Below are 288358 nucleotides of genomic sequence, written 5' to 3'. Positions count from 1 at the left end.
CAAAGGAATTACCAAAAATTTTTACAAGAAGGTTACAGTTATACTTCATGCTTTGAAGGGAAATGAGACAATTTGATTCTGTTATACCTTGTTTCATGAGTTACCTGGTGCTATATACATTTTGCTGTTATCTGCAGACTTGTATTATCAGTAAACAACCACTGGTTCTGGTTGTTTGTAGGCATAAAGTCATCAAGAGATATTAATACCTGAAACCATAAAGTATTTCTGATTTCTTTTATGATTTTACTTGTGTTTCTTAAAAAGAATTATGTGGAATGGGGAAGTAGAATGAATAAAACAGAATTTTTACATTGTTTTCACTCTTGTTCTTTGGTAGTGCAGTTCTTTTTCTGGTGTCTCATTCTTGTGATGCTCTTTTCTTCCTTCAAAGTACTTCTGATAATTTATTTAAATAATAGACGTGAATAGTCAGGTGCAAAAAACCAGGTAAGTGACTTTTCTTTCAAAATCATTTTATCGCTACAGCTCGATTCAGATTGATCATACATCTGCTGAGAAGATAAAACTGGGGAAAAACAAGCAGTTGCAAAGATATTAGCCTTTTAAGTTGTGCTGTAAGGGGAAAAACAAGATCAGTCAATTTTCCAGGGTAAAGAAGCAGACAACTCAGTGATGACTCATCTGGCCATGAGAAGACAGAGCAAATGGAATTCTTATGCAATCTACCACCCCTCCCCCTTCCCCTTCCCACAGGAAACTGGAGGCAAGGAACTCAAAGAGAAGGTAGTAACCTGCATAGATTTTGCAAAAAAAAAAAAAAAAAAAAACGTGTCCCTGCCACATACAGCAGTCAGTTACATTTACTTTAAGCAGCAGTTTTTGATGTATTCGTTCAACATCCATGTTCTTGCATCAGGCAAATGAATGTATGGTGGAAAAGGGCAGAAATGAAGTGACATCATTGCTTTGCACTTCACCGCTCAGGCCTCAGATGAGGACATTGAAGCGGTCATAATACAGGAGTGTCACAGGAAGAATTGTCAGTATTCATGAATACGACAGCAACAATCATTCAAAGCAAAAGAGTGTAGTAAACATGGGCTCTAAAATACCTACCTTATGAGTTATGAGCACTACTTAATCTTCAATACAGTGAAGCGCAAGTCTCTTCTGCTGAAAACTCTTTCCTTTCCACATTTTGGGAGGAGATAGTGAAGTAATGTACACACACACTTGAAAGCCATGTGCATTAGCAGTGTGTTGTCAGCCACAACAGTGTGCCACAAAAGAGCAATAGAGCCCGCCATGGGTCAGCGCCAATTTAAACCCTGCTGTGCTATGCTCATGCTCAGTTATCATGTCATTACTGCTTGCATACATTTGCCTTATTGTGTTCAGTGTATGTTATGGCCATTGGTGTACATGCCACAGTCTAAAAGTTGTACTAACATTCTTGGTTGTGTTGTGTGTCCAAGCTACAACGCAAGTGACGATGAGTGTGAGATTGTTCTGCATGCAGTTTTTAGTCTGTGGTTGGTCCTCGGTTGCATCTACGATGTCTGATGGTGCTACTGATGAGTTTTTATGCCAGATGGTTGATCAACAAGAGGTTCTTACTGTAGCGTTGCAACATCTCACTTAACAGCAAGAGGAATTCACCACAGTGCAACGCAATCAAACCCAGGTATTACAAATGCTTCCCTCTCTTTTGGCCAGTCCGGGTCCCCTGTCAGTACCCCACTCTTTTAGCCTCCATCATTCTGGCTTCAGATGAGCCTGTCGAAGAATGGAAAGCTTATGAAAAATGGTTGCAGCAGCATTTTCATGCTTTTGGATTGACTGATCCTGTGTTATGCCATGTTTCCGTTTTATCTTGGTTGTCACCACGCATGTATCGGCTCCTTCCCCAACTGGTCACCCTGGAGGATCAGTCTTCACTCTCTTTTAATAACAAGTGGGACCTACTTTCAAATTACTACTGTAATCAGATGCACTTCATTGCCTCTTGAGTTGAGTTCTGTTGGTCTTGCAAGAAACCAGAACATTTCTGTTGGACTTGGGCTACCGAGCTTCAAGGTTTAAGCTGTCATTATCTCTTTGTCACTGATGTATGTAAGGAGTCATATGCCGGCGAAATGGTTTGGATGCAATTATTCGGTTGGCCCCTGATAGTGAGGTCCGTGAGCGGGCCCTTCAGTATGAAAACTCTCCCTCTCCGATGTTCTGACTACTGCACAATTGTTTGAAGTTTCAAGGACTGCAGAATCAAATCAAATCGTGGTGTGAGGTTGCAGAAGTTCAGCCCGCTTCCCCCCACCATTTGTCAGACAATTCACAGGGGATGATATTGTGGCAGTAGTCCGCGAGTGAGAAAATGATCACGGCGGCTGGCCCAACTTACTGCGGCAGCCACGGCCACAGCAGCAGCACAGCAAGCCCAGTAATGAACAACTCAAGTGCTCCATGCTTCCCTCTTGTTCATTGTGTTTTTTCACTAATTGTAGGCCAGACTGTACTAAGCGGTGGGCACTTGGTTGCCAGTGCAACAAAATGGGCCACATTGGTCCTGTTTGTAACGCAAAATTCTGACAGCCTGTTGCAGACGCTGACATGGATGTCAATTCTGTATCGTCAATCTTCATTGCACCCAGTAAGCTTTTCATTGATGTGAAGGTCTGTCAAAAGATTTTGCATGTACAAGTCAACACTGTGCTGTCATGCCGTTACTCAACTTGCAAACGTATATGGACTCGAGTTCTCCCCCTTTAGTGCCAGTGTCATATACATTAGTCACCTGCAATAAACAAAGCATTCGGATATTAGGTAGTTTCTTGATCCCAGTTACATATAAATCAATGGTTCATTAACAGAATTGTCTGGTGGTGAACAATGCACACACAAAAAATTTGTTTAGGTTGGAACCCTTTAACCTTTTGGGGTTTACTATTTCCAGTGAAGTTAATCTCGTCTCTGATCAAGTGCCATGTACACAACTTGACTCTTTATACTCAGAATTTTCTGCCTTGTTTTCTGCAGGTTTCGGTTGTACCAATAATTTCAAAGCCCACATCACCATGAAATCTTCAGCCAGACCCATTTATTTCGGTCTCGCCCAGTGCCACTGGTGCTCTGTGATTGGGTCAAGGCAGAGCTCAACTGCCTCATGGCCTCCAGGGTTGTCCAACCAATTGTATCCAGCTAACGGGCTATCATCTTAGTCATTGTCAAGAAGCCATTAGGACAGTTATGCCTTTGCAGTGATTTGAAAGTTTCTGTCAATGCTCTGTATCATTGACACGTATCCCTTGCCATGCCCTGATGAACTTTTTGCTAAGCTCCCTGTTGGTTAGTATTGTCTCCATGGCCACAACCTTCGCAGGCCTGGGACCGTCTCCACGTCGATTTCACTGGCCCATTCCGTAATGCATCCTTGCTAACAATAATTGATTCATTCTCTCTGTTCCCATATGTTGCTCCTTACCTGACAACTTCAGTCTCTGCCACCGTGGCAACCATGTCGAAAATTTTTTCCATTGAAGGACTTCCGACAACGTTGGTCTCTGATAATGGTGGCCCTCAGATTGTGTCACAGGAGTCTGTTGCCTCCTGCGACACCCAAAGGATTTGCCAAATTTTAGCCCTGCCCTTCCACTTGCAGTCCAACAGTGAGGCAGAAAGGTTAGTTACAACATTCAAAACACAAAAGAAAAAGTATGTGACTCAGTCTCTGTGCTACATTGCCTTGGATCAATTTCTGTCTTCCTGTTGGTTCAGCCGCACCAAACTGCACCATAGTTATCAACCCCGGACACTCCTGTGGCCCAACTAGGGGTGCCAACCTATGCAGTCGTCATCCCATTTCCAGCCCAGGATGCCTGTCTGGGCAGGCAGGTTTGGTCGTCACCCAAAATGGATTTCTGCCATCATCTCCCAATGGTGTGGCCACCATCTCTGTGATGTCTTTGTAGGGGAGGGCCTCTGCACATCATTGCAACCAGTTGTGCTTGCACGTGGATGACTGGGCAACCCCAGCCAGGACACCGACGTCGCCACGACAATCTGCGTCGCTCGACAAATCACCCGATGCGACTGGGTCCCTGCCAAAACATATGAGTCCAGAACCGATCGCAGGAGTGATTTGTATGCAATCACCTTTGTAAACTGACTGCACTTCCACAGTAGTCTACCAAAAAACCGAAGTCTACCACTTGCTTTACCCACAACTGAGCCTATGTGATCATTCCGTTTCATATCCCTACAATGTGTTACATGGAGGTATTTATATGAGTTGGCCAATTCCAACACTGACTCACTGATATTATAGTCATAAGATACTACATTTTTTGATTTTGTGAAGTGCAAAATTTTACATTTCTGAACATTTAAAGCAAGTCATCAGTCTTTACACCATTTTGAAATCTTATGAAGATCTGACTGAATATTTATGTAGCTTATTTCAGACAGTACTTCATCATATATAACTGCATCATCTGGAAAAAGTCTGAGCTTACTATTATTATTGTCTTCCAGGTCATTGATATACATCATGAACAGCAAGGGTCCCAACACACTTCCCCGGGAGCACACCTGAAGTTACTTCTACTTCTGATGTTGACTCTCCATCGAAGATAACATGTTGCATCCTCCCTACCAAGAAGTCCTAAATCCAGTCACAAATTTCACTTGATACTGAAGTGTTTTTCGTGTTGTGTGTTGATTTTAAGTGGTCGATATATTACGATATGCCAAGTCTCAACTCGTTTCCTGTAATAACAGTTACCTTCTTTTCTGAATTTCCCAGTCACTGTCTTGTTTTCTCTTGATGCTGTGGTCTTGCTATGCAGTGCCGTGTATCTTACCGCTGATTTGTTTTTCAATTGCAGATGGGTGAGGGCTATAAAAGAGCATCTACATTTAAACAATACGGTTCAAAATCACAAAAAACAGTTTCCATAATTCTTCCATAATCAAATAAGTTTTCAGCTTGCAACAACTAATAATTATGTTGTGTACATAGTTCCATGTAGTCAGCGCATACACAACTTTCCCACTAGAGCGCGCCCCGCTAAGCACAACAGCGCAGGCGCAGCGCTCGTCCGTCTCCGCTCTACGAGATGGCGCTGTCGTAGAGACGGACCAAATTCTGCTTCCGCCGATCCGTGTATTAATATGTAATGCAGCCAATGAGATTTCTGCTAACGTAGAACCTTTTCTCCTCGCGGATCACACTCGCGCAGGATACCTGAACACGCGAGGTATTATAACGAGTGTACAGACCTCCGATTAGTCAGTCTGCATCAGTCTGCATTTGTCTGCACCAGTCTATAGTCAAGTTTTAGTCTGCGCCTAATAAGATTACCATATTCCTGTATGTAGACATGAAGACAAAGGAACTTCAGATTGTCAATTGTAAATAACATCCAGAACCAAGTTAAGTTATTTTTATGCTTGTTACTATTTTAATAAATGTGTTTGAAAATTAATCAAGTTCTGTTTAAAGTTGGTCACCGTCAGTCTGCTACTCTAAGCGTGCAAGTGGCATTTCTATCGTCTGACCTAACGGCAGAAGATAAACACGCCACAATAAGACCACGAGACATATTGCTGACACTCGCCTGCTTCATTAGAGCGACAAGTCAAATAATCTGATGGTGTGTGTACCGAAGGTCTTACAGTACACACACCACAAATTAACAAAGCTTTTCAGATAACATGTTCATACATAATGCTTCACTGCTTGACCAAAACCGTAAGTTTTTACTTAAGTCAAGATAGCATAGCATTGAAATTATCACAACATTCATTTTTCTTTAGCAGTTGACCATTCTCATCGTGCCCCTTTCTTCTTTGGAGTCCAAAGCATCCACAAAGCATGATTCCAAAGTGCAAGTGATCCCTTACTGCTCAGTACAAATTACACATCCGTCAATGCTTTCAGTGCCGTGCCCGCATTTTTCTTTCTCATATCTGCACATAAATTCCAACAAACCCGGGTAAAGAAGATGCTCTTTACATTTCTACTAGTTAAAGCCACATTTTTCACATGCACATCTTTCATTGGTCTAGTAAAAGGAAAGTAAGACATGTTGCTATGCTTTACAGCAACATGTGCCACTACAAAACCCCACGTGATTGTACTTTTGACAGTAAGCATAAGACAAATGCTTTTCAGAAATCAAGAAATGCTTTATCTGCCTGACTGCTTTTATCCAATTTTTTCAGTATCTCATGTGAGAAAAGTGGGATCTGGGTTTCACATGATCAACGTTTTCAAAATCCATGCCGGTTGGCATTGAGGTCATTCTATTCAAAATACCTCATTAAGTTTGAGCTCAGGATGTATTCTAAGACTTTACAACAAATCGATATCAAGGATATTGGATGGTAGTTTTGTGGATCAACTCTACTACCCTTCTTGTAGACGGGTGTGACCTTTGCATGTTTCCAACAACAAGATATGGTTTGTTGTTTGAGGGATCTGTGACAGATTATAGTTAGTTGTGCTAACTGAGCCACAGATTCAGAATAAAATGTGATAGGGATTCCATTTGGGCCGGCCGCTGTGGCCGAGCGGTTCTAGGCGTTACAGTCTGGAACCGCGCGACCGCTATGGTCGCAGGTTCGAATCCTGCCTCGGGCATGGATGTCTGTGATGTCCTTAGGTTAACTAGGTTTAAGTAGTTCTAAGTTCTAGGGGACTGATGACATCAGCAGTTAAGTCCCATAGTGCTCAGAGCCATTTGGATTCCATTGGGCCCCGAAGCTTTGCTCAGTTTTAACAATTTCAACTGCTTCTCAACACCACTTATGCTAATACTTATTTCATTAATCTTTTCAGTGGTATGAGGATTAAATTGGGGCAATTCTCCTGGGGCATTTCAGCTTTTGCTTTACTATCTTCGATTTCAGTTCCTGTCTCATTCATAAGGGACTGGACACTAAATTTGGTGCCAATAACAGCCTTTACATATGACCAGAATTTCTTTGGATTTTGTGAAATATCATTTGACAACATTCTGCTACAGTAGTCATTGAAGGCATCACACATTGCTCTCTTGGCAGCCGAACGTATTTCATTCAGCATCTCTCTATCTACAGCCCTACACTTCGTTTTACACCAGTCATGCAGTTTCCTTACAGTGACTGTATACCATGGAGGTTCCCTCCCATTAGGAACTGTTCTACTGGGTACAAATCTATCCAGTGCATGGTCAACTATTCTTTTAATCCTAAGCCATAGTTCCTCTACATGCTCCTGCTCTGTTCTGAAAGTTTCAAGTTCCTCATTGAGGTATGACACTACTGGTCCTTTATCCAACTAACTGAACATAAATACCTTTCTGCTTGTTTTAGTTGTCCTTTGTACTTTGGTAATCTGTTTTATTGCAACCATGTAACGTTCACTGATACCAGTTTCAATGTGGACATTCTCAAAGAGGTCAGATCTATTTGCTGCCATTAGGTGCAACATATTTTCATCATGAGTGGGGTTCTTATCTGTTCTAGGTAGTTTTCAGAGAAGGCATTTACTAATGTTTCATAAGATGTCTTATCATGCCCACCACTAACAAAACTGTAATTTTCCCAATTAATTTTTGGATAATTTAAGTCTCCACCACTGATTACTGTACGATTGTGGAACTTATGTACAAGTGAACTGAGGTTTTCTCTAAAGTTTTTGATTACATCAGGAGATGAGTCTGGTGGGCGATAGAAGGATCCAGTTTCCATTTTATGCCCATCCCTTATACTGAGACTTGTCCAAAAAATTTCATTGTGTCATCATTTTTCCACAATTATTTTCTGGGAACCAGATCAAGTCAAAGTCTGTAGCAATCATCTTAGTCGTAGTCTTTTTCAGTTAGTGTAGCTTTGAAGCACATGCCAGTAAACATGGGTCTTTCCTGGAGTTTTGCAGGGTCAGCAGATTTATACTGGATAGGCGCACATTGATTGGTCCACATGATCCATTCCTATGTTTGCAAGGCTTGCTGCAAAAACAACCCATATTGGGGCTGTGAATACTCATACTGAATATACAAGTCCATCTCTGAGACTATCTTGTGGATACACTCCATCTCTACATCTGTCTCTGTAGTGTCAGATATGACACAATCCATGGTTTTCTGTCCTCATGTCACTATTAGTAAAATGATGTGCGTCAGGCCAGTAATTTTACCTTTAACACCCTGAGGACTGATGGAAAACACATTGGTACACCAGTTTAGGTTGATAACATACAAATGTGGTCTGTGTTTGTAGAAACTATAGCCATTATGGAAATTAAATTATTTGCTGCTTCGTAACATGAGGGATAGGCAAAGACAAGGTGCTCTTACTTCCAATGTGCTAATGAGCTGTGTACCTGATCATCAGTGGAAAGTAATATCACAGCATAAGAACTACAATTTTTTATGGAGTATTAGTATACTTGTATAGTAATATGCAAGTATACTAGTACTATGCTATAGTGTATTAATTTTAAAAATAATGGTGTACCTGTTGGGTTTTCTATGTGATCACAATTTTCTACCTTGATATGATCGTTCAATTTTTCATGATATCATAACTTAAGCCTGTTTGGTCATGGAACCAGAATGCACAACATTTTGCCAACTGTCCTATTTGATTGGAGTTCAGACAAGAAAAAACAGCCAAGATTACTGCATGTATACCATATGAGCAAGAATATTCACATATCAATTGGAAATCCTAAAAATATCTTTCACTGTTGTTGTTTCATAATTTAAATTTAATTTTTTAAAATTAAGTTTTAATAAAACCTTCTTTTTCAGTGTGCACCACCTCTTGTTGTTGCATCCAACATTGATGAAAAGACATTGAAACGCGAGGGAGTATGTGCTGCAAGTTTACCAACTACAATGGGTATTGTAGCAGGCTTCCTTGTGCAAAACACTCTCAAGTAAGTCTAATTTCTTGAAATTTAATGTACAGAAATTTAGGCAGCAGCATGTAATGTGAAAACTTTTTGAGAAGCCTGACACTTATAAACTTTGTGTCCGCTTTTGCTATATGACCTGAGCACTACTTGGAAATAACTTAAATGTAACGGATACAGCTAGGTCAATATGAACTAATATTAGTTTATTCTAGGACCAGTAAATGTAAAGACAAGAGTGGCCATACATGGTATCTGAGGAGGAAAGCTGACAGAAACAAACAATGGAAAAGCCAGGATGGCATAATGACAATATTATTAAAAGGATAGATAGGGAATGTTGAGTCGCAGACAGGCACAACAAAAAGACTGCTTGACAAGTAAGCTTTCAGCCAAAAAGCCTTCTTCTGAATTAGACAGCACACACACACACACACACACACACACACACACACACACACACACACACACACACTAGCAGTCTTTTGTTGTGCCTGTGTATGACTCAGCATTTCCACTATATGGTGAGGTGCTGATGTAGACATTTTGAATGGTTCTCCAGTTAACGCTTGTCACTATTTATCTTCATTATGAACTGGTTTTATTTTATCACAGCTTTTTTAGTATGTAATTGTACAGATTGTGACAAGTTGTCTTGGTAACCACGGGTTCAACTAATATACATGGTACCAGAGGTCATGTTCAGTTCACAGGGCAGTGCATATTGGGAGCTATATGGAGGTAGTGTTGCTGCAGGGTTTTCCCATCAGAAACAGCTCTTGATCTGTAAGGGCCCCTTTCCACTGAAAATGCCCTCTATCAATTCATCATCCGTGTAATGAAATATTTAAATGATAAAATTTCAACAACTGAATTTTTCTGCGGTGTGTCAGAGTATGTGGCTGCTTAAATCACAACATTCTGTGTGGAAAGCCTAAATTCTGTGGCAGTGATGATACAAGTCGTAAATAGTTTGCTTAATATTTACAAGAATATAGGAAAAGATAGATTGCTACTTATAGTAAAGATGTCAATTTATGTTGCAGACCGCTACAATTAAAAGACACATACACATAAGCTTTCGGCCACAGCCTTTGTCAGAAAAAGGGAAACACAACCCGTTCATTTACACAAGGAACCACATCTCATGCACACAACTGCCAACTCCGGCAGCTCATGCCAGGATGCAACTATCACATGGATTGGAAATAGCAATCTGGAGGGGGCGGGGAAGGGAAACAGATAGCAGTGTACAGGTGGGGGGAGAGAGAGGAGCGCTGTCAGGTGAAGTGTGCAGGAACTAGAATGCCAGCGGGCGCAGTGTCAGGAGGTTATGGGGCAGGGAGGCGAGGAAAATGGAGCAAAAAAGGAGAGGAGCAGGGAGAGATGGGTGGGTGCATTGGCAGACGGCAGCAAACAAAGAGGGTGGGAGATGAGAATGTGGAAAGATGATAGGCTAGAGACTGGGGGGCGGGGGGTGGAAACTGTTGGGTGGAGGGTGTGTAGACAGTATGTTACCATTATTTGAGGTTGGGATGATTAATGTAAGGGTAACTACCATCTGCACAGTTCAGAGAAGCTGGTGATGGAGGGGAGGATCCAGATGGCTCAGGTAGTGAAGAAGCCATTGAAATCAAGCATGTTATGTTCAGCAGCATGTTATGCCACAGAGTTGTCTAGTTTTCTCTTGGCTATGGTTTGACAGTGGCCATTTGTCCTAATGGACAGCTTAATATTTAACTGATAGGAATCTGAGTGTCATATTAGCCATCCATTAGTTTTGATAAGAATCATCTTACAACTGCCTATAAGCCTCTACTACTAAGCCTTGCTATTTGATGTTGAGTCCACTAGTAGGGGCCACATTACATTAGCAGATGGTGTGAGCTCCAGGGGGTGGGGGTGCCAAATGATCTCCATTGTGTATTCAAAAGGAGCCTCAAGTACCAGAAGCAGAATGGTAATACATCTAAAAGATGAAGAATGTGGAAGTGAACTTGATGTACTATGTTTCTGATCATAATACTACAAACAGAATTCACATTTTACAGACTGAAAACTTTAGTTTAGCTGCTTATTATTGAAGATATAATATAGGGAATTGGTGAAGTTGCAATTTTTGCTAGAAATAATATAGTATGAAGATCTGTAGATTAAAGGAAAAACTGTGCTGACCACTACTGTGAGGTGTGTGGCATCGAGATAACAGCAGATACTGCGACAGTTGTGTTCTCGATTTGCAGGGTACCAGCTGGAAATTGTAATGATTTTCTAACATGCAGTGTATCATTCTTATCACACTTGTCTAGAAAAACTATTTCATTTATTGCAACGGGTAACTTAATATGAACTTCTTAACAGATATTACAAACCTCATACACCATGAACACCTGTGCTCTTAAAACTTCAATGATAGACTCTCTAAGTAAAGTAATAGCCAGTTCCAGTATGGTACTTTAGTAGCTAACACGGTTATAGATAAGGATAGATATAATAATATAACTGTCGAAAGTACTCTAAATCGCCCCTCTGATCATGATGGACGTTTCCTCACCATAAACCAAGTAAATGAGAAGAGAAAAGTAAATTTCATTTGGGAAAATTTGGGTATTATAAACACCCACACTATGTAAAACTTGAATCATCATCTCCAGCTTGTGGAGTAGTCTCCTGTCTATCGTTCTGTTGATGTTAACTCCAAATTTAATATATTAATTAATTATCTTACACATCTGTGTTAAAAAATATTTTCTAAAAAGGTAATTAGAGAAAATGTGTTTAAGTCAGGGTAAATGCCTTGGATGATTAAAGTCATCAAAATTTCTTGTGGAACAAAAGGGAGATTTATGCAGTAGCCAAGAAATCAAATTCTTCCAATATGATTAGATATTAGAAACTGGACAATAGAATCCCTAATAGGACCATACAGGCATTGGAAAACATGTTCACGATGGCAGAAGTTGATAACACAAACAGTAAAGTAAAAACTATCTGGGATTTCGTACAGAAGGAAACTGGTAAGTGCAGCTTGTAGAGAAAATATCCAAATAAAAAGTGAGGGTTCATCTTGTTAGGGACAAAAAAAAAGGAAAAAAAAAAGTTGCTGATATACTCGGCAAACTTTTTTGATAATATCGGAACAAACAGGATCATGAGGCTCCATAAATTAAGCCATGAAAGCCAGTTTACATAGTACAGTACATCATATTCATATAACAATAGTCATTATATGGGGAAGTGAAAGAATCATTAAATCTCTAGAAACTACAAACTTTGCTAGAGTTGACTACATATCTAATAAGCTGTTAAAAGTGTGCCGTATTTGTGATGCATCACTTAAACATGAAATAGTTCATGAAAGGCTTGAGCATGCAGTTGTGAAACCAATATATAGGCAGGAGATGTACAAAGAATTAAGATCCAATACCCAAAGAATATGCAAGAAAAAGACAAGGAATGACTGAAATCAAAGAAGAATTAAAGGAACAGAATGAAACTAAGAAATTCTATCATGCCATGTGAAAGATGAGAAAAAAATTTCAACCCAAACAAAATGCATGCAAAAACAGAAATGGCAAGATAACAAGAGATGAACAAGAAATAATGCAGAGGTGGGCAGAATACTTTGAATATATGCTCAACAAAAACTCAGGTCAGGCCCCAAGAGGCACACAGAAACAGGAAGAGAACACAGAGGCAAGAGAAATTGAAGGGGATGAGGCACAAAACCTGTCAATGCTGGAAGTGGAAATGGTGGTAAATAAACTAAAAAAAATAACCATGCACCCAGTGAAGATGGAATCATGTCAGAACTAATAAAATCAGGTATGCAACCTCTAAGACATGAAATATTTTAACTAATAAAGAACATATGGGTAAATGAAAGCATGCCGGAGGAGTGGAAGACTGGAATAATATGTCCAATATATAAGAAAGGAGAAAATCTCAATTGTGAAAACTATAGAAGCATAACCCTACTGAATATGGTATATAAGATTTTCTCTGGAGTGCTGAACAAAAGAATAAAGAAATGCACCGAAAAAATGCTCGGAGAATCCAGTGTGGATTTCGACCAAACGGAGGTACATTAGACCAGTTTGTTGTTAGACAAATAACTGAAAAATTTCATGAATGTGATATAGATCTTCACTTCCTATTCGTTGACTTTAAATAAGTTTTTGCTAGTATTAATAGATCAGCGTTGTATAATGGGCTGAAAGAATTTGGCATCTGTGATGAACTGAGAAGGTTAATTGTGCTAACAATGAATGACACAAAAGCAAAACTGAAAGTGAATAACAGAGTGACCCGGCAGTTTGACTTTTAGGATGGAGTGAAACAGGGTGATGGCCTCTCTGCAATGCTGTTTAACTTAGTACTGCATAATATCATACAAAAAGTAGATAAAAGAGGAACCATAATGATGAAGTCCAGTCAGATATGTGCATATGCAGATGATATTGCCGTCATGACAAGGGATCTAACATTGCTTAAAGAAGTATATGGACAAATGGAAGCAGAAGGAACAAAAATTGGACTTATTGTAAATGAAAGCAAGACAAAATATATGGTTCTGTCCAATTCTGTAGCTAGAAGACACCACAAGACCTGAAGATTGCTGATAAATGCTTCAAAGCTGTTAGATGCTTCTATTATTTAGGTGTCCTCCTAAGCAATGATAATAGTATGAGACGATGTATAAGAGAAAGGATACAAGCAGGAAACAAAACCTATTATGCAAACCTAAAGATACTCAATAACTCTCTAATTACAAGAACAACTAAACTGAGTGTATACTATTCCCTTGTGCAACCTGTTGCCACATACGGATCAGAAACGTGGGCAATGACAGAAGCAGACAGTAACAGCCTGAGGGCATTTGAAAGGAAAGTCTTAAGAAAAATCTATGGGTCTGGAGAGAGGCAGAAGGCTGGAGAGTGGGATACAACTATGCAATACAAGAACTTATACAAGGGAGGGATATAGTGAAATTTATCAAGTCTCAAAGAATACATTGGTTAGGACATATGGAGAGGATGATGGAAGACAGGATGCCAAAATGAATAATGAATGCCAGATTGTATTCCAACAGAAGGAATGGTAGACCAAGAGCTAGCTGGATGGACAATGTGCTGGCTGACTTTGCTAAGATAGGGATTTGTGGATGGAAGAAAAAAGCTGAGAACAGAGAGATATGGAGGAAGATTGTTGAGAAGGCCAAGGCCCACCAAGGGCTGTAGTGCGGAAGAAGAAGAAGAAGAAGAAGAAGAAGAAGGCAGATACTGCTGACTGTTGGCCAATCTCACTGCTCATGAATTTTACAACGTTTTAGAGAAACTAATGCATGCCAGGAGTATTAAACACCTTGGGGGTCATAGTATAATCACCAAACATAAGTTTGTATTTCAGAAACAGAAAATGAAACATTTGCATTTGCTGGCAACCTGTCTGGTGTCTACAATAAAAAATTGAAGATGGCTGAAATATTTTGTACCCTAACAAAAGCTTTTGACTGTATCCATCATCAATGTTATTAAACAAAACTAAGTATCTAGGTACCAGTGGTGCAGCATGATAGTTGCTTGATTCATACTTTTCTAAAAGAAAGCAGAAAGATCTATTGGATAGTGGAGAAGGTGTTCCAGCTTCATCATAACGGGGTACCACCACAGGTGAAGTGCCTCAGGGCTCAGTTATAGGTCACCTGCTTTTTGTTATTTTTATTAAAAACCTACCTCTTTATACAGAATATTGTAAATTTATCATCTTTGTTGGTGACACTAAGATGTTACTGATGATTCATTAAATAAACTTGACGTTTCAGATGATAAATTTCTTATGAGTATTGTGAACTTGTTTAACACAAATGGTCAGTCTATTAATTACAGTGAAATAATCTTTATTCAGTTTCACACAACCTTTAAGGATAAAGAAATAGGAGAAAAACATGACAACCAGCAAACAAACAAGGGTGGATACTTAAAATACCTGGAATTACATATTGATAGCTAACTAAACTGACCATTCACATGCTGGATGTGTGCAAAGGATTGTTTCCTTTAACATGTGCTTTACACATTGTTTGCTCATATAGAAATATAGAAATTAATAAAGCAGCCAATTGTGGTTATTTTCATGCCATTATGGCCCCTGGAATAGTCTTTTGCAGAAATCTGGCATTGGCTAAAAATGTACTGTGTAAACAGAAACAATTATGGGGGGGGGGGGGGATCCACCCTTCAACCTCATGCAGAAATCTTTTCAAGGGCCTCAAAGTAACATCTGTTACACAACATATATTGCCACTTATCTGTTTTGTAAGAGAGAAGTTTTTTTTAAATACCCAGTAGTGCGTATGACAGTCATGATCTAGAAGAAAAGAAGATATCCACAGTGAGCATGCAAAACTGAGTGTGGTCAATTTCAGTGATCCAATTTTAATGGCTGTAAGATTTTTAATGCCTTCCCTTCATAAATTATCTAGTGGATGATGAACTCTTGTTTAAAAAGTGCTTAAGGCTGTTCTATTGCAAGGGCCATTCTAAACTGTATAGGATTTCATGAACCATGATGAATAAAAACCATGTACCTGTAATAGTTGGGTATATTCTTAGATTCTTATTTGTCTGCTTGTTTATTTATTATTGCAAGCATATTTAAATACTTTTTTTCTGTAATTGAACCTATGTTGCAGGTACCTTAATCTGAATTTGATTAGTACTATTTACCTAATACCACAGACTGTTCTCCTAAGGGCAAACATGTATTTAGGAGGGCCACTAATTAGTAAGAACAAACAATAAATAATGAGACATTCTGAAAGAGAGACGTGAGCTGGTTTGTGAGGTTCTAAAATTTAGTGGGTTACAATCTCTTAATCAAGGGGGTCCTAGCTCATGGAGGAGTCTTTGAACAGGGCGGCGAGCTACTATACAGTTTACAGTATTTTGTTTGATGTTGTCTTGAGGTGCGAGAAGGTAAGCACTGAGAAGGGGGATGTTAATGCAGGGTTTCGTTGGAGTGACGCTCGTACATAAGTCCTATGTATTCATGGAAAAAAAGGGGAAGTTTGAGAGTAATACGGACTCAACTGGCACTCAAGGAAGCCAGTACAGTCAGGGAGAAAACTAATTTCAGTGGTGCGCTTGGCGGTAAAGGGGTGCCAAAATGGCTGGGGATGAAATGGTAATAAACCTGACTGGTACTTCTGGCACCCACTGAAGTAAACTACACTGCACTCAGTAATCCAGGTGCTGATAACAGGGGGGGATGAACTGGGCATCTGGCATCAGACTTTGTACAGCCGCAGTCAAAGGAAGTCCCTTGAAGAAATGCAGCTCGGGAAGGCAATGTGAAAGACACGGTAGCACTTGTTAACTGGACTACAGGAAACCATGAAACGTGAATGCAGCTAATGATATGAACCACATGGCATTGTCCAGGGCAGGTTGCTGAGAGCACAGCCAGATGTTACCTAATAGAAGTGGAAGCAGAGGCTGGTTGCATGACAGTTTGGTGTGTATGGCCCATGGAGAATATGGCACTCGGAGGTCTACCTGCCGTGAAAGTGAGCAGCTAGGGTGCTTGGGAGGTGTGGTGGTACCTTTGCTAGCAGAAGCTTTGCTGGTTGCTGGTTTTTGGTCAGCGCAGTACATCATCGCTGCTACAAGTCGTGGTGAGTGGAAGGAGTCGCCACACATTTCCCCCCTCTGAGAGGAAAACACTTGTGCCAACAGTGCAGAGGGGTGTTTGGAACTAATTAAGGATAACCTGGCATGATGCCGCAGGAGGAAATGGGGTTGCTTCCAAAAAATCACCGGGAATGATGGGTACGTCCGTACACAATCTCAGCAGCAGTAGTTTGTAGGTCAGTTTTATGTGCAAACCACAGGCTTAGAAGTACCAGGGGTAGGGCAGCAGAGTAGGGCAGCAGACCATGCAGAAGAATAACATGTAAGGGTGGCTTTAAGTGTATGGAGGAATCGCTCCACCATGCCATTATCTGCAGGGTGGGAGCTGGTGGTTTGCTGGAAATTAGAGCCACAGGTGGCTGTCAGAGATTGGAAGCAGGCGGAGATGAACTGGCACCCAAGATCCGTATTGATGTCATGGGGCCATCCAAAGTGGGAGACCCAGGTCTGAATGAAGGCTAAAGCCACAATTTTGGCTGAAATGTCAGATAGGGAGATGGTCTCTGGCCAGTACATAAATCGGTCAGTAATTGTTCACAGATATTGACAACCAAGGGGGAGGGTAGTGGGCTGACAATGTTGAAGTGTACGTGAATGAACTGATGATGTATGAGGGGAAAGGCAACCGTGGGGTACTGAATTTGCCATCCAGCCTTGGCATGCTGGCATGGTATACAGAACTGGGACCAATTGCTGCCATCACATTGAATGCCCAGCAGACAAAACTTTGTTTCATAATGATGGCAGAAGTGCAGATACCTGGTAGTGTGAAGCTACAGACATGCTCAAATGCTATTTTTGGTAGGTGAGTGGGAGAAAAGGCCAGGTGTGATCACTAGAAGTGCCAGGTTGTGAAAAATCCATGAGAATGTCACAAAATTTTATGGTAGGAGGTGGGTATATATCTTAGCTGAAGATTGAGGCTAGAGTCAGCATTCTGAAGGGTGAGTGTTAGGTCCAGGTCTCCCTCTCGAGCAGCGACCAGGGCATTGTAACCTAAGTGTTGGGTGATGGTGCAGGAGTGGCTAAGGTAATCTGCTACAATGTTATTAATGCTGGCAACATGGTAGATGTCAGTAATGAAATGTACTCCTGTAGCCTAAACTGTGAGGGTGAGATCTGGCGTATGTTTTTCCTGTAGAAACCGAAGGCAAGGGGGTGGTGATATGTAAAGATTGTAAAAATGCGCCCCTGATTTCAAGGTCGGGAACACTGGATGGCTTCATGGACTGCAAGCAGCATTTGGTTTTATGTGCTCCAGTGACATTGTGCACTGGAGATCTTAAACAAAAAGAACATGAGCGGTTGCCAAACATCCATGCATTGCTGTAGGATGGCCCCAATAGCTGTCTGGCCCACATCTGCCAATATTGCGCAGGTGTCACTTGGGTGGGGTGGGCCAACAGACCCCCAATAGTGAGGTCCCTTTTTATTTTTTCAAAGCTGTTGATCATGGTGTGGGTCCAAGGGACCAGTTTGTTCCCTTTGTTTTTATCACCACAGAGTGCTGTAGTAAGGGGCTCTTGGGTGGTAGCAGTATCCTTAGGATCTTGACGGAAAAAATTGACCATGCCAATGTAACGCCGGAACCTTTGAAGGCAGTAGGGTGTGGAACGTTCACTACTTCCTGTACTGTTCCAGGTAGTGGGCAGGAGCCGGTGGCAGGGACTAAGTATCTGAGAAATTTGACCTCGCTCGCCCTGAAAATGAATTTTACGATGTCGAGAATCACTCCAGCTTTCTGCAGGTGAGAAGAAAGTTTGTGTAGCGGTTGGTGGTGGTCAGTATGGTCCCAGGAGTTGATGAGTATATCATCAAAGTAGGCAGAGCAGGTTGGTGTGCCCTGCAGAATGTTGTCCAAAAATCGCTGCCAAGTTTGTGCAGCACTGCAGAGGCCGAATGTCATGAGTGCACTCTCAAACAGGCTGAAAGGTGTAATTATGGCTGTTTTCTCAGTGTCCGCCTGGGGGACTGGAGTTCATGTGTAGGCTTTAGTGCAATCTATTTTATTAAAGATAGTAGTTCCCAAGATGGCGTCATTGTAGGTACAGATGAGTGAGACAGGATAATGGTCAGGAATGGTGTGGGCATTGAGTCTGTGGTAATCACTGCAAGGGTGCCAGGAACTGTTGGGAGCGAGGTGAGATGCTTAGGTCCAAGGGCTTTTGGAAGGGTGAAGTATGCTGGTGGTGAGTAGCTCTTCGAACTCCCTTTGTGTAATTTTGTGCTTGTGAATGGGGAGAGAGTGGGTGTGGCAGAAAACCAGGGCCCATGGGTGGTGATGGTTTAATCCACAGTGTCATGCTGAACATTCCAGGAGGCATCAGATGGCTGGGTGAGGAGGGGAATTCAGCAAGGAGCTGAGCATATGGCCCTGAAATTGCCAGCTATTTCATGGCAAAACATGTGGTGGAATGGGAGCTGCAGCAGAGGAACATTGATTTGATTTTGACAGGGAAGCTAAAACAGCTTTGGTCCAACCCACACCAAAACCGAGTTTATTGTGCAGTATCACTCCCTGTATATCTAGTATAGCCAACCAATGCCCTTAAATAGTGCAAGGAGTCCCTTTACCAGTTTTTTGTTAGACAAAATTTCTTCAGGTCTAGTTGTCTCAAAAATTCTGTATATCTTGCTGTACAATGCCATGCATTCGAAGATTAGGTGTGATGCAGTTTTTTCACTCTCATCACAGATCCTACATTTAGGGTCTTCTTCTGTTATACCCATTGTATGTAGGTGTTTTTGAAATTCCCATGGCCAGTCATCAGTCCGGTCATGAGTTTCATCTCTTTCCTGTTCAATCCCAGGATTACAGAGCTTCTTTTAAAACACGGCCTAGGCATCATTACCTTACCATGTTTTTGTTTATAGTATTCTACTTGATGTTTCCTAAGCCAGTTTCGTAATTCTAGTTTCATCGTAGCCTTGGTGATTGTCAGGTCAGGTTCTGGTTCAATGACTGGAGTTGTTGCCCCAACATGGTCAATCTGTCAGCTTGTTCATTGCCACAGATCCCTGAGTGGCCAGGGACCCACACTAGGTTTATCCTATTGCATCCCCCTAGCTCCACCAGAGCCCTGTGGCATTCTGCAACAATCTTAGATCTCGTTGCAGGAGCTGCCAATGATTTCAGGGCTGCCTGGCTGGCTGAATAGATGTAGATGCTACAGTCATTGTAGCACTGATGCATATTCTCCTCCACACATGCCCTGATTGCAGTAATTTCAGCTTGGAATACTGAGGCCAGTTTTCTTAGAGAGATGATGCCCTCCAGTCTTGGCTGAACCCTGAACACCCCTGTCCCAGCACCTTGGTCTGATTTCGACCCATCGGTGAAACAAACAGTGTCCCCCATACAGTGTCGAACTGTTTTTTCCCATTGCTCCCTGCTTCCAATTATTTATTATATTGTAAGGCTTGTTGAAACAGTTTGGAGTTGTTATATAGTCAGCCAGCATTACCCCAGCCATTCCTATATTTACCTCACTCACTGTCTTAGTGTGTGATTCTGGATACGCCAATGAGATCCAGTTTTTATCAGTTTTAAGTCTGTATGCATCAGCTGCTGCCTCCATCTTGACCCAAAGGTGTAGTGGGGGTATGTCCAGCATGGCTTCCATCCCAGCAGTTGGTGTGCTGCTAATTCTGCCTGTTATGGCTAAGCAGGCCAGTCTCTGCACCTTAGCAAGCTCCTTAGCTGCAACCTGCTGTTCTACCTTCTTCTACCACACTATGGGCTTGTAGGAAATCCTAGGTCTAACCACTGTGGTGTATATCCAGTGCATACCCCTGGGGGTTAGGCCCCAGTTTTTGCCACAAGCCCTTCTGGTACTCACTAGAGTACCTTTCGCCTTGGAGCAGATGTTCTTAATATAAGGGGTCCATGTTAGTTTCTCATCTAAGGCTACCCCTAGATATTTCACGATCCCTTCACAGGTAGAGTTTCGTCGAAGAGCTTCAGATTCCAGCTTGAGTGTTGGATATGCCTCTTCGACAATGGCACAACAGAAGTCTTCTTAGGATTAACCCTTAGATCCTGTTTAATGCACCAGTCTTGCACAATGTCTATGCATCCTGTGTCATATTTCTAACTGTGTCAGTAAATTTGCCAAGTATTACTGTGACAAGGTCATCTGCGTATCCTTGGCAAAAGCGTTGTGTGGAATTTAGTTCCTCAGTGAGTTCGTTCACCACTAGATTTCACAATGAAGGGGACAGAACTCCTCCTTGTGGACAACCTCTAGTGGTGTTAATTACTATCTTTTCATTCATCATGGTACCCTCTCCCTTCCCTCCACTAAACATGGCCCTAGACCACTTACATATAATGGTCCCTAGGTCATGCACCTCTGCTGCCCTTACCATGTAATTGAAGGTTGTGTTACTGAAGGCTCCCTCGATGTCCAGGAAGATGCAGAGGGCTATTTCTTGAAAGTGAGGTGCTTTCTCCACCCTCCCAATGAGTTGATGGAGAGCTGTCTTACATGATTTACCTGGTTGATATGTGTGTTGGTTTAAATGTAGAGTGTCCATAATTAGCCTCCTCTCCCCAACATGTACATTAACCAGTTTTTCCAGCATTTTAAGAATGGAGGAGGACAGACTGATTGGTAGGAAAGTGAGTTTTGAGGAGCAGTTCCAGCATCTCATGTGCTGTCTTTGTATATTCCCCATCCTCTTTCCTCAACGTACCTCTTGGATTAGTTGGTACTCTAGTGAGGATTCTGTGAAGTCTGGCTTGAGCAGCCATGCTCTCCACGTCCTCATAGAATGCCTTCCAGGATTGCTTGTCTAATTGCAAGGTTGTAGTTGACAAGGGCCTCACGATATTTTCCGCATTGTCCTCCATGTCTCGCAAGGTTAAACAGTCTTTGTATCTGTTTCCTTGTGTTTCCAAGTTATTGTTCCACCAAGACACACTCCTATAAGTGCACTTCTTAGTGATTGTACAGTTGTCCTGGTATGAGGTCACTGTGGCAGAGGTAACGACCTCTGCTACTTCCTCAAACTCTACTGGATTCCTTATTGAGGTTTTATTTTATGATAAGCTTAAGTCAAGGTCCCTCCTATATGTCTCCCAGTCTGTTTTCCTGGGACTCCTATAGGCCGTGGTCTGCCTGATTCCCATTTCAACTTTGAATTTAATGTACATGTGGTCTTGTGTGAGGATGGCTCTGATGCCACACGCCATTGTTTGACATAGCTGCCCATCATAATAGAGCCAAAAGTTATGTCGGTTACTTCTTCCCTTCTGCTATTCCTGAATGTAGGTTCATTGCCCCTATACAGGACCTCCAAGCTGTTAGACAAGAGGAATTCAAGAAGGTACTCACCTCTACTATTGGTGTTCTTGCTGCCCGACACGAAGTTGTGGGCATTGGCATCACATCCAACCAACAGTTGGTTACCTTGCCGATGGCAAGCTTCTGTCAGTCTCTTCACCTCCAGAGGAGGAGGAGAGCTGTTTTCATAAGGAAGGGATGCCAAAACAATTTCCCTCGTGATACCTTCCTCACGTTGCTGCATACTGATGGTCACTAGGTCCCTGGAGCAGAAATCCATCATTGGCATGAAAGAAATTTCATTTCTTACATAGGTGCTTGTTCTGGAGTTTCTTAGATTTCTAGCATAAATTAGCTTACCTCCAGTGCCACTGAGGCCTGATACACCCCCTTTATATAAGTAGGGTTCTTGTATCAGGGCCACATCTACTTCCTATATCCCTAGGCAGTGGTTCATGGCAGCAGTGGCCCCTTTGCTGTGCTGCAGATTAATCTGCAGCACCTCCAGTCTCCGTTTTGCTGCCATCATTGCCTTTGAGGTCTTTGATTACCCTGACGGTGACTTGCAAGAACCCTAAAAGCAATTTCAGGTCTTGTTCTCACATCGCCTTCAGGGACTTCTCTCCAACCTACACCACTACGGTTTGTCCTTCCGGTACAGCCTTCCGGTTGATTACTCTCCAGTCCTATGTTGAGACTTTTGGGTTCTGGATCCTTATTCTCTCAAACAGTCTTTGGAGAGACATCCTTAAGGATCTTCGGTACCCATATTGATACCCATGCGGTCTTAAGAAGCTCCACTGCCGTCTTGACCAGCAGCTTCACATCCTCCCATGGAGATATCATGGGCACCTTGTCCTTAAGCCACAGACAAAAATGAGGACCCCACAATCTAGATAGACCCTTCTGAAGTTGGGTCCTGGACGAGTGCCCCCCCCCCCCCCCCTCCCCCAATCTTTCCAAAGAGGGCCATCTGTACGAGTTCCTCCTGCTGTGAGGTGATGCCTACCAGTGGATAGCCTCCCTGGATAACTGCCATCTTAAAAACTGAGACTGCAGTACTGTAGGTCTGTTTCCCTATCTCTTGCCTCGACTTTTTCTGGGCTCACTTACCCAGGGAGGAGGGAATCTTAGATTTCTCCCTTATCCTCTTGTTACCTGTCTTTGACGTTGTGGGGTTCTGCGTATCCCCTTCAACCTGAGACAGTTTTTCTTGGGGGTCTTGGGCTCAAGCCCCTTTTAATTCCTTCCACTTGTGTTTGGGAAGCCATTCTTTCCCTTCCTTTTGTCTTTGTTCCCTGAGGAGTTTCCTCTTCTGGGCCCCAGACAAGGCTCTAATCTTAATCTGGTTCAACTTTTCAGTTACAGTTCCCACTTCCGGCTCAGGTCTAGACCTTGATTCAATAGTGGGAGTGCATTCCATTGATCCTGACCCCAATGTTTGGGTGTCTGAGGTCTCAGTTTGCCCCTCAGTTTGTTTTAATTTATTTTCTTTTGTCATGTCCATCTTGGTCCCATGAGATTCGGGGATCTACACGGTCCACATCATGAAAACCCCACGCAGTGTAAGGCTACTTACTTAGGGAGGTCGCCCGGTATCCCTGAGGCTCCATTTGCAACACATCTTCCCATGTGCCAAGTACCCCTCAGCACAGATCGCATAACACCTTGGTTTGGGAAAGGGAATTGGGTAAGGACTATGAGTGGATAAAGAAGACAGGACGTTGTGGGACACTCTTAGTCTGATCCAGCAGCTAAGGCCTTTCCAGCAGTAGGTCCTCAACCTTCAGCATAGCCCTCAGCTTCACACGGATATGCAAGCCTCTCCATCCGCACAGACAGTGCTTTGTCAAGGTGGTGTCTCCTGGAGAGGGCAGAGGAACATACTGGAGGTGCTATTGACTGAGCAACATTTCACTATGTCAGCCAATGGACAGTAATGACAGGAAGTCAGAGCCTAGAATGAGGTCGGTAATGCCCATGACTGTGAAGGTCCACGGAAATTCGTGTTGAAGGCCTAAATTGAGCAAGGGGGTATGCATCCTGTATGTAGGGATGGCTAAACTGTTGGCAGCATTTATGGGGAGGGAAGAGGGGCCATGATTTAGGAATGGGAAAATACGAATAAGCCGGACCCAGTGTCGATGAGGTAGTAGACAGGAGAACTAGCATCATTCAAATCATGTATGAATGGGCACTGTGAAGTGGTACAGCAACTCGGTGCACCTACTTCAGGTGGCTGCCAGGGTTTGGGGTCTGCAGTTGTCAGCGTTTTCACCAAATCTCTGGTTGTACGGTGGTCGTCAGAGGAGCAGTTAGAACTATTCCAGCAGGGCCGGCATCACATGGGTGGTGGGCGGTCAGTGCCTGGCAGTAAGTGTGTCGGGTATAGGCAGGCAACGCTTGCGTTACGTACTGCCACCTCAGATATCAGAATCGGGTAGAGGTTGCGATCCTTTCTGCTGGTCAAACGGTCATTAGCAGCAGGTGGTGTGATTGAAGTCACATGTGTGGGGACCTGGGTGGGGGCAGGAGTCGTGGGTGAACAGCAGTTGTGCTGGCGGCTGCCATCCATCCAGAGTAGGGTGATAGCTGTCATTCCGTGATGTAGTTTACAGTTTCAAACAGCTTATTGGGCAATACTGTTGCATCGCCTAATGTAGGGTGTATACGCCCTGGGACAACCAGGAAAACTGGGAAAAACCCAAAAATTTTTTAGAATTGCAGGAATTTTTCATTGTTTTAGTTTTCTTTTAAATTTTTGTGATTTTGACTGGTAAGAACTGATAGTCTGACGAAGAATGTTACTGTATCTCGCCACTGCAGAACAATACTGCGGCCCTAAAACATAAACGAGACAAAAAGATCAAAATAGAACTTAAGTTGCAAAGGGACTGTGCTATTTACAACAATGAAATACAGTGCACACACAAGTGTCTTCCAACAGCGAAATGTTCAAAGGCTTTTGGACGAAGACTATGCAATTCTTCATAAGAACATACTGCTTCCGCTGACCGTGATGTCACAACTGTTCACATCAGGTTCGTTTGAAGAGTTACTAACGGGCTCTTGCCTATGCGCTGTTGAGTCACATGTGAGCAGTACCTTCTACTGCTTCTGCCTACTTGAAGTGTGACTGTTAGGAGTGTTAGATGTATCAGCAGTAGCAAAAAGCAGCCAGATGCTACCTGGCAAAATTTTTCTGGCATGCCCAAGCTGTCAGATTCACACATGCACAGAGCAGTCTGAGTTGTAGTGGAGACGGGTAATAGTCTCCACTTTTAGTAATTTTGCTGTTTACTCTTTATTTACAGCTCTCGTTTCAAATGAAAACAAAATATAATTCTGTGGCCAGGAGCTAGGAAGTGAAAAACAAAAATTCACATAATTATGGAATGCTAAAATATATGTTATTAGTTTCAGTTTTCTGATATTATTTTATTTCCACATTTTTTGTAATCAAGCGTTAGTTGCCTTACAGAACAATGAAGTTATTTTTGTTGGTCTGCTAAAGAAATTTGCCTTTTATTAGTCTTTTTCGCAGAGCAGTAAATTTATTTGAAATGAAGTGTTTCATTCCACACCATTGGCTAGTTTCAACTGTTTGCTAAATTTCAAATACAGGTTTTCATCTTTCTGCACGTATGGCATTACGCCATAGTAAAGAAGCAAACATAAGATGATACAGTACCGGTACCCCAAGAAAATTTGCATCCCAAAAAGCTGAATATCAGGTTGGGACCTACATCTTTGTGAATCTGGACACACGAATATGCACTTTAAGTTGGATTATGCATTTTAGTGTTATTTATGAAATTCAGATGTTCTCAGTGTATCATCTGATGTCCTGTTTCGTCTATGAGGTAATGTAAGATCTCTCAATGCTATGCAAGATCTGTTAATGCTGTATATGAGGCTTGGAACTTTAATAGTGGCAACCATTTATTTATAGCTTGTACAAAATAGATATGTGTTTCAAAGTTTTACTGACCTTCAAAGTAGTCACCAGCATTGTGTATAACCCGTTGCCAGTGATGTGGAAGTCGTAGGATACTCTTAGCAGTGCCAGATGTGTTGACAGTTCGAGCAGTGCGGTCTATTGCCCGACGAATTTGTAGCAGTTCTGAAGCAAACACCATGAATTGTTTTCTTCAGTTTAGTTTCACTTCTGTCTCTAAACTGGTCATAGGTTGTGTTCCAAAAATGAACAGCGTAGAGACAGAAGTGATGACACTTTCTGCAGAATCTGACCATCATTTTGCAGGAGAACCCTCAAGCATGTACGTTGCAACCTGTTACTGATTGTTTTGCTGACGGGGCTGCTAAGTGGTACACCACCTACTGCACTCCCCTGACTTAAGCCCTTGTAACTTCAGCTTGATTTCTAAACTGAAGGAAGCACTTCACGGCATTCACTTCAGAACTGTTAAAAATTCGTCAGGCAATAGACCACGCCGCTCGAACTGTGACCACGACTGGCACTGCTAAGAGTCTCCTACGACTTCCACATTGCTGGCAACTGGTTATACACAATGCTGGTGACTACTTTGAAGGTCAGTAAAACTTTGAAACATGTATCTATTTTGTACGAGCTGTAAATAAATAGTTGCCACTACTAAAGTTCCAATCCTCGTACATACGAACATATGGGCTTCCTACGTGGTTGTATTTGCGCATGGGTAGTAACACCTGCTTTCTGGTGTTGTTTGGTAATTGGTGAAATGAATTCTAACAGGTCGTGGGAAAATATTGCGAATGGAGGTTTGAAAAGCGTTACGTTCGAAGTAAATTTAATTTTATGCAAGGTGAATTTGTTAAGTACAAGAATTTTCTTTGAATTTTTTAAATGACAGAGATTTTGAGTCTCAATTAAAGCTTAACACTTTGAAGACCAGACATTTATGCCATTATTTAAAATTTTGCTGGCACATTTGCATGATGTATCTTAAAGTGTAACACACACAAAAAAGACAAATACTATACGTGAAAGCTTAGCTTTTCTTGTAGCTACACGACATACATTAATTTAAACCATTAATTTTTCCTATTTTTGTGTTCACGCTTTTTAACAGTGATGTTACTATTGGCTGACTACATCACGTGCTCTGAAGATCTGCTGTCATCGGCTGTCGAGATCACGTGACATGAGCTATGACTGGCTTATAAAAGCATCACAATCTCAATTTCACTAACGTGCTGTGATTGGTGGAACTTGAATATATACTTCCGTAATACGAAAGTTGGCAGCATACATGTTGCTGCACATCATAGCTCGTTCCATAACACGCTTTTTTTTTTTTTTTTCCTGTGGTGTGTTAGCTTTCTTAAGTGCCTGGAAGTTCTACGTCAGTCTATTAAACCTAAACCATTCAAAAGATTGATAAGTTTTACAGTTCTGAGGGAAAGTTTACTGTCACTTAAACAGGAGAAAGTGTACTTTTAACCGGGAGATCTAGGATTTTTTTTCCTTGTCCCCGTATACACCCTGTAATGATAAGGGACCATGTTAGGCCAGAGCAGCCTGTATGGGGGCAGGAAGGTGCATGAGCCAACAATTTAGGAGCAGGTCTTTGTAGAGGATGTGTGGTTTGGCGAGTGCTTGGATGTGATGTAGCAACAGGGATGGGTGCATGTCGCCACAAATGGCACATTTCGCATGGTCAGTTTCCTTTAGGTCAGCTGGATGCATCCTGCTCACATCCCCACTCACCACTTGCCTCTCCCACACCATCCTCCACTCACGGTGCCCACCCTTGCTATGCACCACCACTTCCCTCCCACACCCTTGGATGATAACAAATCATGTGCCATTTGCAACTCCGACGGTGCAAAACTGGATACGATGCACTCTTTCAGTTTAGTGTCACTGCTGGAAGGAGGTGGCTGTAATGGACTTGGGCGGTGGTAGTCGGGTTGAGGTGACTGAAAACCATTCTAAATTTCATTGCATCACTCATTATAGAGCACCCTGCAAAAACTGCTGCAATAGAAGTACCCGACAGGCATGGGTTTCACAAGTTGAAGGGGAGCAAGTGGGCAGCCACATGACTGAGGGAAGTGTCTGCAGAGATGGCTTGTGTTGGGCACATTGCACTGTTGTTCAGCTGAGTCAAGCAGTTCTGTAGTGCTGACAGTTGTGTGCGATGTTCTGACACCTCCGAAGCGCTTGTAGGTGCGGGGGTGGGAAGGGTATGGGAGGTTGCTGGTTGGAGAGCACATTGGGCATGACCACTACAGGAGTGGGCAGCAATATTGTGAGTTAGCAGTGTGAGTAGTGTGTTGCATCATGTGGGTTGGTACTGGCAAACAATATTGTGGAGAAGAAGGTAAGCAGTACACGAACACTGTGGATGAAGAAATACAATCTTTGCTGTTTGTTGCTGAGGGAAGGAGGGTTCAGTGCACTGCACAGTAAAACGTGACTTGTAAAAGTGTGCGGTACCAGAGCATTTGATAGTGCGTGGCACCCACTTAGTGGGCAGCGAGGATAGGTGGGGAGTGGCACAGGGTGCAGGAGGCGCATGGTGGTGTGCACATTGGGAGGGCTTGCATGGAAGAGTGTGGGGAGGGAGTGGCGGTGCGTAACGAGGGTGGGGGCTGTGAGTACAGGATGGTGTGGGAGGAGGCAGGCGGTGAGTGGGGGGTGTGAGCAGGATAAGTCTAGCCAACCTAACGGAAACTGAATTTGCATCCATGTGAGGTGTGTCAATCGGAATAATAAAAAGGAAGAACCAGTGCTTTCTGATTATGAGACTTGGCACTTTGGTTTAGAGGGGGTCACCAGTGAATAAACGATTTAAAAGTTTCCTTCTGTACTCCTAAAAGCAAACATGTTTATAGAGGCATACTAATTAATAAGGACAAACAAAAAATAATGAAGCATACTGAAAGAGACACATGAGCTTGTTTTTAGGCATTTATTGCTAAAAATTAAGTACTACAGCAAAATTTAATGGTTAAACTTGTAAGCAAGTGGGGTTCTCGCTCGTGGCAGAGTCTTTGAGGAGGGTGAACTATTATATAGTTTACAGTATTTTGTATGATCTCATCTGATGGTGCAAGAAGACAAGCGCTGAGATGGGTTACATTAACACAGGGCTTTTGCTGGAGTGATGCCTGTAGATAGGTCTTTCGCTAAGTGGAATGCAGGCAAACACAGAACAGGACGTGGATGTGAAATCTTGCTGCTAGTGCAAGCTCTGGCAAGATGTGGCAGCTAATCGTGTGAGCCACATGGCATTGCACGGAACGAGTTGCGAGAGCATGGCCGGGAAATGTTACCTACTTGAAATGAGAGCAGAGACTGATTGAGTGATGCTTCAGCATTCGTGACTCCCAGAAAGCATGGCAGTCGAAGATCTACCTGCGGCAGAAATGACCAACGAGGATACTGAGGAGATGCGGTGGTACGTTGATCAGCAGGAGCTTTGCTGATTGCTGGTTTTCAGTCAGCGGAGCATGGCATCTGCTGCTACAAGTGGAGATGAATGGAAGGAGTGGCCACAAATTTACGTAACAACAACTAAATTTTTAAAACTGACTCATTCCATATTGTATGATGCATTCACCACATGGGTCACCAGAACACAAAAGAAATAGGTAATTTAGCACTAAGCTAATTACTAATTTATTGTACAAACCTACTGTATTATTTATTGTATTTCATATATAAACAATGTGAAAAGATCACATCGCTTGCATCCAAAATGCTCAGTCTCAGACGACTCATTATCTTGCTCACAAATTCCAAAATGAAATTGCTTAGTTCTTGGGGTAAAGAATGAAAGAACTATTACTTTTAACTTAAAATAATCAAAATACTTTTCTATTATTTTAAACTGCACTTCTGGCTTGGCACACACAGAACAGGTTTCAGTAATTGTTACATTCGTGTTTCTTTATCCCTATACAGAAAAAAATTAAAGTAAAGGAACATTTTTGAGCTTTTTTCGTATCACAGATACCAGTGGTTAGGAGCTAATTACTTTGTACTACATTTTTATATCATCGTGCAACACTGATTTGCAAGATATGTGTGATAAAATCCCAATGATACTGGTGCGGATATGAGAGGCAAAAATATAGACCTTAGAAAAGAATACTCTTGTACCTTTGACATCCCATGTGCAGCACACAGTCTCAGTTGACAAGTGAATGAAGGTGCAAGAAGTCCTAGAAACAATATATATGATGGTAGTATCTGTTCCCGAAAGAACAGTTACTGTGGATGACCATGCAGCTTTGCTAGAAATGAAATGATAATTAAATAGACACCCTAGCTGCAAGCAGGCGTTGATACACTTCATTGGGGACATGTTGAAAATGTGTGCCCCGACCGGGACTCGAACCCGGGATCTCCTGCTTACATGGCAGACGCTCTATCCATCTGAGCCACCGCGGGCACAGAGGATAGTGCGTCTGCAGGGACTTATCCCTTGCACACTCCCCGCGAGATCTACATTCCCAACATGTCCACAACACTACATTCGTAGTGCGCCTAATAGATGTTTGCCCATCATGCTCGTTACTCGTGGCAGATTAATCTACCAAGTCCCGTACGAGGTCGGGCGTAGCTTGTGCGTTCGCACAAGAAGGTCAAAGGCCAGGAACCCATATGTTTTAACTATATATATGACGGTAGTATCTGTTCCCGAAAGAACAGTTACCGTGGATGACCATGCAGCTTTGCTAGAAATGAAATGATAATTACATAGACACCCTAGCTGCAAGCAGGCGTTGATACACTTCATTGGGGACATTTCTAGCTAAGCTGCATGGTCATCCACGGTAACTGTTCTTTCGGGAACAGATACTACCGTCATATATATAGTTAAAAAATATGGGTTTCCGGCCTTTGACCTTCTTGTGCGAACGCACACGCTATGCCCGAACTCGTACGGGACTTGGTAGATTAATCTGCCATGAGTAATGAGTATGATGGGCAAACATCTATTAGGCGCACTACGAATGTAGTGTTGTGGACATGTTGGGAATGTGGATCTCGCGGGGAGCGTGCAAGGGATAAGTCCCTGCAGACGCACTATCCTCTGTGCCCGCGGTGGCTCAGATGGATAGAGCGTCTACCATGTAAGCAGGAGATCCCGGGTTCGAGTCCCGGTCGGGGCACACATTTTCAACATGTCCCCTATGAAGTGTATCAACGCCTGCTTGCAGCTGGGGTGTCTATTTAATTATCATTTCATTCCTAGAAACAACCCACATTGCCAAATACTTATTAATACTATCTGGATTGTCTGTTAAAGTCATTGTCGTACTACCCAATGGGAGAGCAGGTTTGAAGCATTACAAGGACTTCATTTCAACTTAGGAAAGCTTTGTGATGTGTTATAACAAATTTATTCATATTGAGAACACTCTGAAACAGGAAATGTGGTCAATTCTTAAGCAGCAAAGTTAGAATTTCAAATTAATCAGCTACATCATTGTTATGTACAACATACTGCTCAAAACTAATACCGTAGATCTTTCAGACATGCTCAGAAAGATATCTCAAGTAAAAGCTGAATTAGTCTGAATTTGGTGTTAGGGTTCATAGAAATGATCAGTACTGCAAAAGAAGACAGCGAAGAAGTTGAAGCTGAGGCAGAATTTTGTGTACCAAGAGGACAGACATTATTCACTTGACCATGCAGGACCATACAGCCATGTCACACACCATGCTACTTCATCTCTATGCCATAATTCATCCTAGCGGCTAGCAAGTGGTGGCATTGTAATCTCTTGGCAACCCATGACCATCTGCTTTCAACTGGCGAGAGATTTAGAAAAGAAGCTGATCAGGGCAAGAGTCAGATATCCTCTGTGTTGATGTAATTCAAAGCAGCACAGTCAATGTGCCGTTTTGTGTTATCTCGTTGAAAGCTGATTTCATGGACACATCAAAGATAGGGCACAGTCACTAACCTTAACACATCAGAAATGTAATGTCTGCTGTCCAGATTACCAGCTGTGCAAACCAGAGGTAACTGTGTTATGTACCCAATGGTGCCATCACACGAAATGTTGGGCCTGTGTGACAGCTAATGCAGTCTGACATTTCTCCTTGGAGCCTCTGCACACTGACACCTCCCTCATGATACTGCACACAGAACTGGGACTCATCTCAAGATATAACACAGTGCCTCTCCTTTGCCTACTACTGTTGTTGGATACACCACTGTTGACACACCTCCCTCCTCTCGCCACCACTTGCTCGCCACTACAATCAACTCTAGCACAGAGATGAAGTAGCATGGAATGACATACATGTATCTCTTACCCAGACTCAGTTAAACTTGACGGCCATTCGAGTTTGAGGTATTGTTGCCACCAGCAGTTGGCAGTTGACAGCAATGGCATAGTGTTATGAGTTTTTTAAAAATACAGTGTGGTGCTCTCCATGATTTCCAACTTCTGTCTGTTTAATACTGTTGTTAGAAATACCATGCTTTTTTTCATTTCATTTCTTCCATTAACTAAAATCTATGTTAAATGAAAATTGATGCTGTGTTTACAAGAAAGTGTTAACTTCTGCTTGCTGGATAATTGTCACATTTTTTCATGGATCCATTACAGTGTTTTAAATAATTTCCTGATAGCATCCATTTGACAGTGTTAGAAAATATTGTGCTTCTATAGTTTTCATTCATTTCATGTCTGGCACTACTTATGTTCAATGAACTTTGAACATGTTATTCTATTTCTGCCCGACACCTAGAAGTAGCTCCAAAGCTCACCAAAATATAAGTTTTTACTGGTTATTACTTTACTACAGTTTAAGTTTATAGTGCTATTTGGTTTACTGTAAGAGTAGCATCATGCATGACAAATGTGAATGCTGCCTTAGGTTAATTGTTATGGTAGAAACGTGTGGGCTCTGGGTTGGGGTTTCACTAGCAAAATGTCAGATGAGGCCCTTGCATGGAGTTGTACATTATATAGTTGAGACAAGAAAATCGTGGAACAAGGAAGAAAGATATGTGCCCTCTAGGCACAATTAGAAATAGCATATTTTGAATTAGATAGAGTGAAGGGGGAAAGAGACTGTGGGAGCTGGGAGAAGGTGACAAGTAATAGACGAAAGGAGAAAACATCAGAAATTATGTTTCAAATTCCAGCTAACAATCAGTTTGACTCCTTACCTGAAATGGGGGAAGAACCACAACAGTTTTTAAGCTTAATAGGGTGCAGCAGACTTGCAAGAATGACTTTAAGGCTAGGTCAGTAAAAAAGTCACGTAGAAAGAAGAGAATCTTGCTACTTGGGAGTAGTCACAGGAGAGATGTAGACTAACTGCTACAGGAAATGCTAGTTGTAGAATACCAGGTCGCAAGCATTGTGAAACCTAGCTCCAAGCTAAGCCAGGAGACAGAGAACATAGGGGCTTTGTACAGAGATTTTGATGTTGAGGGTACAGCATGACTAGAAACTTAGAATATAGCATTAAAGGTGAGCTGGAGCAGAAACAGCACACACTCGTGGGGTTTGTGGAGGTTTTGCATCAACGTGACCAGTCCTGAGTTAACACAGCTGTCAGCTGTGTGAAGAAAGAGATGAGCGAATTACTTTTGACTGAAACAAAGTGTCTTATCTGTTCTGTGCCTGTTGCTGTGGCTAGGAGATGGGGATGTTCTAAAACATGGGCTGCACCCAAATAGGAGGGGGAAGGAAAGATTACCTGAGCACCTTGCAGAAAGTATAAGGGAGTCACAAGCAAACAAGACCAAATACGTATGATTACTACAGTGAAAGGGGCATATTTTTTATGATAGTGTCGGGTTACAGATAGAGAGTATTGAATCAAATTAGAGCAGTACAGGACCTTAATATGCGTAACAGTTTCCAGAAAAATAAAATTAATATGTTTCATCAGAACATTAGAGAGTGAAAAACAAAATAGATAAGCTTACTGTATGCCTGGAAAATGTGGAAAATTCTGAAGTTATTGATGTTCTGTGCCTCTCTGAACATGATGCAACCATGTGGATGGAGAACTTTAAAAGATACGGACAGGAAAAATGAACTAGAATTATTATTTGGGTGTTTCAGCTGAAGTAGGTAGGTAGTTTTCAAACTCATGTGCGGTAGAATATTAGTACGAACAATGAAATAATGACAATATTATGAAAAGTATAGACTGCTATTCATCATGTAGTGGAGATTTTACGTCACAGGTAGGCACAACAAAAAAATCTGTCAAACAAGTAAGCTTCTGACAAAAAGGCCTTCATGCAAATTAGACAAAACATACACATACACGAACTCAGTCTCTGGCAGCCAGAGACTGTGGTCATGTATATGTGAGTTGCTTTTGCTTGTGTGTGTCTGAAAGCTTATTTCTGCGACAGTATTTTTGTTGTGCTATCTGTGGCCCAACATCTCCACTATATGATGAGTAGCAAGCCATCCTTTTCATAATATTGTCAAAATAGTAGTACACTGATTGATAACATTTCTAAATAATGCAGATAAAAAAATAATAATTGCACACTGACTGGTTGTCCTGTTACCCGTTTGACAATCTCAGTATGACAGTACTGTCACTGATAACTCAAAAGTTGCAAGTACTTTTAACAATCACTTTCTAAACATAGCAGTGAATATAAGATTAAATGATTATGTTGAAGAAACAAGAGAATGTATTAAAAATGACATTCCACAAAACTTTAAGTAACTAGAAGTAGCGCCAAATCCTTCGCTGAAATTAATACAATTACAGAAACTCTAAAAAACAAAAGCTCATGTGATGTTAATGGAATTTCAAACAGAATTCAGAAAAGTTGTTCCAGCTTAATAAGTAATGTGCAGAACTAGCAAGTTTTGCAGGAGAGCTCCTGTAAAGTTTGGAAGGTAGGAGACGAGGTACTGGCGGAAGTAAAGCTGTGAGGACAGGGCGTGAGTCGTGGTTGGGTAGCTCAGTTGGAAGAGCACTTGCTCGCGAAAGGCAAAGGTTCCAAGTTCGAGTCTCAGTCCGGCACACAGTTTTAATCTGCCTGGAAGTGTCATATCAGCGCACACTCTGCTGCAGAGTGAAAATCTCATTCTGGAAACATCCCCCAGGCTGTGGTTAAGCCATGTCTCCGCAATAGCCTTTCTTTCAGGAGTGCTTGTTCTGCAAGTTTCGCAGGAGAGCTTCTGTAAAGTTTGGAATTTAGGAGACGAGGTACTGGCGGAAGTAAAGCTGTGAGGACGGGACTTGAGTCGTGCTTGGGTAGCTCAGTTGGTAGAGCACTTGCCCGCGAAAGGCAAAAGTCCCAATTTCGAGTCTCGGTCCGTTACACAGTTTTAATCTGCCAGGAAGTTTCAATGTTGCTAGTGGTATGTGCAATGCATCACTGGCACAGGGAATTTTTCCAGACGGCTTAAGACGTGCAATTATTAAACCTCTTCATAAGAAGGGTGAAGAGACAGACTTAAACAATTATCATTTAATTTCCTTCCTGATATCTTTTTCCAAAATATTCGAAAAAGTAATATACTCAAGAGTAGTCACACAATTAAGTGGAAACAATTTACGTAGGATATCACAATTTGGATTCCAGAAGGATTGCTTGACTTAGAATACCATTTGTATATTCCCTCGTCACACAGTACAAGCCTTAAATACTAACATATTGCTAGTTGATATATTTTATGATCTTTCCAAGGCTTTTGATTGTGTAGATCATAATACTCTCTTAGAAAAAGAACTCAAGTCTTATGGAATTGATGGCTTTTCACACAGTTGGTCTGAATCATACTCAACAAACAGAATGCAAAAGGTTGTGCTGAATAATTCAGATGATGTTGGGAAGGTAGAATATTTTAGTGACTGGGGGGAAAAAAATAACAAAGGAAGTCCTACAGGATTCGTCCAATTAACATTCAACATGCAAACTTGGTACTTTTTGCAGATTATGCTAGTTTTATAATGAATTCTATTTAGAGACAAAGCAACAGAAGAGCTGGTAAACAATATTTTCCAAAGAATTATAAAGCGGCCATCTAAAAATGGACTCTCCTTAAATTTTGAAAAAAAAAAACACTACATTCGTTGCTGTACAATAAATAGACTCATAACAACAATTGATGGAAAACACGAGCAGGAGTCAGTAAATAGTGTAGAATGCTCCAAATTTTTGGGTGTACATATTGATGAAAACTTGAACCGGAAGAAGCATATTGCTGAGCTTTTCAAACAATTAAGTTTAGCCACTTTTGCTCTTCATATAATTGCTAGTCTTGGAAACAAACGTAACCTCCTGGCATATTTCCTCGCAATAGTGACATACGAAATGATTTTGTGAGCTAACTCATCTCCAAGAGAGAAAGTATTGATTGCGCAAAAGTGAGCAGTAATAATATGTGGTGTTCACTCATGGATGTCATATAGATATGTCTTCAATGAGCTAGGCATTTCAACTGCACTGTCACAACACACATATTTGCTGATGAAATTCATCGTAAGTAATCCATCACAATTTGAGAAAACAGTGATGTAAATACCTACAACACTAGAGGGGAAAAAATGACCTGTCAATGGCTCAGAAAGGAGTTCAATATGCAGCAACAGAAGTATTTGATCAGTTGCCCAATAACATAAAACGTCTGACAGGTAGTGAAGCATGTTTTAAATCTAATTTAAAATCATTTCTACTGGTCAACTTCTTTTTTTCCCTTGAAGAATTTCTGCTTAAAAACTGATAGCCAGGAAAAAAAAAAAAAAAAAAAAAAAAACAACCCACTAAATTGTTCAGATGTTCTATGGAACATGCAACCAACCAACCAGAGTGGCAGCTCTTTGTAGTACACATCACACTCTGTGTGCAACCAATCATCTACAAATTTAATGATGTATTCTTCCTACTGTATTGTATACACATAATAAACAAAAAATTTCTTTATTTACTATCCTTCATAATGTTGCAATTTCAATAACCAACAGGGTTTCTTAATATACTTCATCTCAGCTGTTATTTTTCTGTGACCATATACTGATCAGTTTCCATAATGATGGTGGGATGACAAGTAAGTACATTCTGTGCTCTCCTACTTTGTCTTTGTACACTCAGTTTAATACACCCCCAAATGTAGGTGTTTAAATTGTCAACAGTATTAATTGTGAAATTATACATAGGACATCAAAAGTTACTTGCTTTTGATTATTACACATTTGTTTTGGTAAATATTGGCGCAGAATTCATATCAAAGTAATTGCTGTAGCATCGATAGATGCCGAATGGAAAACATGTTCCATATGTTCACCATTTTTTGGCACAGATTATTGTAGTCATATTTGTACCTTGTCGCCAAATCTTTCGAAATTGTGCAGTATAAGTTTACTAAGATTGCTCCAAGTTAAAATGCATTTTTGTGGTTTCCTGTGGTACAGACTTTGGGGCTTCTATATTTAGCCTCCTCCATGATGTTCTGAAACACTGTTTAAAATTATACGAAGGCCAATTCTTTCTTAAAGGAAATCAAACTCAACATTGACAGGTTGTGGCCATGTTGCTCCCTGCACAAACCAATATGCTCATTGTGGTAGACACGTTCTCATGAACTGTGGGAAAATTGGTTTTGCAGTACTGTGCTTATAGTGGCTGTAGAGAAAAACCAACATGCCTGCACGCGCATACACATACACAAAATCACACTCACTTTTCCCAGATACATTTAATTCATGTGCACTACTAAAATTTTTGTTTGTTAATGTGAAAGAATATTTCATTAAAAAACTTCTAGTGAAACACTGACTTTTTCTCTGTCACCCAATTTTCAGTACTTATTTTTGCATCATATCTCTTACCCTGAGCTGATATCCCCATATACTCTTTAGCCACTTACTCTCCAAAGCAGGCCCACTACTTTGCTATTGACAATATAACATATTGTTCTGAGCATACTAGGTGCTTAAGTGGACATGAGAATATAGGTGTCACAGGAACACTCGATTTCTGGGAACAATACACAATCTCTGCCTTTTGTACAATAGTCTAACCTCTTCTGCTTACAGGCATTACAAAATGGTGAGTATTACTTGTAATGCCACCTGACAATTTCCATCAAAAATTAAATCTGATGCCTTGGATTTATAGCTTCAAGGGTAAAAGGAACGCTGGTGATGTTCGTACCATAATTGGAGTTGCGTAGTGTGTAGAAAATGTTGAAATTTTTGGAAAATTACAGTAATATGCAGCTTTTCATATATTTTTGTTCATTTCATGTGCAGCATCTAAAGAGTGAATAATCTGATTTTTTCCTGGCATACAGTCTCATGTTGGGTGCCTGACTGTTGCCATTATGATCTTTTGGTGGACAACCAATGGCCCAAAGGCTGCATCTGACCTGCATTTCGTTTCAGTCTGGTCCATGGAAGAAATTTATGGGGGAGAGACATTTAGCTGTCTTGTAGTTTTGTGTTTAATTTTGGCAGTTTCTGTCTATGATAATATTCATCTTCTCTTGAATAGGCATATTATAGGTATAATTTATTGTGATGGCATGTTGGAAAGTTTAGTGCTGATTTACATTATCCATAAACAACACAGGTAATATACTTTTGAACTTATGTGTTAGAAGTCCTATGATCACACCACAAGAGTGCTGCTTTCTTATTATGTGTACAGACTAAAAGTTTTAGTGAGCTCTGGTTTCATGCATTTGAGCAGTTTTGTCCATTTTGTGCAGTGTTAAGAACGTATGATTCGTGCCTATCATCTGCTGTAGTGGAAATGTAACTTTTAGGGAGCTCACTCATCAATATAACAATAATCTTAGGGTGAGTATTGTGTTGTCAATACTAGAAATATTGACAAACTGTGTTGATACCAAACAAAATACTTTCGGTTACCAATATGTATTGAGCATTAGTAAATAGTTCTTGCCTGCTGTGATGTTTTAGAGCACTGCAGCTGCTGAAATTGAAGGAAATTTATAATAAATTAGCTGCAACCAGTTGTTTTTATAAGTGTTTATGTTTCTGTGATGACATTTGAAGATGCCTGCTAGGCCATCTTCAGATGTTTATGTTCATTTGTCTGCTCTGAATATTGTTTCTTTACTAATGACATTTTTGAATTTTGCAATGGAAGTTTTTAAGATAGCTATTGTAAAATCTCAAAGTAAGGAAAAAGTATTTTCGACATGTAAATAATTGTAAACATCTAAAGATGGGATGAACATAAAACGAATGTACTCTCAAAAACACGTTTTTACACATGTTTGTTGGAGTGGTATGTGGAAAAGGGGTACCCCTTATATCAGCGCATTACCTGATAAACGTTGCCGTCATGGACACTATAGTTTTGACTTTATCCACTTGAAGCACTGCTGTTGCGTCATGTGATGAGGCCCAAGAACTTAAGTATGTGAATCAGGCCCGCTAGTGACTAGAAGTTAACCCATCCCTTGCTGAAACCTTTAAAGACCTCCTGTTCTTGAAATGTCATTCTCAGAAATTGACTGCTGCAGCAGTTCACTGTCTTAACCTGGAAAGTCAAAGGAATAGCTTTCAAATAAGTCACTTTTTCTACATGTGAAATAAATAAAATAATATACTTGAGTATTCATGCTTACTTACATTACTAGATTTGTTAATCTGTCGATTATGAGCTTTTCAGAAGAATATTACATCATAAATCTTAAAACCTTTCCCTTGTTTTCAGGTATCTTTTAGGTTTTGGTCAAGTAACATACTACCTAGGATACAGTGCTCTACAGGATTTCTTTCCAGTAATGAAACTGCGCCCTAACCCATCATGTGAAGATAATTTTTGTAGGAAAAGACAGCAAGAAGAAGCTGCAAAACCTCAAACAGCAAATGCTGAGGAATGTGTAGAAAAGCATTCACAGGAAAATGTTGTACATGAAGATAATGAATGGGGTAAGCTCTATTCAGTATGTTTTTACACACAAACTTAATTGAGAAAATTACCAGATCATTAGCATGAAACAGTTGAAATATGGATGTTAATCATAAATTCTTGGGAAATGGGAAACAAAGAATTAAAAGCTATAGAGAAGTCACTAAAGAGAAGAGGGAAAAATGCAAGTGTACCTTCATACCACCATAAAGAAGCAAGCTGTATCAGACACCTATTCAGCATGTGTGTGTCGTGTCGTGTCGTGTCGTGTCGTGTCGTGTGTGTGTGTGTGTGTGTGTGTGTGTGTGTGTGTGTGTAAAAGAGGTATTTTATCTTCTGTTTGATGTTTTGTTGCACTTTTATACCAAAGTTTAATTTATTGTGAATAATCACATTTTTATGCGATTTGTAATTAAAAGCAAAAAAGTTGTTTTATTAAAAATTATGATTAAGTATTTTTTAATTAACATTTTCATTTGAAAATAAATATGCAGGGTGTTACTAAATTCCCTTCACAGACATTGAGGACACGTGGTGGGTACCTAGGAGGTTAAGTTTTACATAAGAACTTCTGTCTGGAAACGTACCATTTTCCCACTACACTTAAAATACCACAGCACATATTCAAATCACCTGCATTTTCGGTATCACTGACTAGGGTAATAATTACATCATTCACCAATCACCAGATGTCGCACGCCCACTACAGGTTTGTTTACATGCCATTCTGTTGAGTTTGTGATCTGCCCAGAGAGGTCTGTGCCTACTGTTGTGCTTGTGGTTTTTGTTCATACTATACTACTGGACAGTAGCAATCATTCACTACAGTACAGAATGCAAGCTGTACATAAATTTCATTTTTATTGTGATGCTATTGACCATGATGAACTACACATTGGTGGAATTCATTGCCATGATGTTATTGTATGGCAAAACTTGTTAGTTGTATGCAGAGCATTTTCCACAACCCCTGCCATCTTGCATTCCCTCTATGCTACGACCTAGCGAGGTGGTGCAGTGGTTAGCATACTGGACTCACATTTGGGAGGATGACGGTTCAAATCTGTCTCCGGCCATCATGATTTGGGTTTTCCTTGATTTCCCTAAATCGTTTCAGGCAACTGCCAGGATGGTTCCTTTCAAAGGGCATGGCCATTTTCCTTCCCCATCCTTCCCTAAACCGAGCTTGTGCCCCATCTCTAATGACCTCATTGTCGATGGGACACTAAACACTAATCTCCTCCTCCTCCTCCTCCTCCTCCTCCTCCTCTGTGCTATGGTGTACCAGCAGGCCACAGACATGGTTACATTAACTGCCACTAGGGCTGACTGTGGTGTTCCATAGTTGTGATGTACACCTGAGTTTGAAGAGGCTGTACTCCATGCAATGACAGAGGATGCGATGATGAGTACTAGAAATATAGGAAGTTGACAGAATGTGGATTACGGAACTGTTTGGAGTGTTCTGCTTGAAGGTAAAGGCAGTTGAGTTGTTTTATTAAAAATTATGATTAAGTATTTTTTAATTAACATTTTCATTTGAAAATAAATATACAGGGTGTTACTAAATTGTTTTATCTAGCAGACAGTGACAAAAGAGACGTAATCAGATCGAGAAACCACACCAGTCTTGGGTATTATTTGTGTTAACAGCTTTTTCAGTATTAGATAATGACATTTTGATTTTTCGTGTAGCAAAACGTTTGACGCTCTTTGATGAGGTAATAATTCTTTCGCAGAAAGGAAAGCATGCTATGCAAAGCTGTAGCAAGATTAGAGAGAAAAAAATGCTAGGAGCTAAGGATTGAAGAAATGTGTACTTTTCTTGCTTATAACTTGTCTTTATTGGTTTTATGTATCCTATATTTAATTTTATGTCACACAAAACAGCAAGTTATTAGCTAATAGGCAATAAGGAGTGCAAATTTTCTAAAGAGTTCTTGTTCTCCGGGTTACAAATAATCCCATCCACTATTAATTGCAAGATTTTGTTGAAAGAGAGGCAGGCTGTCAAACTGGCCGACTGGGAGCAGGAAATTTCAATTTCCACTGTCCTGAATATAGTTTGATGGCATCCATTACAAAATATACACGTTTCAGTTCCACAGAGCGAAATACAGTGACGTGCGGTAGAAGAATGCTTTATGAAGAGGTGTGGCACTTTTGCACACTTATGTCTTACATTCCCTTGAACACGTATGTTTTATGTTTCAGACTTTTGAGAAAGATGTGCGCTACAAGATGAACATGTTTTTGAAAAGTCGTTTTTTTTTTTAATAGTATTGACCCGGTTCGCAAATGTCATGGAAGGCTAAAATATGTCATTAGTTTCAGATTTTATTTTATTTCCACCATTCTGACAGTCAAGCATTAATCGCCTTGTTGAACAATGAAGTTATTTTTGTCTGGTTGCAAAAGAAATTTGACTTTTATTGACCTTTTCCGCAGAGGCAGTCAATGTATTTGAAACGAAATGTTTAATTCCACAGTACTGGCTAGTTTCAACTGTTGGCTGCATTTCAATTCTTCATCTTCTAGCGTGTATGGCATTATGCCATAATAAAGAACCAAACATGATATAATACAGTACTGCTGCTCCAAGAAAATTGACATCCCGAAAACCACATTGAAAAGCTTAATATCAGGTCAAGGTCTACTTCATTGGGAATCTACACATACGAATGTACTCTTTAAGTATGCACATTAAATGTGCACGTTTTAGTATGGTTCACGAAATTCCGATGCTCCTGGAGTAACCTCTGATGTCTTGTTCCTTTTATGACATAGTGTATGATCTTTCAATGTTTTACACGTATGTATGTACATACGGACTTCCTACTTCATGATAGCTGCACAAGCGCTGTGTCGCCTGTTATCTGCGCTTTCCGGTAACTGCTGAAACGAAACTATTTTTAACAGTTCGCGAGAAAATATTGCGAATGGTGGTTTGAAAAGCGTTACTTTCAAAGTAAATATCCTTTTACGTAAGTTGAACTATGTGCGAGAATGTACCATGAATTTATTAAATCACAGAGTGTTTTACTCTCATTTAAAAATAAACTCTTTGATGACGAGCCATTTAGAAGAATTGCGAACCCTGAAGATCAGACATTTATGTCGTTATTAAAAATTTTACTGGCACATTTGTGAGATATATCTTTAAGTGTAACACGCACAAAAACGATCAACATTACATGTGAAAGCTTAGCTTCTCTTGCAGCTTATTAACCTTAGAGACCAATATTATATGTGAAAGCTTTGCTTTTCTTGTAGCAACACTATGTATATTAATTTAAACAATTAACCTTCCCTGTTTGTGTGTTCGTGCTACTTAACAGTGATGTTGCTTTTGGCTGACTACATCACGTGTCCTATGCTCTGAATATCTGCTGTCATCGGCTGGCAGGATCACGTGACATGAGCTACGACTGGCTTACAAAAGCACATCGCAATCTCGATTTCAATGATTCGGAAAGTAACATGCAATGTTTGATGGAATTCCAATGTACACTTTCGTAATATGAAAATATGCAGTGTGCATGTTGCTGCACTCAAAGATATTTCCAAAACATGTCTTTTTTCCTGAGTTTCATTTTCTAAAGTACCGGGAAATTCTATGCCCATGTATAAAACCATAACCATTCAAAGGATTGACAAGGAAAAATACACTGTCACTTAACACAGAAAAAGTGTTTTTTCACCCGGGAGAAAGTGTATTTTTAACCGGGAAATCTGGGAAAAATCCAGGAATTTTTTTTCCTTGTCCGCGTATACATCACGCTGGGTTTCCTGACCGATATTGTCTGAACATTTGGGCCGGATTCCTGAATGGACGTGTGATTGATCCATACCTTCTTCCATCGCATTTTGTGGGTGCTGCATACTTGTGATTTCTTGACAGTCTACTGCATAGGCTCTTGGAATGTGTGTCACTGCATGTGTAGCAAAACATGCTCTTCCAGCACTATAGCACACCACCTCATTTTCCACATTTAGTCTGAGATCATGTAGATCAACAATTTGGGTTACAGTAGATAGAGTGCGGTGGCCTTATTGCTTGGCCTGCACATTCTCCCAACTTGAACTCTCCAGGTGATACCTGTGGGACCTTATGAAATCTGTGATTTACAGGGCCCCTGTAGGATCAGAGGAAGACCTACTGGTACAGGTTGAGTCTGTGGCAGATGCCAGAGGAACAGAGATTGGTAGGGAATTAAGGAGATGTCACCTGGATAAATCAAAAGAACTGAGATTGTTGAGAGATTCAGATGGAGCATTAGGCAATGTCTGATTAAAATGGGGGGAAAGGAATAGAGTAGAAGGTGAGTGGTCGGCTTGTTGATGGGAAATAGTGTAGGCAACAGAGGATAAACTAGGTAAAAAGATAAGGCCTAGTAGAAATCCTTGGATCTCATTAGAGATTTGACTTATGGAAGGAAGAAATATAAAAGTGCAGAAAATGAGTCAGGTGAAACACAATACAAACTTCTAAAAATGAGATTGCCAGAACGTCCATAACAGCTAAGCAGGATTGATTAGAGGACAAGCATAAGTCTGTAACTAGGGGAAATACTGACAAATTATGAAAAGGATAGATTTCCACTCACCTTATAGAGGAGAGACTGAGTCGCTACACATTTCAGCTTTCAACCAAAAGACATTCTTCTGAAGTAGATCTCTCTCTCTCTCTCTCTCTCTCTCTCTCTCTCTCTCTCTCACACACACACACACACACACACACACACACAGCTAGTTACAATATATGACATAGCTCCATTCAGCAATACTAAACAGTCCTCCAAAGTAGTACGTTCAGTCAACGATTTAACAGTTGCAAATTTCAGGGAAAGCCTACAGCAGTTAGACTGGGATGAGGTGTACCGTGAACCTGATGCCAATTTAAAATATAATTTATTTCATGACATTTTTGTAAATGCATTTGAAAACTGCTTCCCCAAGAAAATAGTTAAATATACTCGTAAGAAACCTTGTAACAAACCATGGCTTACTAAGGGTATAAAAATATCTTGTAACCGGAAAAGGGAAATGTATCTGACAGCAAGAAAGAGTAGTGACCCAGAAACTATCAAACATTATAAAAACTACTGTGTTATATTAAGAAAAGTTATTAAAAAATCCAGAAGTATGTGTATCATGTCTGAAACAGCAACTCTGATAAGAAAATTAAAACAATTTGGAATATTATTAAAAGAGAAACAGGTCAACCAAGAGCACAGGAAGACAGTATTACCATCAAATTGAATGAAAACTTTATGAACAAAAAGTCAGAAGTTGAAAATATTTATAATGTTGTGGATATAGTAGGATCCAGGTGTTCCTTAGAAGATGCTAGGCTGTTAATGGAAGAGGCCATACCTATGCAATTTGATTGAAACTCCCTCTGAAATTAGGAAAATAATAAACTTGCTTAAAAGCAAAAATTGATGGCATTTCCAGCAAAATACTAAAAGCTTGTTCTCAACAGATAAGTAAGATTCTCAGCCATCTGTGTAATAGCTCTCTGGAACAGGGCATTTTCCCTGATAGACTGAAATATGCTATTGTTATACCTTTGCATAAAAAGGGGGATAGATCTGATGTCAACAATTACCATCCAGTCTCCTTTCTAACAGCTTTATCCAAAATTTTTGAGAAAGTAATGTATTCAAGAGTAGCTTCACATATCTGTAAAAATGAAGTACTAACAAAATGTCAGTTTGGCTTCCAGAAAGGTTTTTCAACAGAAAATGCCATATATGCCTTCACCAATCAAATTTTGAATGATCTAAATAACCGAACACCACCCATTAGGATTTTTTGTGATCTCTCAAAGGCTTTTGATTGTGTAAATCATGAAATTCTGCTAGACAAGCTCATATATTGTGGCATGAGTGGGACAGTGCACAAATGGTTCAATTTGTACCTAACTGGACAAGTGCAGAAAGTTGAAATAAGCAGTTCTCATAATATGCAAAGATCAGCACATTCCTCAAACTGGGGAACTATCAAGAATGGGGTTCCACAAGTGTCAGTCTTGGGTCCTTTGTTGTTCTTAATATATATTAATGACATGCCATTTTATATTCATGAAGAGGCAAACTTAGTTCTCTTTGCTGATGATACAAGTATAGTAATCACACCTGACAAACAAGAATTAACTGATGAAATTGTCAATACTGTCTTTCAGAAAATTACTAAGTGGTTCCTTGTAAACGGACTCTCACTGAATTTTGATAAGACACAGTACATACAGTTCCGTACAGTGAATGGTATGACGCCATTAATAAATATAGACCTTAATCAGAAGAATATAGCTAAGGTAGAATATTTCAAATTTTTAGGTGTGTCCATTGATGAGAGATTAAATTGGAAGAAACACATTAATGATCTGCTGAAACGTTTGAGTTCAGCTACTTATGCAATAAGGGTCATTGCAAATTTTGGTGATATACATCATAGTAAATTAGCTTACTACACCTATTTTCACTCACTGCTTTCATATGGTATCATATTTTGGGGTAATTCATCACTGAGGAATAAAGTATTTATTGCACAAAAGCGTGTAATCAGAATAATAGCTGGAGTCCACCCAAGATCATCCTGCAGACATTTATTTAAGGATCTTGGGATATTCACAGTAGCTTCTCAGTATATAAACTCTCTTATGAAATTTGTTATTAACAACCAAACCCAATTCAAAAGTAATAGCAATGTGCATAACTACAATACTAGGAGAAAGGATGATCTTCACTATTCAAGATTAAATCTAACTTTGGCACAGAAAGGGGTGAATTATACTGCCACTAAAGTCTTTGGTCACTTACCAAATAGTATCAAAAGTCTGGCAGATAACCAACAAGTATTTAAGAAGAGATTAAAACAATTTCTGAATGACAACTCCTTCTACTCCATAGAGGAATTTTTAGATATAAATTAAGAAAAAAAAAATTAAAAAAGCCACAAAAAATAAAAAAAGTTGTTATATTAACTTAAGTATGTTGTTAAATTAACTTAATTATGTCATGTATTGGAAAATTTGACTCGTTCCACATCATTACGAAATATCACATTCATGATCCATGGAACTAGTATTAATCCAATCTAATCTAATCTAATCTAAACCTAATCTACACTCACAAGCACAACTCACACACGCATGACCATTGTCTGTGGCCACAGAGACTGGACTGTGTACAACATCTGCACCTGATGGGAAAAACTCTCTGTGGGTGATGTGGATAAGGATGAGGCTGGAGTGGAGACTGAGATGGAGAGTGAGGTAGGGGTAGGAGAAGGTATAGTGCTGCCTGTGGGAGATTGCAGGGATGTGGTTGGGACAGAGTAGGGCTGCTAGGTGCAGTCAATACGTTTAAGGGTGGGGAGGGAAGGCGAATGGAAAATGAGAGGAAAAAAAGACTGTTGAGTGGGTTGGTGGAATATAGTCCAGCCAACAAAGACCAAAAAAGATTGATTAGGGAAACAACATTTCAGTCACAAATTTTTGCACAGTGCTCAGAGGGACTGACCTGAACAACAGACTAAAATTCCTGATTGCTGGAATGAGAGCATTGGAAAGGGGTGGGGAATGCAGCATCTAGAGGTAACTTTGTTTCTTTGTATAACTTAAAAACTGGACCTTGTAGGAAAAATGTTTCCCAGTACAAAAATAAACTGCATTAAATTGCCTACAAAAAAGGTTCTGTTCTTTTTTTCTCTAGGAATAATAGTTTGTGCATTTCAGGGAATGTAAAATTAGCAGATTAGTAAAAATATTGTTTTAACCATATAAAATTAATGTTTGTCCTTAAATGAAGGGGTTAACAACAAATAAGAAACTTATGTGCAGTAGGCATGGTAAGGGATAAATTGTACTCTGCGATGTAACACAGTGAGGTTTGTAGGGGAGATGTGTGGGGTAGAAGCGCGAGGGAAGATAAGTCCACAGATTATGGTCATGCATTTGCCCCCTTCATCAGTTTGCAAATTGAAGACCAAGCAGGCGTTTCTCCACTCTTATCTATCCCACTATGTCACAAAAAGCAATTATATGGTGTCACACAAAGTTATGCCGACTCTCCACAGCACACCTTGTGAATCATTGGCAGCACAGTTCACGGACACGCCCAGGGGATTATTTTCCAAAATGCATTAAAATTACATGGAACACAGATATGAGTTATTAATAACACTAATGCAAGAAACACACATGGACAGAATGTACATAAATCTCTGCACATTGTTCTTGACTGCTAGAAGGGAAATTGATTCATAGTCATACTGTAGTGTTTTTCCAGGAAAGGCAACTAACCCCACTATGAGTGCTGCTTTATTTTTAGTTTACAGGCAGACTAGACCTCCCGAGAACTTCCTGTCTAGTTCTGTTATTTAAATAGACAAAATAACTTCACTGAGCTCATATTTGTATACTGTGGTTATTTTCAGTTTAATAAGTGTTGCATATTTGCAATTGTTAAATGAGCTGTTATGTCAAAAATCTCAACAGCTGGAGTTGTAACTGTATACTACACTGAAGAGCCTGTTCCAGGTGTAACATGCTGTCACTATGTATTCGACAATGTCAGTTACAGTGTCTCCATTATCACTGTTGGAATACTTTTCACAGCATGAGGGGTAAGCAGTGGTTTACCCAAGTGTCAATCTTCCCAACATCTGAAGAGACCCAGAGGCTTAAGTGGCATCCCTCTACAATGGAAGTAGGTCACCTAGGTGTTACAGGACTTGAAATATTTCAATGTAAGTCAAGCAATGCATTACAACAGAATACTGTTCTAGTCTTGACTATAATCAGTCTCATTCCATCAGACATATTCACATCTATCTTGAAAGATATAATGTGGATGTGTGGTAAGTCATTCCTGTAAGTTCAGCCATCTCAACAAGAGCCAGCAATTTGTGAATGGAAAAGATTTATGCAATTTACCGGTAGCACAGGTAATGGTGAGAGAAGTGCAGTAACTTTCTGATCATTCATGAATTCACCACCTAGTGACAACAACACAGTTACATGGCTTTACAGTATACTGTCAGTGATAAACAACAAGGTGTCACATTTACCAATCCATTCTTTTTCCCACTATCACTACAAAGGTTTCCGACAATATCACACATATAAAACTAAACACTTCTCAGCACTGTTTACTGGAATGTGATTTATGCAAAAGCTCACTTAACAACTGCAAAACGTACTCATCGAATACACTGAAAGTATCTTCTCTATCACGTGCTAAGTGAAATTATGCCGCCTACTCATATAAGAGAACTGGACAGTAAATGCTGTGGAGGTATAGTCTTTCTGTAAACTGAGAATCCCTGGAGGAGGAAGTTGTCTTTCCTGAAAGAAGATTACAGCTGCCATACGGGATGCCTAAGAATTGATTTCCTCTCTAGCAGATCTGAATACTATGCATCAATAGCTCAATAAGTGGAGAGTAACACCAAATACAGTGAAGACTAAAATTACCTGCTTTCATCTTAACAACAGAATAACCAGTGCAAAGCTACATGTCACCTTTCATGTTCACAATATGTCTGTTGCACTGTACATCAGACCACCAAACACATTGTAACAAACTGTAACAGCCAAGCTTACCCAGTAAATCTAAATGATATCTTTGAGGTGACAGAAGTAGTCCTTGAATGGATTGAAAATTTAGATATTAATTTGTAGATTTAATTGTTTAGTTCTGTTTGTTCTGTAAAATTATGCAATTCATGTATGTAAGTTGCAGTTCAGTTTGTATGACCATATGCTAAATTAATAAATCCTCTCGAGCATTGTAGAACAGAGTGCAGAGATTTGCACAGATTCTCTCCATATGCATTTTTGTCTTAATGTTATTAGTAACGCATATCTAAACATCATGTGATGTTAATGCAAATTGTGAAAAATAAACGTTCCCTGGGCATGTCCGTGCAGTGTGCCCCCAGTGATTCATAAGTGCACTGTGGGAAATCTTCTGACGTAATAGGGCAGATAGAGTGGGGAATCACCTGCTCAATCTTCAGTTTGCAGACCTATGAAGGAGGGAAGGGCATGAACACAGTCTGATGACCTACATTCCTTTGCACTTCTACCCCACACATCTCCATTTCACTCTGTTACACCCCTGGAACACCATTTACCTGATACATAGATTTAATATTTGTTGTTAATCCACTTCCTTTAAAGTTAAAGAGTAATTCTATACCATTACAACAATGTTTTGAATAGTCTTTGGTTTTTCCATCCCATATAATGTGAAAATTATTAGTTCTAGAGAAAAACAAATGAATAGGATCTTTTTTGTAGGAAAGTTAATGTAGTTTAATTTTCCATTGGGAAAAATTTTCCCTAGGAGCTGTGGTCTTCAAGTTATTAGCAAGATGGACCTTAAAATTTCACATCACCACAACACTCGCACCCCACAGATCAGGATTTCTAATATGTTGTTCACAACGCTCCCTCCTAGCACTGAATAAGCAATGCAGGTGAAGCATGTTTAATTAAAATAATAATAATAATGATTATCTGCAATGTCTCACTATAGAGTTTATCACTCTTTGCATATCAGGATTGGTCTTCAAAATGGAGCATTACTGTTTACAGCAACGTGCAAACATCTACTTAATATGTGGTGTAGCAGATTGTACAGCTGGGAAAGCTGAATGAATGTACCAAGAAAAGTCCGTTATTTTGCTGCCCTTGTAGCAAAACTCACTCACTACTTTTAATGTCTGATTTCCTGATATAATTCAGTCATTATCACCTGATTCAGTTTGACTGCATTTTACTACCCATGTTTTACTTTTATTCGTATTCATCTTATAGCTTTTTTTTCAAGACATTATCTATTCCATTCAACTGGCTTTATTTCCTCATTGATGGCCCTCTGTGTCGATGTACTGTGTTGCTATACTGGCTGGAAAATGGGGGTGAAAGTCAAACACTGACTACTTTAAATAATGTAGCTTTACTTTCACTGTTCACAACCACCCAATAATACACATTTATATGGCCAGTTAATTATTGTTTAACTTTCGATAAGCCTCATTAATAGGTTGCAGGCAAACATCCACATACTGCTACAGTAGTTTACTGTTGAACATCTATGAGCAGTAAAAGCCTAACCACACATTTCACAGTCTTTCAAATAAATTGAACAGACATTGTCCTTGCATTAACACATGACCTATTGGTGTAACATTTATTTCACAGTTAAGTTGATGCGTTGTTGTTGTTCTAACCAACACAAGTTTCTTGTCTGAAACTCGGTCGTGGACTGACTGCCTCTAGACCAAAAACTGGGCCCTTATATATCCTCACAATAATAGACACTGAAACTACACATTGTTCGATGTTTAATTTACAGAAATTACTGTTAAAACATAACTCCTTCAATTAACTGCCTACATTGAAAAATTGTGTCTTTTTATCAGTTTCTTCTACTACAAAGGTTAAGCTGAATTATTTGTTTAAATCATGAAATTAACAGATATCATTATGCAAACAATACTTTTGGCAAAACTGTTAGTTACTTTGGAATTAATTAAGGTCTGGCATTGCTAACATGTTTTTGAATAGAGCCAATTAGATGCTTTAAGAATACTATTAGTTGTTCCTCCAAATGTTTATAATTAGTACAGAATTAATATTTGTTTATACATCAGCAACAGAATTTAAGTTATGAAACAATTACTGATTTAACCCTATAACAAAGGATATTAACTAGGAATAGTCCAAATAAATTAGGAAATTGTTAACATACACAAACTAATCATAAAATTAGATCTGGTGCTATATTCTTTAAAACTGAGGGCCAGCCTTTCTCTTTTATGAAAAATGCAGATTATAATCGCGTATATTAATGGTAATTAGTCATACATGAAAAAATGAAATTTTAAGGAAGCAGATGCCAAAACAAGAGGGGAAGTAAAAATTATCCCAGCTTGCTTCATCACATCATCCCCTCATTGAATTGACAGATAGATATTGCAAATAGCTAACTGGGAATTCAATGACCAGAAAGTGGGTTTAGCATTCTACACACAAAAGAATATTACTTACAAAATCTTATCAGAACTACAGTATATATGTTTTGCAAAATTCCTATTTATATGAACTGACCATATGAAAATCCCCATACAAAATATTTACATACAATTTACGTACAATATCACAAAATATCTACATGTTATATTTTTAATAGAATTTAGGCATTTTCATCGTAAGTGATGTCCTTTTTGGGTAAACAAAGATTACATTTTAAGATACATATCACTTTGTACAAGTCCTGCCTCATGGGTTGTAAAAAGTTAAATTACACTGCACATTGCAGTTCACTTTTTAGACAGAAAATTTCACTTGCTGAATGTTTAGTATTTTTCACAAGCACTTTCACACTTTTACTGAGCTTTTACACATTTTCTCATTAAGTTGTCCATGCCTTCAACAGATACAAGTGGCAGTTAGTAAAGAAATGCACTGCTATCAGTTTCCTTGGAGGTGGTTCTCCTCTGCCACAGTACATGAAAAAATTAGACAAAATACCTTGCTTTAGTACTCATTCTTTTACAGATAACTTATGTCTAAGAAAAAATGTTTAACACTAAAATGATAGTCATTACTACATAAATAGATACATTACCCAGTTCTCATAGCGTCACAGTAATTAGCACTAAAATTGACTATAGTACGAAAGGTGGTGAGTAGTAAAATTTTAAAATCAAGTACACATTACACTACAAAACATTACTCTAAGTTATAACTATCTGAAACTGGTTAACTTGAAAGATTTTGGTTTCTTTTCCATTTGCAAAATAGCAAAAACTCAAGATGTACAATATCATAGCATCATTAGGTTATGAAAAAAGAATAGTCACCATCATGTAACTTAATTACTATTCAAAACAACATTACTGCGTATTGCCTCTGCTGCTACACCAATGAGCTGATTACTTCAGTTGGTAATGTTTACAGATAAGCTGCAACTCTCTTCGATATTTGCTGACACCTTTTATTTTCTGTTTACCTTACCTCTTTGTCTGACAGAAATTCTTTAATGGGTAAGCATTATCACCACATAATGAATCCAACTCAGAATGTTGAACCCCCTACTTGCATTGTAGGTCTTACTTCTGGTTGAATGTACACTCCTTTCTCCTAACAAAAGCAATACTACCCAAGCTCAAAAGTGCTTTGAACTGGCACAGATCAATATTCAAACATCTAATTGGTGATACATAGGGTTTCAGATCAATAATATTCTTTAATCCAAAAATTCTGTTAGTCTTCATGTAAGCCAATTCATAAGAGTTGTCATGGGCAATGTGTACCACTCTGAAAGGACCATCACTCACATGCAAAACTTCTTAATCTCTTCATTTACTTTGCTAGATTTTTCTTTGGTTTTGACAAGAACAAGGTCACCTACTGTGAAACTAGTCAGAATCACTCCTTTGTCGTGCCTTCTCTTCCTTCCTGCTACTTTCTTTTTCATCATCTCTTTAGCCAGTGTGATCTTTTTGTCCTGCGCTACTTCATTTACCTGAGGGAAATCCACTTCTTCTCTGATGATGTTTGCTGGGTCTCTCATTGAATGTAAGCTTACATGGAGCATATCCTGTCAATTTTTTCCACAAGTTGTTGCTAATGTTTTCAAGATGTCGAATATGACCCAACCAAGCTGTGTGTTTCTTACTACAATAAGTCCTGCACAGCCTATTAATCTCCTTCATAACTCTTTCACTCGTGTTTTCTTGTGGAAAATGGTTAGAAATCTTTGTGTGTTTTATGTTGTGTGTTGCCATACAGTGTTCAAACCTCTCTCAAACAAATTGTGGACCATTGTCAGACAAAAGTGATTTTGGTACCACTGCATTTCAAATGTGATCAGCTGTCAGCTTCTTAATTATTATACTAGTATTTGCCTTCTTAATTGGATTCAGTTTTACATATTTTGAGAATATGTTCAAAACAACGAAAATATATTCACAACCTCCTGTAGATGCAGGCAACGCTTGTAGATGGTCAACTGCTATAAGCGCTTTAGGTTCACTAGGAAGGATAGAATGCATTAAGCCTTTTGATGACACACCATTTGTCTTTACTCTCTGACACTTATCACACCTTTCTAGTCTCTGCCTAACCCTTCTCCACAAGTTGTTAAATATTACTATCTCCTGTATCTTAGCTACTATTTTCATGGTCCCATAATGTCCGTAACTCTCGTGCAAGTAACCAATAAATTTATCAACATGTTGGTCAGGAAAGCATAACTTCCAGTACTGATAATTCAATTTTTTCCTGCTAAACAACAACCTTTTATATATATATATATAGTGTAGTACTGTTTCACCTTTGGCATGTTGTCTGAATTGTAATACCGCTTAAATGACCTTAAATTCAGATCCTCATTCTGCTCCCTTCTCATTTGCTTGCAAATTTTTCTAATAAGCTTCTCATCCTTCACTCCCTGCACATAAAACAACCTTACTTGTTCTTCATGGTTTTCACTACTGGTATCCTTCTTCCCTGCTGGCATCGTAGATAATGCATCAGCCACAATATTGTCTTTTCCTTTTACATACCTTACCTCTAAATCAGTTTGTTGCAAATACAAAGCTTACCTAGATAACCTGGTGTGTTTCAGCCTGCACTTCTGAAGGTAATTCAAAGTCTTAAGATCTGTATACACTATGGTCTTATGTCCAAGCAAATAGTACTCAAACTTCTTAAATCCAAAAATAATTGCCAAAGCCTCTAATTCCAAAATGTAATAGTTCTTTTCATGTGGCTGTAATGTTCTACTAGCAAAAGCAAGAGTTTTGTGTTCAACTCCCTGCTCAGTAGGTACTAATTAGAAAATTTCTACCCCAAAACCACAAAAACTTGCATCAGTACTCATGCAGAAAGGCAGTGAAAAATTTGGATGTCGTAACATCTTACTCTTTACTAATTCTTTTTTCAAACTCTGAAATGCCTCTTCACACTTCTCTGTCCAATTCCACACAACATTCTTTTTTAACAATTACCAAGGCACGGACGGTTAAATGATCGGTCCAATACGAACTCCCCCCCTGTGGGGCCAGGGATTAGAATAGGCCCGAGGTGCCCCTGCCTGTCGTAAGAGGTGACTAAAAGGAATCTCACACTTTTCAGCCCTATAAGTTCAGGTCTCATTTTATGGTTTGACCTGCCACTTTCCAAATTCTACAGAAGTGTGGGCCAGATGGGGAAGGATGCCTTACATGGTGCATGAGTTATCCATAGTGCCCTAAGATTTAATCAACTGAACCTCTTGTCATGGCTTTTCATCTCCGCCTGTGATTCAACTATTTGGGCGAGGACACTTTCCAGGGTATGTCATCTTCTTCTGTTGTCTCCTGTCCTCTTTTGCCCCCATGACAATACTGGATTTCTCTGCACCCAGTATCCAGCTTGGTAGCCAGTCCATTGTGGTGGGACCTTCATGTACCCATTTGATGATAGCCCCCTGACAACACAGGGATCACACTGCTGATGGCCAAGCTTTAAACTCCTCCTATATGCCAAGGAGTAGATGCCTGTCTTCCCGGGCATCAGGACTCCCAGCAACAACTGTCATGCCTGGGGGCCTTTGCTGTGGCTGGGTGGCAGCCATGTTGGACAGCTCCTGATTGGAGTGGGTGGCATTAGGGCAGATGACCTGACCCTAAATCATTTCTCACCCTTACTACACCATCAGAGGAAAGTAAGACTACAGAAAGAAGAGACCCATATTCGCCTCGATATTTAGTATGTAGCAGAATGGACAGGTACTCCTTTCTACCTACGAAGCCTTAATTGTTTGTTGAACATGTTGAGGATAAGTTTGGGGAAGTGACAGCGCTGTCCAAGATGAAAAGCGGTGCAGTCTTGATTCAGACAGCATCCCCAGCCCAATCCCGGCGTTACTCGCTTGTGACCGGCTGGGAGATATTCCTGTTTCCGTCACTCCTCATAAAAGCTTGAACATGGCCCAGGGGATTATCTTCCATAGCGACCTCCTCTTGCAGTCATATGATAAGCTCCACACCAATCTAGAATGGCGGGGTGTTCATTTCATCCAGCACGTTTACAGGGGACCCAAAGACAACAGGGTTGGTACCGGTGTCTTCATCTTGGCGTTTGAGGGTGATTCATTGGTTGAAAAAGTCAAGGTAATGGTTTACCACTGTGACATTAAACCATAGGTCCCTCCCCCAATGTGGTGCTTTAAGTGCTGGAAATTCGGGCACGTGTCTTCCCACTGCACTTCCAGCACCACATGTAGAGACTGCGGACGTCCACTGCATCCAGGTACTTTATGTACGCCTCCTCCCACATGTATCAACTGTGGAGAGCAGCACTCCCCCTGCTTGCCAGACTGCACAGTGCTCCTAAAGGAGTGGAAAATCCTGGAGTACAAGACTGTGGACCAGTTGACTTACCAAAAGACTAAACATAAATGCAGATGATTACACTCCGTTCGGTTGACGTTCCCGTGTGCTGCAGCTACATTACCATTGCTGTCACAAGTACCTACTTTGGGAGCAAGGCCCCGCAAAGGCAGGGGACATTGATCCCCTCCCCCAGCCGGAGAAGCAACAGCCTTCTCTGACTCCTCTTGTGCAGAAGGGGTCCTATGGGACTCTCGCTCCCAAGATCTCCACTAATGCCACGGCGGACACTCGCCAGTGGTTAAAGGAGCCAAAAGCTGCTGGACGAAGAGCTTCATGGTCTTCCTTTGTGCCTGAAGCTACTTCGGAGAAGTCCTACCAGCAACCCCCTAAAGAGAAGCGAGAGGACAAACAAACAAGGAAGTCTGCTAAGAAAAAGGTCCCTCTGGTGGCCCCAACATCACTACTCCCCACCAATTCTGCACCTGAGGATGAAGTGGAGATCATAATGTCCCCTGAGGATCTGGCTCTCACTGATGCCTCATCCGCAATAGGAATGGATACAAATACTCAGTCGGTGGCAGCAGGTGACCCTAGGGCGTAACTTGCCTCCTTGCGTGGTTCATGCCTTCCCAGCTTCATGATAACATCATCTTCCAGTGGAATTGCTGTGGTTTTCTACACTACGTGACTGAGCTACAGCAATTGTTAAGCTTTACACCTGATTTCTGTATTGCCCTCAGCGAAACATGGTTCCCAGCAATGTGGACCCCTGCCCTCCACTTCTGTAGGGGATATTACAAGAACTGTAGTGACTATAATAGAGTGTCAGGTAGAGTTTGTGTCTATGTCCTGAACTCAGTATGCAGTGAACCTGTGCCCCTTCAAACTCCTCTTGAAGCTGTGGCTGTCAGGATAAGGACAATGCAGGCAATAACTGTCTGCAATGTATATTTTCCTCCAGATGGTGCAGTACTCCTGAATGCATTGGCTGCACTGATTCATCAACTCCCTAAACCTTTCCTACTTTTGGGAGATTTGAACGCCCATAATCTGTTGTGGGGTGGCACCGTGCTAACTGGCCAAAGTAGAGATGTCGAAACTTCCCTGCCTCAACTCGACCTCTGTCTCTTAAATACTGGGGCCCCCACACATTTCAGTGTGGCTGATGGCACTTGCTACTCGGCCATTGATTTATCCCTTTGCAGCCCAGGACTTCTCCCTGTGTCCACTGGAGAGCCCAAGATGACTTGTGGGATAGTGACCACTTTCCCATCTTCCTATCACTCCCCCAGTGCCATTCCCCCAGACATCTACCAAGATGGTCTTTAAATAAGGTGGACTTGGAAGCCTTCACCTCTGCTGTCACTGTTGAATCTCCCTCAAGTGGTACCACCGATGTGGTAGTTGAGCATGTCACTAGAACAATCAGTACTGCGGCGGAAAACACGATCCCTTGTTCTTTAGGGTGCCCCCAGGGAAAGTCAGTACTTGGTGGTCCCCGGAAATCGCTGAGGCCATTAAAGAGTGTCGGCAAGGTCTACAGTGACATAAGGGGCACCCTTCCCTAGAGCACCTAATAGCTTTTAAACGGGTCCATGCCTGTGTTTGCCAGCTTATAGAAAGATGGAAACAGAAATGTTGGGAGAGGTATGTTTCGACCTTTGGGTGCCATACATTACCTTTCCAAGTCTAGACGAAGATCAAACGTGTTGTGGGTACCAAACCCTGAGACATGTCACTGGCATTAACATCAGTGGTGTGCTATCTTCTGACGCAAATGCAATTCCCGGGCACTTTGTTGATCACTATGCTTGAGCCTCTGCGTCGGACAATTATCCCCCAGCATTTCGCACCCTCAAAAGGCTGCTGGAAAGGAAAGCCCTCTAGTTCACTGAACATCAAAATGAACCCTATAATGCTCCATTTACAGAGTGGGAGCTCCTCAGCGTCATTCCACATTGCCCCGGCACAGCTCCTGGGCCAGATCGGATCCACAGTCAGATGATAAAACATCTCTCGTCCGGCTACAAGCGACATCTCTCATCATCTTCAACTGGATCTGGTGTGATGGTGTCTTTACATTGCAGTGACAAGAGAGCACCATCATTCCAGTGCTCAAACCCACAAATACCTTCTTGATGTGGATAGCTATTGGCTCATCAGCCTTACCAACATTCTTTGTAAGCTGCTAGAACATATGGTAAGTTGGCGATTGTGTTGGGTCCTGGAGTCACGTGGCCTACTGGCTTCATGCCAGGGCGGTTTCCGCCAGGGTCACTCTACCACTGACAATCTAGTTTCCCTCAAGTCTGCCATCTGAACAGCCTTTTCCAGACGCCAATGCCAGGTTGCTGTCTTTTTTTATTTATGAAAAGCTTATGACACGACCTGGCGACATCTTATCCTTGCTACATTATATGAGTGGGGTGTCTGGGGCCTGCTCCTGATTTTTATCCAAAATTTCCTATCACTCTGTACTTTCCATGTCCAAGTTGGTTTGTCCCATAAATCCCCCCATATTCAGGAGAATGGGGTCCCGCAGGGCTCTGTATTGAATGTATCTCTATTTTTAGTGGACATTAATAGTCTAGCAGCAGCTGTAGGGCCGTTGGTTTCACCTTCTCTGTATGCAGACGACTTCTGCATTTTGTACTGCTCCTCCAATACTGGTGTGGCTGAGTGGTGACTACAGGGAGCCATCCACAAGGTGCAGTCATGGGCTTTAGCCCACGGCTTCCAGTTTTCAGCCACGAAGTGGTGTGTCATGCACATGTTGGTGTTGTACCGTTAATCTGGAACCGGAACTTTAACTTAATGACGAACCACTCACTGTAGTGGAGAGATATCGATTTTTAGGGCTGGTTTTCGACGCCCAATTGATATGGCTTCCTCATCTTCGTCACCTGTAATGGAAGTGCTGGCAGTACCTCAATGCCCTCCGCTGCCTTAGCAACACTAACTGGTGTGCAGACCGCTCTACCCTGCTGCAACCGGAGTCCCTCGTTGAAGGTTAGGCGTGCACAACTGCTCACCAGTTACATTGCACACATACGTAGTTCTCCTGAGCATCCGATTTACCGTCTCCTTTTCCCACCCACAGCGGTTAATCTCCCGCACTGGAGGCCCAGATCAGGGCTTGCGATTGCTGTTCGCATCTGATCTCTTTTGTCTGAAATGGAATCCTTGCCTTTACCACCTATACTCGAGGTCCATTCATGTACACCTCCATGGTGTACACCTAGGCCGAAGCCTTGCCTGGACCTTCCACATGGTCCTAATCACTTAGTTAACCCCACACAGCTCTCCACTGTCACATCATCTTGATTTTTGACATGTACCGGGACCATGAAGTGGTTTACATCGACAGCTCAATGGCTGATGGTCATGTTGGCTTCACGTATGTTCATGGAGGACATATTGAACAGCACTCCTTACCAGATGGCTGCAGTGTTTTCACTGCAGAGCTGGCGGCCATTTCTTGTGCTCTTGAGTGCACCTGCTCATGCCCTGGTGAGTTGTTTCTTCTCTATACTGACTCATTGAGCATCCTACGAGCTATTGACCAGTGCTACCCCAGCCATCCTTTGGTAGCGACCGTCCAGGGGTCCATCTATGACCTGGAATGGTCCAGTCATTCTGTGGTGTTTGTGTTGACCCCAGGCCATGTTGGAATCCCAGGAAATGAACTCACTGACAGGATGGCCAAACAGGCTACACGAAACTGCTTCTGGAGATCGGCATCCCTGTAAGTGACCTGTGATCATTATTACGCTGCAAGTTTTTTCAGCTTTGAGAGATGGAATGGCATAATCTCAGTATGCACAGCAAACTGCGTGCCATTAAGAAGACTATGAATTGTGGAAGTCCTCCATGTGGGCCTCTCGCAGGGACTCTGTGGTTCTCTGCCGGCTCCGCATTGACCATACGTGACGAACACATGGTTACCTCATCCATCGCGGGGACCCACCTCGGTGTGACTATGGCTCACATATGACTGTTGTCCACATCTTATTGGACTGCCCACTTTTAGCCCCTCTGCGGCAGACTTTTAACCTTCCCAGCACCCTACCTTGTGTTGGGCGACAATACCTCAACAGCAGATTTAGTTTTACATTTTATTCATGAGGAGTGTTTCTGTCATACCTTCTAAGGGTGGGCATTTAGCCTTCTCTCTGAGGCCGCCACCCTCCCTCCATTCTAACTCTGTCACACTTTCTTTACATTTGTCTGTCTTGGTGGTCATCTTTTCCCTACGTGTGTTCATCTTGCCTTGGCTTTTTGGGTTGGACATTTTAATGTGTTGCAGAGTGGCTGGCTCATCCTTTATTATTGTGATCAGCCTGCCCAGACCATCTGCTCTATGGTTTTATTATCTTCTACTTTTCCTTGTGGTGTATGTTTCCCCATTTTTTTGTTCGTTCCATTCGTTTTCTTTTTAGGTGTGGTTCCCCATTCCTTTTCACCCCTTTGCTTTCTCAAACGTACTTTGGATGTTTTGTACCTTGAGCTTTGCTTATGCCACGAAAAGGGACTGATGGCCCTGTAGTTTGGTCCCTTTAAACTCCAAACCAACCAACCAACCAATCAACCAGTACGAACTTTTGGTAGAAGCCAAACATAGCTTTAAGACCCTTCTTGTTCTTTGGGGGTGGGAAATCCGCAGTAGCAACAAGCTTTTCTGGATCAGGCTGTATACCTTTCTCATTAATCTTGTGACCCAAAAATGAAATTTCCTTCTTTACAAATTCAGATTTATTTAATTTTAGTTTCATACCTCCTCTATACACAGAATCTTACAGTGCTTGAACCATTCTGCACTTGTTACTAGGATATAATTTACAGAGACCGTTATTTCATTGGTTAATATCTCACCAAGCACCTTGTCAATAGCTCTGATAATCACACACACAGACAAGTTGAGACCAAATGGCACCACACAGTATTGATGACACTTACCTTCATGTAAAAATGCTGTACATGGCCTAGATTCTGTGGCCAAACTGATATTCCAATAGCTACAAGTTACATCAAAAGAAGTTAGAAATTTGCATCCATGGCACTTTTGCAAAATTTCATCTATGTTAGCTGGTCTGTCACTCTCCCCCATTACAATTTCATTCAACCTCCTGGCATCCAGAACCAACCTGACACCACCATTCTTCTTCTTCTTTACAACCACAAATGGGTTGTTATATCTGCTGGTTGATCTATCAATAATCCCCCATGGGACTATCTTTTGAATTTCTTTTCTCACTGCTTCCTTTTTTGAAAATGGTATAATATAAAGTTTCTTGAAAAATGGTTCATGATCCTTAAACTTTAATTTGCACTCAAACTCTTTTGCCAAACCTGGCCTGGAAAATGCCTTATAGTTGCTCAGGAGAATACCTTTTAATTCCTCCCTTTGATTATTTGTAATACCTTCAATATCCTCAACTATCGTTATTATTTCCAACCTTACTCTCTCCTCCTCTTCTTCCTCAGTAACCTGCTCAGTGGTTAAAACTCTTAATGGCAAATCTAATTCAGTTTGCACACACTCATCCATACCTCCCAAAAATGATACTTTGTACCTACTTCTGTTGCACTTAAAACTAAACTTACTACTAGCAAAATTAATATTTACACACCATTTGCACAAGAAATTAGTCCCAAATATTATATCAATGCTGAGAGTTTGAATTACCAAGAACTTACACTCCAACAACTGTCCTGCCAATTCCACAGTTAATAGTACCTCTTGTTTCACACTCTTTGATAGCTTACCAGTAGCACCAATGATTTTTATTCCAGACACATGCATCACCTCTATACGCTCTGTGTTCTTAATAGATTCTAAAAATGCCTGTGAAATACCATTCAAATCACTACCATTGTCCAGTAAACACTTAACATGTATGCCTTGTACTCTTGCTGTTATTACAAGTGTCACACTTCCTTACTTACCATGTGATCTTCATCACACAACAAATCCTCATTAATCCTTTCCCTGGAAAAACTATCATCTTGCTTACCAAAATGATTACCAGACTTCCTCATTACCACTATCAAACTCTAACTTTTCATTAGGCCAAATATTATCCTCCATTACTCTTTCATTACTTAACACATTGCCATCATTATCAATGATAAATTCAAACTTGTCCTTATCACTACTGGATTTGTCACTGCTATCATCAGAATCAGACCCACTTTCACTTTCATTGTCCTCATATACTTGGCTAATTAGTTGATTCTTGTTTCCAGTATTAGACCACAAAGCAAAACACCTGACTACCTCATGTTCTCTTAAAAATTTAACATCCGTTTTGACACTTTAAACATCCTGAGCAATGGCAACACACTCTGTTCCATCGTGGATTTTATTGTAGTATGTTCCTCCTCTACTTTTATGGGATAAACATTGCTACCTCCACCATCACTCAACATCTCACTAGAATTAGAAATTAAACTCGTCTTACTACTATCATTTACATTACCCTTACCGGTGATTATAGCACATTTATATACAAGTGGCTCTTCATCACTACCTGCTCGAGTGCAAGCCAAAACTGGAGCATCATCTAGTTTAAATGGTTTGATCCAGAATTAAAGTCATCTCCTCCATTCCTTCTACTTGAATTTCTCCTATCATTTCTGCGACCATTCTGGCTATCCTCCACCCAACCATTCCTTGAATTTCTACTGTAATTAGTCCTGTACATCCAATTTACCTGAAATTCTCTCCCTGATTGATTATTGTCGTCAAAATTCTTCCTACAATCTTCCGCTGAGGGCTTCATCCTCTCCACTTTATCAACATAGTTCAAGAAATCATTAATATCACCCCTAGGGGGAGGTACAAGCAATTCTCTAACTTTCTGAGGCAACTTAGTTTCTAAACCCATAATTATTGATTCACTGCCTAGCTCTTTGTGCAAATATTTCAGTTCGTTTATTCAAAGGTGACAGGAACCTTTCACAGTATCCTTCCTAGAGTAAAATCTTCCCCCCCCCCCCCCCCCCAAAAAAAAAAAAAAAAAAAAAAAACCACTCAAAATTCTCTGCTGATTTTCTTTGGACCAATGTTCATCTAAAAATGCTTTCTCAAAGATATGCCACGAAGTACAACGATGAGCTACCTGAGTTGTCCATCCATAAGCATCCCTTTTCAAAAAACCTCTCACAAATGACATTTTCTCTTTGTAATTACATGTTTCAGGCAAATCATTTAATTTCCTAATGAAATTCAGTGGATGCACTTCCCTATCTCGTTCCAAATTATTAAATTTCTTACAACTAACAAATGAGGGACTGATTGGGACACTACATTCTCTATGATTTAGATTTTGTACCTCTTCCATCTTTTTCTCTATTTCAGCCGATTTTAATCTACATTTTTATTTACATTTACCAGTTTTGCCTCTACCACTACTGCACACTTGGTTCCTATCTCCGTTTCAAAATCATTTTTAATCTGATCGATTTGATTCTCAAGTTTAACCCTGTTTTCAGCACAAACTTTTGTGGCTGCTTTGACGTCATCTTTACACTGTTTTTCAGAAGCCTCCACTCTCATACTATAGTCGTCACAAAGTTTCTTTCTCTCTTCTACACATTTACTACTCATTAATGTTAATTTCCTATAAGTGTTATGTACTACTATTTTTATCTTTTCATCACAATCTTTAGAAACTGCTTCAATCTTGTTATTTAATTCTGAAAGTTTAGAGCTGACTACCTGAATCTCCTTTTTAATTTCTTTCTTCAGTTCATCATTTAAGCTAACCATGTCAGTTCTAATGCTATCAGTTTTCTTCTCCACCCTATTAATGTCTTCTTTCATACTATTTTCCACCCTACTAACATATTTTTCATACTACTAAAGTCTTCTTTCATACTACTTCCCACCCTACTAATGCCTATTAAAACTACTCATAATTTGCTGTAACATCACTTCCACTTTTCTGTCTGCCATAAACTTTTGCTCTTGCTGACTTTCACTACTAGATTCCTCCTCCTTAACCTTAATGCTCTCATACACTTCAGTACTGTTTTCGTCTGTTCCGCTCCCATCACCACACAACGAAGATGACGCTTCAATCATTTCATCTACAATAGGAGTTTCGTCCCCATCATTCAAAGTTACATCCATATATGATTTATAATCACCATCGCCTACAGAACCAGTCTCCTGTTGTCCCTTATCTCCCATCACACTGTCTTGTTCGTTAAGGTCACTCATTATGTACCATTTAACATAAAATGACTTTTGCAATGAATTACATTGTTTCTAATCACTTGTCTGCTCCTGCAGTTGTCATCTCTATTCGTTGTCTGCATAGCTGCTCCAAGTTGTAAATTCCTTGGCAAGGCATCTTGTTTATCCCGGTCAGCTGTGTCCACCTGCATGCTGATTGGATAGTCCTGTACTCAACAGCCGCTTCCATAGGATGCGCTCGCTGATTGGCTGCTGTCCTACTGTGGCCAGGAAACCCAAGTGTTGATTGGCTGTTGCACTCCCTTCGTTTAAATCACTGTAAACTGCTCGAGTTCACTGTCAGAGTTCACGAGTCCTAGCTTATTGTGCCCACATAAAATAGTCCTCACCCAGGGCACCATATGTGACATTTGCCTGCTTTATTTCCTCATAGATGGTCCTCAGTGTCGATGTACTGTGTTGCTATACTGACTGAAAAATGGGGGCGGAAGTCAAACACTGACTACTTTAAATGATGTAGCTGACAGATGCACATTTGCGTTTCATAGTTCTTTACTTTCACTGTTCACAACCCCCCCAATAGTACATATTTATATGGCCAGTTAATTATTTTTTTAACTTTCAATAAGCCTCATTAATAGGTTGCAGGCAAACATCCACATACTGCTACAATAGTTTACTGTTGAACATCTATGAGCAGTAAAAGCCTAACCACACATTTCACAGTCTTTCAAATAAATTGAACCGACACTGTCATTGCCTTAACACATGGCCTATTGGTGTAACATTTATTTCACAGTTAAGTTGATGCATTGTTGTTGTTCTAACCAACACAGGTTTCTTGATTGAAACTCAGCCGTGGGCTGACTGCCTCTAGACCAAAAACTGGGCCCTCATATATCCTCACGATAATAGGTACTGAAACTACACATTGTTCGATGTTTAATTTACAGAAATTACTATTGAAACAAAACTCCTTCAATTAACTGCATACATCGAAAAATTGCTTATTTTAAACAGTTTCTTTGACTACAAACATTAAGCTGAATTATTTGTTTAAATGATGAAATTAACAGATATCCTTACGCAAACAATACTTTTGAGAAAACTGTTAATTACTTTGGAATTAAGGTCTGGCATTGCTAACATGTTTTTGAATAGAGCCAATTAGATGCTTTAAGAATACTGTTAGTTGTTCCTCCAAATGTTTATAATTAGTACAGAATTAATATTTGTTTATACATCAACAATAATTTAAGTTATGAAACAGTTACTGATTTAACCATATAACAAAAGATATTAACTAGGAATAGTCAAAATAAATTAGGAAATTGCTGACATACACAAAACTAATCATAAAATTAGATCTGGTGCTATATTCTTTAATGCTTACGGTAAACAGTCAGACATGAAAAAATGAAATTTTAAGGAGGTGGATGGCAAAACAAGAGGGGAAGTAAAAAATATATGAGATTGCTTCATCACAACATCCGACTATCCTGATTTAAGTTTTCTGTGTTTTCCTTCAATTGCTTCAGACAAATGTCGGAATGATTCTTTTGAAAGAGCATGGACGGCTTCCTTTCCACTAATCCGATGGGATTGATTACCTTGCCGCTTGGTTCCCTCCCCCAAATCAACCAACCAATCCAAATTTCTCCTTGGTTTCCTTTTCCTTACTTTACAGATTTAATAACATCAGGAATATGTTACAACCCTGACTGACTTCCTCGTCAACTGCTGCTTTCCTTTCATATCCTTTGACTCTAAATCTGTTTTCTGTACAAGTTGTAGATAAAGTTTCATTCTCTGCTACCTCCAGAATTTCAAAGTGGGTGTTCTAGGTAATTTTGTCAATATTTTTCTAAATCTAGAAATGCTATAAATGTAGTTTTTCCTTTCTTCAGTCTATTAAGATATACCATAGGGTCACAATTGCCTCACATATTCCTACATTTCTTCAGAACCCAAAGCTATGTTTCTTGAAATCTGCTTCATTCCATTCTTCTGTAAATAATTCATGTCAGTAGTCAGTATTTTGCAACCATGACTTATTAAAATAAGGCTAATGTAATTTTGACATCTGTCATATCCTACCATCTTTCTAAATGGAATTATTACATTCTTCTTGAAGTCTGAGGGTATTTTGCCTGTTTCATATATCTTGCATTATCAGGTGGATTTGTTTTGTCATAATATGTTTACCCAAGGATCTTAGTCCTACTCCAGGAGTATTATATCCACTTAGATTTTTCAGTGCTACGTCAAATTCTTCCTGCAATATCATATTACCCATCTTGTCTTTATCAGCTTTTTCTTCCCTTTCCACAATATTGTCCTCAAGTACATTTCCTTTGTAAATGGGAAAAAAAAACCCGGATAAGATGCCTGGAACATGTCATCAAAGACATGATAAAAGAACTGAATAATATGTGTTACAGAGTAACCTTCATCACCTATAGCCCAGATGTTAATAGGATGTTAAAACCTAACTATCTTATTCACTGTGGCAGGTATCCAAAAGTGATTTAGTGTTAACAGAATTAGGAAAAGGATAGATTACTACTCACCATAAATATGGCACATTGAGTTTCCAGACACACACAATGAAAAGACTGTTACACTTTATAACTTTTGGCCAAAGCCGTCTTCAGCAAAGAAAATACATACACATTCACACAAGCAAGCACACCATGTGCACACATCAGCGCTACACCACCAGCTCTGACCGCCAGTGGATATTAATCCTTTCTGGATTGGCTGTTGGCTGGATTGACTGTTGTGGTTGAGTCTGTGTCAAGAATTGTGTAGTTATCACTGTTTGTTTTGTATCCCGCCTGGAAGGTGGTGCACGGGTAGGAGCAGGAAAAGGTGAAAATGTCTTGTTACTGCAGTGTGAATTAAAATCACCTTTACTTTAGAACTAGAGTAATACATAACTTTGCCCTGAGGTGCGAAGCTGAAGTGAAGTGTCCCGGCCATCTGCTCGTAATCAGATGGGCTGAATGTACAGTGGTGCTCGCACAGCTGAACAGAACCTGCTAGAAGGCACTGTCATCGTTGTCTGTCATAGTGCCAACTTAACTGGCAGGTAGCTGTGGCATCCTAGCTATCAATACCACATCCCTCCCCCCTGAAATGAAGCACCGTCATTAAGTATGGCTTCCAACGGCGGGTAGAGGGACCCAGGGGCGGTGCAGCTGAGGGGGCGGACAGCGGAACTGCCAGGCAGACAGCGGAACTGCTGGGGCGTGCTGTCCACCCGTGGCCTCGAATTGCTCGCGTGAGGGCGAGGAAAATGCCCCATGGAAAACCTGCCCAGGCCGTGCACTGCTACTGGGCATGTTCAGATGAGGAGGTGGAGCAACAACCTCCATGGGTGGTGGCGTGACATCAGCCTCAGCATCCATCAGTTCTGGCACCGCAGAGGAATGCGGCAACGATGGCAGCGACAACGGCCGAAGGTGGGGCCGTGGTGGTGGTGAGAGTTGCCCGTCCAGTGCAGGTGACCGGACCGGCACCGGCGACGACGGCAAGTGCGCCCACGGAGGTGCGAGCGGCGGAGGTGCCATCGGTGGAGTCATGGGCTGAGGCGGCGGAAGCCGTGAAGCCTCCAATTCTGCCGGAAAACAACCAGCGTCAGAAAACCGAGGATGGTACACACGAATCTGGTTCCGGTGTCAAGTGACAATGCCGGAGGGACCAGAAATGAGAAATAAGGTGCGGCCAAGCTGTCAAAGAATACGCCCCTGCTCCCAGTGCTGCCTGCCAGATAAAATGCGATAGAACACCAAATCATGCGGCGCCAAGCCAGAACGAGGTGAAGCAGCGGGAGTGTGCAGTGGCAAGTGCAATAGCTGCAGGAATGACCGATGGGCGCGGCAGTGTAGCAGTTCCACTGGGGAACGGGCGCCGCGCGGCTGAGAGCGATAGGAAGTAAAGAAAGTCCAGAGCATGCACTCGCGAGAGTGCGTTGCATGCAACTTGCTCATCTGTGACTTTAATGTATGCACAAAGCGTTCAGCCTCGCCGTTCGACTGGGGGTGGAACGGGGCTGAGGTCAGATGGCGAATGCCTTTAGCAGCACAGAACGCTTCAAACTCTGAGGACACAAATTGGGGCCCATTGTCGGAGACAATAACTTCAGGAAGGCCCTCAATGCAAAAAATAGATGTCAAAGCCTGAACAGTACTCACAGATATAGTAGAAGACATAGGGACAACAAAAAGAAAGTTGCTGTACGCATTAATAACTATCAACCAGCGGGTGTCCCAGAAAGGACCGGCAAAATCAATATGAATGCGCTGCCAAGGCGCAGTAGGAGTCGGCCATGCAAAGAAGTGCTGGCAGGGAGCAGATTGATGCTCCGTGCAAGAGTGACAGTTGGCAAGCAAATTCTCAATTTGTTTATCAATGCCAAACCAAGTGCAGTGACGATGCGCTAATTGCTTCATCTTCACTATACCTCAATGACCAGCGGGCAGCAATCTGAGGATTTCTGTTGCAACGCATGAGGTACAACCACACGAGACTGATCATTGTCAGTTTGTAACAAGATAACACCATGTTGTACAGACAAGTTGTGAAGTTGTGCAAAGTAACGCCTCACAAGAGGATCTTGAATCTGCGTAGCAGATGAAGGCCATTGAGTACGAATATACTACAAAAGAATCTGCAAAGAAGCATCGGCGGCTGTCACGGAAGCAATGCGACGAAAATCCACCGGAAAACCATCAGCTAATTCCTTATCTTGCGAATCAATAAACATGCAGGACAGTTCAGAAGAATCAAACATTTTGTCAGGACCGATAGGCAGACGAGACAAAGCATCAGCATTGCCATGCTGTAGGCCGAAACAAGATTTCGTAATTGTAGTTAGACAAAAACAAAGACCAACGTCACAGCTTTTGTGCAGTACGGGCCGGAACTGGCTGTGACGGGTGGAACAATGACGTCAAAAGCTTATGGTCAGTTAACAAATAGAACTTGCAACTGTACAAAAAAATCATAGAACTTGGTTACGCCAGATAAAAGAGCTAAAGCTTCTTTCTCGATTTGAGAATAGTTTTGCGGGGCAGAATTGAGCAACTTAGACGCAAAAGCGATCGGCCGATCAACAGAATTAATACGGTGCGAGAGAACCGATCCAATGTCGTGAGAAGATGCATCGAAAGCCAAAACAACTGGTTTCAAGGGATCAAAAGGAATCAAACAATGATCACTCAACAAAGCAGATTTGAGCTTGTGGAAAACAGTGTCACATTCCGAAGACCAAACAAAAGGAACGTTCTTACGCTGAAGGCTATGCAAATGCGCTGCAATCTGCGCTGCATTTGGTATAAACCGAATATAATATGTAATCTTGCCCAACACTGCCTGAAGTTCTTTCAAGTTCCTGGGTGCTGGCAAGTCTCTTATCGCGCTGAGATGTGACGGCGAGGAGTGGATACCCTGTCCGTTAATCGTATGTCCTAAATACTGAATCTCAGTTTGAAAAAATTTGCACTTGTCTCTGTTACACTTTAGTTCTGCCTGCAAAAGAACAGTAAATAAGGCAAGCAAATTCTGCAAATGTTCGTCATGGGTGTGACCTGATACAACTATATTGTCCAGATAATTGGAACAACCAGGGACAGTGGCACACAACTGCTGCAAATAAGACTGAAAAATAGCAGGAGCCAAAGCACAACCAAACGGAAGGTGGCGAAACTTGAACAACCCAAGGTGGGTGTTGATCACAAAATACCGCTGCGACTGTTTGTCGAGCAGAATCTGAAAGTATGCATCCTGCAAGTCAATCTTGGAAAAGAATTTTCCCGCACCAAGCTTATCAAAAATGTCTTCAGGACACGGTAAGGGAAGCGTAGCTACCTCTGTCTGGGGATTTACTGTAGACTTAAAGTCAGCACAACTACGGAGCCGACCATTTGGTTTCTTCACACACACTATAGGCGAAGCCCATGGTTAAGCAGAAACAGGCTCAATGACACCACTGTCTTGCAAATGCTTAAGTTCAGCAGCTAGGGTGTCACGCAGTGTGTGCAGTACTGTGCGTGCACGCTGGAAAATAGGCATGGCATTGTCTTTAACTACAAAATGCGCTGCAAAGTCTGTGGCGCAATCAAGGCCATCAGAAAAGAGTTCAGCAAAATCATCGCATATTGCAGCAACACTTGTCTCCATGGTCACTAACGTTGATGCAAAGTACATTGTCCTGAATTGCGAGGCCGAAAAGTTCAAATGTGTCCATGCCAAAAATGTTTGTAGCATCACTAGAGTGGAGCACATGGAAAGCCACTGTACAGGTCGTTGCACCATACATGGCTAGCAAACTGCACACACCGAGCACTGAGATTTCCTGTCCAGTAAATGCAGTCAGAGTGGAATGTGAACGACAGAGTGGGGGCGAACCAAGAAAGTCATACGTTGATGCAGCAGTGTCCAGCTGCATGCGAACAGAACAGCCACAAAGGTTCAAAGTCACAAAAAGTTTCCTCGCATCAAGCTGAATGAGAGAGGAAGTGTCTGGCAAAACTTGATTCACACGATGAGCTTTCGAAGCATTTGAAGCAGATGGCTGTGAATAAATGGCATTAACATCCATAGGCTGATATGAATCATGATCACGGTGGTTTCCGTTGCGGTGACGCCCACGTGAGTCGCGCAGACGGGAGACATGTTGTGAATTAGAGTTTCTCTTACTGCACACAGCTTGAACATGTCCTTTCATACTACAAAAATAACACAGTGCTTGATGGGGTGGGCAACTGTCCCGTGGGTGGGCACGAAAACAGTTCGGACATGATTTCAGTTTCTGAGAGGGTGCCTGGTTTGAACCATGTTTACGTGTGCGGGAGCAGCACGGTGTGGCTGGCGCCAGGCAGGAGGGCGCATGTTGTGCCGCACTAACCGTACACACAACCAGGGTCACATCGAACGTGGAAGTAGCCATGTCTAATTTATCTTGTCTGTCTAGCAAGTCCACTACTTCCTGCAAAGGTGTGGCTGGCGCCAGGCAGGAGGGCGCATGTTGTGCCGCACTAACCGTACACACAACCAGGGTCACATCGAACGTGGAAGTAGCCATGTCTAATTTATCTTGTCTGTCTAGCAAGTCCACTACTTCCTGCAAAGACGGGTTTTTAAATCTGAGGATTTGTTCGCGGATGCGGTGATCCTCCACATTCTGCGCAATAGCATCTCTAATCATTATATCCGCATATGAGCGTCCACATGAGCAATTAAAGTCAGAATCAAAAGTTAGTCCCTGAAGATCTGCTAACCAAGATTTATTCGACTGAGCAGGGCCACGCCGGAGGCGAAAGAATTTGTACCGTGCAGCTACCACATTTACACTGTCACAGAAGTGGGAGTTCAAAGCATCAATCACTTTGTCGTAAGTTTTAGTTTCTGGGCGGGTGGTGGGAAACAATTTCATGAGCACACGGTACAACACAACACCCATGTTGGCAATGAAAAAGGCAAGCCGCTCTGTACGTGGTATGTTGTATGCTGCGAAGTGTGCCTCGAGCTGTGTGATGTATTCTGGCCAGCATTCAACGTCAGGATTGAAGGCACGAAATGGCGGCACCGTCGGCGAAGGCATAGGTACAGGCATTGGCGTTGGAGGCACCAAAATAGCTGCAGATTGTAGTGTGTCCAGTCCACTTATGGCAGCAAGCAGCTGCGTCATTTGCTGAGCCTGAAAACGTACAAGATCAGACAGCGAAATGGCGGCACCGTCGGCAAAGCCATAGTTTACACAAATGAAAGTCTTATACTGAAGCTAGCACGAAAAGAAAGCAGTACCGAGCAAGAAAGGAAATGATAGGGGAAACCTCCTCACCAACTTTTGTATCCCACCTGGAAGGCAGCACGTGAGTATGAGCAGGAAAAGGTGAAAATCTCTCGGTACTGCTGTGTGAATTAAATCACTTTTACTTTAGCAACAAGAGTAATACATAACTTTGCCCTGAGGTGCAAAGCTGAAGCGAAGTGCCCCGGCTGTCTGCTCTTGATCAAATGGGCTGAATGTACAGTGCTACTCGTAGAGCTGAACAGCGCCTGCTAGAGGGTGCTGTCGTCGTTGCCTGTCGTAGTGCCAATTTAACTGGCAGCTACGCCGTGGCATCCTAGCTATCAATACCACAGTTTGTCTGGTTTGTGAAGCCAGTATGAGCAGCAAATTGCTTAGTTACAATGCCCCTATGGCGATTTGATTGTGGTAGTGGTTTAGTTGTTTCTTTCGTGACATTGTTCATAAGAATAGACCTGTATGCTACAAATACATGGATAGTGATTATAGCTATCATACCTACTTGTTGCTGGAGTTGATGCAGCTGAATATAAGAAGATTATCCCTAATGAAAAAAAGTCTTGATTCCAATTGTAAAAGGAGGAAATTTCATTTCCATGTTTTACACTGAGCTTGAATAATATCTATAATAAGTTGTAGATAAGGTTAGCGGAACTAAGATTATGTACTCAGATTTATGAAGTGACGTGCATGGGTGCAGAACTAGGACACACTTGGACAAATATTATTCGTATTATATGTTTATAACTTGCATTAGAATTTCAAAATTTTCTTTTTTTCATATTTTGTGATTTTTTTCAGGAAATATTATCTTATAAAGCATTCAGTTAATTTGAAAAAGGTGTTCATGTCATTTTAAATTTAATATGTTGCGCTAAACGAAGAAAAAGTAGAGTTATTCAGTCATGAAATTATGCCACAGTTGTGAAAAAAAAATCTACATTGCTGGCCATTAAATTTGCAAAACACAGAAAATAACATGCAGCAAATGTGAAATTGACATGAAGTGTGCTCCCAGCACAACCACACCAAGTATGTAGGGGTAATGCTGTCTTCATTCTCAATATAAGGAAAGATAACAAAACAGTTAATATAATGGTAAGACAGAGATTTAGGAACCAGGTTTTAAATTGTAAGACATTTCCAGGGGCAGATGTGGACTCTGACCACAACATATTGGTTATGAACTGCAGATTAAAACTGAAGAAACTGCAAAAAGGTGGGAATCTAAGGAGATGGGACCTGGATAAACTGACTAAACCAGAGGTTGTACAGAGTTTCATGGAGAGCATAAGGGAACAATTGACAAGAATGGGGGAAAGAAATACAGTAGAAGAAGAATGGGTAGCTTTGAGGGATGAAGTAGTGAAGGCAGCAGAGGATCAAGTAGGGAAAAAGACGAGGGCTAGTAGAAATCCTTGGGTGACAGAAGAAATATTGAAGTTAATTGATGAAAGGAGAAAATCTAAAAATGCAGTAAATGAAGCAGGCAAAAAGGAATACAAACGTCTCAAAAATGAGATCGACAGGAAGTGCAAAATGGCTAAGCAGGGATGGCTAGAAGACAAATGTAAGGATGTAGAGGCTTATCTCACTAGGGGTAAGATTGATACTGCCTACAGGAAAATTAAAGAGACCTTGGGAGAAAAGAGAACCACTTGTATGAATATCAGGAGCTCAGATGGAAACCTAGGTCTAAGCAAAGAATGGAAAGCAGAAAGGTGGAAGGAGTATATAGAGGGTCTACACAAGGGCGATGTACTTGAGGGCAGTGTTATAGAAATGGAAGAGGATGTAGATGAAGATGAAATGGGAGATATGATACTGCGTGAAGAGTTTGATAGAGCACTGAAAGACCTAAGTCGAAACAAGGCCCCGGGAGTAGACAACATTCCTTTAGAACTGCTGACAGCCTTGGGAGAGCCAGTACTAACAAAACTCTACCATCTGGTGAGCAAGGTGTATGAGAAAGGCGAAATACCCTCAGACTTCAAGAAGAATATAATAATTCCAATCCCAAAGAAAGCAGGTGTTGACAGATGTGAAAATTACCGAACTATAATAAGTCACGGCTGCAAAATACTAACGCGAATTCTGTACAGGCGAATGGAAAAACTGGTAGAAGGCGGCCTCGGGGAAGATCAGTTTGGATTCCGTAGAAATATGGGAACACGTGAGGCAATACTGACCCTACGACTTATTTTAGAAGCTAGATTAAGAAAAGACAAACCTACGTTTCTAGCATTAGTAGACTTAGAGAAAGCTTTTGACAATGTTGACTGGAATACTCTCTTTCAACTTCTGAAGGTGGCAGGTGTAAAATACAGGGAGCAAAAAGCTATTTACAATTTGTACAGAAACCAGATGGCAGTTATAAGAGTCGAGGGACATGAAAGGGAAGCAGTGGTTGGGAAGAGAGTCAGACAGGGTTGTAGCCTCTCCCCGATGTTGTTCAATCTGTATATTGAGCAAGCAGTGAAGGAAACAAAAGAAAAATTCAGAGTAGGTATTAAAGTCCATGGAGAAGAAATAAAAACTTTGAGGTTCGTCGATGTCATTGTAATTCTGTCAGAGACAGCAAAGGACTTGGAAGAGCAGTTGAACGGAATGGACAGTGTGTTGAAAGGGGGATATAAGATGAACATCAGCAAAAGCAAAATGAGGATAATGGAATGTAGTCGAATTAAGTCTGGTGATACTGAGGAAATTATATTAGGAAATGAGACACTTAAAGTAGTAAAGGAGTTTTGCTATTTGGGGAGCAAAATAACTGATAATGGTCGAAGTAGAGAGGATATAAAATGTAGACGGGCAATGGCAAGGAAACCATTTCTGAAGAAGAGGAATTTGTTAACATCGAGTATAGATTTAAGTGTCAGGAAGTCATTTCTGAAAGTATTTGTATGGAGTGTAGCCATGTATGGAAGTGAAATGTGGACAATAAATAGTTTAGACAAGAAGAGAATAGAAGCTTTCGAAATGTGGTCCTACAGAAGAATGCTGAAGATTAGATGGGTAGATCACATAACTAATGAGGAGGTATTGAATAGGATTGGGGAGGAGTTTGTGGCACAACTTGACTAGAAGAAGGGATCGGTTGGTAGGGCATATTCTGAGGCATCAAGGGATCACCAATTTAGTATTGGAGGGCGGGACAGAGGGTAAAACTCATAGAGGGAGACCAAGAGATGAATACACTAAACAGATTCAGAACGATGTAGGCTGCAGTAGGTGCTGGGAGATGAAGAAGCTTGCACAGGATAGAGTAGCATGGAGAGCTGCATCAAACCAGTCTCAGGACTGAAGACCACAACAACAACAAAACAGGTTACTTATTCAGAAATCATAATTGAATATTGGTTGTTCGTGAGATCATTTAATGCTTTTTAGAAGAAGAAGAAGAAGAAGAAGAAGAAGAGGAAGAAGTAGTGTCTAGCAGCTTGTGATTGAATTCGATACCAATAGTATGTTGTGTACCAAGACTGTGGTTTATTGTTATGCAGTATTTTTGCCGACATAGGTAACTTAGAAGTAGATATCCTCAAAGTAGTGACGGAGCATAAATTACTTAATAAAAGCAAGTCTTCTGGTTCAGATTGTATACCAATTAGGTTCCTTTCATAGTATACCAGTGCTATGGCTCCATACTTAACTATCATATACAACTGCTCGTTGATGAAAGATTCGAATACCCAATGGCTGCAAAGTTGCACATGTCTCACCAATATTTAAAAAAGGCAGTAGGACCTATCCACTAAATTACAGGCCCATATCATTAACTTTGATATGGAGCAGAATTTTGGAACAAATATTGTGTTCAAACATGATGGATTACCTTGAAGAGAATGGTCTATTAACACACAGTCAACAAGGATTTAGAAAACATAAATCAGCAGAAGATCAAAACCATTTGCAAAATTATTTGGAAAAGATATCTATATGGTGCAAAAATTGGCAATTGATCCTAAATAATGAAAAGTGTGAAGTCATCCAGATAAGTGGTAAAGGTAACCTGTAAAATTTGGTTACACAATACATCAATCAGATTTAAAGGCCATAAATTGAACTAAATACATAGGAATTACGAGTATGAATTACTTAAATTAAAAAGAACACACAGAAAATGTTGTGGGGAAGACGGATAAAAGGCTGTGTTTTATTGGCAGAACACTTAGAAGATGCAACAGGTCTACTAAAGAGACTGCCTACATTACGCTTGTCTGTCCCCTTTTGGAGTATTGCTCCTTTGGAGTACTGCTGCACAGTGTGGGATCCTTACCAGATAGGATTAACAGAGAACATCGATAAAGTTCAAAGAAGGGCAGCATGTTTTGTATTATCGAGAAATAGGGCCGAGAATGTCCTGCACGTGATACAGGATTTGGGGTAGTCGTAATTAAAACAAGGCTTTTCTCATTCCGGCGGGATCCTCTAATGAAATTTGAGTCACCAGCTTTCTCCTCCAAATGAAAAAATATTTTGTTGGCACTGACCTACATAGAGAGAAACAAAGATCATAATAAAATAAGGGACGCAGTGTTTGCATGGAAAGGTATAGGTTTTTGTTTTTTCTGCATGCTCTACGAGAGTGGAATAATAGAGAATTATTTTGAAGATAGTTTGATGAACCCTCTGTGAGGTGCTTAAGTGTGACTTGTAGAGTAGCCACGTAGATTTAGATGTAGCTGTAGACATTGACACTGCTTGCATTGTTCGGGATCCCTCGGCTGTCAAGCAAATGTGGTCATATCTGGAACCACCCATTTAGCATGTCAACCTTTGTAGCTGTTTCCCTCACTGTAGCAACAGAGAGAGTTGTACCAACAGTATTGCCGCCAATGACAGCACTGGACACACGAGTGGCATCACATCAACTTTTCCAAGAAGTCCTGTTTCTACGTGTGGTATAATGATAGACATATTTTTTGTGATGGCTAAATTTAGAACGAACACTGCCAAACTATGCCCGTCATCAGTTTACAAGCCTATCACCAGTAGTGATACAAAGTGCTCTTAGTACAAACACAATCATCTCTGGTTCACACAGCTTTTAATTTGGACAGCAGAAATGTAATTTCTGCTGTTTTCAGGTCAGTAGTCGTGCCCCATTTTGAGGTCTTGCTTATGTTATCTTTGGACAGGGTAATGGAAAACTGTGTGTTGCCTGTGCTATCCGTACCTACCTCATAACAGATGCTGTTCCATTGTTGTTCTGGCCAGAAAATTCCTCATATTTCTGACCCATTGGAAACCTTAAGTCACAGCATGCCGAGAGGTTCTCACACGACCACATGCCAGCTGTTGTTATTTATGAATTCTGGCTTAGTGTGGAAACAGCAAGGGATGGGGTATCTGTACCTGTCATCCAAACTTAGCTGTCTTGACACGCGACTAGGTTAGAAGCACTGTTGTTACTGGAGCTGGCACATCTGTGTACTAAATTTTTGCACCTTGTATGCCTTGAATTAACCTACAAATTCAATCATTTCGACTCTATATGAACAATGAATACGATGTTGTTGCTTTGTATACTTCATGGTGTTGAAATTTTAGTCACCAGAAGTGTAGTTTTCTCCAAACAACAGTCTCTTTATGTAAAAATATTTGCTTTCCATTGCATAAAGCAATGAAGTACACAGTTGCTACATATTGGTATAACACATAACTAACTCATGTCTAGATGTTAACCACTTACATTGAAACAACATATTCCCAGAAATGTAAATCTAATATGATTGGATAGCTAAAAAAAATCTATTGACCAAGTGGCTGCAGAAGAAAACAAACACAAAAAAATTATGGAAGTGTGCAAGCTTTCAGAGCCAGTGGCTCCTTCTTCTGGCAGAAGAGTTGAAAGGGAGGGAAGAGGGATGAAAGAAAAGGACTGGTGAAGTTTAGGAAATGGGGAGAGTTACAGAAAAGACACCCAGAACCTTGTGTCAGGGAAGACTTACCGACAGAGATGGGAAGGATTGACTGAACCAGCACATTTCAATCACAAGCTTGCACATTTCTGTAATTTGCACGTTTTTTCTCCTGTCATCACTTGCAAAGTACATTTTTTATCTATCTAGTTATATTTTTGGAAATCATTGTCGTTGATACAAAAATGAAAAATGTAAATCTTCAGATTACAAAAAACATGGGTATTATATATTTCAGAATATCATTAAGTCTATTAAGTTTCAAATTACTCTAATTTTCTATCCCACATTAAGTTTTACATGGTATTTACTCTTTATTAAATAGATGGAATTAATGTTCATTGTGCAGCAGATGTTCATCTTTTACTGGTATCCAAAAATCATGAATGCCATTCTGTCTGTTATTATCTTTAATATGCTATCACAGTACAACATTTTCTTCCTCTAAATCAATTCAGGCATACCTTCAGCTCCGAATGGGTTTCGAATCCATATGATTTTGTCAATTTTACTTGGTTTAAAGTAGTTTTTGATCATTTGATAAGCTGTGGTATATTATCGTAGGAAACAGATTTTGTATTGCAAGACAAATAAACTTCACTGGAGATTGGAAACTGGTGCTGCAAAAGAATAACCATGGATAACTTCATAACTGATATTTCTATTGCATAGTGCATTTTTTTCTGATAGCCGAAATCTTCTATTTTTAGTTTTTAAATATGCACGTTATGTCCTCATTTGGAGGGATCCAACACCTTTAGTTTTGAAAGATATCACATTATGGTGATAGTTCAACAAAAAAATTTGTTTACAAAGTTTATGGCACCTAGTATTTTTCATCCTAAAAACAAGCATACATTTCTTGCCATAATTTGAATGTACAAAACAATACATGGGCACATATTGTCATAAGTTGAAACAGTACAGCAGTGACGTGCATTTGGCTCCAACATACTTATGCAAGTTTTTCTTTTTCTTTTTTTTTTTTTTCCTTGCGTAGTTTATTCAGAAATGTTCTAAGGATTCTTCCACTGGAGTAATCAACTACTTTAATGGGAGTGCTTCTCTGTGAATGACGGAGTATGCCCATGTTAAATATGAAGCTTTGTTTCAAATAAATATATGCAATCCTCCATAACAGCCAGATATCAGATGGCCACAATGAATAGACATACCATTGCACTTTCTCCCCTTGAAATTGCTCGTAAACAGGTGTTCAGTATCTCGAATACATCTGGAGCTTTGGTACTAGCAAGGCACATACTTTGTGAACCAAAGTCAGTACTTTGATTCATAGTCTCTTTATCGATCACTGTTGCAGAAAATGTCTAATATCAAAATATTTTCACACTGCTTCCATGGGATACCATGGTGCTGTGGTTCACAGTTTGGGAACCACTGACTTAAACCATTGAATGCTCTGACAAAAACACTACAATCATACTTTCCTGGAAGTGACTGCAATCTTCAATGGGCCATTTAGGTTTTGGGTCAAATACTGTATATTAGTGTGTTTCATGGGAAGATGCATTACAGTAGCTAAAGTTCTGAGAGAGATAACATTAAACCTGTAGCATAGACTGAACTTTTCATTAAGGCAAGCAGTTACAAAAGAGTAATATGCCATTTATTAAAAATAAAATTACCTTTTTGCCAATTTGTGCATCACTGGGTTGTAAAATTCGGACATCAGCTGGCACAGGAGATTCTTTTCAATTGATAACAGAGCTAAGATTATAAAGCTGTTCAAGTTTGTGGACTGCGTACATAGTTCTTTATTCATTTTATGGCTGAGAAGGTTCTTTAAGTTGAGGCGCTGGATGCAAGTCTACTTCAGATAAGTTCAAAGGGTTTTACAATTTTGCAGTATGCAGTCTGGTGTCAATTTAACGATAACCTCAACAAATCACCAAATCTGGGAATATATGCAACTACTAGCTGTGATCTTAAACAGGCAGGAAAAACAAAAAAGAAAAAAAAATTTATAACAGTTGTTTGTGATTGTAATGTAAGTTCAAGGTAACACAGTTTACACTGATCACAATTATGTACATTTAAAAGTTTCAAAAATAAGAGGGTCCAGGCACAAGACAATAACTTACAACTTTATGTTGATATTAAAAAAATTTCACCTTGTACCCCTCTTACGAAGTACAAAGGAAAATATTTTACTGTACATACTTTATCTTTTCTCAGGAATATGCCTTATAGATGAAACCAACACAGAAGAGCAAGACAAAAGTGAAGTGAAGGTGGACTTAGGCTTTGTTTCTGGAGTGAAACCAGCATACACACTTCCTGCAGATGATGACAGTAATACACCAGCTGTTGGTGACACAGATGCAAGCTTAGAGGAACTAATGGCACAAATGAAAGCTGTATGAATAAGTACCAACAATTTGATGTTTTAATTGATGTAATTACAAATAGATGCATTTTTCCAGTAAAATGTTTTTATTTTATAAAATTTGTTTTTCCCTTGTTGTTGTTGTTACCCTCAGTCAAACTCAATTCAGACAAGAGAATACATTTGTCATCAACATACAATGTGTGTCCCAAAATTCATGAAATGTATTATTTTGCTGGCCCACGTCAAGTTGTGTCTTGTTTGGATGGTTCCAGGTAAGTGGGGTTGGTGTAGGGGCTCTCAGCCTTGTAGCACACCCTAGCTCAGTCTGCTCCAAGCATCAGTGGTGCCAGTATCACTGATTTGCTAACTTGGCCATCAGTCCTTTTCTCTGGGCAGTCATAATTTTTGTAGCACTGTCCCAATTTTTTTCAAAGGTAGTTTCAGACACCTATTTAGCTTGGATTTAGCAGTTATGAAATTATTTATCCTCAATTTGATATTTATTTAATCTGTATCGGTATATTTTATTATTAGTTTTAGTGAAGTTGGTGAAACTGTTTTAGCAAACAGGGATTCTACTCTTACCAAAGAGTCCCCACTTGCAGTGTTGCACACAAGGCACTGAGCTTGTTTCTTCCACCATAGTCATCTATACATCAGCAATTATATCAGACTGCATTTTGTGCTTCTTAGTGTTATGCTATATGGCAGTAGTTAAGTTTAATTCTTTTTCTTTGTCAATGGCCTTTCTTAGCAGCTTGAATGAGTTCCAAGAAGTGCAAGTGCTCCTTCAATAAAAAATTACAAAAAGAATTTCCATTCTTCAGTGACATTATTTCTTCTGACTCAAAAGGAGAAGTGAGATGCAACACATGTGCTTCTGCTGTTGGACTGTGAGCTGATACTACTAACTGTACTTGTGGAGGTGTTGGAAGAAAAGGTCAGTTCAATGTTTTTACCAAACAACAAGTGCTACTCGGCCATGGACTGAGAGCGGTTGTGTGAGCTGCCAATGTATTGCATAATACCGTTTTCCCATATGGATAACGTATGGAGCAGAGGAATAAAGCACAACTTGCTGTAGAAACTATGAAAGCATTGTTCCTCACTAGATTGATTTATGATGAAATTTGCATTGATTTATTCATATGCTGTTGAAGAATACAGACATTCTAAAGAAAATTCACAGCTCTGATAAATACAGTTGGACTGCTCACACTACTTCATCATTGTATTTACTGCATTTAATTAAGATCTTTTCAATTGCCTTTTTGTGCTGTATCAAAAGTTGTAATATACCCCACATATGGGGCTAGAAAGTAAGGCCACGTTAGATTTAGTGCACCACTGTTTTGAGACCATGTCATGGCATATACTTTCAAACAACATTGTGCAATCAAATTCCACACAAAATTTGACAAAAAACTGTATAAACTCATTAACTGCATAAAGAAGCCTACCAGGAGTACGCTCTTTCATATGTATAAGTTACGAAATGAATGAAGTAGTTTTAGGGTAATCAGAAAAGGGCAGATGATGATCCGTGCTCAGATGGCGACCAACAAGCCAATATGACTTGTGTGCATGGGTTGTTGAGTAGTGACCATTGAATGGCTGTTTCTGCTGTTGGCAGACATTCTAAACATACGGAAAATCATTGTGTATCGCATTGTTGTGGAAGAATTGAAATTGTGAAAGCTCTTTGTTGAGCTGGTTCCCAAACTGTTGATGCATGAACAAAAGGCCGATTGAGTGTCAGTCATGGGTGAACTGAAGGAACGTCTGAAAATTTAGTCAAGTTTTCTGAACAGTGCTATTTATGGTGATGAAATTTTGACATTTCAATACAACCCAGAGATGAAGTACCAGAGTGCTCAATGACACACCCCAGAATCCCTGATACAGAAGAAGGTGAGGATGCGAAATCCAAATTGAAGAAAATGTTCTTTGTCTGTTTCAACACCGAGTATGTGGTTCACAAAGGTACTCGTCTCTAAAAGTGATAGTGGGCAGTCGTATTACGAGTTCCACCAAGTTAATAATGTTAAAAAATCTGTTTGTCTCTACAAGTGGTAGCGGGCAGATGTATGAAGAGTTCCGCCATATGAATATTGTTCAAAAATGTGTATTCTAATCGGACAGTAAAGAAGTGTTATAAACGTCATTTGGCAGATGAAGTTTACTAAAAAAACCACCTGTTCATCATTCTGTGCCACACGGAGAATTCTGCATCAAGAGGATCGAAGCAAACAAGAGGAATGAGGAATTTGTGTGAGCAACGGAGGGGCGATCATCATAACCAGCTCTATGCACAATGGCAATAATGAGAAGTACGTAAATTTAAATGGTGGATGTTGATTTTAATTTATTTCAATTATTCTTTCAAAATTTCCCTTGTAATTGTTTAAGCAGCAAATTTTTAATCAGTTTCCAATATATATTACATTTTATCCCCCCCCCCCCCCCTTCCAATATTCAGCGGCGACCATTCAAAGGACGGCACCAATGGAATATGAACAAACCTTTCAGTTGTTCTGATACTTTTTTTTAGGTAAGTGATCCTTTTTATCGTTTCAAAAAACTACTGAGGCCTTTGTTGTATTTGTTACATGTCTGTGAGATTGGGACTGTTAACAACCTGAAGGAGCAAATCTAAATTAATTCTGCCTACAAACGAGACACGCCAGGAATGCAGATTGCAGAAGTAAAGGAAGGAAGCTGCTACACTGTATGCTGATATGGCCACACTTGGCGCCATCTCTCTCTTTTCCTTCCAATTAATATCCTTTACAGAAAGTGTATTTCTATAGGAAAGACAAAAATTTGCGTAAAGTCAACATCACAGTTCAAAATAAGTCATTCAAATTTTGTAACACTGTATCACAGAATAATCAGGTTCATTAATGAATATGCATATAAAACTGCTTTATTTGAAAAGTACCGATAAAAACAAAACTTTTTTTAAAATGATTTTTTTTTTCAAAATTTTATTAAACACTGTTCACAATGGAATCGAAGGAAATGTCCATTGTTGAAAACTTATTACAAAATGTAATATGCCATAATGTCGGAAATCCGAGCTTGGTAACAGTTGAAAGTAACTCGCCAACTCGCGAACTCGCTGATGGCTACTAAAACAAACAGGCTGGCATCCCACTGTTAAAAAATGATGACACTGGTAATATAACTCGTCATGAAGTCACTTTAATGATGCTCGATGAGACAATTTCTCAGGTCTCACAGGAAACATTTTTTCAAATAGTGAAACCAAAGTGAGCAACAGTGAAAATTCCTTTGATTATTTGCTCACTACTTTGCAAACGCAAGCACAGTAAAAAGTTCACAAAAGCAATGCAAATACTAGTGAGACACACACTTTGACACAGCTCATACAAATAATAACCCAACAGTTTGCACAGCAAAATCAGGCATTTAACGATTTCAAGAATAGAATTAGTCAACAGTCAGTGAGGGGAGCAAAACTATATGCACTGAATTATCTGATGATTTATCCAGTAAGTTCACAGAGCTCAGTAAACAACTAAATCAAGAAATAATTACTGACATGTCCCGCAGTATAAATACGTTAACAAAAAAGGTAACTTCCATAGATTATAAACAGGAACAACTTGCAGGTGAGTACAAAATCTTAGTTAAGCATATTCTCAAATTCAGGAGGCGCAATCCCAAGTGGATGTGTTGGCAAAAAATGTGACAAATGCAGTCAGCGAGCTGCAAGACGTATGCAAAAACCTACCTACAGAAAAACACAAGTTGAATCTAAGAGTAGACCAGCTAAGTTTAGAGTCAGAATTTGCCAAAAAACAGAGAGATAATTTATGTGCAGATGTAAAGGAAATAACTCAAAAAGCTGAAGCCGGGATGCTGGATAAGGGCAGCACCCTTGCTGAAGAGGAAGTGTCAGAATGCAAAATTTATGTAGTTACTGTAGAAGAAGCTCTAAAAGAGAAAGAAAGTCAACTCCTAGATAAATAGACTTGCGTTTAAAGGAAGCAGAGGAAAGGTTACGAGGCAGTGTTACCAAAACTACTAACATTCCAAAACAACATATGACAGAAAGCAAACCTAGAGAAGTTAGATACATTTGCATAAAAGAAGGCAGGATCCTGAGAGTGTGCTTCCAGGCATACACTCTGGAAATATTTTAAAATGTCTGCAAGTACGTGTACATCTGTGTCCATATAAAAATTTGCATATTCCTCTAAATTACAGATGTTGAATCTGCCAAACACTCACCAAGTGGCCATACTCTACATCCGATACGGCAGTTTGCTGGAGTATGTGGTTATATCAGGCAATGTGATTTCACTGAGTTTTGCCCTCAAATCCAGATATTCGTATGGAAAAATTCCTTTACCATTATGGGTTGAAACTTAGTGTCTTCAGGAAATGCAGTGAGATACAAGTCCCATTGATGCATGGTTTCAACATGTTTCTGAAGAGGTGCCTGCATGGATGTTTGTGAGTCCAGACAGTGCAGTGTAATTTCCTTAGAGACTCTCTTTGGAAAAGAGCTCTGCTGTCAGGCATGAGACTAACCTGATCTTTACTCAGACTGGAGTCATACGACGACTTAACTGGGGTTGTTTGTAGGACTGATAAAAAATATTGACTTTTTTGCTGCCAGATAGTTCTGTAGCATGTTAGAAATATCGTCTCCAGTTTTCAGAGTTTAATTCCTACTAAAAATGATGTAGAAGCCACATTGTTTCAACCAATACGTAGTGATATGCGTTGTTTTGTATATGACATGTCCTTGATTGCGATATTTTATGATTTCCTGCTATCAGAGAAGACATCTGTAGAGGATAGAATGCTCTGAACCCATTTACAACACAATTAATTGTGATATATTACAGAAATGCACACATGGTGGAACACAAAATCTGAAGGACAGTTTTAACAACCTTATTTAGAAGAGAAACCCTAAGATGAAAATTTGTTTATCTATTGCTATTAAAATTTCCTCATAAGACGCTCCTCTGATGTTCAATGATTGTAATACTGGGAAAATCAGGACTCTAATGAGAGCAGGGTTTGATGCAGGTTACTTCACTGACAACTTATTGAAGAAGATTGTCGATGTGTGTATTGCTAGTTCTAAATTGTCAGTCAAGGATATTGCCAAAAGGGAATGACAGAAGTATAAGACTAGAAGAAGCCCGAATATCAAAGAGACCAAAATACTGTTGTGGCCAACGTTAAGGAACTTGTTTCTGGCATAAATGCTAATGAAAGCTTTTTTCTGCATTCCCCACAACTTGCAAATAAAAGGATAAAATCTGCTACAGACTTTTTACAAACTATAACACACCTTCCTGTGGTACAAAATTTTTCAAAATGAATTACTGTCCACTTTATTTAAATTTTTGTGAAATAAAAATGTGTATTATACATATAAATTTCAAAAATTGTTATGGGAGCTCTAAGAGTGCTATTAACAAATTGGTACACAGATTTGTTTATCTAATTACTATGAATAACGTATCACATTTTGGAAGTGACAAATAAAGTAAACTTTGAGAAAACGTTCCACGTGTGACGATAGTATGTCTTCTTAAAGTATCCAGCAATGTGATGATCAAATTATGTGGCAAAAAATTGAAAAATACCCAGCTTGAAGCCAATAAAGTGATAACAACATGTGCAAAATTTGGTTTAGTTATCTCTCAGACAGTAAAAGTTACATTAGCCTATGTGTAACCATGTATTTTCTCATATGTCCTCCCCCCTTTAACAAGGAAGTGAGCATCGTACCAGCTTAAATAGTGGATGGTAACAGGTTTGTGTAAGAGTAGTTGGCAATTCAAGTTGCATGAATTGTGAATAGCACCATGGAATTTGCTGGTTAGAAGGCAACGCAGTGTTTGACCTGCCAGGGTAGCTAAGAGTGCTAATGTGCTGCTTCCTGGAGTCAGGTAGGTGCGCCGGCCCTGGACCAAATCCGCCCAGCGGATTAACGATGGGGCCAGTATGCCAGCCAGCCTGGATGTGGTTTTTAGGTGGTTTTCCACATCCTGCTATGTGAATACCAGGCTGTTCCCCACATTTCGCCTCAGTTACATGACTCCCAGACATTTGTACATGTTCGCACCATTTCATGGCTTACACTAGACACAGACAGCTGGGGTACACTAACTCCGACCCAAGTTCATTCAGGGTGGCGACAGGAATGGCATCCAGCCACCCTCTGCAACTACCACCGCCAAATCCATAGTAACAAGCCCGACCCTACATTGAAACAGGACAAAGGCCTAAAGAAAATGATGATGTTATGAAGGCAATGCAGTGTTTCACCTTTTTTATCCAATGGCTGCCCACGAACATAGCAATCAACTGCTTTCTTGTGCACTAATTTATTTTCCCAGAATTTGATCATAGAAACATTGGTGCTATAAACCACACCAACTTTCCTTGCAAGTTCTTCAAGCTCAGAGAGCAACCAACTCGGATCATCCATAATGTATAAATCAAATTGATTAAGACTAGAGTAGATACACACACATACGACTTGATATAGTGCTGCAAAACGTACCTGTCATTCTGTGAGAGTAGTATTTGAGACTGTGAGGTGACGCTCACAGCCAACCACAGGAGCGAGAAGCCATTCAAAGTCAGCATATACAGCGAATGGTACTCATTCTTTGTAGAGAAAATTCTTAAATTTAAAAAGTTATTTTCCTTGGTGGACATTTCTACATGTACTGAATCATGTGCACTGCACTCCACATGATATAACATATCTAGTACACGTTCGCACCATTTCATGGCTTACACTAGACACAGACAGCTGGGGTACACTAACTCCAACCCAGGAGTTAGTCTACCATCTTTACTGATTTGGCAAGAAAGTAGCTAGGATATGTTTTTGAGCCAATAGTAGTATTGTTTCTCACCTGGGGAGATTAATTTTGCATGTGTCACGGATCCATTTGGAACGGTAAAGGTGTCCAATCACTTTGTGTGTAACAGAACCATCATCTGTCTTATATTCCTTCAGGCTGTATATGTAAATAGATATATGGGGATTTTGCCTCTCAAATTTACCAAGCTCCTGAAGGTGCCTGGGGAATTCAATACAACCATGCGTATAGTACTTGCAAATATCTTCCACTTGGTATGGATTTGTATGCTGTGCATTTGTCTTGTAATTTCTCTCACAAGCCAGAAAGGATCACACAAAACAGTATTGTTGTTATTTTCGACATTAATAATGCTCTTTTTTCTAATTATGTCATCTAAAAGAGGAATCTAGGAGCCTTCCACATACTGGACCGAACACAAGCTCTTGAACGTCCAAATACAGGACTCTACTAAGAGCTTTCTTGGAAAATCATAGTTGGGACTCTGACAGATAGGCCTATAATGGCCTTAGGTTGTTGTTGTTGTTGTTGTTGTTGTTGTCTGGTTTGATGCAGCTCTCCATGCTACTCTATCCTGTGCAAGCTTCTTCATCTCCCAGTACCTACAGCAACCTACATCCTTCTGAATCTGCTTAGTGTATTCATCTCTTGGTCTCCCTCTATGATTTTTACCCTCCATGCTGCCCTCCAATACTACATTGGTGATCCCTTGATGCCTCAGAACATGTCCTACCAACCGATCCCTTCTTCTAGTCAAGTTGTGCCACAAACTCCTCCCCAATCCTATTCAATACCTCCTCATTAGTTATGTGATCTACCCATCTAATCTTCAGCATTCTTCTGTAGCACCACGTTTCCAAAGCTTCTATTCTCTTCTTGTCTAAACTATTTATGGTCCACATTTCACTTCCATACATGGCTACACTCCATACAAATACTTTCAGAAACGACTCCCTGACACTTAAATCTATACTCGATGTTAACAAATTCCTCTTCTTCAGAAATGGTTTCCTTGCCATTGCCTGTCTACATTTTATATCCTCTCTACTTTGACCATCATCAGTTATTTTGCTCCCCAAATAGCAAAACTCCTTTACTACTTTAAGTGTCTCATTTCCGAATCTAATTTCCTCAGTATCACCAGACTTAATTCGACTACATTCCATTATCCTCGTTTTGCTTTTGCTGATGTTCGTCTTATATCCCCCTTTCAACACACTGTCCATTCCGTTCAACTGCTCTTCCAAGTCCTTTGCTGTCTCTGACAGAATTACAATGTCATCAGCGAACCTCAGAGTTTTTATTTCTTCTCCATGGATTTTAATACCTACTCTGAATTTTTCTTATGTTTCCTTCATTGCTTCCTCAATATACAGATTGAATAACATCGGGAAGAGGCTACAAACCTGTCTCACTCCCTTCCCAACCACTGCTTCCCTTTCATGCCCCTCGACTCTTATAACTGCCATCTGGTTTCTGTACAAATTGTAAATAGCTTTTTGCTCCTTGTATTTTACCTCTGCCACCTTTAGAATTTGAAAGAGAGTATTCCAATCAACATTGTCAAAAGCTTTCTCTAAGTCTACAAATGCTAGGAACATAGGTTTGCCTTTCCTTAATCTTTCTTCTAAGGTGAGCCGTAAGGTCAGTATTGCCTCACGTGTTCCAATATTTCTACAGAATCCAAACTGATCTTCCCCGAGGTCAGCTTCTACCAGTTTTCCCTTCGTCTGTAAAGAATTCGCGTTAGTATTTTGCAGCTGTGACTTACTAAACTGATAGTTCGGTAATTTTCACATCTGTCAACACCTGCTTTCTTTGGGATTGGAATTATTATATTCTGCTTGAAGTCTGACGGTATTTCGCTGGTCTCATACATCTTGCTCACCAGGTGGTAGAGTTTTGTCAGGACTGACTCTCCCAAGGCTATCAGTAGTTCTAATGGAATGTTATCTACTCCCAGGGCCTTGTTTCGACTCAGGTCTTTCAGTGCTCTGTCAAACTCTTCATGCAGTGGCATATCTCCCATTTCATCTTCATCTGCATCCTCTTCCATTTCCATAATACTGTCCTCAAGTACATCGCCCTTGTATAGACCCTCTATATACTCCTTCCACCTTTCTGCTTTCCCTTCTTTGCTTAAAACTGGGTTTCCAGCTGAGCTCCTGATATTCATACAAGTGGTTCTCTTTTCTCCCAAGGTCTCTTTAGTTTTCCTGTTGGCAGTATCTATCTTACCCCTAGTGAGATAAGCCTCTATATACTTATATTTGTCCTCTAGCCATCCCTGCTTAGCCATTTTGCACTTCCGGGGTGTTGATCTCATTTTTGAGACGTTTGTATTCCTTTTTGCCTGCTTCATTTAGTGCATTTTTGTATTTTCTCCTTTCATCAATTAACTTCAATATTTCTTCTGTTACCCAAGCATTTCTATTAGCCCTCATCTTTTTACCTACTTGATCCTCTGCTGCCTTCACTACTTCATCCCTCAGAGCTACCCATTCTTCTTCTACTGTATTTCTTTCCCCCATTTGTGACAATTGTTCCCTTATGCTCTCCCTGAAACTCTCTACAACCTCTGGTTCTTTCAGTTTATCCAAGTCCCATCTCCTTAAATTCCCGCCTTTTTGCAGTTTCTTCAGTTTTAATCTACAGTTCATAACCAATAGATTGTGGTCAGAGTCCACATCTGCCCCTTGAAATGTCTTACAATTTAAAACCTGGTTCCTAAATCTCTGTCTTACCATTAAATAATGTATCTGAAACCTGTCAGTATCTCCAGGCTTCTTCCATGTATACAACCTTCTTTTATGATTCTTGAACCAAGTGCTAGCCTTAGGTTAAAGTACAAAAATCATCCAGCACTTGAGACGCCTCATGATATCTCTCCATTATTACCCCATTTATGTATCACTGAGTTTTAGGAGACACTATTCTTAGGCAGCTAAGGGAAATTGTAGCATAGTGTAGCCAGGATATCATGGATCGTTTAAGATCTTGGAAAGTTCCCTTTCAAAATGGGTAGACACGTTACAAGTAGCACTGGTGGTATAGGTATGTGGGAATTGCCTGTGATTAATTTCTCCACACAGAAACACCCGTGTAAGACACACTTCTAAAATATTTGCGCAATGGACTTTCTGAAAACACTCATAAGACACACTAGTAAAATCTGTGTGCAATGGACTTTCTGAAAATGTATTAATGTTCTGTGGCCCTAGTAGTGAACCTCAAGTGGCTAACTTGTGGCAAAAGAATAAATAACATGAGGTATATCACAAACAGTACCAGAAGTATTAAATTTACACTGTATCTTATCTATTGGAATGAGGAAGGTTATTCATTGAAACAACTGATTTATTGCAATGGAAATGTGCATGGAGGATAATGATCTAACATAATGATTCAAAGAAACACAGATCCAATAAAACACCCACGAATCACAATTATGTCAACATTAATGGTTGGTTGGAAGTGTTGACATGAAGAATTGACATTCTCTACACTATCCTCAGTGAGTACGAACATTAATGCTACCTGACTGTTTTTATGTGACAGTGATTGTGGACCACTAAACTGTAAGCCTGAGCTACATTAAGAGAACAATTGCTGCCGCAAGTGAAAGAACACGCCACTAATCGTGTAAAGCAACATGGAAACCTCTCTACTGAAACATTTATATTATTACGGATAGAGAGAAAGAAATGACTTTTCTTACAACGAAAACTAATATTATAAGGAAATAACTTTTTCTTCAATTGTCTCTAAAAGTTGAATTTAACATCCCTTGCTGTATTTTCATACATCACGCAGCCAGAATTATGGCATCCAGTGAAGGTTACCTTTTCGAAGTTTTCCTTTTCCATGGAGATGGTAGATTTTGCCATTCCGCTGATAATGATTTTATGCCATTTGCAATTCTAATGGAAGGTGATCATTCCTTTTTGCTGAGCTTTCTTCTCTTCCATCGCTGATTGATATTTGTATATTTGTTTTAAAATAACTTGGAGAGACAATGTTTCAAACTTTCTTGAAGCATATTTCAACAAAATATACAAACTTTGTCATGAATTATTGAGACAAGCACTACATAACATGCAGCTCATATGAGAACACAATATAGATACAGGAGATCAAAGAAGATCGAAATTGTTTATTTTAATTTAGATTCCTTTGACTTCTTGAGTGATATTATACCTTAAGTCTCCTACACATCCTTATACAATTTAATTACAGACTGTCAATAAAAATTATTTTCATCATCAGCCCTTGCACCATTTGTCATTAAAAATTACTGCCTCATTTTTCCTGTACATACATTACATGACATATTCCACCACTGTCTGTTGGAAGCGAAAAACTCAGTGCTTGTCAGTGAGAGCAGGCAGTAATTGGATATTTCACTGAACATATGAAATTACAAATTTTTGCAAGTACAATCACAAGCCATAAAACAATGACAAAGGTACAATTTTGTCTTTCTTACATTCTTAAATAATTCTGGAGTAGTATCATGGTCTCGGTATATAATTCCTTTATTGTTGGACCAAGGACAGGCGTGGGGGTGTCAGGAGTTGTTTTATACCTATTCTTTATTATTGTAACGTGCCTGCCTATTGCGAAAACTAAAATTTAAATTCTACAGGAACACAAAATTTAAAATTACCGTTTCTTTATCTCTCTCTGTTCTCTAACTTCATCTGCCCCACTTAATGCCTTTCCACTTATTGGCCATTTATGCCAAAAGTGTACTTCAGTCTTGGTGCACGTTACTTCTATCATGTTTTCCTCATGTTCATACTCTCCGTTTAGTGTCAGTCAGCATACAGCTCTTAACATGACCTTTCCATCGAAACCACGTTCACAGGTTGAATAAAACAATCTTTTGTTGGAACTGTTTGGCTACTTTGGATTCATATACTACTTATAAAATGCTTAAGATTATGCAGATTTGTTATTTTTGGACAGTTTTCTGCTATATGCTTCATGGGAGAGCATTTCCTATATAAAAAAATGTCTTGTAGTATTTCTTCATGAGTGACTTCATAAATTTTCATTAGCTGTGTGGATCGCCTCCTCATAGGCCTCAAAATGTCTTCCACGAATGGAGGGAGTGGGAATGGCGTCATTCCATCGACTGTCATTTTGTTTCGGGCTCAAAATACCGAACCCAGGTATCATCACATGTCGCAATCGGGACGAGAAGGTCTCCCCCTTGGCTTCAAAGCATTACAACAAATCAAGACAAATGTTTTTCTGTGCAATTTGTGATCCACCGTTAGGCACTGGGGGACACAACTTGCACGCACTTTTGAACATCCAAAAGCGTGGATAATTGCATTCGCACTTCCTTTGTTGATTGCCAGATGTAGCGCCAACTGCCGGGTCATAATGCTTCTGTCCTCGCGAATGACAACATCAGCTCACTGCAACACTTCAAATGTGACAGCCGTGGATGATCTTCCCGACCGCTGCAAAATGTGGAGCTCCGCCAAACCGCCTTCTGATGACCTCACCTCCGTGCCCAACGACTAACTTTACTTCTGTTGACAGCAGATGCTCCATAGACTTTGCACAAGCGTTTGTGAATATTCTCCACAGTTTCTTTCTCTGCAATGAGAAATTCAATGACGGCACGTTGCTTGAAACGTACATCACGTACAGACGCCATTTTGAAACTGTCCTGCAGCTAAGCTATCTGTTGGAAATGGCGGAAACTTGGCGCGCTCACTCAGGAGACTTGAAATAATATATACGTAACGTTTCGAATTCGTAGCATTGTTTTCGGCTCAGGAAAAAATGCAGTGCATTACTTTCTGGGCAACCCTCGTAATTTGCTTTGATGTAGTCCACATTATGGCACTGAGTGCTGTTCCATCGACACATTCATACCTGAATATCTGCTTCAAAGTCCCCACTCAAGTGCACAGGTCACTTTATCACTTTAATTAAAGACAATTTACAGGTATTCATCATAGAATTGTATCATTTTTCCTTTCTACAAACTTCACTTTACCCAAGTCTCATTTATCTCTCCCTCAATGTTGTGACAACAGTCATATCCTTTTACACCGGTTTTTACACATAAAGGTACATCAGGGTTCAGTTTCTTAAATTTGTGTTACCGTGAAAATTTTCCTGTGTAAAAATTATATCATACAGTTCTTTTTTGTCATCTATTTTCGGCTATACACGTGCCCATTTAACACACAGTAAACCATATCGAGTAATTTTCTCAAGGGATGTTAAGGTAACTCATGTTTTCTCATTTTATAGGCAAACGAACACATTGCATGTTATCAAATCCAAATCTGTTATAGGAAAATCTTACCCAAAATTCTATAATTCACACACACACTTGCAACTAGATTCAAAAGCGTCTGAAGAAGAATTTACTGCTATCTACTTAGAAGGCATCTTTAAGTTGCAGAAATCAAGGTAAGACTCAACATAATATACATATTGTACAAACAGAAAAGACATGACCAAACTACAATGGAAAGGTGCGACTGAAACAGACATTAAACTGGATAGTGTACTGTAACCTAACATTTACTTACTTAGTACTGGTACTTGTAATACGTACATACACTCCTGGAAATGGAAAAAAGAACACATTGACACCGGTGTGTCAGACCCACCATACTTGCTCCGGACACTGCGAGAGGGCTGTACAAGCAATGATCACACGCACGGCACAGCAGACACACAAGGAACCGCGGTGTTGGCCGTCGAATGGCGCTAGCTGCGCAGCATTTGTGCACCGCCGCCGTCAGTGTCAGCCAGTTTGCCGTGGCATACGGAGCTCCATCGCAGTCTTTAACACTGGTAGCATGCCGCGACAGCGTGGACGTGAACCGTATGTGCAGTTGACGGACTTTCAGTGAGGGCGTATAGTGGGCATGCGGGAGGCCGGGTGGACGTACCGCCGAATTGCTCAACACGTGGGGCGTGAGGTCTCCACAGTACATCGATGTTGTCGCCAGTGGTCGGCGGAAGGTGCACGTGCCCGTCGACCTGGGACCGGACCACAGCGACGCACGGATGCACGCGAAGACCGTAGGATCCTACGCCGTGCCGTAGGGGACCACACCGCCACTTCCCAGCAAATTAGGGACACTGTTGCTCCTGGGGTATCGGCGTGGACCATTCGCAACCGTCTCCATGAAGCTGGGCTACGGTCCCGCACACCGTTAGGCCATCTTCCGCTCACGCCCCAACATCGTGCAGCCCGCCTCCAGTGGTGTCGCGACAGGCGTGAATGGAGGGATGAATGGAGATGTGTCGTCTTCAGCGATGAGAGTCGCGTCTGCCTTGGTGCCAATGATGGTCGTATGCGTGTTTGGCGCCGTGCAGGTGAGCGCCACAAATCAGGACTGCATACGACCGAGCTACACAGGGCCAACACCCGGCATCATGGTGTGGGGAGCGATCTCCTACACTGGCCGTACACCACTGGTGATCGCCGAGGGGACACTGAATAGTGCACGGTACATCCAAACCGTCATCGAACCCATCGTTCTACCATTCCTAGACCGGCAAGGGAACTTGCTGTTCCAACAGGACAATGCACGTCCGCATGTATCCCGTGCCACCCAACGTGCTCTAGAAGGTGTAAGTCAACTACCCTGGCCAGCAAGATCTCCGGATCTGTCCCCCATTGAGCATGTTTGGGACTGGATGAAGCGTCGTCTGACGCGGTCTGCACGTCCAGCACGAACGCTGGTCCAACTGAGGCGCCAGGTGGAAATGGCATGGCAAGCCGTTCCACAGGACTACATCCAGCATCTCTACGATCGTCTCCATGGGAGAATAGCAGCCTGCATTGCTGCGAAAGGTGGATATACACTGTACTAGTGCCGACATTGTGCATGCTCTGTTGCCTGTGTCTATGTGCCTGTGGTTCTGTCAGTGTGATCATGTGATGTATCTGACCCCAGGAATGCGTCAATAAAGTTTCCCCTTCCTGGGACAATGAATTCACGGTGTTCTTATTTCAATTTCCAGGAGTGTATTTACATGGATGACTCCAAATGGAAGGCGAAATCGTGCTCGCACTGTGTTGATTCAAAACATTATTTCAAATTCGCCTGGTGGTATTGTTCATTTCTCTCCAACTACAATATATTTTATATATGTTCATCGTAGCAACTGTCATTTTACCATATATATCAACCTTAGGTCATTTTTCCATCACTCATACTTAATAACTATAAATATCTGAACAATTAATCTCGTTCTCCTGCATGGCAAGTCACAGTCATCCATTTTTCTTCCACATTCTTATGTGGAAATAAGTGACTTTCCTACTAATGCACTGTCTTCATGGACGAGCAATATGGGGTATTTTACTTAGTATAGCTGTTGTGAATGGTTTGAAAAATGTATTTTTGCAAGCACTTTATCAACTATTAACAGTTCTGTGTTAAGTTCATGTAAGAAGCCAACGGTTACATCCTGAGTGGTGGAAGCGAAAGATTAGCTTTGCTTTATACGCATTGTTAAGCGGTATTGCGTGAGTTGGCGAAAACGTATGCTGTCAATTGTTGGGCATCTTGGTTTTTCAGTCATTCTTCCATGACTCACTGTATGTACCAGGGCACACACAGCATACATTTTCAGCTCTTAGTTACAGTTATTGTTACTTTTACATCCACAGTGACAAGCATTCATACATGCCTTCCTACTCCACACATTCTTCATCTTCATACACACACGCTCATCCATTCACATATAATTGTACTTCCTATCAGCGTCGTTCTTCCTGTTTCTACCACTATATTTACACACACCGCTATGCATACCAGCCTCTACTAATTAGGACTTGCACCTGCATGATTCCCTTAAAATTCATCTCCAGGCAGAATAATTAAATGCTTGCCCACCCAGCATGCCATTCATGCCTAAGCACATAATTTGCAGATTAATTTAGAGCACATTATTTACCACTACTGTGAAGTGTTTTTCTTCTGTCTTACACAGTCTACAAGTACTAGAATTAAACTTACCCAGACGAAGTACACGCCAGTGAGTGCGTGAGGCGTATATTAGCTCTCTTGTCAGCAGAAAAGCTTCCACAACTCCTTGCGTTTGTCGCCAGTCATTAGTATCATGATTACTGCAGAAACACCCTCGTCTGACCTGTTTTGTATCAGGCTAGCTCTCATTGACCTATATCATTACATGTCTCATTGTTAATTACTGTCTGGAGCATCTTGCCAGCTGTTGTATCTACCTCTGTTGTCATGACTGGGTGGATTCTGGTATAGGGTATGTATCAGTCTCCTTCCTTTTGGTAATGGTCTTTCCTTAATAGCAAGTTTCTAGGTCTGCTGTCTTGTGGCGGTGCAGCCATGGATGTTGTTGTTATTATTGGACTATGTGTGCCCATTGCCTTGGAAATTTGACTGCATGTTTGTGTTGCCTCCTTGACCTCGCCCTTCTTCATGAATTGAGTCAATGGAGTTCAACATACAGAAGAAATATTCAAGATTTGTTTCTTGTATTGTGATTAATTTTCCTCAGATATCCGGTGGCAACCCACCTTTCAAAATTTTAGCAGATCCATATGAGAGATAAGTTTGCTCCGGTATCTCGTTTTATATTTCTCGAAATATTTTTGCAATCCCCCCTGCATATGGTCCAGTGGTTGCAGGTCAAACACTTCTCACTGTAACCGTTCCTGAGCAGTGGTAGACCAAAAGTTGCCTACAAATGCTTGTCCAAGCTGATCATATGTTTGACAACGTTCTGCCACATCCGATGCCCTGGGCAATGCATCTCCTTAGGTGAATCCTACGACATAGCGCGTTTTTTGTGATTCGATCCAGCTATGCGGCAGTACGCTACAGAACGCTCATATAAAAATTACTGGGTGAACCTTCTTCGACACTGTAGAAAACACCTGAAACTGGCGATACTTTAAGAGGCTGTTATCTATCAATGTTGATGAAAGACAGAGTACTGTTCCCAGTGAGGCTGGTACTGACATGTGTGACAACAGAGGTGCTAGTAACTCATTTGGTTTATCATTGGTGTCGGTGGTTGATTATGCACTATCTGATCAAAAGTATCCGGACACCTGGCTGAAAATGACTTACAAGTTCGTGGCGACCGCTATCGGTAATGCTGGAATACTGTATGGTGTTGGTCCACCTTTACCCTTGATGACAGCTTCCACTCTCGCAGGTGTACATTCAATCAGGTGCTGGACGTTTCTTGAGGAATGGCAGCCTATTCCTCACGGACTGCTGCACTGAGGAGAGGTGTTCCAAAACATCCCATATGTGTTCTATAGGACTCAGGTCAGGACTTGGTGCAAGCCAGTCCATTATAGGGATGTTACTGTCGTGTAACCACTCCGCCACTGGCCGTGCATTATTAACAGGTGCTCGATCGTGTTGAAAAATGCAATCGCCATCCCCAAATTGCTCTTCAACAATAAGATGCAAAAAGATACTTAAAACGTCAATGTAGGCCTGTGCTGTGATAGTGCCACGCAAAACAACAAGGGGTGCAAGCCCCCTCCGTGAAAAACACGACCACACCATAACACCACAGCCTCCGAATTTTACTCTTGGCTCTACACACGCTGGCAGATGACGTTCATTGGGCATTCGCCATATCCGCACCCTGCCATCCGATCGCCACATTGTGTACCGTGTTTCTTCACTCCACACAACGTTTTTCCACCGTTCACTCGTCCAATGTTTACGCTTCTTACACGAAGCGAGGCGTCGTTTTGATGTGTGGCTTATGAGCAACCGCTCGATCATGAAATCCACATTTTCTCACCTCCCGCCTAACTGTCATAGCACATGCAGTGGATCCTGATGCAGTTTGTAATTCCTGTGCGATGATATGGATACATGTCTGCCTATTACACGTTACGACCCTCTTCAACTGTCAGTCAACAGATGAAGTCGGCCTGTACGCTTTTGTGCTGTACGTGTCCCTTCACTTCTCCACTTCACTATCACACCGGAAACAAAGGACATAGCGATGTTTAGGACGTGGAAGTCTCGCGTACAGATATATTACACAAGTGACACCCAATCATCTGACCACGTTAGAAGTCCGTGAGTTCTGCAGAGCGCCCCATTCTGGTCTCTCGCGATGTCTAATGACTACTGAGGTAGCTGATACGGAGTACCTGGCAGTAGGTGGCAGCACAATGCACCTAATATGAAAAAATGTATGTTTTTGGGGGTGTCCGGATACTTTTGATCACATAGTGTATGTGCCAAAATCTCTTTCGTCGGTATCGTGAATATGTGGTGGTGAAAAGGTATCTTCTCCTTCGTTTGCTAAACTCTCCTGCATGTTTCCTGCATTAAAAATAGTCTTTTCGTTCGAATTAACTCTACCAATGCGCAGTTCAGAACGAATTAGTTGTACAGCAGTTTGGATGTTCACCTCTACTTTGTCAACAATTTTACTTTCCTTCTCGGACATCAATTTTCGACTACATCTACATAATTTCGATGCTGCAGTACAAACTTTTCCCCGTGTGTGGTGTCACTGTAGAACGCCCCTACCCCACAAGGTGTTTCAACTTCTTTATGTCAGTGTCGACACGTTTGTATTTCATTTTCAGGTAAGGCATTGAAGCAATCGATTTTTGTAAGTGATGTATCAGGCAGTGTGGCTAATAACTTTTCTTTAATGAAGAATCCAATCCCTTCCCTGTATTGTTTTAAATATGTTATTTTCCCAGATTCCTTTAACCTATTACGCAATTTTGCTGCTTCAGGCTGCTGCCGAGCGTTTGACGCATTTTTCACTGTTCTAGCGATAGATGCCATGCTACCTGCTAAAGAGCCAACCATTGAAAGGCCCGTCAAAGTTGGAATAATGAACAGGAGGTTCCCACTTGATGTTATAGGCGCTGATAGGATACTAGGCATTTTACTCAGTTTTACTCTTCAGATCCTTTAATCAACTACTACTGATAACAGAATGTATTTTTAAATGCCCTAATTTTCCCTTCTTCTTCTTATTCTTCAGCAGATGATGAGCGGCATTCATAACTTTACTGAAATTTAACTCTGTACCTAATTAAGTTTTGCATACATTGCTTTATTAACTACAAGTGCAGAGATACACTGACCAATATCGATATCCCTTCTTGCACATAATTCCTTGGCTTGGTTGGCCAAAATTCGGTCTGCAGTGTGACAGCCTTACAGTTCTTATTTGCACAATATGCGATATCATGTGTTTGCAGGCCTCATCTAATAGATCGATTCCCTTTTCAGTATTTGTGAGTCATTCTCAGGCTTGGTTCCAGGTCCATAATAGTTATACATGGGTATGTGAAGTTCTATAGATAACTTCTAGAGAATGTCACTGCCTCTGATGAAGTGCTTCTTATTATATATATTTGCTACTGCACTGTTTGAGGTTTATGCGTATTGTTGTATAGTATATCACCAGCATTCGCTCAACCGTTGTGTGATAAAGCAAAACCGAGCAACTTAACAAGGGACATCCCTCACTCGCATGGGTGGTAAAGACATCTGGTTTACTATTTATCTCTAATTCTTCTGTGCAAAAACTACCAGCAATTTCACTACTATTGCTATCCTTTGAGATGTAAGTTGTAGAGTTTTTCTTTGCAAATTGGACGCTCTTAATATCCCTGGTGACCAATTAGGTATGTTCAATTTCTCAGATCCAATCTTGTGTTTTGAAATACGTACTAAATCACCCACATCAAATCTGTATTGCGCAAATCTACCATTTTAATACGACTGTGCACGGTATTTATAAGTTCATTATCACAAACGTCAATATTACTGAGATGATACCATTCGAATGAGCTTTATTCCTTGCTGCAACCGATGCTGTGACAACTGTTTCGTTGGGGTCATCCTAGTATATGTGTTGTGGAGATCAGCTGTTAATTTTCTTAGTCTGAAAGCCTACACAGTAATGACACTGCCGTGTATGCCTGCTAATGCAGGTTTAATAGTATTTTTGTATTTCGAACATTGGGGCTTTCTGTTCCTATTCTGTTGGGTTTCTTATATACTTCTGCTGTACATAATATTTGGCCATACTTTTTAATCTTTTGCTGATAGCAATCAAGTCTCGTAGTTTTTAGGAATATTAGACGCAGTAAACCAGATCAAGGCAGTCACTTAGCTGCAGTATTTCTCGATTTCCGAAAAGCGGTTGACTCAGGGGGACACCAACAAATATTACTGAAAGTACAATCATGTGAGGTAGCAGAGACAACATTTGACAAGACTGAGGCTTTCTTGGTAGGGAGGACGCAGCATGTCAACTTGGATGGAGAGTCATCGACAGATGTAGAAGTGACTTCAGGTGTACCACATGGAATTGTTGGGTCCCTTGCTGTTCATGTTATATATCAATGATCTTGTACACAACATTAATAGTAAGCTCAGACTTTTCGTAGATAACGCAATTATCTTCAACGAAATACAGTCTGAATGAAGTTGCACTAACATTCAGTCAGAACACTTATAAGATTTCAAAATGGTGCAATGTTTGACAATTTGATTTAAATGTTCAAAAATGTAAAATTGTGAAGGTCATAAAGTGAAAAAACATAGTATCCTATGAATATAATAGTAGTGAGTCACAGATGGAATCTGTAAACTCATATAAATACTCGTGTACAACACTTAGCAAGGACAGGCTCAGTTGTGGATACAGCAGTTAGTAGACTTCGGTTTAATGTTAGAATAATAAGGAAATGCAATCAGAGTACAAAGGATGTTGCTTACAAATCACTCGTCTGGCCCATCCTAGAATATTGTTTAAGTGAGTGAGATCCATACCAAACAGGACTGTGGGGATGATGATCATGTACATACAAGGGCAGCATGAATGCTCACAGGTTTGTTAGAAAAGTTTCAAGAACTTGCTTTAAATGATAACTTAAGGAATATATTACAGCCTCTACGTATTGCTCCCATAGGGATCATGAGGATAATATTACACTAATTAGAGCACACACAGAAGTATTTAAACAATCATTTTTTTGCACTCTATACATGAATGGAATGGGAAAAGCCCTAACAATTGGTACAGTGCGATGTACCCCCTGCCATGCACTTCAAAGTGGTTTGCAGAGTATACATGTAGATCTAAATACATGGTTTTTCCCTTTGTACTCCATACATTCTATCTATCTGACTATTGCTGTAATAAAACAGCCGATAGCATTTTCTTTTTCTTCTTTTCTTTCTTTAGTCTTTGAGAGTCATTTGAGAGATACTGTAACACGCCTGTATGTTTCTCTGAGTGATTGGTCTCTTACCAAATGCTCTAACCCCAGCAGTCGTAGTTTCTTCCAGACAGCCATGCATACTCCAACGACTTTGTGCTGTGTTATTATGTACTAAACAGACTTTGGAACAGTATACAGCTTATGTACTCTCACGTTTGCCTTCTTTTCAGTAACAACACCCTTGCACTTAATTTACTGAATAGTCTCAATATGGCCTGAGAATAACTGCTATGGTCGCAGGTTCGAATCCTGCCTCGGGCATGGATGTGTGTAATGTCCCTAGATTGGTTAGGTTTAAGTAGTTCTAAGTCTAGGGGACTGACGACCTCAGATGTTAAGTTCCATAGTGCTTAGAGCCATTTGAACCTTGGTGCTTTTGTTGAGTGCTTCAAGTCTAGTAGCATGACATTTAATAATATCGTCGAGCATCTGAAATTTCGTGTCAATGTACAGTCGAATGTTCTGCCTTCCCCTCTAGACTAATTGTAGGTGGATGTGATCGCCATCTTGTCCACAGCGGAATGTATAACGGCGTAATTTCCCTGTCGGTTCTCTATATTTATATACATACCATCATCTTCTAAAACTAGCTGAAAGTTTAGTCCATCTCGACCATCATTCAGCTGCGTCATTTTATCGATAACCAAAAAGATTTTATCGCTAACCAAAAAGTTGTTGTGTGAATGATATCAGCACTCTCCACGTAAAGTTGTAAATTTGTAGCATGCCGTGATAGGTTCCTGCATGTGTCTGGTAATGTGTTTTAAATTCATATTATGCTATCTTAAGACAATAATAAGGTCTGCGTTATCTCTTATGAGTAGCTTTTGTCTCCTAGAATATGTCTGACATTGGTAGAAGACATCAACCCCTCCATGCCTGCCAAAGCAGAAGTATTTTTGTATTTGTTCTTGATTTTCCACCTTAAAATTATCGAATATGAATACAGTATTAAGGTTTACTTCTCCAGGTGGTGAGATACAGTCACTTTCAGTGAAAGTCTTATATGTAAAATCACCAACACCTGAATTATCTCCTTAAGTAGTCGGTATTTGGACTATAATAGTGTTTTGATAACGTACATACATACATAAGGCGAAAACCATCTAGCTCTGTTAACAGACACATAAGAACTTGTGTTTTTCCACAATCAGATGGGACAATATTTATCGATATGATGCTGTTTGGCTGTAGTGATCCATTCTTCTTATTCTGCTTTTACGCAGTATTCTTAGTCCAATCAGTTACCACAAAGCTCTTGTGAAGTGGATGTTTCATCCAACTGCTCATAGTAGAGACTGTATGACTACACTAGCATACATAGGTTTTTGTAGGAAAAAAGGACATAGATGTCATACATACATATTTCATTTATTTTTTATATATATTCAGGTATATATACATCACGTGTTGTAAAACTCTGTAGTTCCAACTACTGATGTGCAGCATGGATTGAAATATTGGGTCACGTCTTATTCAATGGGATTCATGGGTTTATCACGACAGTGCTAGTAAATTGCTCCATAATGATTTGTACAAGCTATAAACATACGGCAGCCATTCCCATCTCTGCTCTGTGTGGCATAACTAGCAAAAACTAAATTATTGAATGTCTGTTCCTGCATGTGAGACGATTGGTTTCATTAAAAAGTTTGTTCGTAAGGTCTCCTTCACTGATCTTATCAATGCTCGTGTTAATGTCGGTGTTTGTGTATTTCGAGCAAACATGCCTGCAGTCGCAGCTTAATTATCACATAGTCTACACCACTCTTTAGGGGATAATATCAGTTTAGCATAACAATAACATGGGTTTTCAAAAACCACTGCTGGCTTGAATTCACAATCACACAACATTTCAACACTGACACATTTACTTCCACACAGATTTAAAATCAAGGACATATTGTAAGCGGGTAAGTGCTTTTGCTGAGTCGTCTTTGTCAGAGGGTAGTCCACAGTAACATTAGGAAATACAATTAACAAGAGTTAAACCATGCATATAGATACACTACTCACACATACATGCAAGCATGTTGACGATACTTACAGGATGGTGGTGATGCAGCTTGGCGCTTCATGTTGATCCTTTAACAGCTGATTGTTCACTGAAACTATTGGTTATCGGAGGTTTGTACATTGTTTTAGCATTTCAGTGTGGGTAACTTCATAAAATTAAAAAGTATGCGGTAGGTATGTCGCAGTTATCTGTGGGGACCTAATGTTAAGAGTCTTCAGTAGGACAGAAGACCTATTGTTTTAATCTACACAAAAATACATGTAAACTAAATGCGCCACACCCACCACACAACTGTGTGAACTTTTTGTCTGGGTGTGTATGATTATCATTTCAAATTTTAGACATTTTGCGAGCTTCGTTTCCCATTCGCCGCCAACATTACTTTAAAATCACTCTCCACAAGTCTGATGAGTAAATTCTCTTGGGGATAAATAGTACTGCAATTACTACCTACAGGCCAGAAATGAAACTGTCAAAAGGAATGCAACTGAGAATCAGAAACATGTACAAAAATGCCTGAATTGTGTTATAAAAGAGGGCAAAACGCTATAATGGTATTTGTTTATCTGAACACTGGTGCAAGGCTAGTGAATTAAGTCTCATAAATATAAGCAAATTTAATTTAGCAACACATTATTGCCGAAGTGTTTTTAAAAATGGTGGGGTATGCATTTACTCTAGAGTAGGACTGCAGTTCAAAGTGAAAACAGAATTGGACCATCTAAATATAGAAAAACATTTTGAATCATGTGCCATAGAGTTAAAAACTGAGGAGAAGAGTGAAAAACTAGTTGTCATTACAGTATATAGATCTCCACTGGGTGACAAAAACATATTCTTCAAAAAAATAGAAGCAGCATTAAACACCTTTTATAGTAATGAAGTGAAATTATTTTTATGTGGAGATTTTAATATTAACCTATTAATTGAAAGTGATGAAAAAAGACAGCTTTTGAGTATACTCAGCAGCTTCCACATGAAACCACTCTTTACAGATGCCACCAGAATAACAGAACTGTCATCTTCTCTTATAGACAATATTTTCTCAAATATGGAGAATGGTATCACTGAGCCACTAAACGTAAACTTAGGTCTTTCGGATCACAATACACTATTAACATACATAAATTACTCTATCCCCAAGGCAGTAAATTATAAGTGGGGATACAAAAGGCACTTCTATACAGAAAAAGTAAATAGTTTCATCCAGTTGTTAGCTAATGAAACCTGGGAAGATGTCTTTGCACAAACAACAACCGAGGAATCTTTCAATGCTTTTTCTAGTACATTCATGTGCCTATTTGAGATGTGCTTCCCAAAAAAGCTCACAAAGATCAATGTCATGCCTAGGAACACAAGCCAGTGGATAACACCTGCTATTAGAGTATCTAGTCAAACACTAAAACATATCAGTCAACTCAAAAAACATAACAAAGATGAACACTTCACAGATTATGTTAAGACATACAAGAAAATTTACAGGAAGGTGATCAAAAAAGCCAAGACAATGCACAATGACAGTGTAATTGCTGGGTCAGCAAACAAATCAGAAGCTATATGGAATGTAGTAAAAAAAGAAATAGGCACAAGCAAAAATATTAGAAATCCAGAGGACTTTGTTTTAAAAGATGATCAAGGTGTGCTAGTCAGAAATCGTACTCTAGCAAATTACATTAATGACTACTTCATAAATAGTCCCATCAATCTGCATAAAAATTGTTCTAAGATTAGTAGAACATCAATCCCAGAAGAACAAAGTGTTAATTCATTATTGTTACCTCCCACAAACAAATTGGAAGTTAATCGAATAATAAATACAATGAAGAATAAAATGTCCTCAGAGATTGACGAGATACCTTGCTCAGTCATGATGAGATGTGCTAGTGTCATATCAGACCCACTCTCACACATCATAAACATATCATTTTCAGAAGGTGTCTTTCCACAACGATTAAAAATTGCAAAAGTAAAACCATTGTATAAAAAGGGCAATATACATGAAGTGGGAAACTATAGACCAATAGCTTTATTATCGGTATTTTCAAAAGTAATAGAGACAGTCATGAAAAACAGAATTACAAATTACCTCGAGAAATTCAATCTATTGTCTGTAAACCAACACGGCTTTCGCAGAGGAATGAGTACAGAGTCAGCCATCACCCAATTCATTGAAAATATTGTAACGGGGGTAGATAAGAACAACAGTACAATAGGAATAAATTTGGACCTCTCAAAGGCATTCGATACCGTCCAACATCATATCCTGCTAGACAAATTAGAATATGTCGGTATACGAGGAGTAGCTAAAAAGTGGTTTCAGTCATATCTCCATAATAGGAAACAGGTAGTAGAAATTGCAACAACAAACAGTAAAAACCAAAGTATTGTTTACAGATCGGATATTCAGACTGTGCTAATAGGGGTACCACAGGGGAGTGTTCTAGGACCTCTCCTATTTCTTCTTTACATAAATGATATCAAGATTCCAGTAAATGGTACTCATATAACCCTGTTTGCGGATGACACAAACATTGTAGTAACTGACATAAACCGGGTATTGCCAACATCTGCAACCAGAGTTATAGAATATTTGCAAAATTGGTTTGAAGTGAACAAATTAACCATAAATATCTCTAAAACTAATTATATCCATTACAGGAAAGCAAAGTCACACTCTGATCTAGATCTTAGAATACAAAATAAGGAAATTGTGAGAGTTGCTACCACAAAATTCTTAGGTGTACATATAGATGAAAATTTAGACTGGAAATCCCATATCCTGTATCTCTCGCATAAGTTAAGCTCTGCTTGCTTTGCTTTACGCGTTATTAGCTTTGTATGTAGTAGGGAATGTAGCAGAGCTGTTTACTTTGCTTATATACATTCTGCTATTACCTATGGCCTCATCTTCTTGGGTCATAGTAAGAAAAATCTCAAAACCATCTTCACTCTACAAAAACGAGCTGTTAGAATAATTACCAACAGTTCAAGGCTAACTCCTTCAAAGCAATTATTTAAACAGCTGAATATTCTACCCCTACCATGCCTCTATATACAGAAAAGCGTAATTAATGTAAAACGAAATATTAACAATTTGCAATCCAACTCGGATCTACATACTTACAACACAAGAAAGTGCAATGACATTCATATAAAAAGAGTTAACAAGGCTTTGGCGCAGAAACAAACAAACATACAAGGAAGCAGATTGTATAACAAACTACCGGTAAAGATAAAAGAAATAAAAAAATTGTCTTCATTTAAAGAAGCAGTATTCATATTTTTAATGACCAACTGCTATTATAGTGTAAAAGAATACCTGGAATAGCTTCATACTAAACAATTATAGTGATGTACTCTGTGCCAATAGTAATTTTTATCTGACTGTTGCTATGATCTACATAAATAATATGTACAAAAGTGCTAGAATTGTATGTGTTATATCTAAATGTCAACTGTGTATTCCATGTAAAAAGTCTTTCTCATACATCAATGTAAATAATCAAAGTTGTACATGCTATTTCAATGTGGTCTGATGTTATGTAGTCCACTATGCACATCTGTATTTTGTATAGTATTGTTCACCCTATATGTGTGTATAGGCCTATATATAGCCTACTATGTATTTTTTGACGAAATCCATGCAATGTAAATTGTCTCTGGATGAATAAACTACTACTACTACTACTACTATGGACAGAGGGGTTTGGCAAGGAAGGATGCTCTCATCAGTACATTTTAATATAGTCATGGGCAACGTCTTAAGGAAAGTTCGCCAAGGGTCATCTGCGATGATATAAAAATCGTAGAATAAGCAGGTGATGTGATGATTTGGAAAGAAATGAGCAGAAAATGGAAAAACAATTAAACTCTTAGGTAACCAAGATAGCCGCCGAGTGAGATCACAGATATTTTCTTGGCCGCTAAAAGAACTTATTTAAGAGGAAATAGTGTCAAATTTAAATTTTCTTTCTTTTTTATATTTGCTGTAGTGTCCGTTCTTGACGCACAACTGAATATTAGCGTCCCAGCAGCGCTTGTTCTTGAAAAAAACTTGTTCTTTAGCTGAAGTCCCGATAATCGGGAGATAACCCGAAATTTTGCGTGACATAAACACAAAAAACTCTATTCAAGTTTTCTTGATAGTGCAAAATTCGTTAAAAAAGACTGCTACTAGTTTCATCAGTGTCTACTGCCGCAGTACAAATGTATTTAACTAACTCATTTCGTATTGTGTGCTGGTTAGATAGACGCCATCTATGCCTAAATTTTCCGAGTTATAAACGTTTAAAAACCTGACCAAACACGCCTAATAACCTAGATTCTCTAAAAGTAAATTAATTAAAATTCATTCTTTTTGTCATTATATCTCTAAATCAGAACAAAAAAAAAAAAAAAACCCACAGCATATAAGACCTTTGTGTCGTTTTTTGTTTACACACAGCCAATCCCGCGTCCTTGACAAATTTAAAACATTCTTTAATCTTAATTATTCTTTCGAAACTGATCATGAGTGAGAAATTTGGGAGCTGTTATAGGGTAGTGAGTAGTGGGATTTGTTGCCAGTCTTGTAGGAAATATTTACCCCGGGGGGGGGGGGGGGGGGGGGGGAGGGGAATGCAGAGGGGCGAAATTGGGAGAACAGAAGAGGCTCTCTCTTGGAACTGCAGAGTATGCAGTAGGAAAATTTTGATTGGGGAACAGGAAAGGAAAATCTGTGCCCTTCAGGTGCAGTTGGAGGAAGAAAGGAAGGAACTCATAAGGATCAAGAGAGATAGGGGGGACAAGGTTGGGTGGGAACTGGCAGCTGGTAGGAGGATAGGAAGAAAGAGAACGCGATCTGACAGTTTTATCATCTACACCAAAAACAGGTATCTACCACTGCCAGAGTTAAGTGGAGAAGATACCACTGCCAGAGTTAAGTGGAGAAGATCCTCAGGTAGAACGAGGAGCAGGAAATGTGCAGCACACTTCAGCCAAGGCCAAGAAGCCTAGGAATGTACAAAGTGTTAGGAAGAAGAAAGTGCTGCTGCTAGACAGTAGCTATGGGCAAGGTGTAGGCCCTCAGTTAAAGGAAAGTTTAGGGGCAGCGTCCTAGGCCACCAGTATCTTCAAGCCAAAAGCAGGGCTAAGTCATGTGATAGAGGACCTAGCATCTTTATGTAAGAACTTTACAAAAGAGGACCATGTAGTGATAATGGGTGTGGCGGGAAACAGTTTGGACAGGGATGGGGCATATGACATAGGTGGTGACCTGGACAAGATAGCTTCTCTGACTCATGGCACTAACGTACACTTTGTTGAGCTGTTCCGGCGTCATGATCGACCTGTGGAGCTGTGAGGCGAATCAATGTGGGGTTAGGAATGGCTCTGAGGATAGCCAACCTTGCTCATGTTTCTCTGGTGCCCGTTGGGATTATCAACAGATGGGGTTTTACTAGGCATGGCCTACACCTAAACAGGACTGGGAAGGGAAGATTGGTACAGCTGGTTCATGAAAGTAAGTGGGGTGGATCTTGGGCCACACATGGTCAAATAACTGTTGTCATAGGTAGGAAAAGTAGGTCTTTCTTAGGATAAATCCAGACAACAGGTTCCCCTGCCTAAAGAGTATCTCCAGCACTTTAAAAAATACTGAAACAATCACTCATAATACAGATTTTAACACTTCAAGTATCACATATACCAGATGTCACAAAGAAAAACAAACCCATGGAAAGAATAACATGGGGCATTTCACAGACTTACCAATCCTCCATGAAAACATGCAATCAATAAAAAATAAAATACAACCATTAGAAGTTGAGCTCCAATCTTTGAACTGCACAGTAGATTGAATTACTGAGCACTGGTGCAGAGACACAGAAATCCAACATGTAGTATTATCATGGTATGAAAAGGCAAACTCTTACTGCAGAACTACTTCAAGGGATGGAGGATCATGCATTTATATCAGAAAAGGAACACAGTTCAAGTCAAGACATGACCTCAGTACTGTAAGTGAAGAGAAACACTTTGAAATATCAGGTATTGATTTAACAGGGCTCGATATCACTAAGAAATTAATCATTTTGTGTACGTATAGATCTCCCAGTGGTAGTGTGGACACTTTTATCAATAAGTTAACAGAAGTTCTAGATAAAGTCTCATGTACAAAAGTCAACATAATTCTGTGTGTGGACATTAACATCAACACTAACATCATAAATGAATCCAGCAGCACCCTCATAAACATCTTTAACACTTTTGGCATGTCCCTATTGGTCAATAGTGCAACAAGGGTTACTGCAATGACTGCATCAGTAATTGACCGTGTGGCCACAATTACGGACAGAAAAAAATGTGATGTAGCTCTAAAAGCTCTCAGACTATCAGACCATCTGTGTCAAATAACAACAGTAAACTCAGGCATCAAATCATTCCCTAAACTACAAGCCTACAAACGACATCTATCAGAAATCAAAACAAAAGATTTTTAAAAAGAACTAGAAAAACAAAGCTGGGAAGAAGCGTATAAGGAAACCAACGTGAATATGAAATTCCCTAAATTCTCCACATTGTTTGAACTGAACTTTGAAAAGGCATTTCCATAGGAATGCATGTTTGTATCAACATCTCACAAAAACAGATAGATACCATCAGGTACTAAGAAGTCCTCCCAAACACTTGAACACCTCAGTTCCATGAAAAAGATTCGCAATGATCCAGAATTCTTAAATTTCTATCAAAGATATAAACAGATCTATAGGAAGGTGCTGATTGCTGAAAAAAGTCATTTAATGAGAAAATAATATATAATGGAGAGAATAAAAGCAAACCAGTCTGAGATGTTATAAAAAAGGAAACAGGGAGAGGCAGAATAACATACTGCTAAGGGAGGGTGATAAAGTAATAAATGATCCACAGCACTTAGCAAAGTATGTAAACGAGCATTTTTCAAGTATTGCATAGATGTTATGGCAATAATTCCCTCAGACAAGTATAACACCTGTAAAAACTGTTTCACTAAATACAATGATGTTACTTCCAACCACAGAGAATGAAGTCAACAAAACAATTCAAAAACTAAAAAATAAAAAGTCGGTAGACTTAGATGAAGTACCAATGTGTGTACTGAAACAATGCATAGGGATTATACAAAGCCCCTAAACAAATATAATAAATGAATCCTTCACATCAGGGACATTTCCAGAGCAGTTAAAACAGGTAAGAGTTGTACCGTTGCTTAAGGAAGGTAATGCAGAAGACATGGAAAATTACTGACCAGTTTCCCTGCTGTCAGCATTCTCAAAAATAATAGAAGCAATTATGAAAGACACATTAATGAATTACCTGAATAAATACAATCTTTTAAGCGGATCACAGTTTGGTTTCCAAAGTGTGCAAAGATACGGAGTCGGGCATAGTAGAATTCACAAAAGTTGTACTTGATGCTCTTGATAAGGATGAATGTGTCGCGGGCATATTTTTGGATCTTTCTAAGGCGTTTGATGCAGTCGACCACAAATTTCTATTAAATAAATTAGAAGCACTAGGAATAAGATGGGTAGCTAATTAGATTGGTTTCGATCATACCTAACAAATAGGATGCAAAGAGTAGAGATAACACATACTTCAAATAGATCTAAACATTTAGTAAAACACTTATAAGAACCAAAGTGCATTAATATAGGGGTTCCACAAGGTAGCGTATTAGGACAAAAACTGTTCCTGATATACATCAATGACTTCCCCAGTAGTGTTAGTCATGGCGAAAAAATCCTCTTTGTTGATGACAGCAATATTATAGTCACTGGGAAAACAAGAGAACTCCTTGCCGAGAAAGTAAATGAAACTCTCAAGGAAGTTTATGATTGGTCAATAAGCAATAGAGTGTCACTGAACATAAAGAAAACGAATGCCATGAATTTCAGCTTGAAGAGGAAAAATGACAATGTTCAATTAAATGTAGATGGCACCTCTATAGACTGTGTAACAAATGCAAAATTTCTAGGAATGAATATTGATTCTCAGCTGAAGTGGTGTGAACACACAAACGTACTTGTAAACAGAATGTCATCAGCATGTTATGCTCTTAGAGTGCTATCATCAGTGGGGAACATGCAGTATCTTTTAGTTACATATTATTCATATGTAACTAAAAGTTCTTAGCTATGGCATTTTTTTGGGGGAACAAATGCACAAAATATGAACACAATTTTCAAACTCCAGAAAAGAGCCATAAAAATAATAACCAAAAATACTAGTCGAGCTCATTGTAAAGATTTGTTCAGAACACTGGGGATTTTAACTGCTCCATGTGAATACATTTACCAGTCAGCTATACACATCAAAAATACCATTGGTAACTACTGCACAAATAGCTCTGTCCATGACCATGGAACAAGAGCTAGACTCAACTTACATTCACCAATAAAAAATAAACATAAAACTCAAAACAGCATTTCCTACCAAGGAATAAATTACTAAAAGAGATTAAAGAAATTGCATAAATACACTTATTTAAAAGGCAGCTAAAATTACCTGTTGTGCAATAAATTTTTTACATTGAAGGATTACTTAGCTAAAAAAGAGTAGGGGTTTGATAAAAAATGTTATACAAATAAATAATAATAATGATGATTATAAAATATCTAACATAGTTTAAGAATCAGACATGAAAATAAGCTTAACAAAAATTGAAGTAATGAAAATCAGCAGGAAAAATGAAAAACAGAAGTATGTAAATTGCAGTGCAAATAAGTAGATGATTTCTAGTATCTAGGAAGTAAATTAACCAAGAAAGGAAACATCAAGGATGAAGTCTCATAGACAATAGAAAATTGTTCGAAATTTTATCACTGTGTATCAGATATAATTAAAAATTAGAAAATACCTGCCAAAGCAAAGATTTACGGATCATAATGATGGGCTTGGACAAAGAAAGATCTGATTAGAATACAAGCAACAGAGATGCGCATTGTATGAGGGATCCTCAGTAAGATGAGAAGCGCTTGGATAAGGAGTAAAATAACGTGAAACACCCAGCAGATCGGACTCCTACATGAAACAATGGAGAGTAATAAGCTTGAATGATTTGGTCACATTAAAAAAATAGGACTAGAAAGACTTTCGAGAAGAGCCCTAGAATGGACTGAATCTGGACAATGACTAGCTTGAAGGTCAGAGACTAGGTGAAGGGTGATTAGGACCAAAGAAGGCTCCAATGGGAGGATATGCTAAATGCTACTGGAGAGAAAAGAAACTTGGAAAAGGGTCTTGAACGACCTCCATAAGCAGAAACATTTCAGGAAAAAGAGAAGAGGCCATAAGTAGTAAGTCTGTGTTATTTTATTTGTGGGTGAAAAACAAGTTTACATTCCATAAGTGAGCTCCTAGAAATAACTGACGCGTTTGAACATGTGTGCACCTGCTTAGATCAGCAAGGAAAAAACACCTTTGAGTTAGAATAGCATCTACTAAATGGATTTTCTTGTAGTGAAAGTAAATCAGCTATTAATGGCAGCACAATAGCAGATGTATTCTGACATGTCTGTGGAGGTAGGGTGATGTTTTGTGGAAGAAAAAATGTTTGCCTTAGAATAGCATCATAGAGTGCATTACTATGTTATATTCTTGGTCAGTGAACTATACAAACAGCTTACAGGCACCAGCCTGCATAGGAAAAATATCTTTGTCTGGGGTATGAGTAGAGTTAGTTTGGAGATTAGAACCCCGAAGGGTAGCTGGGGCAGTCACGCAATATCACAGTGCAGCACCAAATGGTGGAGCAGCCAGGCAGTGATATCACAAAGCAAGGATCCGGCGGTCATTCGACTATCCAGAGGTGGTGTGGTGAGATGGCAGGTTGGAGTGGTCAGAATGGTGGTGTCGTAGTGGCATGTGTGAGTACTGCTCAGTAGTGGCTGAACTGGCAGTGTACACACCAATGATGGCCTGGCACTCCTGCACAACACACATGACCAGCTGGTGGCAGTGGCTCCGGTGTACCACTGCACCAAGAACGTCTCGGTCAACACACAGGGGGCACTCCATGGTGCAGTGTTTGTTTAAATAAAGACATAAATGTTCCTGTCCTTTCCAAGTAATGGTGGCAATCATTTAAACATTATATATAATCATAGTGCATGTGGACTTAAACTTAGAGCAATTAAAATCTTGTGATTCAAACTTAAGGTCACAATTATTTAAACAGTGATGTCGCAAGGGAAGTTGTTCAACATTGGAATGGCTGCGCTAGCAGTATTTTAAACTTAGGGCAAGTGAAATGCACCATGGTAGGAGTGGGGAAAACTAATGATTTTTCAATTTCTCTCTATCTTAAACTTAGGACTGGATTCTGTACTTCGCCCAAGTAAACTGGTAACCAAGCAGGCTGTGTATTCCAATTTTAAGTTGTAACATCAAAGGGTTGTACTTGTAGTCCCAGGTCAACCATTCTGAACAGTGACGACATGGAGCTGTGCTCTTGTTTTGAGAAGTCTGCTGCATGGAAAAACGCTAAAATTTCATTATTCTTGAAGTATCTTCCTTTTAAATGAACTCATTATTATTATAATTATTATACTCTTCTATATAATGAAAATAAACTATTCACAGGATTAAATAATAGAGTATATTTATTGCATGAACTGATACAGAACGCTCACTCTGTGGATGTATTAGTACAACTGAATTGAATTGTAGATATTTCTGACAATCCAGAATGAGATTTTCACTCTGCAGCAGAGTGTGCGCTGATATGAAACTTCCTGGCAGATTACATCTACATCTACATCTATACTCCGCGAGCCACCTTACGGTGTGTGGCGGAGGGTACTTATTGTACCACTATCTGATCCCCCCTTCCCTGTTCCATTCACGAATTGTGCGTGGGAAGAACGACTGCTTGTAAGTCTCCGTATTTGCTCTAATTTCTCGGATCTTTTCGTTGTGATCATTACGCGAGATATATGTGGGCGGTAGTAATATGTTGCCCATCTCTTCCCGGAATGTGCTCTCTCGTAATTTCGATAATAAACCTCTCCGTATTGCGTAACGCCTTTCTTGAAGTGTCCGCCATTGGAGCTTGTTCAGCATCTCCGTAACGCTCTCGCGCTGACTAAATGTCCCCATGACGAATCGCGCTGCTTTTCGCTGGATCATGTCTATCTCTTCTATTAATCCAACCTGGTAAGGGTCCCATACTGATGAGCAATACTCAAGAATCGGACGAACAAGCGTTTTGTAAGCTACTTCTTTCGCCGATGAGTCACATTTTCTTAGAATTCTTCCTATGAATCTCAACCTGGCGCCTGCTTTTCCCACTATTTGTTTTATGTGATCATTCCACTTCAGATCGCTCCGGATAGTAACTCCTAAGTATTTTACGGTCGTTACCGCTTCCAATGATTTACCACCTATGGCATAATCGTACTGGAATGGATTTCTGCCCCTATGTATGCGCATTATATTACATTTATCTACGTTTAGGGAAAGCTGCCAGCTGTCGCACCATGCATTAATCCTCTGCAGGTCCTCCTGGAGTACGTACGAGTCTTCTGATGTTGCTACTTTCTTGTAGACAACCGTGTCATCTGCAAATAGCCTCACGGAGCTACCGATGTTGTCAACTAAGTCATTTATGTATATTGTAAACAATAAAGGTCCTATCACGCTTCCCTGCGGTACTCCCGAAATTACCTCTACATCTGCAGATTTTGAACCGTTAAGAATGACATGTTGTGTTCTTTCTTCTAGGAAATCCTGAATCCAATCACAAACCTGGTCCGATATTCCGTAAGCTCGTATTTTTTTCACTAAACGTAAGTGCGGAACCGTATCAAATGCCTTCCTGAAGTCCAGGAATACGGCATCAATCTGCTCGCCAGTGTCTACGGCACTGTGAATTTCTTGGGCAAATAGGGCGAGCTGAGTTTCACATGATCTCTGTTTGTGGAATCCATGTTGGTTATGATGAAGGAGATTTGTATTATCTAAGAACGTCATAATACGAGAACACAAAACATGTTCCATTATTCTACAGCAGATTGACGTAAGCGAAATAGGCCTATAATTATTCGCATCTGATTTATGACCCTTCTTGAAAATGGGAACGACCTGCGCTTTCTTCCAGTCGCTAGGTACTTTACGTTCTTCCAGCGATCTACGATAAATTGCTGATAGAAAGGGGGCAAGTTCTTTAGCATAATCACTGTAGAATCTTAAGGGTATCTCGTCTGGTCCGGATGCTTTTCCGCTACTAAGTGATAGCAGTTGTTTTTCAATTCCGATATCGTTTATTTCAATATTTTCCATTTTGGCGTCCGTGCGACGGCTGAAGTCAGGGACCGTGTTATGATTTTCCGCAGTGAAACAGTTTCGGAACACTGAATTCAGTATTTCTGCCTTTCTTCGGTCGTCCTCTGTTTCGGTGCCATCGTGGTCAACGAGTGACTGAATAGGGGATTTAGATCCGCTTACCGATTTTACATATGACCAAAACTTTTTAGGGTTCTTGTTTAGATTGTTTGCCAATGTTTTATGTTCGAATTCGTTGAATGCTTCTCTCATTGCTCTCTTTACGCTCTTTTTCGCTTCATTCAGCTTTTCCTTATCAGCTATGATTCGACTACTCTTAAACCTATGATGAAGCTTTCTTTGTTTCCGTAGTACCTTTCGTACATGATTGTTATACCACGGTGGATCTTTCCCCTCGCTTTGGACCTTAGTCGGTACGAACTTATCTAAGGCGTACTGGACGATGTTTCTGAATTTTTTCCATTTTTGTTCCACATCCTCTTCCTCAGAAATGAACGTTTGATGGTGATCACTCAGATATTCTGCGATTTGTGCCCTATCACTCTTGTTAAGCAAATATATTTTCCTTCCTTTCTTGGCATTTCTTATTACACTTGTAGTCATTGATGCAACCACTGACTTATGATCACTGATACCCTCTTCTACATTCACGGAGTCGAAAAGTTCCGGTCTATTTGTTGCTATGAGGTCTAAAACGTTAGCTTCACGAGTTGGTTCTCTAACTATCTGCTCGAAGTAATTCTCGGACAAGGCAGTCAGGATAATGTCACAAGAGTCTCTGTCCCTGGCTCCAGTTCTGATTGTGTGACTATCCCATTCTATACCTGGTAGATTGAAGTCTCCCCCTATTACAATAGTATGATCACGAAACTTCTTCACGACGTTCTGCAGGTTCTCTCTGAGGCGCTCAACTACTACGGTTGCTGATGCAGGTGGTCTATAGAAGCATCCGACTATCATATCTGACCCACCTTTGATACTTAACTTAACCCAGATTATTTCACATTCGCATTCGCTAATAACTTCACTGGATATTATTGAATTCTTTACTGCTATAAATACTCCTCCACCATTGGCGTTTATCCTATCCTTGCGGTATATATTCCATTCTGTGTCTAGGATTTCGTTACTGTTCACTTCCGGTTTTAACCAACTTTCCGTTCCTAATACTATATGCGCACTATTTCCTTCAATAAGAGATACTAATTCAGGAACCTTGCCCCGGATACTCCTGCAGTTTACCAATATTACGTTAACTTTTCCTGTTTTTGGTCTCTGAGGACGGACGTTCTTTATCAACGATGATAATGTCCTCTCTGGTAAGCCGTCAGGTATTTTATCGTTTCGCCCAAGGGGGGGTCCCTCTAACCTAAAAAACCCCCGTGTGCACGCCACACGTACTCTGCTACCCTAGTAGCTGCTTCCGGTGTGTAGTGCACGCCTGACCTGTCTAGGGGGGCCCTACAGTTCTCCACCCAATAACGGAGGTCGATGAATTTGCAACCATTATAGTCGCAGAGTCGTCTGAGCCTCTGGTTTAGACCCTCCACACGGCTCCAAACCAGAGGACCGCGATCGACTCTGGGCACTATGCTGCAGATATTAAGCTCAGCTTGCACTCCGCGTGCGATGCTGGTTGTCTTCACCAAATCAGTCAGCCGCCGGAAGGAACCAAGGATGGCCTCAGAACCCAAGCGGCAGGCGTCATTCGTTCCGACATGTGCTACTATCTGCAGCCGGTCACACCCAGTGCGTTCAATAGCTGCCGGAAGGGCCTCCTCCACATTACGGACGAGACCCCCCGGCAAGCACACCGAGTGCACACTGGCATTCTTCCCCGACCTACCCGCTATTTTCCTGAGGGGCTCCATAACCCACCTAACGTTAAAATGCAAAGTTCGCAGAAGAGCTTCTGTGAAGTCTGGAAAGTAAGAGACGAGGCACTGGTAGAACTGAAGCTGTGAGGACTGTCGTGATTCGTGCTTGGGTAGCTCAGTCAATAGAGCACTTGCCCGCAAACGGCAAAGGTCCCGAGTCCGAGTCTAGGGTCGACACACTGTTTTAATCTGCCAGGAAGTTTCATATCAACGCACACTCCGCTGCAGAGTGGAAATCTCATTCTGGAAACATCCCCAAGACTGCGGCTAAGCCATGTCTCCGCAGTATCCTTTCTTCCAGTTGTGCTAGTTCTGCAGAAGAGCTTCTGTGAAGTTTGGAAAGTATGAGACGACGTACTGGCAGAATTGAAGCTTTGAGGACGGGTCGTGAGTTGTGCTAGGATAGCTCAGTCGGTAGAGCACTTGCCGTCGAAAGGCAAAGGTCTTGAGTTCGAGTCTCAGTCCGACACACAGTTTTAATCTTCCAGGAAGTTTCATTTCTGACCCTATATATTTAGAAATTGTTGATGAAGCTCAACGGAGTGTTCTACGAGGCTCCCCTTCAGCATCTGTATGGTGTTGTAACGCAAACGCATCTGCTGCCGGACTCCCACTGCTGCACGCCACCCAACAAGTACCTCAAACAGATTAATAATACCACTCAAACAGGTATATGTAACCTACTCATGTAATATACGCAGAATGTGTTCTGTGCGCTGTCCTAATACTCGTATTAATAAACTGCAAAATTACTCTTTTACACTGGGTGTCTCTCTGAAGAGTGTTTAAGTGCATTTTCCCTGGTGTTGCAGCAGATATTTGCAACTTCATTTTTGCAATGTGCAGCTGGTGTCAACCCAAACAAACTCTGCTCATCAGATCTTTCATGCGACGCCCAGCATCAATGGAATGGGTGGAGCCGCATGGGAGTAACCGAGCGGTCAGGCGCTGTGCGGTTGGTCCCGGCGGAGGTTCGAGTCCTCCCTCGGCCATGGTTGTGTGTGTTTGTCTTTAGAATAATTTAGGTTAAGTAGTGTGTAAGCTTAGGGACTGATGACCTTAGCAGTTAAGTCCCATAAGATGTCACACACATTTGAACATTTTTTTTGAATGGGTCGATTTGTTTCCCTTTTCAATTACAATTATTTTTAATTCGGAGTTTTACACACCCATTCGATAGAGTGCTACTAGAGTAGTATAATACAATATTTGTTTTACCGGTATGTATTAAGAGGAACAGTAAAACACGAGGAATAAGCAATATTCCAGCAGCAACTGAGTAGCACGCTTCTGTATGGCAGTAGCAGTCAGTGTGGGACAGGGTGGTGTTAGCCCTCATGTTTTATTGTCTTGTTAAAACATATAGGTGAAACGAATATCACACTAGACTAAATTGGGACTGCTCTGTAAAGTGGGCAAGTAAAATTGTACTTTAACAACCATTTTTTTGTAGTGGGAAACAAATCGACGCTTTCCATCGACAGTGGACGTCGCATAGAAGAAGTGATGAGCAGTATTTGTTTGGGCTGACTCCAGTTACGCGTTGCAAAAACAAAATTGCAAATATCTGTCGAAACACCAGGGAAAAGTGCATGATGGCTTTTAGGAGAGACACACTTTATAATAAGAGGAGGGTACAGAAAACTTGATACCTCCGGTTTAAAGGTAAAATTCTCCAATTTAGTCACTCAAAATTCTGTACCCTCATAATTTCCATGTCAGCTCCCTTGGATCACCATCTTGGGTTTTTTAAATTTCACACCAACAGCGCAATGCCCCACCTTGGATTTCCGCCTCTTTACACTTAGGACAACTGCCACACTTTCACAGTGATGTCATAGGATCAGGGGAAGCCCTGCAGCACAAGCAGACTATTTTGAATCCCCTGTCAGTTTTTTTTTTAAATTTTCCGCCATGTTTTATGTACGCCAGTTGGCTTATGAGGTCGTAGGAGTGGAGAAGGAAATCTGGCAACAGTACATGATGTTATCAAAAATGGCTCTCAGGACTATGGGACTTAACTTCTGTGGTCATCAGTCCCCTAGAACTTAGAACTACTTAAACCTAACTAACCTAAGGACATCACACACATCCATGCCCAAGGCAGGATTCGAACCTGCGACCGTAGCAGTCGCGCGGTTCCGGACTGAGCGCCTTAACCGCGAGACACATGATGTTATCAATGATATCTTAGGAGGATGGAGGTATGTGGCAACAACGCAGGCTGTGCTCGAACTGTTACGTCTACAATACTAAAAAATACAAGTACCGTAAGATCTTGATAATCCGGCGCTCGATAATCCGGTAGACTCGATAGTCCGGCATGCATCAGGAATTTTTTCATATTTTTATCTTGGCGCGGTTGGCAGTACAGAAGCTTCGTAACTTTCGGCGCGGCTACTCGACAAGAAGAACTGTCTGTCTCGTTGTGCAATATTCCCACCAAGATAAGCCAGTTACACTGGCCTAAACTACACTCCTGGAAATTGAAATAAGAACACCGTGAATTCATTGTCCCAGGAAGGGGAAACTTTATTGACGCATTCCTGGGGTCAGATACATCACATGATCACACTGACAGAACCACAGGCACATAGACACAGGCAACAGAGCATGCACAATGTCGGCACTAGTACAGTGTATATCCACCTTTCGCAGCAATGCAGGCTGCTATTCTCCCATGGAGACGATCGTAGAGATGCTGGATGTAGTCCTGTGGAACGGCTTGCCATGCCATTTCCACCTGGCGCCTCAGTTGGACCAGCGTTCGTGCTGGACGTGCAGACCGCGTGAGACGACGCTTCATCCACTCCCAAACATGCTCAATGGGGGACAGATCCGGAGATCTTGCTGGCCAGGGTAGTTGACTTACACCTTCTAGAGCACGTTGGGTGGCACGGGATACATGCGGACGTGCATTGTCCTGTTGGAACAGCAAGTTCCCTTGCCGGTCTAGGAATGGTAGAACGATGGGTTCGATGACGGTTTGGATGTACCGTGCACTATTCAGTGTCCCCTCGACGATCACCAGTGGTGTACGGCCAGTGTAGGAGATCGCTCCCCACACCATGATGCCGGGTGTTGGCCCTGTGTGCCTCGGTCGTATGCAGTCCTGATTGTGGCGCTCACCTGCACGGCGCCAAACACGCATACGACCATCATTGGCACCAAGGCAGAAGCGACTCTCATCGCTGAAGACGACACGTCTCCATTCGTCCCTCCATTCACGCCTGTCGCGACACCACTGGAGGCGGGCTGCACGATGTTGGGGCGTGAGCGGAAGACGGCCTAACGGTGTGCGGGACCGTAGCCCAGCTTCGTGGAGACGGTTGCGAATGGTCCTCGCCGATACCCCAGGAGCAACAGTGTCCCTAATTTGCTGGGAAGTGGCGGTGCGGTCCCCTACGGCACTGCGTAGGATCCTACGGTCTTGGCGTGCATCCGTGCGTCGCTGCGGTCCGGTCCCAGGTCGACGGGCACGTGCACCTTCCGCCGACCACTGGCGACAACATCGATGTACTGTGGAGACCTCACGCCCCACGTGTTGAGCAATTCGGCGGTACGTCCACCCGGCCTCCCACATGCCCACTATACGCCCTCGCTCAAAGTCCGTCAACTGCACATACGGTTCACGTCCACGCTGTCGCGGCATGCTACCAGTGTTAAAGACTGCGATGGAGCTCCGTATGCCACGGCAAACTGGCTGACACTGACGGCGGCGGTGCACAAATGCTGCGCAGCTAGCGCCATTCGACGGCCAACACCGCGGTTCCTGGTGTGTCCGCTGTGCCGTGCGTGTGATCATTGCTTGTACAGCCCTCTCGCAGTGTCCGGAGCAAGTATGGTGGGTCTGACACACCGGTGTCAATGTGTTCTTTTTTCCATTTCCAGGAGTGTAGAAGCCGAAATGGAGCGTGATATTAATGATGACCAGTAGACAACAGATCGCTGTGAAATTGTATGACTGATAAATTCTGCATCCACTAATGAACTGAGAGTATTTCCAGCTGAAGAAGTTGGTGAATGGATCGACACTGTAAGATAGTTAGCTGTCGAAGAAGAGCTATTGACGATGTGATATTACAAATTGTTTTGAAACCACAGGAGGCACCATAAACCGAGAGTGACGAAGAAGAAACGCCTAAACTCATATCCCTTGGGCTGAGGCTTCAGAAGACCTAAATACTTTTGTGCAGTTCACTGAGAATGGCCAATAATACAAGCTCCTGAAGTTACAAATTTGTACATCATACGAAACCATTTCTGTTAAAAAAAAAAGCTCAATCCAAAAGTCAAGTTACCATTTCGGCAATGTTCCAGAGGGCTCAGGAGAAAATTTCAGTTAAACCATCAGTGGTAGTAACCAGAGCTACATATTCGACGCCCTTGACAACGTCAGATGTCTGTGGAATACGTAAAACCAGTGATTCCAATTAAAATGCGCCAAATTCATGATAACAATTTTTCCAGATCAATAGTGCTTATTTTATTTCGTAACTGTCGTAAATAAAAATTTATATGTGTATTGAACATTTATAAAACTTTGAGCCTCATTCTGATTAAATAGAGCAGTACAGTATTCGACTTTTAAAACAGTTCTGTTTTACAGAAAAGTAATACATACTTTTAATTTTGTTATGCTGTAATCTACCCTGCTGTGTTTCATATAAAACAGTTATTTGTCTTTGAACATTACAACTATATGTTTTGTTTATATCCCTTTTTCTAAAGCTGGTTTTTAAAAGTAATCTTGATAATTCGACAAATTCGATAATCCGGCATTGACAGATCCCTGAGCAAGCCAGACTATCAAGGCTTACTGTACCCTTTAAAAGCTTACACAGGTCGACTTGGACCAATGATGTGAGCTATGACAATGAAGTGGTGCGTATGTGCCAGTAAGGGATCAGTGCGATACAATGTGTCGACATGGAGACGAGATACAATGGCAACAGACGTAGTTTTGGAAGTGACCGTGACCACACCGTGACTACAGCTCCCCAGTTTATAAGCGTACCAACACAGGATGCCCAATGTGTCTACAAGGAATGGTGTGCTACTCGTAGTTAGTTGCATGGCAAATGAAACAATGGTTGTAAAAACATCCCAACCAGCAGGGACTGGAGATGCGTGCCATGCCCGGTCAATAGTAACTGATTTCAAACTCGACTGGAACAGCTGTCGTGAGTGACTCCACAACCAACTCAGCCAGTTTACGAAGGAACTTTGGGAACGGAATTGGATGCCATAGAAATTTGGTGTCGGGTATCTCGTGTAAGACTATTGCTCACAGCGTCACAGAAAACTTCACGTATTAAATAGGCCAAACAACACAGAGACTGGACAATAGCTTACTGGAAGCATGTAATATCCCCTGAGGAGTCGCGATTTTTTCTTTTTTCAACTGACGCAAGGTGTCGAATGCACCTATGGCCCATTGGGGTGTGTGGGGTGCAGGTCGCTCTGGAAGATCCACCCCTGATACCTCCTCAGGAAAGGCCATTTAATGAGGGACAGACTTTATGAAAGTAATTTAGACAACGGAATTGGGAGAGGATCTGGGAACACAACTTTAAATAGGATTAGTATCTGAATATTTATAGCATGGTACCGCAGAGTCAGCAACTGTAAAATGTAATTATATTAAATTTCAGCCTCCAGTTGCATAAGCAAACAAACTTTACCTAGGGTTCGGCTCAGCGCCCGCGGCCCACCTGTCTGGCCCGTTGGTGTGGCCTATCGGCAAAACATCAGTAGAAGTGACGCAGTCTTATGACTATGTACTGTAGCACCAACATTTTAAGTTTGACAAGGCCAATATCTGGCATGTTTTAATTTTAATTTTATATTGTGACATTTCTGAAGAAGGCTACATTATTACAGCTGAAACCTAGGTAAAGTTTATTTGCTTATGCAACTGGAGGCTGAAATTTAATATAATCAAGGATTAGTATTATTTGTAAAATAATTATAGCAAAATTTTATAATGTTTTCTTTTTATTTTTCTCCACGAGTCGCACAACATCTGAGTATACAGTGTCTTAACTTCAGAACTTTCTGTAATTAATTTGATTCAACTAGGTCAGCAGTTCGATAAAATGGCAACAGTAGACGATTTGCGTGTGCTTCTCTTTAACGGCGGAAGCGAATCCCCTCCCCCCAAATGGATACACACCGTCTTTCTCTATGGAAGGAAAAAACATGCAAAGGTAGGAAGAGATTTCATTTGATCCTTACCTGTGTCTTAGCGTATTCACAGAACCATGTTACTGAGTTGTTACTTTAATATTTTATCAAAAATTTGTGACGTAATTTCTACCCATAATGGAAGGCAGGAAACATATGAGACGTTAAATTTTGTGATACTGTGTGGATAACCTGGTCCACCCATTCAGGTTACTGGGTACGTGAACGAGGATGTTTACTCAACATTCTCGGTGACTAGGTGTTGCCCTTTCTATTACATCTTCATAATGGTTTTGTATGGTTATTTAAGAAGGATCATTTTGTCTATAACAAGGGATGTATTAAAGTGTCTCCTGGTTCCTGACAACCATTGTTGATAGTTTATGGACTCTCATACAAACTGTATGGTGGGAGATTCTCCAGGAATATATCCAGAGCTTGTTTCTGTGCCACACCACTTAGAGGCTCCGATGCAGAATGTGGCAAGTTCACAACATACTGAGTTCTCAAAATGAGGGAGCTATTATCGTTCCATGTTTCTCATCATTCGTTTGATCTCGTGTGTCTATTCTACCGCAAAAATGTCAGTGTCATGCATCCATCTTAGAGGTGCAGTTTATTCAAACATTAGTGTATCTTTAGTGCCATTCAGTAGCGCGATACTACAAACAGATGATTTCAGATATGTATGAAGACGATATATACTTGTTTACCTATCTTCGTAATTTGTAAGAGTGCACTGTGTGAGAAGAAAGGAACTGTACGAGTCTAGTCAAGAAATTCCGGAACTTGCCCCACAACATTTTTCTACACTTACCTTTTACTTATTGTATATGGTCTTCTTCGAAATACTCTCCTCCACAATTGAGACACCGCTCCCAGCGCCATTTCCACTTTCGGAAGCAGTCTTGGTACGCCCCTTGCTGGATCGCTCGAAGCGCTGTCTGCGAATTTTCTTTTATCTAGTCTATCGTTGCTTATCTTCGGTCCTTTCAATGGGGTTTTCCTCTTTGGAAATAAAACAAGTTCGCAGCGGCCATGTCTGCAGAGTATGGAGGATGAGGCAGCAAAGTGATTTCGTTTCTTGTGCAATAGTCACTCAGCAACAGGGATCAATGTGTGGATGCGCTATCGTGATGCAAGAGCCATGAATTGTCGCGCCGCATTTCAGGACATTTCCTTCTCACATTTTCTCACAGGCTTCGCAACACGTCCCGATAGTACCATCAATTAAGAGTTTGTCCCTGTGGCACGAATTCTTGATGAACTCGTCCTTCAAAGTCCAAGAAAAACTTTCAGCGTGGCTTTGACATTTGACCTGAACAGACAAGCTTTCTTTGATCTTGGAGAACCCTTTCCGACCAACGGTCAAGATTCAATCTTGGTCTCAACATCTTAATCGTAGACCCACGTCTCATCACCAGTTACGACTCTCTTAAGAAACATTTAGTACTAATCTGTGCGATCCAAAAGCTCTTTACAGATTGCGACGCGAAGGTCTTTCTGGTCTTGACTCATGAGCCGTGGAACGGAATTGGCGGCAACATGCTCGATTCCAAGACGCTGTGTCTGACAATTTTTAAACCGTGTGAATCATTGGTTAGCACCAAGAACGCCTTAAGCACTCATCACCGCAGGCTTCCTGCTTCATTTAGTGCGTCTCTGTAAAGGTGTTCTTGAGTTTAGCGCAAAATTTAATGCAGACACGTTGCTCCCCTAGCTCTGTCATAACGAAATTTACAAACTCTTCGACACAACATTCTACTCAATACAGCACTGAACAATAACTAATAGACATACAACAATGGACAATTTGACATGTCGCGATACATCACCTCATACAAAAATTCACGGAACTTGTATGCGGACCCTGGAGCTCATACATGTCGCGTATACATTTTGTATATCGCTTTTTGGCCATATACGCGACATGTATGAGCGACATTTTAAGAACTCGCGCATGCACAGTACTATCATTTCCTGTCGTCTTGTCGCCTGCCGCTTATTTTGACGATTAGCGCATGCGTAGTACCAGGCTCTTTGGCGGCTGTTTGAGTTTTGGAGGTGCCGACTGTCGTTTGTTGTGTAGTTATTTGTGTATTGTGTCGTGTGTTGTGCCCACGTGTAATACTTTAAAATTTGCCAAGACTTCGTGGTCCAAACAAAATACACTGCATTTTATAGAGGCAGTGCGCAGGCATCCCTGTATATGGGATGTGAAACTACGAGACTATAAGAACACTCAGAAAAGGTACGACGAGTGGGAGGAAATTGCCAAGGCATTTAACGTGTTAAGGAGGGAATGTGAGGACAAGTGGCATAATTTAAAAAGCCAATATAGTCGCGAGTTAGCGAAAAGGAAGAGCAGCAAAGGAACTGGAAGTGCTACAAGCAATGTGTACCACACTTCATGGTATGCTTTAGAAAGTATGCAGTTCATAAGAGACAATTACAAACCACTCTCTCATAGGAGCACACATGAAGTAGTACCAGTAAGTAAATTTGTTACATTATTTTATTAATCATATATTTGGCAACATTTTTTCGTGCTAATGTTTTACATAATGTGAATATTTACAATTTCACTAAAAAACATGATTCTCCATACTGCTATGGTTTGAAGTCCTGAATGCTGCAGAAGAATAGAGCATATTACTTTATGTCATCATTTAACAATGATGTGGAACTTATTTTCCATACTGCCATGGGATGGAGCCCTGAATACTGCAGAAGTATTCAGCATATTCTCTTCTGTTATCATTCAGCAATGAAGTTCTTCGGCCAGTTCTGGGCAGTGGCTCCAGCACAGTAGGGGTGTCCCTCCAGGACCCAGGTATTACGTTGCCATCATCTCCCTCTCTGTCGTATGTTCCTGCTGGACAATAACTTTGAGATTTTCTGTTTTGAAGAAAATTATGTAAATAAACACAGGCTAGTGCCACCACTGTAGCCTTTTCCGTACTGAGAAGCATTTGCTTCCTCAGCACTCTGTAAACAGCACTTATAATCCCAAATACATTTTCTATTACTCTTCTTGCTCTGCATGCTCTATGGTTAAAAATACGTTGCCAACTATTTTTTTCATGCAGACCTGGAAATGGTTTCACAATATTTTCCTCTAGGCCAAAGGCTTCGTCAGCGACGAAAACATATGGAACAGGCTTGCTCCTACCAGGAAGAGGAGTTGATGGTGGTATATTTAGAGTTTTGGTTTCTAACATTTTGTAAAATGTGGTGTCTTTAAGGACACCACCATCTGAAATCCTCCCCTGCGTGCCAACATCAGCGTAAATTATTCTATAATTAGCATCAGCAATTGCTAGCAAAACAATGCTGAAGCGCTCTTTATAATTAAAATAAACTGTTCCACTGTTGGGTGGTGCCACAATGTCAATGTGCCTCCCATCTATAGCTCCCAAACACCTGGGGAAATTCCATTTTCTTCATATTTTTTGGCAATTTTCAGCCATTCCTCTGCAGTAGCAGGAAGCTGGAAAGAAAATTGTTACTCTTTTAATTTAATTTACGCATGGACACTCAAAAAAATTCTAAATACATTAAGATACTTTGATTATAATGTATGTATAACATGTAGCTCACTTTGCCTTAGAAATGTGTTATGTATTTTAAAGGTCATGGAAGCCCCAGCCACAGAAGGAGATGGTGAAGGAGAAGGAAGCATTAGTTTCCCTTTCGATGTCACAGAAATGGAGGAGGTGACATTTGCCACGCCCCCAGGAGACATTGTGGAAGTGGAAACCACTCCAGTCATCTCTGTGCCTCCACATGAAAGTGGATCTGCAACTGTGTCCCCCTGTACCACTCCAAGTCCGAGTGGAAGTGGTAGATCAAGTGCACTGAAGAGAGCCAGGAGAGGCCTGGATGAAGACCGAGAAGATCTTTTACAGACCTTAAGAAAAGTTGGCGACAATTTAGCAGGCAGAAAAAGGGACCAGTTTACCCACTTGGGTGACTTGGTCGCCAATAAGCTCAGATTTCTTTATGAAAATGGCCATACTAGAATTATGGCAAGACTTGAGAACGGAATATACAGATGTCTGCAGGAGGCAAACGATGAACTAATAGATGCAAATGCATCATAATTTATGTATTCTTTAAAAACATGTATAAATGTTGAAATATGCATGTAATGTGCTGTCAAGTACTACTTAATAAAACTAAATACAAATTAATGTTGTTGGATATCTTTACTGTGAAGAAAGTGTCCTCAGAAATTGTGATATTGTATTACTGAGTGAAGCATGTCAGTCGATCCAAAGAACTAAAAGCTAACCCATTTCAGCAAAATTTGAGAAATTTATGCCGCAAAATGTATGTGCCGTTAAAATTTTAGTTCCTATTCCAACATCCTCACGTGGTTATGTTGGCAACATCAACGGCGCGGTAGAAAATTTGTGCTGCTGTTCCTGGTTGACAGTTACTTGTATGTACCCTCGTCCGCTCGTTAAAAGTAACTGCCCTCGTAAAACGAAGAGTTCATGACAAAACATTTGCATTGTCGCGCGATTGCTAATGCCAACGTCTCACACACGATTGTCGGCATTAGCATCCGCTGTCAACATTATCACGCGAGGCCGCCGGAATAATAGCAAAAAACTGATATACGTGCCAGATGCATGAAAAAATTATATAATGTATTACATACTCATATCTGTGACATCGAAAGAGAAACTAATGCTTCCTTCTCCTTCACCATCTCCTTCTGTGGCTGGGGCTTCCATGACCTTTAAAATACATAACACATTCCTAAGGCAAAGTGAGCTATATGTTATACATACATTATAATCGAAGTATCTTACTGTATTTAGAATTTTTTTGAGTGTCCATGCGTAAATTAAATTATATATATATATATATATATATATATATATATATATATATATATATGGCTACACTCCATACAAATACTTTCAGAAACGACTTCCTGACACTTAAATCTATATTAGATGTTAACAAATTTCTCTTCTTCAGAAATGCTTTCCTTGCCATTGCCAATATACATTCTATATCTTCTCTACTGCGACCATCATCAGTTATTTTGCTCCCCAAATAGCAAAACTCCTTTACTACTTTAAGGGTCTCATTTCCTATATATATATATATATATATATATATATATATATATATATATATAAACTTTTACCTTCACTTCTTGGTATAAAACTTGCACAATGGCCTCGCAAACACGAAGAATAATGTTGCATATGGCACTTTTTGATATTCTATACAGATACATTAACGTCGAAAAGGAATCCCCAGTGGCCAAAAAACGGAGTGTTACTGCCAACTGATCCTCTGGTGGAATTGCTTCCCGAAAGTTTGTGTTGGTTTTGGACACAAGAGGAGCAACAAGAGATAGCAAACCGCGGAAATCCTCCATACTCATCCTAACATAATTTCTAAAATATGCGCCATCCTCTAGCGTTAATTCCTGAACGAGCATTGCGTAAGCTCCGTGAGTAGCGCGTTTGCGAAGAAACTCTCTCTGCCACCATCTACGCTTCCTCCGCCTTTTCTTCCTATCATCTTCCAAAAGAGCAAGTGTACCAGCACATAAAAATGTGAAATCTTCCAAATCGTCGTCGGAAGCCATCGCACAGTGATACAAATCAGTGTAAACGCACGCTCATACATGTATGAAATTGATACTTGTCAACTGATACAAGTCGCGATACATGTCGCAAAGTCGCATATACATGTATCTCATACATGTGCCGATACAAATCGCAGTGTAAACGCACCTTTACACATTAAACACTGGCGTGCGCAGGGATGCCAGCTGCATTTCGCTCTAACACACCTTTGGCCAGAAATTACGAATTATCCGGAATTATTTGAACAGACCTCGTATGTCTTACAGTTAATTCTTGTTAGTCTATGTGAGTTATGGAGGGATAATTTAATGTAGTTGCTGTTTTCCTTGCTTTTTATGAAGTTTATATTGATTCCTCTTCTTGTTGACTCTGATAGAGGCAGATCGTAAGTCAGGTGACAAAATGGTTCTATATAAGACATGTTACTCTCTGTTGTTGTTGTGGTCTTCAGTCCTGAGACTGGTTTGATGCAGCTCTCCATACTGCTCTATCCTGTGCACGTTTCTTCATCTCCCAGTACCTACTGAAACCTACATCCTTCTGAATCTGCTTAGTGTATTCATCACTTGGTCCCCCTCTACGATTTTTACTCTCCACGCTGCCCTCCAATACTAAATTGGTGATCCCTTGATGCCTCAGAACATGTCCTACCAACCGATCCCTTTTTCTAGTCAAGTTGTGCCACAGACTTCTCTTCTCCCCAATCCTATTCAATACTTCCCCATTAGTTATGTGATCTACCCATCAAATCTTCAGCAATCTTCTGTAGCACCACATATCGCAAGCTTCTATTCTCTTCTTGTCCAAACTATTTATCGTCCACGTTTCACTTCCATACATGGCTACACTCCATACAAATACTTTCAGAAACGACTTCCTGACACTTAAATCTATATTAGATGTTAACAAATTTCCCTTCTTCAGAAATGCTTTCCTTGCCATTGCCAATATACATTCTGTATCTTCTCTACTGCGACCATCATCAGTTATTTTGCTCCCCAAATAGCAAAACTCCTTTACTACTTTAAGGGTCTCATTTCCTAATCTAATTCCCTCAGCATCACCCGACTTAATTCGACTACATTCCATTATCCTCGTTTTGCTTTTGTTGATATTCACCTTATATCCTCCTTTCAAGACTATCCGTTCCGTTCAGCTGCTCTTCCAAGTCCTTTGCTGTCTCTGGCAGAATTACAATGTCATCGGCGAACCTCAAAGTTTTTATTTCTTCTCCATGGATTTTAATACCTACTCCGAATTTTTCTTTTGTTTCCTTCACTGCTTGCTCAATATACAGATTGAATAACAGCAGGGAGAGACTACAACCCTGTCTCACTCCCTTCCCAACCACTGCTTCCCTTTCATGTCCCTCGGCTCTTATAACTGCCATCTGGTTTCTGTACAAATTGTAAAGAGCTTATCGCTCCCTGTATTTTACCCCTGCCACCTTCAGAATTTGAAAGAGAGTATTCCAGTCAACATTGTCAAAAGCTTTCTCTAAGTCTACAAATGCTGGAAACGTAGGTTTGCCGTTCCTTAATCTAGCTTCTAAGATAAGTCGTAGGGTCAGTATTGCCTCACGTGTTCCAATATTTCTAGGGAATCCAAACTGATCTTCCCCGAGGTCGGCTTCTACTAGTTTTCCATTCGTCTGTAAAGAATTCGCGTTAGTATTTTGCAGCCGTGACTTATTAAACTGATAGTTCGGTAATTTTCACATCTGTCAACACCTGCTTTCTTTGGGATTGGAATTATTATATTCTTATTGAAGTCTGGGGGTATTTCACCTGTCTCATACCTCTTGCTCACCAGATGGTAGAGTTTTGTCAGGACTGGCTCTCCCAAGACTGTAAGTAGTTCTAATGGAATGTTGTCTACTCCCGGGACCTTGTTTCGACTCAGGTCTTTCAGTGCTCTGTCAAACTCTTCACGCAGTATCATATCTCCCATTTCATCTTCATCTACATCCTCTTCCACTTCCATTGTCCTCAAGTACATCGCCCTTGTATAGACCCTATATATACTCCTTCCACCTTTCTGCTTTCCCCTCTTTGCTTAAAACTGGGTTTCCATCTGAGCTCTTGATATTCATACAAGTGGTTCTCTTTTCTCCAAAGGTCTCTTTAATTTTCCTGTAGGCAGTATCTATCTTACCCCTAGTGAGATAAGCCTCTACATACTTACATTTGTCCTCTAGCCATCCATGCTTAGCCATTTTGCACTTCCTGTCGATCTCATTTTTGAGACGTTTGTATTCCCTTTTACCTGCTTCATTTACCGTATTTTTATATTTTCTCCTTTCATCAATTACATTCAATATTTCTTCTGTTACCCAAGGATTTCTATTAGCCCTCGTCTTTTTACCTACTTGATCGTCTGCTGCCTTCACTACTTCATCCCTCAGAGCTACCCATTCTTCTTCTACTGTATTTCTTTCCCCCATTCCTGTCAATTGTTCCCTTATGTTCTCCCTGAAACTCTTTACAACCTCTGGTTTAGTCAGTTTATCCAGGTCCCATCTCCTTAGATTCCCACCTTTTTGCAGTTTCTTCAGTTTTAATCTACATTTCATAACCAATAGATTGTGGTCAGAGTCCACATCTGCCCCTGGAAATGTCTTACAATTTAAAATCTGGTTCCTAAATCTCTGTCTTACCATTATATAATCTATCTGAAACCTGTCAGTATCTCCAGGCTTCTTCCATGCATACAACCTTCTTTTATGATTCTTGAATCATGTTACTCTCTATAAACATTTAATTTAATTTTAACCATTGCTGTCAGTGTTGCTTGCGTGACTGTATGACTTTCGTAAAACGAAGAACAAAACGCCGAGAACCACAAATCGGAATTTATTTCAATGCACGGTGCATTTCTTGTTCTGGGAACTTATTTTCAGGTGTTTGATCCATTTACACCGTTTTTCAGATTTACGTTAATGCTCATCCTGTTAAGATTACATAACGATAATTACAATGTGGCACCTTTTGAATACTAGTTTTTACAAAACTAAGACAGTATGTGCAGTCATATTTAAATACATATACTGACGGAAAGAAATAGCAACACTAAAGAGTTGTGTGACGTAAACGAATGCTGGCAGGCGTGTTTCTGCATCTGAAAGACGATGTCTATTCAAATATCTCGCCAGTCGCATAAAAGTGGCGCTAATAGCTCCACTATGAGGATGCAAATCAGGTTTTCGTTAAATACAAGCTATACCGGACATGAGTTCGCAACCTTTAAGATTGGGCGTGGTGAGTTGATGTTAGCCAAGACTGCCTTTAAGGCAACAAAGACACCATTATCAACACCTCACTGAGTTAGAACGACGCCGTGTAATAGGGCTAAGAGAAGCTGTATGTTCCTTCCGCGTTATTGCAGAAAGACTTGGCAGGAATGAAGCCACTGTACGTGTTTGCTAGCAGCGATGGTCACGAGAATGTACGTATGGAAGAAGACCAGGCTCCGGACGGCTACGTATCGTTACGGAGAGGGAAGATCCCGTGTTCGTCATATGGCACGGCGCATCGTACTGCATCTGCAGCAGCAATCTGAGCGACAGTGACACAACGAACTGTAACAAATCGGGTACTTCAAGGACAGCTACAAGCCAGACGCCCTGTAGCGAGCATTCCACAGACCCTAAACCACCGCCATTTGTGACTCAGCAGTGTCAAGCGAAAGCCCATTGGAGGGCATTGTAATTTTTAATGAAAGCCAGTGAAGGGCGTGTGGTGGTTGAAATGAGGTCAGTTGAGGGCCTGCAACCGACCTGTCTGCTTGCCAGACACACTGAACCTACACTTCGAGTTATGGTCTGCAGTACGATTTCATATTGCAGCAGGAAGAATCTGGTGGTTATCCCACACATGCTGACTGCAAATTTGTACGTCACTCTGGTGATTCGACCTGTTGAGCTGCCATTCATGAACAGCATTCCAGGGGGCGTTTTCCAATAGGATAACGCTCGCCTGCACACCGATATTGTAACACAACACGTTCTGCAGAGCGTCGACATGTTGCATTGTAATGCTCGATCACCAGATCTGTTTCCAATGGAACACTTATGGGACAATGGGGCGTCAGGCGCAATTTCCATGGTGTTTTGGCAGATATTTGCAATTTTGTTTTTGCAGCGTGTAACTGGAGTGAGCCCAAACAAAACCTGCTCATCACCGCTCACATACGATGCCCATTATTGATGGAAACGTCGGTTGGTTCCTATTAAAAAAAAAAAAAAAATATTAAATCGTAATTTTACGTGTCCAGTCGATACAGCGGTCCCAAATTAGTCTAGTGTTTTATTCCTTTGACTGATATATATATTAACACGGTCAGTAAAACTCGAAGAATATTCAGTACTCCGGCAGCAACTGAGCAGCACTGTTGTATGGCGGTAGCAGTCAGTGCGGGCCAAGGCAGTGCTGGCGCTGCTGCAGTAGTAAAACGAATATCGCACTAGGCTAATCTTATACCGAACTTTCGAATGGGAACGTAAAACTCCACTTTAGAAAATAAGTTTGTTGGTAATGGGAAACAAACCGACGCTTTCCATCCACACTAGACGTCGCACGAAAGACGTGATGTGCAGTATTTGTTTTGGCTGACTCCAGCTACACATTGATAAAGCGGTATTGCAAATATCTGTCGAAAATGTGCCTGAAGACTCTTAGCAGAGACATTCTGCATATACAGCGTGAGTCAGAAGGAAAATGCATGCTTTGGGGGATTATAGTATTAGTGAATCTGAACAAAAAAATTTATATCGACATATATCCTATTCCGATTGATTTCCAATATAGGACACATTTAATGTCACTTTTGTTCATTTTTTCTTGAATAAATTAAAAACCAAAAGACGTGTCGCAATGGAAAGCTGAAAAACATTAAATTTCCCCAGCACGAGCATACTGAAAATCTCGCGCGACGCGCATGCGCTGTAGCCTATGTAATTTTTTTAAAGCCAGTTCGAAGTAATTCCCCGTCTTGGTAGAACACAAGCGTCCTGTGTCAAATTATTCGTCTCGACTTCTTCTACACAACTGTAATACATTGTGAACAACGACGATTTCTGAACAACACGGAAAATAAATAACAACTACAATGTGTTCCATCTCGGAAATCATTCGGAATAGGGTATGTGCCCATTGGTTCAAAAAAATGTTCAAATGTGTGTGAAATCTTATGGGACTTAACTGCTAAGGTCATCAGTCCCTAAGCTTACACACTACTTAACCTAAATTATCCTAAGGACAAACACACACACCCTTGCCCGTCGGAGGACTCGAACCTCCGCCGGGATCAGCCGCACAGTCCATGACTGCAGCGTCTGAGACCGCTCGGCTAATCCCGCGCGGCGCCCGTTGGTCCAAATGACGTTTTTTGTTCAGACTAATACTATCACCCCTCAAAGCATGTACTTTTCCTCCTGACTCACGTTGTATAAAAGATGTTTCCGTCAGAGCGTGCAAACACGGAACAGGACATAGAGAATGTTCCAGTGAACAATTGGAGGTAGGGTACCTGGGTTCAAAGAAGACAGCTTAAAGAGATATGCAAGTAAACTTGTCTATCGCTTTGTCTAGCATTATTTTCCGGCTTATTTACAACTAACATGCGTACGAGTTTACGCGTACTGTGCTGTTTATTTTCGCGTTGATTGTTTATTTCCTGTAAGGAAACAAGAAGGACGAACCTGATTACTAGAAAGTCATGATGCAGGCTTTGTTTACTTTATTTGTCCATAAGGTGGCTCTGTTGTATCGTATTTACAATGTCTCATGACAGAACGTGCTATGTATGAGTCAACGACAGGCCCATTCAACATGACTGCACTCAGTGTGAATGTCCGCAGTCATGTCAATGCTGTATTTCCTGGTCGCTGGATTGGAAGGGAAGGTCATATTTCTTGGCCTGCGATGTCACCTGACCTGAGTCCCCCTCACTATCTCTTATGGGGATATCTAAAGCCATTTGTGTATCCAGTGGATACAGACATGGAATTAGTTGCCAGAATTGTATCTTCCTGTGATGTGATACGAAACACACCAGGGATATTTTTCAAGGAGCGTCAGAGTCTTTTTCGCCGAAGTCACGCTTGCATTGAGCTTGATGGTCGTCAGTTTCAGCACGTTTTGTAAGTTACAAGTTCATTGTGTCAATGATGGCATTTCCAGTTAACTATAACTAACGCAAATAAAAAAGTACACTGTAATCTGATTTTTTCCTTTTACCTCCTTAAGCTGGCTGCTCCTACCCCAGGTTCCCTACCTCAAATTGGTCAGTGGAGCATCCTCTACGGCCTGTTAAACCTTTGCACGATCTTACGGAAACATCCTGTACATCGAGACCCCGGGTGGGGGTTTTGGACGTGACGCTCAACTCAGTTATTGCGGCGAGAAGATGGAGCCAGTCGTAACAATGTATCGGCAACTTTATCTCGGCTTTATTGGTAAGTGCTACATCAGGGAAGAATCGGAAAAGGGAAATGTACCAGTCTGAGGTAAGGGATCCTGGCCTGGAAACGATCGAGTCGAAAGTTACAACCGAAAATAGTTCAGATACCTCTGACAGTAAAATACGTGTACCGGTACTGTTGTTGCTAAGATTGTATGGTCGGTAACTTTCAGAGCTAGTAGTATGGACCAAAACAAAAACAGCTATCGAGTAAACATGGGTCCCAAAACACATACCTTAAGACTTATGAGCACTTGAACATCTTCGACATTTTGAAACACATTTCTTCTGCTGCAAGCTTTTTGGTTTCCAAATTTTTGGAAGAGGTAATATGGGCGAAAACAAGGAAAAATGCCTAGTAGTGTGGGTTCTAAGAGCCGTGAGCGACTTGATTTATCTTCGCTACTGTGAAACACATGTCTCCTACCAAGCAAGTACCAATAGCTCAAGGCACGCATTTACAGCCCATGTTAACTAGACTTTTTATAAATGTTTGGGCCCATATCACAGAATAGACAGTATACGGAAAGGAAAGCACAAGGCGGCTCCTTTAATTTGTGTGAAGTCAAGCTTTGCGCTCAACGCCATATTGAAACGGATGCTTACTTCTACGGCTCAAAATGGGCATTCTTACGAAACGGAAGGAATCTAACCGACTAATGAAAACTTTTACAAAGGAAATGCCAGTGAAACATGTTGTGATAAATCTTTAGTTAAAAACTTATCACATCAGCTTTTAAATTCAGTATCGCTCACATATTCAAGCTATGTACCACTACTGCTTTCAGCGTCAGATGACGATAAAGCTACTTCACTTTGTAAATATGTCTTCCTTGCAGCAATTTTTGCCTGACTTTTATTACCTGGGACTCTCAGCTGATACATCATTTTCAACTTCCAACAGAAACAGCCGTTATGAGACACACTGCAGGTGTTTCAGTGTTTGTGTCAGTGCTGGAATTTTCTTTCACGTTTCCAACCTGAAAGTAAGACACAGGTGTTGTTTTAAATGAAAACAATACGCTGGATTAAAAATTAATTTATACAAATGTTTTTAATTAGGCCCAGATTTATAATTCATTCTAACATATTACGTAATATGAATCGTATTCGTTTAATGAGGGACCATTGATAAGTGCACAAAGAAACTTTTGTCAAGCTTTGTTCTAAATATGTGTTTCAGCTTTTACGTTATATAACTGTTGACGTGGAACGTCTACTTCTTCATCATTGTCTTCCACCAGTAAGTAAAACATAACTCGCGGTCTCTAATTTGAGAAACTTGCACCTACTTAGACAAACTGTTCACGACTGAGCTGCAGGCCTGCATGTGGCGCCGTCAGGGAGCGCGCTCGGCGCCAGCCTTCTCAAATAAAATACTGTAACTTCCATTTTCTCCACGCTATAGTAAGACGTGGCTCTCCTTCCAATTTTAAAAACAATTTCGGTATGTTAGCTACATATTGTACGCAGTAACGTATCGTCAAAAACGAATCAAACCTAAAGTGGCCTTCCAATTTTGTACTCTGGCGTACCTGGAAATTACGTATCACAGTAACTAAGGCCAAAATCACATTCATCATCGAGCTGTGACATGAAACCATAATATACGTAAGAAAACAGTTTTATGCTCCAATTAGATTCCTCGGAATCGCATGAGAGATATTATACAGTTGTGCAAAGAGAACGTTCAAATGCAAAACAAGTCGTTTTTAATTTTTTAAAGAAAAATGAGAACCTCTACCAAAAAACGAACTGCAAGAATTTATATAGCACTACTTCTTCTACGTATAGAATTTTACACAGTTGAGCTTTTATATTTTACAGAAAGAAATAGGGAAACTCATTTTCCTCGTCAGCCGGCCGGAGTGGCCGAGCGGATCTAGGCGCTACAGTCTGGAACCGCGCGACCGCTACGGTCGCAGGTTCGAATCCTGTCTCGGGCATGGATGTGTGTGATGTCCTTAAGTTAGTTAGGTTTAAGTAGTTCTAAGCTCTAGGGGACTGATAACCTCAGAAGTTAAGTCGCATAGTGCTCAGACCCATTTTTCCTCGTCAACTACTGTCAGCTGCCTTGTGGGAACCGCTCATTACTTTTCTGTGTGGCCTTTTCTCTTAAACCTTATGTATTTCTAATAATCTAATAGTACATTACGCAGCTGTTTACTTGTAGGCAAGCCTATTAGCTAACATGCGCAGTTAATGAAATACACAAAACATGTCCGATCGCCTGTGGCTTCAGACACTGCTATTTACTGGGCTCCAATTTAGCAGACATCGCGCATACGCACTAAAGTTTGGCTCATGGATTGCAGGTCGTGTTTCCATTCTGTATACTCTTTATTCTGCACCCATAGTAAACAGCTCTGAAAGTTGCCTACCCTATCCTATTGGTAACAAGGAACCCTTTTCGTTTATAATTTTCGACTTGGTCGTTTCCGGGTAGGGTTATTGATACGTTTAGGCCTACCCTTCTCCATCATCCCTGAAAGTCTGTAACAGAATCACCCTGAGTATTCAAAATATTTGCGATCAGAAATAGGCAGTAATTCTTACATGTGTGTTAAGCGAAACTATCACATCGCAGCCTCTCTCTCTTTTTGTCATAGAAAAAACAAAAAATATCAAATAATATCTTTGTATTCGGGAACTTTATTAGTTTAACATCTGAGACAGATGGTTAATATTCGTTTGGTAGTATCTTTGCACGGAAATTTAGGTGACGCAGTAAAACGGCAGCTGCTTGCGCTGCTGTTACGTAGTCATGTTCGCGTCGGCGCTGTTCGCGGAGTTCTTCAGGGACCCGTTCTTTCGCGTTGGCATCTCGCCCGTCCAGTCGCCACAGTGGACCACATTCGATACTTTCCCGGCTGCGAAGAGTTGTCAAGATGGCGACTGGGGATTTCCTAGCCCAATAAGCTATCCAAGGTACTCTAACGAATAGTTTTGTCAGATTGTCGCTTCTATTTATGATCAAACATTTGCCTGAAAGATATTTATGATAGCCTGCCCTTGCAGTACAAAGTACGTGCAGAACGCTCTCACCTACGCCATCTACGTAGCTATTCATTATTGAAGAAAAATCAGCGAGAACTCAGAAATTTATGTGAAGAAATTTGCCTGTAGTGTATAGGACACGTGACACCCCATAAATCAAATTTGAAAACTCAGGAGCCGAAAGTAAATATTACATTCAGTGGTGCCCCATGCCATCACCGTATGCGATGATACACAACATACTACAAGTGGGTGGTTCTGCGCCAATTGCTCTATCCTCCCCTTCTTAGCATCTCAGATTCAAACAGTTTGCGTCAAATTTTAAAATGGATATCTCCATATTTTTACCTTTAATTACCATTTGACGGAGGTAAATTTTTTAAGAATATGCAATTTTTTTCTTTGGAGTGGTCTTTAAATGCAAAGTGTAATGGGATGGATTCTAGTGTCCGACTCCACTCGTCGGTTTTGCAGAGATGCTGCTTATCGGCAATCTATGAAGGGTACGGATCATACTCGTAAACAAAGGAATATAGCGTGCGGTAAAATAATACTTACATTTAACGCGATTATTATTTAAGCACGAATTACATGGAAACGAATTGAAGATAACGGAAATAAATAAGAACAGGAATGTAAAAAATTTGAGTCTTATTAGGATTATTATCATAATTTATGCGAGTGGAGGGGCACAGAGAACCATAAATTGTATTACTGTATGGCGCATGGTGAAATGGTTCTATTGCTAAATTACGTTAATTCCATTATTGATTATTCATTCCAACAGGAGAAGCACAGGAAAGTTGGATTTTTGGATGGGGACAAATTAAATTAGAACAAAACAGCGGAAAAATAAAGCGAATTATAACAAATAGGAATTAGTAATATAAAATATGGAGAAACAAACACCGTAAATTCTAACAAGGCAGGAACTCGAATAACGGAAATCCATTAAAAATTAACAAATATTGAAATCGGTAGAACTTTACTGTATAATTTCAGAGAACAACTACTAGTGCAGAAATGGTATTATATTTGTTGAATCCTGGAAATTAGCTAAGCTAGACAGAAGAATAATGCAGTCGACTGAAATTAATTTTTACGAAAAGTTAAAGATCAAACACAAAACTGTATTATACGAGAAGAAATTAATATAAACTGTATAAATAAATAAACAGTGTGAGGGCGTATGTAATGGGAACAATGTATCAATCATCGATTCCAATGTTCGTAGCCGTTTCGCCGTGAAACAGAGAACAATTACGAGAGGAAAAATCTTATTACATTTGCGACACCTGCTAGAAACCAACGATCCAGTTAGTGAACCATCGAATAGAAAAAAAGATCTAATGAATGAACTTTCGACTAGTTGGAATCGGTAACTGGATTGACCTATATAAGAGGTCAATTCTAGTTATCGATTCCAATGCTTGTAGCTGTTTCGCGGTAATTCAGAGAGCAATTAATAGCAGAAAAATGTTATTACATTTGAGATAACAGCCGGAAAAATAAAGATCCAATTAATGACCTTTCGAAAAATTGGAATCGGTAACTGGAATTGACCTCATATACAGATTAATTCTAGTTACCCATTCCAATATTGCTAACTGTTTCGCAAAACTTCTGACAGCAGTTACGAGTGCAGATATTGTATTATATTTTCCACACGTACTGCAAAAACGATCTAAGTAATGAACCATCGAATAGTTGTATTCGGTAACTAGAAGTAATATCCACGTGTATTCGTCGGAAGTTCGTGATGATGGAACCTTTCTCAAAACCATATAATTTCCACAAACACTGCACTTGCAAAATTCTGCAATAACGCCCAATTATTGCAAAAATCTTATAGTTGATTTAGGGTCAGTCATTTTCTCAAGGAGAATTTTCGCTCTAAACACAACTGACTCATCCATAATGAAAAGCAGTTGCGTGAGAAATCAAGAGCTTATAAATCACTACTACTTTCATCAACAAAAGATGCCGAAAACAAATTACAATATGAAAATAAAACAATGTACATCGAACTTTTTATATACGCGCGTGACAAGAAAATACAGAGAAATCATTTAACGTTCATAACTACAATATGCTGCACAAACAAAATAACATCACGCATTACGTTATTGGTCAATACCGACTGGTGGAATCGGACACTAGAATTGACCTGTGTAATGTAATTACTACCATAATGCTTTCAATCGTTCAGTATTAACGTGGTTTACGTTTTGATATACAGCGATGCATATTTTAGCGCAACATTATATAGTGCCCCACTGACAAATTTTGTGGCCTGTAACCCATGTCTGGTAGTAACGCAAAACTTATCTAAATGGATGGTTTGTCGTCAGTGAATAGATGAAACTTCCTACGCAATTTAAGACGGTTCATTTAACAATTATTGTAATCTTTCTAATGATTCACTTTTCTAGTGTTTCTAATTTATCTAAATTACCGTTAAACGCGAGACATTTGCTTGTATATAAACATTCTGTCTTCACAACTGTTTTGTAATGCCTTATTTTTGCGTTTTTAGGCAGGTAGTTTTTATTGTAAAGATCTTTAGTTACGCTACACGCCGTTCCCAAGTTATGTGTTTTTTGGTAATTTGGGAGAGCGCTTGCAAGCCACATACACTGAATCGCCAAAGAAACTGATATAGGCGTACGTATTCAAATACAGAGGTATGTAAACATGCAGAATACGGCGCTGCGGTCGGCAACGCCTATATAAGACAAGTCTGGCGCAGTTGTTAGATCGATTACTGCTGCTACGATGACAGGTTATCAAGATTTAGCTGAGTTTGAATGTGATGTTATAGTCGTCCCACAGCGATAGGACACAAGATCTCCGAGGTAGAGATGAAGTGGGGATTTTCCCGTACGACCACTTCACAAATCTACCGTGAGTGTCAGGAATCCGGTAAAACATCAAGTCCCCGACATCGCTGCCGCCGGAAAAAGATCCTGCAAGAACGGGACCACCGACGACCGAAGAGAAGTGTTCAACGCGAAAGAAGTGCATTCCTTCCGAACTGCTGCAGGTTTCAATGCTGAGTTATCAACAAGAGTCAGCGTGCGAACCATTCAACGAAGCGTCATCGATATGGGCATTCGGAGCCTAAGGCCAACTCGTGCATCCTTGATGACTGCATGACACACAGCTTTACGCCTCGCCTGGGGCCCTCAACACCGATATTGGACTGTTGATGACTGGAAACATGCTGTCTGGTCGGAAGAGTTTCGATTCAAATTGTATCGAGTGGATGGAGCGGGTATGGAGAAAAGCTCATGGATCCTTGGACCCGCATGTCAGCAGGGGACTGTTCAAGCTGGTGGATGCTCTCTAATGGTGTGGGGCGTGTGCAGTTGGAGTGATATTAGACCCCTGATACATCTACGTACGACACTGACAGATGACAGGTACGTAAGCATCTTGTCTGATCACCTGCACCCATTCATGTCCATTGTGCATTGCGACGGACTTGGGTAGCTCCAACAGGACAATACGACACCTCACACGTCCAGAATTGCTACGGAATGGCTCCAGGAACACTCTTAGTTTAAACACTTCCGCCGGCCTACAAACTTCCCAGGCATGAACATTATTGAGCATAATGGGATGCCTTGCTAAGTGCTGTTCAGAAGAGATCTCCATCCCCTCGTACTCTTACGGATTTATGGACAGCCCTGCAGGGTTCATGGTGTGAGTTTCCTCCAGCACTACTTCAGACATTAGTCGAGTCCATGCCACGTCGTGTTGCGGCACTTCTACGTGCTTGCGGGGACCCTACACAATATTAGGCGGACGTACCATTTTCTTCGGCTCTTCATTGTATAGCGAAGTTGCAAACGTAACGGAGCCAGATTTCGATTATCAGAATAGACACATAATGTACAACATGAAAGTAATATCTCATGTTTTATTAATATCGAAATACAATAATAATTGCATCGAACTGTTACATAAGAAACACAGGTCTTTTACAATGTTGGAGATATTTTTATTATTTCTACAAAATATAGCGGCATAATTAACTCCGTGAGACGAGCTCATTTACGTATGTAGTAAGTTTCTGTACTCCATACATACAATGAAGAGCATGGGGCTGGCGTGCAAATCAATCTCCATTTCAAATTATCAATGTTTCAAATGATTTAAAAAAAATTAAAACATGGCACTACGTAGGAGGATGGGTGAAGGTGGATCAGCTTTTAGTGCTCAAAGTAATAAACAGTCGTAGGAGAAGCATGGCTGCAAACATGGTCACTGCTCGTTTCAGTCGAAGTATTTAAAGCTCTGCTATTAGGTTCCTCCCCAACTGCATCGTCGAAAATCGTGATATATTGCTGCGACCGAATCGAGCAGCAATCATATTTATATTCTTGCTTCTCCTCTGAATGTGTTGTTACTTTTGACAATAAAAACTGATCCTTTTTCGTTCACCTAGCCCCCTGATGTAATTAAAGAAAATCATTTGAAGCATTGATCATTTGAAATGGAGATTGCTTGGCAAGCTACACACAAAATCCATATCAGTTACCTTTAGTCGTTATAGTTGTCACCGCTGTAAGCAAAATCGATATCTGGCTCTGTGGCAGTAGCACCTTCGAGATATATCGCTTGCAATCTTTCTTGCAAATTACCGTGTTTTTAGAAATTTCGGTGCTGTTTTATTGTTTGATAGCTTTTTATATTTATTATTTTTTATTTTATCAGAAATTCTTAAGCTGGTTCTATTGGCTATTTCTTCTAAAAGAACCATGTGTATTCGAGCCGGCGTCACATTTTCAGAAGCCATGGCAAAGTCGTCTGCAAACGCGTGACACTTTATTCGAAAATGTTCCCCCTCTTCCCTACCTTATTGGTGAAAGCTTATATTCATTCAGTTTTTCATTCCGGATTGACGTATATCCAGCCCCGTTCCACATTCTTGAAAATTTTCCTTCATGACAGGCTTCACAAAATATGATGAGTAAATGCAATTAAATACTGGGTGAACTTTTCAGGGAAGATACAATCGCCCAAGCGGCACCAATTGGAGATCGACGACTCGTTCCGTGGAAGCCAGTCCAGGAAAGCTCAGCCCCGCCACCATCTTCCAAGAAATGTGGGCTCGAACGGGAAGTTTGTCAGAAACCAAGAAAGACGACTCAGAGAAAGGTGAGAACCAAAAAATGTTCAAATGTGTGTGAGATCTTATGGGACGTAACTGCTAAGGCCACCAGTCCCTAAGCTTACACACTACTTAACCTAAATTATCCTAAGGACAAACACACACATCCATGCCCGAGGGAGGACTCGTACCTCCGCCGGGACCAGCCGCACTGTCCATGACTGCAGCGTCTGAGACCGCTCGGCTAATCCCGCGCGGCAGGTGAGAACCCTTTCTCATCTTGCTAGTTATTAGTTGCTTCAACTGAATAGTGACTGTTATCTAGAATAATAAGAGCTAACCAACAGGATACTTAATAGTCAAAATAAAGTGCTACTCGTGCAGCACCACGTCAATAGTGTCTCGAGAGCGATTCGAGGTCATGAACGCTGATCTCATACAGGCGGCGCGGCTCGCGAAGCTTAAGTGCCGCTGCTGCGTACGACGTGTTGCGTGGGACACGGGAACGGCTGCTACCAGGAATAAATAGGAGGGCTCCACTGTGGTTAGCCGCTCTACTTTATTCGCAGTCAGTACATTTTCACAGAGCACCATACTAATTGATCTCTACGCTGTCTTAGTTATAGATTTTTTTCATCGTAGCCTGATGTCGCCGGCTGAAAGCGCAATAGAGAGAGAGAGCGCGCGTTTGTGTGTGTGTGCGCTCGCGCGTGTTTGTGGACGTGCAAGTACCGTTATCTGAAGTCAGTGCCAGTTATTGAAGCCAGAATCATCTTAAATAACACACGGTAAAACAGATTTGCAATTCCAAACCTGGGGTCCAGAAATTAAAAGTAATTTTTTTTTCCAGATATTAGTGTAACGGAGGCTACAATGGAGAGAGATGAAGTGTCGATGACGTCTTCTTTTTAATATAAGATTTATTTACGCAGCATCTCACTAAGAATGGGAGAAAGACTTCAGCCATTGATTTTTTAAAAATTAGGTCAGATTAAAACGCCAAACTAATTATACAGCTAAAATATAGATGATGTTTATGAAAAGGATGATGATGATGTGACGTGCATTCTAAGTCATAATGGGTTAAAGTGCACATAACAAGGTCGGCGAAACTTCCGCTGCGTGCTGCAGTTGGCAACACATTTCCATTGGTCATAGTCAATCGAGTGACAGTATGCAGTAGCTAATGAGAATCGCTGAAACTAATGACTTGTTTCGGCGGAAGATGCGAATTGGTTACTTTAGTTTTCATCGTGGACAGCACGAGATTGGCGATTTATTGATCTGGCTATTATTAGTTGCTGGCTTTCATACCTATTTCTTGTCTTGTATGTTTCTCGAAATATGATATTATTTCAAGGGATATTGTTTGTTGTTATATCGTTACAGCTTGGTTGTGAGTTGGCAAAGCCAACTAATGTGACTGGCGGAAGACTGGCTGAGTTGATGGCCTGATCTGTAGCGCAGCCCAAGTTATAGATTAAGTCGAAATGTTAGTTTGCTTGTGAGTTGGCGAAGACAGCAAATGTGATTGGAGGTATGTGGTTGTGGTGACGGATTGATCCGTAGCGTAACACAATGATCGTCCGAAAAAGATTTCCAAGGTTATTTTTACTCAACGACCTTGCTGCAGTGGTAACAGATCACCAAAGTTAGGTGCTGCAGGGCTGGCTAGCTCTTAGATGGCTGACCTTCCGGTCTACCGAGTGCTGTTGGCTTGTGGGTTGCACTAAACCCTTGTGAGGCTCATTGAGGAGCTACTTGATGGGGAAGAAGCAGCTCCAGTCACGAAAAGTGACAACGGCGGGGAGAGTGGGGCGCTGACCACATGCCCCTCCATATCCGCTTCCATTGATGCCAATGGGCTGAGGTTGATATGGTGGTTGATTGGTGTCAGTGGGCGCTCAAGCCCTATTTTGACGGAGTTTAGTTTTTAGTTGTTACTCAGAAACCTAACAGTACAATTAGAAGTTTATAGAATATTCTGTTTTATATGACTACATTCTGCACAGCATATTCCCTTATGCTGCCACGTAGTTTTATAGATTCCACACAATGACAACATTCATCGAACACTACAATCTTATTGGTTCTGCCAATTTGTCTAATCATCCGATTTCAATAGCATTCACTTCCCATCATTCGTCGTGCACTTACCATCTGCAGCACGCAAAGCAAAACCCACCGACACCGTAAGTGCGATTTTCATCGTCATAATGAGAACAGTGTGATGTGGGCTCTAGGTAACTGTGAGTGAGGATTGAGATGTGGGAGGTATTGGAAAAGATGCTCGTTGGAAAAGGATGAGAGATGTCTTTGTGGGAAGGAACTGGTGGTTGGGATGTAGAGTACCTTTCGTCATGTATCTGGTCCAGAGTGGCTCGCCAATTTGCACTATTCTTCCCTACTCGTTTATGTATTCCCGTGAGACCTCTTGCGATTGCGCACTCGTGTGTCATTTGTTCACTGCAATTAAAGCTACAGCAAGCAATAGCTGAAACTTGATCTCTTTGTTATTTATGTAGAGACTGGAGGACATATTGAAGAATATATACCGTAGTTGTTCCTTCTTGGACGGGTTCCCATTTGCACAGCGAAATGTACGGACAGCAAACCACTCTTTATTGCATATCTGACAATATTGTTTCACGTATTCAGAAATTACCGTGAAAATTGAAGACTTCGCTGTTCTCTTTGATGGCCAAGATGAAGGCAATCCATTTACTGTATAAAGTAATAAATAACATAAATCTGCAAGCTGTATTCATTTTTGAACACACAAACCATTGCCCCGTGGCTCATTTTTACAATGACATACTCTTCTTCATACTTTCTAAACAGTCACTCACCTGTTTCGCAATAGACAGACTGAATAGCATTACAAAAAGTATCATATTCTGCGAGTATTGCCACCTATTGTTCACAATCCGGCAATCATGTCTGCTTAACATGTAAACTTGTACCTTTTAATTGTGGAATGTACCTCAGTTGGCTACTGTGCATGCTGCTTATACCGATTAAGAGCAAAAGATATGATTACAGAGTAGCGACTGCTGCAAACGTCATTCTAGCTGAGATGGGTTTGCTCCACAGACAGAATGAGAAGTGTTGGGGGTACAAAGCAACTAGCCACAAGTGCTTTATTTCAGTGTCATAATATCTTCCCAGCTATGATACCTATCTTCAGATGACTATGGTACCTGATGACATTACTGTTTTATCAGCAGCATGTCGTCCTTTCCTCCACTGCATAGGAATGTTTCAGTGTTTAGCAACACTTTATACATTGTTTCGATAGTAAAAACGTGCTATAAGATGAAACAGTTGTATACACCTACATATGTGCAGCAGACGACACTTTTTTTTTTTTTTATAAAAAAGCATTTACACACAGAGGTGACGAAAGTCATGTGATAGCGATAAGTCATCTAGTAATAGTAGTAGCTTTATTCATCTGTAGATCTCTTTTTACAGGGGTATATGACATGTCAGAGTATTTATAAGTTCAGACCAATCTAAAATAAGCTAATTCGTATACACACACATTTACAGACTTCCAGTTAGAAACTATCATTAGATTTACTCCTGGTATACAACATTTTTTCTTACAAATAACTTATTAAATAAGGTAATGCCACACTGTTCACTCATACCTCACTATCAGTCACTGCACACACTATACACACATTGTTCCATAACACATCACTCACTACACACACAAACACACACACACAGGTGATCTCTGGGCCATTTTCTGTACCGCAACTTCCCGTTTGCTATCCTGAAAAACTGAGTCAGCATCCCTCTAGAATGAGTGTGATTTTGAGCTCAGAAAGAGGAAGAGGTGTTAGTATTGTGCTATGCATAGCTTGTGGGTAAATTTTTATAGAAAAGGAAAAAAGGAAAATAGAAGGGAAAAAACATAGTGTGAAGGTGTTATGTGGAATGCTGTATGTTTTATAATTACTATTCTTATTTATTTGTATAACATTTTTTTAACCCCACCCCTACTATGTTTGATCTAAGTAATCTTTCAATGTATAAAATGTACTGCTCAACAGATACTTTTTAGCTGCCTTTTTAATAAGTTTTTATGCAATTTCTTTAATCTCTTTTGGTAAATTATTGTACAGTTTTATTCCTTGGTAGAAAATGCTGTTTTGAGTTTTATGTTTATTTTTTCTTGATAAATGTAAATTGAGTCTAGCTCTTGCTCCATTGTCATGGACAAAGCTGTTTTTGCAGTAATTACCAATGTTATTTTTGATGTGTGCAATTGACTAGTGAATCTATTCACATAGAATAGATAAAATCCCCAATGTATTGAACAGATCTTTACAATGAGCTTGACTACTATTTTTCGTTATTACTCTTTGGCTCTTTTCTGGAGTTTGAAAATTGTGTTCATATTTTGTGCATTTGTTCCCCAAAAAGGAATGCCATAGCTAAGAACTGAGTGTACATATGAATAGTATGTAACTAAAAGACACTGCATATTACACACTAATGATAGGTTTCTAAGGGCATTACATGCTGATGACATTCTGTGTGTTCACACCACTTCAACTGAGAATCATTGTTCATTCCTAGAAATTTTGCATTTTTTACACGGCCTATAGAGGTGCTATCTACATTTAATTTAATGTTGTCATTTTCCCTCTTCAAACTGAAATTCATGGCATTAGTTTCCTTTACGTTCAATATCACTTTATTGCTTATTGACCGATCATAAACTTCCTTGAGAGTTTCATTCACTTTCTCTGCAAGGATTTCTCTTGTTTTCTCAGTGACTATAATATTTCTGGCATCAGCAAAGAGAATTTTTTCACCCTGAGTAACAGTACTAGGAAAGTCATCGATGTATATCAGAAGTAGTATTGGTCCTAATATGCCTCCTTGCAGAACCCCTATATTAATATATTTTGGTTCTTATAAGTGTTTTACTAAATGTTTGGATCTATTTGAAGTGTGTGTTATCTCCACTCTTTGTACTCTATCTGCTAGGTAGTATCGAAACCAATCATTAGTTACCACTCTTATTCCTAACACTTCTAATTTATTTAATAGAATTTTGTGGTCGATTGTATCAAAGGCTTACAAAGATCCAAAAATATGCCTGTGACACACTCATCTTTGTCAAGAGCATGAAGTACAACTTTTGTGAATTCTACTATGGCTGACTCCGTATTTTTGGCACTTCAAAAGCCAAACTATGATTTGCTTTAAAGATTGTATTTACTCAGGTAATTCATTAATCTGTCTTTCATAACTGCTTCTATAATTTTTGAGAATGGTCACTGCATGGAAATGGGCTGCTAATTTTCTATGTCTTCTGCATTATATTTCTTAAGCAAAGGTACAACTCGTACCTGTTGTAACTGCTCTGGAAATGTCCTTAATGTGAAGGATTCATTTATTATATTTGTTAAGTTGCCTTGTGTAATCTCTATGCATTGTTTCAGTACACGCATTTGTACTTCAGCAAGACCACTGCCTTTTTGCTTTTTACTTTTCAAACAGTTTTATTGACCTCATTCTCTGCGATTTGAAGTAACATCATTGAATTATTACATTATTTACAGGTGCTATACTTGTTTCGGGGAATTTTTGCTGTAACTTCTCTGCAATACTTGAATAATGTTCGTTTACATAGTTTGCTAAGTGCTGTGGATCATTTATTACCTTATCCCCCTCCCTTAACAGTATGTTATTCTGCCTTTGTTTGCCTCTCCCCATTTCCTTTTTTGTAACATCCCAGACTGCTAAGCTCTTATTCTTTGCATTATATATTATTTTGTCATTAGAAGACTTCTTTGAAACAGTCAGCTCCTTCCTATAGATCTCTTTGTATCTTTGATAGAAGTTTAAGAATTCTGGATCATTGCGAATCTTTTTCATGGAACTGAGGTGTTTAAGTGTTTGGGAGGACTTTTTAATACCTTAGGGTAAATATCTGCTTTTGTGAGATGTTGATACAAACATGCATTCCTTTGGAAATGCCTTTTCAATGTTAAATTTAAATAATTTGCAGAATTAGAGAAATTTCATATTCTCATTGGATTCCTTATACATTTCACCACAGCTTTTTTTTGCTACTTCTTTTTAAAAGTCTTTTATTTTGTTTTCTGATAGATGTCGTTTGTAGGCTTGTAGTTTAGGGAATAATTCGATACCTAATTTTACTTTTGTTATTTGACAGAGATGGTCTGATAGTCCAAGATCTTTTACAGCTACATCACATTTTTTTTCCTGTCCATATTTGTGGCCACATGGTCAATTACTGATGCAGTCATTGTAGTAACCCTTGTTGCGCTATTGACCAATAGAGACATGCCAAAACTTTGAATTGTATTTATGAGGGTGCTGCTGGATTTATTTGTGATATTAGTGTTGATGTTAATGTGCCAACACAGAATTATGTTGACCTTTGCACTTGAGAGTTTACCTAGAACTTCTGTTAATTTATTGAGGAAAGTATCCACACTACCACTGGGAGATCTATACACACACAAAACGATTAATTTCTTGATGATATCAAGCCCTGTTAATTCAATAGCCGAAATTTCAATGTGTTTGTCTTCACTTACTGTACTGAGGTCATGTCTTGACTTGAACTGTGTTCCTTTTCTGATATAGATGGATGATCCACCACCCCTTGAAGCAGTTCTGCAGTAAGAGTTTGCCCTTTCATACAATGATAACACTACATGTTGGATTTCTGTGTCTCTACGCCAGTGCTCAGTAACACAAACTACCGTGCAATTCAAAGATTGGAGCTCAGCTTCTAATAGTTGTATTTTATTTCTTATTGATTGCATGTTTGCTGGATGATTGTTAAGTTTGTGAAATGCCCCATGTTACTCTTTACAGCAGTTTGTTTTTCTTTGTGACATCTGATATGTTTGATATTTGGGGTGTTAAAATCTGTCTTGTGAGTGATTGTTTCAGTATTTTTTAAACTGCTGGGGATACTCTTGTCTGGATTTATCCTAAAAAAGACTTACTTTTCCTACCCATGACAACAGGTATTTGACCGTGTGTGGACCGAGATCCATCCTCTGTACTTTCATGAATCAGCTGTACCAATCTTCCCTTCCCAGTCCTGTTTAGGTGTAGAACATGCTAGTATGGCGTACACAAGGTAAAAACGGCACTGTACTCATTTGTGATTCATGTTAAAAGACGTCTGGGAAAATGTGGACTGGTCAGATGAGTCCTGATTTCATTTGGTAAGAGCTGATGGTAAGGTTCGAGTGTTGTGCAGACCCCACAAAGCCATGGACCCTAGTTATCAACAAGGCACTGTGCAAGCTAGTGGTGGCTCTAGAATGGTGTGAGCTCTGTTTTCATGGAATGGATTGTGTCTTCTGGTCCAACCAGACCGATTGACTGGAAATGTTTACATTCGGCTACTTGGAGACCATTTGCAGCCATTCATGGACTTCATGTTCCCAAACTACGATGGAATTCTTATCGATGGCTATCTAGCTTGCAATTGATTTGAAAAACATTCTGGATAATTTGACCAAATGATTTTCCCCGACGTGAAGCCCTTCGAACATTTATGGGACATTATCTGGAGGTCAGTTAGTGCACAAAATCGTGCACCAGCAACACTTTCGTAATTATCAATGACTATAGAGACAACATGGTTAATATTTCTGCAGAGGACTTCAGACGATTTGCAGAGTACATACCATGTCTAGTTGCTACACTACGCTGGGCAAAAGGCAGCCCAACACGAAGTTAGGCGGTAACCCTTGACTTTTGTAACCACAGTTATTGCAGTGTATTGATGTTTAAAAATCTATATATTTTTCATTTGTACATTTCAGTTGGACAATTTTCTTTAAATATGGGTAGATTCGATTACATGTGACACCTCCAGATCGATGTTGTCGCGTAAGCAACCCACCATGTCATGCAGAAACTACACATCAGAGTATTCTTAAATGGCTGTTTGCTTTGCCTTTCTCATTTTGAATTTATAAAGTTTGAACCTACCTTCACTGTGAGATGCTGTGGCGCATCACACTGGAGGACAGAACTGAAGTGTTCATTATATGTCCCTCTACAAACAGACATGCACACTGCTACTCTTTATTTCAAACGTCAGTCACTCGTACGAGTGGTGCAGTTATGATGATTGATGGCGAGTTTAGCAGCCAGAGAAGATTAAAACAGGCACGGGAGGCATTTGAGTAGCCAGGTTTCGTTTCTGTAGAGTGCTATGGTCACAAAAAGAAATATTTTCTTTTGTAGGATACAGTACTTTTGAAAGTTATGGCCTCTGACTGGATCGTTTATTCGTTCATGAACATTAAAACGTTTGCCTGCTTTTTTACTGAAAACTGAATGTACAGTCCTCTGTCATAAAAAGGTTCAACTGAAATTACTATTGTGAACAGTATGTATCTGTGCACACACCTACATAAAGACAAAACTAGCTGGTGTTCATTGTGCAGTAAATTAAATCAAAACTGTTACTAAAAAACCACTACCAAAATCAAACTGTGTACTGCCAAAAAACTGAAACGCTGACATTACACAGCAACACTACGAAACACACTCTGTTCACTGGTCCATTAAAAATCTAAATTACTAAGAAAATGCTTAGAATTTGCGCAATGGAAACGCGAGACGATAAACGAAAGAACAAATATGAACAGAATCTCACCTGAAAAATTACAGCATAATTTACTCATACTAAAAAAAAAACCCCTTGTTGCATGAAATGAAATACTAATCCGTTCATTACAATACATTGCTGTATATTAAACTCCTATTTCACATGAAAATAATACTCACAGACAACAAAAAACTTAACAAAAGTCTTACAAGTCAATGCTTTTACGATTATGCATATTGAAATGGATTAAACTGAAATGACCTAAAGTGAGGTGGGGAGGTGGACTGTTCTGTTGAAAGAATCGCTGACATAATCAGTAAGCGCCAGCAAAAACTATTACCTTAAAAACATATCCCTAATGCTAATCCATTCTCTCTTTTCCATAAATGCTACATCTGTAAGTCCTTTCATCAGATTAATAATTCCTAGCAATTTTCTTCAGCAAAATGTTCCTCCAATATGCACCACACTAAAAGGTCTGCCAGCTTACTCCATATCCAACACTAGACTACTCTCTGCTCTAAAATGAGACAAAGATACACAAGTTCAGAGATACTACTGTCACTGCCTGAAGTCGACTATTCCACAGATGTCACACGCGACTGCTTCACTCTCGTAATATGAAATTTCCACTCATTCTGAAACTATCTGCAATTAAATGCCCAGTCCACCTAAGTACACTATGTGATCAAAAGTATCCGGACACCCCCAAAAACATACGTTTTTTATATTAGGTGCATTGTGCTGCCACCTACTGCCAGGTACTCCATGTCAGCGACCTCAGTAGTCATTAGACATCGTCAGAGAGCAGAATGGGACACTCCGCGGAACTCACGGACTACAAACGTGGTCAGGTGATTGGGTGTCACGTATGTCATACGTCTGTACGCGAGATTTCCACACTCCTGAACATCCTGAGGTGCACTGTTTCCGATGTGATAGTGAAGTGGAAACGTGAAGGGATACGTACAGCACAAAAGCGTACACGCCGACCTCGTCGGTTGACTGACAGAGACCACCGACAGTTCAAGAGAATTATAATGTGTAATGGTCAGACCTCAATCCAGACCATCACAAAGAAATTGCAGAGACCATCAGGATCCACTGCAAGTACTGTGACAGTTAGGTGGGAGGTGACAAAACTTGGATTTCATGGTCGAGCGGCTGCTCATAAGCCACACATCACGCCAGTAAATGCCAAACGACGCCTCGCTTGGTGTAAGAAGCGTAAAAATTGGACGATTGACGAGTGGAAAAACGTTGTGTGGAGTGACAAGTCACGGTACACAATGTGGCGATCCCATGGCAGAGAGTGGGTACGGCGAATGCCTGGTGAACGTCATCTGCTAGCGTGTGTAGTGCCAACAGTAAAATTCGGAGGCGGTGGTGTTATGGTGTGGTCGTGTATTTCATGGAGAGGCTTGTACCCCTTGTTGTTTTGCGTGGCACTATCACAGCAGAGGCCTACATTGATGTTTTAAGCATCTTCTTGCTTCTCGCTATTGAAGAGCAATTCGAGGATGGCGATGGCATCTTTCAACATGATCGAGCACCAGTTCATAATGCACTGCCTGTGGCGGAGTGGTTACATGACAATAACATCCCTCTAATGGACTGCCCTGCACAGAGGCCTAACCTGAATCCTATAGAACACCTTTTGGTTGTTTTGGAACGCCGACTTCGTGCCAGGCCACTCCTCAGCGCAGCACTCCGTGAAGGATGGGCTGCCATTCCCTAAGAAACCTTCCACTACCTGCTTGAAGGTATGCCTGCGGGAGTGGAAGCTGTCATCAAGGGTAAGGGTGGGCCAACACCGTATTGAATTCCAGCATTACCGATGGAGGGCGCCACGAACTTGTAAGTCATTTTCAGCGAGGTGTCCGGATACTTTTGGTCACATAGTGTATCTTCACCTTTCATAATCTCCCACCCCATTTGATAAAATCTTCGTACGTTTTTTGTGTTGCCTTACAATGTGGAAACTGCGAAAATTTGACAAGATGCATGAATGTACAAAGCTTTTTTACAAAACATATAAATTTAAAATTTACATAAAGAAATTGAACATGTGGTTTTTCGTTAAAAGTCTGTGCACAGGGCATTGTAAAGTTCTGCTTAAGCACACGAAAATATCATTGCAGAATGGAAGTCATTGCAGTCCATATAAATTCCCATCACAAATAACACATTAACAGTCCAAGATTTGCCTCAATCACTTTGGGTCACTATATCTGTATATGAAGCTGCGATTTCAGTCTCTCGATGTCCACCCATGAAGTACCTTCACTAACATTACAATAGAATGTCCAGTAAGGGCTGGAATTCATTCAAATGACCATCAAAAACTGGTCTTGAAGTTGAATGTCAAATAGTGTTTGGAGTCTGGGCAAGAGACCAGACAGTGATTCCTCTTGCAGTGGACAATTAAGCAATAGATGAAGTGTGACCAAGCGTCCAGCATAGACAGTTCTCTTTTGTCAACCATGACCCATGTTGTTAACAGTGGTGAAGTTTCAAGATCAGGAATGTTACGAAAAGTCCTTCACTGACCAACATATCGTCTTCCATAACAAATTAAATCTTGTCCTATATAAATTCCTATACTCAATGAAAATAGTCTCTTGTAATAACGACTGAGGTTTTTGGTTGACAAGTAAACTGACTCTTGCCTGCTAATGTCACATATTGGAGAAAAAACTATGTGATGCACAGAAAATCACAGTGCAGATAACGACACAGTCCTTCATTCACTAACCAAACAATGTTATTCCTAATCTGAGAAAACTGTGGAGTAATTGTTTTATCCCTGCCAATTGCAAAAATATTACATAGCATGAAAATGATGTACAATCTTTTTACATGACACAGAATTATATTCACAAAAAAGAATTACAAAAATTTTATGAGAAATTAGACATAACATGACATAAACTTATACAATATGTAGATAATCATGAAAATTCAAACATTCAGAATGAACTATTCATAATAAAGTAAAAGATATGACATGTTGGACAACCAAAACAATCACATGAGGTACAAATAAGAAATCTTCAAAATAAGAAGCATAGTAGTGTAAAAAGAACAAATTCGTGTGTGTTCAGAAGAAATCGAAAACGTACCAGAAATTGGCGTCTTTACATTAAAACCATGAAAAAAACCTATGACTAGAAACGTATATTCTTTGGTACCAAAATTATCACTACTTTAAAATTTCAGGTATCTGACTTGGATTTATGATCATGTGTTTAGGGAAGGAAAAGAGGAGGTATCATAGAGTCATGTGTCAACACTTCGTGTTCATCCGAAATTCTCAGTCATCCCCATGCGTGCATTAAATATCAACTATACTTAAAAAATTTCTTAAATTATTTCCATCCTTCAACTTCTTAAATCTCACAGAACTAACTTCGAAAATCTCTTATTCATCACTTACATTTCCCTAACTTTATCTTTGAAGCATATAACTTCCATAGTACTCAAATTGTGCCTTAAATATTGCTCAAACTTCGTACCTGAGCTTCAGGATATCCAAATTAGTAAAACCATAAACTCAAAACCTGCTTTTTCAACAGTGCACTTCTCAGATCATCACCTCATATAAAACCATATCCTTTTATTACATCCTATATCTCATATCATCACTTCAAATCGTTTCATTAACTCTCATTTTCTCTACCATGGCTAACCATCATCTTAACATACACCTCTGGTAACTTGTTGCTAACTCATAACTGAAAACAGAAAATCATAGAAAAGTAAGTTGTCATAGACCCTAGCAAAAATTGGTTTAACCAGTGCAAAATGTATTGTGTTCTAATACAAATCAATCTGTCTGTCAAGTGAAGAAACATGACATTGAAACGGAAAACCAGAATAAATAAATGAATATCTATACTAGCTTACTTAAATTGGTGCACCATGGTACTGATTTTACTAAATATGTTTTATACACTAAGTTAAAAATGTTTGCTGGAAAAGACTGTTAGTAGTTATTAGAACTTTCTCTTCTTTCTCTGTGACAAATTTCGTCTCTCATTTCTCATAGTTTTTGAGTAAGTCTCTCTGAATGATCTTTCAGAATGCAAACATTTTTTAGTAAAATTTCTCATCATGAACATTCAAGAGATCTTAAAAACATATCCATAATGCAAATCTATTCTCTGTGTTCCATAAAAGCTGCGTCTGTAAGTCCTTCCATCAGATCTATAATTCCTAACAATTCTCTTCAGAAAAATCCTCCTCCAATATGCACTACACTACAAGTTCTGCCAGCTTACTCCATATCCAACACTTGACTAATTTCCACTCTACAACTGAGCCAAAGAAACACAAGTTCAGATATACTACTGCCACTGCCGTAGTTCGACTATTCCACAGTAGTCGCACGCGACTGCGTTGCTCTCGTAACATGAAATTTCCACTCATTCTGAGAGTATACGCAAATAAATATCCTGTCCACCTATATCGTATGTCCACATTTCATCTTGTTGCGTGATTCATGCAGCGGGATTCTTTCGTCTTTACAGGGTTATATATTGTTAGGTGTTCTCTTCTTTCATTTTCTTCGATTGCTCAGATAGCAGTAGCACTGGATTGAACAATACATATGTTATTCGATATGTTCAATGGACGTATAAGAAAGCACTCTTCAGTTGTCAGATTTTTAGTATTTCATTTATACACTAATCAGTCAGAACATTACGACCACTGACTTACTATCAATATAAACCCATGCAGGCAATAGCAGTGTCACCTTTTGAGGAATGACAGCTGGTCATACACACAAATGTGCATGTAGTATCTGCGAGTGTGCTGTCTGTGTGTAGAATGAGGAAGGCTTGCGATCTATCTGAGTTTTATCGAGGGCAGATTGTGATGGCCTGTAGGCTCGGCGCGGTGTTTCGGAAAATGATGACTTTTGGGTGTTCGAGGAGTGCTGTGGTGAGTGTCTTCAACATGTAGCGAAACCAAGGTGAAACCGCGTCCAGATGTCGTGGGGTTGGGTGGCCACCACTCATTACAGATGTCGGACGTTGTAGGCTGAGCAGATTGGTAAAACGGGACATGCCGTGAACTGTGGGAGAACTAACATCAGACTTTAATTCTGGGCAAAGTAAAAGTCCTTCTGAACACACAGTGCACCGGTTACACTTAACGATGGGCCTCTGCAGCCGATGATCCATGTACCTGCCACTGTTAGTACCCATCATTGGCAACTAAGACTGAAATGGGCGCATGACCATCGTCACTGGACTTTGGTGCAGTGGCAGGGCGTTGCACGGTCTGGTGAATCCCGACACCTTCTTCATCATACTGATGGGAGGTCACGAAACCGTCGTCTTCGAGGGGAACAGCTCCTTAACATCTCTACTGTGGGATGGAAACAAACTGACAGCGGCTCTGTTATGCGCTGGGGAACATTCACAGAGGCACCTATAGGTCCAGTGGAGCTCGTGCAAGGCGGCATGATGACCAGGAAGTATTATGCACGGGTTGCAGTACTCGTACACCCTCTCATGACAATTATGTTTCCCGACGCCAGTGGCATTTTTCAATAAGATAATGCGCCACGTCACAAGGCCAGGAGTCTGATGGAGTGTTCGAGGAACACAGTGGCGAGTTTCAGTTGATGTGGTGCCCCCCCCCCCCCCCCCCCCAACTCACCAGATCTGAACCCGATTAAACACCTCTCGGATATGATTCAGCTCATCGGCTCCCTCCCCAGTATTGTTAGGAATTAGGTGACTTGCGTGTGCATACGTGGTGCCAACTCCCTTCAGCTACCTGCCAAGGCCTCATTGCTTCCACACCATGATGCGTCGTCACAGTTATCCTTGCCAAAGGTGGACAAACCAGTTATTAGGTAGATGGTCATGACGTTCTGGTTGATCAGTGTATATTGAGAGAAGAGTAAAACTGTGTAACACACACATCGAAATGGTTTGCTTACATTCTTAGGAACAAAAAAATGGTTCAAATGGCTCTGAGCACTATGGGAATTAACTTCTGAGGTCAGTCCCCTAGAACTTAGAACTACTTAAACCTAACTAACCTAAGGACATCACACACATCCAGGCCCGAGGCAGGATTCGAACCTGTGACCGTAGCGGTCGCGCAGTTCCAGACTGTAGCTCCTAGAACTGCTCGGCCACTCCGGCCGGCTCTCAGGAACATACACACGAATCCCACTCCACTCATCATTATTTTCCTCCTACATTAATTTGCACACTATCGGCTTATTCTGCTTCAACATTTTGTTTGCATTTTCCATCGTCTTTCTGCTGGCGCTGTCACTCGTTCCTCCGTCTCACCGTCAACAAATTTAATGGTTTTAGCAGCAAGCAGTCGCATCTCCTTGCGAAGACACGATAACTTTTCTTGTTTGCTCTGGGAGGTAACAAAGTACACTACTTTGAACAGGCACATGGTTGCACCTAGTCATGTGACCAAGTTACACTGCTTGATACATGTTGAGTCATCACTGTGAAGGACACGGAGATTCCACGTATCTTGTGAGGCAGCGTTGTGTTTGAAAGGCACCTTGTTGTGGACCACCATTAGGACGGTACCGTTGAACCGTGTAATATTCAGATCTGCAAGGTATTCGGATTTAAATGTGCCTGATGTCGGACTGCTTGGGAATGTGTGAGTAGGCATACTCGTTATCAAGGACCCAGTCAACCGCGTCTAACCACACGAGTGGATCATTACTAATCATTTAACTATTCGCTGGTGGTGGGTACATGTACTCCTTTGATCTTGCAGCTTCCTCAGCAGCTCATAAGATAGCCTTGAGGTGTTTACCTCTCGCAGGTGGAGTCGTCGCCGAGGCAGAGACCACTTCAGCCCTCAGCATCGGCGTCAGCAGTGCGCGCTGCACTGGATGCCGCTCAGTTTGGCTCTGTGCAGTGCGTGCCCATAGCTTTAGGCCACCGATCGAGCCCCCGCCCCCGCCCACCTCAGCTGCCGCCGTCGCGTGTCACCCAGGCGTGGATGGCGTCGCTACGGAAGCCCGATGTCAAGAGGTCACGCAGCGCCGCCGGCCCAGCTACCGCCGTCGACTCCGCTGCAGCGCAACCGAGGCAGCTCGCTTCGGCGCACAAAGCTGCAGGAGACGGCCTCGATTCGGTCAGCTTACACATTTCTGTCTAGTTTTATAGTTTCTGTTTCTGCCTCCGCGGTCAAGGCTGCTACCGCAGCGGTCGTTCGGGTCCAGACTGTAGCACCTAGAACCGCACGGCCACTCCGACCGACTGTGATTTAGGGAAATCACGGAAAACGTTAATCAAGATGCCCAGACGCGGACTTGAACCGTTGTCCTCGCGAATGCGAGTGCATTGTGCTATTCACTGGGCCACCTTCCTCGGTAGTGCATGCTGAATATTTAGCGTTGATATTCATATTAAATTACGTATGGTGAAGATACTTAGGCACTATTCTCTCTTATGCAGCACACACAACAAATATTACGTAAAGAAGGGACATCGATATTTCTCCAAGCACATAAACGTATCTCTCGAAAGTCAGAAGTAGAAACTTTGGTTAGAGAATGTGACATGGGGTAGAAACAAAGAATCCTTCATCCGTCTTGAGTACTTGAGTATAAAATGATATACACATATTAGAAAAGTTTTACATCACCTTAGTCTCACGAATTCTGGAACCTGTACAGAAAATTGGAATAGAGATCAACATAAACATCATTTGCGCCCTTTTTATTGCTCATGAAAACCACACATTGCATGTTGTATCACCATACTGTGAGAGCTTCAGAGGTGGTGGTCCAGAATTCTGTACACACCGGTACCCCTAATACCCAGCAGCACGTCCTCTTATATTGGTGTATGCCTTTAATCGTCGTGGCATGCTATCCACAAGTTCATCAAGATACTGTTGGTCCAGACTGCCCCACTCCTCAACTGCGATTCGGCGTAGATCCATCACAATGGGTGGTGGGCCACGACGTCCATATACAGCCTTTTTCAATCCATCCAGGTATTTTCGCTAGGGTTCATATCTGGAGAACATGCTGGCCACTCTAGTCGAGCGATGTCGTTATCCTGAAGGAAGTCATTCACAAGATGTGCACAATGGGGGCGCGAATTGTCGTCTATGAAGACGAATGTCTCGCCAATATGCTGCCTATATGGTTGTACTATCGGTCGGAGGATGGCATTCACGTATCGTGCAGCCGTTACGGCACCTTCCATGACCACCAGCGGTGTACGACGGCCCCACATAAAGCCACCCCAAAACAGCAGGGAACCTCCACCTTGCTGCTGTCGCTGGACAGAGTGTCTAAGGCGTTCAGCCTAACCGGGTTCCCTCCAAACACGTCTCCGACGAATGTCTGGTTGAAGGCATATGCAACGCTCATCGGTGAAGAGAACGTGATGCCAACCCTGAGCGGTCCATGTGGCATGTTGTTGGGCCCATGTGTACCACGCTGCATGGTGTCTTGGTTGCAAAGATGGACCTCGCCATGGACGTCGGGAGTGAAGTTGCGGATCATGCAACCTATTGCGCACAGTTTGAGTCGTAACACGACGTCCTGTGGCTGCACAAAAAGCGTCACTGAACATGGTGGCGTTGCGTCAGGGTTCTCAAAGCCATAATCCGTAGGTAGCGGTCATCCACTGCACTGGTAGCCTTTTGGCGGCCTGAGCGAGGCATGTCATCGACAGCTCCTGTCTCCCTGTATCTTCTCCATTTCCGAACAACATCGCTTTGGTCCACTTCGAGACCCCTGGACCCTTCCCTTGTTGAGAGCCCTTCCTGGCACAAAGTAACAATGCGGACGCGATCGAACCGCGGTATCGACCGTTTAGACATGATTGAACTACAGACAACATGAGCCGTGTACCTCTTTCCTGATGGAATGACTAGAACTGATTAGTTGTCAGACCCCCTCCGTCTAACAGGTGCTGCTGATGCATTGTCTTCAGTAGTCTGGGAACCTGGGCGATGCAAAACTTTTTTGATATGTGTACATGATAATTCAAAAAGAATATAACAGTTACAGAAGGCTACACCTATCTAATGCGAAGAGATACACCGATGAGAATTACAGAGGGTGTAAAAGTGAGCTCAGAATTTCGATCGTTGTGCAAGAGCAAGCATGTGCATGAGTAGTGATGCGTAAGTAAACAGTTCATGGCGTGCACTCTAAGGAAAAAGAAAAAAGAAAAAACGCAGCATAATGGAGTTATAGAAACTGATATCCATATAGGTATTGATGGAAAAAGCTGAGTTGTAAACTTTGGTAGCCGATGGATGGATATGTGACGCTGCAGCGTAATTTCATTGCGCAGCTCGCAGAAGTAGTAAACGGGAGAGCATAGAGATTGGATACCAGCTTGATTGTCGCCCGCCATACGGCGCCACAGTGTGCGCCCCGTTTTGTTGCCCTTCATGGCAAGCCATCCTGGGCTTGAATTTCAGCAAAATAATGCCCGCCCGGACACGGTGAGAGTTTCTACTGCTTGGCGTCGTGCCTGGCAAACCGTGCGTTGGCCAGCAAGGTCACCGGATCTCTCCCAGTCGAGAACATTTGAAGCGTTATAGGCAGGGCCCTCCAACCATCTCGGGATTTTGACAATGTAAAGCACCAGTTGCACAGAATTTGGCACGATATCCCAAAGGACGACATCCCACAACTCTGTCAATCAGTGTCAAGCCGCTTGCTTAAGGGCCAGGAATGGACCAACGCGATACTGGCTTGCTCAGTTCGTGAAGTTCTTACTGTTGAGCAAATCATCCAATTTTTCTGAATTTGTAATCTTTTGGTTGTCTGTACATGTAAAACACATCTACCGATTTTCGTCCAATGCGGATAATTCCTTTGTGGTCCGTCTTTTTTTTATTTTCCTCCTTCTTCGTTTTTCTTGCTTAGAGTGTTAGTGAAAATGGCAGATACGTGCGTGCTAGAATTTTGCAGCTGTAGTTCTGTCATCATGCTGCAGAGAACATTTCATAAGCGATAAGATCAAGCGTTTCCAGAGTCCAACAACGTTCGCAGAAGCAGTTTGAAGAGACAGGATGTTTGCACAAAGGTAAAAGTACTAGCCGGACATGTGTATGAACACAAAACTTTGAAAGACTTCGCCATTCCTTTTGACATAATGCAGGAAAATCAACGCATTTAGTCAGTAGAGCGCTACAAATGACACGAATAATCGTTTGCCGTGTTCTTAAAACAAAGCTGAAAATGAAACCGTATGTGGTTCATATTTCGCAAGCACTGAAAAAGGAACTCTACATTCAGCGTACGAATTACGCTACGGCAGTGCTGGACACCAAAAAGGGATAGAAACATTTGCTGTAAGTCTCATATTTAGCGATGAGGCAAACTTTCACAACGCTAACCGGCACAACATTCGAATATGGGGTACAGAAAAATCTTCGTGTGTATTTTAATAACACCGTGACTCGCTGAAAGTGTGTTCTACACGATGTCAGCGCAAAAATCGTATGGTCCAGTTTTCTTCGCTGAGCTAAGTTGCCGGTGTGAGGCCTCTACTTGATCTGCACGAGTGACTCTACTGAGTGGCAGATTGCTTCCCAAAACACAAATGCTTAATAAAAGTTACGCAGCAGGTCTCATTAATGCAATTAATGTTAAAAGGATGGCCCTAGCATTAAAATCGTGAAAGAGATAACTACACTCCTGGAAATGGAAAAAAGAACACATTGACACCGGTGTGTCAGACCCACCATACTTGCTCCGGACACTGCGAGAGGGCTGTACAAGCAATGATCACACGCACGGCACAGCGGACACACCAGGAACCGCGGTGTTGGCCGTCGAATGGCGCTAGCTGCGCAGCATTTGTGCACCGCCGCCGTCAGTGTCAGCCAGTTTGCCGTGGCATACGGAGCTCCATCGCAGTCTTTAACACTGGTAGCATGCCGCGACAGCGTGGACGTGAACCGTATGTGCAGTTGACGGACTTTGAGCGAGGGCGTATAGTGGGCATGTGGGAGGCCGGGTGGACGTACCGCCGAATTGCTCAACACGTGGGGCGTGAGGTCTCCACAGTACATCGATGTTGTCGCCAGTGGTCGGCGGAAGGTGCACGTGCCCGTCGACCTGGGACCGGACCGCAGCGACGCACGGATGCACGCCAAGACCGTAGGATCCTACGCAGTGCCGTAGGGGACCGCACCGCCACTTCCCAGCAAATTAGGGACACTGTTGCTCCTGGGGTATCGGCGAGGACCATTCGCAACCGTCTCCATGAAGCTGGGCTACGGTCCCGCACACCGTTAGGCCGTCTTCCGCTCACGCCCCAACATCGTGCAGCCCGCCTCCAGTGGTATCGCGACAGGCGTGAATGGAGGGACGAATGGAGACGTGTCGTCTTCAGCGATGAGAGTTGCTTCTGCCTTGGTGCCAATGATGGTCGTATGCGTGTTTGGCGCCGTGCAGGTGAGCGCCACAATCAGGACTGCATACGACCGAGGCACACAGGGCCAACACCCGGCATCATGGTGTGGGGAGCGATCTCCTACACTGGCCGTACACCACTGGTGATCGTCGAGGGGACACTGAATAGTGCACGGTACATCCAAACCGTCATCGAACCCATCGTTCTACCATTCCTAGACCGGCAAGGGAACTTGCTGTTCCAACAGGACAATGCACGTCCGCATGTATCCCGTGCCACCCAACGTGCTCTAGAAGGTGTAAGTCAACTACCATGGCCAGCAAGATCTCCGGATCTGTCCCCCATTGAGCATGTTTGGGACTGGATGAAGCGTCGTCTCACGCGGTCTGCACGTCCAGCACGAACGCTGGTCCAACTGAGGCGCCAGGTGGAAATGGTATGGCAAGCCGTTCCACAGGACTACATGCTGCATCTCTACGATCGTCTCCATGGGAGAATAGCAACCTGCATTGCTGCGAAAGGTGGATATACACTGTACTAATGCCGACATTGTGCATGCTCTGTTGCCTGTGTCTATGTGCCTGTGGTTCTGTCAGTGTGATCATGTGATGTATCTGACCCCAGGAATGTGTCAATAAAGTTTCTCCTTCCCGGGACAATGAATTCACGGTGTTCTTATTTCAATTTCCAGGAGTGTAATTACAAATCAAAATCTTGGCCCAGGTAAATACCAATATTTACTACAAATTCTTAGTATGCAGAAACTGATTAAGGACATTACAAGATTTCTTAAGGAGCAAAAACAGAGCTTTAGAGTGAGAAATGAAACTACGTTATGATACACAATTTACGGATGACAAAGATACTCTAAAAGCGAAACGGGTTTGATGCAGATCAACTTCCTTACATGCTAATACAGCAAAACACATACGCGAGATGAAACCAGCGATTGCAGGGTCGTTCCGGAAAGAGATGAGATTACGTACAACTGTACTTTTCCGCTTAGTCATGAAAAGCCAGCGTGAGTTTTACTGAAACAGCAGCAAACATTTAACTCTGTTCCTCCCTAACCATCTGATGCCCCTACATATTCTCACCATTATGAGCGTGTGGACGAGTGGACTGAATATTGCGGATGGGTGTCTCGCCCCAGTCCGCTCCGTAAGTGAATTCCATCTGTCTTCATCTAAGTCTGCCACTAGAGACGCTCGCAGAAAGCCGTCTGCAGCCAAAGCGCCGCCGGAGATGAAGTCTCCTACCAGAGTAACGTCTTCTATCAGAATACCAGAATGTTGATAGGAGAATAATTGCCTGCTACTACATTGAGTTCTTCCACGAGAATGATACGACTATAGGAAGAGCACACTTCCCCTGTGCCTGTTTTGTTCAGAGTCCCTTGGAAAAAACATTGCCCATCAATGAGTCGGTAGCCATTAGTGTAATTTATTATATTGTTAAATTCGTCCTCCAATCGTTCGTTTCTTCGCTCGCACTGCTCCGAAAATCATGGGGAAGTGGACCTACGTCATAGCCGCATGTCTTTAACCTTTAACTACTAGTCTGCAGTCTCCTCTTGAAAAAACTTTGAACTGGTCACTAACCTTCTTTTCAGAACACCCAAGTCGTAGCTTCCATGACCGTTGGATGGAAAAGTTTTCCCTCGTTCCACCCTCTTTCTACGAATTCGCTGGACCATGCACAATGCACTTGGCAGAAAGCATATTGCCGAAAGGGACACACTGTGACACGCCCATTACTGTGGCCCCACTTCCAGGGCGCTCACACCTCCTTTCGTGAATTCGTGCGTGACGCACATGAGGCCCTACCTCTTGACCCTCCCTCCCTGTCCTCGCTCCTTCCCCTCTGTGTCCTCCTTCACCTTTCTCAGTGCCCTTGCTTACGTCGGCTCGGCTGTCATCCTCGCTTCTGATATTCTTTCCAGGTTTTAGTCTCCTTGCTTCTCGTTTTCGTATTTCCTTTTGGATGTTTTTCGTACCCCTTATGGGTTTGATCTTCCCTTCTAAATTTTCTCTCCTAGTATGAACCACCAAGGGAGAACACCTTGCTCAGCTTCTTAGATGTGCGACCTTACCATCTCTTCCATTTTTTCCTCGACACTGTTGTCCTTTAATGCTATATAGCCAGCATGGTAGCCAATCTGTGTGGTTGGATTGTTATGTACCCTCTTGACAACCCAGGGACCACGCATCTCATACCCGAACTGATGCCTCCCCGTGTATGCCTAGAGTGGTCGCTTGTCATTCTGGACCATCGTAACTCCTAGAAATGACTGCTGTGTCAGGCAGCCCTTGCTGTGACCCAGTGGTGTCCCTGACCAGAGTGGTTGGTATCATGGCAGAGGCTTTGTATAAGAAATGCATTAAGCTTCAAGTTGGCCATTCCTCTACAGCTGTTTCTTTAGTTTGCAGTGAATTTTTAATGCTGCTTCTTATAACCCTTGCTGTCTTCCGTTCCCTGGCTACAACCTAGGAGCAAGGCCCGGCTCACTGGATGTTCTTCATCAGGACTGATGGCGACACTTTCACCGCCACCAAGTCACTATTTTTTGTGGAAACTATTGAAAAATTTGGGCAAAGTGGAATCTCGTAGTAAGATGGGGTCATGTTCGCTGTTGGTCAAAACTTCTTCTGCCACCCAGTCTACAGTCCTTTGTGCCTGTGACCATTTTCACAACCTCCAAGTGTCCATTACTCCTCACCAGTCGTTGAATCTGATTCAGGGAGACATGTTTCATAGTGACCTCATCCTTCAGACTGATGAAGAACTTTGGACCAATCTGGAAAGTCAGGGCATTCTTTTTGTTTGATATGTTCAGAAAGGCCATAAGGACAATTTCATTGATACCAGCACCTTTATTCTGGCGTTTCTACATCTACATCTACATCTACATGTCTACTCTGAAATTCACATTTAAGTGCTTGGCAGAGGGTTCATCGAACCACAATCATACTATCTCTCTACAATTCCACTCCCGAACAGCGCGCTGGAAAAACGAACACCTAAACCTTTTTGTTCGAGCTCTGATTTCTCTTATTTTAATTTGATGATCATTCCTACCTATGTAGGTTGGGCTCAACAAAATATTTTCGCATTCGGAAGAGAAAGTTGGCGACTGAAATTTCGTAAATAGACCTCGCCGCGACGAAAAACGTCTTTGCTTTAATGACTTCCATCCCAACTCGCGTATCATATCTGCCACACTCTCTCCCCTATTACGTGATAATACAAAACGAGCTGCCCTTTTTTGCACCCTTTCGATGTCCTCCGTCAGTCCCACCTGGTAAGGATCCCACACCGTGCAGCAATATTCTAACAGAGGACGAACGAGTGTAGTATAAGCTGTAAGTAGGCTGTTTAGGTTTTTTATTGGTAACGCCACCTCTGTATGAAAATCACTGGCTGTACTGTGTGCAGTCTGTGGCTGCTTTGCATTGTTGTAATACTCGCCATTGTAGTGTTAGGCAGCTGGCTGTGAACAGCGCGTAGCGTTGCGCAGTTGGAGGTGAGCCGCCAGCAGTGGTGGATATGGGGAGAGAGATGGCGGAGTTTTGAAATTTGTCATGAACTGCTATATTTATATATGCTGATATCAAGGTAAATACATTGTTTGTTCTCTATTAATATCTTTCATTTGCTAACTATCCCTATCAGTAGTTAGTGCCTTCCATAGTTTGAATCTTTTATTTAGCTGGCAGTAGTGGCGCTCGCTGTATTGCAGTAGCTTGAGCAGCGAAGATTTTTGTGAGGTAAGTGATTTGTGAAAGGTATAGTTTAATGTTACTCAGGGCCATTCTTTTGCAGGGATTTTTGAAAGTCAGATTGCGTTGCGCTAAAAATATTGTATGTCAGTTTAAGGACAGTCATGTAAAATTCTTCAAAGGGGACGTTTCGTATGTCGACCCTGCCAGGATACCTCACTGGAATCTTCTGATTTTTTTCTTGTAGTTTGTGTAATTAGTGTAGATTTTGTTTATTGATAGCGCGTAATCATAGAGAGAATTTCCTTTGTAGTTGTAGTTTTTATTGTTGTACAGTAAAACAGTTGTGGCATGCATGTAGATTTGCACCAAGTATTTCGCAGCTGCGCTGGCAATTAAGTAGACATTATTTCCATTGCTATGTTAATGTGTTCTCTTATTTTTGCTCTTCAAATTGTGCTTTTCTATGTTGTCGTGTGAAATATTGTGACAATAATGGCGTGTGAAAAACGTAATACTAGGCTCCAAAGTAAACTGAGAAATGACAGTGAAGACGAAAGCAGTGTGTTAGCGCCGCAGAGTAATGAATTAACAGACATTCAAAGTAGTAATTTGGTAACTGTGCATAGGGAAATGGAGCGGGCGGCAAACAATGGCGTGGACAGTGAAACAATTAGTGAAGAGGGACGCATTATCGATCGATCGGTCGGCAACAGCTCGCCTCAGGAATCGGGAATGACAGGACACAATTTTGCAAATACTGTAGACTCAGGTTTTGGGTTCTCACCGTTTTCTCAAATGAGTCAAGACACATTTTCCGCTTGTCAAAATGTGAATGTTGCTGGTGCAACTTCACTGCCGAAAAGCACTGAGGAACATGTTACGGACACCAGTGCATTGTTATTACAATTAATGCAACAAATGAGACAAAAGCTTGAAAAGTTAGACACAATGGAACAACACCAGAGACAAACACAGCAACAGTTAGACACAGTGGAACAAAATCTTAAAAAGTTAGACACAATGGAACAAAATCAGAGACAAACACAGCAACAGTTAGACACACTGGAACAAAATCAGAGACAAACACAACAACAGCTTCAAAAGTTAGACTCATTGGAACAAACTCTTGAACAAACGCGTGAAGATTTAACTACTGAGTTACATAACATTGAATCGAAATGTCAAAAAGTCTGTAATGATGTAAAAACTTAAATTTGTGAGCATTTTCAACCTATTTTTTCGCGGCATGAAAATGCATTACAGAATCACGAAGCAGCCATAAAAGAACTGCAAATTATTGTTCATGAAAATCATGAGTCCTTGCAAGCTAAATTTGACTCAGTTGCATCTACCGATTCGGTTACGCAACTTGCAAAAACTCAGGAAAACTTTAAGGACACAGTAGATACTCTGAAACTTGGTTCAGAAAAACACACTGAGGAAATAAGTACACTATCGGAGAAAGTAGCCGAACTTTTAGATCAGTTCACCAATTTATCTACGAAGGTAGATGATAATCTGATTGACGCAAGACCGGTAGTCTTTAATGACACAGAAGAGTACGAACAAATTAGGAAATTCAAACAAAATCAGAATCAAATTAATACACAACACCAAAGAGAAATCCGGGAAGTACAAGATCAGCTGACACAGGTAATACAAGAATTACGTATTTCAGAGGACACTCGCGCTCCAACACGGGATGAGGGACTTAGAAATACAGAAAAGCCGCAAAATAATAACACAGGGCATTTCGGAAGTTATGAAAGAAATTGGCAATGTGCACCGAATTTTGAGATGGAACGGCCGACACGACCTAACAATGACCGATATGCGACTCGCCGACATGATGATTTTGACTATAAGCTGTTCATTACTATACGTAAATTCAAAACATTTAAGAATTCTGGCAACGACATTCATCCACAAGCATGGCTCCATCAATTCTCTCATTGTTTTCCTCCCAACTGGTCGTTGGAACACAGATTAGAATTTATGTGTGGCTACTTAGAGAATGAACCAGCTGTAAGAATGCGATCGGTCATTCACGATTGCCACAGTGAAGGAGAATTTTACCATGCCTTCCTCTCAGCATATTGGTCTCAAGTCACACAAGACAGAGTAAAACATGGTATCATAATGATGAAACATTTCGAACAATCTGAATTCTCCAGTCTTGTGAAATATTTTGAAGACATGTTGCACAAGAATCAGTACCTGTCAAACCCATACAGCCCCTCAGAACTCATCCGCATTTGTTTAATCAAATTACCTGAACATTTACGACATATTATTTTATCAGGACGTTTCAAAGACGACATTGAAGCTTTTCAGGGACTGTTACAAGAACTGGAAAGTGACACTGACAATCGCGGAACGCAGGAGCACAACAATTACAGATCACATCAGTCGCAATTCCGCGATGAAAGAAATAATAACTGCACGCGACAAGGCTATTCTCACAACACAAATCGTGACCGAAACAGACATCACCCGTATTACAACCATTGGCAGAGTAGTAATAATTACAGGGAAAGATCACCTCTCCGCGGTAGTGACTATCACAGAGACAATCAGAGAAACAGACAATTTGGGAACCAAAATAATTATTATCAAGGGAGACAGAATAACTTCAGACGCAACAGTTCAGCGCTCAGTTACGATTCAGGAAGAAATTCTCCACCACATAACCGACAAGAAAGAAACTACAGGAACTACCGACATGACGACAGACGATGTGATCGTAACGACAGACCTGAATTTCATCAGAACTGGCGGAATTCAAACAGAGCAGGGCACTTTCGACAACGTGAATTTGTAGAAGCTTGGTCTCCTAATCCCAATAACGACGCGCGCCAACAAAGGGACAGACAATGACTCGCACCGCAGGCAGCCGCTTGCGCCGGCTGGCTCAGAGAAAAATGACATAGACGCTAACCTTACAGAATCCGACGTATACCACATGATAATTGCGTTGAAGTTGAAACTCTGCGTACTAGGAAGAGTAAAGGTTTACACCACATTTCACATGTAAAACCGTTTATTGAAAGATAATCCGTTTTTTAACTTAGTCTTTGCCATAAAACTTTTCGCTTCACGCTACTAGGACAATTTGTCACTCTGAGAAACTGTTAACATGCAACAATGTTTGAAGTTAAACATCCAGTCAAGAACCAAGAGAACTTGTTTAAACAGAAATTACGAATGCATTGTTGTTGCGAACAGACGACACAGTGTTATTGTGTGTGTACATTCTTGCTTGTTAGTTGCACGATTACGTAACGACTATAAGGCTCACATACTTAAAACATTTACCATTACTGCTAATGAGATTTTAATGCAACATTTTGATTTACCTGAAAATACATTCTGGATTTAAAGTACTTTCTGTGAGATACCAGATGACACAGTGATTAGTTTATGTGACAGCTACACAATTTTATCACGACGCTGCTAATGAGTGACCATTTACAATGTTGCTTTTGCAGTGTTTCTATTTTATATCTGCACAGTTTTCTGAATTCTTCTGGAAAGTAAAACATGTTTTAGTAGTAACTTTTGTGGTACAGCAACAATGAGATTGCCTTTTCCGTAGCACTACAATACGTTATAGCACAGTACTTTCCTCATCACGGCAATAAGCGTAATAACTAAGACATTTATACGCAAAGCATTTCACTTTTGGGTATTATGAGGTAAGTACATTGACTTCTGCAGAACTTAGCTTTCGGAGGACGATAACTACGACACTTCCACACAGATTATGTTGCAACAAGACGCACATTTAGCGCTACAGTACACGTATTTGAGTGATTAATTTTGTACTTAAAACATTTATTTTTAAAGATTTTTGAATTACAAAGAAAGTTTTCCGTGATACATTTCATTCCATTGCTGTAATTTGTAACACCTGAGGGTATAATTACATTAATCCTCAGGGGGGTACACGCTTACTTTGTGTACCATGTGTGTGGCAACCACAAGGAACCCTAGCTAATATGGTATTTACTTATACAACTTTACACATCGGTACCATATTTCTCTAACACACAAATTACACAGCTATCTGATCATGTAACTGAGAGATAAACTTTTTTTATTACATCAGTGACAGATGTTTACGCAATTACACAGTTGGATAACTTCACACTTATGAAATTGTATTTTGTCTGTACTTTGTGAAATGCTCATATTTTTTCGGAACCATTGTGATACTATGAGAGCGTTGAATGTCGTATTTCGTAAGGGAGCATGATTTTTAAAGTATGTTTGAGGTAGATGACACTGTTATATTGATAAGATTTTGTTTCTACACATTTGCAACGCAAATTCTCGACCCGTGAAATTTTGTGTATGAGACTGTCACTGTAGCGGAAACTGCTGTCGCCGGCTGAAGTGGCCGTGCGGTTAAAGGCGCTGCAGTCTGGAACCGCAAGACCGCTACGGTCGCAGGTTCAAATCCTGCCTCGGACATGGATGTTTGTGATGTCCTTAGGTTAGTTAGGTTTAACTAGTTCTAAGTTCTAGGGGTCTAATGACCTCAGCAGTTGAGTCCCATAGTGCTCAGAGCCATTTGAACCATTTGCCAAACTGCTGTCGTAAATATTTCCGTAAGAAAGTTAAGTGACCACCTGCACGTAATGCGTCGTGGGCACCCAGCTGTGTCAGACGCCGGGAGAACAAGTCATTAGTGAGTGCCTCATCAGAAGCACAGGTAGAAAAAAAGAAAGGGGAGGCCATTGTCCTCGCTATTGACATTTCCTTGTTGAAAGCATACTGTGGAGCTCGTAATTTATGATATTTACTGAAATGCCTAATGAAATGACGAGAAATATTTTTATGTCTATACACCTGATTATGACTACTGTCTCTCTAGTTGAGAGAGAAATGCCTAATGACTACTGAATGATGTTCTTATGCTTTACTTTGTACATAGTTGCTTATTTAATTTGATATCTAGTTTCCAGCAGTGTTGCAGCATTGCTTTTATAAAATAAAATGCATTTGCTAATGTGAACACTTTCTGTCAACAGATCTATTAAATAATAATTTTGTAATCCACATTCTTAAAAAAAAGGAGCACTTGGAAAGGAAAGAACAATAAGAAGGGACTAGTAACAGTAACTGTACACATAATTTTCTTTTCAAGTACATGGTAAAATTTTTTTTACAATAAGTTTTTGTGGTGCACCACTTTAATTACATAGACATTAAGATGTGAATATACATTTCCCTTATCTGCATTGTTGTTTTTACTGTAATATTTTTTCTGCTTGAGCTATGTCATGTTCAGGTATAAGTTACTGCTGTTTGCCAGGCATAGTGTTACTGAATTTGACTTTGTGTTACTCTGCTAAGCCAGTTTTACTTCTCATTTATTTTTCTTGTTGCTGCACATTGGCTCATATTAGTTGTAATGTTGCATTGCTTGGTAATTTAGATTTACTGTAGCTTGCTTTGCAATTTTCCATTTTTTTTGGTCATTGCTGTTTGTTTTACTTATTTTGTGCTGCTGCATTGCCTCGTCCCTTAGTTAAGCATCTGAGCTCAGTAGATTTAAGTTAGCTTAAGAGGGGTAGACTATATAAGAAACTGACTATGGAGAGTAGGTAAAGAATGCGTTGCGAAGTTATATGAAAAAGATTTGGGCCAAAATGAGTATTGTACACTGAGAAATAATTATATTGAAAGAAATATGAATAGAATACAGAAAGCAGGTATAGATAGGACTTTTTGGGAATAATGATGAATGAAGGGAGATCTCCAAGAAGTAAAGAAAGTTTTGTTTGCAAAATACTGCAGTACAACAAACCCTGTCCTTTCCTTTTGTATTATCCCACTATATGTTTGTGTACCCTTGTGTATTTGTTTTCTTCCTGTCTCTGTGTAGTTTCATAGGATTTTTTCTTCTTCTAATACTAAGCTACATTCACTATGATGAGGAATACTGTTATCCTCAAATATAATTGGCATTAATAATATGTTATTTACCTTGTAAATATGTTTAGACATTATTTATTCTGTTTTGTGTTAATGCTCATGTGTGAAGTTGATGTTTCGAAAGGTATTCTAATCTTTTATGTATGTACTCATGTCATAATTCCTGTAACAGTGATGTATATGTCTATTTCTATTCTTTTGTAACGCCTGTTTTACTACAAATGTTATCTGTATTGTTATGTTCTTTAATGATGTATTTTGTACCTTTGTAATTGTATTTTCATGTTGTAAATTTATAACTGTATAGACACCAGTTCTTCAAAGTAAGTTACATTTCACTGCACACGTTTCTGTTGGTCATAGTATATGGACAATATGTGAGAAGTAGGGACTGTTAGTGTTTGCAAGTGTCAATAATTCAGCAAGGGACTGGATAACAGCATTGTTGGTTCTAAGGACAGTTCCGAAAACTTTGTGAGTGCACAAGTGGTGGTTTATGGACTTGCTATATTATCCACAAGACTCTTCAATGGTGATTGTGCACCTGCACAGTCACAACAGATGGCTGTAGGCTATCTCTACAAGGACTACAGTGGGTCTACATCTTTGATGATCCATCAATACCATTATTTCTACAAGGACTGCAGTGGGTCTGCACCTCTGGTGGCCCACCAATACCGTAATCTCTACCAGGACTACAGTGGGTCTGCTCTGTGATGACCTACCTACCAATACTCTTCAAAATTTCGACTGACTCTGCTGTGGGTTTGCTCTGTTGTGGCCCATTACCTGTATGCATGTCAAGAGTCAGCACTGTCTTTCCGTTGGAAGGACAACACTACTTCTTCAAGACTGCATGGAAATGCACTACTTCTGTGTGCATTTTCTTCTACTGCTCAGACTTTGAGAAAAACACTACTATTTTACCGTAATGAATGATCAGGACTGTCTTTATGGACTGTGAGAAAATTTGAGCTTTTGACCAACATTGTATCAATAAGTGTGTGCATTTGATTTCTTTGTTATTGTAATTATGAAAAATTTTTTCAAATCTGTATTGGCCACTGCCCAAACCAATTTGTAAAATTTTTTGTGGGGAGCATGGGGGCTATGTAAGTAGGCTGTTTAGGTTTTTTATTGGTAACGCCACCTCTGTATGAAAATCACTGGCTGTGCTGTGTGCAGTCTGTGGCTGCTTTGCATCGTTGTAATACTCGCCATTGTAGTGTTAGGCAGCTGGCTGTGAACAGCGCGTAGCGTTGCGCAGTTGGAGGTGAGCCGCCAGCAGTGGTGGATGTGGGGAGAGAGATGGCGGAGTTTTGAAATTTGTCATGAACTGCTATATTTATATATGATGATATCAAGGTAAATACATTGTTTGTTCTCTATTAATATCTTTCATTTGCTAACTATCCCTATCAGTAGTTAGTGCCTTCCATAGTTTGAATCTTTTATTTAGCTGGCAGTAGTGGCGCTCGCTGTATTGCAGTAGCTTGAGCAGCGAAGATTTTTGTGAGGTAAGTGATTTGTGAAAAGTATAGTTTAATGTTACTCGGGGCCATTCTTTTGCAGGGATTTTCTAAAGTCAGATTGCGTTGGGCTAAAAATATTGTATGTCAGTTTAAGGACAGTCATGTAAAATTCTTCAAAGGGGACGTTTCAAAGCTGTCTCTTTAGTGGACTTGTTGCATCTTCTAAGTGTCCTGCCAATGAAACGCAACCTTTGGCTCGCCTTCCCTACAATATTATCTATGTGGTCTTTCCAACTGAAGTTGTTCATAATTTTAACACCCAGGTACTTAGTTGAATTGACAGCCTTGAGAATTGTACTATTTATCGAGTAATCGAATTCCAACGGATTTCTTTTGGAACTCATGTGGATCACCTCACACATTTCGTTATTTAGCGTCAACTACCACCTGCCACACCATACAGCAATCTTTTCTAAATCGCTTTGCAACTGATCCTGGTCTTCGGATGACCTTACTAGACGGTAAATTACAGCATCATCTGCGAACAACCTAAGAGAACTGCTCAGAATGTCACCCAGGTCATTTATATAGATCAGGAACAGCAGAGGTCCCAGGACACTTCCCTGGGGAACACCTGATATCACTTCAGTTTTACTCGATGATTTTCCGTATATTACTACGAACTGCGACCTTCCTGACAGGAAATCACGAATCCAGTCCCACAACTGAAACGATACCCCATAGGCCCGCAGCTTGATTAGAAGTCGCTTGTGAGGAACGGTGTCAAAAGCCTTCCGGAAATCTAGAAATACGGAATCAACTTGAGATCCCCTGTCGATAGCGGCCATTACTTCGTGCGAATAAAGAGCTAGCTGCGTTGCACAAGAACGATGTTTTCTGAAACCATGCTGATTACTTATCAATAGATCGTTCCCTTCGAGGTGATTCATAATGTTTGAATACAATATATGCTCCAAAACCCTACTGCAAACCGACGTCAATGATATAGGTCTGTAGTTCGATGGATTACTCCTAATACCCTTCTTAAACACTGGTGCGTCCCGTGCAATTTTCCAATCTGTAGGTACAGATCTATCGGTGAGCGAGCGGTTGTATATGATTGCTAAGTAGGGAGCTATTGTATCAGCGTAATCTGAAAGGAACCTAATCGATATACAATCTGGACCTGAAGCCTTGCCTGTATCAAGCGATTTGAGTTGTTTCGCAATCCCTAAGGAATCTACTTCTAAGAAACTCATGCTAGCAGCTGTTCGTGTTTCAAATTCTGGAATATTCCATTCGTCTTCCCTGGTGAAGGAATTTTGGAAAACTGCGTTCAACAACCCCGCTTTAGCGGCACAGTCGTCGGTAACAGTACCATCGGCACTGCGCAGCGAAGGTATTGACTGCGTCTTGCCGCTTGTATACTTTACATACGACCAGAATTTCTTCGGATTTTCTACCAAATTTCGAGACAATGTTTCGTTGTGGAACCTATTAAAGGCATCTCGCATTGAAGTCCGTGCCAAATTTCGCGCGTCTGTAAATTTTAGCCAATCTTCGGGATTTCGCGTTCTTCTGAACTTTGCATGCTTTTTCCGTTGCCTCTGCAACAGTGTTCGGACCTGTTTTGTGTACCATGGGGGATCAGTTCCATCTCTTACCAATTTATGAGGTATAAATCTCTCAATTGCTGTTGCTACTATATCTTTGAATTTGAGCCACATCTCGTCTACATTTGCATAGTCAGATCGGAAGGAATGGAGATTGTCTCTTAGAAAGGCTTCTTGTGACACTTTATCCGCTTTTTTAAATAAAATTATTTTGCGTTTGTTTCTGGTGGATTTGGAAGAAACGGTATTGAGCCTAGCTGCAACGACCTTGTGATCACTAATCCCTGTATCAGTCATGATGCTCTCTATCAGCTCTGGATTGTTTGTGGCTAAGAGGTCAAGTGTGTTTTCGCAACCATTTACAATTCGCGTGGGTTCGTGGACTAACTGCTCGAAATAATTTTCGGAGAAAGCATTTAGGACAATCTCGGAAGATGTTTTCTGCCTACCACCGGTTTTGAACAAGTATTTTTGCCAACATATCGAGGGAAGGTTGAAGTCCCCACCAACTATAACAGTATGAGTGGGGTATTTATTTGTTACGAGACTCAAATTTTCTCTGAACTGTTCAGCAACTATATCATCGGAGTCTGGGGGTCGCTAGAAGGAGCCAATTATTAACTTAGTTCGGCTGTTAAGTATAACCTCCACCCATACCAATTCGCAATGAGTATCTACTTCGACTTCACTACAAGATAAACCACTACTGACAGACACAAACACTCCACCACCAATTCTGCCTAATCTATCTTTCCTGAACACCGTCTGAGACTTCGTAAAAATTTCTGCAGAACTTATTTCAGGCTTTAGCTAGCTTTCTGTACCATTTTAGGGCGATAATCTTCTGGAGAAGGTCAAGGTTATGTATTATTGGTGTGACATGACGCCATACACCCCACCACCCATCAGGTGTTTTGGGTACATGTCTTCCCACTGTGAAGTGGACTCTCTTTACTGTGAATATGGATACACGACGGGAGCCCCTGTCTCCCACCACCCCTATGTGTTAACTGTCATGGCCATCACTCTCCATGCTCGTCAGATAGTCCAGTTTGTAGGTAGGAAGAGAAAATGCAAGAGTATAGGTCCGTTGATTTTGTATCTCACACTGAGGCTTGTCAGAAATATGCTGTCTTCACACTGTATTTATGACATCTAACTTTGCCTCTGTTACATCCCTCCCCTCTCCTCCTTCCTACTTACTTCAGTCCTGCAGCCTCTCCTCTCACCCTCCCCTTCCTCTCAATGCTGCTCCCCTCGGCTCCCACACTGTCTCCTATGGATGCTGCTCCCCCAATCCAGCTGGAGAAGTGTACCCTTCCTCAACGCCTGCTAAGTAATAGGGCCCCTCCTGGGACCCCTCCCCCTAGTGTCTACTAGACCAGAGACGTGTTGCCACAAGTCAGCCACAAGACCCACACACAGTTCATGTACCCCAAGATCGTCTGCTTTCTCTTGGTTCCAGATCTCTCTCAAGCCTGACTATCTCCTGTCCCTACTCTCCTTGATCTACAAAAGAGAAGAAGAAGAAACATAGGTCCTGGAACAAATTCCCTCTAGAGCCCCCGGAGGTGCCAACTCCCTCTTCATGACCTGGGTCAGATCTCTTGTTTACAGACATCACCCTGTCCATGTTGGTGATGGATGGTGATTCGGCAGTGTGACCGGTTTTGGCTCATTCACCTTCCATTTGGATCCCCATTCTGTACTTATTCAATGGAACTGTATTAGATACTACTGTCACCTTCTGGAGTTGCAGTCGCTTATTTCTTTTTATTGCACAGATTGTATCATTCTCCAAGAATCACATTTTACTGATGCTCACTCACTGATGCTTCGTGGGTTCTGTGCTTTTTGTTGGAACAGGGCTGGCCCTTTGACGGCTTTCAGTGGCGTCTGCACATTCGTCCATGTGGACATTGTTAGTACATGGATCGCTCTTCATACTGAACTGGAATTGCCGACCTTGGATACTTGGGCTCTGCAGCAACTGTTTGCAATCTCTTTCCCCCTCCTGACAGGCCACCTATTCCTACTACCTTCACTTCCGTCCTTCAGCAGTTACCCCCTCTGTGTCTCCTCCTAGGGGATTTTAATGACCATCACTCCTTGTGGTGCAGTGCTTCATCATCTAGTCAGGGTCTCCTCATAGACAAGTTTCTCGCTGGTCATGGCTTGCGCCTTCTTGATGATGGTTTCCCTGCCCAATTCACTGCCGCTTATGGCACTGCCTCTACCATAGATCTTTCTCACCGCATGGTGAGCTATGCGACATTGACCAATTATCTATTGATTCTCTCGTTCCCTTCCCTCCTCTCAATGGCCAGGTTACCTCACTGGGCATTACATCGTGCTGATTGGCCTCCATATAACTCCCAGGTCGTGTTAACCCACTCTTTGTCAGAATGTATTGACGAAGTCGTCCCTGAAACATCAGCTATAATTATTCGCTCCGCCATCATTGCTGTCCCCCACTTAACGGGCTCTCTACACAATTGGCTGGTCCCATAGCGGACCACAGCCATTGGCATTGCCATCCAAGATCGCCGTTGGGCTTTGCAATGCCTTAAGTGGTATCTGTGCTCCACCGGCACTATTACTTTTTAGAAGTCTTCATGCCAAAGCATTAGTTAACCAAACAGGGCAAGCTGGTATGTTGGAATCACCTTGTCTCCTCCCTAGGTGTCGGTTACTCTCTGTGACCTCCAAGGCTGCCAATGGCAGTCTTCCATCCCGGGCCTTGGCGTTCCAGATGGCCTTTGTATGGATCTATCGGTTCTTACAGAACACCTTGCGACCCATTTTGCTATGGCATCAGCGTAAGCCTCGTATCCTGCCACCTTCCTACAGTGGGCTGAAGCTTCCTACCCCTTGTCAGGCAGAATCCTAAAGTAAAACATTTACTGTATAGAAATTTCTTTTTGCCGTCTCCTCCTCCCACGATTCAGACTCTGGCCCCAATACTACCCATAGCCAATTGCTTCAGCGCCTCAACCCTCCACAGCAATAGTCTTTCCTCCAGGTGCTTAACCATATTTGGCTTCGAGGTGTTTTCCCCTCTCAGTGGAGGGACAGAATTGTGGCTCCTATCCTTAATCCTGGTAAGGATCCGTCATCCCTCGATAGTTACTGGCTAATCAGTCTGACCAACGTCCGCTACAAGTTACTTGAATGGATGGTGGCTTTTCGGTTTAGTTTGAGTCCTTGAATCTCAAAACCTTTTGTCTCTTTACTAGTGTGGCTTTTGGGGAGGGGGGGGGGGGATGGTCTCCAATCAAGCATTTGAGTCAATTGCAAAGCACAGTTTGATGGGCATTCTCTCAGTGCCACCATCTTGCTGCAGTTTTATCTTCATAAGGCCTGTGACATGGCTTGGAACCATCACATCTTACTTACACCCCATAAGTGGGGTGCTCAGGACCCCTTTCAAATTTTTCTCCACCAGTTCCTTTCCCAACATTCGTTCTGAGTTTGGGTTAGTAGCGTTCTTAGCTCTCCACAGACCCAGGAGAGTGGCATTCCACTGGGTTCTGTATTAAATGTTCTTTTTCTGATCACTGTTAATGGTCTCGTGTTCTCCGTTGCACTGTTGGTCACCGTATCTTTGTGTGTGGATGATTTCTGTACTTGGGCTAGTTCCTATTCTGAAATTAAGTAAGCCCGTGGGACAATTTTTGACGACCACTGTTCCAGAGTGGGTGTGAGATAGATTATCACTTAGATGTTGCGTGTGTACACCAAGGGGAGTCACAAAGAACACCTGCAAAACATGTAAAAAATTGAACTTTCGTTTACAGCCTAATTCCTATTGATGTATCGCTATAAATTAAATAGTTATTTCCGTTTGATATAGTTACACTGACTTTAAATTGCCCTGTACAATAAAAGCGGCAAATAACAAATATTCCAAACACAATATAAATATAAGTGTTGATGCAAGTTTCATATTACACACATTTGCCATTGTTACAAGTAAAACAATTTCTGTGCTGCACCATCATGTCTACTTGCGAGAAGTTACACTGTCAGGGAATTTCGTCTCTTCTAACTTCACTTAGGAAGACGTTAACATTCTTCCATTTCATGGTCCACTTCGTAACCTGCGTTAAGTGTTGGAACCACTAGGTAGAGATGTAGATGTGATTCAGGAAGAGGAACTATACAGGCAGGAAAATTTTTCTCTACCATGGAATTTAAATGAATGTGCATATTGGGGCAGAGTATGTTCTAGCATAAAATACCGTTATACAAGATGGCGGCGAAGACATAATGCAAGATGGCGGTGATGACGTCATCGAAGATGGTGTCTATGATGTCAGCTGATGACTCAAGTACCGTTATCCTAGATGGCGGCTTTTGGTGGGAAAGTGCCACACCCCCTCCCCTCCCTCCCCCAGAAAAATGGCGGGAAATTTAAATTCTGATAGGATAATGCATCACACCAAAGAAAATGGTGGGATAGAAAGGGCTACCTCCACTAACCTAAGTCGTCCGACAGCCACCTCAACCTAGGAACTGGCGCCAAGTTTGAATTTTTGTGGTAAAGAAAGGTCAATTCGCGTATCTCTACTAAGCTAAGAAAATGGCGCGAAAGAAAGGACACTTGGACTACCTCCACTAACCTAAGTCACCCGACCGCCACCTCCTCCTAGGAACCGGCGCCAAGTTTGAATTTTGGCAGTAAAGAAAGGTCACTTGGGGTTTCTCTACCAATCTAAGAAAATTACGGGAAACAAAGCTCACCTCCACTAATCTAAGTAACCTGGCCGCCACCTCCTCCTAGGGGTTGGTGGGAAAAGGACACAGTCTGCACTGGGCTGGTGGAGGGAGAGGAAGGAGTGTACCTTTTTTTTTTTTTTTTTTTTTTTGGAACAGTTTATTTAGAGATGGAGAATATTTATCACAGTGATACAGGACACACGCTCTGACATTCCACGCAGCATACAGACCTTCAAACTACTCCTACATAACTCATGTATAATGCTCTGCATACACACTTGCTAATTGTAAACTGTCAAAATAATACATTGCACAGCCTACAGACATGCAAACCATTCGTAAATAATGCAATACATTTACGTCCAGAGGGCCAAAAACTCGTAAATTGTCCAAATAATAATCCATCTAAAAGATTCTGCAAACATGCATGCTAATTGTGAACTATCGAAATCATGCACCAGTGTTTATTTAAACAATTAGAGGCAGCACCACCATCCAGTGTGTTCACCACGAGGTCTACACCCCAACAGACCTAGTACACAGTACCACCACCAGAGAGTGCTGTCGTTCATTTCGTGATGTAATCCAAGATGGTGGGAGAAATGGCGGGAAAATGACTCTGCCTGTGCTGGACATAAGTCTTTATTTCGCAGGCAGTGTCTCCAACTGACGTAGTACACAGAACTGCCACCAGAGAGTGCTCACATCCATCCTGTGATGTAATCCGAGAGGCTGGTCTGGAGGGGGGGGGGAATGGTACGAAAATGACTCAGCCAGCGCTGAGTTGTTGGGGAGAATGAGGAAGGAGTGTAGTCTATTTATTTTGGGACATTTTATTTACAGATGGGGTATATTTATCACACTGACACAAAACAATCTCCCTTATGTGCTGGGGGTCACAATACACAGTCTGCAGAACTGTAAACTACTTCTAAATAACGCTCTTCAGACACACAAACAACTACTAATTTATCGAAATAATTTCAGCACAGACATGCAAACTCCTCCTAAATAATGCAGTACACTGGTGTGCAGACACAAAATTGTAAACTGTCCAAATAATGCATAGCACAGCCTACAGATCTGCTTGCAAAATAAAGCAACAGACACGCAATCAATGCGTGCAAGCACCCTTCACCACCCCATGTCCACTAGACCGCACAGGAGGTTAACGGAAGCCCCAGTGAAGTGACGCGGTCATCAGCTGTCAAACGACACACAGACGCCCGTTAAGGTCCCGTGCTGTCACAGCCGCGAGCTGCCGCTGGATGCAGGGAAAAATTCCCTCTATTTTCGAGTATAGTCAGTGTTATATTGACGTCACAGAACTCCAATGTGCGCTCACGCAGCCTCCATATGAGAGACAAATCCGGGCAGCACATGTCTTTGCCGTTTATGACAGAGTAGCTACAAACCTTCACAAACACATCTAACGATGTTCTCAATCTTATACTGATGTCACATGATTGTGTAAAAAATAAGAACCGAGTCGACCTCACGGAAATTGTATAGTGTGCCAGAAATAGTTAATGCTCGCTTTTTTTGATGTCTCAGCTTGTAGGCACGAAAATTCTTCCCCTAACAGAACTTGTTTACGAAAATAATGCAGAATAACGTCGAATGCAGTCGTCCTCGCAGACCTAACGTGGTACCAAGTCCATCACAAGTTACCCTTCCTGCTTTCAACACACACTCAAACGTTCCCTCCGCTATGTAGAAGTTCTTGTTTCCCAGCACAAAGGATGTGAATGAATCGAGCATTATGATTGGCTCTTATCGAATTTACCCGCCGAATTACTGATGCCGCCGATATCGAAGCACCATCCACCTATTCTTTCTTTCTGCAGATGGGACTTTCAGAGGTAAAACTATTTTGCACAGATCGCTAAATTGCATTGACAGTTAAACCTGCAAATTTTGTCTACAGATCATCAAATACATACGAGACTCACAAGATTATTGGATATTTCCCAGTGTAAATACAATTAAATATTACGATTGCTGCTACAGTCTGACACTGATCGATGTACAGCCAATGTCTCCTCTTGACGACTGTGCTTCTGGAACGAATCTCAGTATCTATAGTGCACATAATTTTCCACGTAAAAGATCTCTCTCATACCCTCGAGGTTATCGACATGCTGAATCTATACATCCCTCATGATAGGACACACAGTCATCTTCTCCAGTCATGCCACAGCATAAAGCATAGTAACTTTACAATGCAATATATACACATTTTACACAACATAAGCCACATTAACTTTATAATACAATATATACACATTTTACACAAACGGTGCAGTTATCTTTTATATCTGTACAGTACCCAAAAAAATTATGGTATGGCTACACTCACACCGGCTATATGTCATGATGCTCCTTGGTCCTAGGGAAGCACCGTCAGCCTTTTTTTCTTTCTACAGACGTGACATTCAGCAGCAATAAACTATGTTACACTAATTACCATATTTCACCGACAACTAAATCTCGCAAAGTGCCATACATATCGTCAGATATGGAAAAGACTCTTACTCAACTACACTGCTCTCCCACTGAGAACAGGAGCTTGAATATTAGAGTGTGAAACCGATATCCAACCCAGCAATCTATCACCGCATACCGTGTCGATGTAGTAAACATACAATTCATATCCTCCGCCATACAAAATCATCCCTTTTACATCAGAGCGCCCTCAGTGAACTGAAGCCACTCTCAAAACTGTTCTTCAAATTCGGGATCATTTCCCCTCAACACAAACGCGTTACTCTTTCTGCTCTGAGCCTGCTTCCTTGCTTGTTCGCTTTTCTACACACATCTCCAGACTCAGGGATTACAAGAATACTCGTATTTTTGCATGGTTCGTCATAATATTATATCATTTTCGCGGTACTTCTCGATATCAAGCACTAGGCTGCGTCCTACCGATCGCTAGCGCAATATTATTCCCAAGATATAGACTGGAAATTATTTCTCTACAAACCCCAAACTTTAGAGAGGTGCAGTGTGTTGTAAACCATTGAGTAACTAGAAACAAATAGAGGAAACTGATATTTCCATTCACGAATACCGATGTCAGTGATGTAACATATTCCAAATCATCCCTATAATTTACAAGCCAACTAAGGTCTTTCCAATGTCTAGAGAAAAGGCAAACGTGTCTTCCACATGCTAGATGCACACACTACAATAGATCTTCTCTCAACTAAATAAAGTCGCGAAATGTGCAGAAGCAGTCAACCGAACAATTTACATGGGAAGGAATAATGGTCCAGCACAAACGCGCCTTCATACACAATGTTCTCAAATTTCCACTTGATCACAAAAGCCGCCCAACACATACTAAGTATTAGTTCGCTATTCTGTCGTCTAGACGACGGCAAAGTTAACTCAGATACATTCCTACACTCCAACAGGCCTCTGCATTTGGACGGCTGCTCCCGTTAACGGGAAATGTGAATGTTTCCCACCACAGGCCATGCATACATGGAATGACTCTAGAAAACTGGTCACATATATGTTTTGTCATTATACTTGCAATTAAATGTTACGATTGCGGTCTCAATTGAATGGCATTCGACAATGAGTGAAGTATCGGAAATACATCCTGCTGAAGGCTGTGGCTCTGGAAATATCTGTACCTTCCTTACAACTGGACATTGTGATCTCCTTTAGACATATCGGAACATAAACACATACATTATAAGCCTGATACTAAAATGCAAACATATCATGCACCCCTCACTACTACTAAGTATAGTACTTAACCAATAAATGATTCCACATGATGCAAAATAATACTGACCGAAAATCAACAATGGGTGGGCATGTCTCTTTGGTTTTTCTTGTGAGTGCTACCATTGTATCTTAGAAAAAGCGACGTAATCGGTCAGATGTTAAGAAAAAACCAATCGCAACAATTACTGTATGTTACCGCCACAAGCGGTCTTGGTTCTACAGCTGCAGACAAGTATCCATGTTAAAAGCTATACCCACTTCGCAAATCGAGGTAATGATGCGCTGATTGAGGTCATAAGAAAATGTACACTAGCTTCTCAGATCTCTAGTGTTGCGCTATCTGCTAGAAATGATGTCCATGATTTGGAATCAGGTCTTTCCATTCAAGCACATACCTGCATTGGATCCTATTGATAGTTCCTTTAATGATTACAACCACTACTCAATCATATTTCTGACACTCTCATATCTCACAATGAGTCACCTTCCTCGACCCTGTCTGCTATAGTAAAATTACAATCTGGTTTTAGTCAGTCCCTGCGCTTCATGCAACTGATCCCATTTCTACAGCTTTGCGCATGTGATCGTCCAATTTAAGTTGGAGCTGAGCAAAAGTCAGAGAAAGACATATTCACCACCTTCTGCAACCCGTGTAGAAACAGGACGACCTGAGTTAGCGCAACAGGAGTGTGTTTTGACCATTCGGCGGAAATGCGCACAATGTGGTACATAGCCGAACTAGATACAGATACTACAGTCCGAAGCAGATCCGCGTCCATTCAAATCAATCAGCCTGACATACTATCATCGTTATTCTCTACCCCCCAACAGAGAAAAATTACGAACCATAAAAGCCCCACTAACTTCATCCGATATAGAAGTCACCTAGGCACCGATTCTGGCGCAAAGACGCATAGCTGTGGTGGGGTTCAGCGCGGAGAAAGAGATTTCGCAATACTCTCCAGAATAGCGCAGCATGCAGCCCTCCAAGCATTCCTAATGGTATGCCCTATCCCACACCGAATTTAGACCTCAAACTGCTGCTGCTACTGCCACCTGTGCGACACAGTCCTATTAAATATACAAATTATGATCCATTGTAGAGGTCAGTTTAAGGTTTTATCACCCGTACTGTAGGATGATGAACGTATCCCACAGACTACACTGTAACTCGCAAGAGGCGCTCCCTATGACCCTGTGTCCTTGTTTGGAACATTGTTTTCTAACACGCTGTGTACACTGCCATACATTTTGTTTTTCTGCCATGACTTCGAGGTCTGTCTCAGGTCCTAAACTGACATTAAGACGCTCTGATCCATGGCCTCTCACAGAAAACAAGACATTGCACGGTGTAAATCATTTTGTTACTGCAACTACCATATCACGTGACACACAGTGGACGATTTTAAATAAAAGACAGTTACAACATAAGGAAACTAGAAGAGTTTGGTTGTATTGTGTAGAGTTTCCAAACTGATGTCCGAAAGTGATTGACGACCTCTACATTTAAACTCATCTGTCACAGTGATGGAATACAAGATGGCTCTGCATTCCCTTTCGACTGATTCTTCATATTGCACTCATGTACGCGATCACTATTTCGCTGCTAGCAGCCCCCAGAAGTTGTCACCCATCCACAAAACTCATTCCCCAGCTCAAACAAGCGTTGTTAGTCAGTCATTATGTGATAACCAACAGCGCACCAATGCACAGATGGGATGGAAAAGACACCACCGATGTACTGTAATAATAAGCATCACAGTTGATAGCGCGAACAATTTTAGTATTTTACAGTAATTTCAACACCAGCCAAGGATATGACAGCATGTTTTCCCAGTTTCAGTATCATAGCTAACCCGCTCTTTCTATACATTACGAGTATCACTGCGAATGCAGATGACTGCACAGTACGTCCACTCAGTGTTAATTCTAGAACACATGAATCATCAAAGTATACCAGACAGCGCTCTACATATTTCTAACACCTCGAGCACAGTGCTTAATTTACGATCTATCTCTCTGGGTATGAGAGTCACAGGGCATTCTCGCTGTCTTAGGATAAAATTAGAGAGTGAAAGACGCTCATCACACTGTCATTGACCAACCCGCCCTGCAGCACCTTACCGAATGAATCTGCAACCGATCAGAAGTATATCGCTACACTCCACGTCCCGTGAATGACTGGAGCTTTCCGAGTCCTCACCCATCTCGAGATGCGCCCATGTCGAGGAGTTTAGCACTCCTTATCAATGTATAGTAACAGATTTCAAAGTGCCGTGATGTAATAGCAGACAGTTAAGAAGAACAAGAAATGAATGATTTTTATGCTCGGTGGAGCTCCAGATGGATGGAATTTGGCTCATTTTTACGTAAATCAACCAAGCTATCAACTCTAAAGTATTGTTCTAGAGTCTAGGATCGGCACGTGGAAGGTATTGGCAAGGGAGAACATAAACACACGCACTCCTAAGGCTACAACATTCTGCACTTAAAACGGGCTGTAATGTTAGGTCTCCTGCGTTTCGGACCTGTCAGTTGTATGGAATGTAGCGTTGTTAATATTTCATTGTGAGAAATATATTTCAAGCGCATGACATACATCCTTCTTCCCGGTTTTTCTACAATAAACTATGTTATCGAACCGTAAAACGAAAAAAAATACTTGCATAAAACATTTGCTCTGCGTGATACGAGCACAATATAACTTTCCGGAGACGTATAGTGTCCACTGTTCACATCCGATCACGGTTCAGAAATCATACAATGCCTGCATCAGGCCTATATAAAATGATGGTTAGTAGCGGGGGATACCTCCTACAAGGAAACAGATAAACGCATAGTAGCAGCGTCCGACATATGAAAATTAAAAGTCATTCCGTCACTAACTCTGTAAACAGCACATCTGTGGGGCAAATGTGTACACGGTGATTACAGCACCTCACAAGCACCTATCACTAACTTAGTTATGGCGCCGAAGTCTCGATTTTACACCGAAGATGCGACAGGGGGGATGGAGTACGTCGTATAAATCAAAGCCCGGTTAGAGGAATGTATCAAGTTTCATCACACATGAGATGGAAGTCCTCTGATGACCGACAGGTTTACCGTTAATGATCGCAAGTAGACGGTGCTTTAAACCACATACAGAACACGTGGCTGTATACAACTAGAACGCAGGCTATGTCGCGTGACTGATGCATCCGGACAGAATACTGGAAAAATTGAGCTGCAGCAACTTCTCCTTGCCTAGAATGCATCTGTCAACTGTTAAATAGTACCACGTTACAGCTCCATCTCAATCCATCACCCCGTCCACTCTCTGTTATCCTTTAACGCAGATGCAAGTAAGTTTAGAGGTGAATGGTTCTCTGTCATCCTGAAAAGCGTCACATACAGTAGTCAAGTCGCGTGTATCACTGATACCTCAATAGACATACAGTATAATGCCGCCTCGACGGAAAAAAATTGACTGCCTCCCTTGTTCCCTTCGTTTCGATGTCGACCTTTTCTCGGATTCCTCTTGTTGCCGCATACATTGTATAGATTTGTTTTAAAAGTGGAAATTCCATCTTGTGAATGATAGAAACCGCTGTCTGTTATGTAGTGGGTCTCGTTGTGCAGATTATCTTATTATGTCAGCGTGCAGATAGACAATATATTACTAGGGCGATTTTAAAAAGCCACTTCCGACTAACACATGATCGATTATTCATTTGCATACGTCTACATCTACATCTACATTTATACTCCGCAAGCCACCCAACGGTGTGTGGCGGAGGGCACTTTACGTGCCACTGTCATTACCTTCCTTTTCTGTTCCAGTCGCGTGTGGTTCGCGGGAAGAACGACTGTCTGAAAGCCTCCGTGCGCGCTCGAATCTATCTAATTTTACATTCGTGATCTCCTCGCGAGGTATAAGTAGGGGGAAGCAATATATTCGATACCTCGTCCAGAAACGCACCCTCTCGAAACCTGGCGAGCAAGCTACACCGCGATGCAGAGCGCCTCTCTTGCAGAGTCTGCCACTTGAGTTTGCTAAACATCTCCGTAACGCTATCACGGTTACCAAAAACCCTGTGACGAAACGCGCCGCTCTTCTTTGGATCTTCTCTATCTCCTCCGTCAACCCGATCTGGTACGGATCCCACACTGATGAGCAATACTCAAGTATAGGTCGAACGAGTGTTTTGTAAGCCACTTCCATTGTTGATGGACTACATTTTCTAAGGACTCTCCCAATGAATCTCAACCTGGTACCCGCCTTACCAACAATTAATTTTATATGATCATTCCACTTCAAATCGTTCCGCACGCATACTCCCAGATATTTTACAGAAGTAACTGCTACCAGTGTTTGTTCCGATATCATATAATCATACAATAAAGGATCCTTCTTTCTATGTATTCGCAATACATTACATTTGTCTATGTTAAGGGTCAGTTGGCACTCCCTGCACCAAGAGCCTATCCGCTGCAGATCTTCCTGCATTTCGCTACAATTTTCTACTGCTGCAACTTCTCTGTATACTACAGCATCATCCGCGAAAAGCCGCATGGAACTTCCGACACTATCTAATAGGTCATTTATGTATATTGTGGAAAGTAATGGTCCCATAACAGTCCCCTGTGGCACGCCAGAGGTTACTTTAACGTCTGTAGACGTCTCTCCATTGATAACAACATGCTGTGTTCTGTTTGCTAAAAACTCTTTAATCTAGCCACACAGCTGGTCTGATATTCCGTAGGCTCTTACTTTGTTTATCAGGCGACAGTGCGGAACTGTATCGAACGCCTTCCGGAAGTCAAGGAAAATAGCATCTACCTGGGAGCCTGTATCTAACATTTTCTGGGTCTCATGAACAAATAAAGCGAGTTGGGTCTCACACGATCGCTGTTTCCGGAATCCATGTTGATTCCTACAGAGTAGATTCTGGGTTTCCAAAAACGGCATGATACGCGAGCAAAAAACATGTTCTAAAATTCTACAACAGATCGACGTCAGAGATATAGGTCTATAGTTTTGCGCATCTGCTCGACGACCCTTCTTGAAGACTGGGACTACCTGTGCTCCTTTCCAATCATTTGGAACCTTCCGTTCCTCTAGAGACTTGCGGTACACGGCTGTTAGAAGGGGGGCAAGTTCTTTCGCGTACTCTGTGTAGAATCGAATTGGTATCCCGTCAGGTCCAGTGGACTTTCCTCTGTTGAGTGATTCCAGTTGCTTTTCTATTCCTTGGACACTTATTTCCATGTCAGCCATTTTTTCGTTTGTGCGAGGATTTAGAGAAGGAACTGCAGTGCGGTCTTCCTCTGTGAAACAGCTTTGGAAAAAGGTGTTTAGTATTTCAGCTTTACGCGTGTCATCCTCTGTTTCAATGCCATCATCACCCCTGAGTGTCTGGATATGCTTTTTCGAGCCACTTACTGATTTAACGTAAGACCAGAACTTCTTAGGATTTTCTGTCAAGTCAGTACATAGAATTTTACTTTCGAATTCACTGAACGCTTCACGCATAGCCCTCCTTACGCTAACTTTGACGTCGTTTAGCTTCTGTTTGTCTGAGAGGTTTTGGCTGCGTTTACACTTAGAGTGAAGCTCTCTTTGCTTTCGCAGTAGTTTCCTAACTTTGTTGTTGTACCACGGTGGGTTTTTCCCGTCCCTCACAGTTTTACTCGGCACGTACCTGTCTTAAACGTATTTGACGATTGCCTTGAACTTTTTCCATAAACACTCAACATTGTCAGTGTTGGAACAGAAATTTTCGTTTTGATCTGTTAGGTAGTCTGAAACCTGCCTTCTGTTACTCTTGCTAAACAGATAAACCTTCCTCCCTTTTTTCATATTCCTATTAACTTCCATATTCAGGGATGCTGCAACGGCCTTATGATCACTGATTCCCTGTTCTGCACTTACAGAGTCGAAAAGTTCGGGTCTGTTTGTTATCAGTAGGTCCAAGATGTTATCTCCACGAGTCGGTTCTCTGTTTAATTGCTCGAGGTAATTTTCGGATAGTGCACTCAGTATAATGTCACTCGATGCTCTGTCCCTACCACCCGTCCTAAACATCTGAGTGTCCCAGTCTATATCTGGTAAATTGAAATCTCCACCTAAGACTATAACATGCTGAGAAAATTTATGTGAAATGTATTCCAAATTTTCTCTCAGTTGTTCTGCCACTAATGCTGCTGAGTCGGGAGGTCGGTAAAAGGAGGACTAATATTTTCTTTGATCTTCATTCTTATAATGACTTTCTTCAAAAGAACACTGCGCATACATTTAATTCATAATTGATTCAATTAAGCAGTATCGTTAAAGTGCCAATGCTCCATTCAATTTCTGTCCAATTTCCTCCAATGAACCATTTAATCAACTGGACACCAAATCTTCGATGATTTCATCATATCATAAAAATAAATTGAATGATGCTTTCGGAAATACTGGGTTGTTTGAGAGAAGGTAATAACATTTCACCATTACTTTGCGAAAATTAAAGTATATTTAGTATCTGTACAGGAAATACAGTTGTAAAAGCTACATACCATGACTCTTATGTGACACTTATTCTGAAGATCATTGTTACACATGCCCCCAGTTTAGCGCCATTCCATGTAAAAATGAGCTGTATGAAATCTGAGCTCCTTGGGATAAGAATTTCGAAATCAGAAAAATCCAGAAAAGTAAAACTTCACGTAATATTAATTTTGGATGATGAATTCGTTAATTTCCCAAAGTAGGCGGATTGTTTGCTTAAACTCTTTAACTGAAGCGTTCTCATTCAGCAGACCACACTCGTCCAGTTATTTGAGGAGTCAGCGACGTTATTACAGGTAGAGAAAGGGCAGACTGAGCCAAGTCGTTGCTTGTTACGTTCTAAGTTGGATCACAACTTGTCGCAGGATGTAAGGTGTGTACAATGTATTCGTCTGTAGTTCATTTATGCCAGAAAATTTATTTTCTCAGGTATTATTCGTATGAAATAGCTGGAAGCAAGCTACTATCCATCATATAAACTTTAATTGACAAACTTCCTGTTGGCTCCTGTATCGAGTTCTTCGGTCGATGTTTGTCTGATGATTTTTCTGGCGTTTCGTCAGCACGAGTCGCTGGCATCGTCAAAGCTTCATTCTCCATTCACCCTCCACCAGCAATGGAGGGTGAAGCTTTGACAATTCACGTTACTCGCTCTGGTGAAACGTCAGAAAAATCATCAAAGAAACATCAGCCGAAGAACCCGAGAGAGAAGCCATCAGGTAGTTTGTCAACAAGTGGCCACGAAAGCCTCAATAATTTTATATTATAATTTTCTTTCACATTTTCCAATGTGCAAATTAACGATTTCAGTTATATCACGAATGAATGAGCTACTTAGCACAGTTTTTATAGACTGAGGACTTAATTTACATTAAAATATCGCAACAGGTAACTCTGTACAAATGCGAGGTATGTACGTTTTTATGATATGTGTTATTCGTAATGAGTAACTTCACTGTGTTACGGCATACTTTTGCCTAACATGATGCTGTGAATACTTATACGTGAGTACGTCACATCTCATTACATGTACCTTGTCGTTAACATTTGCATCAGTTAACAGCATTTAACAGACTCGTGACAGTTTACACCTGCTGTGATACTTATGTATTATTTTAATTGGAATACATGAACCGATGATGGTGCTGTGGGACACAACCTTCTGAAAATACTACCAGAACATCCACTAAGAATAACGCTTCGATAATTAATAAAGTATATTATCATGCGCTTGTCCCAACTGGATAGATGCCCAGCCAGTCTGCTATTTATTTTGAATTTTTCGTTGAAATATTTACTCATAATGTTCAAGGATAATTCATTGTGGGCTACGTGCCAAGTAAGATCGTCGCTACAGCAGAGGTTATTTGTTCCTATGGAACGCAAACTGCTAACAATCTGTCCTCTTAAGCACTCGCTGTGCGTAGGCATTAGAGATTGTGGGAGAGGAAATCACATGACTTGGTCGCCGTCGGAGAACGTTGGCTCCAGGTCACAAGCTCTCTCTGGCACTAGCTTCCACCTAGCTAGGACGTTCTTCCTTTCTGATTCCTTTGAACATTTTACTTCAGCAATGACTAACTTACAACTCTAATGCAACATCCCTTGTCCCCCGCCGTGACTGGATGGCGCCTTGCAAACCAAGCTTGACATGACCAACTGTACCTCGTGTAAGGAATAATCTTCCTGTTTGTTCATAAAAATCTATGTCTATGATTTAACTCCGTCTAAAGGCTCCCTCACATTGACTAACCTGACCAGGCTCACTGTTCACCTGTATATTATAGTCTATTACTATATTTCGATTTTTTCGTTAAGGTACAGCCACTCATAACCTCACTTTCGCCATCAGCTGATGAACTGCGCAGCAGACAGCTCTCCCTATACAGATAGTTTTGAAGCTGACATGCAAACAAAGAATGACTGCTTGTGACAGATGAGACTCACAAGGGGCCTTACGGACTAGCCCTCTTCGACTTTTTTCATATTTACGTGATCTAAAAGTCAGCGCCCAGACATCAGTTGCCTAAAGACCGCGGTGTCATTCACATAAAAAACCTCGAAAAAACTGTCTTTGAGGATTTTAAAGTGCTGTTAATCATAAAAAAAATTCGAAATCAGAACATAATTGCTGGTAGCTGAGTCTAGTAATCATAGTGTTGCTGCTTCGAATCTCCAAGTGGGAAATATTTTTCTACTGTTACTTATAGTCTATATTTATTATCAAATATAAATGCTAAGTAACAAATATTTAACCGCACATTTTTAACAAAAGTAACTTCTTTTTATTTTTAATTACTGGTTGTATGACAATAAAGATTAAAGTTTTACACAGACTTAGAAATGGACTATTATTAAACGAAAAAATCATACACAGCAGTAATGTTGTTCAATCTCTGGTAACAAAAAGTATTTCATCCTCTTTTTGAAGTATCGCATTTTTGTACCAAATTTTCATTTTTTTGTAAATGCATCCATTTCCATGTGATTAGGTAATTATAAATAAAGATATGCCACTTTTATTTAAAAACTATGATTCATTGTACGTTAACGTACATTTATTTTTGTTAAGGTATACGAAATAGAAGTAAATGTAAAAATATCTGTTGTTACTAACGAGATTGGAACCATCAAAGCATTACAATATCAAGCACTTAGCTACTGGCGATTATGATAATTAGTTGGAAATGTTTTATGCTTAACAGCGGTCAGAAATCTTCTACTTTTCAAATACGATTTCTTTTATTATGCACGGTACTGTGTTTGGAAATTCTACATGTGTGGCGAAAATCGAACCAATTCGTAAGGTCTCCCTGTTACAAATATAATGCTAGGGGCACTGCATTAGATCTACTTAGCACGATAAGAGTAGTTTGTGTAAAAGAAGGCTTTTCGTTAAACATAGTTTAAAATGAAACTGGCTCAGAAAATATTTAGGATAAGACTGACAGGGGATTAGCCCTTGTTAATGAACATCACAGGAGATGCCATTTATTGAACTGTGTGGCACGTATAGCAGGTCTGCCTGAGAGATAGAAGCAACAGCAGACTCAGGATTATTTGAGAGCTCCTGACCCTTCAATTTGCCCCTGAGAGAGACATCAGGCGATCGAGGTGGCACTCACTCTGCTGCTCCTTACTCAACACCTCATGCGCTCGTGACAAAGTTGTCAAATCGACGTGCGCTGTTGCTTCATCTTGTTGAAAAAATCCATGTAATCCTGCACTTTCTGCAAACTGATTCACGTATGGATTAAACCGTTTCTAGACATAACGGTTAGAATTAACAGTTTGGTGAAAGACTCGTGCTATGATGCCGGCACAAGACTGCGCACCAAAGACCAACCTTGAGATTTTATAGCGTCTACTCAAAGCAGTGACAAGGATTTTCTGACGCACAATGTTGCGTGTTCTGACGGTCTGAACCGGGCCTAATCTAAAGAAATGAAAAAGAGGATCCGGAAATTCTGATTCTATTTCGCTCAGATATCATCGGCATAATTCAACACACGAGAGTTCGTCCGGACGCTTTAACTCGTGCTCAACAGAAAATCTGTAAGGATGCAGATGCAAGTCCTTTTTGATAATATTTCGACATGGCGATCTACTGATAGGCACTTGCACATGAACGGCGTTTAGAATTCATCGGACTTTGTTCCAGGTTTTCCTTCAGTCGAGTAACGTTTTCTGGCGTTCGAAATCTTTTCAGATAGTTACGGATTTCATTCCCGACAGAGTCCGTTTTATGCCAGTTTCTCACAAAGTTTTGCATTCCAAACTGTACTGGATGTCTTGGCACATTGTTTCCAGTCTAAAACTTTTGCACAAACAGTTCGCACACGTACGGTGAGAATGCGGACTGTCTAGGCATATGCTGTTGGTCAAAAGCTCTCGGGTTTCCGGCCAGATGGCAGTCTTAAAATAAGGCAACATTTCGACAAGTGTCAACTCATCATCTTTGGCGAAGTGTCGAGATATGGGAATGCTGTGATATTTATACTAGTGGAGTGCCCCCGCCCCCCGCCCCTCCAGGGTATGGGCGGCCGGGTTCTATCCGGCCAGCGGGTGGGCAGAGGGGCGAGGCTGCAGTGGTGGGGCAGCAGGTGCTTTGTTCGTATCTCCGTGCGAGCATTCCGGCCGCGTCTCGCGCGATGGACGCTACTGGTTACGCTCTCGTCGTATTGCCGCTAACGCCGGATTTCGTGGTGCACTTAGTTGGTATCCTTTGTCTCTGTTGACAAGACTGTCGTGAATCCGTATTTTAATGGATTCCTTTATGACGCTGCCGCTGTTCGAGCACATTTTCCACGAACTGTAATTCTTGTAACTCTCGACAAGGAAACCTCTCTGTTTTATCACGAGCACCATTTACTGTTCGCTGAACACGTCTGCTCCTCTCTCTCACTCAAAGTTAATGGCTCATCAAAGTAGTCGGGATAGAGCTAGACAAGCTCAAGTATTGTGGCATGGGTGGTAGTGTGCACAAATGGTTTAATTCGTACCTAACTGGAGGAGTGCAGAAAGTTGAAATAAGCAGTTCTCATAATATGCAAAGATCAGCACATTCCTCAAACTGGGGAACTATCAAGAATGGGGTTCCACAAGGGTCGGTCTTGGGTCCTTTGTTGTTCTTAATATATATTAATGACTTGCCATTCTACATTCATGAAGAGGCAAAGTTAGTTCTCTTTGCTGATGATACAAGTATAGTAATCACACCTGACAAACAAGAATTAACTGATGAAATTGTCAATAATGTCTTTCAGAAAATTACTTAGTGGTTCCTTGTAAACGGACTCTCACTGAATTTTAATAAGACACAGTACATACAGTTCCGTACAGTAAATGGTATGAAGCCATTAATAAATATAGACCTTAATCAGAAGCATATAGCTAAGGTAGAATATTTCAAATTTTTAGGTGTGCCCATTGATGAGAGATTAAATTGGAAGAAACACATTGATGATCTGCTGAAACGTTTGAGTTCAGCTACTTATGCAATAAGGGTCATTGCAAATTTTGGTGATAAACATCTTAGTAAATTAGCGTACTACGCCTATTTTCACTCATTGCTCGCATATGGCATCATATTTTGGGGTAATTCATCACTGAGGAATAAAGTATTTATTGCACAAAAGCGTGTAATCAGAATAATAGCTGGAGTCCACGGAAGATCATCCTGCAGACATTTATTTAAGGATCTAGGGATATTCACAGTAGCTTCTCAGTACATACACTCTCTTATGAAATTTGTTATGAACAACCAAAACCAATTCCAAAGTAATAGCAGTGTGCATAACTACAATACTAGGAGAAAGGATGATCTTCACTATTCAAGATTAAATCTGACTTTGACACAGAAAGGGGTGAATTATACTGCCACTAAAGTCTTTGGTCACTTACCAAATAGTATCAAAAGTCTGACAGATAGCCAACAAGTATTTAAGAAGAAATTAAAAGAATTTCTGAATGACAACTCCTTCTACTCCATAGAGGAATTTTTAGATATAAATTAAGAAAAAAAAGTTGTTATATTAACTTAATTATGTTGTTAAATTAACTTAATTCTGTCATGTATTGGAAAATTTGACTCGTTCCACATCATTACGAAATATCGTATTCATGATCCATGGAACTAGTACTAAAAAGAAAAAGAAAAAAGAAAAAAAAGAGCATGCGGGAGATGCGCATACGCAGAAGTATGACAGCAGCCGACTGATATATCGAAATCGAGGTAGCCAGCATATTCTGTGACGGACAGTACTCCTGTTCATTAACAAGTGCCCTTCCGAATCAGTCGTATAAATGTTTTCCGGGCCAGTTTTATTTTGTCCGCCCAGTGGAAACTGAGAGGTCTCGTGAGCTATGTCGAGAAAATGAGGACGAAAAGTGAGAGTAAAAATGTGTACAGGCAAGCGACGGCGTGGCGGCGAGCGAGCCGGAGCTGTTGTCGCTGATCCGCGGCGAGGTGCTGCTGGCCGACCCCGGCGTGTCGTGGGACGACGTGGCCGGCCTGGAGGCGGCGCGCGACGCTCTGCGCGAGGCTACCGTGCTGCCGCTGCGCCTGCCCGGATACTTCAGCGGCATCCGCACGCCCTGCCGCGCCCTGCTGCTCGTGCGTCTCTCAGCACTACGCTCTTTTCTCACTAACAGCTGTAGCGCACTATTTAACACAGTTCACGCAACACTCTAAAACTCGATGCGGCCTGTCTTTAAATTCAAACGGCAGTTTGTTGTGTTTGGCCACTCTACACAACGAAAATACAGTTACAGTAACAACAAGAATTTAGGTACACATCAGGCTATACAGGTTGTTACAAAAAGGTACGGCCAAACTTTCAGGAAACATTCCTCACACACAAAGAAAGAAAATATGTTATGTGGACACGTGCCCGCAAACGCTTAATTTCCATGTTAGAGCTCATTTTAGTTTCGTTCTTCCACCTACGCTCAATGGAGCACGCTATCATGATTTCATACGGGATACTCTACCTGTGCTGGTGAACATGTGCCTTTACAAGTACGACACAACATGTGGTTCATGCACGATGGAGCTCCTGCACATTTCAGTCGAAGTTTTCGTACGCTTCTCAACAACAGATTCGGTGACCGATGGATTGGTAGGGGCGGACCAATTCCATGGCCTCCACGCTCTCCTGACCTCAACCCTCTTGACTTTCATTTATGGGGGCATTTGAAAGCTCTTGTCTACGCAACCCCGGTACCAAATGTAGAGACTCCTCGTGCTCGTATTGTGGACGGCTGTGATACAATACGCCATTCTCCAGGGCTGCATCAGCACATCAGGGATTCCGTGCGACGGAGGGTGGATGCATGTATCCTCGCTAACGCAGGACATTTTGAACATTTCCTGTAACAAAGTGTTTGAAGTCACGCTGGTACGTTCTGTTGCTGTGTGCTTCCACTCCATGATTAATGTGATTTGAAGAGAAGTAATAAAATGAGCTCTAACATGGAAAGTAAGCGTTTCCAGACACATGTCCACATAACATATTTTCTTTCTTTGTGTGTGAGGAATGTTTCCTGAAAGTTTGGCCGTACCTTTTTGTAACACCCTGTATTTATTATTTTTCGGTCGCCTAACCGTGGAGAGGTTGTAGGACAACTGAGGGATCTCGAAATCTAAGTCAAGTCTGACTATAATAGATATTATTTGCTCTTTGAAGTGCACACACTTCACATGAAATTGACAGAGAGGGAAGTTCTCTAAAATATCAACAGAAATCACACAAAATCTAATGAAATGACCGTATGGCATTGATGGCTGGGAGTCCCCACCTCGGGAAGTTCGGCCACCGAGTTGCAAGTTTTTTCAGTTGGCGTCACATTCAATGACTTGCGTGTGGATGATGATGGTACAATGATTAGACAATATAACACACAGTTCCCGAGCGGAGAAAATCTCCGATCCGGCCACAAATCGAACGTAGGCCCACCGCATCACAGTCACATACGCTGACCACTCAGCGGATAGAAATTACACAAAATGACTCTAACACTTGGTGGATGCCAAATTACATGGGAGACTGCAACTGCAAAACACAGCAATATTTCTTCATCTGCGTAGCTGGTGAGTTCAAAGATAACAAGCCAAAACTGGCAAAAAACTGTAATTAAATAGGTAACACAAGTTGCGTGACAGAGCAACTAAACTGCGAGCTAGTCAGAATATGCATCGTGCTACAGCAATTGCGGCAACTATATTTCACCAAAAGTCAACCACAGTGCACCAATCAGCTCCAGACGGCAGCCAGGAGAGGAATAATCGAGAAAATTCCTATTCTGCTCCCAACGTCGGAAAAAAAAAGAAAAGAAAAGAAAGCTCCGCGTGGAGAGGACAGCTCAATGCTGTCGCCAATGTGACGAACCAGAATATTGCGTATTGCACGAAGAAAACGGGGAACGCAACAGAATCATCCCACTCTGGGGATGCAAAATGCACCCTAACAAACAGAAGGTCGGTACTGGAATCTATCAGTGTCCCATTAATTAGACAGTCTCTTCAAGCCATCCACTGTGGCGAGGGTGACTCATTCGATTACATAAACCAAAATTTTGGATCAAAAGCAACGGACTTTTTCAGACTGCTCGAACAATGGCACGGACCCCTCCTTTCATGTCAGCACCGAAAAGACCAAAACGTGAGTTATTCAATGGCGACACGGTGGACTCTGCCTCCAATAAGGACAGCTGCTGGCTCTAGCCTACAAAAGCACGGCTGCGGCCCCGCTTCCGTGAAACTGCTCAACTTCTCGGCGATGTCACCTAGAGACCACACAGGGAGCACAGCCTCCCAGCGACAAAAACGCAAATCTTTCCTCAAAGGAAACATGCCCAGTATTTTCAATAAAATAAACACGAAATTGTGGCACTGAAATGAAATATTATGTGACAGTCATGTCACAGTTTTAAAAAATCGGTGTAGCTTTATGTCCAAGAGCACAGAAACAAATGATACAGAGTCTGAAGACAAACTCTAAAAGTTTTTTTTTTACAATGTTTATAAAAGCTCTGTGTCCACCCTCGTCACACGGCGCAGATTTAATCGGTAGTTCATTTCTGTCCACACCCGATTCAGCGTGGGAGTGATGGTAAGAGCAGTTTCTGCGATGAATTGTCGCAAGTCTTGGAGGATCTGTGGTGGAGGTGGAACATAGACCCTGTCCATGATCTAACACCACAAAAAAATACCACAGGGCGTCGAGTCCAGCGACTGCGGTAGTCAGTCGAATAGAGCCAGATCAGTGGTCACAACATGGACTATATAGCGGCGTGGCAATGTCTCATTCAGGTAATCTAGTACACAGCTGTGGAAATGTTGTGGAGCTCTGTCTTGTTGAAAGGTGAAATCCCTGCTATCAACGCCAAGTTCTGTCATGAATCACAATTGCAGCATGTCGAGGTGGGTGATGCATTTGGCAGTTCTCTCGGTGAAGAACACACCACAGGGTACAGGGTGAATCAAAAAGAATCATCCGATCTAAAAAATATCATAACTATTATGTTATTTGAGATATGTGCTTGAACAATGTGCTGCTGGAAAGAGCAAAGTCTCGAGTTTTACATGGTTCCCGATAGGTAGCAACAGTGTGCGCCCACTTCAGTTCTAATAAAAATAGTGTCAGGACAACAGAAAGCGCGTTGCATTCTACGCTTTGCGCAGTGCGGGTCAGGAATACCTGTTCAGCTTGACTTTCGTACTGGGTATGGTGTGGATCCTCCTACAGCACAGACCATTAGACGATGATATGAACAATTCCGAGGAACAGGTTGTTTGTGTAGAGGCAAGTCGCGAGCCGTCTCCCTTAGTCTGACACAGGCGTCTAAGGCATCGGCCATAGTTTCATGAGGAGCCGCAGAATCCGTTCGCCGTACAGCTCGACAGCTCAACATGCCCCCGATGCCCGTCTGGCGTGTGTTACATCGACGTTTACACGTGAAACCATACAAAATTCAGCTACTGTAAGTTCTTCGTGGAGGTGACAAACAACAACGTGTGTTCTGTAATTTCGTTCTTAGCAAGATGTAGGATGACAGTTTTCTTCCATGCTTAGTGTTTAATGACGAGGCAACATTCCCCTTAAATAGAAAGGTGAACCGTCATAATATGAGAATATGGGGTACGAAACAACCACATGAAGTTGTACAACATGTGAGGGACTCTACAAAATTTAGCGTGCTTTGTGTATTTTCTCGGGAAAAGGTGGATGGCCCATTTTTCTTTGCCGAGAACACTGTTACAGGAAGCAGATATCTCAATATGCTTGAGATCTGTCTTTTCACACGGATGGAGACTCATTCGAACGACTTCATTAACCAACAGGATGGGGACGGTCACACTGGCATTTGGAAGAGTGGGAATTTTTAAATCAAAGTGTTACTGAAAGATGGATTGGTCACACTGAACCAAATGATTCAGCCTTACATCACTGGCCCCCAAGGTCACTGGATCTGGCTGTATGTGATTATTTCTTTTGGGAGTTGACAAAAGACTCAGTTTATATACCTCCGTAATCAACAACAATGAATGAACTGAGACATTGCATAACAGCAGCTCTGGAAGCTGTAACTCAAGACGTGCTCGCTGCAGTGTGGGAACAATTTGAATACCACATTGACATATGCCGAGCATCACAAGGAGGCCATATTGAATTCCTATAAAAAGGAATGAAAACAATTTGTTTTGTTTCCCGTTCATAAAAAAGCAAAATTCATTGTGTATGTTTAATCGAGAATATATAAATATAGACTTTCCAAATCGGATGATTCTTTTTGATACTCCCTGTACCTTAATTTTTCCACAATGCCGGACGTGTTCGACAGTTGCATGTGGATTCTCTGTCCCTCTTACGCAAGTGCTGTGTCGGTTGACTTTCTCTGAGAGATGAAAAGTAACGTTGACAGTGAAGATAAATTAGCTTGCGAAGACGTCATTTACAAGATGGTTCTCTATATCAATGCACGGCTGCAGATTGCACAATTTGTCGTCATAGTTTATGGCTTGCAGTAGCTGCAATTTGTACGGCTTCATTCTCAGTAGCTTAAGAAGAATTTTTCCCACTGATGGCTTAAAGACATTCAATGCTGCACTAGCTCGATGGATAGACTGTCTGTTCGGTCACGCTCGCTCGGCCCGAACGTTTTGCACCGTATAAACAACCATTTTCATCGAATTTCTTGTACCATTTCACTATACTGTTGTAAACTGGTGGTCTCTTATGAAACTTGTCATGGAAAGCTCTTTGCACACTCACTACCGATTGGAACGGGTAAATTACAGCACATAAAACGCTTTCTGTGTGTAGTTCTCCGCCATTTTTAGCAACTACGGTTGATTGCGCACTTGCTGGCAGTTTTCCAAACTAGCTCGCCTGTGCCGCATTAAAAAAAATTTGTTTTTGTCTTTCATTTAGTGCATCATTTCTTACGTAACGGTTACCCATTTACCTGCAGCTATTTTCTAATGTTTCATGGAATTTGTGATTACCCTGCATAAAAAAGGCACATGTCTTACGTTTCGTCGATTTGATGTTGGGAAAGGCGGATCTTGGAGGGCTACCTTGATCAGGATGGATTTCGATATACAACTGCACCATGTCGTATCAGTTTTGTCACATTCGCCATAAATGGACTATTATCCACTTCTCTGACTATCGTGGTGTCGCCGTGGCCTTCAGTCCGAAGAATGGTTTCATGCAGCTCACCACGCCAGTCTACCCTGTGGAAGCCACTTCATCTTGCATAACTACTGTAACCTTCGTACAGTTGAACCTGGTTGCTGTATTCTAGTCTTGGACTCCGCCTAATATTTTACCCCACACTTCTTACCATTATCAATTCAGTGAGTACATTTCTTTTCATGTTCTACTAACAGAAGCAAGCTGTAGCTAACCTGGAATATGCGTAAATGTTTTTCCCTTTATTGTTATTTCATTCCCTCGCCTTTCAGGATGAGTGTGAGCTGCCAGCAGTAACGCCACTCTTCAGCAGAAAGCGTTTATAAAATATGCAAGCATAAATTTCTAATAATTTGGTTGGATGTTTTTTAAAATAGAAAGCACTTCACTTCAATGCACTTAGTTTTAGAATGGGAGTAGTGCATGAGGCTGCCTGGCGAGAGAGAGTTTTCTGGAAAGGGATGGAGAAGGTGGAGAGCATGAACACGAACCCAGCTTTTGGAAAGGGAGGGAGGAACGTGGGGGCAAGAGATACCTCTGTGCGGAGAGGAAAAGGAGTGGGCCATGTGGTCAACACACCGCTCTCCTGGCCGTTGCCGCTGTTCGTGACCGGAGTCGTTACTTCTCAGTCAAGTAGCTCCTCAATTGGCTTGACAAGGCGTGAGTGCAGACCGCTCGGCAACAGCGCTCGGTAAACCCGCGCGATCACCCATTCGAGGGGTAGACAAGCCCGACAGTGCTTAACTTCGGTGGTCTGAAAGGAATTGGTGTTACTACAACGGCAAGGCCGTCGGCATCATAATGAACTGTGATTCACAGTAACTTTTTTTTTAATCTGAAGATAACCTGTGGCAAAGGTGGAAACCCATAGTCTTAATAACCATAAAAAATGTCCTAAACGGAGTCTTTCTTTCTTCATTATATTAAAACTGGTCATGGCGACCTCAGAAGTCATGTCTTCAGCGTGGAAGAGGAGAAAAGGCAAATTAAGAAGTTTATACAGGGTCGAAGTAGGAGAGTATAGAGGGCTATAGAAAAGTGAGGCGGCGTGCTCGGCATTCGAGTGTTTGTAGGGAATGGTAATAATCTAATTGGCATAAGAGAGAACTGGGCGAATTAACGCCTTGTAGATGTGGAGTGTGATGAGCGGACGCAATTTCTAAGTTCGGGCAATCATTAGTTTGTCTTTTTCCATCTTAGTTTATGGTTGAGGATTAGCCTGAAGTGTTTTGGTTATCGGATAGGAAGTAGAAGTAAAAAGAATGCAGTGAAAGCTGTGGGCGCTTTCTCCTATAGTTACTGCCTTGGTCTCAGAAAGATTGATCTTGTGGAGGTAAGATGTTTGAAACGGAATTAAAGCTCTTAAGTCCCGTATTAACTAAAACAGAGCTTGTGTATAGCCGGTACAGTCAGCAGCAGAAAGGTGGTGGCTGTGCAGGCCGGGCCGCCAGGCACAGGCAAGACGCTGCTGGTGCGGGCGCTGGCCACAGAGAGCCGCGGGCAGCTCGCCTTCTTCAACGTCTCCTCCTCCACCCTCACATCGCGCTGGCGGGGCGACTCCGAGAAGCTGGTGAGTACTACCACCACTCTCCTCAGTTACTCACCACACTCTACCCACCCGCCTCCAGGGTTGAGGTTGCTAACACACGCTTGTGCCATGGTTCTTGACGAGATAGATACCGGTTCAGATCGTCACAACGGCCGGCCGAAGTGGCCGTGCGGTTCTAGGCGCTGCAGTATGGAACTGCGAGACCGCTACGGTCGCAGGTTCGAATCCTGCCTCGGGCATGGATGTGTGTGATGTCTTTAGGTTAGTTAGGTTTAACCAGTTCTAAGTTCTAGGGGACTAATGACCTCAGAAGTTGAGTCCCAAAGTGCTCAGAGCCATTTGAACCATTTTTTCCACACAACGGGGAAACGTAATCTCAGCTTTACTGCTAGCAAAGGAAGAAAAGTTGTTGGCGTAAAGTTCCTCATTACTATACTCAGAGGTCCATTAAAATTACTTGTTAGTTGACGTCTGTCTATTTCCGCTACAGTGTTCCCACATCGTCTGCCACCTACCACTCGGTTATCGGCGGCACACAAACATGGGGGGTAACACAAGTGCTGTTACTTAACGTGTAATCAAGGATTAATGTCGGAAGCGCCCGCCGTGAGGTATGACGGGAATGCGAGATGCTCTCTCGGTAGTTGATTTGTGGCACTAATGACTGAACTGCGACAGACGATGCGTTTTGTAGCCCTGAATTTAAACTCGTGTCCTGACCTAATCACAACCTCCTGATGTGCAATATATCCGAGAAAACGGCAACGAACAATCTGCGGCAGAGCTGTTAATCAACTCGAGACTGAAAAATTTCAGTTTGAGCACGAAATCAACGTGTAAATTGTTGCTTTCATTGGTTACCTGAAACTATCCTCACACGGGCTACACGAACTGTCACGTTATCAACCAATGAGCATTTCTGGTTACAGGTAACAGGCAACACATGCACGTTCCAAAGCAAAAAGTAATAATAGGAAAAAATAAGAACAAATGAAAAAGTCAATATGATGATGAAACTGACGTGGTGAAGTATCAGGAATAAATAATTACATTTAAACCAGCTTACTGAATGAAATTAACAATGAGTCTTTTGGATATCATTCAGAAATAAAAATTTCATAGTATGTAAGGAGAGTCGAACCCTCGACCTACCACACATTCCACACATTAGGGACGCCTTATAACCTCTACATTACACCCCCACCCTGCATTAATGACTTTCCAGAACGAGTCGAACGATGATTTGCAGCCTTTGAAAAGTTCGGCATATATATATGCGAAGCTTACCTAATGTAGGCCGATGATAATAATTGTATATCTAGTCTTACATGAACGGATCCAGCCTGTTTTGGTTAGTGCTGTATGTGAACGATGCGTATTTCATTAGGATCGTTGTGTGTGTGTGTGTGTGTGTGTGTGTGTGTGTGTGTGTGTGTGTGTGCGCGCGAGTGTTTGTGTCTGTGTGTGTGTGTTTTATCGTCTCTGATGAAATGCTAAATAAAAGGGGCACGCCCAGGAATCGGGATCCAGAATTCCAAACACGTCAAGGAAGAAAGTCGTACAATAAATTGGAAGTGAACTCGCCAATTGTGGCAGTCCGGCAATAGCGAACACTTTGATCGTGACGTTGAGCACTCTGATTGCAGGAAACCAGCTGCAGCGCGTGGAGTGTCAACCAACAAGAAATTGTAATCAGACAACAGCGCGAACTTCCGGGGTCATGGTACATTCAACCGTTCGTTACCTTTTCCTCCCACCGACAACAGTACAAGAAGGAGGTGGAACTTCTTCTCTCTGCACCAGTTGTAGAGGAAGTGTATGGAGCAAAAATACGAATAACATCGCACAGACACTCACCTACATGACACATATTTTAACATTCCCACACCATCAAGAAAGAGTAAAAAAGTTAACAGTCGCACGAAAATGAGTTCACCAGTTGATTTTTATGATACAAAAATCTTTTCTTAACACCATATTCCAGCGATGTGGTCGAAAATATTAAAGAAAGAATAAAATTTTTAATGTTTAATAGCTACTCATCTTTGGTGCAGGATTGATATCTCCACCCTTTCTTTGTTCTTCATGCAGGTTGTGCGGTAAAAATTACTTTGTCTGAACGACTGAGTGATATAGTCGTGACATTCAAAACATATTTAAGAGCTGTTAACCATCAGCTATTAAAACTGTTAAACATGATGCCCAGCACAGCAGGAAAGGCGGTCTACAGATATCAGAAAGCTAAGTTAAAACTAGTAAAACATGTGCAGGCCAGGTGTTCCATAAAACAGTGTATCAATACTGAGATTTTTCTATTGTTTTATAGTGTCTGTAATACGCATGTCTTTAGGTTCTTATGAAGTAGATGTGACAGTTTTTGTTTGTTGTATGTTAGATTTTCAAGCTATTTACAACAGATTTGTTGTTGCCACTGACATACATCGTGATATTTGGAATAATTATGGGCTTGCAACTGCACATTAATCATTAATATTTGGAGTTATATTGATACTTAGAAGGTTAAAACCATTATAAATCTTTATTTTAGATCAATTTTTTGACATTAAATACATTATAAATCTTTATTTTAAATCAATTTTTTTGACATTTCGACTCTGACCAAGAATACCAGTACACCTTAGAGGTCAGTTAAGAACGTCGGATCTTGATCTAAATAAACATGCGTCAGTGTGTCGGTATTCTATTCATCACAACTTGCATGTCCTAACGGAGACATTTTTATGGTACCAATGCAAACGAATCGAGGAGCCAGACGACACCAGACGTAAGCTAGCTTCAAATAAGCGGCTACGATTACAGGGTTTTAATTAAAATCACACGAAACGTGTATTTCATTTATTTTGGTTTTAACTAAACATTGTTCGTTTCGTCACTTCAAAATCAGCAGTGTTAATTTTTTTCAGTTTAATGCTCAGCTAGGCGCTAAGTTTGCTACGAGTATTGGTAGATATTTCATCTCATGGAGTCTCAGGAAGGTTGTGAATCTCTTGTGAAAAGAGCGTTTCATTGTGTGTCACCAAGAAACTGTGACGAGCAATTGTCTCATATATATATGGTAACATTTTTGTTGTGCAGTATAGTATTCCCTATTACCGTCTACAAGTTATGGGTATCTTTTGAGAATAAATGTGAACTGTGCACAAATTACGTTTTATTAATGGCACGTCTGACTAAATATACGGCTGACATTCATATAGTCTGCCCTGAGACTCAATAGTATTAGACACGATGCCTTTGCGTTTTTTTTTTGGTCAAATTGTGTCGAGCTTGACAGGCATCTCTTCCTTATCATGAAACGCACAACTGGTTTATCTTAATATTCCCCTAAGTGGACAGTTATCTGTGGATGTGCTTCGTGGCTGAAATGTGCTTGGGCACTATCGTTTTAGAATTAAAATTTTCAGAAACTCTTGGCAATCTGTAGCACTTGAGAATGCTGGAAGAAATACAGACACTGGTAGAGTGTTGCCAACCATTCTAGCCCCCATGTACATGGGAAATCTTTGTTGGTGAGATGTTACAGTAATCGCATATAGATTATCATTACAAGAGTGCGCAGAAGGTAACATCGTGGACATTTTGATGAAGAAACCAGTGCACTGACTCCGTACGAAGTGTGAAATTCGGCGCGCCAGTACCTGCACCCTCTGAAAGTGGTACTTGTGTAAGCTCCACACTTGTTATAGCAGCCAAATGGTTAGGTTTTCATAGCACGTGGCAGAGTATGAGCACCAGCAGACGGTGAATTTTTAAACCCCTTCTTCGTGACAACTTCAGTATTCAGTGTTCTTGCATCATACTTCCACCAGATATGTAACAACACAGGAGATAATGAATGAACTGGACTTGGAACTAGAGTAGAAACATTAAATTCTGAAGTTATTCTTTCGTTGTCAAATGGCTTAAAAGGCTGGCCTGTTACAGATGAACACAGAAAATGTGTTTCATCAGATACATCATCGTCAATGCCAGTAGTGTGATATAAAAGATTTTTAAGATAAAACGATTTGTAAATTAGAAAAGTAAATAATTATGATATGATTAACTGTAGCGGCTCACATAGCCTAACTGCTTTCGTGTCCAGTCAGCCTAACCACATACTCTTTCTCTATCCAAGTAACTAAAAAAAAAAAAAAAAAACTGCTAAACTGTGGTTAATCGAAAACGAAACAAACTGCTTAAGTAGTAAACACTTACAATTATTGTGATTTATTTCGCTTCACCAAAAGTCTTCTTGAAGTAATAAAAATACAGTAAACAAAACGAGCAGGAAAAAGTTTCAACTCAAGAAAAAAGCCTATTCAAAACATTTGCAATTCAACTGTTTGTAATAGCTTAAGTAGTTAGAGATGAGGAGTTTCTTGAGCCATTTGGTGGAGGACACAGGAAACAATTCCTTCTAGAATTTAAAAGCGGGTATCAGTTCTACATCTACATATACACACATACATACTCCGCCAGCCACCGTACCGTGCGTGGCATAGGGTACCGCGTACCTCCAAGTTACGAGTATTTATCATTTCCTGTTCCACTCGCAAACAGAGCGAGGGAAAAACGACTGTCTATATGCCTCCGTATGTGCCGTAATTTCTCGTATCTTAAATTTGTAGTCCTTACGCGCAGTGTATGTTGGCGGCAGTATAATCGTTCAGCAGTCAGCTTCAAATGCCAGTTCTCTAGATTTCCACAATAGTGTTTCCTAAAAAAACGTCGCCTTCTCTTCATAGATTTCCATTTGAGTTCCCGAAGCATCTCCGTAACATTTAGGTGTTGTTCGAGCCTACAGGTAACAAATCTTGTAGCCTCCCTCTGATTCTTTGCGATGTTCTCCTTTTTATCCGACCTTGTACGTATCTCAAACACTCGAGAAGTACACAAGAACAGGCCGCACTAGCGTCCCATACACGATCTCTTTTGCAGATGAGCCACACTTTTCTAAAATTCTCCCAATAAACTGAAGTTCGACCATTCGCCTTCCCTGCCACAGTTCTCACATGCTCTTTCCATTTCATACCTCTTTGTAACGTTGTGCCCAGATATTTAAATGACGTGACTGTGTCAAGCAGGACCTACTACAGTTGTATCCGAACATTACGGGTTTGTTTTCCCTACTCATCCGCATTAACTTACATTTTTGCACACTTAGAGCTATACTGAAGAGCCGAGAAAACTGACACACGTGCCTAATATCGTGTAGGGTGTCCGCGAGCACGCAGAAGTGCCGCAACACGACGTGGCATGGTCTCGACTAATGGCTGAAGTAGTTCTGGAGGGAATTGACACTATGAATCATGCAGGGCTGTCCATAAATCCGCAAGAGTACGAGAGGGTGGAGATCTCTTCTGAACAGCACGTTGCAAGGCATCCCAGATATGATCAATAATGTTCATGTCTGAAGAGCTTGATGGCCAGAGAAAGTGTTTAAACTCAAAAGAGTGTTTTTGGAGCCACTTGGTAGCAATTCTGGACGTGTGGGGTGTCTCGCATTTCCCTGCTGAAATTGCCCAAGTCCGTCGGAATGCACAATGGACACGAATGGATGCAGGTGATCAGACAGGATGCTTACGTACGTGTCACCTGTCAGAGTCGTATCTAGACGTATCAGGGTTCCCATATCACTCCAATTGTACACTCCCTACACCATTAGAGGGCCTCCACCAGCTTGAACAGTTCCCTGCTGACATGCAGAGTCCATGGATTCATGAGGCTGTCTCCACACCCAACCACATCCATCCACTCGATGCAATTTGGAACAAGATTCGTCTGACCAGGTAACATGTTTCTAGTCATCAACAGTTCAATATCGGTGTTGACGCACCTAGGAGAGACGTAAGGGTTTGTGTCATGCTGTCATCAAAGGTGCATGAGTGGGCCTTTGGCTCCGAAAGCCCATATCGATGAAGTTTCTCAGCTTTTTCCGAACTTTGTTATTAAACCATGTTCGATCTTTTCGATCCGTAAACCACGTACTAGGCACAAAACTTTGCAGACCACGATTTTCAATCTCCTTAAACTTTGCCCATAATTCCTCTACGTCCATCTTACTGGAACTAAGTAATGTCAGTTCACCAAATGAGATGCTAAAACTGCTTATCTGCTGCTTATAGCAGAAACACTCTCCTAGCTTCTTCACTGGTTTATTAACTTTCGTAACCGTAATGCTATAATGAGACCATGGTCGCTAATCCCCATTTTTATACCACCGTTGTAGATAAGTTCTAGCCTATATGTAGCTACAAGGTCTAAGATTTTCCACTGCGCGCGGGGTGCCGAACTAGTTGCTCAAGACAGTCTTCAGAAAACATGTTCAACAGTACTTTGCACGACTGTTCCTCTGTAACCCCGCAGTAAGTGCATAGACATCCCAGTCTATACTCAGTAGGTTAAAGACGCCTCCAACTAGTATTGCAAGATCTGGGTTTTTACGTGCTACTGACCATACAATTTCTTTTGACGACTCTAGAACCGGTAGAGCGGTATCGGATTGCTGGTAAAATCATCCAACAATTATCTTAATTTCACCTAGACTTGTTATACGCGACCAAATAACTTGCCTGTCCCACTCAACATCGACTTCAATAGAGACTATATTTTTGTCAACTGCAATGAACACGGACCCTCCTATGGCCTCTAACCCGTCTTTCTGATATGTGTTCTGTTCCACTACTCGCTAAATATCTCAGAGTTTCCACTTCAGGTTTCAGCCAGCTCTCGGGCCCAAGAATAATCTGAGCACGAGAACTTTCCTGGAGGCCAATAAATTCGGGAACTTTGTTACGAATACCTCGTCATTTTACTGAGAAAATTTTGACAGTCGAAGTGTCTTTACTCTGAATGCGGTCTGACTTTCCTTGCTGTGTAATGACTGGCGAGTGTTCATCGTAGTACCGCAGACTATCACCTAGCCTAAAAAGCCCTCATATGCACTCTACAAGTACACTGCTACCCGAGTCGCTGCTTGCTTTTTGTAGTATATCCTTGACCTATCAAGGGGTTGTGCTACAAATCCCCACTCGTTAATGCAGATGTAGGAATCTGCAGCCAAGACCGTCACAGAGTCAACAAATCCTTTGGCTGAGACCCTCCCCTCGGCTCCAAATCAAGGACCCTGACCAACTCTGAGAACAAAGCTGCGAACTCTGAGCTCTGCTTGCACCCCACACGCAAGACACCAGCCTTCACCATCTCCGCCAACCACGTGTATGAACTGAGACTTCGTTGTTACCTACATGATCCACAACAGCAGACGACTTCACCATGCACGCTTGACAGACGGAAGCAGGGCTGCCTCCACACCTCAGATGAGGTCCCCCAGCAGACAATCCGAGTGCACACTGGCTTTCTTTCCAACCCTAACGCTGTCTATCTAGAGATCACCATAATGTTGCAGATCCTGATAACTAGCATAACTCCCCCACCCCCCATGTGCCTGTTCGGACCCTGCTGAAGCAGCGGACACACGTCCACACATAGAGTGAACGGGCGAGGCCAGACTGCTAGTCTCCACATTGGACCTCCATCTCGAGTGACACAAATGCGTTACCACCCGCCAGTCACCATTCTGTGAGGGCAGATTCATCGCATCGGGTACATAGGAGGTGCCTCGGCAGCAGAGCCCTTGGGCGAAACAAGCGACACACGAAGTGTCCCATGCGACGCGCCAGGTTCTCCGCGAGTGCTACACCTATAGGCAGCAGCCTGAAGGTGATTGACTGTAGCCAAAAGTGCATTCAGCAGTTTCCAAACTGTGGCCACCTCCTTCTGCGTCCGCATACATACGCACATCCTACCCATTGTAGCAAGTCTAACTGAAGAAGTAAACTGTAAAAGCAGACTGAATCCTAGATATGCAACTTGCTAACCTTCTGGTGTGTCACTAATGGACGCTGATGCATTAATGGTACAAATGGCTCTGAGCACTATGGAACTTAACTTCTGAGGTCATCAGTCTCCTAGAACTCAGAACTACTTAAACCTAAGTAACCTAAGGACATCACACACATCCATGCCCGAGGCAGGATTCGAACCTGCGACCGTAGCGGTCGCGCTGCTCCAGACTGTAGCGCCTAGAACCGCTCGGCCACTCCGGCCGGCGATGCATTAATGTTGATTCGACTTGTCCGATTAACCTAACTATTCTTTCCTTCATCAAATTTCATTTAACCCCCTTCCATCACACCTGTCCGCCCTCCACAAGGTTAATTCTTCCTTATACTGGAAACCACTGTTGAAGGTGCAGGTGCAGATGCAGATGCTGAATATGTGCTGCACTGATTACCATACAGGGCTTCTGCACAGCGTGTTGACCTCTGCTCATTCTGGTATCTTAATAATGCCGGTTTTTTTATTGGTCTTTTGTAATTACTCCATACATATTTTGAGTGAGTAAACTTATGAAGGTGAGAGCTTGTTAGGCAAAGGCAGTGGGATACCGAGCTCTCACTCTCGGAGCGTTATACATTCCTGGCCATTAAAACTGCAACACCAGTAAGGACAGAAAATAACGAAATTTACTAACTGTGCGGATACAGTACAGTAGGAAGAATACATGATTAGATATTTAGGTGAGTTGAAGTATACAGTGACCGAAATTTAGTACACAGAGTGGTAATTTCTGGGGACTCTAATTGCTGTGCGTAGAGCCCAACTAAGCTTGGATGGAAAACACGGGCTATCATTTCATGCTGCTTCAACTCGGTGCCAGAACGTATCAGTGGTTTGTGAGTGGTGGCGCACCAATTCGTCGGCAACCTATGACCGAACGTTTATATTTGGTACAAGATTTAGACCACGTGCTGTCCAGGATAACAGTCGAAACCTCTCTGTACCGATGGAGGTCATGACGGGCAAATTGCGGTCCTGCGAAATGTTTCCAGAAGTTGGTGCTTCAGTTTTAACTTCCAGTGGCGCACGTGGCATGCCTGGCGTTTGCAGGTCCGCCTGCTGTTCGCGGAGGCGCGATCACGGGCGCCCAGTGTGATCTTCATCGACGAGGTGGACGCGCTATGCTGCGCGCGCGGCTCCCCCAGCGAGCACGAGGCGTCGCGCCGCTTCAAGGCTGAGCTGCTGGTCGCCATGGACGGGCTGTTGTCGGGGACAGGCGTGGGCGCCGGCAAGAGCCAGCCGCACGTCGTCCTCGTCGCCGCTACCAATCACCCCTGGGACCTGGACGACGCCTTCCTCAGGAGGTAGGCAACGTCACAACGGGTCAGTTTTGAGTATTACCTCAAAAAATCGAGCTGCGACTTGCTGATAGTTTTCGTCCCTCTCTACATACTCACCCTTCAATGTAACACAGTTTTACCATCAATGGATGACTTGGCACCCACCTTGGTTGTAAAAGTTCGCAATTTGGCTGATCGAGAACTCTGGGGAAAGAGGAAAAACTGAGTGGGTGTCATGTCAGGATATTATGGGGAGTGATGGAAAATTAGACTGGTCAAAGAAGCAGCATGTTTGACTGTGTCCAGTGAAGAATGAATTGGGGAGATGTTGTGAAGCGAAACACCCTCCTGCACAGCTTCCTGTACTGCTGTATATTGGCTCCCTCCCCCAACATCATCAGGGAGTTTCAGTATTTCGCTCTATGAGCGTCGTTTAATAAATAATACCCCATCTTTTGCATCCACAAATATACACTAGTCTGCAAAACTTAACGAAACTAACTTTCGTTATGTATGTGACTGCCAAATAACGTAGCTAGATGAAACTTGGACCATAAATACACTACTGGCCATTAAAATTGCTACACCATGAAGATGACGTGCTGCAGACGCGAAATTTGACCGACAGGAAGAAGATGCTGTGGTACGCAAATGATTAGCTTTTCAGAACATTCACACAAGGTTGGCACCGGACGCGACACCTACAACGTGCTGACATAAGAAAAGTTTCCAACCGATTTGTCATACACAAACAGCAGTTGACCGGCGTTGCCTGGTGAAACGTTGCTGTGATGCCTCGTGTAAGGAGGAGAAATGTGTAGCATCACATTTCCGACTCTGATAAAGGTCGGATTGTAGCCTATCGCGATTGCGTTTTATCGTATCGCGACATTGCTGCTCGCGTTGGTCGAGATCCAATGACTGTTAGCAGAATATGGAATCGGTGGGTTCTGGAGGCTAATACGGAACGCCGTGCTGCATCCCAACGGCCTCGCATCACTAGCAATCGAGATGACAGGCACCTTATCCACATGCCTGTAACGGATCGTGCAGCCGCGTCTTGATCCCCGAGTCGTCAGATGGGGACGTTTGCAAGACTAAAACCATCTTCACGAACAGTTCGACGACGTTTGCAGCAGCATGGACTGTCAGCTCGGAGACCATGGCTGCAGTTACCCTTGACGCTGCATCACAGACAGGAGCGCCTGCGATGGTGTACTCAACGACGAACATGAGTGCGCGAATGGCAAAACGTAATTTTTTCGGATGAATCCAGGTTCTGTTTACAGCATCATGATGGTCGCATCCGTGTTTTGCGACATTGCGGTGAACGCACATTAGAAGCATGTATTCGTCATCGCCATACTGGCGTATCACCCGGCGTGATGGTATGGGGTGCCATTGGTTACACGTCTCGGTCACCTCTTGTGCGCACTGACGGCACTTTGAACAGTGGACGTTACATTTCCGATGTGTTACGACCCGTGGCTCTACCCTTCATTCGATCCCTGCGAAACCCTACATTTCAGAAGGATAATGCACGACCGCATGTTGCAGGTGCTGTACGGGCCTTTCTGGATACAGAAAATGTTCGACTGCTGCCCTGGCCAGCACATTCTCCAGATCTCTCACCAATTGAAAACGTCTGGTCAATGGTGGGCGAGCAACTGGCTCGTCACGATACGCCAGTCCCTTCTCTTGATGAAATGTGGTATCCTGTTGAAGCTGCATGGTCAGCTGCACCTGTACACGCCATCCAAGCTCTGTTTGACTCAATACCCAGGCGTATCAAGGCCGTTAATACGGCCAGAGGTGGTTGTTGTGGGTACTGATTTCTCGGGATCTATGCACTCAAATTGCGTGAAAGTGTAATCACATGTCAGTTCTAGTATAATATATCTGTCCAATGAATACGCGTTTATCATCTGCATTTCTTTTTTGTGTAGTAATTTTAATGGCCAGTAGTGTAGAATGAAGTGCTGCTGTGTAGTACAGAGGGTGCCTGAAACAAATACACAATGAGACGAACAGAAATGACACTGAAATCATTAGAATTCACGATGGTCCTAGACACTAAAAAAGATGGGACATGGTCATTAATAGGGTGTGTAATGACAACGGACGGCAATGCCGTGCAGTGTCCTCCCATGCTTGACGTATCCTGACGTGGGAAGCGGTAGGAACACGTAATCCATCAGAAACATTGTTGAACGTTATTGTTTTGGTGATCGAGATGTTACGGTGTGGGGAGAGAGAATATTGCTTGGGTGCACTCACCTCGTAATCTTTCAACACAGCAAATTCACTGGTCAACGTTATTGCGACACTGTACTCGTTCCACATATCTGACTTCATTTTTATGGATGACAACGCACGGCAGCCTCGAACAGCGAGCGCAGGAGGCGCAGCTCTTGGATCGAGAGGATATTGGGCTAACAGACTACCCTGCCCGTTCCCCTAAATTAAATACCATCGAACACGTGTTGACGGCGTTGGAAGACGTATTACAGCACGTCCACATACAGCAACGACCATCCAACAGTTGTCAGTCGCTCTGGTGGAGAAATGTAACGTCCTACCACGAGAACTCGTTCCTAGCACCGGAGCACGTTGCAGAGCATGCAATGCCATCCGCAGTGATCAGCCGCCCACTTAAGAAAAATGTCCCGCCGTTTGTGATGTCCAGGAGATTATCATAAATCGCAGTGACTAAAGGGTAATTGTTGCCTTCGAATAAAAGTTACATTTTTATTCTTCTCATTGCATATTTCTTTCAGTTACCTCGGATATTATACGGTAGGAATCGTTTCTATGCATGTTCCAAGTATCATCTAGATGAGTTACTTAGCAGTGAAACATAATACGAAAGTTATTCGGTGCTTAACTTTTGCACATCAGTATATGCAGAGTGAACATCAATAAAACCGCCTCGGGTATTATACGGGAGGAATTGTTTCCACGCATGTTCCAAGTATCATCTAGGTGCGTTTCTTAGCAGTGAGACATAATGCGAAAGTTATTTGGTGCTTAACTTTTGCACACCAGTGTATGCAGAGTGAACATCAATAAAACCGACGAACTGCAGGGACAGATTCGTGACTAGAAGTGGAGGAAAAAGGGTTCTATGGACATATGGCCCAAAATACATCGTTGTCACGGTAGATGGCTCTGACGACTGAAAGCTCCTCTGATCTCATGCCGTGTGTTCCTTGTGTGTTACAGGCTGTGTGTAAGCTGCAGAATGGTGTGATATTCATGTCGGGAACAAGCTGACATGGTGTCTGTGTACGAACAAGCAGATAGGAACGGTCGAAAGACAGCAGAGCTAAACCAAAACAAGTACCTTCACAGACACCAACCACGTAACACAACATTTCAACCCCTTTCTCGACGTTTGTGTGATCACATAATCGTACCTTGGCTTACACCATGTTTGCGGGCCACTTGCCTGGAGCTTGCACTAGTCTTTGTCTCAATATCCCGTAACCCGGTCCTCCAAATCTGGTACACGCACAGTCCGCCGCCTCCCTGCGCGTTCGTCTTTCTGAAAGGGCCTATGATCACACAAACGTCCAAAAAGGGCTTAAAATGTTGTGCTATTTGGTTCAGATCTGTGGGGATACTTGTTTTGGTATAGCCGTGCTGCCTCTCGACCGTTTCCATCTGCTTGGCAGTATACAAACCACATCTCGGCTTGTTCCCGATGTGAATACCACACCATTCTGCTGCTTACAGTACGCTGCATCAACCACAAGCCTGCAACACGCAAGGAACACACGGCACGTGCTTAGAGGAACTTTCATTCGTCAGAGCCATCTACAGTGGTAACGATGCATTTCCGGGCACATGTTGATAGGACTTTTTTCCTCTATTTACAGTCAGGAATCCGTCGCTGCCGTTTGTCGGTTTTATTAATGTTCACCCTCTATAGCATATTGTCCTTTTAGGTGCTTCAAATTTGATGCTTATTCTGACGTGTCTGAAGTTTCGAACTATTCCAACGGATGACAGAGCCTTAAGCCTAGTTAACACGACGACATTGGGTTGCGCCACTCCTTGCGGTGAATGAGTTGTACGCAAGTGGTTTCATATATGGCTGTAGACACGGCGACACCAGTATACACCTCAGTTTCGTCGTTTTGTGGGTCCCTTTGTCGTGTCTGAAATGAAAAGTTTTGGCAGCTGCACGTTGCACGAGTTGTAATGGAGTTAAAGCTTGTTGTGTGGAATCGCAGCATAAGAAAAAAATTAGAAAATTGTTTCGATTCGTGACTAGATGAATAAAAAACGTCAGCTCGGTTGCTCAGCATCCTTGAAATAATTTATAACAGAAGATCCAAGAAATTCTAATTATCTTACAATGTCACCAGAACTGTTCACGTTTCTTCTAAATAGAGTTAATTATGCGATAGGGAATAAAGCTAATGTAATGCATGAAGCACTGTCGCCAGAACTGAAATTACATATCATATTACGTGGATTACAATCGAGAACACTCGGCATGCTATAAGATAGGTTTCAGTTGATGATGACGCTATTTCATTAACACCAATAATTATTAACATTAGCAGTAATAATTATTAACATTAGCAATAATAATTACTCGAAGCCGGCCGCATTAAGAAGAGAGTGGTTTGCAAACTACTCTCCTGAAGATACATCTTTACAGTGTCAATATTTCAAAATTCTAACATGTGAATGGGGAGCACTGCAGCGACGTTTTAAATAGATGAATATAGAATAAAGAATGCAGGTTTTTGAATTTGTATAGCCTTCCTTCCTGTCAACAATATTCCTTAACAAAGAGTTGGCCAACTCGAACGATGGTATTTTAGTCCTGTAGACTAGAGGATTGCCACAGCTAGAATTACACTTGCTTGTATTTTTCTTAATTCAGTTGTATATGTGCTCCTAACTCAATAAATTGTGCCCTGCAGCTCAGATATTGTCAAACCATCTATGTTATGATCGCGCATGACGGTCTCAGCGGCAGCAATATGTTGCCTATTTTTGTAATCAGCGTCACTGAAATCCCACAAACATTAATGCAAATCATAGATATCCAAAAAGCGAACATTATTCTCCGTTCCCCACTTCACATTTCAGTTTGTCTACACCCTACGAACACACATAACCTCAAAACTCATGCAGCTAGTGTCACCAAAGTTGGACCACGCCGAAAGTGTTTAGATTCACCAACGAGTTGCGCAAACAAGTGGCGCGCTTGCGCAGTGGCCGGTAGCGCAGTTGCTGCAACCTAGAGTCGTCGTGTAAACTAGGCTTTAGTGAACCAACAAAATGACATCTACACAAGGTACTCGTCATAGCAATGTGCTGTAACTGAATTACATATATAAAAAATAAAACGTAGCGAACATGCATAAGCGTTTGTGTGCAGTGTATAGTAATGGTGCAATTGAAGGAAATACTGTTGGGCAATGGCTAATGATAGTTAAAGTGTTAGGAAGAGCAGAAACTGAGCTCCATGGCCGGACACGTCTGGGACGTCCTGTCACAGTCAGAGGTGTAAAAATTCTTCTTCCAGCATGCCTGCCCCTGTCTCCGCCGCAACCATTAAAGCAGCCCAACCTGCTGCAGCGAGACAGAAGAGTACCTGTTTACTGACACAGTGGTTAAATCAGGCCAACTCGGGTGGCCATAAGTCTGGCAAGCTTCACGGTACCCGCTCAGCCAGCCGCAGCTGACAACAGGTAGCGCTATTTATCCAACGTGACTACAGAATAGACAGGTATAGTAGTTTCATTGCTGCTCATTTATAAATAAGTGTGGGAGCAGCATAATGAACAAACCTGACTTTAAGGACATTGAGGAGAAATTGAGAATTGGGAAACATAAACCAGTCACGAAACAGAGCAGGGGAAATGTTTTCATGTGTTTATAAGATTCAAATAAGTCGGTAGGTGTCTCGCAATGCAAATTGTGTAAAAAGTTAGTAACAATCGTTCGAGGATTTCTGGTATGTTAAGATATGTGTGTAAATTTGACCATCAGTTTCCTCCCTCCATACACATTTTGAACAACGACAAAGACTTAGTGACTGACAAGTGTGTGGAAATGCGTGTTAAGGACTTGAGGCCATTAAGCAGTACATAGGTTTTCTAAATTTGGGGCGAACATTGATCCAAATACGAAAAAACTATGGCTTAGAGGATGGTGAAAACCACATTCTGGTGGTATGTAACGTACTTGGAGGGAAGGAAGATTGGATTTAACGTCCCTTCGACGTCGAGTTCATTAGAGACTGAGCGCAAGCTCGGATGGTGTCAGAGAGGGGGAGGGAAATCGGCCCTGCCCTTTCAAAGGAACCATCCCAGCATTTGCCTGGAGCAGTTTAGGGAAATCACAGAAAACCTAGATTTGTATTACTTTTGAATGCATTATGGGAACAGCAGTGATCAATAAAATTGTAAATAATTACTATTAAAAACAGTCTTGATCACAATTTATTTTATAAGGTGACCGGTTTCGACCACTGCTGTGGTCATCTTCAGACCTACAAGATGTATACAAAGCACTAATTAGAGGGCTACATACATTAATGAAAATACATAGAGTTATACGGCTATAAAACGTTGAATTACCATTGAGTGGAAACCCCTTTCTGTTGGAGAATCACAACTGGAGAAACCAGTGCACGTCTTACTTTATATAATGGAGGCTCCACCCACTTCTGACTACATGATGTCATTATTAACCAATGAGTTATAAGTCGAATTACAATTTAAAATTTCTTAGTTAAAAGAACATTGTCAAGAATTAGAAATAAATATACATTAAACTTTGCTTATTTAACAGCTATTGTCAATTAAAAAGCGTTAAAAATATTTAAAAATGTAGGAAAATGAACTTCAGTTTGGCAATACATGGGTTGCCCTCTCGTGGCCTGTCAGTGAACCATTTGAAACCACTGGTTGCTATGGTGAAGTTAGACGCCGTTACAAAGATGAAGGAGCAAGCTTTTTCCACTGAAGTTGTTGTAGAGTCGATAGTTGAACTAGTGGTTGCCATGGTGAGGACAAACGCCAATGCAAAGATGTGGCAGCAGGCTTCTTTCCAATGAAGTTGTTGCAAAGTGGAATGGAAAAGACTGTGGCGTCAGACGATGTATTATTGAGCAGCAACTTGTCTTTATTGAAACGAAAAGAGTAAGCTACAATAATCTGTAGCTGATATATATAACTCTTGCTGCACAAATACGCTATGAAGTAGTTGACTGTATATATGAAACATTATCTATGAAGTTAGTATGTAGATTACCAGTGCCATTTTTTTTATAAGGCATTGCTATTCTTCAAGTTACATACCAGTCATATAAGCAATTAAAATTGAAAGAATTTAAAATTATAAAATTATTAAATTATGAGCCATTGTCAATAATACAATAAAACGATGTGAATTAGCAGTCTAAAAGCATAAAAGCAATAATTCTAAAACAGGTAGTCAATCATAAAATAATGTTTGGTAAAAATCAATTACAATGTAAAGATAAAATTATTTGCTAAAAGTCTTAATAATTAGAAAGACCTTTTTTTAAAACAAATACAGAAGAGTAGACATTCTAAAGCAGATCATCGAAAAGCTCAAAGAAATGTTTGTCTTTGAACTGAAGTTGTTCGTTTAAAACAGATAATGGATTACTTTTGTGAAGTGAAAAAATTTCAATTTCTTCTAAGGTATTTAGCAGTGGTCCTTTTGGCACAGTATGTAATATTTTCAAATTCCTAGAAATGCAACCCTCAGAATGATTGTATTCATCAAGATGTTGACCAAATATTGATTTGATACGTGCAGCACCAGTAGTATGTTCTCTGAAACGTGTTAAAAAGTTTCGGCCAGTTTGGCCAATATACTGTTTCTCACAGTCATTACATATTACTTTATAAACACCTGACTTTTGGTATCTATTTGAGTCTCCAATTGTGTGTTTCAGTTTCATCTGTAGGGGGTTATTAGTTTTAAATGCTATTGCCACGCTTGTGTTCTTAAATAATTTATTTATTTTATCTGAGATAGGTCCCATGTATGTCATTTGTGTAAATCTCTTCTTGGAATTTATAACGGCATCATTTTTTTCTTGTAATTTTTTTTAATCTTGTAATTTTTTTCTTGTAATTTTTTTTTTCTTGTAATTTTTTTTTTTTGTAATTTTTTTTTTTTTTGTAATTTTTTTATATAACAGATCAACCTGATGGGAATTATAATTGTTAGCAACTGCTATCTGTTTTAATGTATCAATTTCCTTTTGGATTGCATCATGTTGGAGAGGTAATCTCAGTATCCTATGTATCATAGTTTTAAAAAATGCCATTTTGTATCTTAATGGATGGCATGATGTAGCATTTATTATTACGTCGGTTGATGTGGGTTTTCTATAAATAGAAATATTATGTCTTCCATTCTGTTTTGTAATTGTGAGGTCAAGGAAATTAATACTATTTTTACTTTCATGTTCTACTGTAAATACAAGTTTTGGATGTAAATTATTTAAGTTGTTAGCGAAAGAATCAATTTCTTCCTTAGAGCCGTTATATAATAGCAGTGTGTCGTCAACATATCTTTTGTAGTATATAATTTTATTTGTTATTTCTGGATTATTTTTGAAAAATTGGATTTCAACATAGTTGACGAAGATATCTGCTATAGTGCTAGCCAGGGAATTTCCCATTGCAAGTCCATCTTCTTGTATGTATATTTTATTATTAAATGAAAAATAATTAAAATCTAGAGTAATTCTTAACAGTTCAATGAATTCTACTATTTCTTTGGGGCTCATGATTTTGTGATGCGTTAAGTTATCATTAATAATAGAGATAGTCTCTTGAATAGGTATATTTGTGTAAAGATTTGTGATGTCTAACGATGCATTTTCCTACATTTTTAAATATTTTTAACGCTTTTTAATTGACAATAGCTGTTAAATAAGCAAAGTTTAATGTATATTTATTTCTAATTCTTGACAATGTTCTTTTAACTAAGAAATTTTAAATTGTAATTCGACTTATAACTCATTGGTTAATAATGACATCATGTAGTCAGAAGTGGGTGGAGCCTCCATTATATAAAGTAAGACGTGCACTGGTTTCTCCAGTTGTGATTCTCCAACAGAAAGGGGTTTCCACTCAATGGTAATTCAACGTTTTATAGCCGTATAACTCTATGTATTTTCATTAATGTATGTAGCCCTCTAATTAGTGCTTTGTATACATCTTGTAGGTCTGAAGATGACCACAGCAGTGGTCGAAACCGGTCACCTTATAAAATAAATTGTGATCAAGACTGTTTTTAATAGTAATTATTAACCTAGATTTGGATGGCCGAACGCAGGTTTGAACCGTCACCCTCCCTAAGGGGAGTCCAGGGTGCTAACCGCTGCGCCACCTCGATCCGTCTTCAGATATGTACTTTTTTAGTTTAACGTAACAAGGAAAGCGAACTTCGTATTTGCTACAATAGATTTAGGGAATTTAGAATGAACTATTTTGGCTGATCCATTCAGCGAACGCGCAATACACATCCCGCGAAAAGAAATTAAAATTCGATTACCTGTGGCCATATCTAGCTGGAAATTTCCAAAGTTACAAGAACTAGACTTCCAAAACCTACCTGTAGTTGCCGTTGCAGTATAATAGACATCTTCAGGTTCCTAGGAGAAAAAGGTTTCGGCTTTCAGAGATGGTTCTGCTGACTACAGAAAACATTTATTAGAGGTGACCACTAATATGTGTGTGACTGGTTCTGATCTATCTTCCTACCACAGTTGTGCAAGGACGCTCTGTGAGTGTTTTAGGAATTTGTGTTGAACCTAAAACCTGCAAGGTAGGAAGACACCATCTCATGCATGCAGAATTCGGAAGAGTGCAGCAGTACGGACAGTGATATAATCAGACAATGATCCCAATATCGGTTCCATTACACTCCCTGTAAAGGAAACATTATTGCTAACAGAAATCAGTGTACGGGTTCAGGCGTAACTACACACATCAAAAAAAGTTTTGCATTACCCCGGTTTCCAGAACTCCTGAAGATAGACATTGACTATGGGTATTTTACCACAGACACAGTCCCTTTGACCGTTCAGAGATATCAGTAAACTTTCCCAAAGATGTAAACAACCATGCATGAGCAGCGCCTATTAGACGGAGGGGGTCCGACAGCCAGTCAGTCCCAGTCAGTCCCAGTCATTCCACCAGGAAGGAGGTACACTGCTCGTGTTGTCTGTACTTCAACCGTACCTAGACGGTCAATACCGCGGTTCGATCGAGTCCTCACTGTTTCTTTGTGCCAAGAGGGCTCTCAAAAAGGGAAGTGTCTAGGCGCTACAGCGTGTACCAAAGCGATGAGTTTCTGACATGGAGGAGATACAGAGAGATAGGAGATGTCGATGACATGCTTCGCTCAGGCCGCCCAAGGGCTACTACTGCAATGGATGACTGCTATCTACAGATTATGGCTCGGAGGAACTCTGACAGCAACGCCAGCAGGTTGAATAACGCTTTTCGTGCAGCCACAGTACGTCGTGTTACGACTCGAATTGTACGCAATAGGCTGCACGATGAGCAGCTTCAGTCCCGACGTCCATGGCGAGATCCATCTTTGCAAGCGCGACATCACGCAGCACAGTACAGAAGGGCCCAACAACATGCCGAATGGACCGCTTAGGACTGGCATCACGTTCTCTTCACTGATGAGTGTTGCATATGCCTTCAACTAGACAATCGTCGGAGACGTGTTTGGAGGCAACCCGGTCAGGGTGAACGCCTTAGACACACTGTCCAGCGACTGCAGCAAGGTGGAGGTTCCCTGCTGTTTTGGGGTGGCATTTTATTGGGCCGACGTACAACGCTGGCGACCATGGAAGGCGCCGTAATGGCTGTATGACATGTGAATGCCATCCTCTGACCAATAGTGCAACGACATCGGCAGCATATTGACGAGACATTCGTCTTCACGGACGACAATTCGCGCTCCCATCATGCACATCTTGAGAATGACTTCCTTCAGGATAACGACATCGCTCGACTAGTGTGGCAAGCATGTTCTCCAGTCATGAACCCTATCGAACATGCCTGGCATAGATTGAAAAGGGCTGTTTATGGACGACGTGACCCACCAACCATTCTGAGAGATCTAGGTGAATCGCCATTGAGGAGTGGAACAATCTGGACCAACAGTGCCTTGATGAAGTTGTGGATAGTATGCCACGACGAATACAGGCATACATCCATGTAAGCGGACGTGCTACTGGGTATTAGAGGTACCGCAGTGTACAGCAATCTGGACGACCACCTCTGAAGGTCTCGCTGTATGGTAGTACAACATGCATTGTGTTGCTTTCATGAGCAATAAAAAGGGCAGAAATGATGTTTATGTTGATCTCTATTCCAATTTTCTGTACAGATTCCGGAATTCTCGGAACCGAGGTGATGCAACACTTTTTTTGATGTGCATATATGTTAGCAAAAAATGATAATCTTAGATTTTCGTTATCAAGGTCTATTTTTACTCTAAGTATGTCTTTATGACATATCACTCATAACTGCAATACATGCAGGATGGTAAAATATTGATATGGGGTGTTCACAACTGTGAAGCGAAGTTCCTAACTATACTAACTTTAATAGTAAGATGGTTGGTGACCATGTCTAGGGGTCGATAAAATACAAACAAATTAAATACAGTTGGGGTCAGAGATATCTATTAAGCTACAATGCACAATTAAAATAACCAAATAATGGATGGGGGGTCAGTAAAGAGCAATCAGAAAGAAGTACACAATTAAAACAATTCAATAACTTCAGAGTATAAAGCACTCTACAGTGGCTGATCAGTTCCTTTCGTTAAATCGAATATCTTGCGTTTCTGCTTTAATTAAGCCCAACACTCGTGAATATGTTTAACTACAGGTCATGGCTGAATGTACTAAAAATACCCATAGTGCTTAGAGCCATTTGAACAATCTTTGAACAGAATTGCTGAGACAATAGTGTACCTGTTACCACGAGGTGTGTCCTATTACATGGTACGGGTGTACATGCAGTGCAAGACTTTCCCCATTAGATCTATACGATAATTTATCAACGTCGTCGTTGGACATCAGTTATATTACAGAATGGCGCCATCCCTAGTCTGGAAGTATTTTACGAACTGCGGTATCAGTGAAGTACAGTGCTCCAGTTGCTTTAAAAGACTGAAAACCGGATAAACCTCAACAAACTTGTGACATAATATCAGGAGAAAATTTAAATATTAGCAGTTAGTAATAATAGAAAGTAGTTAAGCTGCTGCCTGTGTCTACATAACATGCCTTTAAGTCCTTGTAGCCCTTGAAAACGGACAAATTAACATGAAATATGACGTTATTCAACCTCAGTTTTCACCCTTTAGCACGGACTACTCGTAGCGTCCAAATAGTGCTATAATCCCCGATTACATGATTCTTCAGTAGGGTTTCAAAAAATAGAATCAATAGGAGAGTACTAGCGGTTTTTTTGTAGTAGTAGTAGTAAACCACTGATACCTTTCGAGAAAAGCAGCGAACGTTGGATGGCCTAAATTTCCTTTTGTTTGCCTATTTATGTTAATAATTTGATTCTGTGTATCATGAAACTGACGGAGAAAAGATTTTTCAGCCTTTGTTAGATTTCTAGTTTATTACAGGAAATAATAGGAATACAACAGCGAAAACCTGTTATTTCAGAAACCGGTTATTTTGGGCGGTTTGAACAGTCCGGTTCAACTGACGTTGAAAAAAACGATGTAACCGATATAACCGAAAATCGGTTGATTCAGAGCTAACTGCGCGAAATCTGGCAGAAAACCCAAAGAGATTCTGGTCATACATAAAGCACACCAGTGGCAAGAAGCAATCAATATCTTCACCGCGCGATAACAACGGTGAAGTCACTGATGACAGTGCCAGTAAGGCTGAGTTATTAAACACGGCTTTTCTAAACTCCTTCACCAAAGAAGACGAAGTAAATATTCATGAATCAATCAAGAACAACTGCCAAGATAAGAAACACAGGAGTAGATATCCTCGGTGTACCAAAGCAGCTTAAATCACTTAATAAAGCCAAGGCTCCCTGTCCAGATTGTATACAAGTCAGGTTCCTCTCAGAGAACGCTGACACAATAGCTCCATATTTAGCAATTATATAAAACCGCTCGCTCACAGAAAGATCCGTACCTAAAGACTGGAAAATTGCTCAAGTCACACCAATACCCAAAAAGGGAAGTAGGAGTAATCCGTTGAATTACAGGCCCATATCACTAACGTCGATTTATAGTAGCGTTTTGGAACATATACTGTATTCGAACATTATAAAGTACCTCGATGAAAACGATTTGACACGTAGTCAGCACGGAATCAGAAAATATCACTCTTGCGAAACATAACTAGCTCTTTATACTCATGAAATAATGAGTGCTATCGACAGGGGATGTCAAATTGATTCCATATTTTTAGATTTCCAGAAGGCTTTCGACACCGTTCCTCACAATCGTCTTCTAACCAAACTGCGTGCCTATGGAATATCGTGCCACTGGATTCGTGATTTCCTGTCAGAAAGGTCACAGTTTGTAGTAATAGACGGAAAGTCATTGAGTAAAACAGAAGTAATATCCGGCGTTCCCCAAGGAAGTGTTATAGGCCCTCTATTGTTCCTGATCTATATTAACAACATAGTAGACAATCTCAGTAGCTGTCTTATATTGTTTGCAGATGATGCTGTCATTTACCATCTTGTAAAGTCATCAGATGACGAAAACTGATTGCAAAATGATTTAGATAAGATATCTGTATGGTGCGAAAAGTGGCAATTGACCCTGAATAAAGAAAAGTGTGAAGTTATTTACATGAGTACTAAAAGAAATCCGTTAAATTTCGATTACGCGATGAGTCACACAAATCTGAAGACTGTAAATTCAACTAAATACTTAGGGATTACAATTAAAAATACCCTAAATTGGAACGAGCACATAGATAATGTTGTGGGTAGAACAAACCAAAGACTGCGATTCATTGGCAGAACACTTAGAAGGTGCAAACTAAAGAGACCGCTTACACCGCTCTTGTCCGCCCTATTCTGGAGTATTGTTGTGCGGTGTGGGATCCGCATCAGATGGAACTGACGGATGACATCGAAAAAGTACAAAGAAGGGCAGCTCGTTTTGTATTAACGCAAAGTAGGGGAGATAGTGCCACTGACATGGTACGTGAATTGGAGTGGCAATCATTAAAACAAAGGCGTTTTTCGATGCGACGGGATCTTCTCATGAAATTTCAATCACTAGTTTTCTCCTCCGATTGCGAAAACATTCTGTTAGTACCCACCTACATAGGGAGAAATGATCATCACGATAAAATAAATCAGGGCCTGCACAGAAAAATTTAAGTGCTCGTTTTCCCCGCTCGCCGTTCGAGACTGGGACAGTAGAGAGACAGCTTGAAGGTGGTTCATCGAACCCTCTGCCAGCATTTTATTGTGAATAGCAGAGTAATCACTTAGATGTAGATGTAGAGGTATCGCCCAGTACCCGTATATTGTGATAAGACAGCGGCAGAAGCAATCTTTATCGGCCGGACACAGCTGCAGCATTTCCTCTTCTGCCTGGATTCGTTGGGCTTTCTGAATGGGTGTGAGCATTAGCTGAAACCAACGGGCGGCTGCTTTGTTACGTTCATGTCGTATAAGATGAGAACTTATCCGTACAGAGTTTCACTTTTCCCGCTATCGACTCGATAGTATTGAGCTGGTCATCAAATATCAAGGCCTTCACCTCACTTGCAGTTCCTCGTTCTTCACAGATAGATGGTCTCCCATTTCGTTCTTCGTCATTGCCATGTTTGACCGCATTGGAAGCGCCTACGCTATCTAGCCGTTGTGTCATATGATGGTGCATTGTGGCGTTCACTTCCGCCGAATGACGCAGAAAAAGAATCAGCACACGATGCTGCCCTTTATCAATGGTCTGCGATAGTTTGTTTTGACTCCTACAGTGGCTTAATACGGTACTGTGGCGCGCAAATTTTAATGTGTGCTGGGACTGTAGACGTTTACTGGTAAACAAACAAGAAATCCATTAAGAAATTTTATTTTCGTTGTGATGATTAAAGCCTTATGACTACCACTCCTACTTGTAAACCCCACAATTTACCTTACAGTGTATAGTAGAGGGTATATTTGTAGTACGATTCAAATTACTTGATAGTTGACATTCACGCGTTGGAGCTGATTTCCTCCAATTAGCGTGCTCAGCGTCACAGGCGAACCGTTCGCCGTTGCCAAACTGCCACAACAATTACGAAGTCCACTTCAAATTCCTTGCCCAGCTTTCTTTCTTGATGTGTTTGGATCCCGAATCTTCGGTCTGGCCCTTTTATTTCGTATTTCATCGTAATGATAGCCGCACCAAAAACAAAAAACACACACAACCATGCTAAGGAAACACACACGTTTTTTACACAGCAGTAACCGAACACTACTGGATTATTTCGCACAAGATTCAGAGTCACACATACAGTTATTATAACCACAGAGATCGGCCTACATTGTACGAGTATAAGCTTCACATGACATTGCGTGAAGCTAGTGCTGTGGCGTAGTGGCTGGAGTAATAACTTGCTATGTAGAATTTCGCTGTTTCAAAACTCGTCACATACTGCAGTTTTTTTTTTTTTTAATTTCTAAATCTTTTAGCGCTGGAACTGAAATGTTTTTTCTTGAGTCTACTCTTAGAGGTTAGCTTTAATCGCCGTGAACATCATCATCATCAGTTTTCTGCTATATTAGCAGGTCCTTTGCCTCTCCATTTTCTGCGATCCATTGCCTTCTTCTTGAGGCTGCTGTATGTTGTACCGTCCAACACGTCATTCAGTATCTGAAATGTCTTCCTTCCTCGCTTCCTTTTCCCTTCTACATAGCCATCTAAAACTGTTTTTATCAGTCCGTCATTCTTTCTTAATGCATGCCCAATCCAATTTCTTTTTCTTCTTTTTATTACATCTCGTAACTGCCGTTTCTCTCCCACTTTTCTTAGTACCTCTTCATTTTTTACTTGGTCCATCCAACCTATTCTTTGCATCCTCTGCCATGTCCACGTCTCAAAAGCCTCCAGCCTTTCTCTGTATTTCTTCCTCAGAGTCCATGTTCCAGCACCATACAGAAGTACACTCCGTACAAAACATTTTATGAGTCTTTTCCTGAGTTCTTTGTCCAGACTGCTGCAGAAAATTCTCCTTTTGTTATAAAATGCCTCTTTTGCCATTGCTATCCTTGTTTTAATTTCTGTGCTGCACTTCCAGTTGGTGTCTATCCTGCTTCCAAGATACTTAAAATTTTGCACCTGTTCTAGTATTTCTCCATTCAGCATAATTTTTATTTCTTTATTCCCTCCTAGTGCCAATGTTTTTGCTTTCTTTGTGTTGGTTTTCATTCCATAATTTTTCCGTTAGCATCAGTGGTATCCACTAAATCCTGTAATTCTTTTTTCCCTATGGCTAGAAGGACCATGTCATCAGCAAACTTCAAACGCCCTACTGTTATTCGTCCAATTTCTACTCCTTTGTGATCTAATGAGCATTGATAATCATATTTTCCAAGTAGAGGTTGAAAAGGGTAGGTGATGGACAGCAACCTTGTCCTACTCCTTCTCCTAGTCCGATACCGTTTGTATTTTTTCCTCTCACTTTAAGTGAGGCTTTTTCATTCAGATGTAATGAGTTTACAAGTCTTCTGGTTTTCCAGTCCACTATCTTTTCCCTCATTATAGTCGTCAGCTTGTCCCAAGCCACATTGTCAAATGCCTTTCTAGATCGATGAAGCACATATAGAGGTCTCTTCCTTTTTCAATACACCTAGCATAGCGATCGTGATTTTAGTTACGGCGCAAATTGCTCATCGCTGTTTTCTCGGATATTAATACATTGCACATCACGAGGTTGCGGTTAGGCCAGGACATGAGTTTAAATTCAGGGCTACAAAACGCGTCGTCTGCAGCTGTTCAGTCATTGGTCACTTGAAATCAACCGTCGACAGACCATCTCCCATTTCCATCCGTCATACCTCTTCATACTTCAACATTGCCTCGCGTTACACATTAACAGCATTTGTGAACTGACGCGCCGTGTGTGTGTGTATGTGTGTGTCGCCTATAACCAAGCGGTAGCAGGTAGCGGTTGTGGCGACATCGTAGCGGCAAGTGAGAGACGTCAACCATCAAATACGAGGGCTGGAACTTAAATAGTGGCAACCACTTATTCACAACCGATACAAAAGAGTTACATGTTTGCACCTGTTACTGTCCTTCAAAGTTGCCAGCGATGTGGAAGGCGTAGTATACCGTTAGCAGAGACTGTTCTGTTGATGGTGCTAATGGAGCGGTCTACTACCTGTCGAATCTCTGGAACAGTTCTGAAGCGAATGCCACGAACTGGTTCCTTCATCTTCGGGATCAAATCAAAGTCACAAGGACTTAAGTCCGGGCCGGCCGGTGTGGCCGTGCGTTTCTAGGCGCTCCAGTCTAGAACCGCGTGACCGCTACAGGTTCGAATCCTGTCTCGGGCATGGATGTGTGTGATGTCCTTAGGTTAGTTAGGTTTAACTAGATCTAAGTTCTAGGGGACTGATGACCACAGATGTTAAGTCCCACAGTGCTCAGAGCCATTTGAACCATTTTTGAACTTAAGTCCGGGGAGTATGGTGGATGGTACAGTACTTCCCAGTCCAACCGACCGAACAGAGCAGTCACAACTTGCGCTTTATGCAACCGCGCATTGTCGAGCAAAATGATGGGTGGGTTGCGCAGAAGGTGTCGCCACTTCTTTCGCAAAGCTGGTCGCAGTTGCTGGTGACTTTGATTTGATTCCGAAGAAGAAGGAATCACTTCGTGACATTCGCTTCAGTACTGTTCCAGAGATTCGACAGGCAGCAGACCGCTACATTTGCATCAACAGAACAGCCTCTGCTAACATGTATACTACCCCTTCCACATCGCTGGCAACGTGTTCTACACAACACTGGTGACTACTCTGAAGGACAGTAACATGTGCAAATATGTAACTCTTTTGTATCTGTTGTGAATAAATAGTTGCCACTATTTCAAGTTCCAACCCTCGTAATTTTAATCGGACTATAGTACCATTGGCAAGGCACCGAATAAGCTTTAATTTCTATAATTTCTTCGTCATGATTATTTTGCAAAATTTATGTGGAAAAAAGTAATATATTGGCTGATTTCTTGAAATGTAAGGTCACATAATTTTAACAACCTCTCGTTGATGTTCAACGCCTCTCTTATAGTGACTGCCACTGTAATCAAATGAGCATCTCTGTAACCAGTTCCCGCCTGCTAAACGAACCATAATGCGACGCGCCCCTGTTTCTTGGATCTACCTAACTAATACTAAATGGCGTACTACCCAAGCTGACGAGTATTGTTCAAGAATCGGGCAAACGAGTATTCTGTAAGCCACTGCTTTCGTGTATAGATTACATTTCTTTAGGATTCTTCTAACCATGCTCAGTCTGAGACCTGTTTTTCCAACAACTACTTTTAGGTGTTGGTTCCAATTCAGGTCGCTCCGAACTGATAGTCTCAGATATTTTACAGTTGTTGACATAAGTAGTGATTTCTCGAAACAATGTATAACGGAACATCGATGGGTGTTTCGATCTATTTATTCACAACACACTAATTAATTTTATTTACTCTGAGCGTCAGTTTCCAACTTCTGCACCAAGCCTCCGTTTTCTGATGCTCTTCCTGCGTTCTACTATATTTGTCTTTCGTTGCAACTTTCAAATATACAACAACATCGTCAGCGGACAGGGCTGCACATAGGTTCCAGCGGTATCCATTAAATCATTTATAGCCATGTACACTGATAAGCCAAAACATTACGACCACTGCCACCGTGGTGCTGGATGCCGCATGGTGGCTCTGCGGGCAAGTGACGCGGTAACAGCAGTAAGCGAAGCAGACACGGGCGGGGATCACCATAGCGAAGATATTGGCTGTAAATGGGGAAATCCATTGAGATAAGCGACTTTAACAATGGTCAGATAATCATTACGCAGAACCTATAACAAGTATCTCGAAAACGGCGAGGGTGGTCGAATATTCATGTGCTACTATCGTGGGCACCTACGGAAAGATATAGAAAGACAGTGAAACTTCCACTAGGCGCTAAATGATTGGACGTCCACTGCTCTTCACAAAACGTGGGATTCGGAGGCTTGTCTGCTCTGTAAAGTAGGATAGATATGGCATCACTGCCGAAGGAGCACAATGCTGGTACACGCTCAAGTGTTTCGGAGCACACCGTTCATCGTACATTGTTGAACACGGAGCTCCGCAGCAGACCACTCCTACCTGTTCACATATCGACCCAATGATATCATCAGTTACGATTACAGTGGGTGCGGGACCAGGGGGATTCGACCGTTGCTCAATGGAAACGTGTCGGCTTTTCGGGTGCATCACATTTTTGCTAACCAGGTCGATGGTCGCCTCCACAAACGCCGTCATCGACGTGAACGGCGGCTCGAAGCGTTCAGCGCGCCACGGACGCAGGCTGGTGGCTGCAATATTATACAATGGGAGACATTCTCTTGCGCTTGCACGGGATCTATGGTAGTAATCGAAGACAATCTGACAGCTGCGGAACACCTGCATCCCTTCATGCTTGATGTCTTATCCGACGGTGATATCATCTTTCAGCATTATGATTGTCCGTGTGTCGGAGCCAGAATCGTGCTACAGTGGTCTGAGAAGCATTATAGTGAACTCACTTTGATGTCTCGGCGACAAATTCGCGCTTGAAGTAAGTCCTTAAGCCCCCCATGAACCATGGACCTTGCCGTTGGTGGGGAGGCTTGCGTGCCTCAGCGATACAGATGGCCGTACCGTAGGTGCAACCACAACGGAGGGGTATCTGTTGAGAGGCCAGACAAACATGTGTTTCCTGAAGAGGGGCAGCAGCCTTTTCAGTAGTTGCAGAGGCAACAGTCTGGATGATTGACTGATCTGGCCTTGTAACATTAACCAAAACGGCCTTGCTGTGCTGGTACTGCGAACGGCTGAAAGCAAGGGGAAACTACAGCCGTAATTTTTCCCGAGGACATGCAGCTTTACTGTATGATTAAATGATGATGGCGTCCTCTTGGGTAAAATATTCCGGTGGTAAAATAGTCCCCCATTCGGATCTCCGGGCGGGGACTACTCAAGAGGACGCCGTTATCAGGAGAAAGAAAACTGGCATTCTACGGATCGGAGCGTGGAATGTCAGATCCCTTAATCGGGCAGGTAGGTTAGAAAATTTAAAAAGGGAAATGAATAGGTTAAAGTTAGATATAGTGGGAATTAGTGAAGTTCGGTGGCAGGAGGAACAAGACTTTTGGTCAGGTGATTACAGGGTTATAAATACAAAATCAAATAGGGGTAATGCAGGAGTAGGTTTAATAATGAATAAAAAAATAGGAGTGCGGGTTAGCTACTACAAACAGCATACTGAACGCATTATTGTGGCCAAGATAGGCACAAAGCCCATGCCTACTACAGTAGTACAAGTTTATATGCCAACTAGCTCTGCAGATGATGAAGAAATTGATGAAATGTATGACGAGAAAAGGGTGAGAAGGAAACATAGTAGGTGAATATGGATTGGGGGGAAGAAATGAAAGAGGAAGCCGCCTTGTAGAATTTTGCACAGAGCATAACTTAATCATAGCTAACACTTAGTTCAAGAATCATGAAAGAAGGTTGTATACCTGGAAGAATCCTGGAGATACTAAAAGGTATCAGATAGATTACATAATGGTAAGACAGAGATTTAGGACCCAGGTTTTAAATTGTAAGACATTTCCAGGGGCAGATGTGGATTCTGACCACAATCTATTGGTTATGAACTGCAGATTGAAACTGAAGAAACTGCAAAAAGGCGGGAATTTAAGGAGATGGAACCTGGATAAACTGACTAAACCAGAGGTTGTACAGAGTTTCAGGGAGAACATAAGGGAACAATTGACAGGAATGGGGGAAAGAAATACAGTAGAAGAAGAATGGGTAGCTCTGAGGGATGAAGTAGTGAAGGCAGCAGACGATCAAGTAGGTAAAAAGACGAGGGCTAATAGAAATCCTTGGGTAACAGAAGAAATATTGAATTTAATTGATGAAAGGAGAAAATATAAAAATGCAGTAAACGAAGCAGGCAAAAAGGAATACAAACGTCTCAAAAATGAGATCGACAGGAAGTGCAAAATGGCTAAGCAGGGATGGCTAGAGGACAAATGTAAGGATGTAGAGGCTTGTCTCACTAGGGTTAAGATAGATACTGCCTACAGGAAAATTAAAGAGACCTTTGGAGAGAAGAGAACCACTTGTATGAATATCAAGAGCTCAGATGGCAACCCAGTTCTAATCAAAGAAGGGAAGGCAGAAAGGTGGAAGGAGTATATAGAGGGTTTATACAAGGGCGATGTACTTGAGGACAATATTATGGAAATGGAAGAGGATGTAGATGAAGATGAAATGGGAGATAAGATACTGCGTGAAGAGTTTGACAGAGCACTGAAAGACCTGAGTCGAGACAAGGCCCCGGGAGTAGACAACATTCCATTAGAGCTACTGATGGCCTTGGGAGAGCCAGTCATGACAAAACTCTACCATCTGGTGAACAAGATGTATGAGACAGGCGAAATACCCACAAACTTCAAGAAGAATATAATAATTCCAATCCCAAAGAAAGTAGGTGTTGACTGATGTGAACATTACCGAACTATCAGTTTAATAAGTCACAGCTGCAAAATACTAACGCGAATTCTTTACAGACTAATGGAAAGACTGGTAGAAGCGGACCTCGGGGAAGATCAGTTTGGATTCCGTAGAAATGTTGGAACACGTGAGGCAATACTAACCTTACGACGTATTTTAGAAGGAAGATTAAGAAAAGGCAAACCTACGTTTCTAGCATTTGTAGACTTAGAGAAAGCTTTTGACAATGTTGACTGGAATACTCTCTTTCAAATTCTGAAAGTGGCAGGGGTAAAATACAGGGAGCGATAGGCTATTTACAATTTGTACAGAAACCAGATGGCAGTTATAAGAGTCGAGGGGCATGAAAGGGAAGCAGTGGTTGGAAAAGGAGTGAGACAGGGTTGTAGCCTCTCCCCGATGTTATTCTATCTGTATATTGAGCAAGCAGTAAAGGAAACAAAAGAAAAATTCGGAGTAGGTATTAAAATCCATGGAGAAGAAATAAAAACTTTGAGGTTCGCCGATGACATTGTAATTCTGTCAGAGACAGCAAAGGACTTGGAAGAGCAGTTGAATGGAATGGACGGTGTCTTGAAAGGAGGATATAAGATGAACATCAACGAAAGCAAAACGAGGATAATGGAATGTAGTCAAATTAAATCGGGTGATGCTGAGGGGATTAGATTAGGAAATGAGACACTTAAAGTAGTAAAGGAGTTTTGCTATTTGGGGAGTAAAATAACTGATGATGGTCGAAGTAGAGAGGATTATAAAATGTAGACTGGCAATGGCAAGGAAATCGTTTGTGAAGAAGAGAAATTTGTTAACATCGAGCATAGATTTAAGTGTCAGCAAGTCGTTTCTGAAAGTATTTGTATGGAGTGTAGCCATGTATGGAAGTGAAACATGGACGATAACCAGTTTGGACAAGAAGAGAATAGAAGCTTTCGAAATGTAGTGCTACAGAAGAATGCTGAAGATAAGGTGGGTAGATCACGTAACTATTGAGGAGGTATTGAATAGGATTGGGGAGAAGAGAAGTTTGTGGCACAACTTGACTAGAAGAAGGGATCGGTTGGAAGGACATGTTTTGAGGCATCAAGGGATCACAAATTTAGCATTGGAGGGCAGCGTGGAGGGTAAAAGTCGTAGAGGGAGACCAAGAGATCAATGCACTAAGCAGATTCAGAAGGATGTAGGTTGCAGTAGGTACTGGGAGTTGAAGAACCTTGCACAGGATAGAGTAGCATGGAGAGCTGCATCAAACCAGTCTCAGGACTGAAGACCACAACAACAACAACGTCCTTAAGAACCCATCCGGGTCGCCATAGGGCGCCATCACCGCGTACGCAAATCAGGAGCCCGTTATTTACGCGAATTACGTGACATGTGCGTAGATATCTAATGCCGCATACCTCCACGTACTACCAACAAACTGTCGGATCCGTGATACGCAGAATCAGTGATGTAATGCGTTCCAGAGACAGGCAAACAAGCGGTTAAGCAGGCGGTCATAATGTTTCGGCTCATCAGTGTATATCGTAAATAATAACACCCCTTGGTGATTTAAACAATGAAAACTATACCAGTTATTTATTTTCTTGTTGCTTAGCCCAACGCGTTTCGAGAATTTATTCTCATTTTCAGTTCCATTTGAGAATAAATTCCCGAAACGCGCTATACTAAGCAGCAAAAAAGTAACTGGTGCAGTTTTCATTATTTAAATCACGAACAAAACACTTGCATGTTTTCCCAAAACATGAATATAATGAACGAAATTAAACACTCCATTGAGATGCTCCCAAAGTAATGTTTACATCTGACCATTTATCTCCGTTGAAATGGAATGATGAATTATGTTTGCTAAGAAGTGCTGAATCCATTCAGCTAATCCGATATCCTTTAAATTAATATTTTGCTCCCTAAGGAATAATGCGAGCTTTATCGAATTCCTTCCTGAAGTCAAGGGACACAGCATTAATCTGGGTGTCATTACATAAAGTCCTTTGGATCTTGTTTACGGACAGAGCGTGCCATGTTTTGCAAGATGTGTGTGGATCCATGTTAATTACTATTGGTTCTCGAAAGAGGTCATAATACAGGAATTTAAAATATTTCCTATCTTTCTACAACACATTTCCATCAGCGATATAAATCTATAATTTTGTCATTAATCATTTCGAAACTATTCAAGTATATGATTTTAACATAAAGTGTGCCAGGAAACTATTTGTTAAATCTAATACGTGTATTTATGTTTTCGACTGACGATGTACTTTTAACGTCGGTAATGGTTCGATAAACAACGAGAAAGTTCGAAACAATTAACTATTAACCCAAATTGTTTGTACAACTGATACTGAAAAATAATAAATAATAAATGAAAGTTTAACTCATGTTAAAAGCATATCTCAACAATGGTTTGTACTTCCTTAAGTTCAACATCTTTCCCTGTGTGATGCTGTCTATTTTGCTGATCAAAATGTACTGAAGTTGGTTTGTTTTGAGTAGCTGCATTCATTAATGACTTTTGGAAAAATGTTGCGGGTCAAATAAATAAGATGTACAGCGTTCATTGCAAAATGAAGCACACAATGCGGAATATAAGTGATGTACGTTGTCAAGTCACTGTCGATAACTGTTTTAGTAACTAGACAACGAGTACTAATCACAAATTCGCACGTCAGTGATTACTTAATGAAGTTTGTCGTGCAACCATCAGAATTTGAAAACAACTGTGGGGACAAGGCGGAAATCAAGCACTATTCTCCCACATGACGTCGTAGCGCAGATGGTTTGCCGCTACTTTCCTCCGTCCTGACGTGGAGGGTGAAATGCGTATCTATATCATTTAGATGATTGTAGTGAGTGCATTTACAGTATACACTTTATTTAGAGGTGATACAGATGAGTTTGAAATGAATGGGAGGGAGAGAATGAAACTGATATTGTCCACGATGTACTCATCTCGAATAGCTTCATTTGGACCTAAGAGTTTAGTTTCCCCATCACAGTGGCGAACCAGCTTCATCAATGTCATATCCCATCATCCCATGAGAGACCGCAGAGAGATCTGGGATTTAACTCAGCACACTGGCGCACATATTGATTTTAAAAAACAGGGCACCACCACCCTTTTCCCATTTGGTAGCCAAATACGAATGCTGAAAATTGCTTCTATCCCCAGTAATCGAACTGGATACCTCGAAGTCGGACGGCACCGATCCTTTGACGTCCACATCCTATCAACAAATTTATTGACTTCGTTTACCTTTTCGTCTATGCCTTCACAAAATACTAATCGCAATCTTCTAGGTTAAATATGGAAATCATTACAGAGACTTGGTAAACACTCCCTCGTTCCAACAAAACTGCAGTTTTTTTCCTTATGAAGTAAGAGCAGTGAGTTCTGTTTTAATGAAACGCATGCTGCATCGATGTTCAATATACGTATTATGGAAAAGAGAGGTGATAGAATAGTCATTAAGATGATTGAAGGTAAAATCTTCTAGTTTGTTAGGTTTCACCATGTTTCTCTTTAATTTTTTCATACACAATCGACGTTTCGAACATGCTGCTGTGGTCTTTTTCAGAATCTTCCGGTGTTCCGGGTTGTTAAGTTCCTAGACTTGCAAGACGAGAAGCGGGGTTCATGTCCCCATCCGACTATTCAGATTATGGTTTCTTTAAACCGATTAAGATGAATGTAGAGGTAGTTATATCGAAAAGGACACGGCTGACTTCTTTCACCACACCTGTACCATCAGAGCTTACGCTCCATGTGGTACGTGCTCTTGTCTGTTTCCCTTGCCTCTGGCCGAACTCCCCAATTGTGTGTGTTTACTTACTAAAATATGAGTTTTAATGTTTTCTCCTACTCCAAGCAGGTTTCACGTTAAGTTTCTCCATACACTTTACAAAGTGTACCGAGTTAAATGATACGACATGGTGAGTTCTGTCTGACATTAAAGCGAGGGCCACACTGAAACAAATGCCTCCTATTATTGTGGATTGATTCAGGGTGTACGAACACGATTATGTTGGTGTAGTTATAATTTTTGAATCTGCTTCTAACGTGCCGTTCGTTTCATTATCTTACGACAGACAGCAGCAGCAGGGGAGCGTCCTAAAGTAGCATCTAATATCGAGTTGGGTGTAAAAAAAAAAGTCTCGTGGAATTTCTCACTGCTGAAAAAATTATGTCAACTGAAATCCACCGACAACTGCTAAAGGTGTATTGATACGATACAGCAGATATGAGTAATTTGAGGCAATGGATACTTTCACTTGCAGTGCAGATGATGTATACAACAAATCACGCCTCCGTCAACCCTGCTCAACACCTATCTCTCACGATGAACGTCCTCTCAATCAACTCATCCATGATGATCCGCGAATCACGACAAAGGAACTGTGTACACAGCTGAATGTCGGCTGTAATGTCTTACAGGGTAGACAAGGTGTTCCACAGACCTGACTATAGTAAAGTCGGTGCTAGATGGGTTCTGCGAATGCTTACCCCAGACTAAAAAATCGAGAAATGGAAATTTGACGGAACCTGCTGGGCCTGGTGGCACTTTCTGAGCAACATATCACTGGAGATAAGACGTGGTGTCACCTCTACAAGCCGGAATCGAAAACACAGTGAGCAGAGTGGCGACATGTGAATTCTTCAGCAAAGAAATTCGAGACATAGCCATCTGAAGGCAAAGTAATGTGCACAGTCTTCTGGAATAAGCATTGTGTGGTTCTTTTTCTTTTGGAATAGGCAAGGTGTGGTTCTTTTCGACGTCTGTCAGTTCAGACTCTAACTAGCCTAAAACCCGAATTTTCAGTCAGAACAGAGAAGACAACCTCCCACTTGCAGCAAAATTACGCGAGGCCATACAACAGTTTTGCGACAGACTTGCCTGTATTGTACAATGACATCAACCCTACTGACAGCATCTCTTTTGGGCTATAAAAGGTAGATTATACGGCCAACATTTTCCAGACTCACTCGACAGATGCATTCGTCAAACCTATATGACAGTAACCTCCGTCAGGTGGTTCAGAGTTTTACTAGCATTTCATTCAGGCTTTTCTTCATCTTTGGCGAAAGTGCATAACAAGAGATGTTGACTATGTGGAAAAAATGACGGTTGCTGTTGCTGTCTTCAACCCAAAGACTGGTTTGATGCAGGCTTCTACACTAATCTGGGCTGTGCAAGCCTCATCTCCGAATACCTACCGCAAGCTACATCCATTTGAACCTGCTTACTGTATTCATACCTCGGTCTCTCTTTTCAGTTTTTAACTCCCTCCCCCTCCCCATTTCCTTTCAATACCGTACTGACAGTTCCTTGATGCCTCAGAATGTGAACTATCAATCCAAACCTTTTTTTTAGTCTAGTTGTGTCATAAATTGCTTTTCTCCCCAACAGTACTTCCTCAGTATTTACGCGATCTCCCCCTCTAATTTTCAGCATTCTTCTGTAGCAGCATGTTTCAGAAGCTTCTGTTTTCTTCTTGACTGAACTGCTTCCTGTCCACCAAGGCTACGCTCCAGACAATTACCTTCAGAAGAGACTTCTTAGCATTTCGATATTAACAAATTCTTCTCTTTCAGAAATGCGTTTGTTGCCACATCCATTCTGCATTTTATATCGTGTCTACTTTCGCCGTCATCAGATATTTTTCTGCTCAAGTAGCAAAACTCATCTACTATCTTTAGTGTCTCATTTTCTACTCTTTATTACCCTCAGCATCGCCTGGTGAAATGCTACTAGGTTCTGTTACCTACATTTTACTTTTGTTGATGTTCATCTTATAAGCTCTTTCAAGACACTGTCTATTCCGTAACAACTGCAATTCTAAGTCTTTTGCTGTCTATTTCATCCTCATCACCGACACGCAAGTCGCACAACGTGGCGTCGACTGCAATAAGACTTGTACCTGGCGGCCGAACTTCCCCGGATGGGGCCTCCGGGCCAGCAATGCCATACGATCATTTCACTTTTTCTGACAGAATTAATACGCCATCGTCAAAGCTCAAAGATTTTATTTCTTTTCTGTGAAATTTAATTTCTTCTTCAAATGTCTCCTTCCTTTCTTTTATTGTTTGTTTAATGTACGGATTGAAAAACATCGAGGATAGGCTACAATAATGTATCACTCCCTTCTCAAATACTGCTGCCCTTTCATGCCATACCCATCGACTCTTATACTGCAGTCTGTTTTCTGTACGAGCGGTATATAATCGTGCTCTCCCTTTATTTCATCCCATCTACTTTTAAAATTTCAAAAAGTATATTCCAGTCAACATTGTCGAAAGCTTTCTCTAAATGTACAAATAATATAAACGTAGGTTTGCCTTTCTTTAACCTATCTTCTAAAATAAGTCGTAGGGTGAGTATTGTCTCGCGTGTTCCTACATTTCTCTGGAGCTCAAATTGATCTTCCCCGAGGTCGGCTTCTGCCAGTTTTTCATCCTCCTGTAAGTAATTCGTGGCACTATGTATTTGACATCTTGGTATTTAATTGCTTTATTGTGCTTTCTGCTCCTGCTGTAGTTCCTCCGAAAATAAATTTGAAGTATTAGTTTCGGAATGAGGCAAAGGGGGACCTTGTGGCAATCAGTAAAGCTGTTATGTCAGCTGCACAAACGTGCCGCACACGCTTGTTTGTCGTAGCTGACGCCAGAACCAGACCTGCTGTTCCTGTGACAACGCAGTACGCTTCTTGGCTACAAGCAGCAGCTGAATCGTGGCAAATAATGCTCTACATGCAGGGTTGGAGAAAAGTAAAGCCGGCCATTGTGGCCGAGCGGTTCTCGGCGCTTCAGTCGGGAACCGCGCGACCGCTACGGTCGCAGGTTCGAATCCTGCCTCGAGCATGGATGTTTGTGATGTCCTTAGGTTAGTTAGGTTTAAGTAGTTCTAAGTTCTAGGGGACTGATCTTAGATGTTAAGTCCCATAGTGCTCAGAGCCATTTGACCCAGAAAAGGATACGGTAATGAGGTCCGAGCAGGGTATAGGATGTCGAATCGAACGCAATATACCAAACAACAGGTCGCAAATGAACCGTTGTTTACTTATGGCCACGAAACGGTAGCCAATTACGAAGAGTTTGCTAAAGTGCGTGCTCTTGGGCATAGTTACTTGTTAAATTAGCTCATGGTAATTGTTTGAGCTGAACAGTAGACCTAGGAAAACTTCAAATTCCGTTGCCGCTTTCGTTGGATGTGATTTTTCTGTGCTGTATATTGTGTAAAACTTGGATTCTATGTCAATTACGCGAGAAGTAACATAATTCTATTAGTGAATAAGATAATGAGCTACATTATAGAAACAACATTGCACGAATAAACAAGTCTAAAGACCACGTATTTTAAGTTTCGCTAATGTTCGGAGGGTACAAATGAACTGTCATCGCTTCAAAGTAAAGATCCTCGAAGAAAAAAAGATGGGCTGGTCTTCTCTAAAACTCCTGGCTTGTTGCTAATGATTGTTGCTACTTCAAAAAACTTCGTGACCAGCTCTTCACGGGTGTTGACTTCAGGGCACTTGCCGCTGAAGGGCTGTCGTTTTGTGACCATATAGCTCCACGGTTCGGATTTCCTATCTGGCGATTATTTGACAAATTTGATCAATTATCATATTTTTTTCCTGTTTCCTGTGTGAGAGGAAAGAGGAAAGTACACACTTCATATTAGTATTGGCCGTGCCTTTCCTATTCGTTTCGCGTATTCAGCGGAGGAAAAACGTCTACGTGGCTCCATTAGCATCCTAATGTCTCTTATCCTGTTCGCATTATTCCTAAGTGACATATGCTAAGACGGCAATGAAATAATTCCACAGTTTATCTAGAATATTTCACTCACATTTCGTTCTTTCCGGACATTATATTGTTTAGAAATACATATAGTGTAGTTCCATTTCTGTGGTATTTCCAAATTTTAATATTACACCTTGTCATCTTGGGTTTCACGTTGTCGTCAACAGTCAATGAGCAGCGGGAAAACTGCTCTTTCATCTACGATCGACAACATACACCCAAAATATATATGGTGTAAACGATAACTGAGTACAGCGTACCACAGTGGTGTACGGGAAATCGAGACAAACATTAATTTTATCTTGGAATTCTTCCATGGTTCCGTGTTTGCAAACAAAACAAGAATATGGGAATTGTGGACCCGCCTCGAGGCAAAAAACGTTTTTTTATTTATTCCCCAAACTAAATTCGGCAATAAATATCGCCGTCATCAGTGGGTACTTTAATTCTAAAACATGTAGAAAAAGCATAGTTAAAAACATTGTGAACCATTATTACATATATGCTGTTTGTTTTTTAAATACTGTTTTCTGTGAATACTTTCGTAATACCTTATTTACTATACGTCAAAGCGTGGTTTTTAAGATTGTTGTCGCTGTTTGCGGGATATTTTCTGTGTTTTTCTGTTGCCGTTTTTCTTGGCATACATCCTCTCATCAGCAACTGTGTGAATAGCTGTTAGTAAACAAATAAAAAAACTAAATGCGAAAGTATCTTTCTCTGTGTATAAAAGTAGCTGCAAACCATCCAGCGAACGTGAGTACACGACAGACTACATAACAACCTAGTACACACCAAAACTGTAACCACAGCACGACAATCCCAATTGTATAACGCCGACGTAGATAAATTCACGTTTTAGTATTTGTTTACTAACGGCCACTCACACAGTTGCATGCCAAGAAAAACAGCACCAGAAAAACACAGAAAATATGCTGCAAACAGTGACAACAATCTTAAAAACTATCATGTGACTGATAGTAAATATGGTATTATGAAAGTAGTCACAGAAAAAAATATTTAATAAACAAACAGTACATACGTAATAATAGTTCACAATGTTTTATAACTATACTATTTCTGCATGTGTTAGAGTTAAAGAACCCACTGATGATGGCGATATTTTTCACCGAAACTAGTTCGGGGAATAAATAATGTTGCATCAAGGCAGACCCACAATTGCCATGTTGTTGGGAGACAAACGTTTCGATATACGACATTTGTGCCCTATGAAGCCGGGAAACAGCCTCAGATTGGCATATAGAAGCCACCTAAGCCACTGCGCTAAAATCGTCATTGATTCTTAAACAATTAATCCGTTTTGTTCCTCTGGTCTTCTTGCTATGAGACTACTGTGCTTGTAAGGGCTATTGCAAACATAGGATTCAGCAGTTTTGACGTTACAGTCATCCGCCCTCGGCTTTGTCTACTCAGCGGCAGTGCTGCACCCTTGTGTTGACAAACACAAGCCACATACAACTGGTGGATACACACTAAATCAAACAACAAGGAATTTTACAGGCACAATCACTTGCTCTCCAGTATTCTGGCTACCTGCCTTGAGACGCGTTCCATCACCTAACATGAGAAGAGAGAATAATCTTATCAGGCAATATAAGAAACTCTGTAACAACCAGCAGCTGCCAATTTATGACGGCATACATGCTATCCAGATTAAAAGACTCCGCTGTAGACTTCCCCTAATCAGAACAGCTAGCAATACAGCGGATCATACCTTCGGTCTCCTTGAAGTGGTATCACAATAGTTCATCAGAGGTCCAGAGCTTTCTCCACTCCAACAACCAACCATGGAAACTTGGTCTGCCCCAGAGGAAATGGTGTACACTTAAAAGGATTAGACTGACTATGGGAAATGCAGTAACCTACTACACAGATGGGGAAAAACTATCTCCGCAGAGTATGCATACTGCTTTCCAAGAGAGACTCTCAGACACATTGTGGAAGAGAGCCTTCAAAATTCATACCTTCGAAACCTGTCTTACTTTTTGGACAGTACAGCGTATCTGATAAATTATAGAAATATATCTGTAAATTCGTACATTATATACATATTGCACTGTATTGTATTTCCAAAGCGATTAATATTAACAATGTAAACATAATTATTTTTTTGTAGAACATTTACAGAGTTTCTTCTTTCATTAACCTCAGGAGATGGTTTTAATTTTTAAAGTTATGAAATAAAAAAATTTCAAAGCACTGAAAACTTAAGCCAGTAGCTGAAAAGAATGAGAGGATATTCATATCAAGTGCGATGGGCATGTGCTGTAGCTTTGGTGTCTCTGTAGGCCAACCAGCTTGATAGACCACAAGTCCCCAATATCAAATTTCTCCTCTCGATTTTCTCCACACCACTGTGGTACATTGTAAACAGTTGTCATTTGCATCCTGTACATTATATTTTAAATTTTTCTACTTGCCCATCACTTACGAACAATGATCAAATTTATTCTGGGAAACTAAGCATTTCAAATGGTATACACTGAGGTGACAAAAATCATGAGACAGAGATACATATCCATACAGATTGCAGTAAAATATCAAACACAGGGTATAGAAAGGTAGTTTATTAGTAGATGTAAACTGCCAATGTGGACCCAAATTTTATGGACCAGTCAGCAGTTTTCATGTACTACTGCCAAAAACCCTTTTGATTAAAAAATATGGACATTCAGCTCAGTTTATTAACTGTAATTTAAACGAAAATCATGAAATAAAAAATAAAAAAATGTATAAATTTTAACTGGGTATGAAAATGATGGAAAAATTTAAAAATTATGTACAGGAAAAAATTAAATTATTTATTTTTCATTTTCATAAAAGTCATTTATTTTCATTTTTCTGTTTTAAATTTATAAATTTTTTGTTCTTCATTTTGATAATCAAATATTTTTTTAAATTTGAGTTTCTTAAATCTAATAAAATTTTTAGTTTTTCATTTTTTTAAATATGCTGAGACTTTTTATTTTCATTTTTAAAACTTTAATAAATTTTTCATTTTTTTAGTTTAATAAAATTATTCCCATATAATTGTAAGAGAAAATCTTATACATTAGCTCTTCCAAATCTAGCATTGAAGTCGTTTTTCCATTTGTTGAAAATTTAATACAATACAACAAAAATGTGACTGACATGTGGGATGAATTTAAATTTAACAAAAATATCTTTTTTTAAAGGAAATAATAAGCCAAGGCAGAAAAAAGTGTAATGACATATTTGCAAATATTATTTTTAACCATCTTTAATTATAAAACATTTGGAAAGTATAGCACATAATGATGCTGCTGATTATCTAAATAATATTATGATAAATATGTATATGAATTTGAATCTTATAGTTATAACAAAAATTTGTTAGAAAGATGGGAAGAAATGAAAGATCAAACTCTTTTTTTAACTTTAAAAATTGTGAAGTACCATGTAAATATAAATGTTGACCATAAATTTTATTTTGGCCCTCATGAAACGTTAAAAATATTTAATAATTTCCCAAAAATCTTAAAAGATTATATTTTTGTTTATATATTATTTTTAAGGGCTTCTCATTCAATAATCAAAAAATATATCTGCTACAAAAATTTCAAGTCATATTTTGCGCTTAACATCATACATAACACACTTTTTCCATAAAAATTGTGTAGGAGAAAGCATCATTATGAATTTTAACATTAAAATAGGAGAAAGTATCATTAGGAATTTTAACATTTAAAGAAGCACATAATTACATAGTTGTGTTTTGAATTGCCACAGTATTTTTCTTTGAGTCATATTTACAACAGAAATAGGATAACTTGTAATGAAATTATATGGCTTTCTCTCATTATTTCCTTTTAATTGTGTTACTGATTTAATATCATACAATGAATTGTAAGCTTTTATATAATTACTTGATGCATCTAAATTCCGCAATTCTTGACATAACATTTCATTTCTTCTATCTTTTTAAATAAATATCTTGTTATTTAACATACCAAATAATTATCAATCAGTCAACTGATTTATTTCTCCTTTTTTGAAAAACAACAAAAATAAAATAATGTGCATCAAATGCAGATGATTAACAATAGGTACTCTAATTTCCATATTTTCAATGACTATTTTTCAAACATTTAGTAATGTATCTTTTATTTCTCTCCAGCATCATTTTTATCAGAACATCTAAGAATAGCATCACCAGCACGAAAACTTGAAGTACAAATAACAGTTAAATCTTCTTATGACATAATTTCTTTATAGTCTTTAAAAAATACCGAATTATTTCTAATGGATAAATGACTTCATATTCTCAACTATTTATTTTATCATTATTAAGTATATGTCCTTCCATAAAAATTCTATCAGAAACAGACGAATTTAAATTCAGTACAACTGACAAAGAAATAAAAGGATGTTCGTTTTTATATTTACAAAAACAAATAACTTTAATAGATATCCTTATTGGATATCCCTTCATATGTAGTGTAATCTGATCCCTCAGTTTAAGGAATTTTAAAATGCATATATAATAGGGCATGATTTCCATAAACCTATCCATCTCCAATATTTTTATTAATTTCTATATCTGTATAAAGAATATTTAAATTGTCTTTCCTTTTTTCATTAATATAAAAAGAGCAAAATTGAAAGCTTTCAATTTTTGTCAATTATACCCATAAAATTTTTATACGAAATAATAAAAACATCTTCGAATATAATTATAAAAAATTATAATCCCCAACCATTATCATCAATGTTCGTTCATAATTTTTAGTTTCCATACATTATTCTGTAACTACTGTTACTGCTATACTCTCCCCAAGTGAAGCATCTTCAGCATCTTTTCTTGTTATTCGATCTTCTTTATCTGCTGAGTGTATTTATCCTAAATCATTATTATGTCTATACAAAATATCATTTTTTTAGAAGCTTTACCTAATGGATTTCTTCCTTTATCGTCTCTAGCTAATCTTTCTTCTAATTTTGTTGCTGGATGACAATAATTATAACCCAGAATATGCATTTCAAAAGGTAATTTGCTAATTAAGGTATTAATTAATTCTATTCAATTTTTCTGATTGCCAAACGTATGAGGTGAATTATTCGAAAATCTAATTGAATGAGGCATTGATTTTCGATTACTAATAATATAGTCACTAAATTTATTTGTTAATTTTTTGTTATTTCTATATTTCATTACAAAAATGTTTATTTTCAGCTAATTCTTCTCTAGAATAATTGCTACTCTCTCAATAAAATCTGTATATTATTCGCCCAAATATATGTGATTAGTGTTTCTATATATTTTTTATTTAGTCTTCAACAACTTTTTCCTCTTCACTTGAATTTAAATCTACTGCTATTTTTTTCTTTGAAAAATAAACGTCGAGATTTTTCACCTGATATTTAGATTCATTACCTTTAACTGATTTTATTTTGTTTGGATTATTATCAGATTATAATGCACCAGATTTATATAATGTGCCCAGGTAATTTGATATATCAAGAGCATCAAATTCTTTATTCATATCATCTACAGTAATCTGGTTTTTAATTAAGAGATTCATTAATCCATCTGTTTCTTCACATGTTTTCTCACCAACTGGTAATTTATCACCATCAAATTTTCTGGTAATTTTCCAAAAAATGTAAATGTGCCAACAGGTCTTAATCAAAAAACTGCATCTTTACTGTCATTGATGTATTCTACCATTCTTACAATTACATTTAATGTTTGATTTTTAGCTTCATTTTTAACTTTTTCATTCTTTAGTCTCTTCTTCATATTTAACCAATAAAGCTTGTAATTCTGATTCGCTTGAAGTATAATCTCTGTCATATTCTAAGTTCTTCTAAAAATGTTGTTAATAATGATAAGTAACAATTTTTTTCAGCTTATTTATTTTCTTCAGTTGCTTTAATAACTGCTATTTCCTGTATCTTCCATTGTATCACTAATGGGTTGATATTTTTTATATGTTTTATTTTCGATTTCTAAATTTTCTTTCCATTTTTAGAACTCTCCTTCAAAGTGTTTCATTGTTTTTCTATTTCATGTAGGTGTTTCAACAAATTTTGGAAATTAATTTGCTAACATTTATGAAGGGTAAAATATTAATAATATTACTTTTTAACATTTTATCTTTAAAATGTAGTTTTTATGTTTAATGTTTAGTGTCAATGTTTAATATTTCATGTTTGTGTTTACTGTTTACTTTTATGTTTTAAAAAATCTTTATTTTTATTTTTATATTTCCCATTATAAATTTGTCTTGGTACATCTATTGAACTAATCTAGTTTATCCTTATTACAATATTTAGTACACATTTCTTTAAAATCATCAATTTTAAATCGCTTCACACAAATTCTTTATATACGTGATTTAGATTATTATCATCTTGTCTAAAAGGATTAAAAACTTTGAATTATTTCTTCCTAATTGTTTTGACGTTTTTGAATTTGTTTGGGCTAATAAAACAATCTATTTCTTTATGTCTTACTCTAGTAAAATATTCTATAACAACATCTTGATTTTCAACAAAAACATCAAATGACACTACTGTACTATCTTCTTCTACATCTAGTGATATTATTTTTCTTCATTATTTTCAATGAAAGTAACAATTTTTTATTATTTTTTAAATTTTTTAATAATCCCCGAATATATTGATCGATTTTCATGTTCAGAGTAAATATATAAATGGTTTACTTTTCGCCAAAGTAATCATGCCAGAGCTAAAATATAATTCTGAAGCATTACTGTGGTTTTTCCACATCTGCTTGGTCAGATTAGTGCATATCAAATAGAATTTGAGAAAGTTTTCCTATGTTTATTATCAGTTCTTTCTTACAAATTCTTGTTTCTGTTTCCCAATCTATTTTTCGATATTTATTTGAATAGTAATATAATAATAGTAAATGAGCCAGTTAATTCAATTAAGTGATCATTCATCAATTCTCAAAAAAAGACTAAGTGTAACTATAGACGATAATTACTAAAAAGTCACTTGAATTGATTTTTATATGATTATTTTGACCCTAAAAATGAATTAAATTGTGATTCAGAAACAATAAAAATTCTTGTTGATCAATGTCTTTTTAAAAATTTAGGAAACTTTTTTCATACTAAGAAACCTAACATACAGGGTGATTATAATTAATTTTTCGAAACGCTGTAGAAATAACATCACTGGTCAGAATGACGTAAAATTGCGATGGAATATTATCTGAGAAAGGGGAAAACGTATGGCAGATGCTAAAAAGCAGTGTGAAAATTTCTCAATGGATTACGCTGTATGTGTCAGAACACGTAAATGGAAACACCTGTTATGCCCTCGACCATTTGAAGTTGGTATAAACACGACAGGTACACAGCTTTTCCTCCTTTCGCGTCTGCAACGTTTGTCATGACTGACTCAATGGAGGATCGTGCACTGCTTGTAAAGCTGTATTACAAGAATGATGACTGTGTACACGTCAATTTGCAGAAGTTATGACACTCAAGGTTTTGAAAAAAGAGGTTGGTTTGATGACTGCAGTAGGTCTAGATAAAATTACTCGAAAATTAGAAACGATGGGTTCTTTTGGTGTGCAACTTGGTTGATGGAGGAAATTAATTGATTCGATGTCAGTGGAAGCAGTGGCCACAGCAATGTAGTAAGAGAAAAATGGTGGTTTACATGGAGAATCGCCCGAAAATTGGACGTACCCATGAGCACAGTGCATAAAATCCTACAAAACATCATTCTTTCCTATCCATTGAAAATTACCTGTGTGCATGAGCTGCTTCCCGTTGACCTGCCAGCAGTAGAGACCTTTGCTTTAGAATTTCTTCCTTGCATGTAAGTGGACAATGATTGGCCGTGGAAGATTTTGTGGACAGATGAAGCCCACTTTCATTTCACAGGATATGTCAATACACAGAATTTCAGATGTTGGCAATGGAAAATCTCCATGAAAATCATCCATTACCATAGCATTCAGAAAACGTCATTGTGCTGTGTGGGTTTATGGTGCCATTTATCATATGGCCATGTTTTTTTTTAAGAGACAGGTGCTTCCAGTCCTGTTGACTGTACCATCACTGGTAAGCGCTATGAGTACAACCACGTCATTCCAGCTCGGATGCGGGGATGGGATCGTTTTTATGCAAGATGGCGCACCTGTGTACATTCCAAATCCAGTTAAGCAGCCGCTGAAGCACCATTTCGGAAATGCTAGAATTTTCAGCCGCCATTTCCATACAGCCAGGCTGTCCCGATCATCTGATATTAATCTGTGTGACTTCTGGCTGTGGGACTATCTGAAAGATGTTGTGTTCAGTGTGCCAATTGCAAACTTAGCTGCATTGAAGGCATGCACTGCGTGACACATTCTGAATGTGATGCCGGTCACACTTTGATCAGTTGTGGACCATGCTGTTTCTTGGTTTCAACTTATTGCAGGAAATGGTGGTCAGCATATTGAACATGTCTTGCGTCAGTCACACGGAAATTCATTATCCGATTTGATTGTAATTGATACTTTTTATGCAGTTTTTTCCGTCAGTACAATGAAAAACCGATTCTTCTCATCCAATGTGATATGAACCTTGCGGTGGTGGATGAGCTGACGTAACTAACAGTATTACACATGTATACCAATGCACACTGAATAGTAGAGTTTGTTTAACGTCAAACATACACCTTAGGCATTGTTGTACGATTCTTTTGTCACTTCTAGCAGACCACATTCAAATTATGATGCTTACAGCGCCATCTATCACTACATTTTGTAACTATTTATTTTTCTTCTGCCTTACGTTTTCCCCTGTCTCCGATAATATGCCATTGCAATTTGACATCATTTGACCAATGGTGTTATTTCTACAGCGGTTTGAAAGTTTAATTATAATCAGCCTGTACATATTAAAGAAGATAAAATTTTAAATAAAATGACTGCTGAAAGTGATGTTAATTATATATGGATATTAAAAGACATTATTGGAAGGTTTTTAGGCCTTAAAAATCTAACTATTCTGGCTAAAGAAAATTTACTTTTAACAACTTGCCAAATATAATTCCTTTAGCATAAATTAATATTACTTTAATTTAGCTAATGGAATGTTTATAAAATATAATTATTATTCTCTTTGAGAATCCGGTATTTATTACTCCTTTTAAGCCAGAACTAATATTTGCGTCCCAATAATTTACAAACCATGTTTCGTTCTATTGTTCTTATTCATAATATATTTCAAGATTTAGAAACAACAATAACAGCTGAAAATAATAATTTGCTCTATTTCAATGGAGGTATTGTAACAGATATTTCAGAAAGAAATTAATATATTTTTTAAATAAAATAATTTTATACATTTTAAATGATAATTTTATACATCTTTAAGTGAAACAGTTTTATAAACTTTTTAAAAATATTAATTTTATTAAATGTATACAAACAATTTATCTGTATAAATGAACATCTTACAGCATTCTTCTGTAGTACCACATTTTGAAAGCTTTTATTATCTTCTTGTCTAAACTATTTTTCATCCATGTTTCACTTTCATATATGGCTACACATCATACAAATACTTTTAGAAAAGACTCCCTGGGACATAAAACTATACTCGATGCTAACAAATTTCTCTTCTTCAGAAACGCTTTCCTTGCCGTAGACATTTTATATCCTCTCTAGTTCGACCATCATCAGTTATTTTGCTCCCCAAAGAGCAAAACTGATCTACTACTTTAAGCATCTCATTTCCTAATCTAATTCCATCACCATAATCTGATTTAATTCGAGTACATTCCATTATCCTCGTTTTGTTTTTGTTGATCTTCATCTTATATCCTCCATTCAAGACACTGACCATTCCGTTCAGCTGCTCCTCCAGGTCCTGTGCTGTGTCTGACAGAATTACGATGTCATCGGCGAACCTCAAAGTTTTTATTTCTCTCCATGGATTTTAATACCTACTCCGAATTTTTCTTTTATTTTCTTTACTGCTTGCTCAATACACAGATTGAATAACATCGGGGAGAGGCTACAATCCCGTCTCACTCCCTTCCCAACCACTGTTTTCCTTTCATGTCCCTCGACTCTTATAAGTGCCATCTGGTTTCTGTACAAGTTGTAAATAGTCTTTCGCTCCCTCTATTTTACACCTGCCACCTTCAGAATTTGAAAGAGAGAATCCCAGTCAACATTGTGAAAACCTTTCTCTAAGTCTACAAATGCTAGAAACATAGGTTTGCCTTTCCTTAACCTATCTTCTAAAACAAGTCGTAGGGTTGGTATTGCCTTGCGTGGTCCAACAGAATCCAAACTGATCTTCCTCAAGATCTGATTCTACCTGTTTTTCCAGTCATCTGTAAAAAATTTGCAGCCATGACTTATTAAACTGACAGTTCGATAATTTTTACACCTGCAGACTCCTGCTTCCTTTGGTATTGGTATTATTATATTCTTCTCGAAGTCTGACGGTATTGCGCCTCTGTCATACAGACTGCTAACCAAATGGTAGAGTTTTCGCATGGCTGGCTCTCCAAAGGCTATCAGTAGTTTCAACTTAGGTCTTCACATAGTATCACGTCTCCCATTTTATCTTCATCTACATCCTCTTCCAGTTCCATAATATTGCTCTCAAGTACATCACACTTGTGTAGGCCCTCTGTACATTCCTTTCATCTTTTTGCTTTCCTTTCTACGCTTAGGACTTTTTTTCTATCTGAGCTCCTGATATTTGTACATTGTTTTCTGTCTGAGCTCCTATATTTGTACAGGTGAGCGTCTTTTCTGCAAAGGTCTCTTTAATTTACCTGTAAACAGTATCCATCTTATTCCTAATGACAGATGCCTCTACATCCTTACATATGTACCCTGCCCATCCTTGTGTAGCCATTTTGCACTTCCTGTCGATCTCATTTTTGAAATGTTTGTATTCCTTTTTACCTGCTTCATTTACTGCATTTTCATATTTTCTTCTTTCATCAACTAAATTTAGTATCTCTTCTGTTACCCAAGGATTTCTACTAGACCTCATCTTTTTATTTACTTGTTCCTCTGCTGCCGTCGGTACTTCATCTTTAAAAGCTACCCATTCCTTTACTGTATTTCTTTGTTATTATAAAACAAATAATACTAAAACTGCTTTTCATTCATTTCATGGCAATATAAAAAGAGAATTAGTTACTTATTTGAAAAAATGATTTATATTACAGTACAAAAGAATACAGATTTTGATAAATTTATTTGTTTTCATTTGTGGTTTTATGTGTGAGAACATTATTTAACAATGCTAAATTTAATGGCATTTTAACTTAAATATAAGGACATTTTGGAAATAAAGTAAAAATAATAAATGAAGAATAAGAAAAACCCTAGAATCAAAAATAATTATAAACATATTTAGAAGCCTTCTAATCGAAAATTAATGATCATGAATTATAAAAAAATATTCGTAAAATGGGTAAATTTAATTATACAAGGAGAAGAAATGGATTAGAAAATTAATACAGATATCAATAAATGTACATTAGGAAAATTAAGATTTGAATCGATTTGTAAAGAGAAAGTTTATTTAAACAGTTTTAGAATGAATTAAGTAAAATTTCTTATCATACTGTGACATGATACTTTTAAAAATCGAAGATTAGTAGAAGTGTGCGATTTAATTAATGGTGATGATGCAGTTGGTGAAAAATATTTTAACATATATTATTAATATAAATAACATTTTACAATAGTGCTATAGTAGAGTATCATAAAAGATAAATAATAACACTTCCACATTTCATTATGTCTTAGATGAATTTAATGGGTTAAATTTCTTAAAATGATAAATTCATAAATTTGACAAGAATAATTTTATTCTCAAAATGTTGTTGTTGATTAAAATGTAAATAAGATAAAGTCGTCAATCTATAAGAGTAAAACATAAAGTTAAAACTGTGCCAGTGGATCTAAAAATAATTTTATTTGTTGATATTTCATCTTATAATGGAACTGTTTCTTAAGAAACTAAAAAATGCTAGCAATTTTAAATTTGTAAAAGAAATAGTGAACTGGAATTAAATTGTTTATATAACATTAGCAGAGAACAAATTCGTTTGGAAATCAGTAATAAATTTAAATCCATTTTGCCAAAAAATATGAAAATTAATTAGTAGATATGATTTGATTTGCTTAGAAGGAAACATTAGTTTCAATTATAAAGAAAGGAAAAATATAACAACAATGAGTTCCATGATCTGCAATTAATAAATTAATATTTTTCATTTTTTATTAATATTTATTTTCAATTTTCTTAGTTAACTTTTATGTTTTGTTAAAATTTGTCTTTAAAAGAATTTATAAATTTTTTCCTTTTAAATAAATGTGCAATTGTATAAAAATTTTAAAGATATTTGTGAGCTACAATTAAATTTTTCAGCTAGTATTGCTAATGACAAATGTATAAATAATAAATAAAATAAAATAAAATAAAATTTAAATCGTTTTTCAAAAAATTCAGCAACTGATGACAGTTATTCAAATAAATGTAAGAATGGCATTCTAGAATACATCAAAAGTAAAAAAATTATTCTTTATAATTGGGTATTTTAAAGTTTTGGGACAGTTAGGAAATTGTTACATAAAATATATTTCAAAATAGACCTCAATAGTGTTATTCGATCAATATACGAAAATATTAGGTATCCTGTACACATTATGTATTGAGAATTTTAATGAAATTAGTTTTTCTAATTTTAGTTAAATTATGAGTTTAAAAGAACATTATAATGCTTGGCAATATAGCTTTGGAATAATTCCTTTACTTTTCAATGGGAAACATGAATATAATACTTGTGAGTTTCTTAAAATGAAAAATGAAACATTTAATTTATAAAAATGAAACAAATATTAGATTTTTAAGAAATAAAAAATATAACAAATTATCAGATTTCTTGAAAAAAAATTATTATTTATTAAAAAAAATAAAAGTTATTAGAGTTTTAAAAATGGAAATAGTTGTGAATGTTTTTTGTGTAAAATTTTAATTTTTTCGTTTGTACGATTTTAAAATTATTCAGTAATATTCATATTAGTTGAAATTTATAAGTTTTCTGATTTTTTGTTTTACAATATCAGTTAAATTTCAGTTAATAAATTTAGTTGAATGGCCCCAATTTTTTAACCAAAAAGGATGGAAACTGTCGTCTGGCACCAAAATTTGGGCTACTTGCATTGGTGGCATTATCATTCGTACTTATGTAATTCATGTGAAAACGTTTCCTACATGATTATGGGCATAGAATGAGAATTAACAGACTTGGAACATGGGGAAGAGTAGTTGGAGCTAGACACATGGGATGTTCCATTTGAGAAATCATACGGGTATTCAGTATTCTATGATCCACAGTGTCGCAACAGTGCCGAGAATACAAAATTTCTGAGATTAACTCTCATCACATACAATGCAGTGGACAGTGGGCTTCACTTAACGACCGAGAGGAGTGGCGTATAGTTGTCAGTGCTAAAAAACCAGGTACACTGTGTGAAATAACCACAGAAATCAATGTGAGATTTATGATGAACGTATCCATTCGGACAGTATGGCGAAACCTGATGTTAATGGGCTATGGCAGCAGTCTAGTGATGTGAGTGCCTTTGCTAACAGCATGACATCACCTGTAGCACCTCTCCTGGGTCCATGACCATACTGGTTGGACTACAGACAACTGGAAAACCATGGGCTGGTCAGGTGAGTTCCGACTTTGGTTGATAAAAGCTGGTAATAGGGTTTGAGTGTGGTGCAGACCCCATGAAGCCAAGGACCCAAGTTGTGAATGAGGCACTGTGCAAGCTGGTAGGGGCCTCATAATGGTGTGGACTGTGTTTCAAGGAATGGACTTGGTCCTCTGGTGCATATGATTGAAAAAGGTTGTGTTCAGCTACTTGGAGACAATCTGCAGTTATTCATGAACTTCATGTTCCTAAGCAATGATGTCATGTCTCTGGGTCACAATTGTTCATGACTGCTTTGAAGAACGTTCTGCACAATTCAAGGAAATGATTTGGCCACCCAGATCGCCTGACATGAATATTATTAAACATTCAGGGGTCATAATCGAGAGGTTAGTTCATGCGCAAAATCCTGCACCAGCAACACTTTCGCTATCATGGACGGCTATAGAGGCAGCATGATGCAGTATTTCTACAGGGGACTCCCAACGACTTGTTGAGCCCATGCCATGTCGAATTACTATGCTAGAGCGAGCAAAAGGGGGCCCAACACGATATTAGAAGATATTCCTCAACTTTTATCAACTCGTGTTTTGGATCTGTGAGAAAAGAAAATTCTTTTGCACCTTCTGGTAACAGCAGGGGCTTGAATCTGTGTTGCAAAGATATTGTTCCATGTGATGTCATAAGTGGGTGAACAGACATAAAACAGGATGGTGAACACATTTACTTACCTACTGCAGTACTTTTTGAGGTGTACATTTTAGTGACAAACTGAAGGAAGGAGGGAAAGCAGATTAAGATTTAACGTCCCTCCGACGACATGGTCATTTGAGATGAAGCACATACAAGTTCAGATTGGGGATGATGGGCTCAAAACAATTTCTTTTCGAGATTTTGTTCTCAAAGCTTTGGCCACTAGCCACTTGGCACACATCTGCATGACACATTGTTCCTTGAGCCTATGTTGACACTGCATGTTTCTTCATTCGCAGTGACAAGTATAAAATTATTTAATATTGTAGACTGACAGTACATGCGAAATCCCTTTGATAAACTGACTGCACACCCTGCAGTGACAACAGACAGGAACAATGAATCATATAATCTACCACTGCAGACAAAAGTTACAAGAACAAATATGCTGGTTTATAAGTTTGTAATGTTTTTGTTCTGTATGTTGGCATGGAGACAAATAATCTCTTATTTATGGTGCTACGGTGATGTATTGAATATTGCTTATTTGAAGTTTATTCATAACATTAAGAAAGACTGATTGACTTTTATGAAGAACACTTAGATGGTTTAATCAATGGTGGTTCACACCAGTGTACCCACTAACTGGCAAATGATGAAGTGCGATCGTTTAACCTTCGTGTGATACATGTATATATATTACATGTCTAAGTTTAAAAAGTAACGATGAAAATGAATGAAGGGAGATTAGTCACGTTGGTTAAATATCTAGGTCTAACGTTTCTAAGTGTTATGGGCTGGAATGAGCATGTACGGATGATAGTAGGGAAGGTGAACTGTTGACTTTGGTCCATTGGGAGAAATACAACACTAGTGTGATTCATTCTTTAGTACAGCTCGACTAATGTGGCCAACAGGTAAAATTAAAAGAAGACGTCGAAACAATTCAGAGGTGTGCTCCTAATTTTGTTAACGCTAAGTTCGATCAACACACGAATATTACAGACATGCTTCATGGATCAACTCCTGAGTATTATGGATGCTTCATAATCTCAAATGGGAACCTGTGGAGGAAAGATGATGTTCTTTTCACGAACCACTACTGAGAAAATTTAGAGAACTTGCACTTGAGGCTGACTGCAGAACGATTCTACTGCCGCCAACGTACATTTCTCATACAGACCGTGAAGTCAAGGTAGTTAAGAGAAATATGGAAAGAAGGAAGGATGTAGACAGCCATTTACTCTTGTCCATTTTTGAGTGGAACAAGAAAAGGAATAACTAGCAGTGGGACAAAGTATCCTCCACCAGGCCTGTCAGGCGGCTTTCGGAGTATCGATGTAGATGCAGGTGCAGAAATGTGCCATCGACGATGACAGTAGATGGATATTGCCGGAGGCGCCCTAGGCCTGCCTCAGGCCTGCAAATACTGGCAATATCAGTCTACTATCGTCAATTGTCGATCTCCCACTCTCCACCATAGATTCTGAAAACAAAAGAGAATCAGTTATTTATAAATATTAACAGAATGTAAAAAATCAGTTACTTGTAAATTACTAATAGATTATAAAAAGTTTTAAAACAATTAGATTTCAGAATTAAGGGATGATTTGAAACTTCCTGGCAGATTAAAACTGTGTACCGGACCGAGACTCGAAATCGGGATATTTGCCTTAGTTCGAGTCTCTGTCTGGCACACAGTTTTAATCTGCCAGGAAGTTTCATATCAGTGCACACTCCACTGCAGAGTGAAAATCTCATTAAGGGATGATTTGTTTATCAGTGTTTAAGGGGTCATGTTTTACAGTCCCTGGTATTTTATTATGATTTTTTCCCAAAAATATTTTTATTAAAAATAAGAATCTAACGTTTTCTTTCCATATAAATGAGTATGAAAATAAAAAATCTAGGACAAACTTTGACAATATTTTAAAAGACACTTCTCTGTGGTTGACCTTCAAGAATGTTGTCAATTAAATTATTTGACAGGCTATTATAAATCATAAAAAGATGATTTCATCATATTAACGATTAAATACTTAATAAGAAACTAAATAAAGGTAAGGAAGAATTGGAAATTGTTTACCTTATTATAAAATAGAAAACAGAGATGATATTTATAAAAATAATGAAGAGAAACCCTTAAAAGAAATGTTTCCATTTTATGCGACTGGGAAGAAAGAAATAGAAAAACAGTTAACCAACATTTACTTGATATAGCATTTAATAAAAGATTACAGACTATAAATTTCGAAAATAAAATAGGAGCACCTGATCCTAATTGTTTCTTAAAGTGAAGGAAACCAAAAATGATTAAAATCGTTAAAGAATATCTTAAATTATTTAATTGTTTGAAAATATATTTTAATTTATTTTATGAGTACAGAATGCAGGAAACTAACAAAATTATGTAATAAAGGCATCAAACTCAAAATTATAGGGTTCTTATAGAAAATGATGCAATTAAAACATTTAGGAATAGGAAAAAAGATACAGGATGTATCAAAAAAAACATCGTATTTAAGTAACTGTTATGGTATTTGAGATATGTGCATCAAAATTATAGGGTTCTTATAGAAGACGATGGAATTAAAACATTTAGGAATGGGAAAGGAGATACAGGATGTATCAAAAAGAATCACCCTACTTAAAAAAGACAACTGTTATGCTATTTGAGATATGTGCATGTACAACATACTGTTGGGGAGATCAAACTCTCAAGTTGTACATGGTTCCTACTAGGTAGCAGCAGTGTATGTCCACTACTGTCCAAGTAAAAATTGGTGTCGGGACAACAGAAAGCATTTTGTGTTCTACATTTTGCGCAGCGTGCATCAGTAATAACTGTGCAGTGTGACTTTTGTACTGGGTATGGTGTGGATCCTCCTACAGTAAAGAGCATTACACGATGGCATGAACAATTCCAAGAATCAGGTCGTTTGTGTAAAGGCAAATCGCTTGGCCATCCCCGATAGTCTGACACAGACATTGAACGTGTCTGCCATAGTTTCTCAAGGAGTCTGCAGAAATCCATTCACCATCCAGCTCGACAGGTCAATGTGTCCCCGAAGTCTGTCTGGCAAGTGTTGCGTCGACATTTACACATGAAACCATACAAAATTAAGCTACTGCAAGCTCTTCATGAAGAAGACAAACACCGATGTGTGGAATTCTGTATTTCGTTCTTGGCAAGATGAAGGATGACAGTTTTCTTCCATACTTAGTGTCTAGTGACAAGGCGACATTCCATTTAAATGGAAAGCTGAACAAACATAATGTTAGAATATGGGGTATGGAACAACCACATGAAGTCGTACAACTCGAGAGGGACACTCCAAAATTTAATGTGTTTTCTGCAGTTTCACAAGAATTGTTTATCTTGGGACACTATGTTAAAAATAACAAAACATAAATCAGAATTGTTAGACTATTTTGATATGATTTTAATGGCTGAAAGAGGAATAAGAGGTGATACATCCCAATGTTGTAAAAAGTATGTTAAATAATTAATAAGTATATGAAAAATTATTATCCAGAAAGAGATTATGATTATTAAGCATGTTGAGACAAAAGTAATTTATGTGGTAATGATATGAGTCAATATTTACCATCTGGTGGATTTGAATGAGATGAACCAAAAAGTTTCGATTCTAAAAAAATAAGGGAAATTTCAGATATTTCTAAAATATGTTATATTTTCGAAGTCGGTTTAGAATATCCAAAAGAATTACATGATTTACGTAAAGATTTACCATTAGCCCCCAGAATAAAAGTGTTCCAGGAAATAAAGAGAAAAAATTATTAACTACTTTCGAAAATAAATATAATTATGTTGTTCATTTTAGAAATCTTAAACAGTACCTCCCTCAAGGGATGAAAATAAAAACAGCCTACATTTTGAAATTTAAACTATGTACTTGCTTAGAAAAGTATATAGAGTTAAATAGAGAGATGCGAATGGAAGGGAGAAGTCATCATTATTTGGATAAACAATGGAAAATATACAAAGCATAGTTGTTATGAAATTATTATAAATTAATAGCTAAACCAGAGTTTAAAATTAGAAGAATATTTAATGAAAGTTTAGTTGCTATTCATAAGAAAAAATTACAGTTTTGTTTAATAAACCTCTCTATATTGGAATGAATGATTGATTTACTGAAAGAAATAAAGTATCATTTTCTCTACAATGCTATGAAACCAAAATATGGAGAAAATATTGAACTTCGTTATCAAGACATTGACAGTTACATCTGCAGTACAAAAACTGAAGATTTTTGGCAGATATGAAATCAATGGTTGATTATTTTGATACAAGTGATTATAAAAAGGACAATATTTATAATATGCCTCTAGTAAATAAAACGTATTAGGAAAGGTGAAAGATGAATGTAAAGGAAAAGTAATGAAAGAATGTTGTGGTTTAAGGTTTATGGTTATAAAGTGCGATTTATATTATCTCTTAGTAACTGTTTTCCTGTGTGAAGTGGCACAGTGTTTAGCACACTGGACTCACATTTGGGAGGCCGACAGTTCAAACCTGAGTCCAGCCATCCTAAATTGGGCTTTTCATTATTTCTCTAAATCGTTTCAGGCAACTGCCAGGATGGTTCCTTTGAAAGGACATGGCTGACTTCCTTTTCCATTCTTTCCTTATCTGATGGGACCAATGACCTTGCTGTTTGGTCTCCTCCCCAAATCAACCAACCAACCAACTAATTGTTTTGGTATTTTTGAATATGTTTAGGCTAAATAAAAATAATCCATTCCTTTGTGTCTTCTTTTAGTAAAATATACAGTAAAATATTCACTAACTACATCCCGATTTTCGAGAGTAAAATCATCAAATCCAACAACTAAATTATCATGACATTCAAACAATGGTATAATTCCATAATTATCTTCGATAAATGTAGTACTCTTCTCATTATTTTTATTTTCAATTTTTTACACATTTTTATTGAACTATGGTTGATTCAAGCTTTTGGAATAAACATACAAATGATTTATTTTATCCCTGTTTAGCCATCCTGAGAGCTAAAACGTAATTTCAATCATTAATGTTGCTTTTCCACATCCACCTGGTCCTGTTATTGCACACTGAACAGAGATAGGCAAGAGCTTGCCATGCTTACTCTTCACTTTCTTCTCTGGAATTCTTATTTTATCCCTGTTTAGCCATCCTGAGAGCTAAAAGCTAATTTCAATCATTAATGTTGCTTTTCCACTTCCACTTGGTCCTGTTATTGCACACTGAACAGAGATAGGCAAGAGCTTGCCATGCTTACTCTTCACTTTCTTCTCTGGAATTCTTATTTTTGGATCCCAACCAGTTTTATTCATTTTACACCGAAAAATAATAAATTGTGTTGTGATGGAGAAACGATAGAAACTGATGGACAATAAGCACGAAAAATTTATCCATACAAGCACACATATTGAAGTAGACGAAATTTTAAACAGAGCTTTCACTGAAAGTGATACTTATACACTGAAGAGCTGGAGAAATTGGTACACAAGCCTAATATTGTGGAGGGCCCTCACAAGCACGCAGAAGTGCAGCATCACGATGTGGCATAGACTCGACTAATGTCTGAAGTAATGCTGGAAGGAACTAACACCATGAATCCTGTATGGCTGTCCATAAATCAGTAAGACTACGAGGGGGTAAAGATATCTTCTGAACAGCACATTGCAGGGCACCCGAAATATGCTCAATAATGTTCATGTCTGGGGAGTTTGGTGGCCAGCGGAAGTGTTTAAACTCAGAAGAGTGTTCCTGGAGAAACTCTGTAGTAATTCTGGATGTCTGGGGAGTCGCAATTTCCTGCTGGAATTGCACAAGTCCGTTGAAATGCACAGTGGACATAAATGGACGTAGGTGATGGTTACATATATGTCACTTGTGAGAGTAATATCTAGACCTATCAGGGGTCTCAGATCACTTCAAAAAATGGCTCTGAGAACTATATGACTTTACTTCTGAGGTCATTAGTCGCCTAGAACTTAGAACTAATTAAACCTAACTGACCTAAGGACGTCACACACATCCATGCTCGAGGCAGGATTCGAACCTGCCACCATAGCGGTCGCTCGGTTCCAGACCATAGCGCCTAGAACTGCACAGCCACTCTGGCTGGCAGATCACTTCAACTGCACATGCCCCACACCATTAGAGAGCCTCCACCAGCATGCACAGTTCCCTGCTAACATACAGGATGCATGGATTCATGAAGCTGTATCCTTACCCATACTCGTCCATCCACTCAATGCAATTTGAAACGAGATTCGTCTGACCAGACAACATGTTTCCAGTCATCAGCAGTCCAATATCGGTGTTGATGGGACCAGGTGAGGTGTAAAGCTTTATGTCATGCAGTCACCAAGGGTACATGAGTGGGCGCTCGGCTCTGAAAGCCAATTTTGATTATGTTTCATTGAATAGTTTGCACACTGACACTTGTTGATTGCCCAGCATTGAAATCTGCAGTAATTTATGGAAGAGTTGCATCTCTGTAACATTGAACGATTCTCTTCAGTCATCATTGGTTCTGTTCTTGCTCGATCTTTTCTGGCCACAGTGATGTCAGGCGCTGCTGACCACAGCGCTGTATTCTGCCTGTTTACATATCACTGAATTTGAATACACATGCCTATACCACTCGCTTTGGCACTTCAGTGTGTGTCTACATAAAGGATAGCATTGGAAGTGTATTAAGACGTAATAACCAAATTATTGAAGCCAAAGAAGAATCTATTGCTAATGATATGCTTAAAATTGTTCCATTCGAGATAATCAAAATTAAGTTGAATTTGGCTAATGGAATGAATGTGAAACATGGTAATCACTTTCATAGGGAAGCTAGTATAATTGCTTCATTCAAACCCATTGGAAAATTTTTTGCACCATTAATTCTTGAGCCACATTATTCTGTATATATTCCAATTTCTGATACTGTTCAGGATTTAGAAATAACTATAATGGATGAAAATGATAATTTGATTGACTTCAATGGTGCTAGTGTAACAGTTGTTTTAAAAATATCTTAATAAATTTTATCCCATATAAATGAATAACATTGACAGCTATCAGTTGTACTTATTCCTTGTGAATGAGAAGACTGAAAATAATTTAAATATTCCTCATAAGGAGACAGATTGATATTCGTATTGGTGATGATTGGGTTCATCATAGTCATACTCAGTTGTATATGAGCTTCAGTATTATTGGAACTGATGGTACAGATTATCCAACATATGATAGAAAAACCAATAAAAATGGATTGACAACTATGTGGAAAAGCTGTTTGATGGTATCACCATAAAGAAAGAGAATAATCTTTTTTTTGGGGGGCTGAGAACCCTTTCATTCCTTGGTGTGTCCTTATGTGATTGACTTCATCTCTAGCCAATGAGTTAACCATGTAAGCTGATATCTTCAATAACAGGAAGATAAAAAGTATGAAAAACGAAGTACTATTTCCACTAGAGTTGTTTGGCAGTTTCTTTAAAGACTACGGGGAAGTTATATGGGAAGAAGTTTTAACTGTAATTTTAACAGGAGTTCTAGTGCAAATGATGCCATTCTTCAATGGTGTGACCATAATCAAGCTGAAGTTGAAATAAAAGACACACTTCCTAAGGAACATAAAATTCTTGCGGAATCAATGGAGATTCAAGTTCCTATGGTTAGTTGTGAGCCTCAGTATTCACTAGACCTTTAGTGAGAATGACTAAAAAAATCAAAAAATTCCCATATCTTTCCTTGAATCACAAACCATTGACGTTGTCAGATTAAGTGGATAAAGAAATTTTGAATCAGATATCACCAATTACTCTAATTCTGCAGAATTTGATACACCTTATTTGATTTTGTCATTTTCAAACTAATCAGAAAAATAATGAGTTGATTCTTCTTTTTCAATCATGTTAAATTACGGAATATGTATATAAAGAATGGTAGAGATGAAGTTTTACCTCAAGAAATGAGGAATCTAGATCCATAAACTAACTTTTTGAAGGCTTATGATACTTTCTGAGATTTTAAGTGGGTTACACAATTAAACGGTGATGTCAATGTAAAGCCATTCAGTTTCATAGAGAACTGACCTATTTCTATTATAAATATGTTCAGGAAAATAACTGTGTTAGCTGCACAAGAGAGTACTACAAAACTATGTGCCACATTAAGTGATAAAACTGCAAGTGGTACAATTGTTTTTATAGTAGGTATGGCAAGAAAAATAACATTTGATACTCAACACTGAATGTTAATGGATAATTTTTAAATCAATATAAATTATCTTTATTTTTTTGTTGCAGTGTGAGAAACTAATAAAAATACTATATAAAATTCTGTATAATTTTTTATTATATTTTGCAGATCACAACATTCACAATAATCTTTGATAAAAAATCATAATTATCACAAAAAATACATAATAATAAATTATCAAGAGCTTTATGATAATCCAATTTTTTTAAAGTCATAAAAAAGAGAATTTGAGCTTTCTATTTCTTCCTAAATATCTATAATACATTGTTTATAATTAAAACAAATTCCCAATCTTCAGACCCATTGTCATCATTATAATTTAGCATACAATCAACACCCTCATTGTGTTTCTTGCTTCCCAGATGGTCTATGATTGAAGATGGTTGAAACTGGTTTTGCAAATATTACATTTCACTTTTTTGTCTCTTGGTTTATTAAAAATACTTTTCTCTCTAGCTTTATTAAAAATAGTTTTGTCAGATATAGATTTGCCCCCCCACACATTGGTCATATTTTCTGGTTTAATTTTATTAGATTTTTAAAAAATTAAAATCTTTTTATGATTTTTTGAAAAAATTTATCCTCAGCTCTAAATTTTTTCATGATCAAGATTTTTATTTTTATAATCACTTAAAAATAATAACTATTTTTTTATATCCAGTTTAAAAAATTGTAATTAACTGATTGTGTTCCATTTAAGAAATCGAGGGAGGGGAGGGGCAGTTTGGGAATCGGCAGTAGTAGATAGATATTTCTGGTATCCCTAGGTGTGAGGGTGGGGGGGGGGGGGGGTGGCAGACCTGGGGCAGCACCAGCAATATCCATCATTGATGAGGTCGATAAAGACATGTACAACCTTGGATTGAGGAAGAATGGGGCAAGAAATCAGTCATGCCCTTTGAAAGAATCATGCCATGCCTTAAGCAATTTGGATAAATCGCTGAAAAGGTGAACGTGGGTGGCTGGACAGGGATTTGAAATTCCCTCCTAAACACGAGTCCATTGTGCTAACCACTGCACCACCTCCCTTCACGTGGCACACTAATATGTAGTGTCATCAGAAATCTGTTTGGGTGGAAGGTGACACTTTGGTTGTGAGCACTGTGTGCGTCACGAGAATTACACAATTCTTGCAGTGACGTGTGTATTACACTTACTAGATTTTGATGGGTGCTTTAAATCCGCCGTTCTGGTGACATCATGGCTTAAGCAGAAGAGTGATATTTGTGGTTTAAATATTTTCAAACACAACGATTTGTTGAACTGAAAAGAATGAGAATTCTGATCTTTGCAGATGATGTCTAATGCTGTGGAGCCATTTTGCAGTTGTCAGAACATAAATTATGTCCATGCTGAGGTATTTTCATCAGACAGGATAACCTTATTCCCATGAATATTCATAGCTGAGATATATTAATATGAAGGAAAGCAAAAATGTTTATTAATATAGTTTGCTGGTGAAATTTTTCTCCACATGGATGTGACTGTTTTTAAAATGGTGTAGCTTAAAAGAAGGTCCAGTGTTGGCGGTGTACCACTGGAGAAAGCAGTAGAGCCTAAATATGCAGGAACAAATTGATGAAGCGATATGGAGTAGAACATACAAAAAAAGCAGCTGTCGGTATACTGAATCGGCGATATGGAGTAGAACATACAAAAAAAGCAGCTGTCGGTATACTGAATCGAAGTCTTCAACTTTTTGGCCAGGATTCTGGAAAAGTATTATCTGTCTCTAGCAGGAAGCATCAGGCAGGGTCCTCACATGACCTGTTCTTGTATATTGCTAGAGCACACATTCTGTGTCTAAGAGACTGGGCGAAGGGAAAGTGTGGAACTAATACACAGGTTAGTAACAACCTCTTTCAGTCACTAACATGGTGTTGCGAAGAAGCTTGGCCAACTTCAATGAAACCCATTGAAAATTACACTGCTGATAGAAGAAAAAGAGAAACTCTCGAAGCGCAGGAGGAAACGAAATGATACTAAATGGGTTCAGAAAGTATGTGATGTTATTTCAATGATAACAATATCATGCGAAATTTACAATAACTTGGAAGTGTGAAACAGTTATGAATATGATGTTGCACCCACCCTGATCCAAAAGCATATACTGATTCGGTTGGGAAGAGTGTCGTAGGTCTGTCGTATCCTCTCTTGCGGCAAACTGGTCCACAACTGTTGTAGTGAGTCCTTGGCATCCTGGATATTGGCGCTGGTATGGAGTTGGCGTCCGATTTGCCCCACACATGCTCTATTGTGTACACATCTGGGGATCTTGCTGGTCACTGGAGAACTTCAACATGAAACAGGTAGTTTGTACAGATATGTGCTAAGTGCAGATGAGTATTGTCCTGTTGATAAACGGCTCCACAATACTGTCACATTAAAGATAAGCCATGAGGACGCAAGACGTCCGTGACGTACCATTGTGCCATCAGAGTTCCCTCAATCACTGCCAACTCTGACCTACAGTTATACCCGATGGCTCCTCACACCATGACACCAGGAGTAGCACCATTGGGCTATCCCAAACATTGTAAGAATAGGACCTCTCCCCAGGTCCACCATAGTCACTTATTATTGTAATTCCGTGTAGTGCAGAACTCTGCTTTAACACTCAACACAGTAAGACCCCATTCGTCACCAGTCAACGTTTCCAGATCGCAGCACCATTCCAGTAGTAGCTATCTGTATTGTGGTGTTAATGGCAGCCTAAGAATGGGACGATAATTCCTTAGTCCGGCTGCTGCCAGTCTCCAACCAGTGCTGTGGGATGACAGAATGTTGCAGATAGTCCATTACTTCTTCTCTGATGGCAGGTGTTAATGTGAAGAAACTACGATGTGTTTGTTGCACAGTATGTCAGTCCTATCTTGTGGTGGTCATAAGTGGTCGACGGGAACCTTGGCAATGTGTTTACCTGCCCTCTCGTCCCAATGCAGTTAATCATCGGGGCACTGTCTCATCTGACTGCCATACACATCTGTCTGGATATTGTACGATTCGACTAGCCAATCATATGGAGAAGCGAAACGAGACCCCTATCAAACTCTGTTAGATGTTGACAACGCTGTCTCACTTGAGTGCACGGTATCTCTGTGTCTTCCACAGTGACTATTCAATATCTGACACTATTGATGGCCCTTATATATCCTACCAGGCCTGCTAACAACACTAGATACGAACGACATTCTGTTGTTCTTATTTCTGGTGATGCGAACTGATATAAATTTCTCAGCTTGCTAGCATGGTTGTCAACAGAACAACAAACGCAGTTCTCTTTTATCCTATCACCAGAAATAAAAAAGAAATCCTTGGACTCTAGATGGCATTCTAGCGTCCTGTTCAAGCTGCACTGGTATTTGATCCCAGTCAATTACATCCTTGTAACGCCATCCATTCTAGCTAATCGTGCATCCTAAACAACAATACTCGTAAACAACATCTTGTCTTGTTTTAATTGCAGTTGCTTACCAATGATACATCCTGTCGCCAATCCTTTGCCTTCTATACACAGCTAACGTTCCTAAACCATCCTCTCCCATGTACCAAGGAGTACGTCAGTATGTGAAGACAACACTTTCCTTGCTATCCACCTCACCCTCCATTCGTTCCAACAATCCCTCCAACTCTGCATCAAAAATGTCACCTCTTGGTGTAGCCAGTGGTACCTCTCCAGCAACGTAGCCAGCACTTGGCCAAAAGCGAACTTAGAACCCACTCCTACTAACAATTAAGGAGAAAGTCCATAATGGGCTAGAACACACTACTGACTGTTCCGAACATGGGGACTAAAGTCCTCGACTCTGATAAATAACCACCACCTATCCAGATGAAGCAAGAATCGCGGCCCCTTTCAAGCTTCAGCACACTCACCAAATCCTTGAATGTCATATATTCTTAGCCGCGCGGAGTAGCCGCGGGTCTGAGGCGTGTTGTCACGGTCCGCACGGCTCCCCGTCGGAGTTTCGAGTCCTACCTCGGGCTTGGATGTGTGTGTCGTTCTTAGCGTAAGTTAGTTTAAGTTAGATTAAGTCGAGTGTAAGCTTAGGAACCGATGACCTCAGCAGTTTTGTCCCATAAAACCTTACCACAAATTTCCAAAATATATTCTTACTCGCTTTTCGTAGCCGTTTACAACCACCCCGCCCATGTCCTGTACCAGCTGATAAAAGTTCCCGCATCTCAAACACGTGGATCGTCTTCACCAGTTCGTCCTACGAAAAATCGAATCCCAAAACTCAGCTAGAGTTCCGTCAGAATAAACGAGCACACACGCCACTTCATGGACTGTTGCACGACTCACTTCAAGGATCACTGGAAAATTCTACACTGCGACAAGGACGCCCCTTATTTTTGTTTCTTCTAGTTCTTCTCTTGTTGAAATCATGTATCCAAGTGAACTCAGCATCCCGCAAAATACAGTTCTCATCTTATAGAAGACGAGTTTCACGATGATTGTCTTCGGTGTGCAGTGTTTTGCTTCACAAAATTTGCGCTACTCCGAGGTATTACAGAAGAGCACACTCCTGTAGCACACCTGACATCTTGCATTGGCTGTGGTCCACTGACGTTTGATCACGGTATACTATACATTGCCTATCTTGCATTCACATGCTGAAACCTTCTAGAAACAGACGAAAACGAAGTGAAATTCCATTGTTTTTTTTTTTTAAACAGAGGAAAATCCAGATCCAAATTACAAAATTTTAAGTTTTTCAAGAGTAACGAGAAGTCAAGCGCAGAAGAATCTTCACGGAGGAACAAAGGAAACAGCAGAACGAAAGAAAGAAAACATATTGGGAAAAAATTAGAAAGGGTCACCACCAGAAATAATAAGTAATATGTGATTCTTACACGAAAGTCTTAGTTGGCCAAATTCAACGCAAAAAATCCAAAGCTTTGGAGTCGATACACGGTTGGTCAAGCGACTCATTCTGATGCTAATCGTTTTTATCCTCTGTCAAAAATCTGATAATGCGAAAATTATCAAGTACCACTGTAGTTTGGAATCCACTTTAAACTGCAGATCCCCATATAACTGTATGGGAAAGTCAGATGGAAGACTGGAGGAAAGTGAGGCCATATTATCTCCAATAAGACCATGCACAATTAAATGCTTTTGTGTTCGAAGCAACCTTGGGATTCATGACATCTTTTCTCATACACAAGCGCATTTCTATTCCCAAACAGTTAATGATCAAAATCACATTTTAGTATTTAATATTTGTTGCTATACATAAGCCAACAGCCTTGCCACAGTATTAACAGCGGTTATCGTCAGATATGATTGGCATCCACTTCTTCCTCACAAGCAGTTTGGTCTACGTCAAACTGATCAACGACACGGTGTATGACATGATCGTACGAGACCATAAAGATCGACTTAAATTTGAACATTCTGACGGCCATGTCGGAACGGTAGCTATTGTTCACGAGGGGCTTGGACTAGGAACTGTCGGAGTATTTGAGCTACCATTTGAGGTTCCGGCTAAGATCGTGGTTACCGCGCTACAGCCCTATGGTCCGGTACTTAGTCACATAGCAGAAAAATGGACAACCTTTACCACATTCCCGGTACTTAATGGTAAGCAACAACTACGAATCGAGCTATCGGAACATGTGCCGTCTTATTTCACGATTGGAGGCTGCAGAGCAATAGTGATATACGATGATCAGCCAAAAACTTGCTCAGGTTGTGGTCAGGAAGGCCACGTTCGCTCAGCGTGTCTCCAATGAAGAATTGCACGAATACCGACAGGTGAAGCTGTAGCAACACCCATGGTGACGCCTCTCTCTCTCACATATGCGAATGTGTCCCAGAAGGACGCTCCACTGAACAGTCACAGCACCCAACAACTGGACAGGCTAGTCGAAATGCCGACGACGGCGGCGACGCTCCCCACCGAGCAGCACCGATCGATACCACCAGTGCAGAGAACGGATGAACAAATGGTCATCGACAGTCGTATAATGCCAACGGCCGCCTTCGTGTCAGACTGCACTGGCGACGGAGAAAGTCGCCCACATTTGGGTACGGAAACGCACACACGTAAGCAACGGTCTCTGACACGGCGCGAGAAACGACAACACCTTAATGTATACACAGGGCGACGATCAAGACTCGACTGAGGAAGACGGCCACCTTACAGAGTCCCGAGACTCCTCACTGAGAACATCACCGTCTCGACAGCAGCGTACGTCAAGAGCAACCTGAAAAACTAAACAACGCACGACAACCAGCAGTCCACTGCCACTCCCAGGTTGTAGAAGAGGAGACACAGAGAGACGGGGCTGGCGAGCCCCGGCTGACGGAAAACTTGTACCAAGGAGACTGGGCTGATGATTGTGAAGGGGAGCCACCGACAGTCGCAACAGGCGACACGGCGGGGGTGGCGCCCCTTTAAAGTTAAACTTTTAACCAATGACGGCGGGCAGGACGGGGTCACGTAGCGTGCCAGTACACCAGGAAACGCGTAAGCTCCCATGGCCGATATACATGTGACGGAACGAAGACAAGCGTATCGGCTTGTTTCTTTCAGTATCAATAACACACGATCGCAGATTAAGATGTCCTCACTCAAAGACATGCTACAAGCAGTGGACATCGACATCGTCCTCATACGAGAAGAATACGTCGATAAATTTCCTGTCATGTACGGGTATGAATCCTACGTATCACAAGCCTCCGAAACTGGCAGCGGCATAGCAATACTTCTGAAAGAAGACATCACGGCAGAGGATGTACAGTACCTACCATCGGCACGGGGATTAGCAATGGCAGTACTTGACGTACGTTCACCAACAGCTATCCACCATCCGGTACAGACAGGATGCGAGAGGATTCCCGCTTTTTCGCTGACGAAATTGCCCCGCTCTTCACAGGTCGACACGACCGATTAATCCTAGGCGGCGATTTCAATTGTGTACTTGCACCGAAAAATCAGTGTCCTCGATATACTCCGTGCCCAGAACTACGAATTTTGGTGCAGAGTATGCATCTGGTTGACATCTGGGAGCATGCCTAAGGCCTCCGGATACACCCATACAACGAGTCAATGCGCTAGGCGTCTCGACCGAATTTATGTAACACTATCAAATCTTAACGCTGACGTCGTGGGAAACGGAGCTGTGGCCTACAGCCTATACCGACCATACAGCATTAATATGTACAATCTCTCTCCGGCGGCAGCCAAGTGTGGCGTAGCCGCGGTCCTTGGTAAATGAATGTCACCCACCTGCGGGACTCAGCTTGTCGAGACGTCATTGAAGATGTTTGGAGATCTTGCGAGCGATGCCTTTAGTCGTATCCCACGGTCCTAAGTTGGTGGATGGGTTGCGCCAAACCGGCGCTGCGCCGTGCAATGATGACATATGGTCGTGAGCAGGCAGTGTGGCGACGTCAGACGATGGAATTCTGGATCACGGTGCTACAGGAATGCACCAAACAAATGCCTTCTGCGAAGCGGCAAGAGGCGGTACAACGAGCAAAGGCCAAAATTAAATTCATCATGCGACGCCACCTCAAAGGTACGGTGATCAGGGCGCGGACACTAGATCGGGTTGCAGGAGAACACCCATCGATGTATCACATCATCAACGAAAACAAAAGACGACGAACAGCCCTGGTACATGCCGTGGACACGGATGATGGCAGACACCTAACATCGGAACATTACATTCAACTTTACACCGCAATGGGTACCGATATGGCGGCCATTAACGAAGTTACACATACTATTTTCGGCTCCATTGAACTAGAGGCGGAAGCACAACTGATGGAGGAGATTACAGAGGAGGAAATGATGGATGCTATTGGTAGAGGAGCGGTGAACAAGTCGCCGGGACCAGATGGCCTTCCTTTGGAATTCTACAGGACCTTCAGGTAGGTGATAGCACCGCGATGGACTACTATCTGCCGCGAATTTATGTTTCCTGGGGTGCCCTTACCGCCGGCTTTTGTGCAGGGACTGATTATTTCAATACACAAACCCTCGGGTAGTAAACTGGTACGGGACTACCGACCACTGACGCTCCTTAACTGCGACTTTAAAATATTCACCAGATTATTAGCAGCACGCCCCCGAAGAGTTTTGCCTCAAGAGCTCTCACTCGATCAAACTTCGCTCGGCGGAGATAACAACATCCAGACGGCGCTTGTTGAATATCGCGATTTGATCGCCCTAACAAAGACGTGCTGCCTCCGTGCAGCCCTAGCGTCAATAGACTTTGATCAAGCCTTTGATAGAGTAAACCATAACTATCTTGCAGAAGTCCTGACACAAATGCGTTTTCCACGACCATTTATCACTGTCGTGATGCGGCTACTCAGCAGTTCCTCTTCCAAAGTGCTCATCAATGGACGTACGACAAAATCTAGACTGGTCAGACTAGGATGTCCCTCATCAACGACATTGTATGCACTGGCTCTCGACCCGTTACTCTGTGATCTACGACATCGCTTGGCAGGAATGACTTGGCAATAATACACATTTACGTGGAAGTCACACGCGGATGACGTGGTACTAATAGCAAGGAATGAAAACGACATGGTGTTGCTTTGGACTGGATACGCATGTATGGAACGGCCACTGGCAACCATATAAATATGGACAAGTCTGTAGCGATGAATATCGGTGTTGGACTAACAGAAGAATGTGTAGCTCCCTTACGGCTCATGAATATCTTGAAATGCCTAGGTATTGTTTTTACTAACGACATATGTCGCACAGAAGCGTACAGCTATAGGAGACTGCTACAGTCAGTCCGGATGGGCGTTAGAGGGAACATCACATGGGCATTAGACATGACCCAGCGGGTCACATATTGTAATGTTCTTTATAAGTTATTAACTTTTGATTACGTTGAACGAATGTCTGAACTGTAGAATGGATACTAGCTCAAATTATCGTGTGGCATGTTGTAACTGGAAGTGGTGTGATTACTCTGTGTTATTGTTAGCAAATCTTTATACGAACTGATTGGGCGATGCAGATCCCAATATCATTAAAGAGATACAGTCACTGCAAAATACATTCAGCCCCTTAGGCACTGAATCCTCTAGCCCTGTTCAGAACTGATAACCTTGGTCTCTGTGCACATAAAAAAAAGCACTCCGTCTTCAGGCCACGAGTGGCCTACCGGGACCATCCGACCGCCGTGTCATCCCCTGTGGACGATGCGGATAGGAGGGGCGTGGGGTCAGCACACCGCTCTCCCGGTCGTTATGATGGTAGTCTTGACCGAAGCCGCTACTATTCGGTCGAGTAGCTCTTCAATTGGCATCACGAGGCTGAGTTCTGTGCACATAGCAAATAAATTAATTTGTCTTACCTCTAAAGTAGCAACGGTGGAACGCGGTATATTCTGGTCTCTCATTAAAAAAATAAAATATGCTAGCTACAGGCTCAGCAGTGTGCAGTGCTGGCCATAATACTTTGAAATGCACATGAAATTCTTTAGGCTGATAAACTGAAACATTTAAGAAGATCCGACTTCTTTGAAACACATATGACCTGGACAGGGGCGCGTTACTGATTGTGGTGAATTTCTAACACTGATTTTTTTAGCAAAATTATATTGCAATTTAAGTTTGTTTTTCGAAAACATCTGACAACTGAAGTTACATTAGTCAGAAAAATACATTATATTTATTAACTGATTCGCGAACAATGAGATTTATACAGCAACTATTATCTAACCTCACTAAACCATCATAAATGCTAATCATCAATTTACATATAGCTCAATTAACAAATCTTAGAAACATTTCAAAAGAGAAATATCTAACTACCCTTTTTATCAAACCAGTTTACGTACATTTTGGGGCTACTCGACAATTACAAATTATCAGCCAACTCATCTACACTAACTCGCTGGTAAAACGAAAATCATAGTTGTTTAACCTTTCTTGCATGAAGACTTCCGCTTCCATGTTCTCATAATTCCTACATTAATCCAACACTTGGTGTCTTCACAGAGCACACCATAAAAACTGCCTACACCATCCTCTTTCATTCACAGACAGCTACCTACCTACAACTGTGCGCCCAGCGCTCTCTAACTCCAACATTACAATCTCAAAAAATGGTTCAAATGGCTCTGAGCACTACGGGACTTAGCATATATGGTCATCAGTCCCCTAGAACTTAGAACTACTTAAACCTAACTAACTTAAGGACATCACACACATCCATGCCCGAGGCAGGATTCGAACCTGCGACCTTAGCGGTCGCGCGGTTCCAGACTGTAGCGCCTAGAACCGCTCGGCCACAGCGGCCGGCAGGAAGCATCCACGTATCAATTGGCAAGTAGTATGGCAGTCGACACACCATGTTTCCTTAGACACAGAGGCACGTGCAATGTGGCATCTAACAGTTAATGGTAAAAAAGTCACCAGATCCAGACTCCATGCGATCCATATGACAGATTCACCATCTCATATACGGACCCTCGACTAAAATGTGGCGTTTGGCGACACAAATGATCGCTTTCTTTCTTCAAATGGGACAACACAACACTGAACCAAGGATTATAGTCTTCGCGGGCGAGACGTACTACCCACGTACTAAAGCGAACGCCGTAACGTGGCTTCGAGGCCAGACGTGCTCTGTTTGTTCAGAGATAGTCCAAAGAATGTAATGGACTTTTGGACCTTTTTACAGGAACGACATCTACAGATCGCGAGCAATCCGAAATACCGACAGTATTTCTGTAAGTTCGTATGGGGTGCGTTTCAAGAGCCACTACATAGATGTAGCGTCCAGGGTAGGAGAAGCTAAATTATCGATGCGAAGAAAGAATGAACGGAAGACAAGAATCGGTGGGTACGATATGCTTACGAGAAGATATACCCGGATGACAGAACAGCAGAGGGGATTGGAAATACGGTTCTCTATTGTGATGTGTGTTTCTTTCTTTGTGTAATACTAGTATCATGTTCAGTTTACTAGCTTTCAAGCCATAGAGAAATATTATTTGTGGTATGAAAATGCAGTGGTTGTTACCGAAATTTAACTTTTCTTAAATGTTATATGAGAACCAGGATTTGCTGTAATTTGTAAAAGATATTAATTGAAATTTGAAGCATAGTTGAAGTATTTCCTTTTAACATAATTTCATTGTGTTTTTCGTTTCTGACGTACTGTGTTTTTAACTTTCCAAAGTTTACTCCTTATTACAATGTTAATTTTATGTCAGTCTGGTTTGTAGTTATCCTGTTCAATATATCTAAAGAAATTTTAATCTCATTCTTTAATACCAACAAAAAGATAGTTTCTTGTTTTCTATAAAAAAATTAAAAAAATTGGAAGAGAATAGTAGCAGGTTCGCGTCCACCGCATTCTGAATACTTTTTTCATCTTCCATTTTCTAAAAGAGTCTGGGCCATTCTTACTCATTTAATTAAATTAGTACCTCAAAGAAATGGGGTAGCACCTTTGCTTCATACTAAAAAAAAAAACGGCTGAGGACGTCACAGCGACTGATCGGTACTGTTGGGCCTCCAAGGACTGTTCGGACGGTGCTTTTTTGTGCATCTAAGTTCACAAATAAATTAATAATATTGAAGTGGTGTTAAAATTGTAAGCTTTACAGACAGAATATTAATCAGCCCCTTAAAGGAGCACAGTGTCGCTTTGGAGCTCTGTGGCTGGAATAGAAATAGGGCAGGTGGTCATATGACCCTCCACTGCTAACGTATGTGAAGTGTTGTGCACGTACCAGTCGGTTGTATGGAATTAGCGCAGTGAGATGGTTTGTGTCGAGACCTGACAGAATGGGAGAAAGGAGCCATCATCATTGGACATACCGGTGACCACATCATGAATGGAGCTGCTTGATTTGTTGTCTACAGGGAATGGTGTGCAACTGAGATCCCAAGCGACAGGGACCAATCGCAGGTGTTACACCTTGTAAATGACAATCGATTTCAAGCCATGCTGGTAACTGAGCAAAGACTGCATACAACATGTATTTGGACCTCGCAATGGGCCATTGCTGACAGAGCCACATAAAGCAGCACATCTTCAACGGACCAAATAACAAAGAAACTGAACAGTAGCTCACTGAGGATATGTATCTTGGCGCAGCGAGACGAGATGCAATGTCTCGAGTGCACCTGTGGACCAATGACGGGTTTAACTCGTAGTGTATGCGCGATGTAATTCAGAACAGATATGGTTCTGTGATGTTTCAGACCTGTCTTACATACCATGACTCGAGGTTGCAGTAAACATGAACCAGATAAACAAGTGTTGTCCTTTTATCATGCTGAGGATGCTGTGGGCGTTCCTGGCTTTCAAGATAACAGCTGTGTCCACAGAGCTGCATGCATATATTCCTGACTTGATGAACACACAAGCACCTATCGCATCCTGACTAGCCCACTAAATCTCTCGAGCTTAACCTCACAGAGAATGCGAGACTATTTGTGACAGGGGAGAAAATGTAGCAATCAACATTGCTGCAGTTTGGTAGCTCCATAGAATCTCTCTGTCAATAAGTGGCTTCAGCTGGATATAATACGTCTGAAGAAACTTGTGTACTATTTTGCTCCCGGAATTGAGTCCATGACCAGGGCTATGGACGGTATTGCACAGTCTCCAGGGGGGAGATTAATTTTTGTCTGATGTACTTATCAGTGCCGTTGTGATTGGGTGCACTGTGGACATATTCAGGGTGGTCCATCTGAAATTTCGGATGAGATTATCTCGAAAACTATACATCCGGTAAAAATAGTGGGTCAGACAAGTTTGTAAGCTCAAAGCTCAAAAGGGGTCATCAAATGATACAACAAGTGACCTCCAGCCCCCGCCCCCTTGGGTGGGGTGGGGGACAGCTTTAAAATCTTAAATGGAAACACCCATTTTTTATTGCAGATTCGGATTCTTCATAAAAAGGTTATCAAGTTTTGTCTGAAAATTTTTTTTAAACCATTGACAGATGGCGCTGAAATCAAGAAAAAAGTAAAATTTGGGAAGAACTCTGATTATTATCCGAGAAAGACGCATCAAATCGATAAAAAATCTGCACAAATTCTTTCGTTACACCAAATTAAGCTCTTTTGTACAAAATGTACTGTATCCTAGTTTTAGCGTTACCCAGGAACAGCGACTTGGACGTAGTATAATGATATTCCAATGAGATGCTTCATTAATGTGAGTCCCCTTGCCTCTCACATGTTGGGGCGATTCATTAGTGTGAGCTTCACAATTTGGGGTGCTTAATTAATGCAATTAGCCACGAAGAAATTCTTCAAAATTATCCCCATTTGCTTCAATGCATAAAGTCAATCGTCTGCGAAAGTTGTACACAGTTTTGAGCTGCACATCCCGTGGTATGGATGCACACGTTCTTCGAATGCGTTGCTCCATATCGTTTCGGGTTGTGGGCTGTCTTTCATAAACAATATTTTTTGAATAACCCCACAAGAAAAAATCAGAAGATGTTAGGTCTAGTGAACGTGGAGGCCACTGAATTGGTCTGCCACTCCTATCCACCGACCAGGGTACCGTAAATTTAAAACGATCCGCACATTTTTAGCATAATGGGGAGCTGCTCCATCCTGTTGGAACCACATTCGTTGCCTAGTTTCTAAATCAACAGATTAGATTAGATTAGTACTTGTTCCATAGATCATGAATAAAACACTCCGTAATGATGTGGAACGTGTCAGGTTAATGAAAGGTGTTCATACAAGATATTACATTACACAAAATATTACATGACACTTAATACTTTTAATTTTTTTGCGGGGGCGGGGAGGGGGGGATTACCCACTTACTATATCCAAAAATTCATCTAATGAGTAGAAGGAGTTGCCATTAAGAAATTCTTTTAATTTCCTTTTAAATGCTATATGGCTATCTGTCAGACTTTTGATGCTATTAGGTAAGTGACCAAAGATTTTTGTGGCAGCATAATTTACCCCCTTCTGAGCCAAAGTTAGATTTAACCTTGAGTAGTGAAGATCATCCTTTCTCCTAGTTTGTAGCCATGTACACTGCTATTGCTTTAGAATTTGTTCGGGTTGTTAATGACAAATTTCATAAGTGAATATGTATATTGTGAGGGTACAGTGAAGATCTCTAGCTCTTTAAATAAGTGTCTGCAGGATGATCTTGGATGAGCTTTAGCAATTATCCTGATTACACGCTTTTGTGCAATGAAATAAGGAAGCAGAGAATAAAAATAGGCATGGTAAGCTAATTTACTGAGATGTATATCGCCAAAATTTGCAATGACCTTAATAGCATAAGTAGCTGAACTCAAATGTTTCAGCAGATCGTCAGTGTGTTTTCTCAGTTCAACCCTCATCAATGCTTACACCTAGAAATTTTGAATATTCTACCTTAGCTACCGATTTCCGATCGAAGTCTATATTTATTAATGCTGTCGTTCCATTTACTGTGTGGAACTGTATATTCTGTGTTTTGTCAAAGTTTAATGAGAGCCAATTTGCAGAGAACCACTTAATGATTTTCTGAAAAACACCATTTACAATTTCATCAGTTAATTCTTGTCTGTTGGGTGTGATAGTTATACTTGTTTCATTGGCAAAAAGTACCAGCTTTGCATCTCTGTGAATATAGAATGGCAAATGATTAATATACTGGATGATCAAAGAGTCAGTATAAATTTGAAAACTTAATAAACCACAGAATAATGTAGATAGAGAGGTAAAAATTGACACACATGCTTGGAATGACATGGGGTTTTATTAGAACAAAAAAAAAAAAACAAAGTTCACAAAATGTCCGACAGATGCGCGTCGTTTGGTGATGATGGTGTGCTCAGCCTCCATTTTCATCATGCTTGGCCTTCCAGGTCCCCAGATCTCAGTCCGTGCGATTATTGGCTTTGGGGTTACCTGAAGTCGCAAGTGTATCGTGATCAACCGACATCTCTGGGGATACTGAAAGACAACATCCAACGCCAATGTCTCACCATAACTCCAGACATGCTTTACAGTGCACTTCACAACATTAGTCCTCAACTGCAGTTATTGTTGAGGAATGATGGTGGACATATTGAGCATTTCCTGTAAAGAACATCATCTTTGCTTTGTCTTACTTGTAATGCTAATTATTGCTATTCTGATCAGATGAAGGGCCATCTGTCGGACATTTTCTGAACATTTGTATTTTTTTGGTTCTAATAAAACCCCATGTCATTCCAAGCATGTGTGTCAATTTGTACCTCTCTATCTACATTATTCTGTGATTTATTCAGTTTTCAAATTTATACTGACTTTTTTATCACCTGGTATATTGAGAACAGCAGAGGACCCAAGACTGAACCTTGTGGCACCCCGTTCTTGATTGTTCCCCAGTTTGAGAAATCACCAGTTTTTTGCATATTATGTGAACTGCTTATTTCAACTTTCTGCACTCTTCCAGTTAGGTCTGATTTAAACCATTTGAGCGCTGTTCCATTCATACCATAGTACTTGAGCGTATCTAGAAGTATTCCATGATTCACACAATCAAAAGCCTTTGAGAGATCACAAAAAATCCCAATGGGTGATTTCCAGTTACTCAGAGCATTTAATGTTTCATTAGTGAAAGTATATATAGCATTTTCTGGTGAAAAACCTTTCTGGAATCAAACTGACATTTTGTTAAAACTTTATTTTTACAAAGGTGTGAAGCTACTGTACAATACATTACTTTTTCAAGAATTTTGGATAAGGCAGTCAGAAGAGAGATTGGGTGGAAGTTGTTGACATCAGACGTATCCCCTTTTTATGCAGTGGTTTAACAACGGCATACTTCTGTCTATCTGGGAAAAGACCCTGCTTCAGAGAGATATTATATATGTGGCTAAGAATCCTACTTATCTCTTGGGGACAAGCTTTTATTATCCTGCGGGAAATGCCATCAATTCCATGCGAGCTTTTATTCTTGAGAGAGTTTATTATCTTCCTAATTTCAGAAGAAGAGGTGGGTGGAATTTCAGTTGTATCAAATTGTGTGGGTGAGGCCTCTCCCATTAACTGCCTTGCTTCTTCTAATGAACATTTAGATCCTATTTTCTCTACAACACTTAAAAAATGATTATTGAAAATGTTTTCGACTTCTGGCTTGTTGTTTGTCAAGTTTCCATTCGCTTTGATGGTAATGCTGTACTCTTGGTTGCCCTGTCTCCCTTGTAATAATATTCCAAATTGTTTTGATTTTGTTATCAGAGGTATTAATCTCAGACATGATGCACATGCTTCTGGACTTTTTAATAACCTTTCTTAATGTAACACAGTAGTTTTTATAATATTTGGCTGTTTCTGGGTCATTACTCTTTCTTGTTCTTAGATACAGTTCCCTTTTGTGGTTACAAGATATTTTTATTCCTTTAGTAAGCCAAGGTTTTTTGCATGGTTTCTTATAATTAGATTTAACTACTTTCTTGTGGAAACAGTTTTCAAATTCTCTTACAAGTGTAGGAAGAAATAAGTTGTATTTTAAATTAGCATCGGGTTCCTTGTACATTTCATCCCAGTCTGACTGCTGAAGATTTTCCCTGAAATTTCTAATTGTTGAATCATTAATTGAACACCCAACTTTGGAGGGTAGATTTGAATTACTGAATGGAGCTATGTCATATACTGTAACTAGCTGAGCACCGTGACCAGAAACGCCATTCTCAACAGGACAAGAATTTATGTTTTTAAACTTAACTTGGTATATAAAAGTGTTATCTATCAATGTGCTGCTGTCCTTTACTACCCGAGTAGGAAAATCAATGACAGATGTCAGACTGAAAGAACTGAGCAAGACTTCCAGGTCATTCTTGCTATTACACTCTTTCAGTGAATCAACATCTTCCATTAGCTCCAACAAATCATCGTGGAAAAGTTGTGAACATATTGGTCAAAAAAATACGGTCCTATCAAGTAACCGTTTAAAACTCCCCACCAGACCATTAACGACCATTCGGGTTGATTGTCAACGGGTCTGTGCCAGCGGGGATTGATAGGGGACCAATAATGACAATCATAACCATTTAATTTGCCATTGTTTTTGAATGTGGCTTCATCGGTGAACATAACGTATCTGAAATAATCATTGTCACCTCTTATTATTTCCTAGGCCCATTGGCAGAAATGCACACGTATTTGCATATCTTTCGGCGTTAATGCCTCAGTCAGTGTGATATGACATGCATGATATTTATCTGCCTTCAAAATCCTCAAAACAGTTGATTTTGTTATTCCACTTTGTCTCTGAATCGCACGACAACTCATTTCGGGATCCAGTTGAACACAGGCGAGAACGGTAAGGGTACGAGCGTCATTTTCATTGTATTCGCGATGACGAGGTGGACAGTCCATGTATCCATTTCGAGCTCGAGTGCAATTTCGAATGATGTTTTCGCTTGGACGTCGTCTGTTTGGGAAACGATCTGCATACAATTGTATCAACAATCTCTGTAGGAGGATAGTGAGCCATATTTCGTTAAAGAATAATTTACTTTCGTCAGTTGATGTTCCAGGTTCACAATCTGAAAATGATGTGACGTCTGGTCGCATTGCACCGACCTGTATACTGAGCCGTAGTTCGTAGTTTGGCTACGGTAGCGACACAGTCGGGTGAGTAATGCAATTGTGAAGAGTTCCCTAACGGGATTTTAATACCATTGCGCCCCCCTCCATCAAAAGTTGTGGCGGGTAGGATACATTTTGTAAAAAAGTAGCTTAATTTTGCGTGGTGAAAGAATTGGTGCACATTTTCTATCGATTTGATGCGTCCTTCTCGGATCATTCTAAATATCGGGTGATCAATAAGTCAGTTGAAATGTGAAAACTTAATAAACCACGGAATAATGTAGATAGAGAGGTAAAAATTGACACACATGCTTGGGATGACATGGGGTTTTACAGGAACAAAAAAAACCAAAGTTCACAAAATGTCCGGCAGATGGAGCTGGGCAGCAAAACGTCAGTGACTGCGCATGACAATCATGTTACAGAATCGCATCATCCCCAGCCTGGCTGATAAACACCTGCTGGAACGTACGATATTTATCCAGGATGGCGCTCCACCCCATATTGCTAGACGCGTGAAAGATCTTTTGCGCGCGTCTTTTGGTGATGATCGTGTGCTTAGCCGCCACTTTCGTCATGCTTGGCTTTCCAGGTCTGCAGACCTCAGTCCGTGCGATTCTTGGCTTTGGGGTTACCTGAAGTCGCAAGTGTATCGTGATCGACCGACATCTCTGAAAGACAACATCCGACGCCAATGCCTCACCATTAACTCCGGACATGCTTTACAATGCTGTTCACAACAGCTATTGTCGAGGAACGATGGTGGACGTATTGAGCATTTCCTGTAAAGAACATCATCTTTGCTTTGTCTTACTTTGTTATGCTAATTATTGCTATTCTGATCAGATGAAGCGCCATCTGTCGGACATTTTTTGAACGTTTGTATTTTTTTTTTTGGCTCTAATAAAACCCCATGTCATTCCAAGCATGTGTGTCAATTTGTACGTCTCTATCTATATTATTCCGTGATTTATTCAGTTTTCAAATTTATACTGACTTTTTGATCACCCAGTAAATCGGAGTTCTTCCCCAATTTTAATTTTTCTCCATTTCAGCACCACCTGTCAATTGTTTAAAAAAATGTTTCAGACAAAACTTGATTACTTTTTTATGGAGAATCCGAATCTGCAACAAAAAATGGGGGTTTCCATTTAAGATTTAAAAGTTGACCCCCACCCAACCCAAGGGGGCGGGGACTGGGGGTCACTTGTAGTATCGTTTGACGTCCCCCTTTGAGCTTACGAACTTGTCTTGCCCTCACTTTTTACTCGATATGTAGTTTTCTCGGTAATCTCACTCGAAACTTCAGATGGACCATCCCGTATATGAAAAGATGCCTTTTGAGTGAGTGTAAACGCGCCTTCGACAGGTTCGAGCGGAGGGTGCACGTGCCACTGCCGGACGAGGCGTCCCGGAGGCGGCTGGCGGAGGTGTGCCTGCGCGGTGTGGCGACCGAGGAAGGTGTGGATGCGGCGACGGAGGTGGCGTCGCGTACGCAGGGGTTCTCGGGCGCGGATGTGGCTGCAGCGTGCCGCTGCGCGGCAATGGCGGCCCTGCGGCAGCTCGTGCGAGACAGGGGCGTTGACGCGGTGGCCGCGCTGCCCGCTGACCGGCTGCAGCCGCCGCTGTCGCTGCAGGACCTGCGGGTCGCGCTCGCCGCCGCCAGGCCCACTGTGCGTCGCTCCCTCGTGCGCCGCTATACTGCCTGGGCCAAGAAGTTCGCCACAGACTAATTTGTCCATTGTTGTCCTGTCAATAAAATCTGTACCTGTCTGTCTGTCCCAGAAAACGCTCACTCACTTGAACGTGTTTGTAACGTCCCTACAGCCGGCCGAAGTGGCCGTGCGGTTAAAGGCGCTGCAGTCTGGAACCGCAAGACCGCTACGGTCGCAGGTTCGAATCCTGCCTCGGGCATGGATGTTTGTGATGTCCTTAGGTTAGTTAGGTTTAACTAGTTCTAAGTTCTAGGGGACTAATGACCTCAGCCGTTGAGTCCCATAGTGCTCAGAGCCATTTGAACCATTTTTTAACGTCCCTACCAGAGCCACGTATAGAGCTGACCTTACCACATTCGCGGTTCTATATTTTCAATGCGTCACTCGGACACAACATTAAATGTACACAAGTTAAGAAATGGCAGTTGTAGCTTTCTGAGTATACGGTAGTTTATGGAGATCTCACCAGTTCTGATATCGCGATGTTACTGTTATCTCGACGGTTCTTATATCTCGTCGGTTTTTATATCTTATTGGTTCTGAGACCTTGTCAGTTCTCAGATCTCTGTAGTTTGGAGTCCTCAACAGCTGGAGGACATCGACAGTTGTAACATCTCGACAATTATGTAAGAGTACTGGCTGGCACAAGCTACCCCTGCCATAACCATGTTGATTCCATCAAGCATCTGGCGCAGAATTTTGCCACCGTGGCTGTTCACATTATGTAGGCACAACCACTCAATCGGAAACTAACTGTGTTACTGAAATCCACAGTGCACCTGGAGCATTGTGATTAGGGAAATATGTAACACCTGGGGCACCTACTTTCGACACACCTGACCCTGCAGAGTATAAGTACTGGCCATTCAGCCAGCAAAGGGCATCAAATTGGTGATGACAGTGGAGCAAGCTACAGCTGTGTGGCCCAGACAAGCATCACTGTTTTACCGTCACCCACACATGCATTTGTCAATGTCCCTAATCCTATGGTGATTAAAATGTGTAGTGCTCTAATGAGCTAATGAGCTGAGGAGTCAACCTATCGATCTAGGACACTTCTAGCTACTGACCCATTTAGCGGCTACTCTCATCCGTCACCGTCAGTTCGCTGGGGCTGGAGTTCGCACACTGCCGTCACTAAAACCGCCACCAGACTCTCTAGCAAATCATTCAGCGACCTTGGATATGAAGCAGGACAGCGCAGCCATCACAGGCTCCGTGTCAGCCACCCTGGTTGCCTGCCTAGCTGCCAAGCAAGAATGCTCCACTCTGAGCCGCACTTTACTACCGGGTGATCAAAAAGTCAGTATAAATTTGAAAACTTAATAAACCACGGAATAATGTAGATAGAGAGGTAAAAATTGATACACATGCTCGGAATGACATGGGGTTTTATTAGAACTAAAAAAAAGACAAATACTGCTAGACGTATGAAAGATCTCTTGCGCGCATCATTTGGTGATGATCGTGTGCTCAGCCGCCACTTTCGTCTTGCTGGGCCTCCCAGGTCCCCAGACCTCAGTCCGTGCGATTATTGGCTTTGGGGTTATATGAAGTCGCAAGTGTATCGTGATCGACTGACATCTCTAGGGATGCTGAAAGACAACATCCGACGCCTCACCATAACTCTGGACATGCTTTACAGTGCTCTTCACAACATTATTCCTCGACTACAGCTATTGTTGAGGAATGATGGGCTCCAAGAACTGGGACATATTGACAGCTGAGAGGTCTAGACAGTTGAGTGGTCTTGACAGTTGGCAGGTCACAGCAGTTGCAAGATCTTGACAGTTCGGTGACCTCAACAGTTGGGTGATCTAAACAGTTGGGTGACCTTGACAGTTGGGTGACTTCAACAGTCGGGAGACGCAACAGTCAGGAGACCTCAACAGTTGGGAGAACTCAACAGTTGAGAAACCTGAGCAGCCGAGTGATGTCAACAGCCAGGCCATCTTGACAGTCCAGAGATGTTGTAATTTTTAAGAAATCATCTCACTCACAACAGGTCATCTGATGGGAAGGAGTGGATATTGGAATTCAGTGTTTGTTACTCTGCCTGAAATATTATTGTGTCATGATAACATCTTGTGAAGGCTGTAAACTTACATGGCTTGTCTGTGAAAAGTCTGCTTTCTTGTATTAGTACATTTGTTTATACCTAGATTGGCCTTGTATGCAACAACTGACACGCAATGAGAGAAGTTGGCTAAAATATTACAAACGCATTTAAATTCGTATTATAGTTCGGTCGCCAGGAGCTACGAATACTTTTAGAAAAGCATTTCATAACACTACAACTGTCAGCACATCCAATACATCACTGATTTCGACACATGTGTCACAGTAATTTTATCGACAAAAATCTCACAGTTGTAACAGAAACATAAATGTGTCAAGTTTCGTGGCCAGAAACAAGTTCTAACATCATTACTAAGTACCAAGATGGCACACCACTCCTCTGTCTTCAGTGCACAAAGCCAACATGAGAAGTGAATGATACAAAGTCTTCGATAGAAGTGAACTTTGCCGCGTCTTCTTGGGAAATGAGAGGGAATTGTGAGCTGATGGCTCGCTCCACGCTACAGAGAACGATTATGTGCCGCTGCCATTCATTGAAGCCTACCAGCAGCGTCTTTGATTTACAAATGGCACTGGTCGCGGCAAGGCACCTGCCTCCCCTCCCCCACCACAGAAAATCCATTGTACAGAATTCGGGTAACTAGCGCCTTTAGTTAACTTTAATAGGAGCATGGGAGGATTGCATCTTTAGCAGATGTATAAGATTGGCTTTGAACCTGTTTCTACACAAAACAACAAAAGTTTTGCATCACGGCTTTATTTCGAAATTCATGGCACAGAATACAAAACTTGACTCTGATGTATGCTTGTATATTTATTTAAAATGCGTCCATATCACCAAATCGAAAAGAAACATTTGTGTAGTAACAAAAGTGTGTGTTTCCCTTGGGAGAGTTTTTGACAGCACTCCCGAGCAATGTCAATACGTAGTGGAACGTCCCCTTGCTCAGATGCAGCCTTGAATCCTTCGTGGCATACCATCGATGAGATC

The 288358-nt window shown here is 40.7% G+C and overlaps 2 protein-coding genes and 2 non-coding genes across 4 annotated transcripts in view; 3 read left to right on the top strand and 1 right to left on the bottom strand.

Moving 5' to 3' along the window:
- LOC124793832 (ubiquitin-like modifier-activating enzyme 5) overlaps positions 1-80487 on the top strand; it is a 122486-nt gene extending 41999 nt beyond the window's left edge. The window contains exons 5-7 of the mRNA XM_047258051.1: positions 8760-8887; positions 39485-39702; positions 80217-80487. Coding sequence (XP_047114007.1) covers positions 8760-8887; positions 39485-39702; positions 80217-80404 — 534 coding nt within the window. The 3' untranslated portion in view covers positions 80405-80487. The remainder of the gene's footprint in view (positions 1-8759; positions 8888-39484; positions 39703-80216) is intronic.
- On the bottom strand, positions 30167-30241 carry Trnat-ugu. Its single transcript has one exon. It is a non-coding gene; the product is annotated as a tRNA-Thr (tRNA).
- Positions 30891-30965, top strand: Trnat-ugu. The gene has a single exon. It is a non-coding gene; the product is annotated as a tRNA-Thr (tRNA).
- Positions 80488-138732: 58245 nt separating the features above from the next.
- Positions 138733-285306, top strand: LOC124738020 (katanin p60 ATPase-containing subunit A-like 1). Its single transcript, XM_047248600.1, has 7 exons — positions 138733-138896; positions 143975-144128; positions 159527-159841; positions 197748-197951; positions 204473-204604; positions 213539-213792; positions 284943-285306. Exons 1-7 carry the CDS (start codon positions 138733-138735, stop codon positions 285304-285306), a joined length of 1587 nt encoding a protein of 528 aa, XP_047104556.1.
- Positions 285307-288358: the final 3052 nt, after the last annotated feature.

This window comes from Schistocerca piceifrons, chromosome 1 (genome assembly GCF_021461385.2).
Source record: "Schistocerca piceifrons isolate TAMUIC-IGC-003096 chromosome 1, iqSchPice1.1, whole genome shotgun sequence".
NCBI classification, from domain to species: domain Eukaryota; kingdom Metazoa; phylum Arthropoda; class Insecta; order Orthoptera; family Acrididae; genus Schistocerca; species Schistocerca piceifrons.
Note: the sequence above shows the minus strand (reverse complement) of the source record. Positions and strands in the feature narration are given on the sequence as shown.

Bases quoted from the DNA above. Each gene is read 5' to 3' on its own strand.
- LOC124738020 (XM_047248600.1), top strand. From the start codon at position 138,733: ATGTTCGCGTCGGCGCTGTTCGCGGAGTTCTTCAGGGACCCGTTCTTT. The intron at 138,897-143,974 runs GTACTCTAACGA...TGAACTTTTCAG, and splicing joins AGCCCAATAAGCTATCCAAG to GGAAGATACAATCGCCCAAG. The intron at 204,605-213,538 runs GTGAGTACTACC...TGGCGTTTGCAG, and splicing joins GGGGCGACTCCGAGAAGCTG to GTCCGCCTGCTGTTCGCGGA.